Below are 288358 nucleotides of genomic sequence, written 5' to 3'. Positions count from 1 at the left end.
GAACACCAAGAGATAAGAGGGGAAGAAGAGATGGGGTTGGGGGACTATGTCCTTCATGACAGCAGCCCTAACTCCGTGGAAATCACCTAACATTCTGCTGGTGGCTCAGAAATAATCCTAATGCACTTGATAACCTTCTGAGGCACTTTCTCCTCCCACTCAGATGGTGCCCACTGTCCTTTCCAAGCCACATTTCTCTCCTGGGCTGCCCAGCTTGGTCTGGCCCCCCAAAATAAACACACAAAAACAGAGTCTGGGCATTTTTAAATTACAAACACATAGAGGTTGCTTGGTCCCCAAGGTTTCTCCCTTTTTATTTTTTATTTTACTTTTAACTTTTTTGGTACTAAGGATTGAAACCAAGGGTGTTTTACCTCTGAGCTACACCCTCAGCCCTTTTGGGTTTTTATTTAGGACACAGGATGATATGATGAAATAAATACTCTTGAGTCTTTATTCCTGATCTCAAAGAGGTGAGAGGGGAGAAGGCAAGAGAGCCAAACTCGCAAAGCAAAACTCAGCTCTTCCTTTTATTACAGGCTTACAGAGTTAAGGCTGGGTCATTAAATCATTGACTGTCTCTGGCTGAGGAGTAGAGCATTGAGTTAGGAGAGCTTTAGAAGAAACATTGCTATCTGGCAGTTTTGCAGGTCAGCAGAGGTTGCTGTCTTCAGCTCCCTCCTTGGGGCGGTCTTCCACCCTTAAGAAAGCAAGCAAAAAGTGTAGTGAAACAGGAGGAAATCGCCTAGATAGCAAAGGGGCATCGAGGTCACTGTCTTCAGTTCCCTCTTGAGGGGCAGACTTCTGCCAAAACAAGCAAAAATCTATCAATCCTTAAGCCAATATTCTTTAGACTTAGAAGTTTCCCACGGTTTTGAAACAGTGCCATGCTACATTGCTGAAGCTGTCCTCGAACCTGCAATCCTACAGTCTCAGCCTCCCAAATACTGGGAATACAGGCTCACATCACCATGCCTAAATCGTTTTTGCCTTTTCTCTTAGGAAAAGAGTGGACTAGAGAAATGAGAGTAGTATTTCTTTCTAATCCCTTGCTGGATCTTTCTCTAGGGGAGGGACTTTTAAAAGTAAGCAACACAAGCAATGAAGATAGGCACTGACTAAATTAGCATAGAGAATAGAGTTTACGTTTACGGAGGACTAGGATTAGGCTGAAACCATGCAAGTCACTTTACGTATATCATATCTCACTTAATCTTCACAATAACCACTCGGCAAGTGAAGAAATTGAGACTCGGGAAAGTTATGTAATTCACCCAAAATTACATGGGTTCATGAAGGAGTTCAACAGATCTAATATCCTTTCCACTTTATTTGGATGCCAGAATGATGGAAAGCAAAATTGGCAGACAATCCTTAACTCTTTCAACTTGAGCAGATTTTTGTACAGAAGCTTAAATATGGATACATATCGAATGTTCTAAACACTTCAAAAAATTTTAAAAGTGTGATGAATTGTGTTCAGGAATTAACTAAAAGAAAACTAAAAACAGTGCTTTCTTGCTTCTCCACAAACTCAGAATTCCATTTTGCAGATAGATAATTTCAGCTCAAATACTAAATGCCTAATTAAAATGCCTCCATAAGAAGATGGAAAGACCTGGAGAGCATTATGTTAAGTGAGATCAGCCAAGCACAGAAAGAGGAGGAACATTGTTTTCTCTAATATGACCAAACTAGGGAGCATTGGAGATACCAGAGAAACTCCAGATAATGGAGGGCAAACCTCAGCAGAGCTGAAACGGAAGGGTAGAAGATAAAGAAGGCTGAGGTTGATTAATGGAGGAGCTACATCTGAATATGTGTCAAAGTATGAATGTAGCATGGTTAACCTGGACACTCATTGTTGGGAAGGGGAGGGGGAAGTGGAGTGTAGGAGAAGGGAGGGTACCAAGCACAGTCTGAATGTATTCCATTTTTAATATGATCCACATAAAACTAAAAAAAAATGCCTCCTCATGATTTTTTTTTTTTTTTTTTGGTGGTGGTACTGAGGTTCCTGGCAGCCCTTCTACCTCCGGGCTACACTCCCAGACCTATTTTATATTTTTATTTGGAAACAGGGTCTCTTAAGCCAGCATGGCTGGCTTCGAACCTGCATGATCCTCCTGTCTCCGCCTCCCAAACTCGGGGATTACAAGCGTGTGCCACCACGCCTGGCTTCTCATGATTTTTTAAAACCTTGTCATTTCATGTTTCTCTAATTAAAGAGGGTTTTTTTTTTTGGTGGTGGTGGTGGTACTGGGGTTCCTGGAAGCCCTTCTAACTCTGGGCTACACTCCCAGACCTATCTTATATTTTTTTATTTGGAAACAGTGTCTCTTAAGTCAGCGAGGCTGGCTCCGAAACAGCGCGATTCTCCTGTCTCCACCTCCCAAGCGCAGGGATTACAAGCATGCGCCACCACGATCGGCATTAATTAAAGAGTTTTTATTTCAAGGGAGGCTCCCTGCAAAAGAAAAACAAAACACCTAAATGCAAAAAAAAAAAAAAAAAAATCTGAAGACTGATGTTTATTTCTGGTAAGGTAAAAGGTCTGGGCGATGAGTAAAGGGGATAATTTTATCCATTATGTTTACTAATTTTAAAACTCTTAACAAAGCCAGGTGTGGTGGTGGATGACTGTGACCCCTGTATTCGAGATGCTGAAACAGGAGGATCACAATTTCAAGACCACCCTTAGCAACTTAGTGAGATGCCCAGTGAGGAGGTAGATAGAAGTAGGCAGAGAGGGCTAGAGAGCCACAGTGGAAAAAATTTATTTCCTGAGGTAGGCAACAGATGCTAACTTCCAAAACTCCTGAAAAGACCAGACCTCCCAATGCCAAGTGATATCAAGACCATAAGCCTCCTGAGAGTGACCAGAGCTTTACAAAACTCCAGTTGTTCCTGCTGATAAAAAATCCCAGGAGATGCCCAGGAAAGCCCAGGAAACAGTGTCTGGAACCCCCAGTGGAGAGAAAGAGACTCCAAGAAGGACACTCTGCTAATATACTATGCAAATCCCAGGGAACTGTCTCTGAGACCCCAATTGGAAAGGAAATGCAAAGAAATACATAAATCCCTAGGCTGGCCACTCTAAACAGTAACCCTTACTGGGAACCGCTCACTTCTACGAGATCTTCTCTCTTCTCTCTTCTCTCTTCTCTCTTCTCTCTTCTCTCTTCTCTCTTCTCTCTTCTCTCTTCTCTCTTCTCTCTTCTCTCTTCTCTCTTCTCTCTTCTCTCTTCTCTCTTCTCTCTTCTCTCTTCTCTCTTCTCTCTCTCTCTCTCTCTCTCTCTCTCTCTCTCTCCCTCTCTCCCTCTCTCACCGGTCCTATTGACTTTGAGAGAAAGCGGTGTGTAATTGACAGCAATCAACCCAGGCAACTCCTAGGTAGTGACCAGAAGACACCGCTGGACATCAAGACCAACCGAGGCCCCTGGGGTGGCCTTTTGGAAGAAAGCAGTTTGCAATTGGTGGTGCGTGGCTTGGGATGTTCTCAAGTAGTGTCCAGAAGGCGCTGCTGAACTCCAGGGTCCCCACTGCCCTCAAAGGTGATCTGCTTTTTCTATTTCCTGTTTTCTTTACAATAAACTCCCCACTCGCCTTTCTGTTGTCTGAGAGTGTTATTCTTCAAACTTTGTAGACAAGAGCCCCAATAAGGAAAATGTTCATTTCACCAACAACCTAGGGAGTCCCTGTTTCAAAACAAAAATAAAATAGATCTGGGGGTGCAACTCAGAGGTAGAATGACCCTGGGTTCAATTCTTAGTACTACAACAATAGCTAGAAAAAACCCTCATTGATAAGAATTATATTTAGATATTATTTGTATGATAAAAATATAACTTTAAAAATAAAAGAAAGCTTTACAAAGCATACAAGAGCAATCAGGCTACATCTGATTCCTGAGAAAGTCATGGCTTTCAGGGTGGCCAGACCGAAGATGCAAGGTCCTTTAATGTCCTTGTGCCACCCTAGACCTGCACTCTATGGAAAAGGAAAAAGATATATTTGAATTGTATGAATATGACACTATGGTTCCCTCTCTGCATACATTTGTATTTTTAAATTTTTACAATAATGCTTACAGCTGGGCATGGTGGCAAACGCCTGTAATCCTAGTACTTGAGAGACTAAGATATTGCTTGTTCTGGTCAGCCTCAGCAACTTAAAGAGTCCCTGTTTCATAATAAAAATGTGGCTGGGGATATAGCTCAGAGGTAGAACATCCTGGGTTCAATCCCCAGTAACACGCGTGCACACACACACACACACACACACACACACACACACACTGCTTATTGTTACGGATTGGGAGAATATGATTTGGGGGAAACTGTTCCTGGGGACCCCTGGACACACTTTCCCTCAACCCACAACAAACCCCCAAATGACCAAAAACAGAAAAAAACTGCGGGATCTTGTCCTAAGCTAAGAACAAATATGCATAGCTTGGACAGTTGCTGAAGATTTAAAGAAGTTTATTAAAAAGATAGAAATACAGGAGATAGTCACAGCCCTGTGCCGGAGAGGGGCACAAGGGTGCAATTCAATGAATATACCAAAGAACTCCAGTATACTGAGTGGTTTTTTTTTTTGTTTTGTTTTTTTTTTTTTTTTTTTTTTTTGGTGGTACTGGGGTTCCTGGAAGCCCTTCTATCTCCGGGCTACACTCCCAGACCTATTTTTACATTTTTATTTGGAAACAGGGTCTCCTAAGCCAGCGCACGCGGCTAGCTTCGAACCTGCGCGATCCTCCTGTCTCTGCCTCCCAAGCGCGGGGATTACAAGCGTGCGCCACCACGCCCGGCTACTGAGTGTTTTTATCCAGACCAATTCTGTGGCAGGTTTTTTGACCTGTAGATATGCTGCCCTATCTCTAGCCCAGTTTTTCTGCTATCTCCAGCCAGATTTGGGGCGGCCCTGTCTTCCTGACACAGACCTCCACCTTTGTTCTACCCCCAAGATGTGTTAAATTGCTTCTCTGGGATCTGCAATCTCCTCCCACCCCTCAGGCCATTTGTCTCTCTTTATAAATGTAAAGAAACCCCTTCCCTAGCTCCAGCTTTTTTCCTTCTCTTTAGAAATGTAAATTACAAGTCCCTTCTCCCTACCAGTCCTGGCTTTCTTTAGTATCAACGATATATTTTCAAAATTGGAAATCTTTCCCAATACTGGTACATTAATACATTTTAAAACCTCTCCCCAATACTAGTACACGTATATCAAGCCAGACATGGTGGCACACACTTGTAATCCTCCTTAGACAGGAGGATCACAGGTTTGTAGCCAGCCTCAGCTACTTAGGCCCTCTTCAAATTTAGTGAAACACTGTTCCAAAATAAATAAAATAGAGATGCAGGTGTAGCTCAGAGGTAGAAGGACTCAATCTCCAGTACCACACACAAAGAAAATACTTTCAGTAACATTATTTTTACACAATAGAATACTCTTCAACCATAGCAAGAATGAAATCCTGTCACTTGGGACAACATGGATGGAACTGGAGACCATTTTATCCGGCATAAGGCAGAAAAAGACCTACCCCTTGCTCTCTATCCAGGACCTCTGGTAGCCCCCATTCTACTCTCAACTTACATGAAATTGGCTTTTTTAGATTTCAGGTACAAGTGAGATCATGGAGCACTTGACTTTCTGTGCCTGACTAATGTCACCTACCATAATGATCTCCGGTTCCATCTCTGTTGTTGCAAGTAACAGGAATTCATTCTTTTTATGGCTTAATAGTATTCCATTGTGTATATGTGCCACTTTTTAAATCTATTTATCAGTCAATGGACACTTAGGTCATTTTTATTTCTTGGCTATCATTGATAGTGCTTTAGTAGACATGGGAGTACAACTGTTTCTTCAACACACTGATTTCATTTCCTTTGTATATATACCTGCTGAATCATATGGTAGCTTTATTTTTAATGTTTCTGAGGAACATCCGTACTGTTTTCCATAGTGGCCATATTTTACCTTCCCTCCAGCAGTGTGTAAGGGTTCCCTTTTCCCCATATTCTCACCCGCACTTGTTACTTTTAGCCTTCTTGATATTAGTCATTCTTACAGTAGTGAGATATCTCACTGTGGTTTTGATTTGCATTTCTCTGATGATTAGTGACAATGAGCATTTTTCATGTGCCTGGTGGCCATTTCTCTGTTTCTTTTTTTTTTTTTTTGAGAAATGATTATTTCTATCTAGTGCCCACTTTTAAAATTGGGTTCTTTGTGGGTTTTGCTATATTGAGCTTTTGGTGTTTCTTATATGTTCCGGATATCAACTCTCTTGTCAACATTGCAAAATATTTTCTCCCATGCTGAGAGTTGTCTTTGAATTTCATTTGCTCTACAGAACTTTTTAAGTTTTATGTTACCCCACTTGTCTATTTTTGCTTTCAAATTCCTATTGTTAACCAGACATGGCTATAATCCCAGTACTCGGGAGACTGAGACAGGAAGATTGCAGGTTTGAAGCCAGCCTCAGCAAATTAGTGAGGTTCTCAGCAAATTAGCAAGTCCCTGTTTCCAAATAAAAAATAAAATAGGTCGGTGGTATAGCCCAGATGTAGAAAATCCCCATTAACTAACATACACACACACACACACACACACACACACACACACACACACACATACGCTCCTGTTCTTTTGGGGCCTTGTCCAAGAAATCCTTGCCCATTCCTAGAGCATTTTCTCTAGTAGTTTCATGTCTTATATCCAAGTCTTTAATCTGTTTTGAATTGATCTTTGTAACTGGTAAGAGATAGAGATCTAGCTTCATTCTTCTGTATGTGAATACCTAATTTCCCCAACATTTATTGAAAAGACTACCCTTTCTCTAATGCGTGGTTTTAGCATCTCTTTCAAAATTCAGTTTGCGCCGGGCATGGTAGTGCATGCTTATAATCCCCGAGCTTGGGAGGCGGAGACAGGAGGATCGCGCAGGTTCGAAGCCAGCCGCGCTGGCGTAAGAGACCCTGTTTCAAAAATATAAAATAGGTCTGGGAGTGTAGCCCGGAGGAAGAGGGGCTTCCAGGAACCCCAGTACCACCAAAAATAAATAAATTCAGTTTGCTACAGATGTATGGATTTACTTCTAGGCTCTCCATTCTGTTCCAAAGGGTGTGTGTGTGTGTGTGTGTGTGTGTGTGTGTGTGTGTTACTGGGGACTGAATCAGGGGCATTCTACCTCTGAGCTACACACTCAACCCTTTTTATTTTTATTTTGAAACAGTCTGTCTTGGTTGCTGAGGTCTTGCTACTTGCTGAGGCTATCCTCAAATCTGTGATTCTTCTGTCTCAACCTCCCAAATTCTGGGATTATAGGCATGTGCCACCACACCCAGGTATGTGTTTTTATGCCAATACCATGCTGTTTTGATTACCATAGCTTTGTAGTAGTTTTGAGATCTGTAATGCCTCTCTGTTCTTTTTGCTAAAAATGGCTTGGCTATTTGGGGTTTTGTTTTGTGGTTCCATATAAATTTTAGATTTTTTTCTAGTTTTATGAAGAATGACATTGGTATTTTGATAAGGATTGAATTGAAGCTGTAAATTGCTTTAAGTAAGGTTCATTTGGTAGATATTAAAAATAGAATTGCTAGCCAAAAATGGTGGTGCACACTTATAATCCCAGTACTTGAGAGGCTGAGACTGGAGGATCACAGTTTGCAGACAGCCTCAGCTACTTAGTGAGGCTCTCAGCAACTTAGTGAGATCCTGTTTCCATTTAAAATATAAAATAGGTCTGGGAGTGAGACCTGGGGGAAGAAAGCCCTTGAGTTCCATCCCAGTACCGAGAAAAAAGAAAAAGAAGAAGAAGAAGAAGAAGAAGAAGAAGAAGAAGAAGAAGAAGAAGAAGAAGAAGAAGAAATAGGTCTGTGAGTGTAGTTTGGAGGCAGAATGCCCTGGGCATTCCATCCCCAGTGCCCTCCCCCCAAAAAAAGAAAATAAAATTGCTTTCTTGGTTTCTATTTCAGATAATTCACTATTAGCATATAGCAATGTTACTGGCTTTTGTATACTGATTTTGTATCCTGCAACTGTGCTGAATTAATTGCTTCTGATGGTTTTTTTGGTGAAGTTTTAGGAAGTTCTATATGTAAGATCATATCATCTACAAACAGTAACCATTTGGTTTTCTTTTCCAATTTGGATGCACTATTTCTTTTTCTTGTTTGATTGCTCTAGCAAGAACTTCCAGTACTGTGCTGAATGAAAGTAATGGAGATGGTCATTCTTGTCTTACTGCAAATTTTAGAACACTTCAGCTTTTCCCTATTACCTGTAATATAATGTTAGATATTGTCTTATGATGAATGACCTCTATTATGTTGAGATACATTCTTTATTTGCGTAATTTGTTCAGCCATTTTATCATGAAGAGATGCTGAATTTTCTCAAACAACCTTTTTGTATCAACTGAGATGACCATACAGTTTTTGTCCTTTATTCAGTGGATACAGTATGTCACATTTACTAATTTGCATATATTGAACAATCTTTGCATCCTTGGGGTGAATCTCACTTGATCATGGTGAGTAATCTTTTTAATGTGCTGTTGGACACAGCCTATTAGTATTTTGTTGAGAATTCTTGCATCTGTATTCATCAAGGATATTGGCCTGTGGTGAATTTTTGTTTTGTTCTTGTCCGGTTTTGATATCAGGGTAAGGCTGACCTCATACAATGTTTTCGGAAATATTTCTTCCTCTCCTATTTTTTAGAATAACTTAAGCCTGTCTTCCACTACTTCTACTGACTGCTGGGACATAAAAAGGAGAAGAGCCTGGTGGGGGAGAGGATTTCTAAACTAAAAGATGCCTTCGTGCAGTGTTTATACAGAGTGGAGAATGAGTCAGTGCACAAAGCAGAATTTTGTCATCAACCAGAAACACCAGAGTTTTCTGAAGAATATGGATGTGTAAACATTCCTACAGCCCCCTCTTGCCTTTGAAGTGCATTATATAGTGTAAACTTCTGTTACTAAATGGAAAAAAAATGTGTAAAATTAGCTTAAAGGCGAAACTATCTTGGGAGAAAATGCTATCTTGGGAGAGAATGCAAATGATTTGTGTTTCCTGAAGATGTGACAGGTGCTGACTCTTACTGATACTTGTTTGCAAATAAAATGCAAAGCTACCTCCAACATTTTCAAAGCATTACCCATGTTAGCTGGTGAATCTGGCTCAAAGACCTGCATGTATAAATTTTTCATGCTTTTGCCAAGTCCTTTGCCCATTAGCTTATTTAAGAGCCCCAATTAAATGAGTAAAACTGTGTTGTTTGCTTAATTCCAGAATTGTGGAAACTTTCCAATTTTCTCTTTTGTCTGATAATCTCAGAAGTTCACTACTATATTGAAGCTTAATTTAGTAACCGTATAGGACATGAAATTGGAAATAAAATGTCTTTTTCCTGATATAAATCTAAAAAGCATATCTCTCTCAGCATGTCTCTCTCATTCATGAGTGTAGTATACACGTCAATAAAAATAGAGTGATGTCTCTAGAGTTATTAGGAGCAAAGAGAGAATGTGTATTGAGGACACAGAGATGATTTTTAATTCTGTTTCCATGGCCACCACTCTGGTCCTGAGCAAGCTGGGTCACTTCTTTACACTTCAGTTTCCTCATCTGTAAAATATGGATAGTAACTCCTCCCTTGCAGAATTGTCAGGAGGCTCAAGTAATTTGAAACGAAAGGGTTGGCTCAGTGCCTGGTTCCTTGTCAATGTTTAAGAAATGTGAATTAGGGACTTCCGGGAAGATGGCGACCGAGAAAATGGGGCTTAAGAGCCCCGCTAACAACCAATCTCCATTACCACAAAATCAGCACCTTTCATAGCCAGAAAACACCATCACCAGAGAAACAAAAAAATCACCAGGCTCCAGAGAGAAAGCGGACGGAGAACAGAGCTCAGAGCCACAGAGGAGATAACCGGCCTCATGCCTGAGGATGAGGCAGCAGCAGCATATTGCCGGCGGCAGCGGCAAATTCACCAGATGGCTACAGCAAGCCGAGGTGAGCCACTGCGGAACAGCCAGGCGGGATATCTCGCCGCAGGTAAAATCTAAAGCTACCAGTGGCTGAGCTCAGCACATGCTGCAGGGATTCAGAGTGGAAATCAAAACCAAGAAGAAATACGCCAGCCTCACGGCCGAGGGCGTGGCAATGGCACCATATTGCCACCGGTGGCAGCAACAGAGAATTCACCGAATCCAGTACAGCTACATCTGCGTACTCAAGAACAGTGAGTCAAATTGCGGGCCACAGAGGAGAAATCCCACTACTGTACTCCCTGGGACTTGACCCAGTGGGGGAGGGGCGGTGGCAGAGATATCACACCATAGGAGAACGTGCAACCTGGCACCCCCCACAGTCTAAAGCAGCCTCTATCGACTCCCTGGGTCGGAGACTCTGTGATACAACCCAGTAAAGGAGTAGTGGGGTCTGAGATACTACAGACTCGAGATCCAGAACACCTTAAGTGAAGTCATAGTGACCCAAGGGAAGAACCCAGAGAAGGCACAAACTTCCGAAATCATGGGAAAGAGGAATAATACTGGAGCAATGAATGCCCACAACCCCACAACATCAGAACCCAATAAAACAGAAAATCAGAGATTTCTAGAAGATCAAATCAGGAAAATAACTGTAGAAATAATAGAGATGCTTCGAAAAGAACTCAGAGAGAGCCAAAAAGAGATAAAGGATGCAATTAATGAAGTAAAGTCCTCAATTCAAAGCACAAACAACCGATTAGACCACATGGAAAACAGAATCTCGCTCTTAGAAGATGATCATTCCAAAAATGAACGCATAATTTCTAATCTAGAAAAAAATATCCGACAGCAGGAATCTGATATTGAAGAAATATGGGCCCATTTTAAGAGAGATAACCTAAGAATAATTGGAATAGAGGAGGGAAAAGAAAGTGAAGCCAAAGGGATCAACAATCTCTTCAAGGAAGTAATAGCAGAAAATTTTCCAAACATAGAGGTTGATACACAGGTCCAGGAAACTTGTAGAACTCCCTTTAGACAGGATCGGAGAAGAGGATCCCCACGCCACATAATTGTCAAAATGACCAATGTGGAAGCCAAGCAGAGAATCTTAAAGGCAACAAAAACAAAGGGCCAAGTGACATTCAGAGGCAAACCAATTAGAATCACTCCAGACTTCCCAAACCAAGTCATGAGAGCCAGAAGGGCTTGGAGTAACATATTCCAAACTCTGAAAGAAAACAACTTCCAGCCAAAAATTTCCTACCCAGAAAAACTTTCTATCAAATTAGATGGAGAAATAAGAAGCTTCCATGACAAACAGAAACTGAAGGAATTTTTGTCTTCAAAACCAGCACTAGAGAAAATACTCAAAGAGATTAACTACAAAGAAGAAATAGGTAACACACACCAGAACCAGAGAAACAAGAGTTTCCATTCAACAGTCAACTAAGATTGGTTATCTGTGGAGATTCATTACTTATGTTAGTCTTTTACCTATCTCTAAATGGTATTGTTTGCCTTTATTGTTAATTTTTAGGATTTCTAGTTGGAATATTAATATACCTTCAGATATAGCATTTGGAAATATTTTATCCCATTCTATTAGTAACTGTTAACTCTGTTTACATTGTCTTTGGATATACAATTTTTTTTTTTTTAGGGAGTTTGTATACTCTTCTGTTGCCTGTGCCATTGAAATCATAACCAAGAAATCACTGCCAATTTCAATGTTGTGAGGTTTTATGACTCATATTTTCTCCTAAAAGTTTATAGTCTTAAGATTTATATTTAGGTCTTTTATCTATTTTGAGTTAATATTTGTATATGGGATTAGGTGAGGGTCCAACTTTATTCTTTTCCATGTAATTATTATGTTTCAACAATATTTAGTTAAAATATTATTATTTCCTCTACCATATGTTTGTGGAAACCTTGTCAAAAATAACTTGACAATATATGGAAGTATTTATCTCTAGGCTTTTATTTAACTCCAATGGTTTATATATCTGCCTTTAGAATAGTACTACACTGTTTCAATTATTGTAGCTTTACATGGTTTAAAATCAGAAAATATATATCTTCTAGCTTTGTTCTTTTTCAAGATCGTTTTGGGTATCTAGAGTCCATATTCCATATTAGGATAGATTTTTTTTCTGAAAAATAAATATATAAATATATGATAGTTTCACCTAAAAAAATAGAAAAAAAATATTCTCTGGTAAGAAATAAAGTAAAAAGAAATATTGAAATGTTATCTTTAAGTCATCAAAAGCTTGGTATCAGACAAATGAAACTGTTATGTGAGATTATCATTTTTAATTTTGGATAAATTGCTATAATACTAGATGTCAACCACTAAGCCAAGCATGGGAGGGAGGGATGGGGAGAGAATGGGGTGGGGATCGGGTTGGGGCTGACTGGGCGATGTGTGCATGTATGTCTACAAAAGTTTGTATCCCACTATGATGTATGAATACAGTGCACCAATAAAAAATTTAAAAAAAAAAGAAAAAAAGAAATGTGAATTAGTACTCTATTTCCCAGTAACAGTCCAAATGCAGACCAGAGTTAAAACTCTGCTTCTCAAATGTTAATGTGCTTGTGAACCTCTACAGTCAACCACAACAGATCCTGATTCTTTAAGTCTGGAGAAGTCCTGAGATTCTACCTTTCTAACCAGCCCCCAGGTGAAACTGAGGACAGTACTTTGAGTGACAAAATGGTAAAAGGTCTTTGCAATTGTATATGTTCTATTTGTCTAATGCTTCTCAGTATTTTCTGCACATTGGAAGCTCCCAGGAAACTTGTGATTAAAAATTGATTTTGGGCCTACCCCTAAAAATAATTTATTTTAAAGGAGCCAAAGTGGGGTCTATTTGTATTTTTAAAAAAAGTCTCTTTTATGGTTTGGATATGGCTTGTTCCCCCAGAGGCTTATGTCCTAGAAGTTCTGTCTCCAGTGTGGTAGTGTTGAGATAGTGAAACCTTTAAGACATGGAGCCCAGGAGAAGGTAATTAGGTCATGGGGGCTCTACCTTCATGAATGGATTGAACCTGAGTCTCAAGAGTGGATTGTTATAAAGTGAAGCCTCCTCTAGTGCCGGGTCTCGTGCATGTGCATTTTCTAAACCCCTCGCTTTATATGGGGCAATCAAGCCCAAAGCTTTGCACATCTTAGAAACTTTAATTGTGCTGGGCGTGGTGGCGCACACTTGTAATCCCTGCACTTGGGAGGCTGAGACAGGAGGATGGCACAGGTTCAAAGCCAGCCTCAGCTACTTAGTGAGGCTCTCAGCAACTTAGTGAGACCCTGTTTCCAAATAAAGTATAAAATAGGTCTGGAAGTATAGCCCAGAAGTAGAAAGCCTCTGGGTTCCACCCCCAGTATCACACAAAAAAAGAAACTTTAATTGTAAAATTACAACCTAAAATTATACCGAACAGCAATCTTTAGTTACACTGAGGTTCTCAGATGCATGATTTGTGTTCACTAACTGCTCTTCCCTCTAATGAATACTAGCAAAAAAATGTCATCTGTCTAAAAGCATACTTTGTGTCTGCGACCCCTAACACACACGCTGTGTGTGCTACAAGGCTGAGGGAGAAAATGGGGAGAAAACACATTGTATATCAAAGGCTGGGACAGGAAAAAGGAGTCTTACTGTATACTAAGGCGAGTTCCAGAGGAAGTTATAGGCATTCCTTCTCTCACAAGAAAAAAGCAGAGCATGATAAATAAATTTGCTAAATAGACTCAAAAGAGCCAGACGTGGTGGTGCATGCTTGTAATCCCAGTACTTAATGTCTGAGACAAGAGGATCACAGGTTTGCAGCTAGCCTCAGCTACTTAGTGAGGCTCTCTGCAACTTAGTGAGACGCTGTTTCCAAATAAAGTATAAAAAGTAGGGCTGAGGGTATAGCTCAGAGGTAGAGTGTCCCTGGGTTCAATCTCTAGTGCCGCAAAATAAATAAATAGATTCAAAAGAATTGACACCCAAATCTATCTAAGTCTTATTATTACTCAAACAAGCTAGTAACCTTCTCTGCATATTCCATCTCAGTCTCTGTTTCTTGTTTTATCATGGATAATAGAAGAAAGTATATAAAAAAGTAAAAGTAATAGTAAGTTCCTGATCCTGGCGTGTAGATGATAGTTAACACATCTTTGATAAATGAATATGATTCTTCCAGGGCAGTGTGGATTTGGCGCCAGCTGTCTCTGTCTCAGTTATAATGGACTTAGGCATTTAGAGAATTAGGGGGTGTATCCTTTATAGAGTCCCATTATGGAGAGTATGCTTCCATTATAGGTGACCTTGTTATTATAAGTATATAGTAGATTCCACAAAATGGAATGATATAGGAACTCCTGAAGCACATATGTCTTTCTTTTCATGAGCATTATCCCAGGGTCTTTTCAATCTGGCCCAGAAAGTGCAAGTGCAATTAGCATGGTTTGCACGGAAGCACTCACCTTTCAGCCCTGCCCCTCGCCACATCCTAAGCAAAAGAATGCTCGGGATGGCTTGGAAGTACATGCCTGTAATCCTAGAACATGGGAGGCTGAGACAGGAGGATTGCAGGTTTGAAAACAGCCTCAGCAACCTAGTGAGGCTCTCAGCAGCTTATGGAGAGACTATTTCCAATTTTAAAAAATTAGAACTATAAAACTTTAATGAGAATATAGATTTCATGATCATATTTTCAGAATCAAATGATACTTTCTCAAAATGCCTACCATAGTGCCTGGCACATTGTAGATACACATTGAATATTACTTCTACTTTTTTTCCCCTCCTTTTTGATAGAAAATAGAAAGTATCCACAATGGACTTGTATGATGTGGTGACTCACAGCACTTGGGACTTAGAGAAATGCCTGGTCTAATTCTGGATGTGCAATCTCGAGCAAGTTGCTTTTCTGTGCTTCGGTTTCATTTTCTAAAAAGAGAATATCAGGCCGGGCGTGGTGGCGCACGCTTGTAATCCCCGCGCTTGGGAGGCAGAGACAGGAGGATCGCGCAGGTTCGAAGCCAGCCGCGCGCGCTGGTTTAGGAGACCCTGTTTCCAAATTTTAAAAAAAATGTAAAAATAGGTCTGGGAGTGTAGCCCAGAGGTAGAAGGGCTTCCAGGAACCCCAGTACCACCAAAAAAATAAAATAAATAAATAAATAAAAAGAGAATATCAGTACTGCCGACTTCACTGGCTTCCCATAAAGTTTAAATGAGATAAAGTGTTAGGAGAGTGTCTAAGAATTGTGCTGGTGTTGAAAATAGCTTTGGTATTAATGTGCCAGTATTGGGAAATGGCTTCAAAATGTAATTCCCAAAATATAAAACATAATCAGGGCCCAGTTGCTGCCAGGCACTCAGGCAGCTTGTTATAATACAGTGTTCCCTCACTAAAAGTAATTAGCAAGTATGGAGAAGAGTTGGGACCTAGGGCCTTCTTTTTTTTTTTTTTTTTTTTTTTGGTGGTACTGTGAGTGGAATCCAGGGCCTTTTCTCCCTCCAGGTTACACTTCCAGACCTATTTTATACTTTATTTGGAAATAGGGTCTCACTAAGTTGCTGAGAACCTCACTAAGTAGCTGAGGCTGGCTTTGAACCTGTGCAATCATCCTGACTCAGTCTCCCAAGAGCTGGGATTACAAGCATGCGCCACCACACCCGGCCTGGGCCTTCATATTTTAAAGACAGGTTTACATAATAAATAACTTCTAGTAGATAGGTTAAAATTCCCCAAGAATGTGGGAGAAGGGTACAGGCCTCTGTCAAGGCAGGGCAGACACCACGGGACCCCTGACTTTGTTAATCACCTGGTCCTAACAAAGACCTAGGCCTGCACCTGTATCAAAGCAGGAAGAAGGCTTCTGGACAAGCAAGAAATCACCATAATCATAATGCTCATAAATCATAAAAAAGGGGCCTGCAAGGAGCTAATGGGCAGGCTCATACCTAGGTCAGAAGATTATTGGTTGGACAAGATGAAGGATAATGTATCTTTATAAAAACTGTTCCATATCCAAAAACTTCAGTAACTGATTTTCAAGTTATTCTACTGCATTTATTCCTTTAATGAAGTGCTTTGTAATTTCTGTCCTATCTTTCTGTCTTTGTAATAATAAAATTGCTTAAGCTTACAGCAGAAGAGTTCTGGCTATTCTTTTCAAAAATAGCTAAGAATAAGAACCCGCAACTACATCTCACACTGATAGAGTTTTGCTGTGACACCGTTACAGTTTTTGGCGCCCAACAAAGTGAGGCACTGTAACAAGAACTCCACAAGTAATGGTTGTTGCTGCGATTACTGCTTAGAGGGAGTGTGCTCACCTGGAACTATGAGGACCTGGTCCTGAAAGTCAAAGGTGAGTGATTCTGAGACCTAAAATCCATTGTGGCATCCCTCCAACAGAGAACCTGCATTAGCTGCAAGTAGCATAAAGCCACCAATGGTAGCTTGGACAAAGCTTAAAGAATGGTTTTAAGGAAACCGCTACTTCAGAGGGGGGAAAATAGCACCTGCTCAGAAATATTTTGTTGACATCTGAGTATAAAGCTGGTAAGTAAAAATTGATAGTGGTAGGAGTTATAGAAGTAAAACAGGGCTAAAGGAAGACAGGTAAATGAAACCCTGAAAGGTAGGGATGCCCCAAGTTATGCTTTGCCTAATTCACAGTTCTCTCCCAGAACATTCCTGGCTGGATCGGTAAGCTACTTTTTTTTTTTCCAGTAGCTTATTCTTCTAGTCCAATGTTTACTACTCATGGTTTGCCACTCATTAATGTGATAAAAATGTCCATTTAGTGAGTAGCAACCAGACAAAATACAAAAAATACATAAATACAAAAAAGAATAAATAGATTCGAGGCATAACATAGTAGGAGCAAGTGTTGTTTTGTAAAATTTGCTTTGGGTGTTGGGTGTGTATGTATGTTGGGTCAGAGTATAAAGGGGTTTGTTGTTGTTGTTGTTGATTACCTTCACCTTGGGTCATAAAAAGTTAAAAGTTAAAAAAAAAAACACTGATCAAGTCCTATCGATTGCAGATGAAGTAGCCAAGGTCCAGAGAAGCAAAGTGGGTGGCCCTAGAGACCCTGTCCCCATTTCTCTGGGTTTGAGCTATGAACACCCAACAGAGCCAAGAACATAAATCTGAAGAGAATCTCCATGCTCTTGTCTGTTCTGGAAAAAGTCATTTTGAGCAAGACATACAACCACTATAGAAGAATAGAATTAGCTTGTTGGTTGGCTTGTGCTTTCTAGACCTCTCAGCAGCAGCTCTCTGGCCTCCCTATCCCATTTATTAGGCCTCAGAGGACCTGCTCTTCTGGAGGGTCTGGCTTCCAAAGACTAATTTTTTTGGTGCATATAATTATACATGATATATTCATGTAAGTATATGACATTATTTGGTCTGTTTTCTTCCTTCTGCCTTTCCTTTCCCTTCTCTCTTCCCACCCCCTCCCACTAGTCTACTGGTATCTCCTAATTTTCATGAGGTCCCTTTTCTTTTGTATTTTGTTGCTTCTCTCTCTCTCTCTCTCTCTCTCTCTCTCTCTCTCTCTCTCTCTCTCTCTTTCTCCCTCTCCACCTCCACCTTTACCTCTACCTCTCCTCTCTTTCTCCTCCTGTCTCTCTCGTTAGCTTCTACATAGAAGAGAAAACATGTCACCCTTGCCTTTTGAGTCTGGTTCATCGCAGTTTGCATGTTGTTCTCTAGTTCCATCCATTTTCCTGCAAAGGACATGATTTCATTCTTTTTGTGGCTGAGTAAAATTCCATTGTGTATAAATATCACATTTCAGATGTGGAGAGATTTGTTCATTAAAGCAATGGTCATCACACTGGGGCCCATGGGAATCACAAAGACTGTGTAAGGGATGTGTGACTCAGGCAGATTTAGGAAATAGGTTTCTAGATCCTCATCTTGCCCCAGTACTCTTTCCCAAAATTGATGAGCCTCAGGATGTACCTGCCAGGCAAGGCTCTTGGGGTTCCCCTAAAACACTTCCTCTTTTACTATTGCTCTATTCCACTTCATAAAAAGCCTTCCTCTCCTTCATTACTAATACAGCCCATTGCCCCAGGGTTTAAAACTTCCATGGCACCAAATAAGAGCATGAACAGAACCCCTGACATTGTGGGACCATCAGGACTAACCGAATAGTAAATCAAAGAGCTCTCAAACATAAATATTTGTCCCATTAAGGTAAACTTCTGGGACTGTGGGGTATGGCTCAGTAATAGAGCACTTGCCTAGCATGCATGAGGCATAAGGTCCTGGGTCCAACCCTAGTATTGCAAAAAGAAAAGAAAGAGAGAGAGAGAAAGAGAGAGGGGGAGAGAGGGAGAGAGGGGGGAGAGAGAGGAGAGAGAGAGAGAGAGAGGGAGAGAGAGAGAGAGAGAGAGAAAGGAAGGACAGAGGGAAGGAAGGAAGGAAGGAAAAGTAAGTTAGTTGATTAGTGACTTCTAAAGAAATCAGGGTAGATCTGGGGCCCCAGAGAGGTTCCCATAAATGAAATAGGACCAAACAAAGGCTGTGCTTTCCCCTTAAAATCCATGTCATTAACCTTGAAAATGGATTTATAGCACATTATTTGATGTCCACACAGCAATTCATATTAAATATAGTGAAAAGAGCACTGATTTCAAAAGCATAGAAAAATAGGAGGTGCAATGGCTAGACAATCTGAAAGAGACAATAATAAAGGGTTGTGTTTTCTGAAGAGCCAGATCACAGCGCTCTGATTGGGAGCCATCAATATGAGGATGCAGGGGAGCTTTGCTGAGGCCCAGACGCCAGGAGTCTCCCAGAGGAGCCTGGGGAGAGGAAGCCATGCAGAGGATCCCTCACAAGCAGAGAGCATAAACTCCAAAGGTGAACAAAAACCCAGCCTGAAGCCTAAACAGGGGATGGGCACAGGAAAGAGCCAACACCAGGAACTGGCTGAAATTCACCAAAGAACTTAAAATTATCACCACCAACAACAATGAAAGCCCGACAGACAAGTGTGCAACTTCAAAAGGTGCAGGAAGGGGGCAGAGCAGCTTGACTTCCACTCAAGGACCTTCTTCACAGAAGGGGCCCACAGAGGGTCTGAGGAAGGATCAGTGGGAGAGAAGCCAGGCTGGAATGAGAAGGTAACTATGGGTCAAGCCTCTAGGCCCAGGAAAACACGCACTAGAATAACTTACTGTTGCAGCCCTCAGTGTCTCTGCTCTTGGTGTCTTTTTTCCCCTTGGGAATCAAAGTAATAAAGATATCTTGAGTCAGGAAAACAATGTCCTGAATTTTAAAAAGGGAAAAGCCCCCAGGAATTACAAACGCTAACCTGATGTTACTCTCAGGCTGTTGAACAAATAAAAGTAATTCTAAAGATTTATTTACTAGATGACTAAAAACCTGCCTGGAGCTGGCGTGGTGGCGCACGCTAGTAATCCCAGCATTCGGGAGGCTGAGACCAGAGGATCGCGGTTCGTGGACAGCCTCAGCTACTAGTGAGACCCTCCGCAAATCAGTGAGACCCAGTTTCAAAATAAAGAATAAAAAAATAGGGCAGAGGGTGTAGCTCAGAGGTAGAATGCCCCTAGGTTCCATCCCCAGACCCACAATAAAATAAAATAAAATAAAACCTGCCTGAATTCTCTAAGACATGTGAATATATATATATATATATATATATATATATATATATATATATATATATTGCCTTATTCACAACCATTGTGATGATAAAGCCAATACTGTGTACACAGTTTTATTTATTTCAGAAGTAATAGTGTTGCTAGTAACAGAATGTCTCAGATAGCCAGAATCAACCAGGGACACAGGAACTATTCAACCGGTGGAAATCTAAAGCAGGAAATAGCCAATCAGGAACAGAAAAAATAAATCAGCAACTACAAATAGCTAACAGTAAGCAAGAGGTAAAGGGGAAGGCAGGGTTCATGGAGCCTGGTCTGAGAGTCATCTGGCTGATACTGGGATGCAGTGGGCCTCCTGGTGGTAACTGGAGCCAAGGAAGAAATGCATCTGCTCTCTTAGCATCAGAGCTAGGACATGGGGGAGCAATGTCCTTACTTCTCCCTCCCATCCACTCTCCAGACTATTCATCCTGCTTCCTATTGGCTGCCAAGAGCCTGAGGTACACAGTCTGCAGGAGTTTGCCCTCCTGCAATACAAGCAAAGAAGAAAAAGTGAGGGATGGATCTGTGGCAGACCCAGGACCCACCTAGCCAGACCTTGCTCAAAAGGTGGTAGGATGTGGCATAAGTGATAGTTCAGTGACTAGATTTATCACCAACTGAACAACTAGTAGTTGTTGTGTTGGGACCAAAACAAACAAACAAACAAACAAAAAAGTGATTGATATTCCTAGATCAATTTGAAAACAGTTGCTAATCTGTTCTTCAGATTAGGGATGAGAGCCAACCTAAATTAATCTTTTTTTTTAATTTTTTTTTTATTGGTGCACTGTATTCATACATCATAGTGGGATACAAACTTTTGTAGACATACATGCACACATCGTCCAGTCAGCCCCCACCCGATCCCCACCCCATTCTCTCCCCATCCCTCCCTCCCATGTTTGGTTTAGTGGTTGACATCTAGTATTATAGCAATTTATCCAAAATTAAAAATGATAATCTCACATAACAGTTTCATTTGTCTAATAACAAGCTTTTGATGACTTAAAGATAACATTTCAACATTTCTTTTTACTTTCTTTCTTACCAGAGAATATTTTTTTTCTATTTTTTTAGGTGAAACTATCATATATTTATATATTTATTTTTCAGAAAAAAACTCTATCCTAATATGGAAAATGGACTCTAGATACCCAAAATGATCTTGAAAAAGAACAAAGCTAGAAGATATATATTTTCTGATTTTAAACCATATAAAGCTACAATAATTGAAACAGTATAGTACTATTCTAAAGGCAGATATATAAACTATTGGAGTTAAATAAAAGCCTAGAGCTAAATTCTTCCCTATGTTGTCAAGTTATTTTTGACAAGGTTTCCACGAACATTTGGTGGTAGAAATAATATTTTAACTAAATATTGTTGAAATATAATAATTACATGGAAAAGAATAAAGTTGAACCCTTACCTAATCCCATATACAAATATTAACTCAAAATAGATAAAAGACCTAAATATAAATCTTAAGACTATAAACTTTTAGGAGAAAATCTGGGTCATTAAACCTCACAACATTGAAATTGGCAGTGATTTCTTGGATATGATTTCAATGGCACAGGCAACAGAAGAGTATACAAACTCCCTAAAAAATAAAAAAAAAATATTGTATATCCAAAGACAATATAAACAGAGTTAACAGTTACTAATAGAATGGGATAAAATATTTCCAAATGCTATATCTGAAGGTATATTAATATTCCAACTAGAAATCCTAAAAATTAACAACAATAAAGGCAAACAATACCATTTAGAGATAGGTAAAAGACTAACATAAATAATGAATCTCCACAGATAACCAATCTTAGTTGACTGTTGGATGGAAACTCTTGTTTCTCTGGTTCTGGTGTGTGTTACCTATTTCTTCTTTGTAGTTAATCTCTTTGCGTATTTTCTCTAGTGCTAGTTTTGAAGACATAAATTCCTTCAGTTTCTGTTTGTCATGGAAGCTTCTTATTTCTCCATCTAATTTGATAGAAAGTTTTTCTGGGTAGGAAATTTTTGGCTGGAAGTTGTTTTCTTTCAGAGTTTGGAATATGTTACTCCATGCCCTTCTGGCTCTCATGACTTGGTTTGGGAAGTCTGGAGTGATTCTAATTGGTTTGCCTCTGAATGTCACTTGGCCCTTTGCTTTTGTTGCCTTTAAGATTCTCTGCTTGGCTTCCACATTGGTCATTTTGACAATTATGTGGCGTGGGGATCCTCTTCTCCGATCCTGTCTAAAGGGAGTTCTATAAGTTTCCTGGACCTGTGTATCAACCTCTTGCTCTATGTTTGGAAAATTTTCTGCTATTACTTCCTTGAAGAGATTGTTGATCCCTTTGGTTTCACTTTCTTTTCCCTCCTCTATTCCAATTATTCTTAGGTTAGCTCTCTTAAAATGGACCCATATTTCTTCAATATCAGATTCCTGCTGTCGGATATTTTTTCCTAAATTAGAAACTATGCGTTCAGTTTTGGAATGATCATCTTCTAAGAGCGAGATTCTGTTCTCCATGTGGTCTAATCGGTTGTTTGTGCTTTGAATTGAGGACTTTACTTCATTAATTGCATCCTTTATCTCTTTTTGGCTCTCTCTGAGTTCTTTTCGAAGCACCTCTATTATTTCTACAGTTATTTTCCTGATTTGATCTTCTAGAAATCTCTGATTTTCTGTTTTATCGGGTTCTGATGTTGTGGGGTTGTGGGCATTCATTGCTCCAGTATTATTCCTCTTTCCCATGATTTCGGAAGTTTGTGCCTTCTCTGGGTTCTTCCCTTGGGTCACTATGACTTCACTTAAGGTGTTCTGGATCTCGAGTCAGTAGTATCTCAGACCCCACTACTCCTTTACTGGGTTGTATCACAGAGTCTCCGACCCAGGGAGTCGATAGAGGCTGCTTTAGACTGTGGGGGGTGCCATGTTGCACGTTCTCCTATGGTGTGATATCTCTGCCACCGCCCCTCCCCCACTGGGTCAAGTCCCAGGGAGTACAGTACTGGGATTTCTCCTCTGTGGCCCGCAATTTGACTCACTGTTCTTGAGTACGCAGATGTAGCTGTACTGGACTCGGTGAATTTGCTGCTGCTGCCGCCAGTGGCAATATGGCGCCGCTGCTACGCCCTCGGCTGTGAGGCTGGTGTATTTCTTCTTGGTTTTGATTTCCACTCTGAATCCCTGCAGCGTGTGCTGAGCTCAGCCACTGGGAGCTTTAGATTTTACCTGCGGCGAGAAATCCCACCTGGCTGTTCCGCAGCGGCTCACCTCTGCTTGCTGTAGCCGTCCGGTTAAGTCGCCACTGCTGCCGGCAGTATGGCGCTGCTGCCGCGTCCTCGGGCATGAGGCCAGTGTATCTCCTCTGTGGCTCTGAGCTCTGTTCTCAGTTCGCTTTCTCTCTGGAGCCTGGTGATTTTTTTGTTTCTCTGGTGATGGTGTTTTCTGGCTATGAAAGGCGCTGATTTTGTGGTAATGGAGATTAGTTGTTAGCGGGGCTCTTAAGCCCCTCTTTTCTCAGTCGCCATCTTCCCGGAAGTCCTAAATTAATCTTATGACCTTAGGTTGCATTAAAATTCTGTTGAGCCCAACATGTGGTCAGCTCATAGGAATTAATAGATGCACTATATGTTTTGCTGCTTAGTTGATATCTAGAATATAGGTTATGTTACACGATCACTTTTTAAGAACCTTACAGGAATGGTAGTGTGTGCCTGTAATTCTAGTACTTGGGAAGCTGAGACAGGAGGATCACAGGTTTGAGATCAGCTTTAACAACTTAGACTCTCAGCAACCTAGAGAGAGAGAGAGACCCTGTTTCAAAACAAAAAATAAAAAGGGCTCAGGGCACAGCTCAGAGGTATAATGTCCCTGTGTTCAACACCTAGTATCAATAAACAAATAAACATGAGCAAAACAAAACGAAAAAAACTGTATCCAAAGACTGATATCTGGAAATGGGTCCGAAAAAATGCCCTATGAGATTTAGTTGAAGGAAGAAGGCATGTTTTACTTAGGACTGGCAAGTACATATGAAGTCTTTACAAATGACTTCAAATGCCCGAAGTGTTGCCTGTAATCCGGAGGAGCTAGAATTGGTAATACCTATTGAGTGTTCACCATGTTCTGGGTGCCTGGTTTACTTAATCATCCTAACACACCTTAGGATAAGTACTGTACCCATCTTATTAATGAGAAAACTGAGCGTTCACATAACCAGCTCTTATCTAAAGCCTAATCAAAACTTTCATATTCTGAAAACCATGTTCTTTACTACTGTGCTTACCATATGCAGTTACACTAAACCAGAAAAGTAAATGAGTTGAGGATGATCTTCCCATAAATTTTAACTTGCTTATTGTCTAGTTCTGACAAAAAAAAAAAAAAAAAAAACACCTCTAGAGGAAGTAGAAGCTTCCATTTGTGATGGATTTAGCCAAAATCTAGCTGTCCGGCTATATAATAGATATAATAAATACATATTTTACAGCCAGGCATGGTGGCTTACATCTGTAACCCCAGTATTTGGGTAGTTGAGGCTGGAGGATCTTATGTCAAGATCACCTTTAGCAACTTAGCAAGGTCTTGTTTCAAAATAAAAAAAAATTTATAGGGTTGGGAGAGAGACCAAGTTTCCAAATAAATTTAAAATAGGGCGGTGGGGAAGAGGGTAGGTCAAAGGTAGAAGGCCCCTGTGGTACAATCCCTAGCACCACAGAAAAGAAAAAAAATGTCAACAGGCAGAAAAAGAGAAATAGACAAATCTACAATCATGTTTGAGTTTTCAGCTCATCTTTATTATAACTGATAGAACAAGCAAAGTAGAAGCCAAGCATAGTGATGTGTGCATGTAATCTCAGTGACTCAGGAGCCTGAGGCAGGAACATCACAAATTCAAGTCTAGCCCGGAAAACTTAGCAAAACTGCCTCAAATTTAAAAAAAAAAATGTAAAGGGCTGAGGATGTAGCTCAGTGGTAGAGTGTCCCTGAATCAAATCCCCAGTACTGCACTGAAGGAAAATAAGGAATAAAAAAAAAAAAACAGTAGAAAATTTGAACAGCACAATTAGCAATCTTGACCTAACTGATATGTATAAAAATTATATCCCACAATGGCAAAATATACATTATTTTCAAGTATATGTGGAACAGTCATCAAAATATCTATCTAGCAAAGTTGCTGAAGAAGGTATTTTTTATTAGCAGGGAGATGGGAAACTTAAATTTCAAGATCATTTCCACTTCTGAAATTCTGAAATTTACACATCTTTTCTGAAGAACATCACCCTAAGTCTAGCTTCCCCATTGTGTGTTGTGATATAATACCTCATCAGCCACTTCCCAAATGAGAAAGAGGCTGCAGAGGATCTTTGATATCCTTAAAATGTAAGAAGTGAGTTTCTGTCCCTTCACCGCCCCTCGTTGAATCTTTTAGTTGAACAGCTGTTTTCCACCTGTCCTTTAATTTATATATCCCAAGTCATAGCTTCAGCCAAACTCTTGATTTCTGGCCCTACTGCCTCTGGGATAATATCTCAATTTACTCACCAAGATGAGTTGCTTGTCCTGATCCACCCTGCAGGAATCAGTAAGACCCTCACCCACAGCCCTGCCCCTATGAATCCATTTTTCCTTGCTTCATTTCCCCAAATCCAAGAGTTTATAGAAGTATACAGTATGATAGGGTAAAGTGATTATGAGGGCATCTAAGGGAAGACAAGTATAGACCAATAACATAAAATAAGAGAAAATGTGAATACTGAAAATGCATGTTTCAGATACTGTGTGATTGCTAGAGAGAGGCCAAAAGTTGGCTCCGAGGAGACTGGTCAGTCTAGCTAGGTAGAACCTTCAGTAGGTTATTTCAGAACCCACACCTCATTGACTAGTTCCAAGTCTAATAAATCACTCAAGAAAACATAGTTCTCTTCCTGCTCATGTTGCTCCATCCCCAGGCTTCTGGAATTACATGAAGAGTTGTCCTGTTGTGATAGAATGCTATAGCAGTGGGTGACCTGAAGTCCCCACTCCAGATTCTGCAGTTTTCCTATTGACAAGGTTAGAATATGAATTTTACTGACCACAAAGTGTCTTTGTCTAGTTTACCTTAGATAAGGTCCATGTTATGGATCTTGGGCCAGGTACGAGAGCCATTTACATCAGCTCCTAAGTTCTTAATTAAATACACATGAGAACCCACAGGCAAATGGGAAATGAACACTATGTCTGAAATTAATAGTTTTATGAGCACATGATATCTCCCTCACCCTCTCGTTTGGGGGCTTCCCCAGTAATTCACACCAGAGAACATGACTTGGCATAGAAAACCTCTTGTTTCTTGCTCCCTGATCTTAATCTAGGAGCCTAGATTTGCAGATCAGATCTTAAATTTACTCATCATAGTTAGGAGTATCTCCTCCAAGGGTTAGGAGTGTGGTTCAGTGGTAGAGAGCTTACCTATATGCTGGATTAAATCTTCAGCAACTACAAAAGAAAATAATAATAACCTGTTTCACCTACCAGGTACCGGTAGAAGCTAGAATATTGCAAGCTGGGAAGACCTTAGAGTTCCTGAGACACACAAGCAGGGTCAGCTGGATACCCTCAACACAGGGAGACAAGAACTTAACGAGAGAGGCCTAAGGTTCACAGGTTAAAACCAGGGGCACAGAGTGCAGTTACCCTGTTCTCAGGGTACTCACACTGAGTTTGAGTGGGTGTCCTTGGGAATAATGAATCAAATTAGCACGTTGTAACACAGAGACACACAATAAGAGAGGGGGGAAGAGAAACAAAATGTATGAAGGGCAAATACTCCGTCCTCCTCTGCAGTATATAAATGGCACAAAGTTCAACACATAAAAAAGATTAAGTCGAGATCATACATATTTAATGTTTTCCATACAGTTGTTATTATTGGGGATTTTTTTTTTTTTTTGCGGTACTGGAGATGGAACTCAGGGACATTCTACCTCTGAGCTACACCCTCAGCCCTATTTTTTATTCTGAAACCGGGCCTCACTGAGTTGCAAAGGGCTCACTTAGTAGCTGAGGTGTCGGCGAACCACAGTCCTATCTCAGCCTCCCAAATGCTGGGATTACTATACCTGGCTCAGTTTTTATTATTTTAAGGTGAAATCACTTGCCACAAAATTTGTACCCAAGTGTATTCCCACTAATTTGAGGGAAAAAGATAATTTCATCACACCTGTGCTACCTTTACTTCAGAGATCATATCAAAATTCTACTTAAAGAAATATTTTCTACCTAAAAAAAGGCCAGTGTTCATTCCCCTCTCCTATCACCAAAAGCTTGCAGTCTACTTTCCACACTTCCTGGTATTTACATGTGGTATAAATATTTGGGGGGATGGTCTAAGACAGTTGGAAAGTTTATCTCTGTGTCTTCCTGTCTTTCTCAGTATCACCCTTACTATTTTAAATCTCTTTTCACATATAGGGAACAACATGCAATTAATTCAATCAGCAGACACTGCATGGAAGTGTGTGTGCGTGTGTTTGCATTGAGAAGTATGTAAAGCATACTCCCCAAACTCTTGACTACATATAGATATTCTATGTTTTTTTTTACTCCTAATTGTAAAGAAAACAGAGGAAAGGAAAAATTGGAAAGTCTATTTTCCACTGAAGATATTTGAAAAAGCACTCAATAAAATGAGATGTGGAGGTTATCTAGTGACTTTGCTTATCCACTCCCTGGCTTCTCCCAGACTCAGACTCTGAGATAAGTCACAGTACTGTAAGAAGCCACTGCATACAGTGGCTTAGACCATGACTCCGATGGAAAATCACAGTCCTCCAATATTCAAATATTGGCCCCATCAGTTGTTACTCTCGTGATTCTGGGCACAATACCCAACCTTTCCATCTTCAGTGAACCCCAACAAAAATTGGAAAAAGCAACAATGCCATCTTTGTTGTATTGTAAGAATTAACTCATTCAGTGTATGTGAAATAACATGATATTCTGCGTGTAGAATATATACATGAAAGGTGAAAACTTTATTAGATGATATCGACAAGTGATGATTTCATTCATTTTCCATGGCATTCAGTACAGAGATCTATGAAAATCAGAAAAGAAATAAATTTATCTTTCTCCTTCTGTTGTCCATTTTTCTATAAGAAAATAGACACATTCTCAAGGTCAGAGGGACACATGAGGTGGAGCTCACCTGCTAGGCTGCAGGCTATCCCCTGGCTGACGTGTTCTGACCAAATGTCAGTGTTTCTGCCAACACCACACACACAAGGACCCCCAAAACCTCTACCAGGTCACCAGTGTTCTGCACTGGTGACCTAGCCATAGCCAGGCAGAAACTTGAGCTGCGTGTTCTCAAATGCTAGCACAAGGGAACTTACGTCAGCCATCCTTGATCCTCAAGGTGAGTACTGCCCCACCCCCACGTCCTGGCTCTGTCAGTCACAGTTCAAGCTCAAAGCAGATGGCACAGTCAAACTGAATCATCTGAGGAGAGTGTAATAAAAGGGCTATTTATGAAGGTGTGACCAGAATTTAGAGAAGCTACAATGAATAGTGCAGGACACTGGGGGTTTAGTATTGAGAGAACAATTAGCACTGTTGCAGAAGGCAGTGTAGGCTCAGCATGGCTTAAGAGCAGTGGCCTTTAAAAGGAGGAGGCTCTAACTTGGAGCAACTCCAAGGGCAGGCGCTGTGTAGTGATGCCCTAACCTCTCCTCCTCACTCCAGTCTCCTCCTGGTGCCTCCCATTGGATGAGCCCAGAGAGCAAGGGAATCTGTTAATGGCTTCCATAAAAGTCAACACTCCAGGTCTCAGGGCAGAGTGTTAAATTGAGAATAAGTATAGAGAAGAAGAAAGAACAGAAAACACATAGCACAACAGCCAACCACAGTGACGCATGCACAACATCATAAGTGAGTAGGATGGGTATTATTTTGCTGCTTTACTGCCCGTCAGCCAATTATGGGGTCTTGTCAGGAAAGTTGGTGTCTCAAAATCCTTCAGAGCCTTGACTATCTATGCAAGATATTTCAGGAAGTGTATCCCATACTTTTATACTTCATATACCAGCAAAATCTCAAACATTTTGATGAGACTAATAACTTTTCATTGCCAAGAACTTTTGTTTGCCAACCTATAAACAGCTATCATCTAGACTCACAATCATTTCATAACAGGCAGGTAATTTTATCACCAAGCATACAAGTTTCCTACTGCCCCACTATCAAATTACCACATACTTGGTAGTTTAAGATAATACAAATTTATAATCTTATACTTCTGGAGGTCAGAAGTCTGAAATAGGTTTCATTGGGCGCAGATCAAGATGTTGGCAGGATTGAAGAGGTTCTAGGGGATATTCCATTCTCTTGCCTTTTCCAGCTAGAGGCCACCTGATTTTCTTGGCTGTGACCCCTTCTCCCATCTCCAAAGCCAGCAATCATGTTATTCAACCTGCTGCTCTCACATCTTTTTCTCTCTCTGCTTTCTTCTTAAACATTTTAAGTACTCTGTGATTATATTAGGTCCTTCACCTAATAATCCTGATAATTAAGGATTTTCCCATCTTAAGAGCTTCATTGTACTTCTGCAAACCACCTTTTGCTATGTAAAAAAATGTGCACAAATTCCAAGGTTCACAATGTGAATATTTTTGGGAGGAGCCATTATCCTGCCTATACCCTACCAAGAAAGAATATAATCTCAGGATAAAGGACAGTTCCTAGTACTGATAAAGTTTAGAGAAAAATCCCAGGGGTGGTGAACACACACTTGTAATCCCAGTACTTAGGAGGCTGAAATGAAAGGATTGTAGGTTTAAGGCCAGCCTCAGCAACTTAGCAAGACCCTGTTTCAAAATATAAAATAAAAAGGTCTGGGAATATAGCTCTGAGGGAGAATGCTCTTGATTTCAATTTCTAGCATACATGCAAAAAAAAGTTTATAGAGAAACTGCTATGTTGTCATTTTTTTACATTTCACATTTTGCCCTTCATCTTAGATGAGACAGAGCCCATGGTAAGGACTCATGTGATGTACCTGGAGTTAGGTGGTAACCCCAGGCAACAGAAGTGAGAGATTTAGAAGAGTAAGACAAGAAAGGAGGAAGAGCAAATGCAAGGCTGTTATTAAAGTTGTTGGCATGGCAGATGGGAAGAGAGTGGGGACATCAGAGACATCTGTTCAACCCCAAATAAAATTTTCCCCAATGAGTTGCCACTGATCCACAGACCGGATTCTGAGAACTCTGAAATGACTAAATTCTCATCTCATTGTTACTTTCCTAATATTTTCTTCTAGGAGAACAAATCCCCATTTATATAGGGGTTTTGTTTGTTGTTTGTTTGTTTGTTTATACATACTGTGGTATGAGGGATTGAACCCAGGAGGGATTGAACCTCTGAGCTACACCCCCTGCTATTTTTAGTTTTTATTCTGAAACAGAGTCTAAATTATTGAGGCTAGCCTCAAACCTGCCAACCTCCTGTTTTAACCTCCCAGGTGCTAGGATTACAGGCATGCATCACCACTCCTGGCTCCCGCTGACATAGTTTTGAGAGACAGCAGCTACAGTCATCCCTCCCTTCTCCCCACTTGCCCACCTATCCACATTTCACTGCCAAATACCAACACTAAAGTTAGCCCAGCTTGTTCTAACTAAATTAGTATGATAAAACAAGGAAGTAAAGAGAGGAGCCATGCTTAAGGACCTTGACAGAAATAAGGCCATTAGACATTGCCAGAGCCAGCCGGCAAGAGTACGGGAAGTGAGGCGCGAGGATGAAGAGTTTTTAACCCTAATGTGGGGGAGCCGCCAGCCTACTATCTCTACTGGTCGACCCCTGTTCGTGGGTCAATATTTCCTACGGGTCGACGACTATGCCTTGGTCAGTATTTTCTATTGCACCGACACTCCTGGCCAACGCAACTTCTGGGTCAATCTCATCTTTATTGCGCCAACGCCGACTTGTTTTTCCAGAAGTATTTATACACAGCTACAGGTCAATCAACATTCTCGTGCTACCACCACCAGAATACAATAAAGACCAATACAAAACACATTATTACAGATAGGCCTATCAGTACCCTCGTGTCATCACCACCTGATCCTCTCTCAGACCTCTTTGAACTTTCCATAACCCCAAACCTTGTTGACTCTGGGCAAAGGACAGTCAGCTGAGTCAGAGACACCAATCTAGGGGAAGGCCTTAATGGCTCCCAACAAGACATGCACCAAGTTTAAGGACAATTTTGGGTGAAATAATGAATTAGGCAATTTGGCCCTTTGACATTCTTTATTTCTCTCTCTCTCTTTTTAATCACAGTTAAGACAACCAGACTTGTTACCTTATGAAAGAGGAGTGATAACTAATTCAGACTAAAGCTTTAGAGGGTTAAATATTACCAATTCCAGGGATCTTTGTGATTTCCTGGAATTATTTTCTCACCTGTCCTTGATTATGTGAAATTTCCTGCCTGGTTAAATATAGGCCAGTACTTTGGATAAAATGGGGTTTTCTAAATAGACACTTACATAAGAACCTCTTCAGGGAAATATGACCCTGCCAAAGAGGAGCTGCCAAGGGAAAATAACACAAATCCACCCTTTGCACCACTGATCAGGTTAATGTTTTTGTTTTTTCCTACCTGGTAGAAAAGTACAAGAACAGACCCACTGTTCCTCTGGAAGCCTTTATGCTGTGAGGAGAAAAGAATGGAGGAAAATAGCTGCTCTCTCCAAGGGAGCCAACGTGGCTAACTGAATAGCCAGTGGCTGTGGGAGGAATCTAGGCGGTCTGCAGCAGCAGAGATCAGGGTCTCTTAAGGTATGAATTCGGCCAGGAGGGAAATGAAGAAAACTTTGTGCGGTTAATGATGCTCAACCTGAGTGTACGCGTCCTTCACAGCTTTATATTCAGCTCATTCTTGCCTGGCCTGGGTCCTCGGCTCCGTTCTGTGCCCCTTCCTTACCACACAGTCCAAACTTGCACCTTTCCCACCTCCTTGGCCTCTTCATGATGTCAGTTTCTTCCACATAAGTATCTTTATTCCCCCATTTCTCTTAGCCCCAAACCCGCCCTCTCTCTAAGGCAGCTTGGGCAATTCAAGGGTAAAAAGGAATCTTTCCCTCATCTCACCCTTGCAGACCTACCACCTGTACCATTTGCTTGTTTACCTTGTGACTGTGCTTATCTTTTCTCTTTTATTGCTACACTTTACTTTCCATGTGTTTTCACTGTTAACATGAATTTTAACATCTAGACCAAAGCAGAAACAGTATTTGGCCCATAATACATGCTCAGCAAATGTTGGGCTGATGGGTGGAAGGTTCATTCTTGGTCTCATTATCTCAACTACCAGACTGTGCAGACAGTTAAGTCAGAGCAGTCAAATGATGTCCTGGTTTGTGGTTCAAATATCAGCAATGAAAAGACCAAATTCAGACACCCTCCCACGAGATCTTTACTTCTGTTTCTCAAAGGCATTTTCAAGTTGTCTCATGACTATTTCCTTTCCACTCATTCCTGTAAGTTGGGCTGCTCCCCAACAACTGTTGTAAACCCCCACATGCTTCTCTGGAAGTCAGTGAATAAAACAAACGCAGCAATGACAATATGGAGAGTGGGAGGTGCACCAGTGACTCTAGAATGAATGGGTGGCCATCCTAACTTCCAATTTGAAGTTAGGAAGCCAGATTTTGTTTTCCTTCAAAAATGGGATTTCTCGTGCTCAGCAAATTGTTACATTTTTATTTGGAAGTGTAAGTGGACTAGAACTTAGGAAATCACTATAAAAAGACCCTTGTGGGGCAGGCAGAAAAGTGAAGCCTTCCCAGGACATCTGGAGGTAACTCCAAGCAGTAGGCATGGGCTTTGAAGCCAGACTTAAATTTCACAAGTTGAGAACTTGAACATGTGACTTACCCATCCTAGAACTCAGCCTCTCAGGTGTAGAATGAGGATAAGTAATGGTGGAAAAGTTAAAAGGTTATCAGGGAAATTAAATGAAATATGCTTATAAAGGGCTTAGCATTCAGTACCATGCTATTTTATTACTATGGCTTTATAGTATAGTTTGAAGACTATACCGTATTGTGATTTCTCGTGTATGGTTCTTGTTGCTGAGAACTACTGTAGCTATTCTGGGTTTTTTGTTGTTCCAAATGAATTCAAGGACTGATTTTTTTTAGGTTTGTGCAGAATGACTTTGGTAATTTAATGGATATTATGTTAAATATATAGATCACTTTTGGAAGAATGGCCATTTTTATGATGTTTATTCTGCCAATCCAAGAACATGGGAGGGCTTAGCATTCAGAAAGGGTGGAAACAAGAAAAAAATGGCATCTTTAGCAAGATGTGTTGCTTTCTAGTGGGCGTGTGAGACTGAAGTAAGGATAAGACATTTTTCCCACTGCATCATCTTGTCATTGTTAAAGAACACACAATTACTATAAAACAATTGAGAAGAGTATGTATTAGGTTGTAGGCTAAGCTGACATTACAAAGAATTTCCAAAAATACAGTGACTCAAACAAGGCAGAAACACATTTCTCTCTCGTGTACTCTTCTGGGTTGAACGTGGCTCAGAGCAGTAAGGAACTATATTCCATTTCACATTCATCCAGTGACCATGTTATTTCTACCTTGTAGCTCAGCCATTCTCTAGGATGTCTCTGTTGAGTTGTTAAAGTTGGGTCACTATCAGATCCATGTTTCTGCCCTCTGAAAGAAAAAAGAATGGTGGAAACCATATCCAACATTTTAAGGCCAAGATCCAGAAGACCCATTCTCTTTGCTTGAATTTAGTTTACTGGACTGGTCACACCAAACTTCAGGCGATGCTAGAAATGTCTCTGAGAACCCCTGTGTGCAGCTAACACACTAATACTAGGGAAGCAAGATATCATGGATTAAGGAGGTAACCAGCAGCCTTCCCGAAGGCAACTAATGACTCGGAGGAGCAGTTAGGCTAACGAGACAGTCAATTCACCCCAACAACCTTTATTTATCGACACCTTTCATGTTGCTGTGTGAGCTCTACAGAGGATTCAGAGCTGACTTAGACAAGACCTTTATAGTCCAAATACTTACAGTCTAAGGAGACTGATGTCCTGTTGGATCCTCAGCTTTGGAAAGATTTCAGGGTTGAGCAAAGCGTCTGCCTTTTTCCTGAGCAGCACTAAAGCAGAGGCCCCTTCCTAGTAGGGACGATGAGATACCCAGTGTCTTTCACTCACAGTACTACATAAAACAAGTACTTAGTAAGTACTTCTAAGAAGTGAGGAAGCAGATTGTAGTCAGTATGTGCCATCCAATATTGCTTATTCAAGCAGGATTCTTATGTTTTTCTTCCTTCATGTTCACTATACTCTTTTGGATGAAGACAGTATCTGTGGAGCCTGAGCTGTGGGTCAGATCACAGGATCTGGGTTTGCAACCCTGGCTCTGTTACTGACTTGGAAGTGATGCCCGTAGATGGATTACTTAGCATCTCCAAGGCTTCTCCAACTCCACAATGAGTGGCTCAGAACTCAATTATGTCTAACTTTTCTCAGTTAAAACCTCCTATGATTCTGAGATGGCACCAAGATTGGAAGCATAGGAGGAAGGCACCGGCAAGGCTGAGCCCTTTCTCTTGAACAGTTTTTCACAGTTTTTCCTGGACCAAACTGTTATGTTTATTCAGTGTAAGTTACTTCATGAGGCCAAATTCAGGCTTTTGAAAAGGGCACAACCTAGGTTGGGTAGCCTTTCTTCTCTCTATTATGAATGTCCCCGTAGCTCTGCCCTTTGTCAGTCTGGGGCCTCAGAGGCTTTCTCCAGCCTTTGAAATTGCTCTTCTCCTCCACTCTTTATTTATTTATTTATTTACTTATTTTTACTAAATTGATGTTTCCTAAGTGTGAGGACCCTGATTAGCCCCAACAAGATAAGGGTCAGTTGTAGTAATTCACACTAATGCATGAATGATGAGATGTATTTCCTCTATCTGGGATATTCCACTTGTTGAAAGGGATCATGTTAATCCTTGGAGGACAGCGAGATATCTTTGGGCTGAGGGACTTTCCTACAGAAAGAGGGAGGAAGGGTTATGATAAGAAAAGAGAGGAGGAAAGGAAGGGAGAAGAGGAAAAAGAAAGATTGATAGTTGCTTGATACATAGATAAGGATAGGTATACTGGGATAGCAAAAAACATGGAATCTGGAAAAGGACAGCTTCAAATGGGTCTTGGTAAGTACCTCAATGTCTAACTTTGGAAAAGTTTTCCAGCCTCTCAGTGCCCACTATCTTCACTAGTGAAATAGGGCTTATAGTAGTGGCTACCTTACAGGGTTGTAAAAAATAAGTGAACTAATATGTACAGAGCACTTTGCAGTGCCTAGCATGGAGTAAAGGCTTAACACGGTGGCCATGTTGGCTAAAACCCACTTATATGGCCAATTTTGTGTCCATCTCTGAGCTGCTCTGAGATGAATTCCGATTCTTTCCTTTGCGTAGGTCAGATGAAACCCATGGTCACTACAACTTCACCACTTCACATTTTCATCTCTTTCTGCACCATTGCATTAATTTTCATAATCGTGATGATAGTCCTGAGAAAGCAGCTCTGCCTAAAGTTGTATTCTAGAGTAAGTAAATAAGTTTCAGTCACAATAATCAAATGAACTGGGGGTCTGCTGAGGGCACCTCTGCTTCTCCAAGTTTATGGACTGCCTTGAGCTTGGCCTGATGACTTTTTCCCCCAGAAGAAAATAGCTCTAGTCTTCAGTGAGCTGAATTCCTTACACTGAGCTTCTCAAAGGGAATGTTTTGTTCCTGTAGCTGAAAGCTTTGCCTCATTCTTTAGGCCAGGAAATATTCATCAGACTTGTGTGAGTGAAGTCATTCTGGCAACGTGGACAGAGGCTGGAGAGGTTGCCAGGGCCCTTTCTGAGAATTCTTTCCATTTCACCCCTCTTTTCCCCATCCTGGGCACAAGCTGGGTTAATCCTCCCACTGGTTTTCTGGAAATCCAAGCCTCCTGTTTGAGTAAGAAAAGGAGAAAGGCTTGTAAGACTGCTTGGGGCTGAAGAATCTCTCAACAGTTTCCCCTGGAACACTTCCCTAGCCTGGACTGCCTCACCAACCCACCTCTATTCTGCTGCACCAGCTGGGACAGGGCAGGCCTGAGTCTTTGAGCCCTGAACAGAGCATTACATTTCCTGGGAGGAGCCTGGCTGCAAAACCTCCAGGATGTATGGCAAGCTCCTTCTTGGGTTGTCCTCAACGGTCCCTTTATCAGCACCCAGTGAATGCCTCCCAAGGTCTACACTGGTCTTGTCTGTGAAAACGGAAATGACATATGAGAATAATTCAATAGAGTTTGGGCAGTGCTAGTGCAGGGGGAAGGGAGGCAGGTTTTCAGTGATTGTTAAACTACATGAACTTTCATATTCTCATCTGACACAAGAGAGTGCCATGCTCTATTTGTCCATTGCCCTGTGTGCGGGTTACCTTGAGTGACACCAAAGCCCTCTAACTGTAGAAGCCAAAGAACTATAACAGACAGAGAGAGAGAGAGAGAGAGAGAGAGAGAGAGAGAGAGAGGAGAGGAAGAAGAAGAAGAAGAAGAAGAAGAAGAAGAAGAGGAGGAGGAGGAGGAGGAGGAGGAGGAGGAGGAGGAGGAGGAGGAGGAGGAAGAAAAAGTGAGAAATGGAGGAGGAAGGAGAAGAGGAAGGGAGAAAAAAGGCACAATGAAGGGGAAGAAAGAATAAGAGAGAGGATATAGAAGGAGTTAGGGAGGCAGGGATAGAAGGAGGGGGAAGGAGAGAGAAAGAAAGAAAAAAAATGGCACAGACAATAAAAGTGGAAGGTAAGAGGGCTTTTTGGTAAAGAATTACCATTCAACAGAACTTAGACTTTTAAATAAAATCACTGCAGCAAATCTATGACCTTAAAGGGCTATAGCAGATATAGTCACTAGTCTTATCTTCTGCCATTCTTCTTTTAACTCCAACACACTTATTCTGTGTGAATAAGGATTAAGGTAGCCAGGCGTGGTGGCATACCCTTGTAATCTTAGTACTTTGGAGGCTGAGACAGAAGGATCACTAGTTTGCGGCTAGCCTCAGTTGCTTAGTGAGGCCCTCTGCAACTTAGTGAGAACTTGTTTCAAAATAAAGAATAAATAATAGGACTGGGGTGTATCTCAGAAGTAGAATGCCCCTGAGTTCCATCCTCAGTACCAAAAAAAATAAAAAAGTATAATAAATAAGGTTCCAGGACTGGGGCTTGATGTCACCTCAGTAATGGTCTTCTGTTGAAGCTCGCTTTCTGGTAATTGAATGGAATCACATGACCAGATAGAGTGGGAAACAAACAAATAAACAAACAAAAAACAACTCCACCTATCCCTTGCCCCAGTCTTACGAGTGAATGAGAATATCTGCTGCTCAAAACTAAGGTATGAGACTCAGGTCTCAACTGTGGTTGATGAAGCTTTGTTACTAATGAGAGTTAACTGAACAAATTTGTTAATGTTTCCTTTGTGTTTTTTTACTTCATTGATTGATTTTAATAAACCTGAGGGAAATCATGGTTGCCATATAATAATCTTCCCCTCTAACTCATTTGCATTGGGATCTGCTTTCTTGCGTAGGAGATACATGGATTCATGAATAGAAATGTGCCTGTCTGCCCCACACACGACCTTACATACGACGGAAAAGAGTTGGGAAGTTCTGGTTCTGTGACAGAGCTGCAAACCAGGATCAGCAGGTTAGGTGGGCCTGGCATTTCCATTTGTTGGTTCTATGACCTTATGTGAATCACTGAACCTCTTTGAGGTGGTCTTCCTTTTATTTCTTTCTTTCTCATTTTCTTTCTTTTCTTTCTTCTTTCTTTCTTTCTTTCTTTCTTTCTTTCTTTCTTTCTTTCTTTCTTTCTTTCTTTCTTTCTTTCTTCTTGTGGTACTAGGGATAAACCCAAGGGCATTCTACCTCTGAGTTACATCCACAGCCTAATTTTATTCTTTTATTTTGAAAAAGGTTCTCACTAAGTTGTAGCAGACCTCACTAAATTGCTGAGACTGGCCACCAACCTGCCATCCTCCTCTCTCAGCCTCCCAAGTACTGAGATTACAAGTGTGGGTCACCATGCCCAGTTTGAGGTAGTCTTTCTATGTGTGATGGAAAGAAGCAAGAGAGTGAACACTTCACAGCTCATAACCCAGCCTCACTGCCCCTTCTATCAACCGGGACCACAGCAGATTCCTCCTAACTGGTCTCCATGCATCGAATCCTGGCACCTCTGGCACAATCAGTTCTCAGTAGCTAGAATCGGCTCTTAAAACAATCTGGCTGGATGTGATGGTGCATGCTTGTAATCCCAGTACTGGGAAGGCTGAGACAGGACGATAGTTTCAGCAACTAAATGAGACTCTATTTTGAAAAAAATCAAAATAAAATATAAAGGGCTGGAGGTGTAGCCCAGAGGTAGAATGTTCCTGGGTTCAATCTCCTGTGCCAAATAAAAATAAATAAGTAAATAAATAAATAAATAAATAAATAAAGTCTCACATGCCCCCTCTGCTCAGACCTCTTCCATCAACTTCTCATTGTTCACTAGATGAAGTCCCAACAAGCCAAGGTTAGTGGGGTTCACATCCCCAGTTTTAACTGCATGGCTATCATGCACTTTCCCTGCCTAAGCTCCCAACATGCAGGACTGTCTAATTCTAAGAGGCATCCCATACTCACTTTTAACTCTAAAATCCCTCATAGAATTCTCTCTCTTTCTCTCCCCCTCCCCTTACTGGGAATTGAACCCAGGGACATTTTACTTTTTTTTTCCCCTTTGGTGGTAGTGGGGTTCCTGGAAACCCTTCTACCTCCAGGCTACACTCCCAGACATATTTTATATTTTTTAAAATTTGGAAACAGGGTCTCTTAAGCCAGCAAGGCTGGCTTCAAACCTGTGCGATCCTCCTGTCTCTGCCTCCCAAGCGCAGGGATTACACGTGTGCGCCACCACGCCAGCAAGGAACATTCTACTTCTGAGCTACATCCCCAGCTCTTTTTGTATTTTAATTTTGGGATAGGATATCACTAAATTACCACACTGGCCATGTGCACCACTATGCCCAGCTTGTATTCTCTCTTCTTAAAGTCCTTTCTCTTTTCTCTACCTGAGTTAGAGGTATCATAGACTTTTAGCCAAACTATTGCTCCACCAGCCTCCCCTGATTCTTCCCCTCTCACCACACCTATTAAGCCCCTTTGTCATATTCTTCTACAACACTTACTTTTCCTTTCCATATACTCAGCACAAAAGCTCATGTCTAGGACCTGTTTTAATAGGTTGGGCTACAAATGCAAGTGTGTGCTTTTAAATTTTCCATTTAATTTCTCAAGCACCTACCTGACCATCTTAGCAAGAAAGCTAATGTCTCCCCTTACAGCATGTAATTCTCCACCTTCCTCAAACTGTCAGGAGGCTTCCTTAGCCTACAGAGTCAGTGCTGCTTCCAAGCAGAAAGGCCGCTGGGTAGCTAGGTCAGTCACCTTTACTCCTGCCATGCAGAATCTCGGTTCCCCACAGATGTCTCCATCCATCATTGGAAGGTACCCTTGCTGGTCCAGATCCTCATGCAGAGGATACCAGATGCTTCCTATGGCTCCCCATCATGTGCTTTGCCATTGATCCCAAAGCAAGACCCCTATGGGCTGAAGGGGCAGGAGGGGCTTCCTGCCTTAACCAAATCTGTGCATAGCCAGCTTCTTTCCACTCTTTGAGCCTGATACACCAGTCCTAACTTCCTCCTCTTGAGTTTCTTTTTGGGGCATTATTATCCTTAGCACCAGCCCTGCACACTAAGGCATATTGGGGGGGGGGCAGGCATTTTTGGTCCATAAAAGGAGGTCCTATTCACCATTTCCTTCTAAGAAGAACAATTGAATAGATCAAAGCTCCTGGGTAACCTGCCGAGTTCCAGAGAAGTTGGCAATTTCTGTTCCAAATAGAATGGCAAGTTTCACTGTATCTGCTAGTCTTTAAGTTTCATGAGTACAAAGACCATGTTCCTCTCATTCACTAATATATACCCAGTGTCAGTAGCATTCTTTGGTAGATATAAGATCTTCAATTAAATTTTAAACACTGTACCAACTATATGTAGATGAGTATGCCAGACCTGCTCAGTCCAATTATAATAATCACTTTTGAGCATCTGCGGCGTGGTGGTACCTGCTTGTAATCCCTGTACTCGAGAGGCTGAGACAGGAAGATCAAAGGTTTGAGGCCAGCCTGGCCCACCTAGTGAGACCTTCAGCAGCTTAGTGAGACCTTGTTTCAAACTAAGAAATAAAGTGCTGGGAGGTATAGCCCAGAAGCAGAATGTCTCTGGTTCAATTCCTAGTACTTAAAAAAAATGTGGATATTGAAATTTAAATTAGTTACAGTTTAAGTGATTACTCATTGTAACTACTCAAAAGCCACTTGTAGCTAGTGGCTATTGTATTGGACACTGAAGATGGTCAACATTTCTATCACTGCAGGAAGTTCTATTGGATGGTATTGTGTTAGTTCCTTTACAGACTTTTTTCATTTAACTTTATAAAAATTGATTGACGCAGGGTGTTGTGTCATTAATTTACAGATGAAGGAACTGAGGACAGAAAAACTGTATAACTTCTCAAAATCATATGCCTTAGAATTTAACACAGGTCACAGATCTGATTCCAAAATGTATAGTTTTTCTTAATGCAAAAAATATTAATAAAAATTGGCCTAATTTTAATAATATTATATTTGGGCAATTGAAGGGAAAAGTAAATCTCAACCCAAAAGAATTGAGTGACTTTTCATTTACCTGCTGGGTCAAGTTAGAATCTAGTAGGCATTACCAGCTATAGAATCTGGATCTTTAGAACAAGTCTCTAGATCTTGAAAACAGTATTTCTCAAACTCCAAAGAAGGACTAGTTTGCTTATTGTTTGTTTTTATTTCTAATATGGTGATGCTAAGGCTTTTATAATATATACTTAAATAAATTTCTAAAAAATGTAACGAAAAGAACAAAACCAACCAAACCAGGCGTGGTGGCGAACGCTTGTAATCCCCCATCTTGGGAGGCTGAGACAGGAGGATCGCACAGGTTCAAAGCCAGCCTCAGCTACTTAGTGAGGCTCTCAGCAACTTAATGAGACCCTGTTTCCAAATAAAATATAAAATAGGTCTGGGAGTATAGCTTGGAGGTTTTTTTTTTGGTACTGGTTCCACCCCAGTACCAAAAAAAAAAAAAAAGAACAAAACCATTAAACAGTAAGCCCTAATTTTTATTGGATACAATATAATATATTATATTATTATAAGTGAGGTAATATTAAATGTAATAGTACATTTCAATGATATAATTAGAAAAAACATAACATAATAAAAATTGTGATAAAAGTTTCTAAGTGTTTACATTCAGTTTCTATTCTTATGAGTTGGTAACAGTTTGCCTACTGATGCCAGCCCATGGACCAGACTTTGAGTGCCTCTGCCCTGGAAGACTAAGTCAGAACTTCAAAGCAATCTAAATAAAAAAAATTGAAGATGCTGGTTTGAGGCTGCCTGCGGCCCACAGAGAATAATAGCATTGACCTATAGCATCAAAGAGGCCTTCACTGAATATGCCAAATTAGAGCAATTCCTCTGGGTCAATCATTGGGCTGCTTTCAAATGCAGACCTCAAAGGAGACTACCATAGTGGCCAGAGTCCCCCAAATTCCAGGCCAAGATCAGGATGATCACAATGGAGTTAGTAAAACCCTAGTATATAGAGTGTATAGAGCTTGGGATATAAAATAATTTTAGGAACTTGTAAACCATCTGTTTTGACACGCCAGCATATAGCTCAGACAAAAACTCATAAACAACTTATCCAAGCATTCAGAAACTTATCTGGACATGTCAGCACAGGGCTCAGGCCAGCACTTCTGGGCTGTGATTGATAACGGACGCCTGGATCATAAAATGCTTTCTCACGTTGGACTTATGCCATCAGTAAATCTGATCTGGTGGTAGGAGTCTGGCACGTTCTATAAGTTTGGATGAGCTTTCCAAAGACACTGGGAAATGCCCAGAAATCCATATAAAGACCCTGACCTTCTTACGAGCAGTGCGCTAAACTTGGCATAGTCTGCCCCTGTGTATAACTCCCATCCAGCAACTTGCTCCGGTCCTGCTTTTCCTGCTAACCTAGGATCAATGTGAGACTTCTGACTATCTGCTCCCAGGCCAACTCCTGAATCACCTCTTCCATGCCTGGACTCGGCTCATTATTCTCTACTCCCTGATTGTTTGTATTGTATTATTTTACTGATTATTTGAATTGTTCTTAAGTTTTAGGAGTTGGATATTGTTTAATATACTAGTTTGACCTAAATGTTAGATTTGCTAGTGGGAAGTGTATTGTTTGATGCTCATTCTTTATTATTGGGGTTTGGCAAAGCAGCCACCCAGCATTTGAACTTAGAACTTAACTTTACCTAAACAATTTCCTAATAAACCACAACCTTTGAGTGTTGAATGAACCTATGACATGAGGAAAGACACAAATTGTGCGTGACATGACTCATTGGTCTTGGGACCTTGTAACCCTATTGCTCTCAGCACAGAGCAGAAACAGAAACAGCTATGGAGTTCAGGAAGCCAGACAATGACAGGAGTTGAACATCAAGTCCTGGGAGAATCAGGGCAGGAGGGAACAAGGAAAATGGGGTCAAGAAAGAAATGAACACAGGGAAACTAGCAGTAAGCAGCAACCCATTGGCTGAGCTTCTGCTATGCCCCCTTAGTCGCTTTGAGCCAGTATCAGTTGTTTACACCTTAGTGGAAATTAAATGATCATACTTTCTGCTCTTTGCCTGGGAAGGCAGGCAGGAAATGGAAGCCAAGATTAAAGTAGAAAATGGAAAGATAATTTTGGAGCCAGACATTTCTTGGATTGAATACTCTAAAAGTCCCTTGGCATATGAGTGCCTGGGAGCCAAGAATAGACAAAGAATAGGAACCAGAAGATGTATTTTCTCATAGTCTTTGCTAGGGGGCATATTTTACATTATGTATCACCCAGCCTGAGGTCCCAAGCCATAAGTGGATATTTGGACCTCTATATATGGATTTACTTTTTGTTCTGCCATGCCGTAGTCTATAAACAGAATGGTTTTCTCATTAATATTCTATTCTGGCATTTTTATTTTTCAGACACAACAAAAAGATCTGTCACCACAATAGAGAAGGAAGTGAACGGAGCTGTGAGTCAGCATGATTCTGATTTTCTTTTTCACCTTTATTTCTCTCTCAGCTTGAATTAAGAAATATGACCATCCCTCAGTATCCATGGGGGATTGAATGTTCCAGGGCTTCCCTCTGCTCTGCAGGTACCAGACTCAGCAGATGTTCCAAGTCCTTTATAATAAAAAGCATAATATTTGCAGATAAACCTACACCTTCCCATATACCTTAAATTATCTCTATATTGCTCATAATACCTAATACAATGTAAATGCTGCATAAATAGCTGTTATGCTGATTTTTAGTGAAAAACAAGTCTATGCAAGTTTAATATAGACAATGCTTTCTATACACAGGTACTGAATTCATAAATGTGGAACTCATTGGTACCAATGGATAAAGCAGATCCTCTATAGCCAGTGTTCTATTAATTCATGAGAGGTTACTGAATAGTTTTAGGTCGCACAAAACCTTTCTTTTCAGTGGCATTTCAGTCAAGGGTTGGTCTTGCAATCTGTCTTGTTCCATATCTTTCTTGAGAACAGATACAATGTCTACTCTTCAGCTCCAGAACATTTATGACAATGTTTGCTCAGCCTAAATTTCTCAGCTCTCCTAGGCAATACTACACAGGATGTTTAGGCTCACAAAATTAGAAATAGGGTTAAAATTTACCAACCAGAATCAGGCATGGTGGCACATCCCTATAATCCTAGTACTTGGGAGACTGAGACAGGAGAATTACAGATTTATGGGCCAGCCTCAGCAACCTAGTGAGGCCCTCTGCCGCTCAGTAAGAATCTGTCTCAAGATTAAAAAATAAATAAAGAGATGGCACAGTACCCATAGGTTTAATTTTCATCACTGCAAAACCTAAAAAAGTGTTCATGACTCAAATTCAGGATATTTAGATTCTGGTTCTTCTTTAAGCCAGCTACAGAATTATAGGTAAGGTCCACTGCATCTCTAGGTTTCAGTTTTGTCACCTGATAACTGATAAATTGGAACCAAATCCAGTAAGGTAAAGAGCTCTCACCTTAGGCCAGGGATGCCTGGAGGAAAGATAAGGATGGCTTGGGAGACCACACCTAGTGAGAAGGATGGTGATGGATGAATGATGTCACTTTGCAGGTGGAATGGGGAGAAGTCCTGAGGTCTAAGCATGAGTAAGTGCTCTTTTTTCAGAAATTATTATGTATTTATCAGTGTTTTCATTTATCTTTGTCATTTACATACATATTTAACACTTATATAATGTCGATTCATTATTTTGCTTCTATATATTTCAGTTGCATTCAAAGTGTGTGTGTGTGTGTGTGTGTGTGTGTGTGTGTGTGTGTGTGTGTGTTACTGGGAATGAAACCCAGGGGCATTCTACCTCTGAGCTATACCTCAACCCCTTTTTACTTTTTGTTTTGAAACAGGGTCTTGCTAGGTTGCTGAGTTTCTTGCTGAGTTGCTAATCCTCCTGTTTCAGCCTCCCAAATACTGGGATTATAGGTATTTGCCACCATACTTGGCCCAAAGTTACTCTCTGATTAGTCTGAGTCTTTGCAACCAGACTTAGAGCTACATAATATTCATTACTTGACTAATGACAGCAATAATAGAAAAACATTCATTTTTACTTGGTGCAATGGTTTATGGTTTTGTCAAAACAAATATAATGTGTTAGATTTTAATAGGTGCTTTTTAAAGTTTCCACCACATTACTAACCAGTTATTAACTCTTGATCAAGAAATAGTTTAACATTTTAGGTAATGTTTCCTAGAATTAAAAAAAAAGGGAGCCAAACATGAAGATACTGATTTTGAGTAGGGAGAGAGGTTAGATCTGGGCCCCAGTGTTTGGACAGTCAGGAAAACTGATGCCTACTTTGGAGGCTCTGGAGCACTCTAGAGAAACAGTGCCAATAGGAGAAAAGGAGAGGGGAGAAGCAAAGACAGGATGACTTATTTATTTTATTTTATTTTATTTTGGTACTGGGGGTGGAACCCAGGGGCCTTCTACCTCAGGGATATACCCCCAGACCTACATTTATATTTTATTTGGAAACAGGGTCTCCCTAAGTTGCTGAGAGCCTCATTGAGCTGCTGAGGCTGGCTTTGAACCTGCAATCCTCCTTTCTCAGCCTCCCAAGTACTGGGATTACAAGTGTGTGCCACCACGCCCAGCTTAGACTGACTTGTTTTGAAAGATTGGTTTCTATGATGGAGGGGTTGGCAAGTTTGAAATCTGGAAGGCAGGCCACCAGGCTGGGAACTGGTTTCTGTGGCACAGCCTCGAGGCAGAATTTCATCTGTGCGAAGCCTGTTTTTGCTCTCAAAGCCTTCAACAGATTGAATGGCGCAACCTGCATTATGGAGTATGATCTGCCTCACTTTAAAATTGACTAATAGCAAATGTTAGTCATATCTACACATTTTCATAGCAGCGTCTAGACTAGCATTTGACTAGACGACTGGACATGGAAGCCTGGCCAAACTGACACAAAAAATTAGCCAAGAGATGAGGGGGCATTCTTGGCCATGTACTTGGCTAGAGTAAGTTATATACTCAGGCCTGCCTGAGTCTTTAAAAATAGAAGTAAGCAATCATTTATTACCCAGTCACTGAAGTGGTCTAACAGGCCTGGGTTCTGTCTAATATCTTCTCATGCATGAACCTGCCAGATTTGCATGTTGACTGTTTGGGGATTTTGTTGAGTTCAGCCGGATTTATTTTTTTTCCTCACTGCTTCTCAACCTTTCCACAACAAAAAGACCTCTGTGGTATCAGAGTCTACCACTCTGTATATTTTTGATAATGAATATCAGAGTAACTTTAGAAGGAGAAAGAACTAATAGCCGAAAAAAACCTGATTAAATCAAGCCAAAGTTTTTTAAATGACTCCTTGATAAAATGAAGAGCTAGCAGGAGATAGGTTTGATTTATCTAATGTCTTATAAGGAATTTACTCAGAAAGCCTTGGTAAAGTCCCTTACAGAAAAGTCAGCACATCATTACCAGATCCTATCCCCACACCCTGCTTTCATCATCACACCAGTCATCCATTTGAATGGACCAGATCTAAATTCTTTCCCAAAGTGTTGCAGTCCTTTTGACAACTAGATGCATTTTACTAAGCCAACTGCATCTATGGCCTCCAACAAAACTTTCCCTTAAGTGGAGCTGCACCAACCACCACCACCATCACCATCCCTTCCCCTTCCCATGCCAGATTCATCCCCACCTCTTGCTTTGGCTCACGTTGACTCTTCTGCTGAAATGCCTTCCCGCATCCTTCTTACTACCCAAATTCAAACTACTTTCAGAGACCTAATGGTACAATCATAATTAACTTTATTGTTATAATGTCAGGCTACTATTCTAAACACTTGAGAGAGTCTAACTCATTTAATTTCCCCAGTAACCCTCTCAAGTATATGCGTTTCACCACCATTTTATAGATGCCAGAGCTAAACACAGATGGAGTATGGTGGTGCATGCCTGTAAACCCAGTACTTGGGAACCTGAGACAGGAGGCTAGCAGGTTCAAGGCTAGCCTCAGCAATTTAGCAAAGCCTTCAGCACCTTAAGGAGACCTTGTCTTAAAATTTAAAAATAAAAGCTGGGCACAGTGGTGCACGTTTGTAATCCAGCATTTGAGAGGCTGAGACAAAAGGCTTGCGGTTTTCAGACAGCCTCAGCTACTTAGTGAGGCTCTTTGCAACTCAGTGAGACCCTGTTTCAAAATAAAAGAATAAAAAATAAGGCTGGAGTTGTAGCTCAGAGGTAGAATGCCCCTGGGTTTCTTCCCCAGTACCACAAAAGAAAAGAGATAAATAAAATAAAAACTAAATTAAGCCTGGGGGTTTAGTTCAGAGATAGAACACCCATGAGTTCAATCCACAGTACCACTAAATAAATAAATAGATAGATAGATAGATAGATAGATAAATAAATAAATAAATAAATAACTACAAAGAGGTTAAATAACTTGCCCAAGGACATACAGCTAGTAAATCTAGGCTCAGTACATCAATGCAGGTATCCAAGTTTAGAGCCCGTGCCTACATGCCACACTATCCTCCTTTGTTTCATCTGTATGAGACTCCCCAGCTCACTCTTCTGCATTGTACACAGAGTGTATACCACTCTTAAGCACCCGATTACAGCATTATTTCCTGGCTGCATCCATATGTCTATATGTCATGTTTTCTCAGTCAGTGTAATGAAGGAAGATAGCAGTGTTAATGCAGCTATCAGGTGTTTGGTATTTGTCCTTTTCAGTCTGTGTGCTATGCTTCTTATAATTATTCCTGTGATAGATTTACAAGAGGATGACTGATTTTGACCAAATTTGGGTCACTACTATATTTTTTCTGAGTATAAAATGAAGGAAGTATGAAAAATATATACATAATTACAATCCATTTTGTATAAATAACTATGGTCAATATCATAATATTGCTTAGGCCCAGCCAGCGGCAGGCTCTCAGCTTCCCATACCCATTCTCTGCCATCGCAGCTCTACTTCAACCTGAAATCCTCCATTTCAGGGAAGTGTCCTCTTCTAGGCTGCAGAGTCATCTTACACTTTCATATTCTGACTCAGCATCGCCTTGAGGCATGGAGCCTTGGGACTTGGCCTAGGCGTGTTCGCTGCTTATATTTCTGGCAAGACTTTTATTCAGATGAATGTTCCCACTTAAGCAGAGAAGGGCTAAGCTGGGCACAGTGGTGCAAGCCTATAATCCCAATACTTTGGAGGCTGAGACAAGAAGAGTGCAGATTTGAGGACAGCCTCAACAATGTAGTGAGAGTCTCAGTAATGTAGTGAAAACCTGTTTCAAGCAAATCTTTTTTTTTTAAAAAAAAAGGGCTGAGAGTATAACTTAGTGGTAGAATGCCCCAGGGTTTCATCCCAGAATTACAAAAAGAATGAGGAGGAGGAGGAGAAGAGGAAGAACAGAAGAAAGAGGAGGAGGGGGGGAAGAGGAGGAAAGGAAAGATAAAGGCTTACTGGTTTTGCTTCACTAATCAGTATTTACAGCCAGATTTGATTATCCTGTGAACACCCAAGAGGGCTGAGTTGTTTAAGCAAATTTCTAATATAGTAGTGTTTCTACTTCATGGTTTTGCCCCTAACTTTCTAGAAAATGCTGGGAAAGTTGCTATCTGTTCTTATTTTTATGGAAATCCATACTCCTCTGTCTCTCCAGATGGGTCTTCAAGGCCTTTAATGTTGTAAAATAAAAAGACTCAGATAGGGGGGTGTAGCTTGAAGATAGAATGCCCCTGGATTCAATCCACAGTACCACGAAAAAATAATAAAAAAATTACAAGAATCAGATAAAACTAGATGTTGCCAAAGAGATAACTTATTCCCATTCTCCTTCATAGTGGACATAGAGATCTTTAGTGCTGTTTCACTATTTCCTGGATTCCTTGCTTTTGGGTACATGATAGGATTTCACTTCTCTGCAACTGCATTTGGGTGGTGGTCATGTTACCTGTTTTGGTCAACTAAAAAGCATGAATAATGCATGTTATTTCTGGTTGGGAGACAGAAGAGTTCTCATGCGTTTTGCCATGTTTTCTCTTCTATCCAACATAGTAACCAATAACATTTCAGATAGTGATTTACATCAGCCTTAGTCTCCCAGAAACTAAAATTAGCAAGAGAGCCTTGCTGACCCTCAGTGGACATGGAACATGGGAAAGAATAAACTTGTGTTTATTATACTGAGATTCTGGAGTTATTTGTTACTGTAGCATAACCCAGTCTACACTAACCAATACAACACAAAGAAACTGAAACCTATACTATACCTATACTATATATTGTCATTCCTTGTTTATGTGTGTGTATGTGTGTGTGTGCGTGTGTGTGTGTGTGTGTGTGTGTGTGTGTGTGTGTGTGTGTGTGTGTGGTGCTGGTGATTGAACATAGGGGCATTCTACCGCTGAGCTATAACCCGAGCCCAATTTTTTATTTTTTGTTTTTGAAACGGTCTCACTAAGTAAGTTGTGGAGGGCCTCACTAAGTAGCTGAGGCTGGCTAAGAACCTGGATCCTTCTGTCTCAGCCTCACGGTGTTGGAATTACAATTGTGCCCACCATGCCCAGTTTATATGTTGTCATTTCTGATTTTATTTCTGAAAAATAAAAATGTCAGAAGATACCTTCCATATAATAAAAAGTAGAAAAGGAAAATATAAAATATGTTTATGATGTAACTCATGTTCTATTAAAAAATTTTATAGCCCAACATACTGCCTTTCAAGAAGGAGGAGAAGGAAGAGAAGAAAAATTCTCCTAATTATTGTCTTTGGGTTATGGACTCTTGTGTGGTTTTCTATTATTATGTTTCATAATTTTCTTCATACTTAAGTACATTTTAAGTTCCCCCATCTGTCTCATATATATAATATTTATATGATATAGGATATATGTTGGGGTGTTACTAGGGATTGAACCAGGTGCATTGTACCTCTGAGCTATGCCCCCAGCCCTATTTTTTAAACAAGGTCTCACTAAGTTGTGAAGGGCCTCACTGTATTGCTGAGGCTGGCCCCAAACCTCCTGTTTCAGTGTCCTAAGTACTAGAATTACAGGCTTACACCATCAAGCCTAGCTTATATTTAAGTATCCAGATATGCCTATTAGATGAACAGAGATGGCCTTTTAACAATCCTCCTCATTTCTCTATATCCCAGTAATTAAATGCATTAAATAGGACTCTTTATGGAATCCTTGTCAACTGTAGGAAAGGTAATACTATACTTTCTTTTAAAGGCACATACCTGAGCTGGGTGTGGCGGCGCACACTTGTAATCCCAGAGTTTGGGAGGCTGAGGATCGCAGGGGTTCAAAGCCAGCCTCAGATATTTAGTGAGGCTCTCAGCAAAAAAAAAAAAAGAAAGAAAAAAGTAGATAGTAGATAGGATCTTGAATGTTTCCAAACAAATAATAAATGTCTGGATATACTAAAAGTAAAGAATATAATTATTAATTGTATACAGCACTGAAATATCACACTGTCACACAAAAAATGTACAATTATTATGTATCAATTAAAATTATATGTACTTAATTAAATCAGTGGGGGATGTGAGTACCTATTATATGTCCCTACAAAGGCTTGAGGCACCTGTGCATCTCAGAACATATTTGTAAAACCGTGTTGCTTTCATGTCATCCTTTTATTCAAAGCCCATTCTATTCATCCTCATAATCTCCAGAAATGCATAGACCACACCAAATAACTTCAAGCATCCTTTCCTTTGTGCACAGCCTCTAGAGAAGGAGGGAGCTGCAGGAAGTCATTAGTAGCAGTGTAAAGTGCCATCTTGTTCTAGTTTGAATAGGGCAGAGCAGGGTGGAGAATGAATTGGTAGGAACTGATAAAAATATCAGGCACAATAAGAATCTGAATGAGGGTCCTTTGGCCTGCACAGCATACCATCTGGACTTTTCAAATGCCTTTGGATGACCCAGGACATTAAACAGGAGACTGCAGCAAGACTAGACAGCACCCAATCATGGTGTGTTTAGAAGAAGTCAAGCTGCCCACCCTCCACTGCTCAGGGCTCTCACCTCTGCAGCCTGGGATGCTGAAAAAACACTCTTGCACTTTAGAAAGTTATCCTCAGGATCGTGGGCCCCAGTAAGCATCCTGAGTTTCCTTCTTGCTGCCAGGCTGAAAGCAAAGAGAAATTTCCTCCAAATTTTCCAAAGCAAGTTCCAGAAGCAGATATGCATGGAAATTTCTACTCACCAACACAGACAGATTGCCAATAGTTACTTATATTCGTCATTTCCTCTGGAGACTACAAGCACACAGAAAAGGCTTTATACAAACTCAAACCATAAATGACATATTTTTTGGCTTTCCAGAATATTGAAAGAATCTGAAGTGTTCTGATTATCAGAAAACATTTAAGTACACAAACTGTGGAGTAAATTCGCCGAAACAACACTGTCTGGGTTGTTTTTTTAAGGTCTAAATCAGAAATCCTTTGTTTAAACCTATAATGGCACTATGTTTAAAAGCATTTTTCATCTAATTATGTCTTTCTTTCAAAAAACAATGCTTTAGCCTTAGGAGTCAATGGCATACAGTAAAAATATTTGGCATGCTAATGTGTTGTGTCTGCAGAGATTTCAGATAAGTAGCTGTAAAGGTCAAAGCCCCCAAATAAGCCTCCTTTTCTGGTCCTCTGTATGACTTTGAACTTAAGCTTTCAGTGCCTCAGTCTCCACAGCTGTGAGAAGGTGATGCTCACTGCTCAGGGCATTAATGATAGCAGTGTGCAATCCTGGGGATCCCATGTGTTGATGGGGAGGGTGACTGGGCTATATGACAGGTTAGTTGTCTTAAATTTAGTCTTCATGCTTGAGCTGTGAAGCTCAGACATTAATTGATCTAAAAACTATCCAAATGTGTACATGGGACTGTATAACAGTCTTAGGTTAGCAGGAAACATCTTAGGTTAACAAGAATGAAGCGATGTGTGCATGTTCTAGTGAGCATTCTTACAACTTTGATCTAAAGATCTGACCACGAAACTTAGAGGAAAGATGATATATTTTCTTAGGTTCGGGTACAGTCCTTGTGAGGCCAGGGGACCAGGGATTCCAGGGCATGGCAGTGGGAGGCAGAGAGAAGGAGACCACATAGGCTGTGCCCCTCACATCATGGAGGCTGGGAGCAACAGAGAGAGAGCAAAGGAGAAAGAATAGTTTACATAATCCCTAAGGCTGCACCCCAGGGACCCACCCCTCCAGCCACACTCTACTGGCCAAGCCACCAGTTCATTGCAATGGGATACAACCCTCATGACTCAATTACATCAGCTCCAAGCATCAATAAATGACCTATTTAGGGAATATTTTATATCTAGCTATAACAGAAAATGAAGAATAAGTTGTATGTCTTCATTCCCCAAATATCTATACCTATAAATGCCTGATATATATCAAGTATCATTGGCAATCCCTCTACATACCAGCCATGAGACCTTGCCCCATAGGTAATGCTCAGACTAACATCAAGCTAATTTATCTTCAGGCAATTTCTCCTAAGTCCTACTCCAAAGAGAACAGGGAGCTATGTTCTCTATACATGCCTCAATGCTCAGAAAATTCAAAATGTGCACTGGTTTTTAAGTATGATTTGTATTGTCCCTCCCACCAGGAACACTTCCTTTCTGGGATTTTGATTTTCACTGGGGAAAAAAAAATCTTGTCTATCCTTTAGCTATTATCTCTCCTAATGAATATTTTCTGATTTTCCCCAGCTATGAGTTCTCTTTTCTTTGGACTCAGCAGTGCTTTCTTTGTCTCCTTCTGAAAGCAGCCATTGTTTTGAGTTTTGAATTGTAAGGATTTGAGCACCTGCTTCTCTTCCCCTTGGACTCCTGGAGGGCAGAGAAAGAGTAGAATTTTGTCACTTCCTTGGTACTTGTATGTGACAGATGCCTTATGAGTGATCAGCTCCGAGTCATTACATATTGAGAGGAAAAGCTACACTTAACATTCTTACATTTAATAACTTTAATATGAGTCATTTAAAAATATAATTGCAATTCTTAAAAGTGGTAAATGAGTTTTATGGGTTTTTTTGTGGCACTGGGGGTGGGACCCAGGGGCTTTTCTACCTCCAGGCTATACTCTCAGACCTATTTTATATTTTAGTCTCACTAAGTAGCTGAGACTGGCTTCAAACCTGTGCAATCCTCCTGTCTCAGCCTCCCAAGTGCTGGGATTTCAAGTGTGCACCACCACGCCCAGTTATGGTGTTTTTTTTTTTTAATAAAAATTAAAATAGCATTGGGGAATTGAGAAAGAGCCAGCAAACAATAATCACAATGATCTCTTTATTCAGTCACAAGTATTTTTACTTTTGCTCATTTCCTTTTTGTTCTATGTCCATTTATGAATATAAACTCAGCTATAATTATAGCACATAATTGTATATCCTTTTAAAATTTTTTTCAGGTACCCTAAGCTTACACTTACGTTGCTTACTGGTTTTCCTAGTTAACATTTTAATGGCTACTTAATACTCTGTTGAGCTCCTGTGACATAGTTTAAGCATTACCCTATTCATGGAAGGTTGTGGATGCTGCTGATTTTTTTTTTCCATTTCATTTGAAAGCTTTGGGTCTGGATATCTACCATTGGCCCTTCCAGATCTACTTTTCAGCCTTCTCCACCCTGCTCTGTGCCCCACAAAAGTGACGCATACAGATGATAACAATGAGGTCTCTTGTCCTCTGGCTTCTGATTGGGATCAGCCAATGAGGACACTGGCTAGATATCAGAGGATGAGAGAAGGGTATTGTTGGGGTATTTATTTCCTAGGCTCTGTCTCTCTAAGATGACTGCTGGCTGGTAAGTCTCTCAGAGGTCCTAGCTCCTATCAAATGACCTTTTCCACATAGCTTACTCTGCTGCTGTGTTCCAATAATGCTCCCTCCTCTCCCCTTTGCAGCCCTGAGTGGCTAAGTCACAGACACACACACACACACACACACACACACACACACACACTCACACACACACACATACTCACACACGCACCCTCTTTCTTTTTGTCCTTGGTCTATCCCTTGAAGTTCCCTGTATCCAGCCCATGCCTTTGCAAAGAGACCTTGTAATGGTGGTGCACACCTGTAATTCCAGGACTTGTGAAGTACAGACAGATGGATCACAGGTTTGAGGCCAGCCTCAGCAACTTAGTGTGACTCTATTTCAAAATAAAAAAGAAAAAGAAAAAGAAATGGAGTGGAGAGAGAAGAAGAAGAAGAAGAAGAAGAAGAAGAAGAAGAAGAAGAAGAAGAAGAGGAGGAGGAGGAGGAGGAGGAGGAGGAGGAGGAGGAGGAGGAGGAGGAGGAGGAGGAGGAGGAGGAGGATACTCTTTATCTATTTTAATGTCCTAGTTGGTATATCATGCTATTTCAAATTAAGCATATCTTTTTACAGCTAATTTACTTAGGATGTATACTGAAAAAAGAGATTTATGGAGTTAAAAAATATAAGCACTTGTCAGGCTCTAGAGGCATATTGTCAATGCCCTTTAGAAGATTATCAGTTTACATTATTTTCAGCATATTCTTCCAAAATTAGAGTGTGGGGGTAAGGGATGTCAGGGATTAAACCCAAGGTATTTTATCTCTAAGATACACCCCACCACTATTTTATCTTTATTTTGAAACACTGAGTCTCACTAAGTCTTGGAGGGCCTCTCTAATAAGTTGCTGTGCTGGCCATGTACCTGTGACCCTCCTGTCTCAGCCTCCCACATACAGGAATTATAGGCGTGTGCCACCGTGTTCAGCCCAACACTAGATATTTTTAATATAATTTTCTAGTACAATGGATTAAAACAATGGTATGTTTTATGGTTATGGTCTGTCAGTTTACATTGCTAACAGCCTATCTTTCCAACACTAGATAGTTTTAAAATATATTTTTTCTAATATAATGGGCTAAAGCAATGGTACATTATAATAAGTTAGGTTTTGATTTCTTGGATTAGCTTCACATTTGCTTTTGAATTATAGTCCTTCCTGTGTCCACTCTTAATTTTGAAGTTTGTCCACATTTAATTTGCTCCTCTCCCATTTATTGTCTAGTTGTATGATCTATTTAATTAATAATTTAATCTTTTTAGCAGGTTGTGTTAGCCTTTTTAAAACCTTAAGTCTTCCTGGGCGTGGTGGCACACGCTTGTAATCCCCGCGCTTGGGAAGCGGAGACAGGAGGATTGCGCTGGTTTGAAGCCAGCCTCGCTGGCTTAAGAGACCCTGTTTCCAAATTTAAAAAATATATAAAATAGGTCTGGGAGTGTAGACCAGAGGTAGACGGGTTTCCAGGAACCCCAGTACCACCATCAAAAAAAACCCCAAAACCTTAAGTCTTCATCTATGAATAGCTATTCTAACAATAATACCTCATCCACAGAATTATTATAAGAATTCATATATGCCTACTATATAAAAATCACCCAAAAATTGTGAATTATTTTATCTTGATAAATACACATTGAATTCAACTAATAAATTGTTTTTGGACAAAAATTTATGTACTTTTTTTCAAGCTTATGGATCTGGGCAAGGTGGTACGTGCCTATGAATCTGGCACTCAGGAGGCTGAGGCAAGAGGATCACTTGAGCCCAGGAGTCTGAGATCAGCCTGGACAATACAGTGAGATCCCATCTCAAAAAAAATTTTTTTTTCTTAGGAAAGAGGAAAGACTAGCTTTTGGAGTTATAAACAAAAAAAAAATCAGATATACTTCCTCAGGAACAATAAATCACTCACTTGCCTCATCTGTGTTTTTTTTTTTCTACCTCCATGCTGCACTCCCAGACCTATTTTTATATATTTTTTTAATTTGGAAACAGAGTCACTTTAAGCCAGGGTGGCTGGCTTCCAACCTGCAAGATCCTCCTTCCTCTGCCTCCCAAGCTCGAGGATTACAAGCGTGCGCCACCACGCCCAGCTGCCTCATCTGTTTTTTAAGCAAACACATTTACATTATAGCTCCACAGAGCAGAGCTCCCCACCCCCATCTCAAAGATTATTTGAAAAGAAATAGATCATTCTCATTATGCTGCATTGGGAAAAACAAGATCAAGTCTGTCTACGCTGCCATGTAACCGACTCCAAATAAAATATAAATCAAATAGAAATAGAAACAGTTGGCAATTAGAATTTAGAAAACGTTAGAGAGTATCCTGTACTGGTGACTTGTGTTCATTATGGGAAAGCACATTTTGAAGCTGGGGAATGAGGCTTTATTTTTCTTGACTCAATTCTAGCTTCAATCCATGTACAATGAGTCTCACTAAGAAATATGTAACTCAGCCAGGCGTGGTGGCGCACGCTTGTAATCCCAGCATTTGGGAGGCTGAGACCTAAGGAGCACGGTTCAGGACAGCCTCAGCTGTCCTCAGTGAGGCCCTCCACAACATAGTGAGACCCTATTTCAAAATAAGGAATAAAAAATAGGGCAGGAGTGTAGCTCGGAGGTCAAATGCCCCTAGGTTCCATCCCTGACCCACAAAAAAAAAAAAAAGTAACTCATTTTTTTCACTAGCAAACTTTTCATAACATATCCTCATTCTTTCTATGTAGTATTACTAATGCAATACATATTCTAGTTATACACACACAATGTAAGATTTAACGAACTGAAATGATCCACTTCATGTGTGAGTCCATCCAAAAGATGTCACTGCTGTGGGTGGGCCAACATTCTATATCACTTACCCTCATATTCATTTATAAAATTTATTCTAAAATGCCTCTGATAATATATATATATATATATATATATATATATATATATATATATATAATCGTTGTCTAAAATACAACAGCTTTGATAGCACATGTACATTTATAAATAAAATACTCAGAAATATTTTTCATGTTTATTTAAAAACTTAAATTATAAAATATTGGTATAAACTGGGCATGGTGGCACATGCTTGTAATCCCCACACTTGGGAGGCTGAGACAGGAGGATCATGCAGGTTCAAAGCCAGCCTTAGCTGGCTTAAGAGACCCTGTTTTCAAATAAAATATAAATAGGTCTGGGAGTGTAGCCCAGAGGTAGAAGGCCCCTGGGTTCCAGTTCCATCCCCAGTACCACCAAATATATATATATTTTTTGCATAATTCAACATTATTTATATTTGTTTTAAATTATATGACTCTAGAGTCTTAACTCTTTTAGTATAATATCTTCAAAATTGTATTTTTTAAAACTTTTCAGTTGAGAAATGGTTAAGTAAAATACACTTTGATTCAAGTAGTGTTTTACTAGTTTGCTCATCTAATTAATTCTTAGAGCCAACCAAAGTGTCCTGTGGGTAAAACAAATTCTGATTGCTACTCTGGGATCTCATCATTTCCACTGAAAATTGGAAGCCGTTGTTTAGTAGTGATATTTCCTGCCATCATCCTTGGCCTATAGAAAACAGCCAGCTGGAAGTGCCTGAGGTTGCTGGGGCTCCCTCACTAACACATTTCTCAGTGCTCCAGTGAAGAAATTACTCTGTAGGCCCTTTCAGGGGTGAGGAAGTATGTGTAATTACACATGATAAACTGCCCCATCATTTCTATCTTCCTAAGCCTTTAGAATCCTTCCTGTAGGCTGGATGTGGTGGCACACGTTTGTAATCCCTGTGCTTGGGAGGCGGAGACAGGAGGATTGCACAGGTTCGAAGCCAGCCGTGCTGGCTTAAGAGACCCTGTTTCCAAATAAAAAAGTATAAAAATAGGTCTAGGAGTGTAGCCCAGAGGTAGAAGGGCTTCCAGGAACCCCAGTACCACCAAAAAAAAAAAAAAAAAAAAAAAAAAAAGAATCCTTCCTATACATTATTCCAGAGAAGTTCTAGCAACTCTACATCATCCAATTCAGCCTAACACTGAGTCCAGGTTTCAGCTAGTCCACTAAGTGAACAGAACCATTCCCAGCTACTCAAACTAATATATTTCTTCCAGCTCACTTTGTTGTACAACAAACTGCCCAAAACTTAGTGACTTCAGGAAATTATTTATGTTTTTATGATTTTGTAGGTTGACAGTTCAGATTGGGTTTAGCAGGACTGACTCAGTTCTGCTCTACCTTGGGTCAGCTGGACTCATTCATGAGTTTGCTGTCAGGTGACAATTCTTCTGAAGGATGGCTGGTCTCAGATGGCCACATTCACATATCTTAGAGTTCGTGCTGGCCGTTGGTTGAGACATGTGTCCCCAGCAAGTTAGTCCAGGCTTCCTCACCATGAAAGAAGCCAAAAACAGCAGAAAAGGGGGAAAGCCATGATGCACAAGTGAATATTTAGTTTCTACAGCCCATTTTCTAATGTCTAATTGGCCAAAGAAAGCATATATCCATGTTAAGAATCAACGTATAAAGATATTACCTGAGGGCATGATATACATATGGTGTGTATAGCTACCACGCCCGGCTCACATGGTATATTTTCTTGGGAGTCAATACTGTAAATCTATTTAATTAAGTCTGAAAAATCTCTGGAAAGTATACCATACCAGGGGTATGCAAATTTGGCCCCAATCTAAGGCTATTGTTTGTTTTCCTTGACATGTATATGGATATATATAGATTATAATATACATACATATATTCCATATAGAATATATATAATATATAATAATCCATATTACATATGAATTATAATATGCATACATATATTCCATATGGAATATATGATACAAATATATATTACATATGGAATATATATATACATATTTGCCAGGATTTTTCCCAATGCAAAGTTAAAATATTGTCATTCTTTTGAAGTGTATGCCTTTTTTCCCAAGCCAGATTCTGCCTTTGTCCTCTTAAATATTCTGGGAACTAACTCTAGAAAAATCCTGAAGGCCATAAAAGCTTGGAGCACTAGACTTAAAAAGAATCAGGTTCTCCCTTTCAAAGCCATTGTGCATCATGTGCAGTTATCATAGTTTTTCATGAAAGGGAAGATTAGCATCATCAGGCAGGAAAGGGGAGGCTGCTTCCACCATCATGGGAAGCTTAGGGATGAGGGTGGGAAGTCAAGATTCTCAGCTTCATCCAAGTTCACCCAAATGTTCGCATTCCTCATCTTAAAGTCCTGTGTCTTCCAAATCACTGTCCAACAATTCACATATGAGATTTGGCCAATCTGTGAATGCTTAGTCTGGCTCTGAATTTTCAGTCATTCCTATAACTAGAAGAAATAACATAGTCCTAGTAAGGCCTTAGAAGCCTCTGGTGCTCTAAATATGATCTGAGGAGAAATCCCTGTTATCTTTCTGCCAGATGCTAGTGCAATAGAAATCAGCGATCTCACCGCACATCCCTTATGACTATCTTGACTACCATAGTGGTCAGCTGCCATAGCTACTTGGCCTCTGAAAACCTGCCTTCCATTGGCATTCAACTATAGCAAAAACAGGTGCCAAAACATGCCATAGGGCACCAGTATCCAATTCCCCACTGGCAAAGGCCTTAGCACTCAGTTCAAATCAATCCTAAAATCCCAGGAATTTGAAAGTATGTTTGTAAGTACTTGTAACAAGTACTGCATTGATGGAGTGTGTCCATACAGCGCCTAAGGAAATGCAGCCTCCCTCCGCCGGAGCAGCCTGCAGCCTAAGGCAAAACTTTAAGTAAAGTGATTCAGCAGAAAATGGGCTAAAGATGGCGCCTGGAGGAAGCTACGAAGGCGTGGTTTCCCCATTCATTATGGGTGGGGAGGCTGAGCGGTTTTTCCCTTTCTACCTTTAAAGGAGCTTTCTGCATACATGAATGGATCATGTACTAGCCTGGGATTGGCTGTAAACTACGTGCTAGTGATCTTTATCCCGGATAGGCTAGGCTATTTCTCGTGGGAATTCCCCTCGTGGCTTGGTGCTATATATATAATTGTTTGGAGAGAAATAAAGGAGATCTTGCTTGACATATCTCCCGGCTCTGTGTGGTGATCGGGCCGTTGGTACTCATCTCCTCAAGCCCCACCGCTGTTGGGCTGGATTCCCAACACTGCATGAGCCAAGGTCTAGTCATCAAAATAGAGTTGACTTAATAGTAGGCATTTGTTTAAAAGATTAGAATATTGAAAGAGGAAAAGCTGGATACTGCAGCTGGGTGTGGCGCCACATGCTTGTAATCCCAGTACTTCAGAGGCTAAAACAGGAGGATCTCAGCCTCAGCAATGTAGTGAGACCCTCTACAACTTAATGATACCCTGTTTAAAAATAAAAGAATAAAATTGGCTGAGGGTGTAACTCAGAAATAGAATGCCCTCTGGGCTCCATCCCCAGTACCGCCAAAAAAAAATTGGATACTGAAAAAATGCACATATTAGAACTACATAAAGTAGCAACCTCTCTGCTGCTTGTTTCTACAGGTGTGCACATTCAGAAAGTGAAAACAGGAAGAATTCCCCCTTCCCACCTTCCAATTCCCTACAACTTCCCATTTGCTCAACTTAACAGGAAGCTAGCTGACAAGGGAGATAATGAGATTTGCCAAGATCCAAGCCCCAGCATAAACAGAGAAGAAAACAATAGGCTTAGAGCTAATGATAGTGGGTAAATAACAAATCCACTCTTCAGCCAAAACCTATCTGGGTTAAATGGACATGTACTCTTTAAAAGAGAGAAAAGCTGAGCATGCTAACACAAACCATTAATCTCAATACTTGGGAGGCTGAGACAGGAGGGTCACAGGCTCAAGGATAACCTCAACAACTTAGCTAGGTCCTCAGCAACTTCATGAGACCCTGTTTCAAAATAAAAAATAAAATTGGGGACGGAGTATAACTCAGAGGTAGAATGCCCCAGGTTCAATCCCCAGTACAAACAGGAGAGAGAGAGAGAGAGAGAGAGAGAGAGAGAGAGAGAGAGAGAGAGAGAACGAGAGAACATTGAGACTATGAATTTCGTTTAGATTGTAGTATAAACAATTTTCTTAAACTGGGCATGGTGGTCCACGCTTGTAATCCCAGCATTTGAGAGGCTAAGACAGGAGGATCACAGTCCATGGACAGCCTCAGCTAGTGAGGCCCTTTGAAACTCAATGAGACCCTGTTTCAAAATAAAGAATAAAAATATAGGGCTGGGGGTGTCACTCAGAGGTAGAATGCCCCTGAGTTCCATTCCTAGTACTGCAGAAAAAAAAAATTTTCTTAAACATTGCAGATTTTGAACATTTTTATGAAGGCCTAACATATATTTTTTCATTAATTGAACAAGAAAAATAGAAACTTGACAACTTCTTTGGCCACAAACATTGAACAAAATAAGTTATTTATTTTTTGTTTTGTTTTTAATATATATTATTGGTGCATTGTAGTAAAAAATCATAATGGAATACAAGACTTGTAAGGATATCCAAGTACACATCATCCAATTAGCCTTTATTCATTCCCCATCCCACTCTCTTCCCCTCCCTCAATCCCATGCTTGATTTAGTGTTTAACATTGATATATTTATTTACATACATCATGTGCTTTAAAGAGATTCCATCTTCCCCCATCCCATGCCCTCTGATTGGTCACCTTATTGCTCCTCCATAGGGCCCCTTCTTCCACTAAGTTCCCTCCTATTACCCATTTCTTCCTAGTTTTTCCATATTAGGGAGAGCATTGATTTTTTTATTTTCTGTGATATTTCTCTGTGTATGCCTCATTGCAAGTTCTGATCTCACTCTTGAAGTCCCTGGCACCGGCCTGGGCACCCGGTAGACTCTGATCCTGGCCTTGCTGGCTCCAGTATTGGCCTTGCCTCGTGGCAGGCTCCGATCCTGTCCTTGGAGGCCCCGGCACCAGCCTTGCCTTTAGGCAAGCTCCTATCCTGGTCTTGCTGGCTCCAGATACAGCCTCACCAAATGGCAAGCACCGAGCCAGCCTTGCTGACACCAGCACCAGCCTCACCGCATGGCAGGCTCTGATCCCGGCCTCCAAGGCCCTGGCACTGGCATTGCCTCACGGCAGACTCCAATCCCGGCCTCACTGGCCTTGCCTCACGGCAGACTCTGATCCCAACCTCACTGGCCCCAGCACTGGCCTCACGCCTCAGGAGGCTCTGATCCCCAGCTTCAAGGCCCCAGCAACGGTCCTGCCTCACTGCAGGCTCCAATCTGGCCTCAATGGCCCCAGCACCAGCCTCACCCCTTGGCAGGCTCTGATCCCAGCCTTGGAGGCCCCAGCACCAGCCTTGCCTCATGGCAGGCTCTGATCTCAGCATCACTGGCCCCAGCACCAGCCTCACCCCTCAGCAGGCTCCGATCCTGGTCTCTGAGGCCCCAGCACCGGCCTTGTCTCGTGACAGGCTCCTATCCCAGCTCTGCTGGCCCTGGCACTGGCCTCACCCCTCAGCAGGTTCCAATCCTTGCCTCATGGCAGGTTCCGATCCCAGCCTTGCTGGTCCCGACACTGGCCTCACCCCTCAGCAGGCTCTGATCCTGGCCTTGGAGGCCCCAGCACTGGCCTTGCCTCATGGCAGGCTCTGATCCCAGCCTCACTGGCCCCAGCACTGGCCTAGCCACCCGGCAGGCTCCTATCCTGGTCTCAGAGGCCCCGGCACCAGCCTTGCTGTCTTGCTGTGTATCGGGTTCTGTTCTCTGCCACTATGAGCAGGTTGTCTACAGATGTTCCCTTTTTTCTTCCTTTATTTTGTGATATTGGGGTTCCTGGAAACCCTTCCACCTCCGGGCTCTACTCCCGGGGACCCACTTTTTTAATATATTTTTATTTAGAAACAGGTTCTCTCAAGCCAGCAAGGCTGGCCTCGAACCTGCACGATCCTCCTGTCTCCACCTCCTAAGCGCGGGGATTACACGTGTGTGCCACCACGCCCAGTGTTCTTCGATTTTTTTTTTTTAATATGAGAGAGCAGTACATGTCATTTGCAAAATCTGGGACCCCAAATACCTAGTGGCAATGAATTTTGTCTTCCCTCCAAAGGCCGAGGTCCACAGCTTCACTCCGGAGAGCAAGCTCTGCTGCTCCACATGTACCCTGGCCTCCCACTCTGCAGAGAGAAGCACGGTGGCCATGAGGGCTGATGACTCCCAGAACCCGCAGTGTGGCGGCCCATCCCGGCCATGCGGGGCTCTTTCTGAAATCCCCCAAACCCTTTTACCACTTAGCATGTTGCCCAGAGTTCCTGATCATGTGTGGGAGGAGCAGTCTACTTTTGGGGAGATTTCCTCAAAAGTTCAAGGTGGACTGGACTGGATCTGTCTGCCCCTCCAAACTCTGTTCACCACCACCGCCTCTGCTTCCACTGCCATCTCTGTTTTCTCCTGAACACCCTTCCCACACAGTTGTTTTTCCAGAATTCCCGAGCATGTGTGGCAGTAGCAGTATAACTTTGAGGATATTTCTTTAAAATTATGAGGTAGATTGGATTGAATCTGCCTCTACCAAATTCTGACCACCACTGCCACTGCAGGAGCATTCTACCTCCAAACTACACCCTGTAGCCCTATTTTTTGTACTTTATTTTGAATGTACTGGTTAATGTAACTGAATCATCAAAGGTGCAATTGAGTCTAGGGATCTAGAAAATGTCTTCAGGATTCAAGTTCTCTCTATTGTCTCTTTCATTCTATTTTATTTTTGTTGACTCTATTCTTAGGCCAGGTATCCCTCATAATCACAAAACAGTGGTTAGTAGTTACTAAACTTTCCAGGTTCAAATTCACAATCTGAAAAAAGTCAAGGCATTTTTCTCAGCATTCCCAGCAAAATCCTGAGCTCTACACTGAATAAGGCTATATATCACATGCCCTCTTCTGAACCAATCACTGGAGGAGACTATGCAAGTGTAATGTCTTTGGTCAAGCGCACCTCTCAAAATTATGATGGGTCCTCAAAATAGGAATAAATGCTGGAGAAACCGATACCAAAGTCTATCACATAAGCCTTTAGTTAACTGTGAATGCCTATTACTGTCCATAGTGCTCTGGGTTAGAGATTGGGAATTCAGGAGGGATAATCTGTGGTATATATCTTCAGGGATTTCAGGACTCATCTGGGAAGTCAAATATTAATGTAACCCTAGTATCTGTTGAATGTTGGAACAGATACCTAAGAATCAAAGTTATATCCTTTGTGCCAAGATATTTGGAAGTACCCAGATACATCTGGATGTTTCCCAGAATATATAAGAGAAAATATTGGAAGTCTATTCTAAGAAAAGTATCACTATCACTATCACACTAGATCCTGAGGAAAAAATGTCTTGTATGTGAAGACATGCTACCACTGAGCTCCACTCCTTGCTTTTTTTATTTTGAAACTGGGTTTTGCTAAATTGCTGAGGCAGGCGTGAGGCCTGTGATCCTCTTGTCTCAGCGTCCCAGGTGCTGGGATTACAGGTGTTTTCTACCATGCCAGACCAAGATATTTCTAAATTTGAGACAAAATATCATATTTTCAGAAGCTGATCATCCTTTCTTTTCTGATAATGTGCTTCCCTCCCACCATGGGATGTGGATGTGTTGACGTGCTAGGAAAGCCGAGCATGGTGGCCCACACTTGTAATCCCAGGACTTGGGAGGCTGAGACAGAAGGATTGAAGGTTCGTAGACAGCCTCAGTTACTTAGTGAGGCCCTCTGCAACTTAATTAGACCCTGTTTCAAAATAAAGTACAAAAAATAGGGCTACGGGGTGTAGTTTGGAGGTAGAATGCTCCTGCGCTCAGTCTCCAGTATTGTGAAAGAATAAAGAAAGAGGGAAGGAAGGAGGGAGAAATAAAGGAAGGAAAGATGGGAGAGAGAAAGAAAAAGAGAGAAAGGAAGAAGGGAAGAAAGAAATAGAGGGAGAGCTGGGAAGGGTTTCAACTACATACTCCTCTTCTTGCTAAGCTTGAAACATTGAATTGCCCATGCTATATTTTGCCATCATCCATCATGAGATTTATTTAAATTTATTATTATAGCTAACTTTCATACTGAATGCTAAACATTAATCTAATAGCTTTACAAATTTTATCTCATTCAAATTTCACAATTCAATAAGATAGGGACTATTATAATCTCCATGAAAGCAAACTAAGGCTGAGTGAAGTTAAGTTGCTCACATACACACCTAGTAAGCATAGCTAAGTCTTAAGGGTCTGCTAGCCAGACATCCTAGATCCATAGCACAATCAAGTTCTCATTATGTAGTATTTTGCAATTATCTATGTCTTTGATTTTTCTATAATAGCCTGTGAGGTACCTAGGAACAGGAATTTATTTTTTGACTAATTTTTATAGTCTCAGAGCCCAGTAGAAGGATGGGCACATACAAGATGCTTAATGTACTGGTATTGGGAAGAGGGTTTAAAATGTATTAATGTGTCAATACTGGGAAAGATGTCCAATCTTGAAATATGTCTTCTTTACTAAGAAAGCCAGGGTTAGCTAACATGTCCTTGCATTCCTAAGAACAATTTAACACATTTTGGGGGAGAAGACGAAAGGTAAAAGCTTGTGTCTGGAGACAGAGATGCCTCCCTCTCAGGCCATAAATCTGGGCCTGTGTTTGGAGACAGAGATGTCTCCCCCTTTAGGCCATAAATTCGGCTGGAGAGATAACAGAAGCAGAGCCGGGGTTAGAGATAAGGGGTAACATGATCTCCAAAATCAGAGGGACCTGCTGGACTTAGACAGGATAAAAACTCAGTAAACTGGAGTTCGTTGGCATTTTCATTCGAATTGCCCCCCTGTGCCCCTCTCCGGCACAGGGCTGTAACTATCTCTATATTTCTACCTTTTTAATAAACTTCTTTAAATCTTCAGCAGCTGTCCAAGCGATGAATACTTATTCTTAGCTTAGGACAAGAATCCACGGTTTTTCTGTTTGTCTGTCTGTGTGATAGTGGGGGTGGGGGGATTGCTTTTCCACACACACACCACGCACCTTTCCCCCCAACCTATCCCCTGCAACACTTAACAAATATTGAAGAACTGAATCAAAGGCAGTGTGCATGGAGTTTAGGGAAAAGAGGACAAAAGGAAAAATGTAACAGTGAATCTTGAGCATATCCAATAGGGAGAATCTCTGCCCCTTAAACCCACATGTTTCTATACCTGTAGATCGACCCCACAAGTGGTGAAGCACACATCCAGCTCATATAACTTGATGAAACCAGCCACTGAAATCTTTCCAGCCACCACCACCACCTCTCACTCCATCCTAGTCCACGGTTACCCAAAAAGCTATTCACAATTTGACTTCTCACATAGGTTTTTCAGTAGGAACAGAATGATCTGAAGCAATGCCTGATCTGTGTCAGTCATATTTTTTAGTATAGAAAAGTATTTGGAAAGTTTGGTTAACATGATTCAGCTTTTTAGTTTAATTATGAGTTTACCAACAGAATTTATTTCCTTGACCTTTGAAATAAGACCTTGTGATTTGGGCACTATGGCACATTCCTATAATCATAGTACTTGGGAAGCTGAGATAGAAGGATGGCAGGTTTGAGGACAGCCCCAAAACTTAGTGAGACTCTACAACTTAGTGTGACCCTGTTTCAAAATAGAAAATAAAAAGGGCTGCAGGTGTAGTTTGGAGGTATAATGCCTCTGGATGCAATCCCAGTAACACACACACACACACACACACACACACACACACGATATGGTGGCCCTCAGCTGCCCCCAATAAAATAGTTTGTCTTTATATTTATAATATTGTTTTTATATTACCAAAAGCCAGGGTCCTCTTAGGAAAAATAAACCAAAAGGAATAGCAAGCATATTTTCTGTTTAGTTCTGTTTGTCCTATAAAAATAGATTTCCATGTTAAAACAGCTGCAAGAAGTATAGAGGAAGCAACAAATGCCCAGAAGGTTGAATCAGAGAAACTGAAGAGGAATCTAATCAGGCTGCTGGTAAAAAAAAAAAAAACCAAGCAACTTCCCAATGTCTCAGATCCCCTGGCTTTAAAATTCAAATCACAAAATGCTTAACTTACCAGAAAATTTAAATTTTAAATCAAGACAAAATTTAAATAAGGCTTTTCAATCATTACAGGGGTAAAACATTTTTAAATTATAACACAAAATTCTCTAGACTCTGTTGTTAAACTGGCCGACCATAAATTGTCAGTAGTTATATAAATCAGTACAATTGTTTTGGAAAACAATTTACCCACAGATGAGAAGACATTCACTTGCCACATTATTTTTCCAAGTAATTCTACTCATGTAAATATTCTCTAATCTAAGGAAATAATATAAAATATAAAAGAGCTGTAGACATGAAGAGATTCCGTGGTGCATATGCACATATAAACCTTGCCATATCACTGAATGAAAAAAGCCACTACAAAATAATTACTTATTTAGATTACTCCTGAATTATATATTAAAAGGTAAACTAAAAAAATAAGCCTGGAGCCAGGCATAGTGGTACACACCTGTAATCTCAGTGTTCAGGAAGCTGAGACAGTAGGCTCACTGTCGGGAATCCTGCCCGACAGCTGACGGGGCTTGGAGAGATGATGAGTACCGGACGACTCGAACACAAACCCACGAGCCGGGAGTCAAGTCAAGCGAGATCTCATTTATTTCTCTCCAAGCAGTTCTTTATATAGCACCAAACCACGAGGGGAATTTAGCCTAGCCTATCCGGGATAAGGATCGCTATCAGGCCGAATCTTCTTAGGCTTAGGCGCTATATAGACACACCCTAATCTTCTTAGGCTTAGGCGCTATATAGACACACCCTATTACTTAAAGCTTTGCCTTAGGCCATAGGCCGCTCAGGCCAAATCTTCTTAGGCGCTGTATAGACACACCCCATCAGGCTCACAATTTTGAGGACAGCCTCAACAATGTAGCAAGACTCTCAGCAACCTAAGGAGACTCTACTTCACAAATAAAAGCTAAAAAGAAAGAAAGAAAGAAAGGTTTTCAAAGTTCTATACCCAGGCTATACCCATAGAAAATAGAATTTTTCCAAAGAATTTTTCTTTTTCTTCCTTTTCCTTTTTTCTTTGCTATGTGTTTGTATGTGGTACTAGGGATGGAACCCAGGGGATTCTACCTCCAAACTACACCCCCAGCCCTATTTTTTTTTTTTTTTTTTTTTGCGGGTCTGGGGATGAAGCCCAGAGGCATTTGACCTCCGAGCTACACCCCCTGCCCTACTTTTTATTCTTTATTTTGAAACAGGGTCTCACTAAGTTGCGGAGGGCCTCACTAAGTAGCTGAGGCTGTCTGCAAATCGCGATCCTCTGGTCTCAGCCTCCCAAATGCTGGGATTGCAAGCTTGCGCCACCACGCCAGGCTTCCTATTTTTTAATTTTTTATTTTAAAACAGGCTATCACTAAGTTGTGGAGGATCTCACTAAGTAGCGGAAGCTGGCCACAAACCTGCGATCCTCCTGTCTCAGCCTCCAAAGCACTGAGATTACAGGCGTGCACCACCACTCATGGTAGGACTTTCCTAAAGAAAATCAGAAGACTGAGTGAAAGGAGTATCATGAAAAAAGTACATTAATTACAGTATCATCTATATGACCCCAAACTGGAAACAACCTGCCAAACAAAATGGAAGTAAGTTAGTCATAGTGAATTATATTTGCATGACAGACCACTATCCAGCCACAAAAATGAGTTATGAAAATTACGTGCAAATATGACATAACTGTTCTCATATCATTTTAAGTGAAAAACAATTTTTATATACTGAGCACTTACTATAAGCTTAGCATACAATTTACCTACATTACCTATTTTCATCTTTGGAACTATGATCCTCTCTGTACAGATGAGAAAAGTGAGACAAATTTGCTTAGTAATTCTCCCATGTTCACACAATTGATAGATCCAGGATTTACATCTAGGCCAACTGACATTGAAGTAATTTCTCTTTCTTCAATATACTATAAAAGCCCCAGGCCCTAGAGGATACATAAAAAAATAAAATTATATAGATAATAAGCAAAATTAATATTATATATATATATATATATATATAATGAATCAAAGCAACGGTGTGAATGGTCTTTTAATAATTATCACCTTAGTGTCATTTTTTTTTTTGCATTTCTGGAGATTGAACCCAGGGGCATTCAACCACTGAGCTACACCCCCAGCCCTATTTTTTATTATTTATTTTGAAACAGGGCTCACTAAGTTGCAGAGGGCCTATTAAGTACCGGGATTACCACCATGCCCAGCTCCCTTAGTATCATTTCAATTACAATACTAATTTTTTAAAAAGACACCAATAAGAAAAATATTGAAAATAGGACAAAAGGCCAGGAGTAATCATAATGAAATATCAAGAAGATTTTGCTCATGTGGTAGAATTGTATGTAATTTCCTCCTAAAGAAACTACAAGATGTTTTGTAATATAGTTACAGTACTTTGTAAAAATATTCCATATTAAAAGTTTTAAGTTCTTTAAAATTTTAAAAAATTTGTAATTTTTAAATTATTTTAAATATGTTTCATCTGTAATTTGGAAACCAGAACTCTGTAAAGCTTACTGACCATTGAAACACTGTGGCATTCCAAAACAGCAAAAGGCACTCCTTCAGCATATGTTACTAGGAAAATGAGTATCTGTCATTTCTTTCCAAAATTTTGGGCGGGAGAATTCTTTCAGAGAGCGCTTTTTTAAAAAGTTTTTGGGGAAAGTCTAAAAGCTTTACTTTCCTTCCTTCCTTCCTCTCCTTGGCTTTGTCAGCTATAAAAGTAGAGTAATATGACAGTAACTATCTGTCATAATCATGAGATTATGAGCAATTTTCATTTTCTTTACATTCTTTCTATATTTAAAAATTATAAAAAACACTTGACAATTTTAATCTGAAAATAATCTTTAACCATGACATGACAGTTTCTCAAAAAAAAAATACATTGACATTTAAGAATTTCGGTGTCTGCCCACTGAAAAGCAAAAGGTCATACAACCACTAGATACAATATTTTTTTGGATATGTTATATATGCACAACTTAAGTTTTTTTTTTTTCTTATGTCACCCGCAAATGCTCACCTCTATTTCTTTTAACAAGAATCTAAAGATAAACTAAAAAGTTTACCAAGTGAAAGTTTGAGAAAGCACTGGGGTTGCTAGCATCCTGCCTGCCTCATCAAACACAGCGGGCCCCACCCACGTGGTGCATGACTGGGCTGCACCAGGCATATGAGGTACATGTGATAAGATGAACTGGCTGAGTCTTACCCCATTAGTCCTCCAGGAGGTCGCCCTTAAGAACCAACATCCTGGAGGCAGAAATTCATGGGTGGGGAATAACAGGGGTCTTTCCAAAATGCAAAAACTTTTCTGAGTGTTCTCAGCCTGAAGAGAAGGATCAGATTAGTTTCTAAGAGTGACTGGTACATGGTGGAATGTGACATTTGAAAGCTATTAGGGAGCCGGGTGTGGTGGCGCACGCTTGTAATCCCAGCGCTTGGGAGGCGGAGACAGGAGGATGGCGCAAGTTTGAAGCCAGCCGCGCTGGCTTAAGAGACCCTGTTTCCAAATAAAATATAAAGTAGGCCTGGGAGTGTAGCCTGGAGGTAAAAGGGTTCCATCCCCAGTACCACCAAAAAAAAAAAAAAAAAAAAAAAAAAGCTATGAGAGAGAAATGCCAGGCTGGAAGGTTCTAGCTACATCCCCTGAGAAGAAGATTGAAGAGTTAAAACTCATGTCCACCAGAGTCTCTCCTTTCTGACTGTGCACCAGCAAGATGGGTATCAGTGGACCACCTCAACAGCACCCCTCTATTTCAGGGATATGTGAGGTACATCTAGTCTCCAGGGTTTAAAACATTTTGTCTTGGGATTTGAATCTTCAGTCAGCAGTGTGTTGTGAGGGAAACAGACATCTATTAGATATGCTCTGCCTTGAAGAAAAAATATATTTTAAGAAGGCCACATAAAATTGTCTGATGAATAATAATAGACCATAAGGCCCAAAGCAATTCAGAACCGGTAGGAGCTCCCCAGAAGGGGGAGTGACAAAAGAGTGGAGAGGAAATGAACAATGTGTTAAGCCTGGAGAATCTTCCTGGATGGTAGGGAATTGATAAGTAATGTGGGCTGAACTGATACTCAGAAATTCACCAGCCTGACCAGCAGTGGCAGTGGCACTGGAAGCTCACTGCTGAGGCAGCAGTTACTCCTGTGGTTGATAAATTGTGAGAATCTGTGAGAGTTCTAGAGGAGGGGCAAGTCTCAGGAATGGCCAGGTGGGGGAGTAGGGACACTCCAGGTGTTTAGGGCACTGGGCATTTTCCACCCAGTTTTCTCTGCTGCAGTGATGTAGCCATGCCAGTAGGTATGTGCTAAAAATCAGCACTGAGTGAGGATAAATGTCAAAGCAAGAACTTTTTTTTTTTTTTTTTTTTCTGGTGGTACTGGGGTTCCTGGAAGCCCTTCTACCTCCGGGCTACACTCCCAGACCTATTTTTACATTTTTTTATTTGGAAATAGGGTCTCCTAAGCCAGCGCACGCGGCTGGCTTCGAACCTGCGCGATCCTCCTGTCTCTGCCTCCCAAGCGCAGGGATTACAAGCGTGCACCACCACGCCCGGCCAAAGCAAGAACATTTTGAACTCACTTTCACATATGACATTTCACTAAATCTCCCTGTCTCGCTGCCTACCTGTCTGACTAACTACCTACCTAGTTATTTGTAGTTTGTCAATCTACCTATCTGCCCACAACAGGACAAAAACAGGCAATGGAACAGAATTGGAAACAAAAGCAGCACTCACTTATCTTTCTTTTTGTTAGGTCAGTTAGGGCTTTAAGAAACTCAGTGTAGTAGCCAGGCATGGTGGCACATGCCTGTAATCCTAGTACTTGAGAGGCTGAGACAGGAGGATCACAGGTTCAAGGACAACCTCAGCAACTTAGTGAGGCTCTCGGCAACTTAGCAAAAACCCTGTTTCCAAATAAAAGATAAAATAGAATGGGAGTGTAGCTCAGAAATAAAATGGATTCAATCCCCAGTAACAGAAGAAGATGAAGGAGGAGAAGGAGGAGGAGGGGGAGGGGGAGGAGGAGGAGAAGGAGGAGGAGGAGGGGGAGGGGGAGGAGGGGGAGGAGGGGGAGGAGGAGGAGGAGGGGGAGGAGGAGGAGGAGGAGGAGAAGGAAGAGGAGGAGGAGAAGGAGGAGGAAAGGGAGGAGAAGGAGAAAGGAGGGAAGAGGAGGAAAGAAACTCGGTGTACCAAGTACGAGGCTTACAGCTAGACATTCTAGTCGAGGAATCTATCCAGAGGCGGAATTATCACATGGCAATTGTGCTACCCTGCAACAAGTCCTGACATGAGACCAGGTCAGAAACTGCAAGCGGCAATAGAAGGAAACAAGTAAGTCAGAATCTGGGTGTGTATTGGAGGAAACAGGTCCAAGATGGAGGCAAGGTTAGATCAGAAACCTAGTCACAGCCAGGCACATGGCACAAGACTGTGAGCCCAAAACGTGGAGGCTGAGACAGGAGCATCACAAGTTTAAAGCCAGCCTCAGAAACTTAGCAAGACCCTGTTTCAAAGTAAAATTAAAAACAAGGCTGGAGATGTAGCTCAGTGATAGAACACCCTTGGGTTCAATCCCCGGTACACACACACACACACACACACACACACACACACACATCAATATAGCTGAGAACAAGGAACAAATAGTGCTGCTGTGCCTTCTATGTCTAGACCTGCTGACCTTTTGAGTACTTTGTTCTATGTTGGGTTTCACTTATTAATTGGAACAACAGTAAATGGGAGTCAGTCTGGAAGGAAACATCCAAGATGGCAATAGGGCCAGAAACACCCCTTGTCTAAGAATACCCTAAGGAGAAGCTCGGTGTGCTTCTCCTGCAGAAGAATGAGCAACAGAAGACACGTGCGCTAAGATCAATAGGTGCATGTTACACTGAAGCAGAATTGTGCCCCAAACTGGAAAGAACTCACTAAAAACTACTGCTGTTCATCAAATGTTAATCTCCTGGTTCTTGGAATAGTCACACAGACTACAACTGATATATATTTTTAGGATACTCTAGAAGGTATCCTAAAGATTCCATTAGGTCTTTGCAAGGTCTTCTTACATTAAGATCATATGATTCTTCAAACTGTCACTTTACTTCTCTGCCCCTTGATTTCCTAAGATGGTTGAAGTGGAATAGCTTGTAAATTGCCCTCCACCTCTACCTTCCTATAAACTGTCTGGTTTTAAGTATAATCTCATTTATGTTTCACAGAGCTCTCAGAGACAGAAAACTTTGATCTTCAATTTGACTCTCAAGATCTTATCCTCAAATATTTCTTGACAAACTGAAATAAGTCCTTAATATCTTCTAGTCAGTGAAGCATCAAATGAGCCAGGTTTCCAAATCTCATTCATTCCTTGTGAGTTGTGTCAATTTATCCAATTCTTTTCTGAAGGCACTTCTGTTTTTTTCTTCAACTCTGTTCTTAAGCCAACCATCATGTTTCAACTTTCTTTAAATTTGTTTGTGTGTGTGTGTGTGTGTGTGTGTGTGTGTGTGTGTGTGTGTGTTGCTAGGGATTGAACCCAGGGACATTCTATCTCTGAGCTATATCCCCAGCCCAATTTTTAAATTTATTATTTTTATGTGAATTATATTGAAAATGGCATACATTCAGACTGTGCTTGGTGCCCTCTTCCTCTCCCCCACTTCCCCTTCCCCCCTCCCAACAATGAGTGTCCAGGTTGACCATGCCACAGTCAAACATTTACACATATTCGAGTATAGCTCCTCCATTAATTAAACTCAGCCTTCTTCCTCTCCTACCCTTCCATTCTACCTTTGCTGAGATTTCCCCTCCATTATCTGGAGTCCCTCTGGTATTCCTAATACTCCCTAGTTTGGGCATATTAAAGAAAACATATGTCCCTTCTCTTTCTGTGCTTGGTTGATCTCACTTAACATAATGTTCTCCAGGTCTTTCCATCTTCTTGTGAATGACATGGTTTTGTTCTTTACAGCTGAGTAGAATAATTCTTTATTTTTAAAGAGGGTCTCACTAAGTTGCAGAGGGCCTCTCTATGTAGCTGAGGCTGGCTGCGAACCCGATCCTACTGTCTCAGCCTCTCAAGTACTGGGATTACAAGCATGCACCACCACGCACAGCCTGTTCAACTTTCTTTGTATCTAAGGACAAAACAAGGCTATGAAGCAGGATGGAAAATCTGTAGAACATAGACAATATTTATCTTTTATCTGATACTGTCACAGCTAGAAAAAGCACTGACAAGGATTTGCAGACTCTGTATTAAGGTGGGAAGTAGGGGTAGTACTCCTTGAAACAATTGCCTTCAGGCAGGATCAGTCACCATAAGCAATGTAAGTGGAGCCATCTGGAAGTGGCACGGGGTGTGCTGGGAAGTGCCTGTCCTTCCCTTGTATCCATGCACCCTCATTTTCCTACTGCCCTGCTTCATCATTCACCTTTAGAGATAACATCTTTTAGGCTGCAAAGTCTTTTTAAACTTTCAGAAGCCCTTTGGTTGCTATTTGTTAGCTCCTCCAGGGCATTATACCAGGAACTGGGGAAAAGGGCTCTGTCTAGGGAAGCAGAGTCTGAGGCTATCCAAGGAAACTGCAGTCAAGGGAAAGCCAACCTGTTGCATGTTTTAATTTCTTTTACCATTCATCCGGTGCTAAGCTTTGTACCAGATGCCAGGTATACTGAGATTGTAAAACATCCTTGTCCTCACCAGCTTGCAGATCACTGATAAGAGAAGAGTTTTAGATGTCCTGAATTATGTTACAGGCCAGAGAATGGAGAGATAAATTCATTTTAACTTGTAGCTTCAAGCTAAATCAGCAAAGAAAAACTGTTCCACCTCTTTTCTGCTATTCTGAGATTAACTATGAAGGTAATACTGCAGGCTACTTTTAGAATTGACCAATCAAGAAGCAGCAAGAGCTTCTCTTTCTGGACTATCCTTCTGTGCCAGGTTTTACATCTTTATAGGCCAGTAAGTTGTGGATGAGCACAAACGTGAGGACAAACACTGGTACTCCTTCACTTCCAAGAGCCTTACCACAGCTTCCTTCTCAGACAAATTAATCTTTTGACTCGCACTGTGGATTTCAACTACCAATTAATTACAAATTATTTCTTCTCTTTCGTCTTTTTATAACCCAAGCAATCTGTAGGCCTTCTAGATTTAGAGGTCTAGATTTTATTTCTTTCCAATGATTCCTATGTAACTCTGACCATTATATTTTATCATCTGAAAAAAAAATTTATCATCTGGAAATTTGTATCATCTGGAAAAATTAAAATTTAAAATTTAAAATTGCCTCTCGTGGCACTAGAATAGAATCTTGATATTTGCATGTTTCTCCCCTATTTCCCCCCTCTTCCTGGCCCTGCATCCATACTTTTGGAGAAACCAGACACCATAGGGAAAGAGGTAGAGAGAACACATAAGCAGAGCTACCAACGTAAGCATTTGAAGTGGTTTTTGAACTGGGTGTGGTGATGCACGCTTGTAATCCCAGCATTGGGAGGCTGAGACTGGAGGATCGTGGTTCGCAGACAGCCTCAGCAACTTATTGAGGCCCTCTGCAACTCAGTGAGACCCTGTTTCAAAATAAAGAATAAAAAATATAGAGCAGGGGGTGTAGCTCAAAGGTTGAATGCCCCTGGGTTCCATCCCCACACCTGCAAATAAATAAATATAAAAATAAATGAAGTGGTTTGTAGTCTTCTTGTAGAATTTACTTTTATATTTTTATTGGTGCATTGTAGTCATACATTTTAATGGAATACAAGATGGTGGAGGCATACATGCACACATCTCTTAATTAGCCCTCACTGAATTCCTGCCCCATCTCCTCCCCTTCCCTCCTTTTAATATTTGTCTTAGTGATTGACTTTGATATGTTGTTAATGTACATCATGAACATTAGAGAATTTCCCTCTTCCCCTCATATCCCATCAGTTAGGTTGCCTTATTTGCTCATCTATAATATCTCCTTCTTCTTCTAGAGTTTAATTTTAAAGCCCAAACACCACTATACCCTCTTTCCTATACCTTTTCTTGTCATCCCTGTTTTGTGGTAACATGATTTTCTATGATCAATTGATGATATTGAGGAGATAGAAAGGAAATAGGCAGATAGGGAAAAGGCTTTGGTAGAAAAAGTTAATTTCCTGAGTTTCCTGAGGGGCGACAAATTCCTGAAACTCCAAAGGCTCAGAGATAAGAAGGATCAGAGCTTCACAAAGCCATCCTGAGTTTCCTAATCAACAAACCCACCGAACAAGTCTGGCATTCCTGAAAGGAGACCCTTCAAAGAACTTGCAAATGTCCTATGCAAATTCTCCTTGGAGTCACCCTAACCACAAACGGACTTGCAAGCGGTCAGGCATCGGCCAGTCAGATGGCAAAAGTGGGGCACTTTCCCACTCGGGACCCCCTCCCCTTTTGGGGAGCTGTTCTCTCTCTTGCATGTCGTGTTGGCCCTGAGAGAAGGCAGAGTGCATCTGGCACGTGGCTCTGGCGACTCTCGAGTAGTGACCTGAAGGCCTCTGCTGGACATCATGGCTGACCAGGCCCCTAGGGGTGACCTGCACCTCTTTTCTGGCAGATCGCGTGGACTCTGGGAGAAAGTAGTTTGCAACTGATGGGCACTTGGATCGGGCGACACTTGGGTAGTGACCCTGAAGGCATCTACTGGACCCCGGAGTTCCGACAGCCCCTATGGGGTGTTCGGCCACTTTTCTCTATTCCCTTCTGGCAGATCCTGTGGACTCTGGAAGAAAGCAGCCTGCACCTGAAGGCAATTCGGCTTGGGCTACTCTCAAGTATTGTCCTGAAGGCAGCTGCTGGACCCCGGGTTCCAGCCCCTTTGGGGGTGTTCAGCCACCCTTGCCCTATTCCCTGCTGCTTCCAATAAACCTTTTACTCCCCTTCCTGAGGTCTGCGGGTGTCATTCTTCGCTCTCTGTAGACAAGAACTCGCCGGGGTTTTCTCGCAAGAAACCCCCGTTTCAATATTATTTCAATCTTATGAGTTATCTATGCTGATATTCCAGAAACTGATTGGGGAGATGGTGTTATTTCTCCTTTTCTTCCTCTTCCTAAAAGACCCTCTTCACCCTAAGCTTTCTTTGAGGGACTAATCAATGTTTTGCAAGGATATATCCGAGCTGTTACCTCAGTGACCCACCAAAACAACAACCAGTCCCCTTGTCAGTCAGTTCCAATCATGATCTTCCACAGGTCTAAAGTCCATTTGAACCTGGGTTTTCTCCTCTTTTGTAGAACAGTAATTCAGAAAAATCCACATGCAGAGGATTGAGCAGAGAACAGAAACTTTAGATCCTTCAAGCTTCAGCAGCTGATGAACTACCTGGGGCCAGGGAGGAAGGTCCAACCTAGGAAAAGGAGTGGCTTTTAAGTGCTTTGGGGAGAAGTGGGCTCTCTAGTGAGATCTGAAAGTGTTCAGAAAGCTGTATAATTATAAATACTAGGGAAATGCAGGTATCACTGCCTGACAAACATGAGGTATTCAATATATGCATTATGTAATCCAATGGCTGGATGCATGAACAAACAAAACAAAAGAAGTAGAAGAGATGAGAGTGAGGTAGGCTAGTGGAAAATGACATTCACTTTCCTTTCTTCCTAGGACATATTTTTAGGCTTTTATCTTCATCTTATTTTGTTTCCAGCTGTCCCAGGGTGCTCAGATACCACCTCTGGGCTGGAGACTTTTTGCACATTCCTCCTTCTAACCCTAATTATTGCTAAGCTAAGATCACTACTCCTCCCAGGTGGAGATTCAGGTTAAACAAGCATGGGTAGTAAGATAAAAGACGGAGAGAAAAGGGAAGGGAAAGTAGAAAAGTCTGTACTCTCTTCCTTCTGTTCAATTTTGCTGCCCATTACAGGAAAGTTAAATTCTTGATGCCTGTTTTTCTTAACGTGGAATTATAGTTAATGTCACTGAGACATCCTGAAGGTAAATCCACTGACACAAGACTTGTGAAACCATAAAGGAGATGTAGTGTTTGGCAATATCTAAAGAGTATGCTTCAAAGCAAGTCTTCAGCTCTTATCAGCTCTTGCCTAAATCAGGGCTACTCAGACTTTGATGGCATGAGCCACCCATAGATCTTCTGAAAATGCAGGAGCTGGTTCAGTAGGTCTTGGGCAGGGCCCAAGATTCCACAATTCTAACAAGTTTCCTGATGATGTCAAAGCTGCCCCGTGGAAGACCAGACTTTGAGTAGCAACGACCTAGCATTTGAGTCCTAGATCACTGTTCTACTGTCTTCCAATTTTAATTCTTGCCACATCTCTCCTATCCTCATCTCTCCACTCTGACCATAACATTCTAGCCAACATCAGTGATGTGAAGAGCCCCCAAATGCTTTCACACCTGCATAGTTTTGTACCTCTGCCCTCTGCTTTTTGCTCCTCTCCCCTCCACTGCGTGAGCTCCTTCATATTTCATCTCACATGCAACCTCTGCCATGAAACCTCCCCTGGCTCTCCATCCTACCTGTTGGCTCTCTATCATCTATGCTCATCACACAGTACTATAATATGCTGTTTACATGTCTGGGGCCCTAGCATAGGATTGCTTGGCTTATGCTCTACAAAAGGGCTCTGGGCTAAGAGGCAAGAGGGGGCTAAAATCTGTCCTTCTCTTCACCTACCAAGCCTGAGTCCTGGTACAGATCTGTCTCCACCAAGAGGAAGAGATAGCTTTTTCTAGTTCACACATATGCACATATGGTCTAGTTGTTGTTTCATTTTTCTACCAGATGTGAGACCCTCCAGGAAGGAATCTAGTCTCATTCATCATCAAGTTTCTACCACATAGCACAGTGCCTATCATAATAAAATGTTCAGTGAAGTGCTTATTGAATAAATGAATAATGAAAGAGGAAAATGAAGATCTACTAAGGCGATACACAGAAAGTAATTTCATTTGGTTCTAAAGGTAAATCAATTGAATCGTAAGCAAGAGATCAGGAATATGCTAACATGCAACTGAGACTAGAAGGCTTCCTGAACCCTATTTTGCTAAAAGGATTATAATGTGGATCAGTGAAAAGAAGCATGAGGCTATAGTCTGAATCCTTAGAAGACTCAGATCCAGCATAGAAATTGCTGTCTGCAGGGCATGGTGGCAAATGCCTGGAATCCCAGTACTCAGAAGGCTGAAGCAAGAGGATTGCATATTTGAAGCCAGTGTGTAATGACTTAGCACGACCCTCTTTCAAAATGAAAAAATAAAAAGGACTGGTGATGTAGCTCAGAGACTGAACCACCACCAAAAAAAGGGAAAGTATGTAAATGATACCCAGAATCAACACTAAACTTTTGAAAAGATGAGGGGGACTCTTAGGATGTTATTTTGGTCATATGACTTAGAGTTTATTGAAGATAGTACTTTCTACTATAAAATCATCCAGAGAAACACAAGAGGTAGTCATGACAAACCCATGGATTTTATTCATTACAAATGAAAAGTTATTTTTCATTCATTTAGAGGAACTGTGTGACATCATAAAAATATTTATTTGTATTCTGCACCCAGTTCCTGGCACGGAGTTCCTAAAACCCTTGTTATTTCCTGAATGATGGAGTTGACAAGATCATCTTACATAGTGCCCCTGAATCCCTTAGAGCTTCTGAGTATGGGATCTTCTTTTGTTCTAATGAGTTGACTTTGGGTGGGTACCTGGATAGTTTCAAGATGAAGGCTGGTCCCTGGAAAGACCAAGCTATGATTAGAAGTTTGGAACTTTCAGTCCACCTCAACTCTGAGGAAGGGCAAGGAGCTAGAGATAAGAGTAATCAATTATGCCCATGTGATGAAGCCTTCATAAAAATCCCCAAACAATGGGATTTGGAGAACTCTAGGTTGGTGAACACATCAACAAGTTAAGAGGATGTTGCATCCCAATTCCTTGGGGCAGAAGCTCCTTGCTTGGGATTCTTAGACACCATCCTGTTTTGTATCTGTTCATCTTTTCATCAGTATCCTCTATCATGTCCCTTATAATAAACAAATAAATATACAAAGCTATTTTTCTGAGTTCTATGAGCCATTAGAGAAAATTATTGAACCTGAGCAGACGGTCAGGAAAAAACCCTGATTTGTAGCCTGAACTTGGCCTGAAATCCTGGAGGTCTGGACTCCTGGGCATCTGAGATGAAGGCAGTCCTATGGGACTGAGCTCTTTTTTTTTTTTTTTTTTTTTTTTTTGGTGGTACTGGGGTTCCTGGAAGCCCTTCTACCTCCGGGCTACACTCCCAGACCTATTTTTACATTTTTATTTGGAAACAGGGTCTCCTAAGCCAGCGCACGCGGCTGGCTTTGAACCTTCGCGATCCTCCTGTCTCTGCCTCCCAAGCGCGGGGATTACAAGCGTGCGCCACCACGCCCGGCCGGGACTGAGCTCTTAACACGTGAGGACTGACACCAATCTTAAGTAGTGTAAGAAGTGAACAGAATTGTAAATACTCAGTTGGGGTCTGCAGATTTAGAGAACTGGTTATTGATGTGGGGGGGGGGGGACCACATATTGGAAGTCAGAAGTATCCTGAGTAGAGTAATACAGTTTTTCTTTTAGGTTGAATTTGGAAACAATAGAGAATGTGTTGGATTATAAGTGAGGCTTCCCCATCTGTAAAGGCCCTCGGCTGTGTTGAGAGAGGCACAACTCAGATGAATAAGTGCCTTAATATAACTTTTTAAGCAGGGCTTTTTCTATCTGCTTTGCAGGAGCTCCTTGATTGTGTCCGGGTGAGTAGCTCTCTGAAAAGACTGTAAGCTCCCAGAAACTGGGACCATAACTTAGTCATCTTATATCTACCTGGGACTGTATGAGGTTTTGTGAAATGCAGAAGGTCCTGGGTTTGCAGGGAGTTTACAGCTCTCAATGACACTGATAAAATAAGGAAGTCCAAAAGGCTAATATTTCTTGGCCAAAATATCCAGAATCATACGTTGAAACTATGAGATTCCTCTGAGAAATGAACTGACTTCATGCAGACCCCCAATGTGGCCTTCACCTTTTCATATCTTCTCATTCTCCTTCTGATGACACAGCTGTGGTTCTGCAGTAAGAGGAACTGAGAATACTAAAAACTACAGAATCATGTGACTTCAAGATAAAATGTCAAAACAAAACTCAAATTAAACACATTCAGAGAGAGAGAGAGAGAGAGAGAGAGAGAGAGAGAGAGAGAGAGTAACAATTTACATTTTTCTTTTTTCAACATATAACCCCTAGGTTTCCCTAGCTTCAAGCCAGTGCAGCAGTCTGTTAAACTTTTCCTTGGGTCTTTATTATCTCTTAGGTTTTTTTTTATGGAAGGGACTTTCTACTCTTTTCTGGAGCCAGACTTGTGATCAGGGTGATGTGAAGTCATCATTGTAAAGAACAAAAATAAGCTCTTTCCGAGACATTAACATTATGAAATTCTGTGCTGACAACCTCTCAAGAACCTTTCTACCTGATGTCAACAGTTGGGTAATTAAAAAGTTTCCTCCTTTTATAGCAATAAAAAAATGCTGACTCCATGTACTTATTCCCTGTGTTATTTCTAGAAGGCTGTCAAGCTAGTTAATTCCTTTTTTCTTTTTTTAGGAAAATAAGCTAAATAGCATATACTAGTTTTGAAGGATTTTAATTCTAAAAAATGCTTCTCATTTTAGGAAAATTTAAAAAGCATAGGAGAAGCCGGTGTGGTGGCACATGCATGTAATCCCAGAACTTGAGAGGTTGAGACAGGAGGATTGTAGTTTGTGGACAGCTTCAGCTACTTAGTGAGGCCCTTCGCAACTCAGTGAAACCCTTTTTCAAAATAAAGAATAAAAAATAGGGCTGGTATTGTAGCTCAGAGGTAGGATGCCCCTGGGTTCCATCCTCAGTACCACACACACAAAAAATAAAAATAAAAATAAAAATAATAAAAAGTATAAGAACATTCAAAAGAGAAGAACCCCTGTAAATGCCACCATTGGGCACAAATTTTCCAATATCTTGCTTCAATGTTGTAAATTACAGAGAAAAATCAAAACATGAAAAGCTGTGTTCATATTCACTAAGTGGACCAATTGTAGGCTATTCCCTTATACTCTGAGGAATGCTACAAGTAAAATAATACAGAGATCTTACTTTTTTTTTTTTTTTTTGCGGGTCTGGGGGTGGAACCCAGGGGGCTTGCGACCTCCGAGCTACACCCCCTGCCCTACTTTTTTTTATTCTTTATTTTGAAACCAGGTCTCACTGAGTTGCGGAGGGCCTCACTAAGTAGCTGAGGCTGTCTGCGAACCGCGATCCTCCAGGTCTCAGCCTCCCGAATGCTGGGATTACAAGGGTGCGCCACCATGCCCGGCTGAGATCTTACATTTTAAAACAAAAAATTTTAAATATGTGAATACTGATAATTACTTTTACTGAGAGTTCAAATTTTATATCACATGACTTTTTTAAAAAAAGGGTTAGAAAGGTTTTACCCTTATTTACTATTCTTACATCTTAGAGGAAAGCTAAATGAATCTTCTCAGGTACTACTGAATGCACAAACACACACACACACACACACACACACACACTGGAAAGTTAAAGAAACCTCTGAACATTATTTAACCAGCGATTCAGAGTCATCTTTTTGAGACAGATTGTAGATTGGCAATTATTTATAATTTTTGGTACTCAATTATTTCTAATTCCAGTTAAAAAGCATTAGGAGACATTTTTTCTAAGTGTTTTAACACTTTCTAATTGATGTAACTCCTCTTTCTTGTTTCTTTACCTGGTTCTCATAAGCAATATGAAGTGATCTAACTTTTCAATTACTACATAATAAGTTGATAAATTATTGCTGCATGGCATGGAATTGCGTTATAGCTGAGTTCTGAAGCTTGATTCCAACACCAAAAATTTTTGAGTCCATACATGTGGCTTGACATGTAAAAATAACAACAGTAGCTGGGCGTGGTGGCGCACGCTTGTAATCCCCGTGCCTGGGAGTCAGAGACAGGAGGATCGCACAGGTTCACAGCCAGCCGCGCTGCTTAAGAGACCCTGTTTCCAAATAAAAAAGTATAAAAATAGCTCTGGGAGTGTAGCCTGGAGGTAGAAGGGCTTCCAGGAACCCCAGTACCACCAAACACAAAAACAACAGTAACAGCAAATACTTTTTTTAAAAAAAGTTCTTACTGTGTGTCAGCTGATTTAATCGTCATAACATAATCTTCCTCTTATTGTTTCCATTTTATATGAGGCACAGAAGATAATTTGCTCAAAGTGTAGACCTAGTAAGTAGCACAGCCATGATATGAACCTGACAGTGTATCTCTGGAGTCCATTCCCCTGACATACTCAGTCATTTCATCTAGAAATCAATTTCCCGAATTGAAAAAGACATTGATTCCTTCTCCCCATCCTCCTCCCTCAATATATCTGCTTGAGTAATTGAGTGCTAAATTCATTAAAGTGTATTCTCTACAAATCCCTTTCCCAAGGCCCATGGGAGAGGCTGGCTATTTATGCAGAAAGCCTCGCTCATTCCCCATCTGAAGGGGCCTAATGGAGTCCAACACTACTTATGTTACTAGAGGGAGGAAAGAGTTCTCCTGTCCATTTAGCGTGAAGAGTCTCTTAGGTTTTGACTTTCCTTCCCCCTTTCCTCTGCTGAAGCCCATTGAGGTGAAACGGTCTTCTGAGTATTAATTTCACATGATCTGCATCAAGCAAAGGCCAGTCACGTGCTCCCTGTGCACAGCTGATGCCTTAGCTTTACGGTTGGCTTAAACTGCATGTTTCATCGACGAGAACTTAAGGACATAATCGTGAGTTACAAAAGTTCTGCTATTCAGTGACTTAGCATTTTCTCTGCTAGAAGTGTGACTGACACTATTAATGGAAAGAAACCTTCACACAACTCTGTTCTGTGGATAAGACAAGGTGAGACCTTGAGAGAGTAGAGCTGGAATGGGAATTCAACATCATCCCCCAGATTTTACAGTTAAGAAAACTTGACGCGCAATTCTCATGATAAGATGGCTAATTTGTAACTTGAAAAGTAATAATAATTCCTTCTAGGTTTAGTTTCTTAAAAGAATGAAATTATCTAGCCTCTGGCCTTGTAAAAATGGCTCAGAGTAAGGCCCTCATAAAGTGAGTATTTTTATTATACTCAAAAGCACCAATCTCAAAAACATATATGAGGAAGGGGAGAGAATAAGGTAGGATCCAAAGGGAAACATTTGATGGATAATTACAACGCACGAATAAAAGTATCTTTTAAAAGTGAAAATCATTTTAAGCTGGGTGCAGTGGCACATGCCTATAATCCCAGTAGTTAAAAGGCTGAGACAGGAGGATCCCAGGTTCAAGGCCAGCCTCAGCAACCTTGTGAGGCCATCTGCAACTTAGTGAGACCCTGTTTCAAAATAAAAAACATGAGACAGGAGGATCACACAGTTTTGAAGCCAGCCTCAGCTACTTAGTGAGGCTCTCAGCAACTTAGTGAGACCCTGTTTCAAAATAAAATATAAAAATTGGTCTGGAAGTATAGCCCGGAGGTATAAAAGTCCCTGGGTTCCACCCCCAGTACCACAAAAAAATAAAATAATAAATAAATAATAGGGCTGAGGTATAACCCATAGGAAGAATGCCTCTGGGTTCAATAGCTCTTATTGCAAAGGGGGAAAAAAGTGAAAAGTATTTTATTAAAATTTAAAGCTGGGTATGGTGGCACACACTTGTAATCCCAGTATTCAGGAGGCTGAGACCAGAGGATTGCAGTTTGCAGACAGCCTCAGCTATTTAGTGAAGCCTTTCACAACTCAGTGAGACCCTGTATCAAAAATAAAAAGCCTAAAATATAGGGCTGGGAGTGTAGCTCAAAGGTACATTGCCCCTGGGTTCCATTCCCAGTACCACCAAAAAAAAAAAAAAAAAATTCAAGTGCATTTTATAACCTTAAAAACAAGGTAGTTCCTTATAACAACTTTTATAATAGCAAGTAACTGGAAATAACCTAAATGGCTATTGATAAGAGGCTGGCTAAAAAGTGAGTGTGTGTTTATAAAATGGAACAATACAGAACCATAAAGAGGAATAATGAAAATCTCTAAGGACTGCTATAGGGTGATCTCTAAGATATTTTATGTAGAAACAAAATCAAACCAAACTATGGTGCAAAACTATTCCATTATAGTATAGTATAGTATAGTATAGTATAGTATAGTATAATTTCTCCTTATTTCATGTATGGGGAAAGTGAAAGCGATCAATTTGAGTAGGATCCCAGCCAGAAACAGGGCTTACTCAAAAACATAACTGAGTAGAGATGAATGATAGAATTCTTCCCAGAGGTGTGCCCAGGGCTAAGGCACCCAGAAAAGGGTGAGTGCCTCATCCCTTTGCAAGCCACAGAGGGGCATCGCTCCCATTCTAAAGCAGGAGCAAAGTGAGGCTAAACTGAGAAGAGAGTGTAGATGTAGAAGGGACAGATGCCACTGCCTCCTCTGGATAAACAGAGCCACCATTGGCCCAAGCCCACCAGAGAAGAAGATGAAGTACTTACCCTGACCACACTGCCCTTGGATATCTTGCTGCTGTTTCAGAGGCACACGCCTTTGATAAGTCTGAAGGAGAGGAGACACTCAGTACCTTTTAAAAATATATATAATAGAGATTGAGCCCAAGGACATTCTACTCTGAGATACACCCTCAGCCCTATTTTATTGTTTATTTTGAAACAGGGTCTCACTAAGTTGCAGAGGGCCTCATTCAATTGCTGAGGTCGGCCTGGAACCTGTAATCCTCCCGTCTCAGCCTCCCAAGTGTGGAGATCACAGGCGTGTGTCACCACTCCTGGCTCAGCGCATCCTTATAGCTGAGCCTCTGGGGGCTCATGGCAGAGTAGACATGGATTGGTAAGGCATCCAGAGAGGACCCAGGACACAAACTATAGATATTTTTCACTTTGTAAATTTTGCACTATATGAATACAGAACCTATATAAAAATTAGACAATTTTGGTATACAAAATAAAAACAAATTGAACAACAAAACATAAAGAATTATAGTACATCGTTTCTAAGTATCTTTCCCCTTTTCAATTTCTGTTTCTTTGAAAACAGTTTTCTGCCTGATCGCAACCCATGGCTCCACCTAGTGTCCAGGCAATGCTTTGTCTAGTTCTGACTATGGCTTGGTCCAGTGGAGTATCGCCTCCAATCACTTGGTAAGTAAGCAGCTTTCACTGTGAATGACACCCACTTGGTGAAGGATCTCATCTCTTGGAAAGAAAAAGAAATTATTATTCTAAGATGTAGAATATTTGATAGGAAATGTATCTAAATTCAATTCTGATCTAAGTAATTATGATCTTTTTTGGCACATTTCAAACTGTTAAAGTTAAAGGTAAATGACATTGGATCTAGGACTAAATATTGTGTATGTGTGTGTGGTGCTGGGGATAGAACAGGGACATTCTACTTCTGAGATACACCCCAGCCCTATTTTATTATTTTGAAACAGACTCTCACTAAGTTGTGGAGGGCCTCGCTAAATTGCTGAGGCTGGCTGCAAACCTATGATTCTCCTGTCTCACCCTTCCAAGTACTGTGTTTACAACCACATGACACCAAGCTCAGCAAGGACTAAATATTTTTTAAACTCTCCTTTGATCTTGTCACTCCCCTGTTCATTTGTTCTTAGTCCAGTGATTCTTAATCCTGGCTACAAAATATCATTTGGGGAGAAATGTCCTACTGGAGGTTCTGACTGAATTGGTTTGGAAAGGGACTTGGTATTTTTCCTCCTCCTCCTCCTCCTCTTCTTCTTCCTCTTCCTCTTCCTCTTCCTCTTCCTCTTCCTCTTCTTCCTCTTCTATTTTTATTTTTGGTGTGGTGCTAGGGACTGAACCTAGGGGTGTTCTACTTCTGAACCCCCTCCCCAGTCCTGTTTTGTTGTTTTTGTTTTTTGTTTTGGAACCAGGTCTACCTAAATTACCACAATATGCCCTAGAACCTACAATCCTCCTGTCTCAGCCTTTTGAATTTTGGGATTACAGGCAAATACCATCTCACCCAGGTCACTAATGGCTTTTTAAAGCTCTCTGGTGGTTGTAATGGGCAGCCAGAGCTGGGAGTCTTTGCTTGAATGATTCTTTGCTGACTACCAGGTATGTTTTTCTCACTACTCTGGATATGCTTTCTCTGCTTTAGATACAATAAATTGCTTTATTTGTAAAGCAACTCCCCCACACACTCTGTTCTTGCTGATGCTACACTCTGCCCCCCTCTCCCATCTCAACTGTCATAGTTCTACCTATTATCCCAGGCTCACCTTCAGGGCTCCATACACTGAGAATTTCTTCCTCCTTAGAAACCTTGGTTTCTTTTGGTGCAATAATGATTTAACTTATTAATTTATAAGCACCAAAAAGATTATTTACCAAATTATGGTATGATTATAACCAAATTATGGTTATGGTTATAGCAATATATTATAATCACCAAAATGATTTTGGTTAAGATATTTTCTTATGTCTCTAAGAAAAATAAACACTTTCTATAAGAGTGAGAGTTTTGAATTGGTGTAATTGTTCTTTAAAAACAGAGTGGCAACATGTGTCAAAATAGATTCTATTTGGCCAAGGAATGCCACTAGAGGAATTTATACAAGATATCACCATACATATGAACAAAATGCCTGTATAAAAATGCTCATTGTAACATTGTTCATAAAGGCAAAAGATGAGAAACATCTGAAGTATCTCACTAAAAGAGGACTGGCTGAATAACTTGAATAGCTTCCATCTATAATAACTGAATAACTATATAACGGATTGACTTCCATCTATGCAGTGGAACGCTGAGCAGTCATTCTAAAACAAAAGTGTACTTATGAACTTAGAACAATTCCAAGATATACTGTTAAGCAGAAAAAAGATCCAATACAATATGATAGAATGTTTTCATCATTTTTTACAAAAGAGTAAATGTGTCTTTATCTGTGCATTCTTATTAATGAAAGGATACAGAATCAAAAATTCAATCATAGATGATAGATAAATCAATATTGTTATATGTTGTACAATCATTGTCACTGCTATGTAATATTCCATTCTGATTATTTTATGCTAATAGAATTAACCTTATATCTCACATTTCAATTACAGGTTATCAAATGGTGAATGTGACTAAACTAAATGGGAAATAGAGATTACTTAAAGATGGATAAAGGAACTCTAAATCTTTAAATTCCTCTTTGAATTTTCTCTGGGAGTTGGTGTACTTTCATTTGATGAGGGATAGTTGCATTAGAGGAAGTAGGAGTGAGCTGACAAAGAAGTAAGTGCAATAGTAAAACCTAATAGTTAATAATGACAGTAGTGATAATCCATACCTACTTAAATTATGGGAGCACACAAAATGTCTGGTTTGTTTTCATAGATGAAGTCCCTGAGGCCCGGAGAAGTGAAGTGACTTATAACCTAGCAGTCTATCTTTAAAAGCTATCCTTTGCATTTGAAACTCTTTCAAAAAGAAAATACGTGTCTGTATTTTGGGTCTGAGTTTACGCTATGCTTCCTTTCCATGAGAAATCCCTGACTCATGTGCTTGCACCTACATCCTCTAGTAACTTCACATAAGAGGGCTTAGGTAGCATTTCAAAACAGTTCTATTTACTTTTCTCTAAAGGAAATTCCTCATTCCATTACAAATAGATGTGATCTTAGGACTGATTTCCTCCAGAGTCATTGAAATATAATCGTACCTACAGTGGAGCACAGCATCCAAATGTCCGTTTTATTTAAATGTGAATTGCTGGCTTTGATCTAAGGCCAAGTTCCTAATGCTTTATAAAAATTTGATACCAGTTTGGTAACCATAATCCATAGCTACTCAGTGACTACTAATCTCGGGTAAAAAGAAAACACTGGCAGAAGAGAAAAAGTTTCTAAACTTAATTTCCTCATTGTTGGCTACTTATCCATAATGAGGACTAAATACATTACTGAAATGCAGCATTAGAATTAAGAATCCTTTAGAAAACCAGGCATGGTGGCGCACACTTGCAATCCCAGTCCTTGGGAGGCTGAAACAGGAGGGTCACAGGCTCGGGACCAGCCTTAGCAATTTATTAAGACTCTCAGCAAGGGGCCTCCGAGGCCGGGATTGGAGCCTGCCGAGGGGTTAGGCCGGTGCTGGGGCCAGTGAGGCCGGCATCGGAGCCTGCCTTGGGGCAAGGCCGGTACTGGGGCCTCTGAGGCCAGGATAAGAGCCTGTCGAGGGGTTAGGCTGGTGCTGGGGCCAGTGAGGCCGGCATCGGAGCCTGCCGTGAGGCATTACCAGTGCTGGGGCCTCCGAGGCCAGGATCGGAGCCTGCCGAGGGGTTAGGCTGGTGCTGGGGCCAGTGAGGCCAGCATCGGAGCCTGCCTTGAGGCAAGGCCGGTACTGGGGCCTCCAAATCCGTGATCGGAGCCTGCCAAGGGGTTAGGCCGGTGCTGGGGCCAGCGAGGCCAGCATTGGATCCTGCCTTGAGGCAAGGCCGGTAATGGGGCCTCTGAGGCCAGGATAAGAGCCTGCCGATGGGTTAGGCCGGTGCTGGGGCCAGCGAGGCCGGCATCGGAGCCTGCCTTGAGGCATGACCAGTGCTGGGGCCTCCGAGGCCGGGATCGGAGCCTGCCGAGGGGTTAGGCTGGTGCTGGGGCCAACGAGGCCGGCATTGGAGTCTGCCATGAGGCTAGGCCAGTGCTGGGGCCTCCGAGGCCGGGATTGTAATCCTGCCAAGGGGTTAGACAAGTGCAGGGGCCAATGGCCAGCATCGGAGCCTGGCGTGAGGCAAGTTCATTCCTGCGGCCTCCAAGGTCGGGACCAAAGCCAGCTTAGGGGTTAGACCGGTTCAGGGGCCAGCGAGACCAGAACTGGGGCCTCCCATGAGGCAAGGCCGCTGCTTGAGCCAGCGAGGTCTGGATCAGTCCACTGAGCAGCCAGGCCACTACTGGGACCATCAAGAGTGGGATTGGTACTTGCAACGCAGCATGCACAGAGAAATATCGCAGAAAATATAAATCAGACGCTTCTCTTAATCAGCAATAACTAGGAGGAAATGGGCAACAGGAAGAGGTTGAGCTATAGAAAGGGCCCTATAGTGAAGCAACTAATGTGACCAATCAGAGGGTATGGAATAGTGGAGGACGGAGCCTCTTTAAAACGCAGGAAGTACATAAACAAATGTATCAAAGTAAATCACCAAAGAAGCGTGGGATGGAGGGAGGGGGAGGGAATGGGATGGGGGCTGGAGGAGGGCTAATTGGATGATGTGTGCTTGTATATCCTCTCAAGTCTTGTACTCTAATGTGATTGATATATGACTACAATGCACCAATTTAAAAAATAAATAAATTTTAAAAAAAAAGACTCTCAGCAACCTAGTGAGACACTGTTTCAAAACAAAGCAAAAGGTCTGGGGGTGTAGATTTGAGGTAGAATGCTTCTGGATTCAATCAACACACACACACACACACACACACACACACACACACACACAACACACAATTCCTTTAGGGAAAGAATAAATATTTGTCAATGTATTTATTTTTGAGCAGTAATCATACAACAAAATTTCAGTGCTGGGAATAAGTTTGGTTAAATCTGAAGACTATCACACCAATATGTAACATGAAGTGACTTTTTCTCCATCAAAAAAACACTGGGCCATATAAGAAAGAAGAGACGGACCAAGATGGCAGAGATGGCAGCAGCAGCAGCGGCCAGTATTTGGGAGAGGTAGATAAAACCAATCCAGCCAGGCGTGGTGGCGCTTGGGAGGCAAAGACAGGAGGATCGCGCAGGTTCGAAGCTAGCCTCGCTGGCTTAAGAGACCCTGTTTCCAAATAAAAATAAAAAATAGGTCTGGGAGTGTAGCCCAGAGGTAGAAGGGTTCCATCCCCAGTACCACCAAAAAAAAAAAAAAAAAAAAAAAAAAAAAAAAAAAAAAAAAAAAAAAAATCCAACCCACCTTGAACTGTTGGAGAAATCTCCCCCCAAAAAGACTGCTCCTTCCCCACATGCTCAGGAATTCTGGACAACATACTATGGTAAAAAAAAAAAAAAAAAAAAAAAATGCTCGGCAAGAGGATCAAGATGGTGTCAGTGGCAACGGCCAGTATTGGGGAGAGGCAGGTAAATTCATTCTAATCTACCCTGAACTTTTGAGGAAACCTCCCCAAAGTAAACTGCACCTGCCCCACATGCTCAGGAACTCTAGACAACATACTATGTAAGAAAAATGTTGGGGTGCGTCAGGTGTAGCCCCGCATAGTAGTGTCAGAGGGCGCCACTCGTCCTGGGAGCCAAGGGCGCTCCTGACCGCTGCTCTCCTCTGCACAGCGCTGGGGCTGAGAGTGCTCAGAGCAGCAGGGCTCTCCATGGTGAAGCAGTGGGCCTCTGCTCTTGGCGGGGAGATAAAACACATTGCTACTAAGTACTTGGGCCCCCAACTCCTACAAAAGACACGTACTATTTTCTTTTATTAAAAAATATTGAGTGAGGGGCCAAGATGGCGGCGGCCACAGTCACCACGCAGCAACTATAGTTGACAGCAGCCACATAGGACATGTATTCCTCTGAGAAACCCCAGACATCAGATTTTGGTTTAATATCTGATTGGGACAACATATACATTTATAGCCATGACTTCCTACCTAAAATATAAGAGAGAAGAGACAGACCAAGATGGCAGAGATGACAGCGGCCAGTATTCGGGAGAGCTAGATAAATCCAATCCAACCTGCCTTGAACTGTTGGAGACCCCCCCCCAAAAAAAAAAAGACTGCTCCTGCCCCACATGCTCAGGAATTCTGGACAACATACTCTGTAAGAAAAATGCTTGGGAGGAGGGCCAAGATGGCGATGGTGGCAATGGCCAGTATTGGGGAGAGGCAGGTAGATTCATTCTAATCCACCCTGAACTTTTGAGGAAATCTCCCCCAAAGTAGACTTCACCTGCCCCACATGCTCAGGAACTCTCCATGGTGAAGCTGTGGGCCTCCACTCTTGGAGGGGAGATTAAAACACATTGCTACTAAGTACTTGGGCCCCCAACTCCTGCAAAAGACATGTACTGTTTTCTTTTTTTAAAAAATATTGAAGAGGGAGGAAGATGGCAGTGACTGCAGTTGCAGCTGCAGCGGCGACCACGGCTGCAGTAGTGATGGTTAGCAGCAGCTGAATAGGATATGCATACTCCTGAGAAACCCTGGACAACAGATTTTGATTTAATAACTGATTGGGACAACACACAGAAATGTTACGGTTTGGGAGAGTATGGTTGTGGGGAAATTTTTCCCGGAAACCCCTTCTTAGGGTCCCAGACACACTTTCCCTCAAACCACAACAAACCCAAAACGACCAAAAACAGAAAAAAACGTGGGTTCTTGTCCTAGGCTAAGAATAAATATGCATAGCTTGAACAGTTGCTGAATATTTAAAGAAGTTTATTAAAAAGATAGAAATAAGCCGGGCGTGGTGGCTTGTAATCCCCGCGCTTGGGAGGCGGAGACAGGAGGATCGCACAGGTTAGAAGCCAGCCACGCTGGCGTAAGAGACCCTGTTTCAAAAATATAAAATAGGTCTGGGAGTGTAGCCCGGAGGAAGAAGGGCTTCCAGGAACCCCAGTACCACCAAAAAAAAAAAAAAAAAAAAAGATAGAAATAGCTGAGCATGGTGGCGCACGCTTGTAATCCCTGCACTTGGGAGGCGGAAACAGGAGAATCGTGCAGGTTCGAAGCCAGGAGACCCTGTTTCCAAATAAAAATATAAAAAATAGGTCTGGGAGTGTAGCCCAGAGGTAGAGGGCTTCCAGGAACTCCAGTACCACACACACAAAAAAAGATAGAAATACAGGAGATAGTTACAGCCCTGTACCCGAGAGTGGCACAGGGGGGCAATTCGACTGAATTAACCAAAGAACCTCAGTTTACTGAGTGTTTTTATCCGGATCAAGTCTGCGGCAGGTCCTTTGATCTGTAGATATGCTGCCCTATCTCTAGCCCAGTTTTCTGTTGTCTCCATCTCCTTTACACCTTTTGTTCCCCTCCCAAGATGTGTTAAATTGTTTCTCCAGGATCTGGGATTTCCTCCCATCCCTTAGGCCATCACTCTCTCCTTATAAATGTAAAGAGACCTCTTCCCTGGCTCCAGATTTCTTTCCTTCTCTTTAGAAATGTAAATTACAAGTTCCTTCTCCCTACCACTCCTGGCTTTCTTTAGTATAAACGATATATTTTCAAAATTGGAAATCTTTCCCAATACTGGTACATTAATACATTTTAAAACCTCTCCCCAATACTAGACAAGAAACATTTCCAGTCATGATTTCCTATCTGAAATATAGGAGAGAGAGTGAAAAATGGTGGAATTAGAGGCAAGACTGCAGCGCGGCACCCGCGACTGCAAGAAAAGTGATTTTTGGAGGGATATCCCAGAAGAGATCAGAAAACAGACTGTTCCTGCCATACATGCACAGGAATACTTAAAAACAACATACTCTAGGAGAGACCAAGAAGGTGGTGGTGGCAGCCAGTATTCAGGAGAGGCAGACAGATCCAACCAAATCCACCTTGAATTTTTGGAGAAATCTCTCCAAAAGTAGACTGTTCTTGCTCCACATGCTCAGGAACTCTGAACAACATACTATTTAAGAAAAAGTTTTCCAGAGATGGGCCAAAGTGGCGGTAGTGGCTGTGGCCAGTATTCGGGAGAGGCAGACAGATCCAATCCAATCCACCTTGAATTTTTGAAAATATCTCCCCAAAAGTAGACTGCTCTTGCCACACATGTGCAAGAATTCTGAACAACACACTATGTAAGAAAAATGTCAGGGGCAATTTGGAGGGAGCCCCGTCCATATTGCTGGGCCGATTTGTTGCACCAGGTGTCCCAGGAGACCTCAGCACATGGGGACCAGGGTGTGCTTGAAGCAGTGGATCCCACTCTCCATGGTTAGGCTGTAAGCCTCCGCTTTCAGTAGGGAGATAAAATCCATTGCTGCTATGGAATTGGGCTCCCAGCTTCTGCAAATGACAAGTGCTGTTTTCTCATGCCCACAGTGACAGGAACCAGAGCCTGCCAGGTGGCGAGGCTAGGTCTGGAGCCAGCAAGGCCGGACCTGGAGCCTCCCCTGCAGTGAGCCCGGAGCCTGTTGTGTGGCATGCCTGGAACTGGGGCCTGCTTCACAGCAAAGGGCCAGGGGGTTTCTTCATTGTTGTGGCCAGGAAGCATTAGAAGCTGCTACTGCCTCACCTAATCTCTCAGCAGATTTCTGGATCCAAGTGACCTCTATTTAAAAAAAAAAAAATTGATTGTGAGTGGATCATCTTGTCAAAGTTACTCACCTTCTGGCTTTCAGGTTTTCAGTAAGTGGGAATAAGTGTGGAGAAATAGAAGCTTTAATGCATTATTGGTGGGATTGCAAGTTGGTTCAACCACTTTGGAGAACAGTATGGAAGATCCTCAGAAGAAAGAAAACGAACTTCCCATATGATCCAGCAATACCACCTCTGGGTATCTACCAAAAAGAATGAAAACCAAAATACCAAACTAATGCATGAACAACCATGTTCATAGCTGCACAGTTCACCATTGCCAAACTGTGGAACCTGCCAAGATGTCCTTCAGTGGATGAGTGGATTTCAAAACTATGGGATATATACACAATGGAATTTTGCCCAGCCATAAGAAAGAACAAAATTATGGCATTTACAGTGAAATGTCACAAAAGAATAAGAAATCAGATGCTTTTCTTAATGTGCGAAATATTAGGGAGAAATGGGTAACAGGAGGAACTCTAGATGAAGAAGGAACCCTATAGAGGAGCAATGAAGGTGATATATCTGAGGGGATAAGAGGGAAAATAAGGGAAACTCTTTAAAGCACATGATGTACTTAAACATGTCAAAGTCAATCAGGAAGCCAAGCATGGGTAGGAGGGAGGAGGAGGGAAGGGGTTAGAGATTGGGTAGGGGCTGATTGGATGATGTGGGCATGTATATCTCCACAAGTATTTTTATCCCATTGAGATGTATGACTACAATGCACCAATAAAAATTTATTAAAAATAAACACTGGGCCAAGTATAACTAGTTAGAACTGAGTGAAATTTTATATTAGATGTTTTGCTGTGGTGTTTGTTTTCAATAATACTTTAAAATCATGTCTGATTCAAAATCTAGTTTTCAAAAATAAAAAATTGAAAAGTAGCGATTTAGGTTTGCAATTTTTTCTACAAAATTATTTTCCATGAGAAGTAATTAAATGATGAATTCCACAAATCCCTTAAAATATAACTTAAAGCTGGAGTGGTGGTGCACACTTGTAATCCCAGAACTTGGGAGCCTGAGAAAGGAGGGTTGCAGGTTTGTGCAGCCTCAGCAATTTAGAAAGGCTCTCAGCAGCTTAGTAAGACCCTGTTTCCAAATAAAAATAAAATAGGGCTGGAGATATAACTCAGGTGTATAATGCTCCTGGACTCAATCCCCAGTACCACAAAAAGGTGTGTGTGTTTGTATGAAAAAAATGATACATAGCCATCTTTTTCAGGAATATTTTTATAAAGTGAGATGCATTAGTACATCTTTCACTTCTAAGACTATTGTCACCCCCTCCTCCTTCCTCTCTTTTTTTCTATTGATTTTTACTCTATTGCTAAGATAGTTTACAACAAAATGACCTGACAGCTTGACTTTTATGAATATTATACTTACTGGGTTATACTCTAATATGGTTTAATAATGTACAAACTTCAAACCTTCTCCCTAAAGGAGTGATGATGATGATGATGATGATGATGATGATGATGATTTGGTGCTACTGGGGTTCCTGGAAGCCCTTCTACCTCCGGGCTACACTCCCAGACCTATTTTTACGCTGGCTTTGAACCTGAGCGATCCTCCTGTCTCTGCCTCCCAAGCACGGGGATTACAAGCGTGTGCCACCACACTTGGCCTGGCTAAACATTTAAAAATTTTAGAATTTCATTTATAATCTTAATGATGAGTGATTTATTTAGAATAATTACTACATTGTGCTGAAATACATTTATTACATAAGCATATGGTTTCGGTTTTATTTTTTATTTTTATTTTTTCATGCTAGGAATGGAATCCAAGGCCTTAAGTATGCTAGACAAATGTTCTGCCATTAAGCTATACCTTCAGCTCTCAGTCACTATCTTAAGAATTGAAAACTTACTGTTTTCTGCTCTTTGGAAAATATAATAATTTTTCTTTATACATTTTCTTAGCCAAAAATGGTGGTACACACTTGTAATCTCAGTATTTGGGAGGCTGAGACAGGAAAATTTCAAGTTTATGCCAGACTCAGCAACCTAGTGAAACGTTGCTTCAAAATAAAAAGTAAAATTGGGCTGAGGGTGTAGCTCAGAGGCAGAAAGCCCCTGGATTCAATTCCCAGTACCAATAATTAGTTTTCTTTTGTTGTAGTTTTTATGTGCATTATGCCCATTATATCCACTCTCAAAATCAGTTCTTGCTGTTAGTTAAATGTGTGTGTGTGTGTGTGTGTGTGTGTGTGTGTGTGTGTGTGTGTGTATTTTGGTGGTACTTGGGATGAAACCCAGAGATCTTCTACCTCCAGGCTATATCCCCAGACCTATTTTTTTTTTTTTTTTATGGTACTGGGGTTCCTGGAAACCCTTCTACCTCCGGGCTACACTCCCAGACACCTATTTTTTATATTTTTATCTGGAAACAGGATCTCTTAAGGCTGGCTTGGTACCTGTGTGATCCTCCTGTCTCCGCCTCCCAAGCACAGAGATTACAAGCATCCGCCACCACCCCCGGCACCCCAGACCTATTTTTTAAAAATATATTTTATTTGAAAACAGGGTCTCACTAATTTGTGGAGGGTGTTGCTAAACTGCTGAGGCTGGCTTCAAATCTGTGATCCTTCTGTCTCAGCCTTCCAAGTACTGGGATTATAAGTGTGCGCCACCACACCCGGATAAGTAGATATGTTTAACAAAGCAAAATCTAAGTAGACCTACCCAGCTTTTATGTCTTGCATAGTTGAGCTTTAATGAAAGCTTGAGTTTTTCCAAAAGTCTGGTCTTCATTGACTGAGAAGGGAAAAGAGCTGGAAAAATGCATTGAGCATGTGGACCATGTAATTTCATTTGAACCAAGGAATTCCAAAAATACTTGCTTATTGAAAGGGCAGTTATGTTTTTGTGTTGGAACTTGTTGTGGAGAAGGATAAGTACCAGTTCTTTCCTCCCTTAGAAACATCAGACAAAATTAAAGACTGTCTGAGTAGCTGGGTAGGAAAAAGTATGGAGAAGAAAAAGCACGGTAAAAGCACAGTAGGAAAAAGCTACTGGACCTGCCCTGGAATCTCCCTTTTCCTTGGAAGCGCTATCTATTCTTGAGGCTCCCTCTCCCCCACAGATGATAATTCAGGCTTCATAAAGCCACATCTTCAAGACTACTTGATTTCTTGTTTGCTATTGGCACACTAAAGAAGAAAAAAAACAAAAAAATAAACTATTAAAAGAAATCCAATTCCGGCCAGGTGTGGCAGCTCACCCTCGTAATCTCCATGCTTGGGAGGCAAGACAGGAGGATCGCGCAGGTTCGAAGCCAGCCTCGCTGGCTTAAGAGATCCTATTTCCAAATAAAAAATATAAAAATAGGTCTGGGAGTGTAGACTGGAGGTAGAAGGGTTTCCAGGAACCCCAGTAACACACACACACACACACACACACACACACACACACACACACAAATCCAATTCCACTAAATAAAAACTTCTCCAAAGAAGCAATACAAATAAAATAAATATATAAAAAATGTTCTGCATCATTAGCAATCAGGGAAATGTAAACAAAAACTATACTGAGATTCCATTTAATTCCAGTTAGAATGACAACCATCAAGAATACAAAGAATACAAATAATAATAAATGCTGGCAAGGCTATGGGAAACAAGAAACATTGCTGGTGGAATTGTAAATTAGTACAGCCACTATGGAGATTAGTAAAACCAGTATGGCGGTTCCTCAAAATAATAGGAATGGAACTACCATGTGACCCAGCTATATTATTTTCTTGGTATCTTTCCAAAAGAATTAAAGTCAGAATACTATAATGATACATGCCCATCCATGTTGATAGTACCACAATTTACAATAGCCAAATTATGGATTGAACCTTGGTATCTGTCAACAGATGAACGAATACATAAGTTGTGGGATATAAACACAATGGAATTTTATCCAGCCATTCAGAAGAACAAGTTTATGTCACTTGCAAAAAAAAAAAAGAGTAAAACTAGAGAATATGCTAAGTGAAGTCAGTCAATCTCACAAAGTCAAGGGTTGTATATTTTCTCCCATATATGGAAGCTAGAGAAAAAGTAGGAAACAAAAGGAACCTAGATAAAAGTGTAAAGAGATCAGTAGAATATGGAAGGGAATTGGGTGAAGGAGATGGGGAGGGGAAAAGGAGACTTGGTGAAGGAAACAGTTCAAATAATACTATGTCTATAGATGAAGGTATCATTACCAATCTGACTAATATGTATGGCCAGGTGGGGTGGAGTTGGATCTGGAGAAAAACACACCAAGTCCTGTGTGCTTGTATATTGTAACACTTTGAAACTCGCTGTGATGTATAATTAAAATGCACCAATAAAAGTATTTTTAAAAAGTACTTGAAGCCGTGCATGGTGGTGCACGCTTGTAATCCCCACACTTGGGAGGCAGAGACAGGAGGGTCGCACAGGTTCGAAGCCAGCCTCACTGGCTTAAGAGACCCTGTTTCAAAATAAAAATATAAAATAGATCTGGGAGTGTAGCCCAGAGGTAGAAGGGTTTCCAGGAACCCCAGTACCACACACACACACACACACACACACAAAAAGTACTTGAACTGATATCCAGAGGTTTCCTCAGTTTTGCTAACTGATGCCAAGTGTACATGCTGTGCCAGGAGCAAGACTAGAACTTCTGAAGCTCTGCTGAGTAACCTGGCCAAGCAGGAAACATTTTAGGTCCTCTCCAACTTGATGTCTCTGTGAGGTGAGCAGGTGTTAATAATATTAATAACTAGCAATTGGAAAGTATTTACTACAGCACATTCACAATACTAGGTACTTTTACATGAATTATATCATGTAATCCCTACAACAATTCTTTGTGGAATTTTGAAGCTTAATGCAGGTTAAGAACCTAGGTTTTGAACTCAGTCAGTGTATTTCTAGAGCCTTTGTTCTTCCCTGTTTTGTAATCCGGGGCTTTTGATAGTAGGTCTCAGTCTACTAGATTGGGATCTCAGATACCAGTATAGTATATATCATTGTTACCCTGTCCGTGGTTCCTTGGGCCTTACCAACTGCCAGCAGCTATACCACCTTGCCTACTAGTTTTCTTTGTTAACTGGAACTCCAACTGTGAGCATGGGTATGTGGAGATGTAATGTCTCCTGAGAGCAGCCCTTAACTAATGATCAGTAAGAGTTGGCATGTAAATTCTCCAGCTCCTTTGCTTCTGTGGTTGAATAGCATAGAGGCAGGATTCTAGCTAGACCTGCTGTTCCTCAGAGCAAGTATGCATTCACTGCCTGTAATGCTAATACTATTGAAAACATTCCTTTGTTGTTTGCCTTCCCTTCTTTTATTTCCCTTGCCAGCATTTCCCGAAATCATCACCCAAATACACTACCTTTATATATATTCTTATTTCTGGATCTCCTTTTAGGGGGACAGTAAGTGAATGAAATATAAGTCTGTGAAGGAGGAAGAGTGGAAAGGTGCTTCACTGGGGGAAGAAGAGCATGGGGTTCCAGCTCATAGAAGCAGCCTCTGGTACCTGGTTTGCTGTTCTAGAAGGTAACAGTGCTTTTGTGAGGAAGAAGACAAATATTTGGGGGGATTATTGAATATTGATGAACTGATGACTCTTGATTGGTAGGGCTTCTTTCAGAAGTCATCTTTTACTCTACACTCTTTCGACTTATAGTTGCCCAAACTTTAATAAGAAGGAGATGTAATCATTGAGAACTGGCATTATAATACAAGATCTTTTATTATAACAAGATGTTTTTGAGACAACTTTGTTTTAATAAGATTAGAAATGCCACCACATTATTAATAGAACATTGAGGAAATAGTTAAGTAAGTGAAAGACATAGGATATGTATATAATTTTGAAGGATTTTTAACTGAATGTAATATTAGGTACCATGTTTCATACTAACTTAAAACATTCAGCTTTGAGAACATTTCATATCAACTTTACTATACTTGGAGGATTGCTTCTCAACTTATGACTCTATGGTCTTTGTTGATTAACTGGACTTTCAGTGATTTTTCCTCCCTCCTCCACTATCCCCCCAAAATAGATACACATGGCACTGGGGATTCAACCCACTGGGCTACACCAACTCCATTTTATTTAGAAACAGGATCTCTCTAAGTTACTGCACACTGGCCTCAAAGCTGTGATCCTCCTGTCTCAGCCTCCCAAGTACTGGCATTATAAGGAAGCACTATTGCACCCAGCCCCAATATATTTTTGAGAAATAATATGCACTTTGTTGTTGTTGTTTCGTTTTGTTGTTTTTCTTTTTATACTGGAGATTGAACTCAGGGGCATTCTACCTCTGAGCTACACCCTTAGCCCTCTTTAATTTTTTATTTTGAAGCAGAGCCTCTCAAAGTTGCATAGGATCTCCCTAAGTTGGTAAGGCTGGTCTCAAACCTGTGATACTCCTGTCTCAACCTGCCAAGTACTGGGATTACAGGCGTGTGCCATCATACTCAGCTACATGCACATGTTCATCATCAGTAATTAGGGCTAGAGATCTGGGTGTCTCATTACTTTTTAACAAATATTAATAGTTAAAATCATTTTTATCTGCTTGAACATAGAAGGACATGGGCTTAATGGCCAAGCGTATATTGGTAATTGCCAACTTCTTTTTCTAATCCACACATAGCTGATATAAACCCATGTGTTTTCTTCATCTGCTCAAGATAAAAATATGGAAGGAGTCTTGCCATCCTTGGCACTTTTTTTTCATTACAGAGAAATCTGAAGATTGCAAATTTGAGGCTAGAGCTTCACCAATTTAGTGAGACTCTGTTTCAAAATAAAAATTAAAAAGGACTGGGGTATAGCTCTCTCTCTCTCTCTCTCTCTCTCTCTCTCTCTCTCTCTCTCTCTCTAACACACACACATACACACTCACACACACACACACAGAATGTTATTCTCCAGGTGAATATGAAAATTCTGATTTCATTTATTTTCTTAAACCTTTTGGTAATTGTAAAATTGTGCAATCACTATGAAAAACAGAATGGAAGTTACTAAAAATTAAAAATAGGAACTACCATATAATCTAGCAAACCCACTTGTGGGCATATATCCAAAGGAGATGAAATCAAAATATCAAAGAAATTATTGCATACCCATGTTTATAGCACCATTATTCACAATAGCCAAAGATGGAAGCAACTCAGTTGTCCAGGGGTGGATGACTGTATTAACAAAATGTGGAGAATGGACAGAATGGAATATTATTCAGTGTTAAAAAAGATATCCTGTCTCATGCTACTACATGGATGCACCTTGAGGATATTATGCTAAGCGAAATAAGCCAGACACAAAAGTACAAATACTATATGTTTCCATTTATATGAGGTATCAAAAGTAGTCAAATTCATGGAGGGGGAAAGGGAAAGTTATTGTTTAATGAGGATAGAGTTTCAGTTTTGCAAGATGAAAAAGTTCTAGAGATCTCTTTCATAATAATGTGAACATACACTGTAGAACTGTACACTTAAAAGTGGTTAAGATGGTAAATTGCATGTTGTGATTTTACTACAATAAAAATGTGATTAATTTTAAAATGACAATAACAGAAAGCATATTTACATTCATTTACATTATATTACATTACATTTACATGTAATATTTTGGACCACTATAAAACACAATCATTATACAGTTAATATTAAGGTTTAATTTGATTAAAAAGTTTTCATGACAGTTGTTTATTTATAGACCTGTATTCACTTGGGTTTTACGATTTTTGAGGGATACAAGACACAAAATAATGGATAAGAATTGGACAAAGGCCGAAACTACTATTTCCCAGAATGGTTTGTTATACACGTGGACACTAAATTTAATTTTAAGCTCAATTATAAATATAAGAGATACAGGATAACACAATGGATATGAGATAAACTAATGGATATGGCTAAACTAATGAAGAATTATTTGCTTAAATAGAGAGGGAGAGAGATCGAGTGAGAGAAATGTCTAATTAGAAGTATGGTGAACTCTTAATGTCTCAAGTTATGGGGTTAAAAACTCTCTTTCCAATGTCTCATGCTATTTTAATAAAGAATACACATAGAACACTTGGGCATCAAATTTTTAATACTGAAGAACTTGTTGAGACAAAGTCATACTAAACAAATATTGTTGACTAATTTAAGTCTCTTTCCAACTAATCCATTTTTAAAAAGACTAAGCCAGGTGCAACAGTGATTACCTATAGTCACAGTACTCAGGATGTTGAGCCCAGTAGTTTAAGACCAACCAGGGCAACAAAATAAAACCCTGTATCAAAGAAAGAAAGAAAGAAAAAGACCAAAGTGAGGGGGAAATATAGTGACTCTTTCCTTATTTTTCTAGATTATGAACAATAGACTTCATTTCCTGTGTGAATCCTCCAGCTCAGAAGTCTATTTGCGTCTGTTAAGGCTTATTGGAAATAAGCTGCTCTGCCTTTATGGTTAGTTAAATGATTCCAAGTAATATTTAACACTGATCTATAAGTAGAACTGTAAACGATATATAGACTGGTTAGTCACATGTAACCACAGTTACTGAGATATTCTTTTTAATTTAAATGTTTACATATTTTACTAGTGAAAAAATTGCTTTTATCAAGGACCTGCCAACGTGTGCTGCATTTGCATCATGAAGAAAGAGGTTGAGGTTATTATTTAGAAATACTACACATACCTGTTCTACATGAACAAGCATTGTGTGAATAAATCATCATTATTCCCAGCAAGAAGCTCCTTAACAAGAGGGCAGATTACGACATGGATCTGAGGAAGTGGACTGAGAAAGGCCATTTGAGGGCACTGCTATCAAACTACAGGAGGAGAAGAAAGGAGAGAGAACTATACGCATGAGGTCTCCACCCAGTATCAGATCACTGATGTAGATCCTGGCACTAAGGAAATGCTGAAGTTTTTGGACTTTGGCAGACTGTCCAAACTACACGTCATTTGGCCTACAGTTGGAATGAATTTCAAAACACTACATGGAGTCATTTGAATCTTTTTGCTATGCTATAATATTTTTAGACAGAAAGAAAAGAAGGAAAGGAGAGGAAGGGAAGGCATTTCAACTACATGTTAACTTAGACTAACACAGTGAATTCCCGAGCACTCATCATTCAGCCTCAAAGATTATCAACCTAAGGCCAATATTGCTTCACATATACATCTTCTGACTCTGCTCACCTCATTATTTTAAAACAAAATGCAGACATAATTTCAGTTGAGTTATTCATTACCAATTTTCAGAAGAGACATACAATCAGGACTTCCATCCAGAAGCAAATGTATCAGTCGCACATGATAACAAGTGAAATAAACGTGAATGTTAAAAGCATATTAAAAGCCAGGTGTGGTGATGTGTGCTTGTAGTCTTAGCTATTCAGGAGACAGAGGCAGGAGGATCACTTGAGCCCAGGAGTTTGAAACCAGCCTGGAAAACATAGCAAGACCTTTCTTAAATTTAAAACAATCATTGTTATTTAAAATAATTTAAAGTAATAGTATTTTCACTGGACATTATCCGAGGCTATTATGGAAGTCTCCAAACATTGGGAATGATATGCTCAGAAAAAATCCAGTCATGGCTCTATTATCAGAAGCCTATGAATGTGTGCAAAAAAAGGGCCTTTTAGTCTGGTGACTCAAGGTACCTTTCCTCCTAATCCTTTCCTCACTAGTCTTGAGACTGAGCTGAAAATCTGTATTACTACGTTACTCCCTTTGATTTGCCAACACTGCAAGGTCCTGCTTTTCAAAGTAGGACAGCTGGGACATTTTCAATTAGTAACAATTTCACTGTCTTAAATTACAAACATGAATTATAGATCATGGAAAACATAAAAAGCCCCAAGAACATATTAAGCATTCTTAGTCAAGATGCTTTTTAAGCATCAATATTTTAATGCATTTTATTGCTCCCCCTGCTTTTTTTTGATAGTACTAGTGATTGAACCCAGGGGCATTCTACATCTCAGTTACACAACCTAGCTTTATTTTATTTTTAATTTTGAAACAAGGTCTTGCGAGGTTGCTGGGGTTCTTGTTAACTTGCAGAGGTTGGTCTTGAACCTGTGATCCTTCTGTCTCTTCCTCCCAAGTACTGGAATAACTGGTGTGCATCACCATGCCCGGCTTCTTCTGTTTGTTTAGTAAGCACATGAAGGCACTCTTATACAATAGGGCATCATATTTTATAGACTTTCTTCAATGTTTTTATTACTTCATAATATTAGAAAACATACTTCTATGATTAAATATTTTTTCTCCAACATAATATTTTCTCCAACATAAATATTTTCTCCAACATACATAAATTTTACAAAATAGTTCACTATAAGAGAGGATAATAATATTTTGAAGAAACACTTAGATTATTTCCTAATACACCTTTGTGAGGTACATTTTTAAGCTGAAACTGTACATATCACCTTTGCTTACTTTAGAAAATTATAGGAAAGAAATAATATGTATATTTTTATGTATGTATATTTTAAGATATCTCTTTTTTATATATAACGCCACTGTCCGTCAGAAAAAAATTGCACCAATTATTATCCCATCCACAGTGTATACATATACTTGTTTTGATGCACCCATACCAACATTATTTCTTATCATAAATAGTCTATAAGTTTGATATATGCAAATGTACACTATTAGCTTTTGTTTATCAGTTTAGTCTTAGCTCAGAATAGAGTGTAATATGTTTGAATAAAAAGCCTTGGTGGCAGAGTAGAGAAAGGAAGATAAAGAAGGTCCAGGACATGGGAATTGTTAGTGTGCTTTGCTTTGCTCCTTCCTTCTTTTCTTTTCTTTCTTTTCTTTCTTTCTTTCTTTCTTTCTTTCTTTCTTTCTTTCTTTCTTTCTTTCTTTCTTTCTTTCTTTCTTTCTTTCTATGTTACATTGGGGATGGAACCCAGGGGTATTCTACCTCGAAGCTTTACCACCAGCTCTATTTTACTCTTTCATTTTGAAATAAGGTCTCACTAAGTTACTAGAGGTCTCACTAAGTTGCTGAGGTTGGTCAGGAACCTGCAATCTTCCTGCCTCAGCCTCCCAATAATTTTTTCTTTTTGTGGTACTGGGGGTGGAACCTAGGGGCTTTTCTACCTCTGGGCTACACTCCCAGACCCATTTCATACTTTATTTGGAAGCAGGGTCTCACTAAGTAGCTGAGGCTGGCTTTGAACCTGTGCAATCCTCCTGTTCCAGCCTCCCAAGAATTGGTATTTACAAGTATGCACCACCACGCCCGGCCTCCCAAGAATATTTTAAAACTGAAGTTAAATATGATATCTGGCAGTTAGGAAATTGAATTCATAAAGTTTCTGTTACAGTAGGAGAACTTTCAAGCAAGGAGTTGCAGAGTCAGATATTTCTTCTTCTCATACACACACACACACACACACACACACACACACACACACACACACACACGGTCTCCTCTTCCTTCAGTGCCAGAGCAACTATCACAATTCATCTCAGTCCATCCAGTCTAAAGACCACTGAATATGAAGAAAGAAGACCAGTTCTTTTCAGGCCAAGTGAATATAGGAAAATCCACCCTTCCCTTTCTATTTCCTCGTTAAGAAAGTAAGAATAACAACATTAAACATTGAAGGTTTACTGAGGAATTAAATCAGATTAAATATGTGAAATTATTTTGTAAACCTTAAATGATGACAGAGGAATTAGATTCTAAAGTTGGCAAGTTGGTAAAAATTGAGTACAATAAAAATTAAAGTTCCTTAAATTAATTATGAGTGCAGGAAAATATTCCCACTTATGAGGCTCATGAGAACAAAGGCTGTCTGAAGAAAAGCTGGGACAAATATGCTCTCAGTGGAACTGCTGCATTCTTAACATTTTAATTTTCTCTCTGCCAAGCACACAACTGGATCTGAGTAAGATGAAAAGTATGATGCAACTTTGTTATTCTTCTACAAGTTTACCTTGAAACATCCAGAAACCTTGCTGGACCTCTTTGCCCAATGGTGTAATTCGGCTGGATCAGCGTTTCATCCAATTTCATTTGACAAGTATTTTCAAAGTTTATAGTGCTTACTTACATTCCAGGACACTATGTTTAGATAGGGTGGGGGAAGAGCGCCAGGAAGGAGATACAATCTAACCACAAGAAGCTAGTGAGTGGTGAGGCAGTTCTTTATTGATCTTCTATGCAATGTGACAAACGTTTAGAAAAATTATGCAAAGTTACGTATTTTGTTATGAGTATCAGCTACAATGCTGTATCTGATATGGGTTGTTTTCTTGCTTGTTATTAATGTAGTTCTTAATGCTGATTAACATTTTTTAAACCTCGGCTTTTTAATTGAAAAAATAATACAAAAATATGGAAAAATGTAAACTGTACAAAAAAAAAAAAAAAGAGAGAAGACAATGAGAAGCATCTCTTCTATTCTAGACGCAGCCCCTCACTCCTATTCAGAAGTTTTCACTGGGTCAACCCTTTCAAAGTAGTTATTGTTAAAGGTGATCCCTGGGGTCAAAAAGCTAAATATCAAATTCTAGTGTCCCTAGCTCTAAACTTTTTAAGTGTTTTGCAGAACATATTCTACTGCTATTGCAAAAGGGACAGCCTTGGATTTGTCTATCACTATAGTTGGTAGAGACATGATGCAAAACTCCTGAGGGGCAGAGGGAAGGATTCACTCTCATGGTGGGTGGCTCATTTATTTGTTGATGGAATGAGGAGGAGGTAAGTTCCATAAAGGCAGGAACTTCATCATCAGCTCTTACTGCATATCCTGGTATAAAAAAGGGGCTTATTCCGTAAAGACCCCTACAGCCCTTTACTGAGCTTGTGACCCAAGATCCCAAAGTCCTACCCTGACCCAAGAGTCCAGGCAGGGACTGCCACGTGACTCGCGCTCGCTCCACCAATCCCGAGAGGACGTCAAATTTGGCCAGGCGAAAGGCGATTCGCTCCTGCCTATCAGCCGGGGCCGCCCCCCAGCTTTGGAGCCTCGCAGTGTTGACTTGATCCGCAATGCAAATCTAAGGCTCAGCAAAGGCAGAGCAGAGCCACAGCGCATGCGTGACGACGCAGCAGACGGCCAGCCGGGAGCTTTAGGGCGGAGCTTCAAAAAACAGCGAGCCAGGAGGGAAAGAAGCTGCTGCGCACGCGCGCCAGCTCGCCCCGCCCACCCACGCGGCGCGGCGTGGTGACGCGCGCGGCCGAGGAAGGGGCGGGGCCGGGCCGGGGCGGGCCTCCGCGCTCCCCGCCCCTGGGTCCCGGCCCGCCCTCCCCTCCATCCCCGACCCTGGGCCCCGTCTGCGCGGGGTGCTGCGCCGCGTAGCCTCGAGTCGGCCCGGCCCGGCCCGGCCCGGCCCGCGGGCAGATGCCCCGAGCTGCCGCCATCGCCGCCGCCGACAGGGCCGGTGGCGGTGTGGGAGGCGGGCGAGCGGCCCGCGGCCGCTGAGAGTGGCAGACGGGCCGGGGGCTGCGGGCACCCGGCGCCCGCGGCTCCCCAGGACCATGTATTTCCTGAGCGGCTGGCCCAAGAGGCTGCTCTGCCCCCCGGGGAGCGCGGCCGAGGCGCCCTTCCACGTCCAGTCCGACCCTCAGAGGGCTTTCTTCGCCGTGCTGGCCCCGGCCCGCCTCAGCATCTGGTACAGCCGAGTAAGTAGCGCGGCCGCGGGGCAGCGCCCGCCCCCAACTTCCACCCGCCGCGGGCCCGGGGCCCCCGCCGCCCCGCCGGGCCTCCGCCAGCCCGCGCCCCGCGCCCCCGGGCTCCAGCCCGCACGCGCCCTTCCCTCCTCCTCGGCGAGCAAATTAGTTTAAACTTCACGGAATTAGGAACCCGGCCGCCGAGGCGTCCCATCTGCCCCTTGCTTTAAAGGAAGGTCGTCGTTCTGGAGTTGGGGAAAGCCTGTTGGCTTTCGCAGTGTCAGACTTTGCAGGCCCGCAGTAACTTATCTTTAGGAACTCAGTGCCAGGATTCTTTATTTTTACTGGAGGTCTGGTTCTTCAACACCTTCCTACCCCCAACATCTCTTTCCCGCTTTCAGGGTAGACCTTTCCTCTGCTGCTCTTGGACTTTCAGAGAATTGCAGGGGAGTTAGGAGGCGAGATAGTAGAACTCTAATCTGGCCCCACTATTCCTTGTTGTAACACCTGGAAATAAGACTCGGAGAGGCATGGGTCCGAGTGCTGTTTTTGCTTTGTCTTGTTTATAATTTTCCTTCTTGTATCTACTACGAATTGTAAGACAAATAATTTGAAAAATAAGTGTGGGGTGGAATGTTGTCTACAAATGCTGCTAATATAGTTCTATCTTTACAAACTGCAGAATTCACGGTATAAAAAGGCTTTTATCTTCCACAGAAGACATTACTAGTCGATGTCAGAGTGAAGTTCTCTTCCCAAAGCTAATCTGACCATGTGGAGATTGTGACCTTGCCCTTAGTAGATCTATGTGAAATACTGGTTTTAGTTTGATTAAAACCTCCACATCTCTTTGTTATTATTGGAATGCCCATAATGCCCTTGACTGTCCTCACACAGAGTGTCACACACAGCCCTGCTAAAACTGGTGATAGGATTAGGTAATCGTTGTAAATCTGACTATCACTATTTACAGGCTGTAAATCAGACTGTTTGCCATAAAGTTTTGGCTGCTCTAATTTTAACATATAAATCAAAACAGCTTGTTATAAAATTGTAATACCAGCAATACGATATTCTGTCTAGTGCTTAATTGTACTTTTGAATATGTACATTGGATATCATTTGGTTCTTAAGTGAGATATTTACAGTATACATGCCAGTTGAATAATTTCTATTTATTTCGATGTATATAACTATTAGCCCTAAAGTGCGTGCAGAAATATAATTAGAGCTTGAATTTTAAATTGTTTTTGGAATTTAGTATATAATTTCACTTGAATATAACAAATCGTAAAGCCTAAAATTTAAATTTTCTTCTAAAATGGCAGACCTGACCCTTTTTTTTTTTTTTTTTGGTGGTGGTACTGGGGATTAAACTAGGGGAAGCTAACCTCTGAGCTATACCTCCAGCTCAATTTTTTATTTTGAAACAGGATCTCACTAGATTGGAGAGGCTCACTACTTGCTGAGGCTGTCCTCAAAACTGTGAGCCTCCTGTCTCAGCCTCCCGAGTGCTGGGATTATAAGCGTGTGCCACCACACCCAGCTTGACTTAATTTTAGACAAAAGAAAATTTAATGTGAGAAATTAGTGGACCAGAGCCTGTAAACCACCTTACTCTCTCATAAAAGGAACATATAAATGGGACTCAACTTTTTTAGGGACAGTGTGAATTATTAAGAATACTTATTATTTGTTTCAGAGTTAGACATAGTATAAACCCAAGACAGCCCTAGAATTTAAAAGTACTCATTCTTTCCTTTCTTCCTTCTTTCTTTCATGTGTGGTACTGGGGATAGAACTTAAGGGCGTTCTACCTCTGAGCTACACCTCCAGCCCTGTTTTATTTCTTTTATTTACTTACTTATTTGATACTGGAGATTGAACCCAGGAGCATTCTCCCTCCAAACTGTAAGACCTTTTTATTTTGAAATAGGCCTTTGCTCAGTTGCTAAGGGTCTTTTTAAGTTGCTGAGGCCGGCCTGGACCCTGTGATCCTCCTGCTTCAGCCTCCCAAGTATTGGGATTGCAGTTGTGTGCCACCACGCCTGTCTTCATACTCCTTTTCTTTAAACTCCTACTGTACACACAGCTTCTTTTTTACAAAAGTCTAGGAGCCACTACTATTAAGATCTAGTATGGGAAAAGTTAAAATTTAGGAAGTCTATGGGTTCAGAGGTAAGGAGTGAAATGAAACAGGAATACCTTAGGGGAAGCCACATTGCACTGTAGTTTTACATGACTGTTAACCTTGATTTCTGGACACGAGCTTTGTCACTTAGAAAAATCAGACATTGAACGATGATTCTAAGTTCTGTGATTATGTATCTGGGTAAGTGGGGAACAGGTGCCAGGCTTCAACTTCTAGTCATCTTGGGATATGTATGCCTTTTCTCACACTGTCAAAGTTTCCATTGATTTTCTAAGCTGTCTCAAACTATGTAAGTTAAAATAAATTTAGATTAACAAACCTTGTCAAAAGTGAAATGTCTCTAGGTAAATTAAGGAGCTATCAGTTATACTCAGATAATTTAGAGTGAATTAATTTGCAGTCACAACGTGAAAGCTTTGATTTTGGGAAGGTTGTAGGTGCAAGTAATTCTATAAAATCAAGTGAATTTTGAAGATCTAAAGGTTTTACATAGTTGAAGTCTTAGAGCCATCTGAGGGCATTTGTAAATAAGGAGATACGTGCTTAAAGAGATGAGAGGATATAATAAGATTTGCTTACTTGCAGTTTTCTTAAGGTTCACTTTGTAAATTAAACTAGCTTAGGAGGAATGCATTAAAAACAAAAAAAGCTTGTAAACCGGGTGTGGTGTCACATGCTTGTAATCCCAAAATTTGGGAGGCTGAGATTGGAGGATCACAGTTCTAGAACAGCCTCAGCTACTACTTAGAGACACTTTGCAACTCAGTGAGACCCTGTTTCAAAATAAAGAATGAAAAGTAAGGCTGGGGGTGGAGCTCGAAGGTAGAATGTCCCTGGGTTCCATCCCCAGTACTGGAGAAAAAAACCCAACAAAACAAAAACCTAGCTTTATGGAAACAACATACATTTAATAGTGTACGCTGATTGTTTTAATGTTGTCCCCCCCAAATTACAATGTGTGAAGTGTTGAATACTCGTGAGACGGTGGGAACTTTAAAACACAATCTCTAAGACTAACTTGTATATATTTTATGGGCCTTCTAGTGAACTTTCATGTACCTTTTGTAGCTACTAGCATTCGAAGTAGCTATTTGGAATTCCAGCACTAGATCTATATCTCTCCAGACTTATTTTCTACCCCCAAATTGAGAAGTACACCATAATGCTACTTAGACTTGTTTATGACCAAAAGAGTTTTTGTAGATATTCACTTTAACTTTTCAAGGGAATTTTTAAAAATAGAATATTTCAACATTAAAGTGTGAAGGTTTTTTGTTTTGTTTTTAGTGTGATGTGTTGACGTGTTTTGCTTTCTCTACATTATAATTGTACTAAGGAGAGTTCTAAAAACTACTCAAGAGTATGTAACAGGGATCATCCAAATATTCTGGCGCTCAGAAAAAGGGTGCTAAAAGACAGATTTTCTGTGTATATTTTAGGTTGAGGAGATAGGAGTGGAACTTTATTGGTGGTATAATTGATGTATTTCTGTCAAGGATATTGTTAAAGAATTTAACTTTGATAATAAAGATTCTCTACAAAAAGAGGATATGTTTGTTATATGAGATAAACTACATTTTTTTCTATATCAGGGCCCCATGACTATTCCTTTAATACATGTCTTATTTGTTAATATATAAATCTACATATGTGAGTCTCAAAATGTACCTTATAGTGTCTTCATTCTAAATGAGATGGATAGCCATATCTCAGTTTTTTAGAACACTGGTTATTTCAAATATTTAAAATACCCCCAAAATATTTTTTAATACTAATTTTGAAAATAGGGTAAATAGTAAAAGAGAAAGGGCATATTATATGTAGAAAATATTCTGTCCAAGGATGTTAGTTTGTTAATATGATAAAGGTTTGTGAGTTATTGTTTTTAGGTGCTTGGATTTAGAAAGGAAACAGTTTAATAATATTATGTCCACTTATGAAGGTATTCCTAATGTATATGGGGTGGGAAGGGAATGGAGTGGGATGTGGAACGAAATACACCAAGTGATGGATGCATGTTCATTTGAACCATGCTTTGAAGTATAATTACAGTGCTCAATGAAAGAATTTTTTAAAAAGTTGAAATGAGCAAATAATCACTGGACTTACAAATAAATTATGTCTTTGAGTAGCCCTGAGCAGAACTTATATTCCTGTCAATGTATCTTAATATTGGAAAAAATGAGATAGATGCTGGAAGAACCAAGTTATAGGATCAGGTATATGATTAACTGTGTGACCTCAGGAAAGCCATTTAATTTGTGTCTCTACTTTCTCAATGGTCCCATTTCTTGTCCTATCATCCCTTTTCTGTTACTGCCTCCAGAGAGCTTCATAATTAATTTTCTGCTTTGAAAGTCTTCCAGGGGTCGCTGTTTATTAAAGAATGAAGTTCAAACTGGTTAGTTTGATATCAGAGACACTCCCTTCCTGGAATGCTCTGTTGCTCTGTCTTTACCTATTAGAGTATCCCCTAGTTGCTATTGAAGTCCTTTGTCTATGAGTCATTCTTTACCTAGCACAACCAAATGTGTCCATTTGTTGATGAACTGTTTTATTTCCCTCCCAGTTTCATTAAGGTATTATTGACAAATGAAATTTGTATATACTTACAGCAACAGTGGGATGTTTTGATTTGCATACATATTGTGAGGTGATAATCACAGCATAGCTAATAGGAACTCCAGTACCTTTCAGTCACTTCTCTGTACTTGCACTTAGATCAGAACTATTTATCTGGTAATTGAAAGTTTACTTTGACCACCCTCCAGACCCTGCCAACCACTCTTACACTTTCTGAGTTCAGCTTCTTGAAATTCTGCATATGAAATCATGCAGTGTATGTCTTTTTGTGTCTGGCATATTTCCTTAGCATTGGTCATCCATGTTGTAGCAAATGTAGGATTTCCATATATTTTAAGGCTGAATATTATTATATTGTGTGTATATACAATTTATACTCAAATTGCTTAAATTGTTTTCATATTTTGGCTGTTTTGAATAATGTTGCAGAGAATATGAGAGTCCAGATTTATTCCCTTGGAATAGGAATATATATGTATCCATCCATCCATCCATCCACAAGTGGGACTTCTAGATCCCATTTAATTTTCTGTTTTGAAAAATAAAAATAAAATTGTTCTATTTTTTATTTTTTTGAGAAATCTTTGAAATGTTTTTCATAGTGGCTATACCTTTTTTTTTTTTTTTTTTTTAAAGTACTGGGGATGGAATCCAGGAGCGTTCTACCTCCAAGCTATACCTCCAGCCCTATTTTTTTAATTCTTTTTTTTTTTGTTTTGTTTTTTGTTATTTGTTTTTTTGGTGGTACTGGGGTTCCTGGAAAATCTTCTACCTCCGGGCTACACTCCCAGACCTATTTTATATATTTTTTATTTGGAAACAGGGTCTCTTAAGCCAGCATGGCTGGCTTCGATCCTGAGTGATCCTCCTGTCTCTGCCTCCCAAGTGAGGGGGAGAACAAGCATGCGCCACCAGGCTCTGCTAATTCTTCCTTTTGAAACAGTCTTACTGAGTTGCAAATTGCCTCACTAAATAGCTAAGGCTGGTGGCAACCCAGATCCTCCTGTCTCAGCCTCCCAGATGCTGGGATTACAAGCGTGTGCCACCACACTTGGCTGTTATACCAGTTTTACAGTGCCACCAACACTGTTCAGATGCTCCCTTTGAACATCTTTACCGGCACTTTTTATCATTTGACTGAACTGTCTTATTATGTTTTTTATTTCTATTTTCCTGATTATTAGGGGTGTTTAGTACCTATTATCCATTTTTATGTCCTCCATGGAAAGACATCAATTCAGGTCCTTTGCTCATTTTTTATCTTTATTTATTTTTGCTGTTATATGAGTTTAAGTGTCTTGGATGTTTGCTCACTGTCAGTTATATGGTTTGCAAATATTTTCTTTTATTCCATAGGTTGCTTCTTTATTTTGTTGGTTGTTTCCTTTGCTATGCAGTAACTTTAGTTTCATGTAGTTTCACTTGTTCATGTTTGCTTTTCTTGACCTTGGTATCCAAAAATCATTACCAAGACCAATATATCAAGGAGTTTCCCTCCATTTTCTTCTAGAATTTAAGTGGGTTTGCCGGGCGTAGTGGCGCACGCTTGTAATCCCCGCGCTTGGGAGGCAGAGACAGGAGGATCGTGCAGGTTCGAAGCCAGCCATGCGGGCTGGCTTAGGAGACCCTGTTTCCAAATAAAAATGTAAAAATAGGTCTGGGAGTGTAGCCCGGAGGTAGAAGGGCTTCCAGGAACCCCAGTACCACAAAAAAAAAAAAAAAAAGAATTTAAGTGGGTTCAGGTGTTACACTTAAGTCTTTAACCGGTCTTGAGTTTTGTAGTTGGTGTCCAGTATGTGTATGTTTAAGGGTTCACTTTCTTTTTTTTTGCGGGTCTGGGGATGGAATCCAGGGGCATTTAATCTCCGAACTACATCCTCTGCCCAATTTTGTATTCTTTATTTTGAAATAGGGTCTCACTCAGTTGCGAGGGGCCTCACTAAGTAGCTGAGGCTGTCTTTGAACTGCGATCCTCTGGTCTCAGCCTCTCAAATGCTGGGATTACAAGCGTGCGCCACCACACCTCGCTCCACTTTCTTTTTCATGTGGATATCCATTCTTCCAAACACTGTTCACTGAAAGACTCGTTTCTCTATTGTGTGATCTTGATACTTTTGTTGAAGATTAGTTGACCATAATACATAAGTGGCTTTATTTCTAGACTCTCTTCTGTTGCATTGATCTGGTCCGTGTTTTTATGCCAGTACCAAACTATTTTGATTACCATAACTTTATAACTTACTTTGAAATTAGGCTTTATGATGCTTCCAGTTTTGCTCTTTCTCAAGATTGCTTTGGCTGTTTGTGGTCTTATGAGTGCTGTGTAAATTTTAGGATTCCTTTTTAAATTTCTATGAAAAATGTCATCATTTTGATAGGCTTTGCATTGGTTTTGTAGATCAGTTTGGGTAGCATGGACATTTTAACAATATCCTTCCAGTCTGTGAATATGGCATATCTTTCCATTTATTTGTGTTGTGTTCAGTTTCTTTCATCGGTGTTTTATAGTTTTCAATGTCACCTCCTTGGTTAAGTTTATTCTAAGTATTTTATTTTTGGGAACTAATTTAAATTGGATTGTTTACAAATGGGGGGGCGGGCATGGTGGTGCACACTTATAATCCCAGCATTTGGGAGGCTGAGACTGGAGGATCGCGGTTCGCGGACAGCCTCAGCTACTCAGTGAGGCCCTCCGCAACTCAGTGAGACCCTGTTTCAAAATAAAGAATAAAAAATTGGGCAGGGGGTGTAGCTCAGAGGTCAAATGCCCCTGGGTTCCATCCCAGGGGCATTTTATTTATTAAAAAATAAATAAAAATTGTGGAGGGAGGAGATGCTAGGGATCAAACCTAGGGCCTTACACACACGAGGCAAGCATTCTAACACTGAGCTACAACCCCATCCTGATTTCTTTCCTTTTTCAGTATGTTAGTAGATAGTAAAACAGCTGGTTTTTTATATATTGATTTTGTATCCTGAAAATTTACTGGATTTGATTATTCTAAGAATTCTTTGTGGAGGTTTTAGGGTATCCTGACAAGAGCATGTCCTCTACAAAAAGACAAATTTATTTCTTTGAACTCTGATTTATATTGTAAGTTTTACACTTGTGCTTTATTTTTCCAACTAGATTATAAATTTGGAAGGCAGAAACTACCTTATTTCATATTATCAATATTGCTTCATACAAAGCATATGCTTAATACATTTTTCTTAATATAATGAGTTCAAGATAGCTATTTTATGTGTAACTTTTTTACAGATTAATAATGGGAAAATTTTTAAATGTGACTTATAACAAAAATGGTAGTATTAAATTACACCTGAAGCCGGGTGTGGTGGTGCACACTTGTAATCCCAGCATTTGGGAGGCTGAGACAGAAGGATAGCGGTTCACAGGCAGCCTCAACTACTTAGTGAGGCCTTTGCAACTCAGTGACACCTGTTTCAAAATAAAGAATAAAAAATAGGGCTGGGGGTATAGCTCAGAGGTAGAATGCCCCTGGGTTTCATCCCCAGTACCAGAAAAAAAAAAATACAACTTAAATTCAGAAAACTTAAAATTAGAATTACGTAAATGAAGATGAGTTAAATGTATTTTTATTACATACAGTTCAAGTTATATTACAGAAATGATATATGGTAAGCGTTCTTAATATCAGATAATCTATAGTTTATTAAAGTTTAAACTATTATGCAGTCATTCATGTGGAACCATTCAAGTTCCTGGTTCCCAGAATATGTTTATATTGACATGATACATAGAAAAAAGAAAGTCATGTAAGAAAAAGAAGCACCATTAACAAATTTAAAGGTATTTTAGCCATCTTCAGATGCTTATGAATCATTGACATGGGACATATTATGGATAAGCATTCATGTGGAGCTATGGACTGGGTTCTTCACCATGTGGCAGAGTTTTCCAAACTTAGATTCTTCACTGCCTTAGTCATTATGTTTGCTTTCTTTACATATTACGTATTCCTTCTAACTCTTCTTTTCTTTCTTTTTGTTTTTAGTACTAGAAACTGAACCCAGGGGTATTCTACCTTTGAGCTACACCCCTAGCCCTATTTTATTTTTTTATTTTAAAATAGGGTCTCGCTGCCCGGCTTGGTGGCGCACGATTGTAATCCCTGTGCTTGGGAGGCGGAGACAGGAGGATCGCACAGGTTTGAAGCCCCTCGCTGGCTTAAGAGACCCTGTTTCCAAATAAAAATATAAAAAATAGGTCTGGGAGTGTAGCCCAGAGGTAGAAGGGTTCCATCCCTCTTACCACCACCAAAACAAAAAACAAAAATAGGGTCTCACTAAGTTGCTGAGACTGGCTGCAAACCTGCAGTCTTTCTGTCTCAGCCTTCCAAGTACTAAAATTACAAGTGGCTTCATTATAACTTTTAATGAAGCCAGGTGAGCTGCTGTACTCCTAGCACTAGGGAGGTTGAGACAGGAGATCATTTGAGCCTGGGAGTTCAAGATAATCACTGAAGGTCTGAGTGTGTACCTTGGAGGTAGAATTCCCATTTGTTCAATCCCCAGTACCAAAAAGGAAGAAAGGAACACAACACACACACACACACACACACACACACACACACACACACAGGATAATAATTTATACCTTTACCATAAGTGGAAAGCTAGTATCATTTGTATGAATAGAAGATTACTATATGAAGGAATACAATGAAAACATTGTAGGAATGTAGTTTGTTTTTTTTTTTTTGAGTGTGTGCCGGTCTGAGGATGGAACCCAGGGGCATTTGACCTCCGAGCTATACCCCCTGCCCTGTTTTTTATTCTTTGTTTTGAAATAGGGTCTCACTAAATTGCGGAGGCCTCACTAAGTAGCTGAGGCTGTCCACGAACTGCGATCCTCCGGTCTCAGCCTCCCAAACTGAATTACAAGCGTGTGCCACCACTCCTGGCTAGGAATGTAGTTTTTGCCAAAGAAATGTAGTTTTTCCCTTTATTAAATGTAGGAATGTAGTTTTTCCCTTTATAAAATGGGAATTAGCAGTTGTATATAAGATTTTTAGAAGTAAAGAATGTATCACTTTGTACAGATTTTTGCTTACCTAAATCAGAAGGATTGAAGAATTAAAAGATTTCTTACTGTTAAATATTTAATATAGTGTTTTTATGTCACCTTACATGGTGATAGAAGAACTGCATAAAAACATTTTACCTGTATTTATTAGGCAGTTTAATTAGAATAATTAAATTTATAATTAAAAGCCAGGTGTGGTGGCGTATACTTGTAATCCCAGCGCTTGGGAGGCTGAGACAGGAGAATTGCACAGGTTCGAAAGTATCGCACAGGTTCGAAGCCAGTCTCAGCTACTTAGGCTCTCAGCAACTTAGTGAGACCCTGTTTATAAATAAATTATACAATAGGGCTGGGGTGTAGCCCGGAGGTAGAAAAGCCCCTGGGTTCCATTCCTCAGCATCACAAAAAAAATCTATAATTAAAAAATATTTTTTAATTTACAACAAAGACATTCCCTTAATTAAAATTTCTTACTGACCAACAGGCATCAGTTTGTTAGACTCATGGAAATTACTTTTGTTTCTTTTAAGTTCATTATACTTTTGAGTTGCTATTTGTCTCCTCATGACATTTGTTTTATTTCAGTCATAAATTATACATACATTTACATGTGAAAATCTGGATGATATTATGGACAAACAATAGCATTTGCTGTGGTTTAGCTTTTTTTTTTTTTTTGGTGGTGGTACTGGGGAATGGAACCCTTCTACCTCCGGGCTACACTCCCAGACCTATTTTATATTTTTATTTGGAAACAGGGTCACTTAGGCCAGTGAGGGGCTTTGAACCTGCACGATCCTCCTGTTTCCGCCTCCCAAGCACTGGGATTACAAGCGGGCGCCATCACACCTGGCATCTTGTACTTGTTTTTCAAAATTATTTTACCTAGTGTAGTTTCTTTACATTTTTGTATAGATTTTATAATCTTATTGTCAATTTCTGTGAAAATCCAGCATGGATTTTTATGGATCCTTTTGAAGAGTACTGATCAATTATGTTATAGAATGTGTCTTTTGGGGTCTCTTTGATTTTCTCATAGATGGGCTGAGTTTATATAATTTTTATAAGTATACCACAAATGTGTTCTCAGTATATGGTATAAAAGAGTTTTTTATATTCTTTTTTACTGGTAGATGATGTTTACTACCAGTAAGAAAGAACATCATTAAGTTGGTATAAGTTGACAAGTGCTTTCTCCATTGTGAAGTTACTATCTTTCCTTTTATAATTAAAAAATATAAAATGTAGTTGGGCATGATGGCACCCACTTGTAATCCTTGTGCTTTGCACATGGGAGGCTGAGACGAGGATTGCATAGGTTCGAAGCCAGCCTCAGCTACTTAGGCTGAATCTCAGTAACTTTGTGAGACCCTGTTTCCAAATAAAATATAAAATAGATTTGAGAGTGTAGCCCGGGGGTAGAAAGCCCTTCGGTTCTATCCCAGTACTGCAAAACAAACAGCAACAACAAAAATGTAGGTTGGAGGAGATAATATAAAAATCTTGCTTTTTCTGGAACTTTTTCTTACTAATTTTAGCATCCATCACTAGATCTTATCTTCACCTATTAGTAATCTGTGGTCTTTACCAAATGATGATTATCTGTCTCCTTCTTTCCTACTAGTTTACTAATTGGAATTCTGGTGTAGGGAAATACTGTCCCTCCTCTTATAGTTATCCAGTTACTTATATCAGTATGGCTTCATAGATAATTTATCCAGTTATTTATGTCAGTGGGACTTTATAGATATTTTTCATGGTAAAATCTAATACTGTAGTTGTTTTGTTTAAAATTTTTGCCTATATACTAGGTTGTTAATATTTGTTCTGTTTGAAGAGTTCTTTATATGTTGTAGATACAAGTCATTAAATATGCTATTTGCAAATATTTTTATTCTGGCATATCTCTTTTAGTAGCACCTCTTGAGGATATTTAATTTTTATGAATTTATATTAATTTTATTAATTATGAAGTAATTAATTGATTTTCTTCTTTAAATCATGCCTTTTGGGTCTTATCTAAAAAATCATTGCCTAACCCAAGGCGACAAAGGGTTTTTCCCCCTATAATCTTGAATTTTTATGGATTAGGTTTTATATAAAGGTATATAAAACACTATGAATTAATATATATAACACAAAGTATGGCTTGAATTTCCGTGTGTGTGTGTGTGTGTGTGTGTGTGTGTGTGTGTATGTGTGTGTGTGTGTGTTTTACTAAGGACTGAACTCAGAGGCATTCTATCTCTGAGGTATACGTCCAGCCCTATTTTTAGTTTTATTTTGAAATGATCTTCCTAGGTTGATGAAGGTCTCTACTACTGAGGCTGTTCTCTTACTTGCAGGCCTCCTGTCTCAGCCTTCCAAGTACTGGGATTACAGATGTGTGCCATCATGCCTGGCTTGAAGTTCCTTTTTTATATAAATATACCCTATTGTTTGAGTACCATTTGTTGAAAAACAAATGCTGCTCTTTCTTCATTGAATTAACTTCTGCACCTTTATTGACTTTTGTACTTTTGGACTCTGTTTTGTTTCATTGATCTCTTTGTCTATCTTGATGCCAGTACCACACATCTTCATTACTATAGCGTTAACATAGATCCAGTGAAGTAGTGTAAGTTCTCCAAGTCTCTCCTTTTTAAAATTTACTTTGGATAGTGTGCTTTTGGTGTTGTCTGTAAGTCCTTGTCATATCTTATATTGTCTAGTTTCTTTTGCTCTGTTCTTTTTTAAGAATTGTTTGTTTAGAGCTCTGATTTATTTTGAATTCTTGTGAATAGTGTAGGAATGTATCTAGATTCATTTTTGTGGATGTTGATGTTTGGTTGTTTTAGCACTATTTGTTGTTATATTGTCTTGAAGTCAGGTATCAATCTTCCACCCTGTTCTTTAATATTGGCTCTTTTTGATCTTATGCCTCTCCATATAAAGTTTAGAATTATTTTCTTGATGTTCACAAAATAACTTGCTGGGATTTTGACTGAGATTGCATTGAGTCTGTAGATCAAGTTGGGAAGAACTGACACTGTTACAATATTGATCCTTTTGTCTACTAGTATGGAATATCTTTTCATTTATTTAGTTCTATGATATCTCTCATCAGTTTTTAGTATTTGTTAAATAAGTTTGTATATATTCCTCCGGGCTACACTCCCAGACCTATTTTATATTTGAAACAGGGTTTCTTACGCTAGACCTGCGTGATCCTCCTGTCTCCGCCTCCCAAGCGCAGGGATTACAAGCGTGCGCCACCACGCCGGGCTATCCTCAGACCTTTTTAATTTTTATTTTTAGACATGGTCTCTCGAAATTGCTGAAGCTGGCTTCAAACTTGTAATCCTCCTGTCTCAGTCTCCCAGGTACTGGAATTACAAATGTGTGTATGGCTTGGCTTTTGTATATTATTAGCCTTGCTGTCATTGCTTACTAGTTCCAGAGTTATGTTAATGTTGATTCATTTAAAATATTCTATATAGATGATTATGTTATCTTTGAATGAAGACAGTTTTACTTTTTCCTTCCCAGTATGTATGGATTTTATTTCCTTTTCTTGTATCACTAAGTTAGCTATGACTTGTGCTTCTATGTTGAAAAACAGTACAGAGTAGGATCTTCCTTGCCTTTTTCCTGATCCTAGTGTGAAAGCCTGAGTTTCTTGCTAACAAGTTCAGTATTAGATATGGATATTTTGTAGGTGTTCATTATCAAGTTGAAAAAGTTCCCTTCTATTCCTAGTTTGCTGAGAGTTTTTATCATGGATAGTTGTTAATATGTCAGGTGCTTTTTCTGCATGTATTGTTATAATCGTGTGAATTGTTCTTCTCTAGCCTTTCCATGTGGTAGTTATATTAGTTTACTTTCTTGTGTCCGGGATATATCCTACTTGGTTATGGGGCATAATTCTTTTCATATACTGTTGGACTTAATTTACTAATTTTTGTTGAGTTTTTGCATCTGTGTTTATGAGAGAATGCTGGCCTCAGAATGAGTTAGAAGGTATTCCCCATGCCCCTATCTTACAGAGAACTGGTGTGATTCCTTCTTTAAATTTTAGGTAGAATTCTATTGTAAACACATCAACCTGGTTCTTTATGTTTTGGAGGGTGATTAATTATTGGTTCAGTTTTTTTTTTGTTTGTTTGTTTGTCTTGCAGTACTAGGGATGGAACCCAGGGACATTCTACCTCTGAGCAACACCCCCGGCTCTGTTTTTTATTCTTTCTTTTGAAATAGGGTCTCACTGAGTTGCAAAGGGCCTTACTAAGTAGGGTAGGCTGTCTGTGAACTGTGATCCTCCTGTCTCGGCCTCCCAAATGCTGGGATTACAAGTGTGTGTCACCACACCTGGCTTTGGTTCAGTTTTCAAAACAGTTATGGGCCTAAATTCCCTTCCTGTTTTTTTTGGTGATTTCCTTAGAATTTAGTAAGCTGATTAGATTATGTTGTTTATTTCTCTTTGAAATATTTTTACAGTATCTTATATGTATTATCTTAAATTTTATTTGTATATATTTGTATGAGATATTAATAAAAATACATTTGTTTTTTTCCAGCCTAGTGTGTTAATTGTAACCTACAAGGAATCTACAAAATCATCTACTCAGTTTGGATCCTACCAACAAACTGAATGGAGGCCAGACAGTACCATGATAGCTGTATCAGTAAGTAGATTTCTCAACTTTAATAACGTTTTTTTAAACCATACATTGCATTTAAATTGGTTATTTTAGAAGACTTTTTTCAATATTTTATACACATAAGGATTTCTCTTCTTGTGATAGAAATTACTGTACTGATTCTTCTAAACATCTACTTACATTCTATTCTTCCCCTTACCATAGCTTCTTTGTTGACTGTATTATTTCCTGTCATCCCTAAATATAGCACCTATATCTTTTTCTGTGCAAGCATCTTACTTTCCTGTTTTGGTCTTGAAGCCTAATCCAGTTTTTTGAAGTTTTTTATTATATTCATATGGTATTTAAATTTTGTCCTCCATTTTGAAGAATATCCCACAACATAATAAAGTTTATATTGATATACCAAATTCTCGTGTATATTTGAATCTGTTTCTGTATTTCTCTTCTCTTTTTCTCCATTAGATGTGCCTATAAACTTGCTCATTTTACCTTTCTAATTTATATTTTATTACTCATCTTTAGGGATATTGTTATTAATTAATTTACAGTAACAATATATATGGTTAACATTTACTGAGCATTTCTTATGTATTACTGTAATCTGATCATCTCTCTTAATCTTTAGATCAATATTGTGGCTCTCTTCTTTCTCTTTCTCCTCTTTGTGTGTATGTGTGTGTGTGTGTGTGTGTGTCTCTGGGGGATGGAGATAGATAGATGATAAATAGATAGATAGATAGATAGATAGATAGATAGATAGATAGATAGATATGGAACCCAGAAGTCTTCAACCTCTTAGATATACCCATAGCCCAATTTTATTTTGAAGCAGGTTCTCACTAAATTGGTGGGGCCTTGCTAAGTTGCTGAAGCTAGCCTCAAACCTATGATCATCCCATCTTGGCTTTCCAAGTACTGGTATTACAGGCATGTGATCTATTATGCCCAGTTAGATCAATGTCTTAAACTAAATATTATTGTCCTTCATATTTTATGAATAAATTGAAGATCTGAAAATTAAGAGCTTATCCAAGCTTTTATCCAAGATTTAAGTCTTGGATAAATCTTATTATAATTAACACAGATACTGTATACTGGGGAAATAAAATATAAACTTAGGAACTCAAATTGATTTGTTTTTTTACTGTACTCTAAACGTGTAGAGTAACTTATCCTCTGCTTTCAGTCTCTTTCAGTCCATGCTTTGTTATACTTACTAGGTTAATCATCTGCAGATAATTCAAATTGTCAAAAATACCAAGTAGTTCTACAATTCTATAGCTGGTTGGCAGACTGACAATCACATACCAATCTATTCTGCTATCTGATTTTGAATAGCCCATGAATTAATAATTTTTACATATTTAAATGGTTAAAACAAATAAAAAAGAATATTTTGTCACACTTAAAAATTACAGAGTTAAGGTTTCAATGTCCGAAGATAAAGTTTTATTGGACTCTAAAAATGCTCATATATTTATGTATTGTTTCTGGCTTCTTCGAGCTACAACAGCAGATGGGGTTCCATAGTGCTGACATCAATCATACGTGGTGCTCTTGATACTTTATTCTTCTGTTCAGTGTACTATACATTTTAGTAATGTAGTTATAACTACTGATATATCTATTTAATATAATGTAGTTATATCAAGTGCTGCACATACTATGACATTTTATAGTAGCTGGAATTATAGGCATGTACTACTATGCCCACTAGTTGGATTGTATATGTTTTTCCTTCTTGACTCTTGGAAATCAATAGTCATATTTTGATATAAAAATTCAAATTCATAAGTGTAGTAAATAAATTATGATTGCCAATTTTAAGAAAAAAATTCTTACTAATATAATTCATTTTGAAATGGGGAACATTCCCAAACTAAAGTTTCTTAATGTTTAATTATTAATAACTTTATATGTCCTACTATTTCTGCACAGTTGATTTCTTTTAGGTCTCTAGTAATATGTGCACATTTGTTATATCATATACATGTAATGAAAGTAATAGATTGTGAGGTATAGATTTGCATATATAGTCATGTGCAAAATGTATTTTATTTTGTAATGTATTTTATTTTGAAATAAAATCAATTTTTCCACAGTTTACTTTCTAATTGGTAACTTGAAGGTTCAATTAAAGAAATATAAGACTGAGTTAAAGTGAGTTAAAATGGAAAAGCAATATATTATAAACAAAAATTTGTGAGTAGACAGCCAAAGGTAATATCTTGAGATCAATACTATTACTAATAATCACCAGCATTTTATGTATTTGTTTATAAAGGAAAAATTATAAATAAGACTATACCTGAAGTATTAATATTATTTGCTTGTTACAAGTTTTATAAACTGGATAAAAACCAAGATTCATTCATCCATTCATTGGACATTTATGTAACATATATTTCAGACAGTGTTTAATTAATGAGAAATGTGATTTAAGAAAGATATTATCTTAGCCAGGTGAGGTAGTGCATATGTATAATCCCATACTTGGGAGGCTGAGACAGGAGGATTACAGGTTTGCAGCCAGTCTCAGCAACTTGTGATTTTACTTGTTTAACTTCCATTTTACTTGTGTAAAGGTATTTTTAATTTTCATTATTTTCTTAACATTTTCAGGGGGTATAGAATCTAATTGGACAGTTACTTAAGTTAAAGTTATACTTACTTTTTTTCTGCTTTTCCATTTTGGTTATTTCTATTAAGTTAGTGAATAGTCTTATTGTTGGTTTTTGAAAGTAGTGTAACTTTTTTTCCCCTACTGCTTTTAAGAATTTTTTTTTCTTGGTTATTGGTTTTCAGAATTTAGCTGTTAGGCTCTCAGGTTTGGTTTTCTTTGCACTTATCCTGCTTGGGGTTCCCTATGTTTCTTGAATCTATGGGTTGGTATCTTCAGTTTGGAGAAATTCCCAGCTCTTAACCTTTGTACTGTTTCTGCCCTTCTCTCTTCTTTTAGGACATCAGTTGACCTTGATCTTCTGTATATCCTCCATATGTCTCATGATATCTCTTGCCCCCTCCCCATCCCATTATTTTTTTCTGTGTTTTATTGTGGCTATTTTATATCTATATATCTCTCAAGTCAATAAAACCTGTCATCTACTATATCCAGTCTGAACTCTGTTGAAATAATTGAGATTCTATATACTTTAAATTAGAATTTCCATTTACTTTTCTTTTTTTACAGTGCATTATAAACTTTATTTTTTTGTGCATTATAGTCATACATCATAATGGAGTAGAAGATGGTAGAGGAATACATACACACCTCACTCATTTAGCCCTTACCTAATTCCCACCCAATTCCCTCACCCCTCCTTCCTTTTCATGTTTGGCTTTATGTTTTTTTCTTCCTTGTCTAGAGCATCTAATTTTTTACTTTTTGTGACTGACTAATCTCACTTAGCATAATATTCTCACATTCTGTCCATTTCCCTATAAATGACTTAATTTTGTTCTTTATGGCTGAGTAAAATTCCATTGTGTACATATCCCATAGTTGTATAATACATTCATCTGTTGGTGGACATCTTAGCTGGTTCCATAGTCTGGCAATGGTGAATGGTGCAGCTATGAACATAGATATGCATGCATTAGTTTGGTAGTTTGGTTTCTATTCTTTTGGGTAGATACCCAAAAGAAGTGGTATTGCTGGATCAAATGGTACATTTGTTCCTATTGTTCTGAAGATCCTCCACTTTTCCAAAGTGGTTGTACTCATTTGCAATACCACCAACAGTGTACTAGAGTTCCCACTTCTCCACATCCTCACCAGCATTTGTTGTTGTTTGTGTTCTGAATGATTGCCATTCTAGTTGGAGTTAGGTGAAATCTCAGGGTAGTTTTGATTTACATCTCTCTGATTGCTAATGATGTCGAACTTTTTTTATACATTTATTGGCCATTTGAATTTCTTCTTTTGTGAGATGTCTACTTCATTTGCCATTTTTATTAGGTTATTGGTTTTCTTATCTGTGAGTTTCTTGAGTTCTCTGTATACTCTCTTAGTTCTCTATCAGAGAAATAGTTGGCAAAAAAATTCTCCCATTCTGTTGTCTCTCTGTTGAGGTTCTTGATAGTTTCCTTTGCCATGCAGAAGCTTTGTTAAAAATGCAACAAAGAAGACTTTATTCAGGACTATTGCAGTAAATATAGGAACCACTGCATGGGATTTGCAGTAGGGGAGAGAGATAGGACTAAACTTTGAATATGGACGTGATTTTTTGTTAACTCTGGTAGGCCTCAACCGGAACTACATCCTCTTATGTGCACACAATTGACAAATGTTTTCAGGGGGAAAAAATAAAAACCACCAGTTGATTTCTGAACAATTCTAGTATGGAGTTGTTTAATCATTCTAGGCCTCATTGATTTTTATAGCTACCTGATTTCTTTTAAAATATGACCTTTAGCCTGGTGTGGTGGTACATGCTTGTAATCCCAGCATTTGGGAGGCTGAGACAGGAGAATTGTGATTCGAGAACAGCCTCAGCTACTTGGTGAATCTCTTAAGTATTTTACAGTGGAATTCTTTAACTTGCATATATGAAATTTAAGATCAGCAATTTACCAGTGGCTGCAAACGATCTAAATGTAGTTAAGATGCTTTTTACAATTAAAATTCTTTTTTCTCATTTGCCAAAGGAAGAACTTAGTGAAAGTTTAAGAAATTTGTATTAGTTTTTAAATCTCATTACCACATCTTATATATAGACTCCTTGTACACTTTTTCCCACTAGAAAGTAAAGAGGGAAAAGCCTAGTAGATTTATTTTTTCAGCATATCTAATTTCATATTATTAGGGGAATACCTTTCTTTGGTTATTCTTTTTGTTTTGTTTTTGAGACAGTGTCTGACTCTTGCTTAGGCTGGCCTTGAACTCAAAAGCCTTCTGTTTTAGTCTCCTTAGTATCTGGGATTACATGTGTGTACCACCACATAATACCTTCTGTATTAAATATTACAAAAATAAAGTTAAAAGAAATTATCCAAGAGTTCCCAAGCCACCTTCATCTCTCTTTTTTTAAAGTACAAGTCCTATATTTGCAGCACTTTTTCTTCATTAGGAATTTAATTTGTCTGTAACTTATTCTGTTTATTAGATTATTTTTACTTTTTTTTTTTGAGGGTCTGGGGATGGAACCCAGGAGCATTCGACCTCCAAGCTACACTCCCTGCCCTAATTTTTATTCTTTATTTTGAAACTGGGTCTCACTGAGTTGCAGAGGTCTCACTAAGTAGCTGAGGCTGTCCGCGAACCGCGATCCTCCGGTCTCAGCCTCCCAAATGCTGGGATCACAAGTGTGCGCCACCACGCTCAGCTAGATTATTTTGACATTTAATATTTATTCAACTGTTATCTTCAAATTGGCTTAATGCAAGTCATACTCATAGAACTGTGAGTTTGGTCATTCAGCCCTTCTGATCTCACTTGGGGTCACTGATATACCTCTAGTAATCTTACAGCTCCATTGAACTGGATAGTCCAAGATGGCCTCAGTGCCATATCTGGTAGCCATCTACTTTGTTTTTGTTTTTTTGGTGACATCTTACTTTCTACTTGGTTAGATAAAGCTTTTTGATGGTAGAAGCTTGTTTAAGAGGGCAAAAGTTTCTGCTACATACAAGCTCAACCATCATGTCCATTCTTTTAAAAAAGAGAAGGCTTTATTGAGATATAATTACTACAACAAACTGAACATATTTGAAATATATTGTTTTGGAATCCTTACTATAGTCAACTTAGTGGTCAGTAGCTCAGTGGTAGAGTGCTTGCTTAGCATGCATGAGGCCTTGGTTTTAATCCCTAGCACCCAACACCCACACACAAAAAAACAGTGATCAGGTCCATCTCTCTCATGTTTCCTTATACTTTTTTGTAATTTCTCTTCTGTACTCTTTTTTTTTTTTTTTGTAATTCCTCCTTCCTGCCATGATCCCCACCCACCTCCAAAATCAACCATTAGTCTGCTTTTGTCACTACATATTAGTTGTATTTTCTAGAATGTTACGTAAATTGGATCATGCAATATGCAGTACTTGGTTTTTCTGATTTATCTCACTCAGCACTAATTATTCTGAGATTCTTTCATGTTGCTGTGAATGGGTAGTTCATTTTGCTGTTTTATGGGTATGCCAAAGTTTTTTTACCCATTCATTTGTTGGACATTTGAATTGTTCACAATTTGGTATTTTTACAAACAAAACTGCTACGAACATTGATGTACAAATCTTTCCATAGATGCATATTTTCTCTTCTCATGAGTAAATATCCAAGAGTATGATACCTAGATTATAAAGTAGGAGTATATTCAACTTTCAAAGACATGGCAAACTTTTTTTTTCCTGTAGTCATGGTACCATTTTTATTCCTACCATCAGTGTTTGAGAGTTTCCATTACTTTTTATCTTGGGTTACATATATTATGTTACAGTGGGTGCACGTGTGTGTGTGTGTGTGTGTGTGTGTGTGTGTTACTGAGGATTGAACTCAAGGGCATTCAGCCTCTGAAATACACTCCTAGCCTTTATTTTTATTTTATTTTTTTAATTTTTATTTTATTTTTATTTTGAAACGGGGTCTCAGTAGTTTGATGATAGTCTCACAGCTTGCTGAGACTGTCCTCAAAGCTTTCCAAGTATTGGGATGACAAGCCATTTAATACATATAATTTAAATTATCATTATAATTTCAAATTGTAGTTCTCTAATGCATAAAGCCATTGAACATTTTGGTTTTGTGCCATGAGGATGTCTTCTTTGTTCAAATGTCTGTTTGTATCTTTTGTCCATTTTTTTTTTTCTTGTTGTTGAGGGGAAGTAGAGTTTCTTTGCTTTCTTATTGATTTTTTCAATAGTTTTTATTATATTGAATATAAATCCTTCATATGTACGTAACTATACATATTTGCATGTATATGCTTTACAGAGATTTTCTCCTAATGTATAGTTTGCCTTTCATTTTTTTAATACAGTTTTTTTTTTTTTTAGAAAAAATTCAGTTCATCACTTTGTTCTCTTTAGGGTGTTAACCTTTATATGTTTTCTTCTGGAAGTTTTATAAAGTTTTACATTTAGGTCAGTGATATATTTTGAATTTTCTTTTGTATGCTGCAAAGGATACAAGTTTCTTTTGCATGTTGATATTTATTAATAATCCATTTGTTCCAGTACAATTTTGAAAAGGTTCTCCCTTTTATACTGCATATTCTTTACTTCTTTATCAAAAATGAATTGTCCACATATGTATGGGTTTACTTCTGTGTTCTCTGTTCTGTTCTATGAAGTATTTATGTATTTTTATAACAATACAACATTGTCTTGAGTACACTAGATGTATAATAATTTTTAAATCTCATAGTGTTTTTCAATTTTGTTCTCTTTCAAAGTTACTTTTATTGTTTTAGGTCCTTGAATTTCCATATTAGTTTTAGGATCACTTTGTTAATTTACAAAAATGCCCACTGACATGTTGGTTGAGATTGCGTTGAGTATATGGATCAATTTGGGTAGAGTTGTCATCTCAGCAATAGCAAATCTTCTGACCTATAAAGAATATATAACTCTAAGCCGGGCGTGGTGACCCACGCATGTTATCCCTGCGCTTGGGAGGTGGAGAGAGGAGGATCGCGCAGGTTCGCAGCCAGCCGTGGTGGCTTAAGAGACACTGTTTCCAAAAATAAAGTATAAAATAGGTCTGAGAGTGTAGCCCGGAGGTAGAAGGGCTTCCAGGAACCCCAGTACCACCAAAAAAAAGAATGTATAACTCTATACTTGTTTACGTGTTTTTAATTGCTTCTGTGTTTTGTATTCTTTTTTTTTTTTATTGGTGCACTGTATTCATACATCATAGTGGGATACAAACTTTTGTAGACATACATGCACACATCACCCAATCAGCCCCCACCCGATCCCCACCCCATTTTCTCCCCATCCCTCCTTCCCATGCTTGGCTTAGTGGTTGACATCTAGTATTATAGCAATTTATCCAAAATTAAAAATGATAATCTCACATAACAGTTTCATTTGTCTGATACCAAGCTTTTGATGACTTAAAGATAACATTTCAATATTTCTTTTTGCTTTCTTTCTTACCAGAGAATATTTTTTTCTATTTTTTTAGGTGAAACTATCATATATTTATATATTTATTTTTCAGAAAAAAATCTATCCTAATATGGAATATGGATTCTAGATACCCAAAACGATCTTGAAAAAGAACAAAGCTAGAAGATATATATTTTCTGGTTTCAAACCATATAAAGCTACAATAATTGAAACAGTGTAGTACTGTTCTAAAGGCAGATATATAAACCATTGGAGTTAAATAAAAGCCTAGAGCTAAATTCTTCCCTATATTGTCAAGTTATTTTTGACAAGGTTTCCACGAACATTTGGTGGTGGAAATAATAATCTTTTAACTAAATATTGTTGAAAAATAATAATTACATGGAAAAGAATAAAATTGGACCCTTACCTAATCCCATATACAAATATTAACTCAAAATAGATAATAGACCTAAATATAAATCTTAAGACTATAAACTTTTAGAAGAAAATCTGGGTCATTAAACCTCACAACATTGAAATTGGCAGTGATTTCTTGGTTATGATTTCAGTGGCACAGGCAACAGAAGAGTATACAAACTCCCTAAAAAATAAAAAAAAATTGTATATCCAAAGACAATGTAAACAGAGTTAACAGTTACTAATAGAATGGGATAAAATATTTCCAAATGCTATATCTGAAGGTATATTAATATTCCAACTAGAAATCCTAAAAATTAACAACAATAAAGGCAAACAATACAATTTAGAGATAGGTATAAGACTAACATAAATAATGAATCTCCACAGATAACCAATCTTAGTTGTCTGTTGGATGAAAAATCTTGTTTCTCTGGTTCTGGTGTGTGTTACCTATTTCTTCTTTGTAGTTAATCTCTTTGAGTATTTTCTCTAGCGCTGGTTTTGAAGACATAAATTCCTTCAGTTTCTGTTTGTCATGGAAGCTTCTTATTTCCCCATCTAATTTGATAGAAAGTTTTTCTGGGTAGGAAATTTTTGGCTGGAAGTTGTTTTCTTTCAGAGTTTGGAATATGTTACTCCAAGCCCTTCTGGCTCTCATGACTTGGTTTGGGAAGTCTGGAGTGATTCTAATGGTTTGCCTCTGAATGTCACTTGGCCCTTTGCTTTTGTTGCCTTTAAGATTCTCTGCTTGGCTTCCACATTGGTCATTTTGACAATTATGTGGCGTGGGGATCCTCTTCTCTGATCCTGTCTAAAGGGAGTTCTATAAGTTTCCTGGACCTTTGTATCAACCTCTTGCTCTATGTCTGGAAAATTTTCTGCTATTACTTCCTTGAAGAGATTGTTGATCCCTTTGGTTTCACTTTCTTTTCCCTCTCTTAAAATGGGCCCATATTTCTTCAATGTCAGATTCCTGCTGTTGTATATTTTTTTCTAGATTAGAAACTATGCGTTCATTTTTGGATTGCTCATCTTCTAAGAGCGAGATTCTGTTCTCCATGTGGTCTAATCGGTTGTTCGTGCTTTGAATTGAGGTCTTTACTTTCGTAATTGCATCCTTTATCTCTTTTTGGCTCTCTCTGAGTTCTTTTCGAAGCACCTCTATTATTTCTACAGTTATTTTCCTGATTTGATCTTCTAGAAATCTCTGATTTTCTGTTTTATCGGGTTCTGATGTTGTGGGGTTGTGGGCATTCATTGCTCCAGTATTATTCCTCTTTCCCATGATTTCGGAAGTTTGTGCCTTCTCTGGGTTCTTCCATGATTTTGGAAGTTTGTGCCTTCTCTGGTCGTCTTCCCTTTGGTCACTATCACTTCGCTTAAGGTGCTCTGGATATCGAATCTGTAGTATCTCTGACCCCACTACTCCTTTACTGGGTTGTATCACAGAGTCTCCGACCCAGGGAGTCGATAGAGGCTGCTTTAGACCATGGGTGGTGCCAGATTGCACATTCTCCTATGGTGTGATATCTCTGCCACTGCCACTCCCCCACTGGGTCAAGTCCCAGGGAGTACAGTACTGGGATTTCTCCTCTGGGGCCCACAATCTGACCTACTGTTCTTGAGTTCGCAGATGTAGCTGTACTGGACTCGGTGAATTCGCTGCTGCTGCTGCCGGTGGCAATATGACACCGCTGCTATGCCCTCGGCCGTGAGGCTGGCTTATTTCTTCTTGGTTTTGAGTTCCACTCTGAGTCCCTGCAGCATGTGCTGAGCTCAGCCACTGGGAGCTTTAGATGCTCCCTGTGCTGAAAAATCCCGCCTGGCTGTTCCACAGTTGCTCACCTCGGCTTGCTATAGCCGTCTGGTGAAGTCGCTGCTGCCGCAGGCAGTATGGCGCTGCTGCCGCATCCTCGGGCGTGAGGCTGGTGTATCTCCTCTGTGGTTCTGAGCTCTGTTCTCAGTCCGCTTTCTCTCTGGAGCCTGGTGATTTTTTTTTGTTTCTCTGGTGATGGTGTTTTCTGGCTATGAAAGGCACTGATTTTGTGGTAATGGAGATTGGTTGTTAGTGGGGCTCTTAAGCCCCGCTTTTCTCGGTCGCCATCTTCCCGGAAGTTGTGTTTTGTATTCTTGATAGACAAATATTTGTTATCTTTTACTTGTCTCTCTCTCTCTCTCTCTTTTTTTTTTTTTTTTTTTTTTTTTGTAGTACTGGGGTTCCTGGATGCTCTTCTACCTCCAGGCTACACTCCCAGACCTATTTTATTTTTGGAAACAAGGTCTCTTATTACAAGCGTGCACCTCAACGGCCGCTACTTGTCTCATCTTTAAGTCCCTTCCTCTTTTTTTTTTTTTTTTGGCAGGGGCGGGGGGCAGTGCTGGGAATCAAACCCTTTCCATAGATGCATATTTCCTCTTCTCATGAGTAAATATCCAAGAGTGGGATGCCTAGGTTCTAAAGTAGGAATATGTTCAACTTTCAAAGACATGGCAAACTTTTATTCCTGAAGTCATGATACCACTTTTCTTCCTACCATCAGTGTATGAGTTCCCATTACTATTTACTTTGATTGCATGTATTATGTTATAGTGGGTGTTCATGTGTGTGTATTACATATATAGCGAATGTGTATACTTTATCACTGAGCTATACCCCTTGCCTATGAGTTCATATTTTTATGCTGTTTATGATACTTTAATTTCCTTTTCTTGTTGTCCGTTACTAGTATGTAGAAATGCAATGATTTTTCTGTATTGGACTTTAAACTTATTATAGTAGATCCTATAAGATTTTTTTTTTTTTTTTTTTTTGGTGGTACTGGGGATGGAACCCAGGGGCACTGTACCTCTGAGCTACACACCCAGCCCTATTTTTGTAGTCTTTTCATTGTTTGAAATAGGCTCTCACTGAGTTGTGAAGGGCCTCCCTAAGTAGCTGAGGCTGTCTGCATAACGTGATCCTCCAGTCTCAGCCTCCCGAATGCTGGGATTACAAGCATGCGTCACCATGCCTGGCTATTAGATTTTCATGTCAGAAAAACAGTTTTACTTTACTTTTCCTCAACTTGTATATCTTTTTCCTCCTTTTCTTTCCTGAATTTACTGATTAGACTCTCTAGTAGTGTTGAATATGAGGAAGGCATTTAGTCTTTCACCATTAAGAATGATATAGCTGGGCATGGTGCCACAGGCCTGTAATCCCAGTACTCTGAAGGCTGAGACAGGAGGATTGCAGGTTCAAGGATAGCCTCAGCAATTTAGTAAGGCTTTCAGCAAAGTTCCCTGTTTCCAAATAAAAAATAAAAAGGACTGGGAAGATACTTGGAAAATGCCTCTGGCACCACAGAAAAAGATATTATAAATGTTATAGATTTTCTTTACCCCGTTGTGGAAGCTCCCCATCTCTTCCTAGTTTGCTAAGAGGGTTTTTTTTCTTTTCTTTTCTTTTTTGGCGGTACTGAGGCTGGAACCCAGGGGCATTCTACCTCCGACTTATACCCCTAGTCCTAATTTTTATTCTTTATTTTGAAACAGGGTCTCACTGAGTTGTGGAGGGCCTCACTAAGTAGCCGAGGCTGGCCACAAACCTGCAATCCTCCTGTCTCAGCCTACCAAGTACTGGGATTACAAGAATGCACCACCACACCCGCTATTTTTTTTTTTTTTTTAGGTGGTACTGGGGTTCCTGGATACCCTTCTACCTCCGGGCTACACTCCCAGACCTATTTTTATACTTTTTTTAAAATTTGGAAACAGGGTCTCTTAAGCAGGCACGGCTGGCCCGAACCTGCAACGATCCTCCTGTCACCACCTCCCAAGCGTAGGGATTACAAGCATGTGCCACACAACCACACCCGGTTCTGCTGAGAGGTTTTAATCACAAATTGATACTTAATTTTTTCTTAACACTGTTTCTACATTTAGTAAAACAATCATAATTTTTCTTTTGTAGTTTGTTAATATGATGAATTATCTTTAGTGATCTTCAGATGTCTCAAATGTTGATCTGTTTTAATGCCCTTTTGTGCTAATTTCAACGTCTCATTGTGCTCTGGGTTGTTTTGATAGGTTAATTTTTCTTTCTCATTCTGTCTTGTATTTTCCTGCCTCCCTGCATGTGTGGCACTCTTTTGATTGGATTACCAGATGTTGTGATTTTACTTTGTTGTGAGCTGAATATTATTGTGATTCCATAAATATTACTGGGATGCAGCCAAGTTACTTGGAAATAGTTTAATCTGCTTATGTCTTATTTTAATAATTTGGAAGTGTTCAATCTTGAGCTAATTATTCCTTTCTAGGATTTACCATAGTAAGACCTGAGGACTACCTTCCTGAATATTCTATCTGGTGCTTCATTTTGACCTTTTGGCCTCTTAGCTGTAGGATAGGTACTGTTTTCAGAACTTTTTGAGTACTATGTACTGTTCTCTTTACCAATCCTTTTGGGTTGTTCTTCTCCCTTGAGTAGTTTCCTCACAGTACATGTTCTTATAGTACTCTTGGCTTATTTCTCCATGTAGTTCTTTCTTTTGGGGTACTTTGTGAATTCTAGGTGCATTAGTCCAAGACTCCGCTTGGCCTCCTCAACTCAGGTAGTCCACAAGGTTCTTAGTGCTGTAACCTGGAAATTCTTACATAGCAGTAACCTTGGGTATTAGAGGTCATTGCCCACTTTTATTTCCAGTCTCTCAAGGATAACCAACCTCTGTTGCTTTATGCATGTTTTGAAATTATTGTTTGATATATTTTGTCTGGGTTTTTATTGTTCATTTGGTTCCGATGGGAGCATAAATCACATAAATCAACTTCAGTTTGATCCATTTTGGTTGAAAGCAGAAGTTTTGCTTTTTAAATTTTTTAAAAATGGTTCTCTGGTATAAAAAAATGAAATACTATTAGGAAAAATGATTAACAATGAGTATGCATGTCAAAAACTGCTCCTATATTTGACAGTGTTTGTGATTTATAAATTTTTCATCATTTCTCATTTAAGTATATTCATGTATATGTATTGTACAGAGTCTGAAAGTTCATATATAAGTGTTAAAGTATTTTGAGAGGATGATATGATTTGGGGTGATAAATGGTATGTATTACTTTGAATACAAATAATAAAGAAAATAAAACAAAATACCATTTACAGACCAGTGGGAAGAATTTAAATGTGTTAGTTTTTTATTTCATCCTTATTTGAAGCCTGACAACCATATGTTGAAAAAGAAGATACATATCTAAATCATCAAATCTTTATCTCAGATTAACATGTAAATCTTTGTCATATATCATTCAAGTTATTTGAGCCAAATGCATAAATCTACTAATAGAAAGAAAAGATATTAAAACAGGCAGTGATAACAGGAAAAGAACCCCAAGATTTTTTTAAATATATTTTTAGAAGAAATTAAGTTTTAGTTTTAGGTATGTTCATGTGTATATGCATGTTAGAAGAGGATGGTGGAATTGTTGCCTGAGATAGTCATATACTTTGTGTTATTTTGGGAGAAGGAAGGATCATTATAACACTGTATAAGGACAGATTTAGTGCAAATTAAGACACCACTTTTAAAGAACAATTTATTACTAAGACTTTTATTTGTTCAAAGGACGGACTATTTTGGGGATAACAGTGATAGATGTCATTGAGTTTGGAAGTATATAGCATTTAGTTCATATACAAAATCATAAATATTTTGTTAAGGAAATTGTTACAGAGCTGGGTATAGTGGCGCATGCTTGTTATCCCAGTATCTAGGAGGCTGAGACAGGAGATTAGCACTTCTCAGACAGTCTTAGCTACTTGGTGAGGCCCTTTGCAACTCATTGAGACCCTGTTTCAAAATAAAGAATAAAGATACCAGGAGTGGTATAGCTGGATCATATGTTAGATCCATTCCCAGTTTTCTAAGGAATCTCCCACCATATTTTCCAGCTATACCACTACTGTGGGTATCTTTCCAAAGGTGTTGAAATCAGAGAACTACAGTAACATATGCATACCCATTTTCATAGTGGCACAATTTGTAATAGCCAAAATATGGAACCAACCTAGGTCTCCATCAACAGACGAATGGATTGCAAAATTAAGGGAAATACACACAATAAAATTCTACTCTGCTATAAAAAAGAACAAAATCATGTCATTCACAAGAGATAGAAAGACCTGGAGAGCATTATGTTAAGGGAGATCAGCCAAGCACAGGAAGAGAAGGGGCTTCTTTCAGTTTTCTCTAATATGCCAAATCTCGAGAGTATTGGAGACACCAGAGAAACTCCAGATAATGGAGGGGAAACCTCAGCAAAGCTAGAATGTTAGGATAGGAGAGGAAGAAGGCTGAGATTGATTAATGGAGGAGCTACATTCGAATATGTGTAAAAGTATGAATGTAGTATGGTTAACCTGGACACTCATTGTTGAGAGAGGGAGAAGGGGGAGCACCAAGCACTGTCTGAATGTATGCCATTTTCAATGACCCACATAAGAATAAATAATAAATGATTTTAAAAAAGAATAAAAAATAGGGCTGGGGGTGTAGCTTGGAGTTAGAATGCCCCTGAGCTCTATTCCTAGAACAGCAGAAAGAAAAAAGAAAAACAAAAAGAAAATTGATATAGCTCAAAATAGTAAATCAAGATATTATTTGTGGTTTCATCTAGTATACTGTTTATACAGAGTTTCTAAATGCTAGTGCAAAATGAAGCTATATTTTCCCTGACCGTGTTTCTTCTAAAAACTTACTGGATGTCTGAGTATATTACTGGCATTTGATACCCTAAAATGTTGAATTTGGGGTCTTCAATGACTAGCATTCCAGAGAACATTTGTGTGTTAATGTTACCCATATTAAGTTGCAAGACCACATACCATGTTAGTTTTTCGCTCATATGGTAGTAGTAAGGCTTAACAATTTTTTTTTTTTTTTTTTTTTTTTATTGTGGCACTGGGGTTCCTGGAAGCCCTTCTATATCCGAGCTACAATTTTTGGAAACAGGGTCTCTTAAGCCAGCAAGGCTGGCTTAGACCCTGAGCGATCCTCCTGTCTTCGCCTCCCAAGCGCGGGGATTACAAGCATGCGCCACCATGCCTGGCAAAGCTTAACAAATTTTACGTCATGTGTGTAACTTTTGCTATGATTTGATTTGAAGCCATTTTTCTGTTTTCTTGTTTTCTGTATTGTAAGTACATAAAGTTGCCCATGAAAAATTAGAGAGATGATTTTATAATAACCGTCACCATTTTTGTATCCTGATAAATTGAACAATAGTTCTTGAGAATATATTATAAAATAGTTAAGTTTATAGTTAGAAGACAAAGAAACCTGGCTTTACTGAAGAAACTGTTTCCTCTGTCATCCTGTAAGTGAAAAACAGGAAGCTAATACTAGAAAAGAAATTGAAATGCTGGATAATTTCTTCTGTCTTTTTTGGCTTAACTTTGGACAAATGCCCACCCTCTTCTAAAATGATAGGAATTCAGTGTTAGTATAAAGTAGTTGGGAGAAAATATTTGCCACTTCACTCTGTATGCTTGAAAATAATTGGTTAGAAATAACTATAGTAGTTTATATATTTATATAAATGTAAGATGATTGCTTGACTTTTACAGATTACAAATGTGTACCATGATCCTATAACGGCACAATTTTATTTTTTTTTTTTTTGGCATGGTACTGGGGATGGAACCGAAGGGCCTCCTACCTCCGAACTACACAGCCCCAGCACTATTTTTTATTCCTTACAAAATGATTTTTAAGATAGCTGTCTTAAAAACACATGGTGTCCAGCCAGGCGTGGTGGTACATGCTTGTCCCAGCATTCCAGAGGCTGAGACAGGAGGATCATGGATTGTGGCTAGCTTCAGCTACTTAGGCCCTTTTCAACTCTGTCAGACAAACCAAAACTGCAATGTTTTTCAGAATATAAAGTATACAAATGAAATATTAAGAGAACAAAGGTCAACAAACTTACTTGGGATACACCTTTAGACCCTGTTTCTAAAGAATAAAAAATAGGGGTGGAGGTGTTGGTCGGAGGTAGAATGTAGAGTGCCCCTGGGTTACATCCCCAATACACACAAAAAAATTTTGACACTCAAATGTTCATATTTTGGAAATTAGAGGTTTACTTTAATTATCCAATGTTTAGATTGTAGAAATTAAAGGTTTGCTCTGATTTTCTAATATGGCTCAGGGTGTATTTTATAAGAAAAAAGAGGAGATTACAAGATTTTTGTTTTGTTTGGTTTTGTTTGATGATACCAGTGGTGAAACCCAGAGGCTTTCAACCTCTGGGCTATACACCCAGACCTATTTTATATTTTATTTGAAAACAGGGTCTCACTAAGTTGCTGAGAGCCTCACTAAGTAGCTGAGGCTGGCTTCAACCCTGTGTGATCCTCCTGTCTCAGCCATCCAATCGCAGGGATTACAAGCGTGCAACACCACGCCCAGCTACAAGATTGATTTTGAAGTATATAAGTAGGCTGTTTTGAGGCTTATACTACATCAACTTTGTTTAAAGAATTTTACAAACTTTTACTGTTTGGTAGTGTTGTTTCTGAGCATAGAATAATTATTTGCCATATTGCAGAGTTCATAAAGTTCTTTGGGTTTTCAAAGTAATCTATTATTGAAAATACAATTATTTGAGAATATTCATGTCTGTAATATTTTATGAAATACTGGTTTCAGTACATATTATGAAATATTTTAAAGCTAAAAACTTTTTATAATGGGTTATATTAAATGATTACTTTGTTTATATATTTAGGCTATAGTTATGCAAAGGAGGGTTTTTAGAGTGAGAGTTTTTCGCAGTAAGAATATATAAAATTAGTGCCGGGTGTGGTGGCGCATGCTTGTAATCCCCGCGCTTGGGAGGCAGAGACAGGATCACACAGTTTTGAAGCCAGCCGCGCTGGCGTAAGAGACCCTGTTTCCAAATAAAAATGTAAAAATAGGTCTGGGAGTGTATCCCAGAGGTAGAAGGGCTTCCAGGAGCCCCAGTACCACCACCAAAAAAAAAAGAATATATAAAATTAATTAAAGGTGACAGTAATAGCCTTACCCTTTAATTCATGGCTAATAAAATTTCTCTTTCAGACAGCACATGGCTACATCTTATTTTTTCATGTTACATCTTCAAGAGGGGACAAGTACCTTTATGAACCAGTGTATCCCAAGTAAGTTTGTTGACCTTTGTTCTCTTAATATTTCATTTGTATACTTTATATTCTGAAAAATATTGCAGTTTTGGTTTGTCTGACAAAGTAAATCTAAACCAGAATTTTCAAAATAGTTTTTCAGAGATTACCAGGTCTTAGAATCTTTGAATAAAGAATTCTGAAATTAAATAAATCTGGAGTTTTGAGGAATGTATTAGACATTCAGAACTACTCAATATACTTCAGGCCTACCATTCCATAGTCTTTAGAGAGGAGCTAAGATCATGAGAGGAGGAAAGGTATTAGTAAGTCGCAGGCACTTTTACATTATGTTTTTGTATTTGCAGAGGGCAAAAAAGTACCCCAGGTAATTGTTGCCTCTTAATCAAAATATGGAGGAATATGGTTTTGCTCCTTAAACTATGTAGTTATGTATATTTTTATTTATTCTCCCCCTTCCTGCACATAGGGTGCTTTACTTTCAAAATAAACAAACATACAATGTTTAAAGCATGGCATCTTTTTAATAAGAAGACAAAATAAGAACATAAAATAGGAATATTTACAAATCACATTTCTAGATGTTAGAAGACATACATAGTTTAGTCAGTATATAAGAAATTAATGAGAAAAATAGATTTTATTATGAAAACTTGGAATTTTTTAAATTGATAAAAATATTTTCAAAAGCAAGTAACACAGGCATGATGGTATATGCTTGTAATCCTAGTACTTGGGAGGCTGAGACAGGAAGGAAGATAGCAGGTTCAAGGACAGCCTTGGCAAGGATTGAGACTCTCAACAACCCTGTGAAACCCTGTTTTATTTTTTTATTTTTTGTGGTATTGGGGATGGAACCCAGGGGCATTCTGTCTCTGAGCTGCACCCCCAGCTCTATTTTGTATTCTTTATTTTGAAACAGGGTCTCACTGATTTGCAAAGCTGCAAACCACCATCCTCCTGTCTCAACCTCCCAAATCCTGGGATTACAAGCGTGTGCCACCATGCCCAGCTGAGACCCTGTTTTATAATAAAGAATAAAAAATCTGGGGATGTAACTCAGAGATGGACTATACCTGGGTTCAATCCTCAGTAGCATACACAAATTTTAAAAAATGATGCTGTGTTTATGTATAAAAGAACCCCTACCAACCTCAATGTTAAGTGTAGGGAGGGTGGGCAGCAGGTGGGACCTCGGAGAAACTCACCAAGATGTGTTTGCATGTGTGTAGGACTGTGAACCTCACTAAGATGTACAATTGCAGTGTAGCAATAAGAGTGTTTATGTGTGGATATATATGTGTATATATATTTCTAATACAGTCACAGCTATATACAGCAGAATAATGGAAATCATCTAAAATATAGAGTGATAGAGATCTTTATACTATTTTGCTCATAAATAGTAGAAATTGAATTATTTATTTCTCCTTCCAACTCTTGAACTTCAATTTCTTGAAATATGAGGACTACATTTAATATAATTAAAATAAAGTCAGTGGATTTAAGGAGCCAAACAAAAAAATGTATTATAGCCCAAATAATGGCACCATGAAAGCTTAAGTAACATTTGTTAATATTCTTAAGAATATATTTTCAAAAAGGTTAAACCTAGGTTGTACAGAATATAGGTCAAATCCTTTTATCATAGATTCTAAAGAGTTTTCTAGATTTACCTGATGCTACAACCACTTGTTTTTATAACAAACAACATTCACTGAGGTTGAATTTTGGAAATCTTTTAAGTATTCAAAATTTATAATGAGATGATTAATTTAATATGGTCATTATTAATATTCATGCAGAAACCTTTTGGATACATGAGTATATTGCTTAGAATGATACTGATATTATGGTATATTTAGAAAATTTAAATTCAGTTTTATGGGTAACATAAAGCTTATATTTTTCATTCTAATATATTTGTGAGTCTTCTGAAGAACTGTGGTAATCTTGTTTAAAATTTGGTTTACTGGGTATTTTGAATTATAATATCTGACTCCTTTTTATTGCTTGATTCACATGAACTAAAAATAAAAAGCAATATTCAGAATTAAATGAATTTAACTTGATGAGTTTATACAGTGTGGACAAGGTAGAGAAATAGATTTTTGCCTCTTCTCTTGAGATAGTGATAATACTGTTTGTGTTTATTTCAGCTCACTTTTATGTTATACATTTGTTTATGTTTCAGAGTAATAATTTGAGACCCAGTTTTTGTGACCCAGAGGATTTTTGTTTTTGTACTTTTATTGGAGCATTATAGTCTTACTTATAATATGGTTGATAGTGATGGTGACAAATATGCGTACTTTGCTGGGCTTTCCCCCGGATCCCTCCTCATTCCCCCCTTTCCTCATACAGCGTATCGAGATTGGCATTGGTGTTCTCACATTTGCATAATGTGGATGAAAGTGATTCCTTCATTCATCGTCCCTCTTCCCTGACTCTTTCCCTACACCACCTGCCTGGCTCCACTGGAGTTTCTCCTCCATTTTCTGAAGTCCTTCTGGTATTCCTTTTACTCCTTAGTTCTGCATATTAAAGAAAACACATGACCCTTCACTTACTGTAACTGGCTAATCTCACTTAGCATAATGCTCTTCGGGTCCATTCATTTTCCTGTAAATGGAATAATTTTGTTATTTATTACTGAGTAGAATTCCACTGTGTATATATCCCATAATTTTGTAATCCATTCATCTGTTGATAGATACCTAGTTGATTCCATAATTTGGCTATTGTGAATTGTGCTGCTTTGAACATGGAAATGCATATATTACTGCAGTTCTCTGGTTTTAAACCCTTTGGAAAGATACCCAAGAGTGGTATAGCCAGATCATAAGGTAAATCTATTCCCAATTTTCTAAGGAATCTCCATACTGGCTGAAGTAATTTGCAGTCACACCAACAATGTAGAATTCCAATTTCCCCACATTTTTTTTTTCCCTTGGTGCACTGTATTCATATATCATAGTAGGATACATACTTTTGTAGACATACATGGACACTTTTCCCAGTCAGCCCCCACCCAATCCCCACCCCATTCTCTCCCTATCCCTCCCTCCCATTCTTGGCTTAGTAGTTGACATCTAGTATTATGGCAATTTATCTAAAATTAAAAATGATAATCTCACATAACAGTTTCATTTGTCTGATACCAAGCTTTTGATGACTTAAAGATAACATTTCAATATTTCTTTTTACTTTCTTTCTTACCAGAGAATATTTTTTTCTATTTTTTAGGTGAAACTATCATATATTTATATATTTATTTTTCAGAAAAAAATCTATCCTAATATGGAATATGGACTCTAGGTACCCAAAACGATCTTGAAAAAGAACAAAGCTAGAAGATATATATTTTCTGGTTTCAAACCATATAAAGCTACAATAATTGAAACAGTGTAGTACTATTCTAAAGGCAGATATATAAACCATTGGAGTTAAATAAAAGCCTAGAGCTAAATTCTTCCCTATATTGTCAAGTTATTTTTGACAAGGTTTCCACGAACATTTGGTGTTGGAAAAATTAATCTTTTAACTAAATATTGTTAAAAAATAATAATTACATGGAAAAGAATAAAATTGGACCCTTACCTAATCCCATATACAAATATTAACTCAAAATAGATAATAGACCTAAATATAAATCTTAAGACTATAAACTTTTAGAAGAAAATCTCTGGTGATGGTGTTTTCTGGCTATGAAAGGCGCTGATTTTGTGGTAATGGAGATTGGTTGTTAGCGGGGCTCTTAAGCCCCGCTTTTCTCGGTCACCATCTTCCCGGAAGTCTCTTTCCCCACATTTTCATCAACATTTTTTTACTTCTTGATGAGTGCCATTCTGATTGGGGTTATATGGAATCCCATTGTAGTTTTGATTTGCATCTCCCTGATTGCTAATGATGTTGAACATTTTTTCATGCATCTATTGGCCATTTATATTTCTTCTTTTATAAAGTGTCTATTGAATTCAGTTGTCCACTTCTTGATTTTTTTTTTTAGTGTAAAGTCTTTTAAGTACTTTGTATATTCTAGATATTAGTCCTCTATCAAAGGGATAGCTGGCAAAGATCCCCCATTCTCCAGGATTTCTCTTTAGACTTTTGATGGTTTCCTTTGATGAGCAAAAACTTTTAAATTTAATACCATCCCATTTATTAATTCTTGTCCTAATTTCCTGATCTTTGGGGGTCTTGTTGAGGAAGTTCCTACCTGTTCCTATTTATTTGAGTGTTTAACTTATGCCCTCCTTCAAAGTCTCTGGTCTAACTTCCAGGTCTTTGAACATCTTGAATTGACTCCTGTGCAGGGTGAGAGGTAAGGATTTAGTTCCATTTTTCTACAACTGGATAACCATTTTACCAACATTTGTTGAAAAGGATGCCTTTTTTTGTGGGAGGGAGGCAAATTTTGCTTTTTACAAAAAAAGATCCTGCCAGCAGTGAGTCAGCTTACAAGAACAAGATGGTAGAAAACTTTTGGCCAGTTTATTTTCAGTGGGGCTTCTGCACTGAACTCCTGTGGTGGGAACATGATCTTTACGCCATTGGCTTAAGGGGATGATGGGAGAGGTTGGCACTCATAGTTTCCAGGAAATGCTGTCTTTAAAAAATACAAGCACAGATAAGGTTACTCAGTGGCAGTTGTACAAAATGAACCCCAAGTGAAGTTATTCCTTTGATAGCAAAGATCTAATTATATTCTCACAGCTCCCTCCTCTTTTTTATACACTACTGTACTTTTCTTCAAATTCCGTTAGCATATGATAACTTTTGCTCCCAAGGGTGTCATTAGCTTTAGCTTTCTCAGCTAATTCATATCTAAATGATTTTCCTAGATCATCTTACTGTTGGCATCTAGTTGTTTAGCTTTTCCCTGATAGCATCTTGATGTGGTTGACAAATCTTTACTGATTGTAAGATAATTTACTCTACAAAAGAACAACAACAAAAGAAAAAAATACAGTGTACAATTTAGCATATTGACTCTTACCTTTTCCATTAACCAATAATGTGTTTATTATTAGGGTTATATGCAACTATCTGTCTCTTGTTCTTTTATATTTGGCCCAGCTGTCTAAAAATCAAGCATCTTGTTTCTGTTCTTTTAGAAAAGTGATGCTAGACCTGTAAAACCTCAAGAGGGACAGGTTTAGTTTCATCTTTAAAAAACCTTCAAGAGTATGGTCTCTCTCTATATTCCAGAATAACACACTTGTTTTAGGTTATACTTTCCTGGTGGGTGCTCAAGACCAAGTAGTTAGCCCAGTGTTGGGCAAACATAAATTATAAAATTTTTGTTAAGGTTAGTCAAGGCTCTCAGGTTACTCCTAGGTAATCTATGAGGCTTTCCTTCTACCAGTTGTGCCATCTGCAAGGATGGGTCACAGTCTTGCTGGCTATTTGTATATTTTTGCATTGGCAAAAATCAAAGAATAGCTCTAGACCTTTTATAAGTTTAGGGAATGGTATTAATAATCTCCAATAAGCTTATTATCTCATGAATAATTGCATTTTTTCTATACAATAGAGTTTTTTTTACTCAAAGCAAACATATATAAACTGGTCTTAAATAACAGGGTCTTTTGAATGTAACTAAACATAGATGGCACAAGTTTTAGTAACTTCATTAACCATTTATATGATTAAGGTACAAATACAGTGCTTCACATTGCATAAAGAGATCACTTATTGATTAGCATGCATGCATGTGTGTGTGTGTATCCCATACACCTTTAACTTTATAATCTTTTTGAAACATTTAGATGACTTCTGATACCCAGCATACTTAGCCCTTATATGTATACACATCTAGTCACAGATACATAGGAGTGTCAGATATAGGACCCCAAAGTTACAGTTGTTTATTTAGCTTGATTTAAAATACAGACACTTAAACCCTAACTATGCTGATTCAGCTTGCTAGGTAATCACAGTAAACACAAGAGATTATCATGATAAAACCTTCTTAAGTTTTTCATAGATGTCACAAAGAGCAGAAAACCTTATTGTTGTGAATATAGAGAACATGGAAAATTATCTTAATTTTTTTTTAAAAAGCCAAACTCTTGCTCTCTGGGCTAAGTTTTGAAAACTTACCAAGAGCTAATTAATGTCTTAAGAGAAAATAATTGTGAGGTAGTAACCTGGGTTGGCCCATGAAGAGAACTCTTGGCTTTAAAAGCCTATGGACAAGATAGAAAAATAAGGCTTTCTTTGCAGGCCCCTCCTCTCTGAGATAAATAAAGGGCCACTCCTGGCACCTAAAAACTACAAGTCTGCTAAGTCCAGCAAAATAGCGCCACCCAGTCCCAACCACATGGAGCCCAACATAGTACTACCCAGTTTCAGCCATATAGAGGTTAATACAGGAAATCTAACTGAGAAAGCAGAAATAAAACCTGATTTGAGCCCCCTTACTGGTACCCCTGTCTGTTATTGATCCACTCAAAACCTGTCTCTCTGGGGCTATGTAATCTATATGACTATGACATTCAGGGCTCAAATCCAGAGCATTTGCTCACTGGGCCTTCACTAGTGAATAAAGAGACCTAATTTATCCTGCTTCAGCCTCTGTCTTATTTTCTGAGGCCCAGACCTCCTGCAATAATCAATGCATTAAGTTTGACTTAAAAATTAATAGTAATTTTATCTCAAAAATAATTTTCAACTCCCTCAAATGTTCCTGATACCAATAAATACCTCCTGGTATTTGTTTTCTTATATTTTAAAAATCAGTATAGATATCTTTTAACTTAGACAAACTACTTCTTTTCAGTAAGAATGCATAATAGCCAAAGGAAGATAATCTTAAATTGTTCATATATAAAAACACATTTGATAAGATATATTGTCTCTTGTGGCCATTAAGAGGTGAACAGGGCAAGTAAACAGGATGGGGAAAGCCCAGCAAACACAAAGATTAAAGCTTTGGTGAGAAACTTAGAAGCACCTTGACTGCTGACTGTAGGGAAAAAAAATCTGGGTGTCTTCCTTTAAAATCATCTCCCTTGCTACCATGGTAACCAACTGATCATGCTTTTGACCTTTTGAATGCAAAATTCTTTACCTGCTCTAACTCCACTTATTTTTGTTTTGTTTTGTTTTTCTCATCAAAGCCTTAAACCTTCCTTTTGCCATCTCACTTTCTTTGACAGCACCTTCTCTCTGCTTCGTCTTCTGCCTTTGAAATTTGGTGTATAGCTTACTGAATGCAGACATCAGTATCTATAAAGCAGTTTAAGAGCCGGGCGTGGTGGCGCATGCTTGTAATCCCGCGCTTGGGAGGCAGAGACAGTAGGATCACGCTGGCTTAGGAGACCCTGTTTCCAAATAAAAATGTAAAAATAGGTCTGGGAGTGTAGCCCAGAGGCAGAAGGGCTTCCAGGAACCCCAGTACCACCAAAAATAAAAATAAAAAAATAAAGCAGTTTAAATATTTTGCTGTTTGAGAATTTTTCTACCTATTTTATTAACTAGTCCATCATCCTTAAATTGGGACTCACAAAAACTTAAACACCTATCCTTTCAATACACTATTTCAACATTACACTGAAACAAATACAGTTCCTAATTGGCTAGCCTATATTAGTTAAAGATTTATAAGTCATATGAACTAAAAGGTATTTGGATTCGTTTTGTTGTTTTAAATCATGAGCGCTCATAACTGATATACCTAATTTTGCTGATTGTCTCCCCAATATTGTAACATTAGGCCAAAGGGACTACCAGAAAGAATTTTGTCCTTATTGTATTTTAGGTACCTACATATATAGAGAGAGATTTATTCCTAGGTGTGAGTGCGTTTGTATATGTATGCGTACACACACACACACACACAAACACATACACGTCATCCCCCTTCCCCCCGTAGTGACTCAACCTCTTCCTAGAGATGTCTTGCATCAAACATCTCGGTATAACTGATGGTCTGTGTTCCCACCCAAGTTTCAACCCCCTACTTTTCTGGGTGTTTCTTAAACTTTGACCCCTCTTCCTCTTCCCACCAAGCCCCTTACAAGAAAGCCCCTTTGGGGTATGCTTTCCTGAGGGGTCTTCAGAAGCCCCTATTATTTCTACACAACTCTCACCCCAGGATATCCTGATCACCAAGGAACTACTTGGTCACTTCCCCTGACATTTTTCTTTCTTGGCCTGCATACAGAGGTTACCTGGTCACCTTGTAGTGAGCAAGGGCGCCTATCCTTTTTTTTTTTTTTAATTATTTTTTTTATTGGTGCATTATATTCATACAACTTATTGGGGTAAAAAACTTGTGTGTATAAACATGTACTCATCGCTGATTTAACCCCTACCCAAATGCCACCCCATTCCCTCCCCGTCCCTCCCTTCCTTGCTTGGCTTAGTGATTGACTTCGATATGTTTAAGTACATTGTGTGCTTTAGAGATTTTTCTCTTCCCCCTCCTTTCTCTTCCTTTAGGTTATCTTGTTTGCTCCTCTTTTCTCCCTAACTCTCACATATTAGGGAAAGCATCTGATTTCTTATTTTTTGTGATTGACTAATCTCACTTAGCATAATGTCCTCCAGTTCCATCCATTTCCCTGGAAATGACGTAATTGAGTTTTTTTTGATGGCTGAGTAAAATTCCATTGTGTACATATCCCACAGTTTTGTAATCCATTCATCTGTTGATGGACATCTTGGCTGGTTCCATAGTTTGGCTATGGTGAATTGTGCAGCTATGAACATAGATACACATGCATTAGTTTGGTAGTTTGGTTTCTTTTCTTTTGGGTAGATACCCAACAGTGGTATTGCTGGATCAAATGGTAGGTGTGTTCCCATTCTTCTGAGGATTCTCCATACTGTTTTCCAAAGTGGTTGCACTAATTTGCAATCCCACCAACAATGTCTTAGAGTTCCCACTTCTCCACATCCTCGCCAGCATCTGTTGTTGTTTGTGTTTTGAATGATTGCCATTCTAGTTGGAGTTAGGTGAAATCTCAGGGTAGTTTTGATTTGCATCTCTCTGATTGCCAGTGATGTTGAGCATTTTTTCATGCATTTATTGGCCATTTGAATTTCTTCTTTTGTGAAGTGTCTATTTAGTTCATTTGCCCATTTTGTTATTGGATGCTTTGTTTTCTTAGTGTTGAGTTTCTTGAGTTCTCTGTATATTCTAGATATTAGTCCTCTAGCGGTGGTGTACGTGGCAAAAAACTTCTCCCATTCTCTTGGCTCTCGATTGAGGTTCTTGATAGTTTCCTTTGCTGAACAGAAGCTCTTCAGTTTCATGCAATCCCATGTATTGATTCTCCTTTTAATTTGTTGTGCCTTTGGGGTCTTATTGAGGAAATGTTTGTCTGTGCCTATGTGTTGTAGTGTTGGACCTATGCCCTCTTCAAGGAGCTTCAAAGTCTCTGGTTTAATTTCCAAGTCTTTGATCCATCGTGAGTTGACTTTTGTACAGGGTGAAAAAGTGGGATTAACATCCAATTTTCTGCATATGGTTAACCAGTTTTGCCAACACCATTTGTTGAAGAGGCTATCTTTTTTCCAGTGTATGTTTTTGGCCCCTTTGTCAAAAATCAATTGGCTGAAAGTGTGTGGGCTTGTTTCTGGGTCTTCTGTTCTGCTCCATTGGTCTATATATCTGTTCTTTTGCCAGTACCATGCTGTTTTTATTACAATGGCTTTGTAGTATAGTTTAAAGTCAGGTATTGTGATTCCTCCTGCGTGGTTTTTGTTACTGAGAACTACCTTGGCTATTCTGGGCTTTTTGTTATTCCAGATAAATTTAAGGACTGATTTTTCTATGTCTGTGAGGAATGATCTTGGTAGTTTAATGGGCATTGCATTAAATCTGTAGATCACTTTTGGGAGGATGGCCATTTTAATGATATTTATTCTGCCAATCCATGAACATGGAAGATCTTTCCATCTTCTAAGATCTTCTTCGATTTCTTTTTTCAGTGTTTATAATTTTCTTTGTAGAGATCTTTTACCTCCTTAGTCAAATTTATTCCTAGGTATTTTATTTTTTTGTGGGAGATCCTGAGTGGAAGTGTTTTCTGAATTTCTTTTTCAGTGGATTTATGCTTGGTGTACAGGAAAGCTTCTGATTTTTTAAGATTGATTTTGTATCCAGATACTTTGCTGAATTTGTTGATCAGTTCTATAAGCCTTTTGGTTGAGTTTGTTGGGTTTTCTAAATATAGTATCATGTCATCAGCAAATAGTGAAAGCTTAAGTTCTTCTTTTCCTATTTGTACTCCTTTGATTTCCTTTTCTTGCCTTATTGCTCTGGCTAGAGTCTCTAGTACTATATTGAAGAGAAGTGGTGATAGTGGACATCCTTGTCTCGTTCCAGTTTTTAGGGGGAATTCTTGAAGTTTTTCCCCATTTAATATGATGCTGGCAGTGGGCTTGTTGTAGATTGCCTTAATAATGTTGAGATATGTTCCTTCTATTCCAATTCTCTGCAGTGTTTTTATCATAAATGGATGTTGAATTTTATCAAATGCTTTTTCAGCATCTATTGAGATGATCATGTGGTTTTTGTCTTTGATTCTGTTTATATGATGAATTACATGGATTGATTTTCGTATATTGAACCAGCCTTGCATCCCTGGGATGAACCCTACCTGGTCATGATGAATAATTTTCTTGATGTGGTTTTGAATACGTGTTGCTAGTATTTTGTTTAATAGTTTTGCATCCAAGTTCATCAGAGATGTAGGTCTGTAGTTTTCCTTCCTTGAACTGTCTTTATTCGGTTTGGGTATTAGTGTGATGTTGGCTTCATAGAATGTATTTGGGAGAGTCCCGGTTTTTTCTATTTCCCGAAATAGTTTGAGTAGTATTGGGATTAGCTCTTCTGTAAAGGTTTTATAGAATTCACTTGAAAAACCATCTGGTCCTGGGCTTTTCTTTGGTGGTAAGCTCTTTATTGCTGTTTCAATCTCTTTGATTGTTATTGGTTGGTTTAAGTGTTCTATATCTTCTTGACTCAGTTTAGGAAGGTTGTATTTATCTAGGAAGTTGTCGATTTCCTCCAGATTTTCCATTTTGTTGGAGTATAGTTTTTCAAAGTAGTTTCTGATAATCCTCTGGATTTCTATACTGTCAGGAGTAATGTCTCCTTTTTCATCCCTTATCCTCATAATTTGGGTTGATTCTCTCTTTTTTTTAGTTAGGTTGGCCAGTGGTTTATCAATCTTGTTAATCTTTTCAAGAAACCAGCTTTTGGTTTTGTTGATTTTCTGTATTGTTTTTTTATTCTCTATTTCATTAATTTCTGCTCTAATTTTAATAATTTCCCGTCTTCTGCTGGCTTTGGGGTTCAATTGTTCCTGCTTTTCAAGGGCTTTGAGGTGTGTCGTAAGGCTATTTATTTGAAGATTTTCTGTTTTTCGTATGTGAGCACTCAGTGCTATAAATTTTCCTCTTAATACTGCCTTCAAAGTGTCCCAGAGGTTTTGATATGTTGTTTCTTTATTTTCATTTGTTTCTAGAAATTTCTTGATTTCACCTCTTACATCTTCTATGACCCATTCTTCATTCAGAAGTGTGGTGTTCAGCCTCCACATGTTTATGTTGTTTCTTTGGGTCTTCTTATAGTTGATTTCTAGTTTCATTCCATTATGGTCTGAAATGACACAGGGAAGTATGTAACATTTTTTAAATTTGCTAGTGCTCATTTTGTGTCCCAGGTTGTGATCTATTTTGGAGAAGGTTCCGTGAGCAGCTGAGAAAAATGTGAACTCTGCTGTAGTTTGGTGAAATATTCTATATGTGTCCAACAGGTCCATTTGATTAATGGTGTTCTTTAGTTCTGAGGCATCTTTACTGACCCTTTGTCTGGAAGATCGGTCTAGTATTGTGAGAGGTGTGTTGAAGTCTCCCAGTATTATTGTGTTGGGATTTATGTGTGACTTCATGTCACAAAGAGTTTGATTTATGAAAGTAGCTGCCCCTATGTTTGGGGCATAGATGTTGATTATTGTTATTTCCTCTTGCTGGACTATTCCTTTTACCAGTAAAATGTGACCTTCTTTGTCTCTTCTAATAAGTTTGGGTTTGAAGTCTAACTTGTCTGATATCATAGTTGCTACTCCTGCTTGTCTTCGAGTACCATTAGCATGGATAACCTTGCTCCAGCCCTTTACCTTGAGTTTGTTCCTATCTTTACTTGTAATGTGTGTTTCTTGTAAGCAGCAGATGGATGGATTCTGGCTTTTAATCCATTTTGCCACTTTATGTCTTTTTATTGGGGAGTTGAGGCCGTTTACATTCAGTGTGATTATAGAGAGATAATTTTTAATTCCCAACATGTTAAGATCTTATTTCTGTTTGAGATACTGTTTATTCTTCTTTGCTTAGTTGTCTGCTGGATGGGAATTCTTGTTTCTTTGGTTCTGGCGTGTATTACCCATTTCCTCTTTGCAGTTAATCTCCTTGAGTACTTTCTCTAGCGCTGGTTTTGAAGACATAAATTCCTTTAGTTGCTGTTTGTCATGGAAGCTTCTTATTTCCCCATCTAATTTGATGGATAGTTTTGCTGGGTAGGAAATTTTTGGCTGGAAGTTGTTTTCTTTCAGAGTTTGGAATATGTTACTCCATGCCCTTCTGGCTTTCATAACTTGGTTTGGGAAGTCTGGAGTGATTCTAATTGGTTTGCCTCTGTATGTCACGTGGCCTTTTATTTTTGTTGCCTTTAAGATTCTCTCCTTGACTTCCACATTAGTCATTTTGACAATTAGGTGGCGTGGGGATCCTCTTCTTTGATCCTGTCTAAAGGGAGTTCTATAAGTTTCCTGGACCTGTGTATCAACCTCTTGCTCTATGTTTGGAAAATTTTCTGCTATTACTTCCTTGAAGAGATTGTTGATCCCTTTGGTTTCACCTTCTTTTCCCTCCTCTATTCCAATTATTCTTAGGTTAGCTCTCTTGAAATGGGCCCATATTTCTTCAATGTCAGATTCATGCTGTCGGATATTTTTTCCTAGATTAGAAACTATGCGTTCATTTTTGGAATGGTCATCTTCAAGAAGCGAGATTCTATTCTCCATGTGATCTAATCTGTTGTTTATACTTTGAATTGAAGCCTTCACTTCATTAATTGCATCCTTTATCTCTTTTTGACTCTCTCTAAATTCTTTTCGAAAGTCCTCTATTATTTCTAGAGTTATTTTCCTAATTTGATCTTCTAGAGATCTTTGGATTTCTGTGTTATCAGATTCTGATGTTGTGGGGTTGTGGGCATTCACTGCTCCATTGTTATTTCTCTTTCCCATGATTTTGGAAGTTTGTGCCTTCTCTGGGTTCTTCCCTGAGTTACTACGAGTTCACTTAAGATGTTCTGGATCTCGAGTCTGTGGTATCTCAGTCACCACTACTCCTTTACTGAGTTGTATCACAAAGTCTCAGACCCAGGGAGTCAATTGAGGCTGCTTAGACCGTGGGGGGTGCCAAGTTGGGTGTTCTCTAGCGGGGAGTTGTGACTATGGTATGATATCTCTGCCACTGCCACTCCCCCACTGGGCTGCACTGCTAAAATCTCCGACCCAGGGAGACTATCTGCGCAAGTCCCTGGGAGTGCAGTACTGGGATTTCTCCCCTTGGGGCCGCAATTTGACTCACGTTTGTTGAGTGCGCTAATGGAGCTGTAGTGAACTCGGTGGATTCGCTGCTGCCGCCACTGGCAATATGGCACCACTGCCACGCCCTCGGCCGTGATGTGGCCTATTTCTTCTCTGGTTTTGAGCTCTGCTGAGTCCCTGCCAGGTGTGCTGTGCCCGGCCCTTGGGAGCTTTAGACGCTCCTTGCACTGGAGAAACTGCTGACTGCCGCCCGGCTGTTCAGCAGAGGCTTACCTTGGCTCGCTGTCCACCCCTCCTCTCAGGCGTCTGGTGGCTGGTTGTGTGGGTTGGTCTAGGGCCGTCTGGTGAATTCGCCGCTGCCGCCAGCAGTAAGACGCTGCTTCTGCATCCTAGGCCACGAGGCCAGAGTACCTCCTCTTTGGATTTGAGCTCTGTTTTGAGTCTCCCTCCTCTCTGGAGCCTGGTGCTGCTAGGGGAGATGTAAGCCGCGCCGCTCTGGCCGCTCTGCGCTGTGGCTCAGGCTGCTCCGCACCACGGGTCTGGCCGCTCCGGCCTCTCTGGCTGCTCTGCACCGCGGATTCGGCTGCTCTGCACTGCGGGTCTGGCCACTCCGGCAGTTCCGCGAGGCGGCTCTGGCTGCTCTGGCTGGTCTAGCCGCTCCGCTCGGCTGCTCCGGCCGCCCCGCTTCGCGCCGCGGCTCTTACTTCTCTGCACTGCGGCTCTGGCCGCTCCGGCTCCTCCGGCTGCTCCGCGCTGCGGCGGGCGCGGCCCTTCGGGCTGTTTTCTTTCTGGTGTCTTGTTTTTCCAGCCCTTTTTCTCTGTCCCTTGTATTTACCGTTTTTATTTCTTTGCTGGTGGTGTTTTTTGGCTCTGAAAGGTGCTGGTTTTGTGGTAATAGAGTTCGATTGTTAGCGGGACTTGTAAGTGCCGCTTTCCTCGGTCGCCATCTTACCGGAAGTCAAGGGCGCCTATCCTGCATTGTCATTTTGCTTTTCACTCAGGGTCTGTTGTCAGTCAGGGAATGGCGTTATTTCCTGTCTTAGGGCTGCCATCAACTTGGCAGCAGGATGAATCTGCCCCAGAAAGAAATCCCTGCAACCCTCTGGCAACTATTTGATCCCCTATGGGCCACCAAATTGTCAGAAGTAAATTTCCATGGTGTCCTAAAAAAAGACACATATTTGAAAGCAATTCAGCAAGGTGAATTTTACTTTTTGCAAAAGTGTTTGCTCCACCAGTGAGTAAGCATGTAAGAAACAAATATTTGGCACCTTTGTTGAAAATCATTTGGCTCTAAGTGTGTGGATTTGTTTCTGTATCTTTTATTCTGTTCCATTGGTCTTTCTTTTTTTGTGCCAATAACATACTGTTTTATTATTATAGGACTGTAGTATAATTTGAAGTCAGAAATTGTGATACCTCCTGCATGGTTCTTATTGCTGAGAATTACTCTGGATTTTCTAGGTCGTTTTTTCCTCCATATGAAATTTAAAACGGATTTTTCTAGGTCTGTGAAGAATGACATTTTTTTTTTATTGCATTGACTCAATAGATTACTTTTGGTAGAATGGCCATTTTGATAATATTCTGCCTAACCAAGAGCAAGGTAGATCTTTCCATATTCTAAGATCTTCACTTTTTTATTTTGTAATTTTTATTGTATAGGTCGTTTACCTCCTTGATTAGGTTTATTCCTCGATATTTTATTGTTGATTTTGAGGTTACTGTGAATGGAATTGTTTTCTGGATTTCTTTTTCAGTAAATTCAGTTTGGCTTATAGAGAAGCTACTGATTTGTTTACATTGATTTTGTGTCTCATTACTTTGCTGGTGTCCCAGAGTTTAAAAAACTTCCTTACCTTCTGATTCTAATACTAACTGAGGTGCAACTTAGTATTTCTAACAATGCATAAGCTTTGCTGATTGGCAATGTGTGACGAGGTAGATAACTAAATAAATAACATTCTGTTTTTAGTTTGAGCATACTTTATATTAAACATTTTTAGTTTCAATACTGAGGTTCAATAAAATGTACATGGCCTAGAGCAGCATGGATTGTGGTTAAAGCAATAGGTTTTATGGTCAGGTAAACCTAGAATTGAATGGCAGCTTTTCTATATCTCTGATGTATAACTTCTTTCAAGTTATTTAATACTGCCCAAACTATTTCATCTATACAGTGGGATAATGGTAAGAATCATTTTATAGGAATTAATGAGATTATTCATATTGGTGCTTAGATAACTACCTGGTATATGAGAAAATTAATAAGGGACATTTACTCTTATCACGAATATGTTTCTTCCTTTACCAAATTTTTACTTTTAAGATTTTAAGTTATTAAATAAATAACATATATACCTAATACATTTTATTTATTAATGCTGTGCTTTTTCCCCCCGAATATAACTTCTAATAACTGATACACAAAATCTCCTATACAAAAATAGTTTTGTAGATTTGAGTCAGCCTATATGTATTTGTGCATTGGACTACTTTCTGGTTGAGTATGCTATAGTTAGTAAATTTCTTGTTTTGTTTGTGGTATTGGGGATGGAACCCAGGGGCCTTCTACGTCCCGGCTACACTCCCAGCCCTATTTTATTTTATTTTTTTTTTTTTAATTTTTTTTTTTTTGGTGGTACTGGGGTTCCTGGAAGCCCTTCTACCTCCGGGATACACTCCCACGGGCTACACTCCCAGACCTATTTTTTTTTATGTTTTTTTTTTTTTTATTTGGAAACAGGGTCTCTTAAGCCAGCGCGGCTGGCCTCGAACCTGCGCGATCCTCCTGTCTCCGCCTCCCAAGCGCGGGGATTACAAGCGTGCGCCACCACGCCCGGCGCCCCAGCCCTATTTTATATATGTTGTTTGGAAACAGGGTCTCACTAAGTTGCTGAGAGCCTCATTAAGTAGTTGAGACTGGCTTTGAAGCAGCATGATCCTCCTGTCTCAGTCTCCCAAGTACTGGGATTATGAGCGTGCGCCACCACACCCAGTGTAACTTTCTTGTTTTTTCTGCAGAATTCATTTGAAAAATGGAAATAGATACCTTCTTTTTCAGTGTTAGCAGCCTATTTTTGTTTTTTATACTTTTATTTGATGCATTATAATTACACATCATACTGAGGTGTAGAGTGATAGGAATATACTTGCACAAAACTTCCCTCTGCCGCTCACCTCCTTTACTCCCCTCCCTATATGTGTCTTTGAGATTGGAATTGGTAGTTTTATATACATAGAGAGCATTATTTCAGCTGTTATATTCTTTATGTCTGTATTCCCCGTCCTGCATCCTCTAAACTTCTTCTGTCACACCATTGGGGTTTCTGCTCTTCTACTTGATGTTACCCTTGTTTCCCAATTTCTATCTAGCTTCCACATATAAGATAAAACATACATCTGTTTGTTTTTTTGAGAGTGAGTAATCTTGCTTATCATAATCTTGAGTATCATCCATTTTCCTGCAAATGACTTTTTTTTTTCTTCTTTTTTTTTTTGGTGGTACTAGGGTTCCTGGAAACCCTTCTACCTCCGGGCTACACTCCCAGACCTACCTTTATACTTTTTTATTTGAACCTGCGCGATCCTCCTGTCTCTGCCTCCCAAATGCGGGGATTACAAGTGTGCACCACCATACCTGGCTTTTTTTTTTATCGTTAAGGTTGAGTAAAATTCCATTGTGTGCAAGTACCAGAGTTTTGTGACCCATTCACTTCTTGGTAAACACCTAGACTGATTCCATTATTTCGCTATTGTGAACTGTGCTGCTATAAACATGGATATGTATGTATTGCTGTAATAGTCTGACTTTAATTCCTTTTGAAAGATGCCCAAGAGTAGTATCATTGGATCAAATGGTGGTTCCATTTCCTATCTTCTGAGAAATCTCCACACTCATCTCCATAGTGGCTGTACTAATTTGCAGTCCCACTTACAGTGTATAAGAGTTTCTATTTCCATCCTCACCAGCATTTATTATTGTTTGTATTCTTGACCATTGCCATTCTAACTGGAATTAGCTAGAATCTCAATGTAGTTTTGATTTATATTTTCCTGGTTGCTAATGGTGTTGGACATTTTAGTGTTAAGTTTTTTTTAAGCTTTTTATATATTCTACATATTAGTTATTTATCATAGGGGTAGGTGGCAAAGATCTCCCACTCTGTAGGCTCTCTCTGTAGACTTCTGATTGTTTCCTTTGCTGCACAGAGCTTTTAAATTTTTTTTAACATCTCAGTTTTATTACTTTGTAAAGCTTTTTTTTCCTGTTCCTTTCCCCCATTTGACATCAGTAAACTATTGCTTATAGAGCATGTATTCCTGTGGTAAATAAACAATACATGGCAAAGAATTATGAGGGAAGAGCTGGGCATGGTGGTGCACGCTTGTAATCCCTGCATTTGGGAGGCTGAGACAGGAGGATCATGGTTTGCAGACAGCCTCAACTACTTTGGCCCTTTGCAACTCAGACCCCATTTCAAAATAAAGAATAAAACGTAGGGCTGGGGTGTAGCTTGAAGGTAGAATGCTCCTGGGTTCCATTCCCAGTACTGCAATAAATAAATAAATAATAAATAAATAAATAGAATTATGAGGGAACAAAATGTACACCTAAGGGAAGAGCATTCTGGATTGGTGAGATTTTGCTACCTAGAAAATTGATTAGAAAATATTGTGAATAAATTTTAGCTCCTACCAAAGAATTGATAGTAAGAAAGGTCAAATTTTCTATGAGTTAGAAAAATGAAACACTACTTTGAAACAGTCTTACTAAGCTGCAGAGGGCCTCACTAAGTAACCGAGGCTGACCAAGAACCTTCAGTCCTCCTATAGAAAGAAGGAAGGGCTAGGCCTTAAAAGTACTGGGATTACAAGTGTGCACCACCATGCCTGGCACATTCTGATTTTTAAGAAACTTAACACCAGAAAAATATAGAGCCAATTCTCCTTTTCTGTAAATAGTACCACCATATACTTGAGAGTTTATTCACTCTCCCTGCTCATTCACACCAGGAGCTATTCTATTCTAAGACCATTATAGTCTACCTTGTGTCTATCTTTCCTGACTTATTTCCTCCTAATTCCCAATAATGCTATTTTAGTTTGGATTTTACCACTTTTCTCCTGGATTTTTACAATAACTTTTCACTCTATTTTAAATTATTTAACACTTAGGTTTTTTTAAAAAAACATAACACTTATTTACCATTTCTTTGAATAATTTTTTTTTCTGTGGCTTTCCTTAGTTTTCAGGATTAGTAATTTTTAAAGTTTAGATCAGTACCCTAAATTACTGTATGGTACCTAAGCAAGGCTTTAGTGTTTCCTGTGGTTTTGAGTTCTATTCTTCATATTCTTTGTTGGCTTTACATTTTCAGTGTATATGGATGAGGTCCAGATCTGATTGAGTTCCAGGCTCACTTTTCCAGGTTATATCCATTTAGCTGTCCCAGTAGGCAGCCTCAAAATCATCATGTTTAACCTCATTCATTTCTCCCTACCAAGCCAAACATGCTGTTGCTTTACCAAACTTTATCGCAATTGCCATCTTTTATACAGTTATATGAAGTTAAAAAAAAAACTTGGATTCTCTCTTTACTTCTCATATTTGTTTAGTTATCAAGTTTTATTGATTGATTATATTTTTCCAGTGTTTGTAGAATTTATGTTGCCTGTCTTTGTTTTACTCCCACTGGCCTTTTTATGGACTTCCAGGCCTTGTCCTGGTCTATTGAAAAATCTTATTTATTAATAATTTCTCTTTCTCCTATATACTGAAATCCATCCATCACATTGATATCAGATTTACTTTTCAAAAAAGAGACCTAAAAATATGATTCTAAGAAACTTGTTGCTCTCTAATTCCTACAAAATAAAGTCTAAGCTACCTTGCCTGGCATTTGGAGCTACCTTTTCCCCATACCTAGAATACATTGAACCTACAATTTCTGTGTAATTTAATGCTTCTGTTCCTTTTTTATTTAATCTATTTGGTATACCTCCCCACTATTTTTTTTAATATAAGTAAGATACCTGATTGGGTTTTCAAGCTCAGATCAACCATCTGTTCCAGTCTGTAAAGCTGCTTCCCTCAATTTTTATCTTCTCTTATACTCAAGAAGTGATTGATTCCTCATGTATACTTCCATAGCACTTCTTAAAAATTTTACACTGATAATCTAAACATACCTTTTTATTTGAAAAAGCAATGGGAAGTATATAAAGATAAAAAGTGAACATGTGAACCTTTTCTGCTTTTTTAGATTGTAATCCTATATTTTACTTTCCAGTTGTCCTATATCTCTGGGTAAATAAATACCTAGGGGTACAATTACTGGATCATATCACATCGAGTAATTTTAGATTGGATGCTGAATGTTATATTACATTATTGATTATCTGATTTTTGTATTTTTCCTATAGAGTGCTGAAACTTGTTTTGGGTGGCAGTTATTTGGAGATCTTCTTGATCCTTTTGAGGCTTGTTCACATGTTTTCTTAGGGTAGATTTAACCTTTACGTTAGTCTACGCTAGCTCTTCTGAGGTCTTTAACAAGGTCCCTCCACTCTAGTTAGCTAGACTGTGGTTTATTTCATCTTATGTGGCGTGGACAACCAAAAACCGTATCAGTTACTCTCTGCTACCCTTATGGGGTATCACCAGATATGCATAGCATAGTATTTAGTAAGACTCAGGGGACACAGATGTCTAGAGCTCTTTCTCTGTTTAACTCCCGCATTTGTGGTGTTCTGTTCCACAAATGCTTCATTTGCTTCCCTAAGCTTTCATCTTCTCCCTTTGGCTTAGTGAGACTACTGTACTGTGCTTGGGTCTTCTACCCTGCATGGTAGTCTGGAAAGAAAGACTAATTTGTTTCCCTTTACTCAGGATAACAGTTTATGCTGTCTGTTAACTAATGTTTAAATACAGTTATTTCATATTTTTTGTCCAGTTCATTTGCTTATAGAGGACTAATTTGGTACCGGTTATTCTCTTAGTAATAATAAAACCACTACCTATTTAAAAAAATGATTGTTTGCACATCATTCAACTTCAACAATTTTTAGTCTTTTTCCATTGGAGTATGTTTAGGCACATTTAGTATATAATTATTTTATTTCATCCAGAAATACTTTCCTCGAGGTATGGTAGATTTGGCAAGTAATTGACCTACCCCATAGACACATTATATTTTTCATTGCTTTTTATGGACATGAATGCCTTGTCATTTATTAGAATAAATAGCTGGGAAACTTTTAATTCACATAAAATACTTTAGTAAAATTCTCAAACTGGCTTAGTTTCATTTTTTTCTTCTTTCATATTTCTTTGGATTGATACTACTACTTACAGCAGTATAGAAATGTAGAGAAGAGAGTGGAAGTGGATGGCACTTGGAGTCAGAAGAGACCTGGGTTCCAGTTTAGGTTCTACTTTTACATCAAGGGTGTTGGAAAAGCCTTTTAATACTTCCTGTACTTAATTTTAGTAAATGAGAAAAAAAGTTATTAGAAGATTCTTTATAAATTGCAGTTGGTACAGTTTAGGTTTCCTTTTGAATTGTTAAGTATAGTATGCATCCATTGAATATTTCAAACAATTTATATGTGTTTATAAAAGAAGGGAATTCTAGTTCATTAAGTATGTGGTTTTTTGTTTGTTTTTTTGTGGGTCTGGGGATGGAACCCAGGAGCATTTGATCTCCGAGCTACACCCCCTGCCCTATTTTTTATTTTGAAACCGGGTTTCACCGAGTTGCAAAGGGCCTCACTAAGTAGCTGAGGCTGTCCGCGAACCGCGATCCTCTGGTCTCAGTCTCCCAAATGCTGGGATTACAAGCGTGCGCCACCACACCCGGCAAGTATGTGGGTTAATAGTGTGACCTCCAACTAGAAGAATGATAAAACCTTAAGAAATTACCAAAAAATACTAAAGTCCCAAGTTGAGTCATGTATTCAACTATAAGCAATCACAAACTTGACTGTTCTTGAGAACATTGATACTCATTTATATCATACTTGAAAATGTCAAATGTTTACAAAGGTAATATAAATGATAAATTCTTATTCCCAACCCTATTTTCATATTTATATTACCATGATTAACTCATTTTATTAATTACACTTTGTATTTTAAATAATAGCATTAAAGCTTGTTTTGTATGCATGTTACAAATAATATATAAAAGTAACATTTATAAAACATTCTCTGGAAAGAACTTATACAACTCAAGTGGTATGGACAACCTACTGTCCCTAGGATATATTCTACTTCAAAAACTGGATTTTAGCTGGGCATGGTAGCACACGCTTGTAATCCCCGTGCTTGGGAGGCGGAGACAGGAGGACCCTGCAGGTTCGAAGCCGGCCTTGCTGGCTTAAGAGATCCTGTTTCCAGATAAAAATATATATAAAAAATAGGTGTCTGGGAGTGTAGCCCAGAGGTAGAAGGGTTTCCAGAAACCCCAGTACCACCACACACACAAAAACAAAACAAAAAACACTGGATTTTAACAATATCTATGTAAATCTTTTTTGGTAAATAGAGTGAAATTGTTGAAGTTTTCACATCTTGGACTTCTGCAGTAATCTAAGGCTTTAAAACGCTTTAAATGTCTATCCACTTTGATTCTGAAACTAAATTGATATTATTGTGTTTAATATAATTGAAATTCAGTAACAGTTTGCCAAGATAAAACTTTTTTATTTGAAAGTTGTTTTATAAATAAGCCAAATTTTCTGCAGAATTAGATTTAGCGAGCCAATGACATGCTATAAATGTAAACCTCTTGGCTTTAAGAACCATCCCAATTTAAAATGTGTTAGAAAAACAATAAAAAACATAGCTTAGTATTCATTAAGACTCAAGGGAACACAGATTTCTAGAGCTTTCTCTGTGTAATTCCCACCTTTTTGGTATTCTGTTCTACAAACTGCTTCTTCTGCTTCCCTGAACTTTGATCTTTTCCTCCTTAACTGAAACTACATTAAGAAAAGAAAGCAAGAGAATGTTGTGAAATGGTGATTTTTTTCCCCCCACCGTTTCCTTATTCATTAGCTATTTTATTTAAGGAATACCTAGTTTTTAATTAGAATGTTTAACTTTTTTAGGTTATATGAGTTCTTTATATATTACGGATGTATAAAAATATTTTCATGGCTTGGCCTGGTGGTACACGCTCATAATCTCAATACTTGGGAGGCTCAGACAGGAAGATCGCAGGTTCACAGCCAGTTTCAGCAGCTTAGGCCTTCCACAACTTAGTGAGATCCTGTTTCAAAATAGGCCTGGGGGAGTACCTCAGAGGTAGAAAGCCCCTAGTTTCAATCCCCAATACCAATATATTCACTTTTTCAGAGCTCACTTTCTTTCTTTATTTGGGGGGGAGGGGTTGGGAATGAAACCCAGGGGCATTTGACCTCCGAGCTACAACCCCTGCCCTATTTTTTTTTTCTTTATTTTGAAACAGGGTCTCACTAAGTTGCAGAGGGCCTCACTAAGTAGCTGAGACTGTCTGCAAACCACGATCCTCCGGTCTCAGCCTCCCGAATGCTGGGATTATAAGCGTGTGCCACCACACCTGGCTCAGAGCTCACTTTCTTGATAATAGATTTTGAACCAAAAATTTTAATTTTATGAAGTCAAACTTATTTTCTTTTGTTTCTTATACTTTTTGGTGTTACAAACAGTCGCCAGATCCAAGAACATGTTGATTTGCCCATACATTTTCTTGTTTGTTTGTTTGTTTGTTTGTTTGTTTGTTTTGGTGGTACTGGGGTTCCTGGAAGCCCTTCTCCGGGCTACACTCACAGACCTATTTCCTTTTTATTTTTTGGAAACAGGGTCTCTTAAGCCAGCAAGGCTGACTTCGAACCAGCGCGATCCTCCTGTCTCCGCCTCCCAAGCGCGGGGATTACAAGCATGCGCCACCACGCCCGGCTGCCCATACATTTTCTAAAAATACTTTTAGCTCTTAATATTTATGGTTTTGATCCGTATTATTTTTTATTTATGATGGTATTTATTTATGAGTCCAACTTCATTCTTTCCCATGTGAATGTATAGTTGTCTTGCATAATTTGTTAAAGAAAATATTTTTTAATAATCAGCCATAATTATATAGTATTATTATTGAACTCTTAATTCTATTCCATTGATTTACATGTCTGCCCTTATATCAGTACCACATATATTTGATTACTGCAAACCTATAGGATAATACAAGGATGGTGCTTTCACTTCTGTTCAATGACTAGAAATTCTAGACAGGCTAAAATTCTACAGTTTTGTATTCAGAAAGTATAAGTTCTTCTGCTGGGCGTGATGGCACACGCTTGTAACCCCAGCATTTGGGAGGATGAGACCAGAGGATGGTGGTTTGCGGACAGCCTCAGCTTAGTGAGACCCTGTTTCAAAAAATTAAAAAAAAAAAAAGAATTAAAATAGGGCAGGGGCTGTAGCTTGGAGGTCGAATGGCCCTGGGTTCCATCCCCAGACATGAAAAGAAAAAAGAAAGAAAGTATAAGGTCTCCAAAATGTTCGTTTTCAAATTATTTTGTGCAGAGCCCCTTGATTTCCACATGAATTTTAGGATTGTTTTTTCCATTTCTTCAAAAAGGCCATTACAATTTGGTAAATTCCCTTAATTTGTAACTGTCTTTAGAAAAGAATATAGCCATCTTAGTAAGTCTTTTAGTCATGAATACAGGATGGCTTCCCATTTCTTTAGGTCTTATTTCTTTCAGGGTACAAATCTTACACTCTTTTGGTTAAATTTACTTCTAGTTATTTTATTCTTTTTAATACTGTTATAAGTGAAGCTTTCTGAATTTTCCTTTTGAATTTTTTATTGCTAGTATATAGAAATACATTAAGATTTGTGATAATCCTTTCTCTCACAACTTTGGTGAATTTGTTTATTAATGCTAATGACCTTTTGTGGCTTCTCCATATCATCTGTAAGTGGAGGGTCTTCCATTGCTATTAGATGCCTTTGATTTCTTTTTCTTTCCTGATTAGCCTGTCTAGAATTTCTGCATGTTGAAAGAAGTGATGAAAGTACCATTTTTATATTACTCTAATCTTAGAGGAGATCCTCACAGTTTTGACCATTAAGATGTTAGCTGTGTACTTTTTTAAAAAATTTTGTGGGTCAAGGGGTTGGAACCTAGGGGCATTCGATACCCCCTGCCCTGTTTTTAATTTTTTTTTTTATTCTTTATTTCGAAACAGGGTCTCACTAAGTTGCAGAGAGCCTCACTGAGTAGCTGAGGCTGTCAGTGAACCACGATCCTCCGGTCTCAGCCTCCCAAATGGTGGGATTACAAGCATGCGCCACCATGCCTGGATATGTACATATATACATATATGTATATATTAGCATGTTAAGTCAGTTCCTTTCTAATCTTAGTTTGTTGATTGTTTTATGATAAAAGAATTTGTCAAATGCTTTTTCTTTATTTCCTTTTTCATTTTATTACTGTTGTATACTACACCAATTATCCTAAATTGAAAAACCATTTAATTGTTAGTCATGGTGCATAATCCTTTTAATATGCTGCTAGAACTACTTTGCCAATATTTTTATTTTTATTAATTAATTAATTTATTTATTTATTTTTGTGTGGGTCTAGGGATGAAACCCAGGGGCATTCAACCTCTGAGCCACACACCCTGCCCTAATTTTTATTCTTTATTTTGAAACTGGGTCTCACTGAGTTGCAGAGGGCCTCACTAAGTAGCTGAGGCTGTCCTTGAACTGTGATCCTCCGGTCTCAGCCTCCCCTCAAATGCTGGAATTACAAGCGTGCACCAACACACCTGGCTCTTTTCCAATATTTTGTTGAGGATTTTTCATCTATATTCATAAGGCCTGTTAGACCATGGTTTTCTTTTCTTATGGTATCTTTTTCTGACTTTGGTATCAAGATACTGCTAACATCACAGAGTAAATTAGAAAGTGTTTCTTCCTAATTTATTTTTGTAATTTATGTCAATTACTTTATGTAATTTAATTATGTTAATTCTTGACACCTTCTGGTTCTGGGCTTTTCTTTTTTGGGTGACTTTGGGTTACTGATTCACTTTTATTATATGGCATAGATATATTCATAGGCTTTATTTTCTCTGGGTCAGTTTGTAAATTTGTGTGTTCCTCTAGGAATTTGTTAATTTCATGTAGGTTACTTATTGGCATACAGTTATTTATAGTATTCTTGTATAATCGGTTTCATTTCTGATTTTAGAAATTAGGGTCTACTCTTTTTTCTTAGCTTTTTAAATTTTATTGATCTAAAAAAATATACCCTCTTGCTTTTTTATGTGTGTGTGCATGTGTGTGGTACTGAAGATAGAACCCAGGGGCTTTCTACATCCTGGCTATACTCCCAGACCTATTTTATATTTTATTTAGGAACAGGGTCTTATGATGCTGGCTTCAAACCTGTGTGATCCTTCTGCCTCATTCTCCAAAGTACTGGGATTACAAGTGTAAGCCACCACGCCTGGCTAATCTTGCGTTTTTTCCTCTATTTTTTGTATATCACTTTAATTTTTATTCTTAGAGTTCAGATTTTTCTAAGTTCACTAGATATAAAATTATTTGATATCTCTTTTATGTAAATATTTTAGCTATAAAAGTTACTATTTTTGTTTCTGAGTTTCTCCATTACTGCTTTCTTTTTATTTTTGTAATGTGCCACTTTGACACTTTTTTATATTTCCTTTTCTGAGTGTGTATATATATGTATTATACATACACACACATACACACACAATATATATATATATAGTCTAGGGATGGTACCCGAGGCAATCAACCTCTGAGCTACACCCCGCTGCTCTATTTTTTATTCCTTTATTTTGAAACTGGGTTTCACTAAGTTGCAGAGGGCTTCACTGAATAGCTGAGGCTGTCTGCGAACCACGATTTTCCAGTCTCAGCCTCCCAAATGCTGGAATTACAAACGTGCTCCACTATGCCCAGTATATATATTTTTAAGTAGTTACTTTGGGTATTACAGTAAAGGATGGTTTGAATGAATACCAATTTACCAATTTAACTTCAACAGTTTAGCTTCAATAATATGTCTGTACATCTCCATATCTTCTCTTTTTATGTTGTTATTGTCAGATTTTATCTTTATACATTATGTGATCATTGACAAAATTTATAATCATTTTATGAATTTGTTAAATCCTACAGGGAGTAAAAGGTATTCTTGGATTAAAATTAAAATGCTACCAGCTTTTATATTTACCTTTGTAGTTACCTTTCTCAGCTCTTTTTGTATATTCACAAGGTTTTGAGTTACTATCTCTTGTCATTTCATTTCAGCCTGAAGGACTTCTTTCAGCACTTCTTATAGTTTAAGTCTAAGTCTACTTGTGTTAAATTCCCTCAACTCTTTGCTTATCTGAAAATTTAATTTATTCTTTATTTTTGAAGAATACAGTTCTTGGTTGATATTTTTCTTTCAGCACTTGAAATACATCATCCAACTACCTTCGGACCTCCACACTATCTGTTGAGAAATTGTCTGTTAATCTTATAACTGCTCCCTTATATGTGAAAAGTTACTTTTCTTGCTCCTTTCAATATTCTTTGTTTTTTGATAAATTTAGTATGTTTCTCATTTTGAATCTTCATATTTGCTATACTTCAAGTGTTTCGAGTTTCTTGAATGTTTAAATTCATGTCTTAATAAAAATTGAAAAGTTTTCAACCATTACTTCTCCAAACATTCTTCCTCTTTTCTGTCTTTTTCTTTACCTTGGGGACTCTCACATATATGTTATATAATTGATGAGGTTCCCTTAAGTCTCTTAAGCTGTATTCATTTTTCTTCATTCTTTTTTCTGATTCTGACTTTAGAGTTGATATAATCACTCATGTAGATTAGTCACAACTTTTTATTTAGAGATAGAGTTTTACTAAATTGCCCAGGCTCATTTGCAATCTTTCCACCCAGTTCTCTGGTATTATACACTTGAGCATCAAACTAATTTTCATAAAGGTGGGAACCTCAGAAGCCATTGAACTTGTTCAACTCTTCACACATAATTTTAATAGTTCTGACAAATTAAGTTCCAAGACAGTAGGTGACTGGAAATGAAGAAGTGATGTCAGCAGGCTAATTGTTGCCAAGATAGATAGCTATTGGTAAGAGAGGAGACAGATAACCATGAAATCCCAACACAAGCACTAAAGAATAATCATCTAGTGAAAGGAGTCTACTACTATGCCATGTATGGATAAAGAATCCTAACCAGTTCTTTAGTCCTTTTGAAGGGTGTGTATAGCAGGTAAGTTATGTTGACATTGACTTAGGGACTCTAGTGTAGCCATTTAACATCATAAAATTTTTACCATTTTTTATTATCAAGTGTTTGTTGTTGTTGTTGTTGTTGAGGTTTTTTTGTTTTGTTTTGTTTTTAGTTTGGTGGTACTGGGACTGAACCCAGGGGCATTCTACCTTCGAGCTGCATCCCCAGCCCTATTTTTTATTATTTATTTTGAAACAGAGTCTCATTAAATTGCAGAAGGCCTCATTAAGTAGCTGAGTCTGTCCTTGAACCTGCGATCCTCCAGTCTCAGCCTCACAAATGCTGGTGTTAAAAGCATGCACCAACACACACAACTTTAAGTGGTTTTTAAAATATGCACTTACATTCTTGAATCTGATCTTAGTTATGATAAAAAACAAAAAATTAGGAATTAAGGATGGGATATGGAGAAAGATAGATGAAGTACAATTTGGATCACTTGGAAAATACACAAAATGACATATTTCTTCCATAGTTCCCAATCTCAGAAAAGGCCCCCAATCATTTTAAGCTAGATGTCTATTGCCTTTTTTGAGAAAAGTATCACACACACACACACACACACACACACCACACCATACACACAAACATGGACACACACACACCACACACCATACACACATACACGGACACACACACACACACACACACACACACACACACACGCCACACCATACACACACACCACACCATACACACATACACGGACAGTGTCTGTACTTTTCTCCCTCCCAACACAAGTGACATCGGTCAAACTTACTTATTTCCAATTGATAAATATATCTGTCTGCCATAATACAATTGAAGTCTATTTTTCATTTGAGAATCAAAGGATGAACAACTGATTTCTAAATTTGATATGTTTATTTAATTGGGTATAAGCCACAGAACGGGGGCAACTTCTTTAATCATATGCTGTTTATTTTAGAGGAAGTCCACAAATGAAGGGGATACCACATTTTAAGGAAGAACAGTGTGCTCCAGCATTAAATTTAGAAATGAGGAAAATACTGGACTTGCAAGCACCCATCATGAGGTACAGTATTTTGGTTAAGTTTGCTGTTTTGAGATGGCAGTGGACAACATAGTTGATTAATCACATGATAAGAAGAAAAATTACTTTCATTTTTAAAAATTAAATATAACCTTTTGGTTCTAGAGATGTTCAATTAACCCTTACGAAAGACATTTGAAGTTTTACAGATTGCACATCGTTGTGCTTGTTAAAGCTCATAAATTGGGTAATTTTATTAGGTCTAGAATTGTTTGTATATTACTGTATATTACTCAAAATATACTGATAAAATTATAGTTGAGGAAAAGAGAAAGTGCCTTTGTTTCCAAAGCCCCCAAAAGTTTCTAGGAAGTATATATATACATGTGGAAGAAAGTTAAGCTTTCTTATCCAAGCGTGAATAGTTTTATGACAAGGCAGCCAGAAACAGCCAGAACACTAAAAATTTATTTTAGCTCCATTAGTAAAGTAAGTGATCTTACTTATAATTTGGCATTATTTCCTTAAATGCTTTGTGGTTGGCATTTTAGTTGTCAGTTTAGCTGCATATTTTATTGTTTCCATTTTGCAAATGTAAGATTTATTTAAACAGTAAGCAGCTATGAAAATGATGATGTTCTTTATTGAAAAAGACTTTCCAGACAGGCGTGGTGACACATGCCTGTAATCCCAATATTTGGGAGGCTGAGACAGGAGGATCATGGTTTAGGTACAGCCTCAGCTACTTAGTGAGGCTTTTTGCAACTCAGTGAGACCCTGTTCCAAAATAAAGAATAAAAAATAGGGCTGGGAGTGTAGTTCAGAGATAGAATGCCCCTAGGGTACTGAGAAAGAAAGAAAGAAAGAAAGAAAGAAAGAAAGAAAGAAAGAAAGAAAGAAAGAAAGAAAGAAAGAAAGAAAGAAAGAAAGAAAGGAGAATTTCCAAATATATTGTTGAATTAAAAAACATGATGTATATAATGATACTGTTTATTTTTAAAAGAGAGAAGATGGTATTAAAATATAGAAATTGACTATGAAAACTGAGTGTCTGGGGAATAGGTTTTGAAAAGAATTTTTTACTGTGTACTATTTAAAAATATTGACCTATATAATATGAATATATTAAACTAGAACAATATAATAATACTTGTTGTTTTTAAAGATCTTCCTGACACAGTTTTAATAAAAGACTGTTTTCTCAATTTATCTTAATAGAATATTATACAGAATAACACTGAAACACATTACATAAAATTGTGTGCAGTTTTCAAGCCTTTGCCTCATCTAATTCATCTTTTTATGCCTCATTTTTCTCACAGAATAGAATGCCTTTCTTATTTTCTTATGTGATCAGTGTTACAAAAGATTGAGTTCAGGATACTTATCACAATGGTCAAAAGGTCATTCATCACTTCAGATTTTATTTATTTCATCATGGAAGTTCTTTTCAAAAGTGTAACTCGATGTAGAGGAATTTTTTTGAAGGATTACCATTTTATTGCATTACAAAATGAATATTAACAATGATTATAATATGATTTCAGTGCCATCTGAAAAGAGATAAAAGGTGGCACTATAAAGCAATTTTATAATATACTGTCGTTGACAGTGATTATCATAAGATTTTGAAGCAGTTTCTATTCTTTTCAGCATAGATTAATATATAGAAGGAATGTTTAATGTCTTTGGTTACCAAGCAAGGTAAAACTGTACAAACCGAGCTTTCTACCTCCATCTGGTGGTAAAACCTTTATGGTTCATGGAAATAGAAAAATAGCCTGTTTAAAAAAAAAAAAGAATTTGCAGAGGTATGGGGTAGCCCAGTGGTAGAGCCTGTGCTTAGTCGGTGCAATACTCTGAGTCCCATTCCAAGCACCATCAAAGGAAACTTAATTTTGGCTACCTTGTCCAAGTTTAGCCTGTCCAGTGTTAAATGAATATTAATAATGAAAGAATATTAATAATTAAAGAATATTTATAATATTAGTAATTAATAAATTAAAGAATATTAATAATAAAAATTTTAAAAATATTAACACCTACAAATTTAGGTAATTGGAAATCTCTTACGATTTCTCTAAAATTTAAATAATATAATTGTATTTCAGAGTAATGTTATTAATGCCTGTAACACATATATGCTGAAAATTTGAATGAGTCCTGTGCAGTTTTGAATTAAGTAAGACAATAAAATAGGCTTTATAACCATTTTCCTCCTGTCACCATAAATGTGAATCAAATAGATTTAGGGCTAATGATTATACTGTTGCTAATAGGAAAAGGAGTATCTTTTTTGGGTTGTTTTTTTTTTGGGGGGGGGGGGATGAAACCCATGGGCTTTTCAACCTCTGGGCTATACTTCCAGACCTATTTTATACTTTATTTGGAAACAGGGTCTCACTAAGTTAATGAGAGCCTCACTCAGTAGCTGAGGCTGGTTTTGAACCTATGTCACCCTCCTGTCTCAACTTCCCAAGCACTGGGATTACAAGTTTGTGCCACCACACCTGGCCTTATATTTTATTTTTGATGAAAGAAAACTATAAAGATTAATGGTAAGCATTCAGTTTTATTATTTTTTTGCATTTTTATTTATTTTTATTTTAAATTAATTTATTTTTTTATTTGTGCACTGTATTCATACATCATAATGGGATAAAAAAAAAAAACTTTTGTGGAAATACATGCACACATTGCCCAATTAGCCCCTACCCGATCCCCACCCCGTTCCCTCCCCATCCCTCCTTCCCATGCTTGACTTAGTGGTTGACATCTAGTATTATAGCAATTTATCCAAAATTAACACTGATAATCTCACAGAACAGTTTCATTTGTCTGATACCAAGCTTTTGATGACTTAAAGATAACATTTCAATATTTTTTTTGCTTTCTTTCTTACCAGAGAATATTATTTTTCTTTCTTTTTTTTTTAGTTGAAATTATCATACATTTATTTACTTATTTTTCAGAAAAAAAAATCTATCCTAATATGGAATATGGACTCTAGATACCCAAAACGATCTTGAAAAAGAACAAAGCTAGAAGATGTATATTTTCTGATTTCAAACCATATAAAGCTACAATAATTGAAACAGTGTAGTACTGTTATAAAGGCAGATATATAAACCATTGGAGTTATATACAAGCCTAGAGATAAATTCTTCCATATATTGTCAAGTTATTTTTGACAAGGTTTCCACGAACATTTGGTGGTGGAAATAATAATCTTTTAACTAAATATTGTTGAAAAATAATAATTACATAAAAAAGAATAAAATTGGACCCTTACCTAACACCATATACAAATATTAACTCAAAAGAGATAAAAGACCTAAATATAAATTATAAGACTATAAACTTTTAGAAGAAAATCTGGGTCATTAAACCTCACAACATTGAAATTGGCAGTGATTTCTTGGATATAATTTCAATGGCACAGGCAACAGAAGGGTAAACAAACTCCCTAAAAATTAAAAAAAAATTGTATATCCAAAGACAATGTAAACAGAGTTAAAAGTTACTTATAGAATGGGATAAAATATTTCCAAATGCTATATCTGAAGGTATATTAATATTCCAACTAGAAATGCTAAAAATTAGCAACAATAAAAGCAAACAATATAATTTAGAAATAGGTAAAAGACTAACATAAATAATGAATCTCCACAGATAACCAATCTTAGTTGTCTGTTGGATGGAAACTCTTGTTTCTCTGGTTCTGGTGTGTGTTACCTATTTCTTCTTTGTAGTTAATCTCTTTGAGTATTTTCTCTAGTGCTGGTTTTGAAGACAAAAATTCCTTCAGTTTCTGTTTGTCATGGAAGCTTCTTATTTCTCCATCTAATTTGATAGAAAGTTTTTCTGGGTAGGAAATTTTTGGCTGGAAGTTGTTTTCTTTCAGAGTTTGGAATATGTTACTCCAAGCCCTTCTGGCTCTCATGACTTGGTTTGGGAAGTCTGGAGTGATTCTAATTGGTTTGCCTCTGAATGTCACTTGGCCCTTTGTCTTTGTTGCCTTTAAGATTCTCTGCTTGGTTTCCACATTGGTCATTTTGACAATTATGTGGCGTGGGGATCCTCTTCTCTGATCCTGTCTAAAGGGAGTTCTCTAAGTTTCCTGGACCTGTGTATCAACCTCTTGCTCTATGTTTGGAAAATTTTCTGCTATTACTTCCTTGAAGAGATTGTTGATCCCTTTGGTTTCACTTTCTTTTCCCTCCTCTATTCCAATTATTCTTAGGTTAGCTCTCTTAAAATGGGCCCATATTTCTTCAATGTCAGATTCATGCTGTCGGGTGTTTTTTCCTAATTTAGAAACTATGCGTTCATTTTTGGAATGCTCATCTTCTAAGAGCGACATTCTATTCTCCATGTGGTCTAATCTGTTGGTTGTACTTTGAATTGAGGCCATTACTTCATTAATTGCATCCTTTGTCTCTTTTTGGCTCTCTCTGAATTCTTTTCGAAACACCTCTATTATTTCTACAGTTATTTTCCTGATTTGATCTTCTAGAAATCTCTGCATTTCTGTTTTATCGGGTTCTGATGTTGTGGGGTTGTGGGCATTCGTTGCTCCATTGTTATTCTACTTTCCCATGATTTCGGAAGTTTTTGCCTTTTCTGGGTTCTTCTTTGGGTCACTAAGACTTCACTTAAGGTGCTCTGGATCTCGAGTCTGTGGTATCTCAGTCCCCACTACTCCTTTACTAGGTTGTATGGCACAGTCTCATACCCAGGGAGTCAATCGAGGCTGCTTTAAACCATGCGGGGTGCCAGGTTGGGCGTTCTCCTATGGTGTGATATCTCTGCCACTGCCACTCCCCCACTGGGTCAAGTCCCTGGGAGTGCTGTACTGGGATTTCATCTCTAGGGGCCGCAATTTGACTCACCGTTGTTGAGTGCGCAGATAGAGCTGTAGTGGACTCGGTGAATTCACTGCTGCTGCCGCTGGTGGCAGTATGGTGCTGTTGCCACACCCTCGGCCGTGAGGCTGGCATATTTCTTCTCTGGTTTTGCGCTCCACTCTTAGTCCCTGCAGGGTGTGCTGAGCCCAGCCACTGGGAAATTTAGATGCTCCCTGCGCCGAAAAATCTGCCGAATCCCGCCCGGCTGTTCTGCAACGGCTCACCTCGGCTCGCTGTCCGCCGTTCCTTTCTAGAGCCTGTTGGGCTGTTGAGTACGTTGGTCTGGAGCCATCCGGTGAACTCGCCGCTGCCGCGTCCTCGACCGTGATATTCGCGTATCTCCTCTGTGGCTCTGAGCTCCGTTCTGAGTCCCCCTCCTCTTTGGGGCCTGGTGCTGCAAGGAAAGATGGCGCCCGCCGCTCTGCACCGCAGCTCCAGCCACAGCACTGCGATCTGGTTTCTTTCTGGTGTCTTGTTTTTCCAGCCCTCTTTTTCTTTTTTTTTTTTTTTCTTTTTTATTGGTGCACTGTATTCATACATCATAGTGGGATACAAACTTTTGTAGACATACATGCACACATCGTCCAGTCAGCCCCAACCGATCCCCACCCCATTCTCTCCCCATTCCTCCCTCCCATGCATGGCTTAGTGGTTGACATCTAGTATTAAAGCAATTTATCCAAAATTAAAAATGATAATCTCACATAACAGTTTCATTTGTCTGATACCAAGCTTTTGATGACTTAAAGATAACAGTTCAATATTTCTTTTTACTTTCTTTCTTACCAGAGAATATTTTTTTCTATTTTTTTTAGGTGAAACTATCACATATTTATATATTTATTTTTCAGAAAAAAACTATCCTAATATGGAATATGGACTCTAGATACCCAAAACGATCTTGAAAAAGAACAAAGCTAGAAGATATATATTTTCTGATTTCAAACCATATAAAGCTACAATAATTGAAACAGTGTAGTACTGTTATAAAGGCAGATATATAAACCATTGGAGTTAAATAAAAGCCTAGAGCTAAATTCTTCCCTATATTGTCAAGTTAATTTTGACAAGGTTTCCACGAACATTTGGTGGTAGAAATAATAATATTTTAACTAAATATTGTTGAAAAATAATAATTACATGGAAAAGAATAAAGTTGGACCCTTACCTAACACCATATACAAATATTAACTCAAAATAGATAAAAGACCTAAATATAAATTATAAGACTATAAACTTTTAAGAGAAAATCTGGGTTATAAAACCTCACAACACTGAAATTGGCAGTGATTTCTTGGATATGATTTCAATGGCACAGGCAACAGAAGAGTGAGTATACAAACTCCCTAAAAAATAAAAAAAAATATTGTATATCCAAAGACAATGTAAACAGAGTTAAAAGTTACTTATAGAATAGGATAAAATATTTCCAAATGCTATATCTGAAGGTATATTAATATTCCAACTAGAAATCCTAAAAATTGACAACAATAAAGGCAAACAATACCATTTAGAGATAGGTAAAAGACTAACATAAGTAATGAATCTCCACAGATAACCAATCTTAGTTGACTGTTGGATGGAAAATCTTGTTTCTCTGGTTCTGGTGTGTGTTACCTCTTCTTTGTAGTTAATCTCTTTGAGTATTTTCTCTAGTGCTGGTTTTGAAGACAAAAATTCCTTCAGTTTCTGTTTGTCATGGAAGCTTCTTATTTCTCCATCTAATTTGATAGAAAGTTTTTCTGGGTAGGAAATTTTTGGCTGGAAGTTGTTTTCTTTCAGAGTTTGGAATATGTTACTCCAAGCCCTTCTGGCTCTCATGACTTGGTTTGGGAAGTCTGGAATGATTCTAATTGGCTTGCCTCTGAATGTCACTTGGCCCTTTGTCTTTGTTGCCTTTAAGATTCTCTGCTTGGCTTCCACATTGGTCATTTTGACAATTATGTGGCGTGGGGATCCTCTTCTCTGATCCTGTCTAAAGGGAGTTCTCTAAGTTTCCTGGACCTGTGTATCAACCTCTTGCTCTATGTTTGGAAAATTTTCTGCTATTACTTCCTTGAAGAGATTGTTGATCCCTTTGGTTTCACTTTCTTTTCCCTCCTCTATTCCAATTATTCTTAGGTTAGCTCTCTTAAAATGGGCCCATATTTCTTCAATATCAGATTCATGCTGTCGGGTGTTTTTTTTTCCTAATTTAGAAACTATGCGTTCATTTTTGGAATGATCATCTTCTAAGAGCGAGATTCTGTTCTCTATGTGGTCTAATCATTGGTTGTGCTTTGAATTGAGGCCTTTACTTCATTAATTGCATCCTTTATCTCTTTTTGGCTCTCTCTGAGTTCTTTTCGAAGCACCTCTATTATTTCTACAGTTATTTTCCTGATTTGATCTTCTAGAAATCTCTGATTTTCTGTTTTATCGGGTTCTGATGTTGTGGGGTTGTGGGCATTCATTGCTCCAGTATTATTCCTCTTTCCCATGATTTCGGAAGTTTGTGCCTTCTCTGGGTTCTTCCCTTGGGTCACTATGACTTCACTTAAGGTGTTCTGGATCTCGAGTCTGTAGTATCTCAGACCCCACTACTTCTTTACTGGGTTGTATCACAGATTCTCTGACCCAGAGAGTCGATAGAGGCTGCTTTAGACTGTGTGCGGTGCCAGGTTGCACGTTCTCCTATGGTGTGATATCTCTGCCACCGCCACTCCCCCACTGGTTCAAGTCCCAGGGAGTACAGTACTGGGAATTCTCCTCTGTGGCCCGCAATTTGACTCACTGTTCTTGAGTACGCAGATGTAGCTGTACTGGACTCGGTGAATTCTCTGCTGCTGCCGCCGGTGGCAATATGACGCCGCTGCCACGTCCTCGGCCGTGAGGCTGGAGTATTTCTTCTTGGTTTTGATTTCCACTCTCAGAAATGCATCTTCCAACGTGCCAACTCTTTCTTCTTAACACTGCTCCTCCATTCTTTGTGTAGGGCGTCAGCAAACTGAACCTTGCGTGGTTACAATTTTCATCCCAAGTGGCAAGGTGTGAAACAGACAAGACTTACAGACTCCGGCAACATTACATTTTCCATGCCTCTTTGGATGATTTCTGCGACTTACTGGATGAGGAGGCCAGCTCTTGTCCTAATCCCAGCCCTCTTTTTCTCTGTCCCTTGTAATTACATTTTTTGTTTCTCTGCTGATTGTGTTTTCTGACTATGAAAGGCACTGATTTTGTAGTAATAGAGATTGCTTGTTAGCGGGGCTTCTAAGCCCCGCTTTTCTCTGTCGCCATCTTCCCGGAAGTCCCCTCAGTTTTATTATTAATTGAAGATAGATGTTTAAGAGATAAAAATTTATACTTTAACAAGAGTTTACAGTTAAAACTGTTAGATGTTCTGACTTTCAGATACCACATTTAATTTCATATCTTTCATTCTGGGCACTTAACACAGTATGTAGCATATAGTATTTAAACTAGTTAAGTAAGCCGGGTGTAAGTAAGCCCAGAGGTAGAAAGCCCCTGGGTTCCACCCCCAGTACCACACAAAAAAACCCTAAATTTTGTTAATATTAGTTAAGTATAATTACATTTGAGGGAATTGTTAATTTGTGAATTAAACAACTCACAATGTATAAGAGAATATTTGATTGATCAGAAATACTATTCTACTCAAGGTGTACATGGCCACATATATGTAGCTATATTGCTTTCTAACTATATTAAATTATTTAGAATTCAATTTAAAATTCACACACACTCATTTACGATATTAGATACTGTTATAAAGCCTGTGAAGCCAATGATTAAGATGTTGTCTGCGGACATAATTTAGGTATATTTGTGTGAATTTTGCATATACTTAAAACCAAAGATGATATTCAAAATATTTAAGAGCAGTACAGCATGAAAAGATAATGGGTAATAATTCTTGATACAGGATCCTGACATCTACCTCAAGAATTGATCCTTTATATATACTGGATTTTCATGAAGAAGAAAATCATTAGCTGTGCTTTGGGTGGCTTGAGGAAAGGCCTGTTTATTAACCTTTATGGAAATACTTACTACTTTAACAACTTGCATCAGCCTTTGTCTTAACTTTGTTTACTTTTAATTAAATAAAATAAATGATATATCTTTATGCAGATTCTATATCATAATTCATTACAATTATTTTAAAGTGATCAGCTAATTTCAAAATCAGGATTGTCTATGAGTCTGTTCATTATATTGGTAGATTTTTCTTTGGATTCTGGGTCACATTTTTCTATTTATATTCATGTCTGGTTATTTTTTGTTGCAGTGCTGCTTATTATAATGCAGAGTTAATAAATGCTATTATTTAAGTATACAATCACAGGTGGCCAGGGCAAATGTTATAAGGAAGTACAGATAGCGAACATTTCCAACATTACTGAAAATTCTATTGTATAATGCTAGAGGATTGTTACCTCTGCACTCCATGGTTCCAGACTGTCATCCTATTGTTAATTATGTTATTCTTTTTATGCTTTCTCTCTTCCTGTTATTTTTATATTATCTATCACCTATGTTTGTATTTCAGTATTTTTAGTTTTTAACTTGGTTGGTAAAGTTTGTAACTCTGGTTGCCCATAGTCTTTCATTTTTTCCAGAATTTCTTTTCTTTTTTTTTTTGGTGGTACTTGGGTTTCTGGAAGCCCTTCTACCTCCTGGCTACACTCCCAGACCTATTTTATATTTTATTTGGAAACAGGGTCTCCTAAGCCAACGCGCGCAGCTGGCTTTGAACCTGCGTGATCCTCCTGTCTCCACCTCCCAAGTGTGGGGATTACAAGCGTGCGCCACCACGCCCAGCTTTTTTTCCCAGAATTTCTGATCCAACTAAATTATACATAAAGTTGCATATTGCAGACAAATGGAGATTTCATGATCTTTTTTGCATTAGTATTTTCCAAAGCAATTATATCTATACTCATTGCTTTCTCATTATACTCTTAAAACTTAATTGATTTAAATTGCTATTTCCCTACAGCTTGCAGTCTGTGCTAGAAGATCTACTTGTTGCTACTTCTGATGGACTTCTTCATCTTATTCACTGGGAAGGAATGACAAATGGAAGGAAAGCCATTAATCTTTGCACAGTACCCTTCTCAGTAGATCTGCAATCATCTAGAGGTATTATACTTTATATATGCAGTACAACCAGTATTTAATATTTGATATAACCTAACTAGATATATTTTCTGTAGATAAATGTTGATTGTAGCTTAATTGTTTATGGTTATTAAATCATTATTTTTGCCCTTTTAACTATTCTTACATGTTTTATAAGCAAAAAATATCAAAGAATAATTTACTATATCCATAATACTATTTATTATATTTTTATTATTATTTATTCATCAGTAGGTTCATTCCTGGGCTTTGCAGATGTATACGTAAAAGACATGGAATACTGTGCCACACTTGATGGGTTTGCTGTTGTGTTTAATGATGGTAAAGTTGGATTTATTACACCAGTGTCAAGTAGATTTACTGCAGAGGTATGATTTATTTCATTTCATTTTGCTTTTATAAATATTGATATTGATTAACATCATTCTATAAATAAGAATAAAAATAAACTTTCAGAAAATCTCATTCTTTCTATAAAGTACATATATTATAATATTTTGGATTTAAATGTTTATACTGAAGCCAGGTCTTGGTGGTGCATGCCTATAATCCTAGTACTTGGGAGGCTAAAACAAAAGAATCACAGGTTCAAGACTAGCCTCAACAACTTAGACTTTCAGCAACCTAGTGAAACCCTATTTCAAAACACCAAAAATAGCTGGGTGTGGTGGCGTCCATTTGTAATCCCAGCATTCGGGAGGCTGAGACCAGTGGATCGCGGTTTGCAGACAGCCTCAGCTACTTAGTGAGGCCCTCTGCAATTTAGTGAGACCCTGTTTATACTTAAAACAAGAATATTTGGTCTGAAAAGTGATTATTTTCTATCAGGCTTAGTAAAATTTTTATCTATGCAAAAATTTTAGCATTTATTAAGATATTATATAGTAGTATATTAGTAAAATTTTTATCTATGCTAAATTTTTAGCATTTATTAGTATATTGTTAAAGATTTTTTCAATAAATTAAGGACTTTAGATAATGAAAGTAAATGAACATTGTTAAATGATATAAATGGAAAATATAGACTATAGGAAAATAATACATATATATTAATTGGGAGATACACTAAATTGCTTGTAACAGATGTGTAAACATAGGTAGGTCATATCACTCCTTTTTTCAGAACTGTTCAGTGGAACTGATGGTGATAGCAAAGGCTCCTGCCGAGGACTAAAAAAGCTGGAGAAAAACTTTTTAGAAATATGCTTAAAGTTGGGCATGGTGGCACATGCCTATAATCCCATTACTTGGGAAGCAGAGACAAGAGGATCATAGGTTTGAGGATATCCTTAGCAGGTAGTGAGACTCTTATCAACTTATCAAAACCTTGTTTCAAAATAAAAATAAAATCGGACTGAGAGCTTAACTTAGAGGTAAACACACACACACACACACACACAGCTTGAAGACCTTTCAAAAGCTGACAGGATGTTAAAGAATTACCAGGCTAGTGGAGGCTTGAGATGCAATAAGCTAACCCCATTGTTTGAGTCTACAATAAACCTGAAAAAGTCTATATGCAACAAAATAGATATCATAAGAATGTTGAGTGAAAGAAGACCTAGAAGGATACATGCTATGATTCTGTTTTCTATAAAATTAAAATAAAACATCGGAAATTTTAAACTGGTGTACATATGGATGCAAGCTTAAGTGATAATAATTTAAAAGAAAAGAAGAAAGTGACTCTGATGTTAGTTTGGATATTGGTGATTTGTGTGGTAGGGATGAGGTGATGACCAGGGGAAGCACTGTTAGGGGATTTTAGGGTACTGATAAATATTGGCCTAAGTAGTAATTCCACAAGTGTTGTTTTGTGATATTATTGAGATGTACATTTTTGTTTTGTGTGTTCTCTAATGTATTGTAATTTGTAGTAGAAAGCTTTAAAATTGTCTTAAATACTTCAGTGACTCCTGTTTTTACTTGGAAAAGAAGCTAAAATTCTTACAGTGGCCTTAACCCTAAAAATCTGACCCCCATTTTATGTTTCACCTCATACTATATTTTCTTTCCCTCTGTCCACTTCACTCTATTCGCACAGGCCTCTATTATCTTGGGCCGTGTCCTAAATGCTACCACAGTAGGCCTTTGTACTTGCTATGTTCCCTTCGAGACTTTCTTCAAAAAGTATCTTCTTAAAGAACCTGTTTAATATTATGTCAATCTCCCATACTCTATTCACCATAAAATTACTTACCAACCTCCTGTGTACTGTATGATTTTTTAAATTGTCTGCTAACTCAAATATAAGGCAGAGCTACATGTAGAGATTTTGGTGAATTCATATTCCTGTGATATCCCTCAGCACTCAAGCAATGCCTGGTGACTAGTTGCTATAGGAATGAATTTCCATCTAAGCAGTAATGAAAAGAAGTTATGCTCAGTGCTTGTAATTGCCATTTTCTGTTACATAAAATAATATCTAGTTGTATTATTAAAATTGAAAACTGAGTGAAATTCCTACCAAAGAAGCAAGTACAGATACAGTCATGCTCTGCGTAATGATGTTTTGGTCAGTAACAGACCACATATATAACTTGGTCCCATAAGATTGTATTGCCTAGTGGTAATAGCCTTCTTAGTTTGTGTAATTGTGCTCTGATGTTTGAACAGTGACAAAATTGCCTAATAAAAGATTTGTCAGGACATGTCTCATTAAGTGACACATGACTATATTTTGTGTTTAGATAATGGAGTATAAAGTTCATTTTGGAACTGAATGAAATCTATAATGTATTGTTCAAATGTTTACCTTTGGGCTCATTAAAAAATAAAAGTGCTAGCCAGGTGTGGTGGCACACACTTATAATCCAAGCATTTGGGAGACTGAGACAGGAGGGTCGCAGGTTCATGACCAGCCTCAGCTACTTAGTGAGGCCCTCTACAACTCAATGAGACCCTGTTTCAAAATTAAAAATAGGGCTAAAGGTAGAATGCCCCTGGGTTCCAACCCCAGTACCACAATATAAATAAATTAATGAAGTGCTTCATTATTGTTTGCTACTTTTTGTTCTTGCTAAACCAACAGTCATGACCTTTGCCTTACAATTTATAAGCTAAATATTTTTTAACATGAACAGACAACTGTGGGCTAAATTCTGTATCTGTATGGAATTAAATACCATTTAAGATGATAGTAGGCATTCATTTATTGAATGCATATCTTGTCAAATGGTAGGCATTGTACTAAGTAGTATGTGTACATTCTCATTTTATCTTTGAGCCATACTGAGGTACATAATTTATAGATAATAAAATTAGAGCTTGGAAAGGTAAAATAATCATTTGAGGGAATCATTTGAAGTAGACCTTATGTCAGGCTGCCACATACAGTAGTGTTATTTATCATACTACAAGTAAAGCAATAAATAGTAAGCGATTGAAAAATAGTGAATTACTTCTTAAAGATATATCCAGCAAAATTTATTACTTTTCACTGACTGAGCTAGGTGATGAGAATATTAGTGAGATATAATTTGTATTATCAAAAGGTTTATATTATAATAAGAAAGTCATCTTCATTTAAGTTTGGAGTTTAAATATTCATTTAGTATTTTAAATTAACTAGCACTAGACTGAGTTTATTTGGGGATATTTATTGAACCAATTAAAGAAAGGCTTGATATTTTAAAGAAGAATATTCAGATGATAGTCCTGCAGATGAAGCCTTCGGAGACTGTTTATTGAAGGAGAATTATATTGACTATAGTAAATGTGGGAGAATACTTTTTAAACTTTAACTGTTTTTCTTTATTTTAGCAACTTCATGGAGTTTGGCCACAAGATATTGTTGATGGAACGTGTGTAGCAGTAAATAACAAGTATAGATTAATGGCATTTGGTTGTGCAAGGTAATTTTTATAAATCTCTGAATTGTTAACAATGATTGCCAAAATATATTTTTTTTCTTATTTTTTATCTTTTAAAAAATTTTTTTTAATTTTAATTTTTATTTTTATTTTTATTGGTGCACTGTATTCATACATCATAGTGGGATACAAACTTTTGTAGACATACATGCACACATCGCCCAGTCAGCCCCCACCCGATCCCCACCCCATTCTCTCCCTATCCCTCCCTCCCATGCTTGGCTTAGTGGTTGACATCTAGTATTAAAGCAATTTATCCAAAATTAAAAATGATAATTTCACATAACAGTTTCATTTGTCTGATACCAAGCTTTTGATGACTTAAAGATAACATTTCAATATTTCTTTTTGCTTGCTTTCTTACCAGAGAATATTTTTTTTCTATTTTTTTTAGGTGAAACTATCATATATTTATAATTTTATTTTTCAGAAAAAAAAATCTATCCTAATATGGAATATGGACTCTAGATACCCAAAACGATCTTGAAAAAGAACAAAGCTAGAAGATATATATTTTCTGATTTCAAACCATATAAAGCTACAATAATTAAAACAGTGTAGTACTTTTCTAAAGGCAGATATATAAACCATTGGAGTTAAATAAAAGCCTAGAGCTAAATTCTTCCCTTATATTGTCAAGTTATTTTTGACAAGGTTTCCACGAACATTTGGTGGTGGAAATAATAATCTTTTAACTAAATATTGTTGAAAAATAATACTTACATGGAAAAGAATAAAGTTGGACCCTCACCGAATCCCATATACAAATATTAACTCAAAATAGATAAAAGACCTAAATATAAATCTTAAGACTATAAACTTTTAGAAGAAAATCTGGGTCATAAAACCTCACAACATTGAAATTGGCAGTGATTTCTTGGATATGATTTCAATGGCACAGGCAACAGAAGAGTATACAAACTCCCTAAAAAATAAAAAAAAATGTATATCCAAAGACAATGTAAACAGAGTTAAAAGTTACTAATAGAATGGGATAAAATATTTCCAAATGCTATATCTGAAGGTATATTAATATTCCAACTAGAAATCCTAAAAATTAACAATAAAGGCAAACAATACCATTTAGAGATAGGTAAAAGACTAACATAAGTAATGAATCTCCACAGATAACCAACCTTAGTTGTCTGTTGGATGGAAAAATTTGTTTCTCTGGTTCTGGTGTGTGTTACCTATTTCTTCTTTGTAGTTAATCTCTTTGAATATTTTCTCTAGTGCTGGTTTTGAAGACAAAAATTCCTTCAGTTTCTGTTTGTCATGGAAGCTTCTTATTTCTCCATCTAATTTGATAGAAAGTTTTGCTGGGTAGGAAATTTTTGGCTGGAAGTTGTTTTCTTTCAGAGTTTGGAATATGTTACTCCAAGCCCTTCTGGCTCTCATGACTTGGTTTGGGAAGTCTGGAATGATTCTAATTGGCTTGCCTCTGAATGTCACTTGGCCCTTTGTTTTTGTTGCCTTTAAGATTTTCTGGTTGGCTTCCACATTGGTCATTTTGACAATTATGTGGCGTGGGGATACTCTTCTCCGATCCTGTCTAAAGGGAGTTCTCTAAGTTTCCTGGACCTGTGTATCAACCTCTTGCTCTATGTTTGGAAAATTTTCTGCTATTACTTCCTTGAAGAGATTGTTGATCCCTTTGGTTTCACTTTCTTTTCCCTCCTCTATTCCAATTATTCTTAGGTTAGCTCTCTTAAAATGGGCCCATATTTCTTCAATGTCAGATTCCTGCTGTTGTATATTTTTTTCTAGAGTAGAAACTATGCGTTCATTTTTGGAATGATCATCTTCTAAGAGCGAGATTCTGTTCTCCATGTGGTCTAATCGGTTGTTTGTGCTTTGAATTGAGGCCTTTACTTCCTTAATTGCATCCTTTATCTCTTTTTGGCTCTCTCTGAGTTCTTTTCGAAGCACCTCTATTATTTCTACAGTTATTTTCCTGATTTGATCTTCTAGAAATCTCTGATTTTCTGTTTTATCGGGTTCTGATGTTGTGGGGTTGTGAGCATTCATTGCTCCAGTGTTATTCCTCTTTCCCATGATTTCGGAAGTTTGTGCCTTCTCTGGGTTCTTCCCTTGGGTCACTATGACTTCACTTAAGGTGCTCTGGATCTCGAGTCAGTAGTATCTCAGACCCCACTACTCCTTTACTGGGTTGTATCACAGAGTCTCTGACCCAGGGAGTCGATAGAGGCTGCTTTAGACTGTGCGGTGCCAGGTTGCACGTTCTCCTATGGTGTGATATCTCTGCCACCGCCACTCCCCCACTGGGTCAAGTCCCTGGGAGTACAGTACTGGGATTTCTCCTCTGTGGCCCGCAATTTGACTCACTGTTCTTGAGTACGCAGATGTAGCTGTACTGGACTCGGTGAATTCACTGCTGCTGCCGCTGGTGGCAATATGGCGCCGCTGCCACGCCCTCGGCCATGAGGCTGGCGTATTTTTTCTTCTCTGGTTTTGAGTTCCACTCTGAATTCCTGCAGCGTGTGCTGAGCTCAGCCACTGGGAGCTTTACATGCTCCCTGCGCTGAAAAATCCCGTCTGGCTGTTCCGCAGCGGCTCACCTTGGCTTGTTGTAGCCGTCCGGTGAATTCGCCGCTGCCGCCGGCAGTATGGCTCTGCTGCCACGTCCTCGGGTGTGAGGCCGGTGTATCTCCTCTGTGGCTCTGAGCTCTGTTCTCAGTCCGCTTTCTCTCTGGAGCCTGGTGATTTTTTGTTTCTCTGGTGATGGTGTTTTCTGGCTATGAAAGGCGCTGATTTTGTGGTAATGGAGATTGGTTGTTAGCGGGGCTCTTAAGCCCCGCTTTTCTCGGTCGCCATCTTCCCGGAAGTCCTTATTTTTTTCAATGTTAGGGATTGGACCCATGATTGTTCTACCACTGAGCTACATTCTCAGCCCTTTTTATTTTCAAACAGGATGTTTGTTTGTTTGTTTGTTTGTTTGTTAACCATCTTCTACTGCCTGAAAACTAAAGCCCTGCTCTGCTTCTTCCCCATCACTGCCACCACTGTTGATCCTGGAAGCTACAGCTTCAAAAATTAGCAAACGCTTTCAGTCTCTTAAACGTAAATACATATTCTTCATCCTTATTGATGTCTGCAGGTACACAAGTTTTAGATGCAAAATTGTTGAAAGTCATTTTCATTGGAAAATAATGTTTGTTCACCTTTTAGTGCCAAGAGAGCTTGCCCAACCGCATGGCGACAGACTGGGTGAGAGCAGAAGGAAGTCTTGAGGATGGGGAAGTGTACCTGGGCTCACTGCAGCACCCCAGTCTCTGTGAACCCCAGGATCAGTGCTGGGCTGCTGGCCAGCCAAGATCACACCACTTTCCCAAGCCAAACCTGAGCCAGAAAAAAACCCAGCTGTTTACACACTGAGACCTCCCTTGACCATTAGGCGGTGTGTGCACAGGAGCCACCTCGCAGAGTCCACCTCCCCTGTTTACTCCTACTTCTGATTTTTGCAGTAACATGCAGAAGAAGCGTCAAACAGGATCTTGCTAAGTTGTTCAAGCTGGCCCTGAACTTGTAGTCCTCCTGCCTCAGCCACCCAAGTAGCTAGAATTACAGGCATGTGCCACTGCTCCTGGCTCAAAAATAATTTCTTAAACTTAAAATATTTTTGACATACTTGTAAACCTTATCATGACTATCATAATTTATGAATCATTCCTAATATAAAATCTAAAAGTTTTTTATTAGATTGAAACAAAGGCGAAGGGCAGATTTGACAGGTTGAATATTTTAATTTGTAAAAGTAATTTTTTTTTTAAGGAGGATCTGAGCTGGGCTTAGTGGCATATTCCTATAATTTCAGCAATTTGAGATGCTGAGGCAAGAGGATCACAAGAGGCCAGCCTTTGCAACTTTAGAAAGACACTGTCTGAAAATAAAGAATCAAAACTGTTGGAAGTATAATCAGTGGTAGAGCACCTTTGGGTTTAATCTCCAGTACCACATAACAAAAAGATGTAAAAGATATTTTTAAATAATCCTTTTGACATCAACATTTATAATTTTTTAAAATTAGCAGATGTTGCTAAATTAACAAACATTAAACACATATGACGTGGTTTTCTTATTTAATTCATATAATGGATGTTTTTAAAATAAAATTGAATAAAATTATTCAGCCAATTTCTGTGCACTTAGAACACAGTAGAAACCAAAAATGTCTGCCCTTTTGAGCTTATATTTTAGCTTAAATGAAAAGATTGTGTCAGCCAGTTACAGTGCTGTGCTGCAATGTGAGTAGTGCTTTTGCATTTGTAAAACTTTCTTAAATGTAAAATTCAGTTTTGAGCCACCGTGGTGGCGCACGTTTGTCATCCCAGCATTCGGGAGGCTGAGACCAGAGGATCGCGGTTCGCAGACAGTCTCAGCTACTTAGTGAGGCCCTCTGCAACTCAGTGAGACCCAGTTTCAAAATAAAGAATAAAAAATAGGGCTCATAGGCTCAGTGTCCTGGATTTCATCCCCGGACCCGCAAAAAAAATAAAATTGTGCTCTCAAAATAAGACTTAGGATTCTCTAGAACATATAGCTAATATGGTCTCTGGCCATATCATTTCCACCAAAGTTAAGGATTGAAGATTTTTTTTTTTTATTAGTAAAGTGATTTACATATCACAAATCACCATCTTAATTATACTTTCAGTAATCTTGTAAAGAGGGTACTTTAAAGCTGGCATAATCCCAGTACTTGGGAGGCTGAGACAGGAGGATCACAGGTTTTCGGCCAGCCTCAGCTATTTAGTGAAGTCCTCGGCAACTTAGTGAGATCTTGATAATAATAATAATAATAATAATAATAATAATAATAATAATAGTGCTGAGGGTGTAGGTAGGGGCAGTTCTGCCCCTGGGTTCAATCCCCAGTACTGCAAAAAGAAAAAAGAGGGTACTCTTCATTTTTAATTTCAACTTAACACATTGCTTCTCACTGAAGAGTTAAATGTAGACATACAAGTAAGCTTAAACTAGAAAGAAAGATAGAAAAGCCTTTTTTATATTCGTACATTTGACTTGTTCATGTTTTATCTAGAATTTTTAAATCTATGTTCATTAGCACATTTTGCCTATAATTTCCTTTATCTGACTCTGGTTAAGTAAGATAATGATTGTCTTACAAAACAAATTGAGAGAGGTTTCTTCTCTTTCTTTGTATATTTTTGTATATGTTGTAGAACTGGCCATTGAAGTCATCTGGGCCTGAATTTTTCTTTTGGGGATTTTTTTTTTTTAACTGTTTACTCAGTACATTCAAGTGGATTTAGAATTGTCTCAAAATCATTTTGGTAACTTAATTTTCTAGGATTTGGTTTCTTTTATCTATACTGTCAAATTTATCACGTAAAGCTTATAATACCCTTTTAACTTTCGTATTGTGAAATAAAAATGTGTGCAGAAAAGAACATAACCCATATATATACAGTTTAACAAGTAACTTTAATACTTAAATATGCATTTTCTGTTCACAATTGGATCAGGAAGGTAGAACATAACCAGCTTATCATAATACCTACCATCACTACTTCTAATTGCAACTCCTACTGCCTGACTCAGTAACAACTTCTTTTTTTATTATCATTTATTTTTATTATAGTTCAATCACTTGTCTATATAATCCTGAATAACATAATTTATTTTACCTGTTTTTGAAATTCATATGAATAGATCACATTTTCTGTTTTACATCTTGATTCTCAGTCAATAGTATGAATTCATCCATTATTATTTGCTAGTAAATGGCATCATTTTTATTGATTTTTGAATAATGTTCCAATCTATGATTATACTATAATTCATCCATTTTGCTGCTGATGGACATTTACATTATCTCTTGGTTTTAAAAGAAGGTGTTATCTACATAGATCCAATAACTTTATCACACACAAGATAATGATAAATAACCTAATAGGATCTAATACCATATTCATATTCAAATTAAAACAGTTAATACCAGAATTTCTTTTGTAGCTCCTTTGTTCTAACTAGAATCAACCAATGTTCATAAATTATATTTAGTTACTATTTTTCTCTAGTTGCCTTTTACCTATAATAATCCTTATGCCTTTTTTCTTATTTTCAAGACATTGACTTTTAAGTCCAAGTCAATTATTTATAAAATGTTCTACATTCTTTTGTTTCTGTTTTGTGTGTGGTTTTGGAGATTGAACTTTGGGGCATTCTACCTCCATTGGAGATATACCCCCAGCCCAATTTTTCTTTGTTGTTGTTTTGTTTTTAAACAGGGTCTCACTAAGTTGCTTAGAGTCTCACTACTGGTTATCTTAGAACCTGTGCTTCTCTTCTCTCAGCCTCCCTTCTAGGATTACAGGGATGTGCTATCACACCCAGCTAAAAGTTCTACACTCTAAATTTGCTTTTGTTTCCTCATAATGTTATTTAAGTAGTTTCTCTAACACCTAGAATGACCTGAAAGCTGATTTTTTTGGAATAAATACACTAGGAAGTGTCAAATGGCTAGCAATTTTACATATCAAGTTTGAAACACATTTATTAGAGAAAATGCACCAAGACAATAGTAGCAGCAAGTGTGCGTTTTTTATACTGCCTGCATTCAGGGCCAGCACCATGGGTCTAGCAAAGCCAGACAGTACAATCCAGAGGAGTTAACTCCTTATTAGGTTGTGGCCTTTTAAGCTGCATGGCTGCAAAGTACTAGCTTTTTTTTTTTCAGTATAAAGAAAGCCGAATCTTGATATGTAGTCTTCCAGTCACCTCAGTCTCATTGGTTAGGAGACTATCAGTGCTACTGGCATGATTGTAGGTTGGGGTTGAACTATTTTGGCTTGAGGTTTTTTGTTTTGTCTTTGTTTTTTATGGGTCTCTGAACATACAAACCAATGGCTTCTAGTCCTGATTTGCCACCACTTACCAGAATTACTTGCCTTGGGTGCTAGATTGTAGCTGGTGTCTTTGGAGTTCTATAAGAAGCCAGCTTTCTTCTAGGTTTGCTATTTAGCAATGGATCACTTTAAATTTGCTTTTGTTTTTATATTTATATCTGTATACTTTTATCTTTATTTTTAATGATTTTCTTAGATTCCAAGTAAATATTTTTATGAAGCCAGGCATAGTGGTGCACGCTTGTAATCCCAGCACTTGGGAGGCTGAGACAGGAGAATCGCGGGTTTGCAGACAGCCTCAGCTACTTAGTGAGGCCCTCTGCAGCTCAGTGAGACCTTGTTTCAAAATAAAGAATAAAAATAGGGTTGGAGGTGTAGCTCAGAGGTAGAATTCCCCTGAATTCAATCCTCAATACCACACACACACAAAAAAATTTTAATCTTAGGTAATGAGTGACATGTACTTCTGTGGTATCATTTAACAGTAGTGCCAACTTGTCTCAATACTAATGATGCTACCTTTGATCATTTATGGCGCTGTGCATATCTGTCATAGAGAAGTTTTGTTGCTTTCAGATTAGTTGTCTTTAAAAACATAATAATTGTATATAAGCATGGGACACAGTGTTGTATTTCAACAAATGTATACTGTATGTATTAATCAAGTAAGGATAATTAGGATTTTCCTTCTCGTGTCTAGGGGGCCTTTAAACGTTTCTAGTTCTTCATTCTGGCACTCAAAACAATCTTCCTAATATGTGCTAAAGCAGCTTTGTATTAAGAAGTATTTTAAGAACAATGTTTCTCTTTTTTGTTTTATGTTGCATAATGATATAAGTGAGTTAGTATCTCACTTTCCAAATTGAATGTGTTTTTTGAACTGAGATTAGCCCCATAAACAGAAATTAGATTTTTATTTAATGATCGTGTAGTTCAGTTTTGTAATGTAGCTTACAAGTAATGTAGAGGCCAAGCGTGGTGGTGCATGCTTGTAATTCTAGTACTTGGAAGGCTGAGAAAGGAGAATCACAGGTTCGAGGACAGCTTCAGCAAGTAGTGAGACTCTCATCAACCTAGAGAGACACTGTTTCAAAATAAAAATAAAATAAGTCTAGGGGTCTAGTTCAGAAGTATAATGTCTGGGTTCAATCCTCAGTACGTAAAGTAAAACTTTAAATAAATAGAGGTTTTAGTTTGAATTTCTAGCCCTTCATAAATTTGAAATTTATAAAGATATTAAAATGAAGATTTTATATACATAGACACAGATGGACATATAGAAGTCATGAAAAAAATGGTAAAATGACATTCTGTACAATCCAGCCTAGGAAACTGCATGTTGTTAGTGCTGATGATACCCTTTGTTTGCCCTTTATTGATATTCTCCTTTTCCTCTTGGGTAATCACTAATCTGAAATTCATGTACTTTATCTCCCTGCTCTGTTTTTACCACAAGTGTGTTTAACTACTATATTTTGACTGGGGAGAGAGTGTATGTGTTTTTCCGTATTAATGCATGTGGCTAAAGTTCATTATTTTAGTGCTATATGGCGTTAGTACTATATGACTATGCCAGTTTATTTTCCCTTTCTTATGTTGCTATACATTCAGGTTGTTTATCTTTTTTGCAATTATACACAGTACAGTGATATTGCAATGTCTCCTGATAAAACATTCAGTAAGAATTTCTGGGATATGTCTAGAAATGAAACTGCTAGAATTCATATATGCTTTTGTTCAAATTAATTAGAGGACTTCAAATTACTTACAAAATGGTTTTGTTCTACTTTACATTCATACCAGCAATAGTTTTTCTGTTCATGTTTGTCTTTTTTCAGTACATGTTTTTTGTTTCCACAGTGGTTCTGTGCAGGTTTTTACAATAGACAACACCACTGGAGCCATGCTTCTGTCTCATAAACTCGAGTTGACTGCAAAACAGTATCCTGGTGAGTACATCTTTTGGAATTTCAGTGAAGTTTTTGTGATTATAAACTCTACTACTTATGTTTATTTTGGTCTTAAATGGTTTGTTTAACCCCTGTGGTTTAATTATAGTTTACAATATACAGTCTTAGATTGACCGTTGTTTTCTTTGTATACACTGAAGACGTTCCATTGTCATTGAGGTTTCCATTGCCATGATTGGGAAGTCGCCAGTCAAGTTGTATTTCCTTTTCAAATTAACCTTTTTCTCACTAGCTATTTTTAACATCTTCTCTATGTCTTTTGTATTCTGCAGTTTAACTATGATATGGATAGTGAAGGATTTTGTTGTTTTAAATCCTATTTGAAAGTCAGACTTGGTAGATCTGAGGATTCATATCTTTCATTCATTCTAGAAAGTTTCTCAAACTAATAAATATTGTCTCTCCTTTGATCTCATTTTCTAGAACTCTAATTAGATACATTTCATACTTTTTTATGTGCTTCTCAATCTCACTTTAAAATTTTTAAATTTGTTTCTCTAGACTGTTGTAGAAAATTTTTCCATATCTATCTTTAGGTTCACTAATGCTCTGTTCATTTATGGCTAATATGCTGCTAACTCTGTTTGTTGAGTTTTTAATTTGAATTATTTTTTATTTCTAGAAGGTTTAGTTTTTTTCTAGTCTATATGCATCTCATTATTTGTCTCAATCTTTTATTTATTTAGCTATAAAGAGCATGACTTCCTAAGTCTGTTTCTGTTATGACTTGGTCTTTGAGTTCTTACTCTTTTGTTCATGTATTTTAGGATTTTTTTTTTTTACTGAGAGCTGATTATTTTCCTTGAAAGTTATTTGTGTGAATGCTTAGAGATCCAGATTGCAGGTGACTTCTTCCAGAAGGGACTTTTTATTTCTGCTGGTTACTTTAGGGTACTACAACAATCTGGAACCTTTTGCATTATGTTCTCTTTGAGATTATTTTTGAACCACACTAATTGCACAAATTAAAAATCATGGTGAAGTAGAGTATCAGGGAAGCTTTAGTTTCTGTTCAGTACCTTAGATGAAACATGGAAATGTTACTTGATATTTCTTTTCTTTTTAAATGATAGTCTTTTTTCTCATTTGCCTAAATACTAGGGATGTAGTCTTTTATAGTCCCTGTTTTTACATAGGTATCTTTTGTTAGATTCCCTCCATTAGGTAATCTCTGAACTTTTTCTCTTGTCCCTCACATGCTGTGAGTCATCAAAGGTGGTAGTCAGGGTTTCCCAAGTTTAGCAGATAAATATATTCTCCCAGTATTTTTGGTTGTTTTAAAGGTATTTAATATTTTGTTTGGCATCTTAGAGAGACATTTAAGTTATTATTTGTTGTGTTGCTAGAAATAAATATTTGGTTTCCCAAGTTTAGCAGATAAATATATTCTCCCAGTATTTTTGGTTGTTTTAAAGGTATTTAATATTTTGTTTGGCATCTTAGAGAGACATTTAAGTTATTATTTGTTGTGTTGCTAGAAATAAATATTTGGTCCTCACAGTTTTATCATTCTTACAGTATAGCCTATTTTAAGGCCTGCATGTATTTTTTTTAACTACAGTTTTTGCTGCAACCTTACCCACTTTTTTTTTTTTTTTGGTGGTACTGGAGTTCCTGGAAGCCCTTCTACCTCCGGGCTACACTCCCAGACCTATTTTATACATTTTTATGTGGAAACAGTGTCTCCTAAGCCAGCAAGGCTGGCTTCAGACCTGTGTGATCCTCCTGTCTCCACCTCCCAAGCGCGGGAATTACAAGCATGCACCACCACACCCGGCGCTTACCCACTTTTTTTTTTTTTTTTTTTTTTTTTTTGTGGTACTGGGGTTCCTGGAAGCCCTTCTACCTCCGGGCTACACTCCCAGACCTATTTTTACATTTTTATTTGGAAACAGGGTCTCCTAAACCAGCACGCGCGGCTGGCTTCGAACCTGCGCCATCCTCCTGTCTCTGCCTCCCAAGCGCAGGGATTACAAACGTGCGCCACCACACCTGGCTTACCCACATTTTTATAGAAGCCGATTTGCACAAAACCAAAGACTTTGAAGATTACCCAGTAGTAATTACTCAAGCCTAGTAGTGGTCAGAAACAGCATTTATTTCTTTTAAGTCACTTCTGCACTGAATTTGTTCTGATTAGGTCAAGCCAAGACTGATATTTTTAAAAACCCTGCATGAGAAGAATTCATCTCATTGTGTGAAGCAGTCATGCCTTTCTGCTTATATAGATTTGAAGGTATAGATGATAAAAAGTAATATTTCTGATGCAGTCCTTCATTTTTAACTCTTCTCACTATTTCTTAACAGACATTTGGAACAAAACAGGAGCTGTTAAATTGATAAGGTGGTCTCCTGACAATAGTGTTGTAATAGTGACCTGGGAATATGGAGGGCTTTCTTTATGGAGTGTATTTGGAGCCCAGCTGATTTGTACACTTGGAGGAGATTTTGCGTAAGTCAGTAAAGACAAATTATAGATAAAATAGCTTGATTATCTACCATTAGATTTCCTGCCTATACTTATTATTTCCCTGAATTTCCCTAAACAGAAACCCTGGATCATAGAACTGCCCTTTTGCCTTATTTGATTCTTACTCCAAAACATTTGTAAGGTTAAGAATTAATTTATTTAGAGTGTACTGATTCTTCAAACATCCATTTCCTTTAAAATGGACAGTTTATTCAATAAAAATGCACTTATTAATTCCCAGCTCTGGGGAAAAAATGTACTTATTTATTGAGCACCTATTTTATATGGCCTTAATGTTAGATTTAAAGCTGAATCAGACATGGTTCTGCCTTTACATAGCTTATCATTGATTAAGAATTATAAGCCTTGTTCATAAATAACGATTAGGGAGTCGAAAGGTACATTATCCAATTGGGTTAATATAGGTTAGCCCAGTGGGTTAATAAAAATGGGTTATATCTGTCCTTTTTATATACTTCCTGAACCACAGTCCTAATGAAATGAACACACATCCCCAAATTACATGATGCTATTAAGAAGTATTTTGAACCTAGAAAAATACAGCTGAATGATATGCCTGGGTATATTAGCCTGCAGTTTTTTATTTCATACATTAAGACATTTATAATGTATTTCTGTTTTGAAGAACTAATTTGATTTTTAAAACTAAATATTATGTGTACTATAGGTAATTGGAAGACTCTTTCAAATTAAGTTTCTGTTGTTTCAGTTATAGGTCTGATGGTACCAAAAAAGATCCTCTTAAGATCAACTCTATGGTAAGTACTTTCTATAAAAAACTGGCATAATATAAAGAACTTTAATGTCACCTTGGTCTGATAAAAATCACAAGCCTATTTTAGTCCCAGAATATTCTTTCTTATATACTTATTTCCTTAATAAAAGTTTTGCTTTTCTTTTTAAATTGGGATTGTTGCCTGATTTTTCAGTGTTTGCATTATGTTCAGGTAAGTCAAACAATTCCTATCATCTTTGTGAAAATAATGACTGTTCAGATGAGTAGATGAGGCAGTTTTTCAAAGCATACTTCCCTTTCTTTTATAGCTTACTGGCACACACTGCTGATGGCTTCCTTCCTTTCTAACATAAAGTGAACCTTTTTAACATAAAGTTAAATGTTCATTGGGTATTTTTCCTGGAGAGCATGTATTTGTTCATTACTTAAGCATATTTTAAAACTTTACAATATACATCAAGACTCTAATTCTCTGTTTTAATAGTACTTATTACCTGTTTTCAACTTTCTATTGAAAACAATGAGCTATTTTCACATAAAGCCATTTTCTTTCTACATAGTCTGTCTCAGTATTATCCTTGTTAAATTGTTGTTATGAATCTTATTACTACCCATCCCTTTTGCTCTATGTTGGAAGGCATTTTCTTATCTAGGGTTTCTCCAGGAGTTAAAACCATCATGGTTGCTTTTCACCACTAAAAGCCCTTTGATATCTCTTACCATATCCGTATTTTATCCATAAGTTTTTTGATCAATTATTTCTATAACTATTGGTCAATGCTTCAGAGTGGCAAGTAACTACCTGTGTTACCAGCCTCACTAAGTTGAAATTTCAGCCTCAAACTAAAAATCCAAGCATTTTAATTAGATTATGCAGGTTTGAGAAAACATAAAACTTGTTAAGCTTTTGAAATTTTGCAAGAGTTAGTGGACTGACCCCCTACCTCATTACCATTTTCTTGGTTCATGGACTGGAAATAACTTGCCTGTAATGGAATCTAGTTATAGACTATTAAAACTGAATGAGCCTGTCAAAATGTATTTGAACATTCTCATTTCATAGAGGAAGAAATTTTATACCTTGAGAAACCAGATATTGACTGAAATTAGGAAAGGATAACAAGAACTTTAATTGCTTTGACTTTTTTTTTCTTGTTCCTCTCTCCAAGAGCTGGGGTGCAGAAGGCTATCACTTATGGGTAATCAGTGGATTTGGTTCTCAGCACACTGAAATTGAGTCTGACATCAAGAGTATAGTTAAACAGCCCAGCATTCTGCTATTTCAATTTATCAAGAGTGTACTCACCGTAAATCCTTGTATGGTAAGTGTATTTAAAATTCAGATTTCTTTAGTGTCTTTCATATAAGAATTTCAGATCCTTCTTTATGACCCACAGACACTGAAGATACTCTTAAAATTGTCATATTACCTTATTTTGTGTACTTTCTGTGATTCTTATATTTCTTATTAAATTTATATCAAAATCTTATTTCTGAATATTTATGTTTTGTTTGATTTTTTGTTTTTTTTTCAACATACTTTTTTGGTTTTTTTGGAGGAGGGGTCTGGGGATGAAATCCAGGGCATTCAACCTATGAGCTATACACCCCCTGCCCTATTTTTTATTCTTTATTTTGAAACAGAGTCTCACTAAGTTACAGAGGGCCTCACTGAGTAGCTGAGACTGTCCGTGAACCATGATCTTCCTGTCTCAGCCTCCCAAATGCTGGGATTACAAGCGTGTGCCACCACGCCCGGCTTCAACATACTTTTATTGGTGCATTATAATTATGTATCATAGTGAGGTTCAATATGTAAACATATATGCACACCGTGCTTGGTATGATTACCTCCAGATCCCACCTCACACCTCTCCCCACCCCTGTACAAGTTAGTGAGATTGGTAGTGATACCTTCATATGTGGACATAGCATTATTTGGGTTTTTTTGTTTTGTTTTTTGCTTTTGTTTGTTTGGTTTGTTTGTTTGTTTGTTTGTTTTGGTGGTACAGAAGCCATTCTACCTCTGGGCTACACTCCCAGACCTATTTTTATATGTTTTTTTAGATTTGGAAACAGGGTCTCTTAAGCCAGCACGGCTGGCTTCGAACCTACGTGATCCTCCTGTCTCTGCCTCCCAAGTGTGGGGATTGCAAACGTGCGCCACCACACCCAGCTGACATAGCATTATTTGAACTGTTTCCATCATCAAGCCTTCTTTTCCTCTCCCCACCTCCCTCTCAGTCCCTTTCTAAATTAGCAAAAATAGCATGATATTGGCACAAAAACAGACTTGAAGACCAATGAAATAGAAGATAGAGACAAATGTCTTTTTAAAATAGAGTTACAAGAGGTTTATGGGAAAGAGATATTTATGTGTTGTATGTATTGGATAATTTTAATCTTTTTTTTTTTTTTTTTTTTGGTGGTGATAGTACTGGGGTTCCTGGAAACCCTTCTACCTCTGGGCTACACTCCCAGACCTATTTTTATTTTTTTAATTTAATTTTTTAAATTTATTTATTTATTTATTTATTGGAAACAGTCTCTGAAGCCAGCAAGACTGGCTCCGAACCTGTGCAATCCTCCTGTCTCTGCCGCCTCCCAAGCACGGGGATTACAAGCGTGCGCTACCACTCCCAGCAATAATTAATTCTTAATCTGAATATTTTTTCCCAAAGTATGTTCTATCAGACACTACTTCAGTAGTAGCAGTTCCACTGGACTTCTTTTTAAAGTTCTATTTTTATTCAGTGTGAAATAAAGGTTTTATAACAAAGACATAGAGATTTATTTATTGTAAATCTTCAGAATTTCCTATATGTTTGTGTGCATCATGAAAATCTAGGAGTTGGAATATAACAAGCAGTTTTCCCATGTTATTCAACTATTGGCTTTTAAGCAAAATCATGAAGAAAATATAACTCTGCTTTGGGAAACATTGCCTCAAATTACAAGCACCCCATGCTTATCAATCTGAAAAAATATATATTAGTATTATTATACATTAGTCATATATAATAATAGTATAGATTTCATGTTAGGAGTGTATATTAAGATATATACCTATCACCAGTGGCTTTTTAAAGCTGTTTGGTACAACAACTTAATTAAAATGTACAAATAATGTTAAAATAGCCTGGATCTCAAATGCCATTAGTGCAGTTGAAATTAATGATCCCCAGAAAAAACAAGAACATAGTATTTCTTCTTGCCCTCCCCAACCCAAATAATCCTAAAGCACCCTTGAGCTTTATGTCCAGACATCATTTGGACAAAAATAGAAATGTGAGGGAGTAGAAGCCACAGTTATTTGAAAATTTAAGACTATACCAACCTTTGAGAACACTGGCCTTCTAATTGAAAAGCAGGGCATAATTACTAAAAGCAGAAACTGTCTTACTTATCTAAATATCATTAGAAATTTGCACAGCTCCTGGCATTAACCATGTATTCATTAAATGATTATTGAAGTTTTCTAAACCCAACCAAAGACTTAGGCTTCTCTTCTTTCTCCCCCATGGTTTAGAAGATCCTCCAGCATCCAGTTAACACTGTTTCTTTTTTCTTTTTTTTCTTTTTTTACTTTTATTTAAAAATGAAACATTTTGAAAATGGTATACATTTAGACTGTTCTTGGTGCCCTCTCCCCCCAATCCCAACTCCCCTTCCCCCCTCCCAACAATGAGTGTCCAGGTTAACCATGCTATATTCATACTTTTGCATATATTCGGATATAGCTCCTCCATTAATCAACCTTAGCCTTCTTCATCTCCTATCCTTCCATTCTAGCTTTGCTCAGATTTCCCCTCCATTATCTGGAGTCCTTCTGGTATCCCCAATTCTCCCTAGTTTGGGCATATTAGAGAAAACGTATGTCCCTTCCCTTTCTGTGCTTGGCTGGTCTCACTTAACATAATGTTCTCCAGATCTTTCCATCTTCTTGGGAATGCCATGATTTTGTTCTTCACTTAGGGTGCTCTGGGTCTTGAGTTTGTGGTAATCTCAGCCACCACTACTCCTTCACTGGGTCGTATCACAAAGTCTCAGACCAAGGGAGTTCATCGAGGCTGCGCAATACCGTGGGGGTGCTGAGCTGGGCGTTTTCCCATAGGGAGCTGTGACTAGGGTGTGGTATCTTTGCCACCACTACTCCTTCACTAGGTTGGACTGCAAAATCTCAGACCCAGGAATTATCAAAGCTGTGCAAATCCCTGGGGGTGCAGTGCTGGGATTTCTCCTTTAGGGGCCACAATTTCACTTACGGTTATTGTGCGCACTGATCTGGAACTGTCATGGGTGTGGTGAACTCACTGCTGCTGGCAATATCGTGCCGCTGCCATGCCCTTGGCCGTAAGACTGGCGTATTTCTTTTCTGGTTTTGAGCTCCGTTCTGAGTCCCTGAAAGGCGTGATGAGCTTGGCCACTGGGATTTTTAGACGTTCTTTGGGCTGAAAGAACTGATGAATTACACCTGAATGATCCGCAGCTGCTCACTTCAGCTCCTTGTTTATCTTTCCTCTCTGGAGCCTGGTGCTGCTGTGAGGCAAGATGGTGCCAGCATGGCGGCCGCCGCTGCAAGCAGGCTGGTTTCTTTTCTAGTCTCTGGTTGTTCTTCTAGTCTTCTTTTTCTTTGTCCCTTGTGTTTACAGTTTTTATTCCTCTGCTCGTAGTGTTTTCTGGCTTTGAAAAAGTGCTTATTTTGTGGCAATAGAGATCGAGTGTTAGCAGGACTCATAAACACTGCTTTTCTCAGTTGCTATCTTCGTTAACCCTGTTCCTGATCTTAATTTGTAAACTAAATAATAAGTTGTTACATTCTATTTTTCAGATGCAAAAATCTCTCATAGAATTGCTGTTTTGGACTAGTAATGAAAGATACTGCTAAATAATTTGTAAATTCGAGCACATACAGACATTTGTGATGAAACAGACTTTAACAAAGATTTTGTTTATACTGGGAAAAAAATCATTAAAACATTGCCTATTCTCTCTAAATATAGGAATGTTGAGATAATTTTCTAGTCTTTGTCCTCTGTGAAGAAAATTAGTATTGAGATATATAGTACATTTTCTACAATAAAACTAACTCATTGTTTCTTAATTTTCCCTACCTAATGTTGGGTGATTTTTATTTGTTTCTTTGTTTGTTTATGTATTTATTTTGTGGTACTGGGGATAGACCCCAGGGGTTTCTCTGGGCTATACTCCCAGACCTGTTTTTATATTTTATCTGAAAACAGGGTTTCACTAAGTAGCTGAGGCTGTCTTCAAACCTGTGCAATTCTTCAGTCTCAGCCTCCCAAGTACTGGGATTAAAAGCATGTGCCACCACACCCAGCTTGTTAGGTGATTTTTATTTTTTATTTTATTTTTGGTGTTACTGGAGGTGGAACCAGGGGCTTTCTACCTCTGGGCTATACTTCCAGACCTATTTTATATTTCATTTGGAAACGGGGTCTCACTAAATTGCTGAGAGCATTACTAAGTAGCTGAAGCTGGCTTCGAATCTGCGCGATCCTCCTGTCTAAGCCTCCCAAGCACGGGAATTACGAGCGTGCACCATCACACCCGGCAGGTGATTTTTATTTGCCTTTCTCCTTAGCCCTTTTCTTCCTCTCTCCCTTTCTAGAGTAACCAAGAACAGGTGTTGCTTCAAGGAGAGGATCGTTTGTACTTGAACTGTGGAGAGGCCTCACAGACCCAGAATCCCAGGAGCTCTTCAGCACATTCTGAGCATAAGGCCAACAGGGAAAAGAGCCCATTTGCAGATGGAGGTTTAGAGTCTCAAGGTTTAAGCACTTTACTTGGACATCGTCATTGGCATGTTGTACAGGTTAGTATACATTTGTTGATTAATAGTGATTCAGTCCTTGGTAAGATTTTTAAGTATTTCATCTATTTTTAAAAAAAAACTAAGAATCATTTTAGCCTTTTAGTCATGTCTCTTCTGTTTTTGTGTGTTCTTGTCCTCTTGTCTTCGTTCTTTCCACATACAGTGTATCCTCGCCTTCTTTAAATCTATTAGTGTCAAGAAATAGAAGCTATTTTGCCCCTTCATTGAAAATGAGATGTTTAGTACTCTCAGGTTCTTTTTTGTATAATATAACTATAAATTTGTGTAGACAAAAGAGTAGTCATTTCATGGAAAGTGGCAATATTGACTAGTACCCTGTGCACCTGATCTTGTAGTCCTAATGGGGCCACATTGAGGTTAATCACTTGACAGGTGGACCAAGATTGTAAACTTGTGATTATTCTAGAACTTTATTGTTAATAATTTTATTATCATTTAATCTTATTGCAAATACTTCACTCATTATGATACCACTCCCTCCCCCATACTAAAGATTGAATCCAGGGGCATTCTACCTCTGAGCAACGCTCTCAGCCCTTTGTATTTTTTGTTTTGAAACTGAGTCTAGTCAAGTTGCTGAGACCAGTCTCAATCCTGTGATACTCTTGTCTGAGCCTCCCAAGTACTGGGATTATGTGCATGCACCACCACATCTGGCCTGATGCCACTTTTAAATTAGTAATATTTTTAGTAATTATGATAAATTGGCATTTAACTGAGAAATAAATCGTGAATTTTGATACCAGTTAAAATTTATTCAGGAAAATTAATAAATTTAAGTTTCTTAGGAGAAACTTACATAATTTTAAAGTCCTGAGTACTTTCTTTTTTCTTTGATACTAAAATGCATCAGAGCATACTCCTAAATTAGTTTAGTCAATGTCTATTTTAATAATTCTTTGCCTTCTACTCTCTACTTATCTAGCTTACTTCAGCGTTCATGTTATTTTCATTTGACTTTGAGTGGAAATAATGAAAGACAGAAAAATGGTCATTATGTAAAAGGTTTGAAGGAGGAATATCTCCTACAATAACATCTCGTATGTACTAAAAGAAAATATATTTAAATTACATTAATAAATTCATAGACTCAGTGTACATACCATTTTATAATTAGTTAACAATTTTTAAATAAAACTGCATTAGCTACTTCCTTGACTAAAATTTTCCACTGCTCCCTTCTCTCCTATAGCCATTTCTCTGCTATTTTCATTTCCCCATACTTTGAACTATTCATTCTACACTGACCTAGCGTCAATGCCAGTTCTGCCTAGCCAGGTCTGTGTTACCAGAGAGCCAAGTAGAGCAGAGGATCAAAGAAGGTAGGTCTGGAACTCAAAAATCCATCAGGCAATAACAAAATTGAATTTCCTTCCAGCTCAAAAATTCAGTGATTCTTAGCCATCTTTGGAACATTCCATAAAAGAAATATATAACACTAATTTCAGGACATTAGGTACTATCAAGATTTTTCTGTCATTATGTTTATTAAATAGCTAAAGATACTTAGAGCTGGGCATGGTGGCGCACACTTGTAATCCCCGTGCTTGGGAGGTGGAGACACACTGGTTTGAAGCCAGCCTTGCTGGCCTAAGAGACCCTGTTTCCAAGTAGAAGATTCTTAGAAAGATAAATGTTTTAAGCCTAAGTTTACCTAGGTTTTTCAAGTTCCTTGAAAATACCAAAGTTATACTCCCAAAACAAATTATAAGACTCATAGAATTTTTAGAGCTGGAAGGACCTTAGAAATCTTATAAACCAACTGGATTTTATACATAAGAAAGCTGAAGCTCAGTAAAGTTATGTGACTTGCTCAAGTTCACAGCAGAGTAGTGGCAGACCTATCCTCAGTCATCTGCCTTAAAGTAACAAATCTAATGTATTTTCAAACATAGATACTAAATGTTGGATCATACAATATACTACTTACCTTGAACTAAAACTTAGAATTTGCCTGTGTGGCCATATTTTTACTTGCTCTGTACTTTGTTGGCTAACATCCCAGCCATGTGATTCAATGCAGAGTGGTATCGTTCTTTCAGTAGGGTATTTTATAGTATCTATATAATGCTAGAGCTTTACCTTACAGGCTCTCTAGCCAGTAATAATGACTCTCTGAAGAAAGATAAGTGCCTGGTTTAGTATTGCCTTTCAACATACCTCTTTTCTAGGATAAAACCACATCTCCCATCAAAGTGGATTTGTTTCTGTGATTTATACATTGTATGCTTCTTGTGTAGCTTAGAGTTCATCTAATGAGTTCCGGCTACTTTTGCTCTTTCTGTTCCTTGTCTAGAGTACTGGATTTTTTGTTTAGGGCCTTCTACCAGATACTCCTTATTTACAGATTAGAAGATCCTCTGTTGCTTTTTCTTTAACTAAATCAAAGCAAATACATACTTGCCAGAAGCAGGGTTAGTAGCTGCTAGTAAAGATTATTTGTTTATTCATTCTTTCATTCATACATTTATTTTGCAATACTAGGGCTTGAACCCAGGGGCGTTCTACCTCCGAGCTATACCTCAAACCTTATTTTTTATTTTATTTTGAAACAGCATCTCACTAAGTTGTGGAGAGCCTCACTAAGTTGCTGAAGCTAGCTGTGAACCTGCGATCCTCCTATATCAGCCTCCCAAGTACTAGGATTACAGGTGTATACCACCAAGCCTGGGTGGGTTGTTTTTTTGGGTTTTTTTTTTTTGGCTTTTAAAGGTACAAATTTAGAAAGTAATGGGGCATCACAATGTGAAAATTTTAAAAACCTAGTTTTCAGCTATTTTCTTATATTGAGCTTTTATTTTCTTTTTTTCTTTTTTTGCGGTACTGGGGATGGAATCCAGGGGCATTGTACCTCCAAGCTATTTTTTAGTCTTTTTGAAACAGAGTCTCACTGAGTTGTAAAGGGCCCCGCTAAGTAGCTGAGGCTGTCCACAAACCACGATCTTCCTGTCTCCACCTCCTGAATGCTGGGATTACAAGTATGCACCACCACAACCGGCGCGTTTATTTTAATCCTCAAAATTTTGTATAATATAAACATTTCTGAATGGTGCATTAATCATTATTATTTAGTATTCTGAAGTTATTTGTTTTATAGCTAACCTGACTATTTGGAAATAATAACTTTCACAAAATATGGTAGATAAATACCTACAGACACTATAAGGATGTTAGCAGTAGATTTGAAAGACTTTCACTTAAAAATGATTTGTTGTCAGTTTAAATCTAGTATTCCAGGTATGGTATTTAGCACAGACTCAATCTGCTAGTACAGTTGGTCCCACCATCTCTCACTAGTTAGACAAAACTAGTTGAGGCAAGAGACAAGGCTTTAGCAGAATGGCTCTTAAAAAGATCTTTATAGTAGATTCATGTTAAGAGAGATTGGGAAATCCTTCAGCAAGAAGGCTAGAGTGTTTTTCTGAACCTTAACACTTAGTAATCCTGTGATGTGGCATGACTTTTGTGCCCTGAGTATGCTATTTGTGTCCTGAGTTTCTTCATTATTTATCAGCTGCTCTTTTTCCTTACTTCACCATCTCTCACTCCTAGTATTGTTTAGTTCAGAGTTCAAATGACTCATAGCTCAAGAAAGGTGACCTTCTACAGAAAATACAAGTTTTTTATTTTGTCTATATTTTATGACATCTTTAGCCAAAAAACTGCATGAAAAGTAACTTTTCATTTGAAGTTTATAGCTTGAGTTTTGTAAATAAGCTATGGTACTTAATAGCTATTTGCATAATAAAAGAAATATATATTTTACAGTGTGACCATTGGAAAAATTTAACTTTGATTCCCCCAATTAGAAGCTCTTTTTATTAAAGGAGTCCACTTTGCAGTGAGCTCTCAGCTCCTACATTACCCTGTCCCATGTTTCACAAGTACTAGTGAAACACCAAAGTTTGGGTAGGTGTGTGTGTGTGTGTGAGAGAGAGAGAGAGAGAGAGAGAGAGAGAGAGGGAGGGAGGGAGGGAGGAGGGAGAGGGGGAGAGGGAGAGGTGTAACAGGATCACTTTTTTACTTGAGTACATTTGTTACATTCTCCTTCAAGTAACTATTATCCTTAATTTAAGAAAAAGAAAAATAATTAATTTCACCATTCAGTTATTGCTTCAACTTTACTATTATTCTAAACAAATCTTGCCTCTCATAGTGAATTTTTAATTGTCCTGAATAGTGTAGCATATCTCTTAAGATTCAAGTTTAATATTCTTCAAACATCCATTATGTCACTTAATATCTTTGATTCCATAAGGTAGCCTTGCACAAATCAGTACTAGGGCTTAAGAACTTCCTAATGTACTAAAAGCTATTTCATTTAGTTGTATTTTAAATTGATTCACCAAATAATAAATTTAACAAATAATTTTATGAATTTTATCAGAGCTACTACAGATGTTTTTAGCATATTGCTTTTACTTGATTTTTGTCTTCTCATTACTCAAATAATTTTATTGGACTTGATTGCACTTTACATGACTTTTTAATTTGGCTTTCTTTTCATAAATATCTGACTATTTTTCTTGAGTAAAATTAAAATAAATTTGATAAACTGAAGCTTTTCTTATTGCAGGAGCAGAAGACTCTTCCTTTGTTCTGATATTCTGTTGATTCACACTCACCAAGTCCTCATGAAAGCTATTCAACCAATAAGCTTACATAGAAATCAGTTTTGGTAGAGCTAGAATTTACTTAATCCACATTGATACCCCACAAAGGATTCCTTAAGTTTAAAAATTTTGTTAACAAAAACACCATGTACAAAGATTAAGAAAGATAACATGGTTAAGTGTATTTGCCATTGATATTGCAGATAAAGACTTAATATCTCTTCTAAGACTTTTTATAAGCTGGGCATGGTGGTACACATTTGTAATCTTAGTACTTTGGAGACTGAGACAGGAGGATCATAGGTTTGAGGCCAACCTCCACAACTCAGCAAGACCATTCTAAATAAAAAGGGATAGGTGTATAGCTCAGTGGTAGAATCCCTCTGGGTTCAATCCCTAGTACCACACATACGTACATATACAAAGCTCTTGTAAATGAGTAATTTGAACACTCTGATAGAATAATAGTAGCTTAAACACACTCTTACCTGTTTACAAAAGTTTGTGTAGAGATAGACTAACCAGTGGTTGTCCATAGTAATCAAAATATTTCTATTCAAGTAACAAAACTCTTAGTGAAGCTATAATTTTACTAGATAAGGTCATTTGGGGATGGTTCACATTAGCAAACCAGAAGATTTCATATGTACAATTTATGACTGCCCTCATATATGCTTCTCTAAAAATCTGTTGTTAGTCTGTTTTTATTGAGTTTAACATTTCAGACCAGGAAAAGAGGAAATCCTGATGTCTGGAAACTTGGAATGATTCAGACTTAAGATGTGAAATATTGACTCATATATAAATGCTAAATTCCAAGTATTCTTCTAATAATAGCCACTATTTGGAAGCTGAATTGCATATTGTGATAGGTTAATGCTTTGGGTTTGAATATATTTAAGTACTTAAATATATTTAGTGAGTCTTACAAACTGATGTGCTGTTTTCCATAGATTTCCAGCACCTATCTAGAGAGCAATTGGCCTATACGGGTAAGTTGTTACCTTGTTAGTGTTAACTTTATTGGATAGTTGCAAGAGGCATTCTGGCATTGAGCCCTTCATTGGGTTTATTGGTAAAAGTAAAAATTTAATACCTGATCTATTATACATTGTTAGTATATTTACATCTATATTAATGTCAGATTTACCTATAAATATTTGCATTTTTAATTTAGCATTTTATTTTTAATTCATTTTGTAAGCATTATTGTCTGTTTACCTAACAGAATATTAAGCACTTTATACCTAATAAAGTATATAGGTTTCTAAAGAGTTCTTACTTTTTTTTTTTTAAATAGTTTTCGGCTATTGATAAACTTGGACAGAATATTGCAGTGGTTGGCAAGTTTGGTTTTGCACATTACTCTTTACTCACCAAAAAATGGAAACTTTTTGGAAACATTACTCAGGTTAGTCTTTTTTAAATTAAAAACCAATTCCTGAAAGTAATAAGAGAACTATAATATGAAATAACTACAGTAAACTGTTATTTACTTTTTAAAAGAAAATTATATATAAGAAAAGTAATATCTATGAACTGATGTTTTCCATGAGCTGATTTTGATAAAGCACTTGATAATTTGATCAAGTTCTTATATTAAACTAGTTGAGTTTATTTTATTGTTTTTGTTGCGGTCAATAACAGTAATTCTTTAAACTTGAGGATTTAATTTTTCCTTCAAGATTGAATTCATCAGATTTGATGAGAAATTCTCACAAAATTTGAGGTCATTCCATTCTTAGCTGTATGTGAGGTACATATTTGGAAGCATATCTATACATGCATATATGCATTCAATTAGATTTTACAAGAATCAAATTAGAGGAAAAGAGAAGGAAATATTTTAAGGTGCTTTCATGCGTAATATCTTATTCATCATCATAACAACTCTCAAGGACAATATTTGTACACCACTGAAAAGAGAAACTAGAATTCACTTCTCTGATGATTGATAAAGCCAGAATTTAAACAGAGGTTTTTTTGATATAGTACTCAGTTACTTTGAATGAGATCTTTACTTCCTTACAGAAATGTATGTATGCATGTATGGATGGATGGATGTATTTTTGTACTGGGGATTGAACCCAAGAGCATTCTACCTCCAGGCTACACCTCTAGCCCTCATTTTTTTTTTTTTTACTTTAAAATAAGAGTCTCGCTGTGTTGCCAAGGGTCTCCCTAAATTGCTGAGGCTGGCCTCCAACTTGTGATCCATCTCAGCTTCCCAAATATGGGTTATAGGTGTGCATCACCACATGTGGATTCAGAAATACTTACTTTTAAAGATAGGATATGAACCATTATTAATAATGGCGCTGGAGTAATATTTAAAGGGCAAGTAAGCAGAAATTTAATTTCTTAAAAATATTTTATATTTCTTACAATTTCTAGTAATATTAAGATAAATATGTTTTGTAAATTTTCTTTTAAGGAACAAAATATGATTGTGACTGGTGGCTTAGCCTGGTGGAATGATTTTATGGTCCTTGCGTGTTATAACATAAGTGACCGTCAAGAAGAGGTAAATTTGTTTTTCTCTATCATTAATAATAGATCTTTATATTTTAGGCCTAATAAAAATTATTTAATTTTATGTATAAAATGATCTCTTGAAAACTAAGCCAAACATTTTCATTTTTTCAATAATTTAGTATATTCTAGCTAATGGAATTGCTGGGGGTGGGTGGTTGTTTTTGTTGTTTTGTTTTTTGGTGGTACTGGGGTTCCTGAAAGCCCTTCTACCTCTGGGCTACACTCCCAGACCTATTTTATACTTTTTTATTTGGAAACAGTGTCTCTTAAGACAGCGCGGCTGGCTTCGAACCTGCACGATCCTCCTGTCTCCGCCTCCCAAGCGCGGGGATTACAAGCGTGCACCACCACGCCCAGCAGGAATTGCTGGGTTTTTTAAAGTTTTAAGTAATCATTGGGACATCAAAATATCTTTTTAAAGTATTTTAGCTGTTAGATATTCTCTATACAGTTTGATAATAAAAAATAGGAAAAGCAAAAAATTATAAGATGTTTGTGAGGCTTTCTACCTCTGTGACACAACTTCAGCCTTTTTATTTTTTTGTTTTTGAGATAGAGTCTTGCTAGGTTTCTGAGAGTCTCACTAATTGCCCAGGCTGTCCTCGAACCTGTGATCCTCTTTTCTTAGCCTCCCAAATACTAGGATTATAGGTCTGTGTACCACAACATCCAGCAAGAATTACTTTGGGGGTGGGGAACCAGGGGCTTTGTACCTCCAAGCTACACTCCCAGCCCTATTTTTTAGTCTTTTTTACTTTTGAAACAGGGTCTCACTGAGTTGCTAAGTAGCTGATGCCGTCCACAAACCACAATCCTCCCATCTAAGCCTCCCCAAATACTGGGATAGCAGGTGTGTGCAACCATGCCCAGCTTCAAGAATAATTATTCTTAAAAATAGGTTTACCAATGTATTGCTTGGGGAAACTGCTGGCCTCATTATATAAGTCTTAATATGTAGGTCTAAAGGAATGTTTCATAGTATTACATTCACAGTTTTGATAACTTCATCTTTGGGTTATTTGTTAAATAAGCCTAGTCTGCCAAAATATAAACATAATCTGTTCATTGTTAAAGCTTAGATAAGTTTTTTTTAATACTTGTTACTTAAGAAAAAGTCAGTAAATTAAAAATAGTTTTAAAGTATTTATCCATCTTGTTTTTCTGATTACCTTTTTTTTTTTTTTTTTTTTTTCTATAGCTCAGAGTATACTTAAGAACATCAAATCTGGACAATGCTTTTGCTCATGTCACCAAGACACAAGCAGAAACATTATTGCTTAGTGTCTTCCGGGACATGGTAATAGTATTTAGAGCAGACTGTTCAATATGCCTTTACAGTATTGAAAGAAAATCTGATGGGTAAGTTATACCATATGACAAATCACTTTTTGTTCCTATTTATCATGTTCCCTTTAATTTTCTCAAAGCAATTTTCCCACATTTCATTTCTCTTTTTTTAGAGGTTAAAAAAAATGCGGAATTTTAGTTAGTGATATTAATTAAGTAGCCATGAAAAAAGAAATAGCCTGTGCAGGCTTCATCAGCTAATATAACTGGATTCATCGGAACACAGGCTAGTTTCAGTTAAGGCTAACTTTTAAGTACTGAATTTTTTTCACAACCTTGAAAATAAGTGACTATTAACTATTCTAGAGTTCCAGACACTTGCAGGAATTTAAAGGAATTCCATAACTTTAAGGCCTTAGGAAGTGTGTTTTTAGCAAACTCACTTATATTTCCACTGCATTAGATGGTTGTCATCTGGGGCAGGAAAAAGCAAAAGTCCTGCTGCTATCACATATGACCTTATATTCTTGGCATCTGGTCCAACTTGCAGCATTTAGATCACACACACACCTCTTGAGTTTGATTTTGTTCACAGAAATGTGTTTGTTTAAATACCTGTAAAGTAAGCCAGGCGTGGTGGCGCACACTTGTAATCCCAGCGCTTGGGAGGCTGAGACAGGAGGATCACACAGGTTCGAAGCCAGTTGCAGCTACTTAGTGAGGCTCTCAGCAACTTAGTGAGACCCTGTTTCTGAATAAAGTATTTTATAGGTCTGGGAGTATAGCCCGAAGGTAGAAAGCCCCTGGGTTCCACCCCCAGTACCACAAAAATAAATAAATAAAAATAAATACCTGTAAAGTATGTATATACAGAAGTAGCCTAGTAATTAGGGAGTAATATACACAAAAAAATTTGGTTATATTATTAGCCTTAGTAATTAAACTTGCATCTTTTCTTAATCAGTTTGTATTCCTTAAGTATTTTTATTCTAGCTGGGCGTAATGGCGCACGCTTGTAATCCCAGCATTTGGGAGAGGCTGAGACTGGAGGATCATGAGTCCTGGACAGCCTCAGCTACTTAGTGAGGCCCTCTGCAACTCAGTGAGACCCTGTTTCAAAATAAAGAATAAAAAATAGGACTGACGGTATAGATCAGAGGTAGAATGCCCCTGGGTTCCATCCCCAGTACTGCCAAAAAATAAATAGTTATTCTTAGAACTTCTTCCGGAATTTTTCCTTCTCTCTAATGCCTTATTTCCATTCCTTCTCCCTTATCTATCTCAGGGCTTGGTGGCAGGAAGCAGAGAGGGAGAGAGTAAGGCTCTGCGTTGACATCATGGAGGCAGGAAGCCAGAGAGAGATCACAATCATCAAGGCCATACCCCAGGGACCCACCTTCTTCAGCCACCCCCGACCTCCTAGGCTGACACCTAGTAAATTCATCACAAAGGATTTATGCACTGATAAGATTGCAACTCTCATGACTTAATCACATCAATTTTGAACATTCTACATGAGCTCTTCAGGGGACCATTCTATATCTGACCACAATACTTGCCAGTCCTAATTGAAGATTATTTTGGGAGGAGAGGACAATAAGTAGAAGATATTTGAGTGTATCTTTGAAATCTGTTAATACATAGTAGCATAAAAGGAAGCCGGGCGTGGTGGCGCACGCTTGTAATCCCAGCATTCGGGAGGCTGAGACTGGAGGATCATGGTTCACGGTCAGCCTCAACTACTTAGTGAGACCCTGTTTCAAAATAAAGAATAAAAAATAGGGCAGAGGGTGTAGCTCAGAGGTCAAATGCCTCTGGGTTCCATCCCCAGACCTGCAAAAAAAAAAGAAAAGAAAAGAAAAAGAAAGAAAAGGAAACAAAATCTTGTCATTGTTGTTGAGCTATGAAGGTTTCTTTGTTTTTACAGTTCAAATACCACTGCAGGTATTCAGGTTCTTCAGGAGGTTTCCATGTCACGCTACATTCCTCACCCCTTTCTGGTAGTATCTGTCACTCTGACATCAGTGAGTACAGAGAATGGAATCACCCTGAAAGTGCCACAACAGGTAACTTCCATTGTCAAAACTCTTTGGACTTTATATCTCAATCCTTAGTGTTGATATTAGTATTATTCCTAATAAATAAGTGCTACTAAGTATCTAAGTGTTCCTTGTATGAATATGCTGGGTTGCAGTGGCAAACTAAGACATGAATTATGCTCAACAGTAAACAAATAATTACATGCATAAATATTTTGTGAAGTATGTACTTAAAAAACAGTAATTACTGCAAGTACATATACCAAAAACCTGTTGTAGTCTAAATAATCAGACAAGACTTGTATATCTTTTAGATTAGAACCTGGAGGATGAGGAGAAATTATCTAAGCCAAGAGAAGGAATTTCATGCAGAAGGAACAGTAATGCAAAGGCACAGGGAAGTGAAAGAGTTTCAGAATTCCCGAAACATGCCACGCAAGAGAGGATATGAGTTTTTAAAGATAATATTAAGAAATCAGATGCTTTCCCTAATATGCAAAAGCTAGGGAGAAATGGGGAACAGGAGGAACTCTAGATGAAGAAGGAGATCCTATAGCGGAGCAATTAAGGCCACTTAACTGAGGGGATGGGAGGGAAGAGGGAAACACTCTAAAGCACATAATGTACTTAAGCATATCAGTCACTAAGCCAAGCATGGGTAGGAGGGATATGAAAGGAATGAGGTGGAGATCGTGTAAGGGGCTAATTGGGTGATGTATGCATGTATGTCTCCACAAGTCTTTTATCCCATTAAGATGTATGACTACAATGTACCAATAAAAAAAGATAATATTGATACTTTAGACTTTAATTTCAAATCTAAAGTATTTTAAAGTGAATATTGTTAGATCCAAGCTTTGTAAATTTTTCTCTAAGAAGAAAGTGATCTGGAGTGGAGTAAAATTGTGTGAATAGAGCAGTTAGGAGGGCCTTATAATGATCTAGGTGAATAATATTAGTGGCCTGAACTTGGGCAGTGAAAAGAAAGAAGTCAAAAGAAGTAGAATGGATATACAAATTAGAGGACTCTGTGATTAGTTATGAGGAAAGGGCATAATCACATAGTTTCTGGGCAGAGTAACTAGAAGGGTAATAGTGCTAACAGGATTCAAGTAGCATAACTTCTATCAGGGACCCTTCTATTATTGCAGCAGTTTCAAACTTTATGTAAACTGAGAACTTATTGTCAAAGGAAAATTCTGTGTAGATTTGTCATCCTTGTCTGCTCCGTGTTTTTTTTTTTTTATTGAGGCCTTAACACTCCATAAAAGAGCCTCTTCCACTGCAGTTATAATTTTTGTAAGCTTTTGTTTGTGTGTGTGTGTGTGCGCGCGTGTGTGTGTGTGCGTGTGCGCGTGTGTGTGTGTGTGTGTGTGTGTGTGTGTGTGTGTGTGTGTGTTTGGTACTGGGAATTGAACCCAGAGCCACTCTACCTCAGAGCTATCTTCCCAGATGGATTTTATTTCTTATTGGAAACAGTGCCTCACTAGGTTGCTGAGAGCATCACCAAATTGCTGAGGCTGCCCTTGAACCTGAGATCTTCCAGTCTCAGCCTCCCAAGTACTAGGATTACAAGCATGTGCACCATGCCTGGCTATAAGTTATTATTTAATAAGGATGCAAATTCTGATTTGTTACAGAAAATTCTATTTCCTATTCTTTGGAATAAGAAACAGTAAATATTGTTTTCTCTTATACTTGATGACTTAAAAAATATTTGCAGGCTATCGCCATTCTTTAGCTTTCCATTCTTACAACTTTCTCTGTGTCTTTCATCAGCATGTCAGATATTCACACATATCAAACTAATGTTTTTCTAGACCCCTTAACTTCTCCTTTAGTAGATAAATTTGTAATTTGTTTTCTTCTGTAAAACATGGCTTCTATTTCCTCTGTAGACTATATTTCCTGTTAACTAGAAAGTTATAGTTTATTAGGAAAAATTCTAGTTACATAGATTTGTAGCTAAAAAATATAGAAGGAATATGAGAATTAAAGAATCACCATTTACAGCCTTGAGGAAATAACTAATTTTGGATGAAACCTTTCAGTGAAGAAATCAAGTTGTCTCACCCAAGCCTGAATAACCAGTTATAGCATCACTAAAAGTGGGAAGACCAGATGCAGTATGTTTCCTGAGGTGATATAAGGTTCATGTGAAGAATTACTGCCAAAAGCATAATCAAGTGCCTAGAGTCACCTTCCATTCTTAGGAATTATAGAGAAAAAGGATTAGTCTAAGTTATACCAAAAGGAAGTGGAATGCAGGACCTTCTATAGGATAGTATAAGTTATAAACATGGAGCAAGAGAGGAGCCTTCTAAATTAAATAAGACTTTAGAGCCATAACAACCAATGTGTAAGTTATTTGTGAGGCAAATGTGATAATTGCTGTACCACAGAAACAAGGAAGTAGCTTATTTATATTTTTTTTCAAGCCAGCTACAAAAAGATACTGTTTCTGTCTGGCATGCATGCATTTAGATTACTAAAGGTGTTGCATGTGACCATAACCAGCAGATGAGCAACATTGTCCTAGGACCATCAGAGTTCTGCAAGCTGGGCCACAAGCTTGGAATATAGTAATTACTGGACCTGCTGAGCTTAGATCCACTAGCCACAGAGGCTGGAGGTCAGTGCTGCGCAGTTTCATGTGTTCAAAGTCAGCAGAGCTTCAGTGCTGTTTGTAGGGCATTAAATCCCAACCAGCAGGCTGCAGACTCTGAACAGAACATCATATAGTCTCTGGCTCTGTAGAGTTGGGGTCTGGAAAGCATGACAGCCTGCAGCCAATCAGAGACTCCTTGAAGGCAACTCAGCAAGACTCAGCTCACTGATTAGAGGAAGTATGCTTGCCTCCCAGCCTGGCATTCCAAGCTGCTTCTCAGGAGCCAGAGTTGCTTTGTTAACCCTTCAAGCAGGAGCCTGCATCTCAGTACTCTCACATAGGACTCTTTGAAGGCAGTTTTAAGAGGAAAACTTACAGCACTGAGTGCCCACATAAGAAAAACAAAAAGTCACCAAATAAAACAACCTAATGACATACCTCAGGGGCATAGAAAAACAGGAACAGTCTAATACAAAATCAGTAGAAGGCAGGAGATAATTAAAATCAGAGCAGATATCAATGAAGTAGAGAATAAAAAGAATACAAATGATCCATAAAACAAAAAGCTGGTTCTTTGAAAAGTTTAAAAAGATTGACAAACCCTTAACCAAGCTAACCAAAAAGAATCAACCCAAATTCTTAAAATCAGAAATGAAATAGACATCACCAAAGACAAATAGGAAAATCCAGAGGATTTTCAAACTAGATTTCTAGATACATACAACCTACCTAAATGCAACCAAGAAAACATAGGAAACCTAAACCAACCAATAGGAAGCAAAGTGATAGAAACTGCAATAAAAAACCTACATCAAAGAAAAGTCCAGGTCCAGACAAATTCCCAGCTAAATTTTACAAAACCTTTACAGAAGAACTAAGCTCAATATTTCACAAAGTATTCCATGGAATTCTTTGAAAGAGATGGGATTTTTCCAAACTCCTCCTAACCAGTATTGCCTTAACACCAAAACTGAATAAAAAAATTTTCAAGAAAACTACAGGTCAGTATCACTGATGAACATAGGGACAAAAGTTACAAACAAAATAGTAGTCATGTGCATTCAAAGCCACATCAAGAAAAACGTACAGTATGGCCAAGATGATTCATACACAATACTTATTATTCACCACATAAACAGAATCAAGGACAGAAATCACATGATTATCTCAATAGATATGAGAAAGCATTTGACAAAATCCAATACTCATTCTTGTAATTAAAAAAAAAAAAAACCTTTGCGATCCTCCTGTCTCAATCTCCCAAGCATGGGGATTACAAGTGTGCGCCACCATGCCTAGCCAAAAATTTTAACACTAGCCGGGCGTGGTGGCGCACGCTTGTAATCCCCGCACTTGGGAGGCGGAGACAGGAGGATCACGCAGGTTCGAAGCCAGCCGTGCTGGCGTAAGAGACCCTGTTTCAAAAATATAAAATAGGTCTGGGAGTGTAGCCCGGAGGAAGGAGGGCTTCCAGGAACCCCAGTACCACCAAAAAAAAAAAAAAAAAAAAAAAAAAATTTAACACTAAAAAAAAGAAGAAGAAATATTATCAAAATGACCATTATACCAAAAGGGATCTACAGTGTCAGTGTAATCCCTATCAAAATACAGTGTTATTCTTCACAGACCTCGAAAAGTCAGACATAAATTTCATATGGAGAAACAGACTCAGAATATCCAATGTAATTCTCAGCAATAACAACCATGTAAGAGGCATCACAATTCCTGACCTCAAATTATACTGTAGAATCATAGTAATAAAAACAATATGGTATTGCCGGGCATGGTGGCGCACGCTTGTAATCCCGGCGCTTGGGAGGCGGAGACAGGAGGATCGCGCTGGTTCGGAGCTAGCCTCGCTGGCTTAAGCGATCCCGTTTCCAAATAAAAAGTATAAAATAGGTCGGAGTGTAGCCTGGAGGTAGAAGGGCTTCCAGGAACCCCAGTACCACCAAAAAAAACCAGTATGGTATTGACACAAAAACAGACAGACCATGAGACAGAAGATACAGAAATACCACACTAGCCAGTTGATTTTTGACAAAGATGCCAAACACATATGTTGGAGAAAAAGACAGCCTTTTTAACAAATAGTGTTGGGAAAACTGATTATCCAGTTGTAGAAAAATAGAACTAAATCCTCACCTCTAGCCCTGCATAGGAGTCAACTCAAAATGGATCAAAGACATGGAAATTAGACTAGAGACTTTGAAAATTAGAGGAGGCCATAAACCCAACACTCAAACATGTAGGCATAAGTAGAAACTTGTTCAACAAGACTCCAATAGCTCAAGAAAATAAGACAAGAATGAATAAATGGGATGGCATTAAATTTAAAAGTTTCTGGTCATCAGGAGAAACCAAGAGTCCTTTAAAAAACCTACCAAATGGGGGAAGATCTTTGCCAATCATCCCTCTGATAGAGGACTAATATATGGAATATACAAAGAACTTGAGAGACTTTACACTTAAAAAAAATCAAGAAATGGGCAACTGAAGCCGGGAGTAGTGGTGCATGCTTGTAATCCCAGTACTCAGGAGGCTGAGACAGGAAGATCGCAGGTTCATGGCCAGCCTCAGCTATTTAGTGAGGCCCTCTGCAACTTAGACCCTGTTTCAAAATAAAAAGAATTAAAAATAGGGCTGGGAGTGTATCTTAAAGGTAGAATGCCCCTGGGTTTAATCCCTAGTACCACCCAAAAAAAAGCAATTGAATTGAATCGACACTTGATAGATGGCCAATAAATAATGAACAAATGTTCAACATCATTAGCAATCAGAGAGATGCATATCAAAACTACACTGAGATTCTATCTAACCCCAATCTGAATGGTACTTATAAGAAATCAAAAAACAATAAATGTTGGTGAGGTTGTAGGAAAATTGGAACTTGTCTACACTTGGTGGGATAGCAAATTAGTCCAGCTGCTATGGAGATCAGTGTAGAGTCTTCAGAAAACTTGGAATGGATCCACCATATGATCTGGTTATACCACACGTGGGTATCTTTCCAAAGGGACTAAAATCAGAGAGGTACAGTAATATATGCATATTATTCATTGCAGCACAATTCACAATAGCCATATTATGGAATCAGCCTAGGTGTCTCTCAACAGATGAATGGGTTACAAAATTATGGGATATCCACACAATGGAATTCTCCTCAGCAATAACAATGTTGTGACATTTGCAGGAAAATGGAAGGACCTGGAGAACAGTATGTTAAGTGAGATTAACCTGTCACAAAGGAGGAGGATGAATCATATGTTTTCTCTAATATGTGGAAGCTAGTACATAATTAGGATAGCAGAGAGACTCCAGATAGTGGGGGATGAACCTCAGTTGTGCCAGGGAAGTGACCTAGGGAAAGTGGAGGGAGAAATAAGAGGATCAGTGAAGGAATTGGTACAATAGCTTTCTGTAAATATGTTAAAATACCAGTGTCAATCTCAGTACTCTGTATATTGAAGGGAGGAATGGGCAAGGGGACAGGGGTCAACCAAGTACTGTATTTTTATATATCACTGTCAACATGATTTACATTATGGATGTGAGACTCTAAAGCACCAATAAAGTCATATTAACAATAAATGTTAAAAGTATAAAATATGAGCCAGGTGTGGTGGCACACACTTGTAATCCCAGCATTTGGGAAGCTGAGACAGGAGAATTACAGTTCACAGACAGCCTCAGTTACTACTTAATGAAGCCCTGTTTCAAAATAAAGAATAGGGCTGGAGGTGTAGGTCGGAGGTAGAATGCCTCTGGGCTCCATCCCCAGTATCGGGAAAAATACACACACACACACACACACACACGTGTGTGTGTGTGTGACGTATGGGATTAAGAGAAGACCAAGAACTTCTATTGGTGACAACCTCAACTTCTCTAATATCCCATCTAGATGAATAACTTGAAATTATCTTTGGTTCAGTTCCCTTTTTTTCTGCTTTTTGTGTCTGATAGCAATGTTGTTGTTGTTTTAATGAAAATGCTTTCTGTAAAACAATGCTTCTCAAACTTTAATGTGCATAATTATTTAAATTGGGTAATATGGTTCAGCAGGAAATCATTACACTAGGCTTTCCATCCTGTATAAAATTGTCCATCTGAAAAAAAGGCAGGATATTTTACCTCAAGTCAACACCCATGGCATCTACTTCTCCCCAGTAAACCATCTTAATTAACTCATTAAAATGATTCCTTTATTGGAGAACCACATGTAGTGCTTGTTTTTTGCTTCTCTTTTACCTAGATTTCAAAGCCCTCCTTGAAGGTCTTTTGCAATCCAGCTTTGTTTTCATATCCCTAGTCTAGTGAGTTTGTTCTCATCTTCCTAGTAAAATTGTTCTATCCTAAGTCCATGTCTTTATTTATATTGCATGCTCTAACTAGAGTACCAACCTTTTCCCTTCTATCCATATTTATCTTCCTAGTCTTTCAAGTCCTACCTCATCCTTTATGTCTTCTTTAGCTATGCCACATACATCAGTGAAATTATCTCTCATTTATTATTAACTTCTTAGTCTCTTTATTTTTCTGGATAATTCAGCTGTGCCCTCAATTTTATGTTCACTGGTATTGCTCATTAATTGTGATTAAATCTAATAAACCTTGTTCTACTCTAGCCAGAAACTCTTTGTATTCCCATAGAACCTAGCAGAATGACTGTATATGGTATAACCTCAATAAATATTGTTGGTTTATCAATATACCATTTGGCTTGGGGAGAATGCCAAAAAATACCTATAAATGAGTATGAATCCAGTTTCTTTTCCTGACATTTCAGGCTCGTGATGCAGAGAGCATTATGCTGAACCTTGCGGGACAGCTCATCATGATGCAGAGGGACAGGTCAGGCCCTCAGATCCGGGAGAAAGACAGTAACCCTAACCAAAGGAAGCTTGTGAGTAAAGTGCGAGTCATTTCAAATATTAAGTAGGGATGAGATTACAATGAAGGAATAAAAGAATTTAAGAAGAGAGTAATATCTTGTGATTTGGAAACTAATAAATTACATAAAGTCTCTGAGTATAAGGCTATTTGTGAAGGATAAAGGATAAGGTTCTGAAATGTTAATAAAATATTCTATAGTCCAGATGTTACTACTTAAGCATTATAAATTGTAAATTTTCATAGAAAAATTAGGGTAGATTACAAATTTCATGGAGTTTTCTTTTTAGATTTAAGTGTATCTACTTTAAAAGATAGGGAAAGACAAGGTACTGTTATTAACTTTAATTCTAAATATATATCTGCTGATTTTCTCAAAAAATTGTACTGTCACTTTGGGAAGATCTAGTAAACCACTCCCTAGAAACTTAAGAACCTAGAAATTCAATAGGAAAAAAATCCTGATTCTTTTCTCTCCTTCTCCAGCTGCCGTTCTGCCCTCCTGTTGTACTAGCCCAGTCTGTTGAAAATGTTTGGACTACATGTCGAGCAAATAAACAAAAACGTCACCTTCTGGAGGCCCTCTGGCTGAGCTGTGGTGGTGCTGGGATGAAAGTTTGGCTTCCCCTCTTCCCCAGGGACCACCGCAAGCCTCATTCCTTCTTGTCCCAGCGAATTATGCTGCCTTTCCATATCAATATTTACCCACTGGCGGTTCTCTTTGAAGATGCATTGGTCCTTGGTGCTGTCAATGACACTTTACTGTATGATTCTTTGTACACTCGGAACAGTGCTAGAGAGCAGCTGGAGGTGCTCTTCCCTTTCTGTGTTGTGGAGAGAACCTCTCAGATCTACCTCCACCACATTCTACGTCAACTTCTGGTCAGGAACCTTGGGGAACAAGCCTTGCTCTTGGCTCAGTCCTGTGCCACGTTACCTTACTTCCCTCATGTGCTGGAACTCATGCTCCATGAAGTGCTGGAGGAAGAAGCTACCTCACGGGAGCCCATTCCCGACCCCCTGCTTCCCACTGTGGCAAAGTTTATCACCGAGTTCCCCCTCTTCCTGCAGACAGTCGTGCATTGTGCCAGGAAGACTGAATATGCCCTGTGGAATTACCTTTTTGCAGCTGTTGGAAACCCCAAGGACTTGTTTGAAGAATGTTTGATGGCTCAGGATTTGGACACAGCTGCCTCTTACCTTATTATTTTACAGGTAAAAACCTCTATTCTTGTAAAAGTTAAAACTTCTATGTTGGCACTATGATTGTGTTTAAGGAATAATCATATTTTCTCTTTGGTTTGTGTCTTTCATTTTGAAGAACTCAGTCTTGTTAAATGATCACAGATGTATAAAGGTGCATTATAAAGGTATTTTAGCCTGGCATGGTGATGCACATTTGTAATCCCAGTACTTGGGAGGTTCAGGAGGATCCAGGTTCGAGACCAGCCTCAGCTACTTAGTGAGCCCCTCCACAACTTAGTGAGACCCTTTATTCAAAAATAAAGAATAAAGCCAGGCATGGTGGCACACGCTTGTAATCCCAGCATTTGGGAGGCTGAGACAGGAGGATCACAGTTTGCAGACAGCCTCAGCTACTTAGTGAAACCCTTTGCAATTCAGTGAGACCCTGCCTCAAAATAAAGAATAAAAAATAGGGCTGGGGTTGTAGCTCAGAAGTAGAATGTTCCTGGGTTCTATTCCCAGTACTGCCAAAAAAAAAAAAATAAAAAGAATAAAAAATTGGGTTGGGGGTGTAGCTTGGAGGTAGAATGCCTCTGTGTTCAATCCCAGAACCACAAAAAAGGGTATATTATTCTATTCATAAATAGACCTAAAAGCATATCAGTAATTTCTGAATGTAAATTTAAATAATACTGAAGAATTTTTTATTATTTTGTTGTAATCCATATACTGTATACATATTACATAAGAAATATCACTAACATGTAAGAAACATAGTGAAGAAAGTATTATTTTGGACATTAGCACGTTATCTGCACTCACCATGGTAATAGACTTTTTTTCTTCTAGAGTACAATTGCTGAGGGGATACTGAGTAGACCTGGGTCATAACATAGCATATTAGACTCTCCATGGCAAGCTTGGGGCCTGCCACAGCAACAGAAACACATGATTTTTCTGAAAGTAATGGGTTCTTTGACACTTCTGAAGACTTGTGCATTATATACTTTACAAAAGACTTGATAGTCCCGTAAGTCCAATATGTATTTGATAGGCTACACTTAAAGGTTCTTTCAAATTACTACAAAGTCATAGTCATTGATTTAAGAAGCTAAGCATAAACCTGATATAAATAAAAAAATTTCCTGTCAGCTTATTTGCTTTGGACAACTGACTGACAGTAGAGGAGATAGACAAGCAGAGGCTCATGACCCTGAGATGCTATGATTCTTTGGCTAGCCTTTAAAAAAAAAAAAAAACTGCAGAATAATAAAAACTGAATCAAAATAAATGCTGCTGGGTTTTTTGTTTGGGGTCACTCTTTAGGCCTTCGGTGATTTTTCTAGTAATGGAATTGGAAACTTTTAGAAGAATTACTAAATTGCTATGGATTTACAATTAAACTTGTCTGTTCAACTATTAACTAGTTATATTCCTTGGGTTTAGGAAGTATGGAGAAAAGAATTATATATATCTTCCCAAATCATTTAGTATAAGAGGAATGCTATCTTTTTTGGCTATTTTTATAGAATATGGAAGTCCCAGCAGTAAGTAGGCAACATGCCACCCTTCTGTTCAACACAGCGTTGGAACAAGGCAAGTGGGACCTATGCCGACATATGATCCGATTTCTGAAAGCCATTGGCTCGGGAGACTCTGAAACACCTCCATCCACGCCTACAGCTCAGGTTAGTAGCAAAACTGTACAGCTTCATTAGGCCACATGCCCACAGGGTATCTTTGTCTAACTGAAACATACATTGTGTGTAATCATAGGAACCCAGTTCAAGTGGTGGATTTGAATTCTTCAGGAATCGAAGCATCAGTTTATCCCAGTCAGCTGAAAATGTTGCTCCTAGTAAATTCAGTTTACAGAAAACACTGAGTATGCCATCTGGTCCTTCTGGAAAAAGGTAAAAGAATTAAGAGCCATTACTAATATTAGGGTATCCGTGGCACATTCTATTTCAGGGCATTTATAAAATTAATCCTTATGAAAAAAAACTTAATCCAATTGCAGATCTTTTTTTCATTCCCAAAAGTCAGAGACCCTACAGAAGGCATCCCTTTTTCCTTGGCCATGCATTTACTTCTATACATTTTGTGTAATTTTTGTGCCTTTGTACTAAAGTAGGTCTTGGTGAAACCATTCTGAAAGCAACTAACTTTGAATTGACTCTAATGACAGAGGGTCAGATAATCTGCAGATGATCCAAAAGACTTATTTTTTGTGTGGTAGTACTGGGGATTGAACCCAGGGGCATTCTACCTCTGAGCTATTCCCCCAGCCTTTTATTCTATCTTTTGAAACAAGGGCTCACTGAGTTGCAGAGGGCCTAAGTAGCTGAGGTTTTCCATGATCGATCCTCCTGTCTCAGCTTCCCAAGTACTGGGATTACAAGCTTGCACCACCACACAAAAGTCAGTAGCTTTACCCTTCCTTCCAGCTTTCTCTTCACAAAATATAATAATTTAATATTCATATTTCTTTCCTATGATCCTTTGGTTAGGGAAATCATATTAAACAGTGGTAGAGCCCAAAAAATGTATAGATGAAAGGATGGCTATGAATTCACATTGAAATTTAAAAATTATTAAAATTTCCTCTGGTTTGCTGAGGTCGGTCCTTGTACTCTTTCCTGTGTTATATGTTTTGTTCTTGTTTTTTCTCTTCCTTAAGCCTTTTTCTTAAATTGTTTGTATTCTTACTACATTGCCTGTCACACAGTAAGAGCTTATAGAACATTTCTTACTGTGATATATATATTTATTTTTCTTGCTTTCTCTTACCACTGGCCATAAACACACCCCACACCAAACACAATAATCCTATGCTGACATAAATAAACTACAGCCATGGAGGGCTGTAAGCTATTGCCAGGCAAACAGTGTCTTCTCAGTCATACCCTGAACTTAAATATTGGGCAGTAACTTACAAAGTATGCTCTCTATGCCAGGTACTGTTCTGGGCATATTCATACACAGGTCTTCTAATCCTTACAATTTCATGAGGGTTATTATCCCACTATACAGGTTAAAAAAAAAAAAAAAGGCTCAGAAAAATAAACTTGGTTATGTTCATAAAACTAATAAGTGGCTTAGCCAGGTATGGTGGCACACTCTTGTAGTCCCAATTTTGGGGATACTAAGTCAGATGGATTACAGGTTCAAGGCCAGCCTTAGCAACTTAGACCTAATTTCAAAGTAAAAATATAAAGTAGGGCAGGGCATATAGCTGAGAGATAAAACACCTCTTGTTCAATCCCCAGACACACACTTCTCCCCCACCCCCCAACAAGTAGCAGAGTCGAAGAGTTAGGATCTGAACCCAGGCAATCCTGCTATAGAGCGGCTCTTTTCCACTCCACTGTATACTACCTCTCAGTGAGGGCACCACATTACCTGATCACTAAGCCAGCTAAGCCATATCAGCCTATGATCAAGAGATGATAGACTATATTTAGTTGTCATTAATTTTTTTAAATCAGTTTTATTTTCATTATGTCTACATAAATCATAGACATTTAATTTTATTTTGCATATTTTTTAGTTTCTTTGATCAGACTTTTTTATTGATCTTTTCAAATACGGCATTTATTTGCTCTTTTTATTTTTCCTATTGCATGGATTTATTCTACGTATTAGTCTTACTCCGCTGCAAGTCTGTAAAAGATCATGGTAACACATAGAGGAGAAGCCCTGATGCTTTTTTTTTTCAGTCAGAATTAAATAATGGATCTCTTACTTCCTTTTCAGCACAACTGCCTAAATGTATGTGAAGCCCCCTCTAGTAAAGATTATTCTGTAGCTTTTTTCTGTTACTCTTATAGATGGAGCAAAGACAGTGACTGTGCTGAGAACATGTATATTGACATGATGCTCTGGAGACATGCTCGGCGTCTCTTAGAAGATGTGAGGTTAAAAGACCTTGGATGTTTTGCAGCCCAGCTAGGCTTCGAACTAATTAGTTGGCTGTGCAAAGAACGTTCCCGAGCTGCCCGGGTAGACAACTTTGTGATAGCCCTTAAGAGACTCCACAAAGATTTCCTGTGGCCACTGCCCATCATCCCAGTCTCTTCTATCAGTTCTCCTTTCAAAAATGGAAAATACCGAACAGGTAATATTGACTTCTTGACACTTTTACAAGGAGAATTGTATAGTAATCCAATTATTTGGACATTTTGCTGTCATTTGGCATTTAAGGAAGTCTTTTCATATCAAACTCAAAAGCCCACTTTATATACATCAACTGGAATACCATTTGACCAAAGATGAAAATAAAGCAAAATTCTTTTAACTTAAAAATCTAACTCATAAATCGAACAGTGTATCTTAAGATTATAAACAAGTTGAGAGTTGGCTGAGTGTATGCACTACCATGCTTACTTTATTGTGGGAAAGATGCTGGAACTGGTTAGTTCCAAAATAAACTAAATTGTGATTTACCTGATCGCATTCATTCCAGGGAAATAGTAAAAATGCATCTTTTGACAACTCGGGCCATCTTCTAAACTAGGAGAGGATAAAGTAAAACTATATTTGAGTGAATTCAAGAAAAATTAAAAGATAAAAAATTTTCATTTAATATTTTTATGAAGACTGCTCTCATGAAAATTAAAAACTTTTTATTGTGGTATTTGGAAATAAAGGCAAATCCACAGAATAAAGTGTGGTCTAGTTCTAGTAAGAAATACAATGATATGACTGTTAGATAGCATTTATATGGTCAGTCTGTTCTGTTATAATTCCATATCCCTAGTTTTGGGGTGAGTGATACAATGTAAGATACCAATGTAAGAGCAACTAAGAGATGGGGATGGGTAGGGGGACTGAATTGGAAATGGCAGTGAGTGAATCCCCCTCCCTCCCAATTATTAATCATTTGCATTTGCTTTTTGTGTTTTTTTGGACCTGCCCTGCAGTGGGAGAACAGCTGTTAAAGTCTCGATCAGCTGACCCTTTTATAAACGTTGAGATGGATGCTGGCATCTCTAATATCCAACGAAGTCAGAGCTGGCTGACCAACATTGGCCCTACTCATCATGAGATGGATACAGCCTCATCCCATGGACCACAAATGCAAGATGCTTTTCTGTTACCATTATCTAATAAAGGTAAGTGTGCTTTTTAAGTCCTAGCTCTTCTAAAGCTCCTTTGGAAAAAATTTTGATGTGCTGCATTTTTTCAGAGATAGAGCTTCATTCTTTAAACATCCTGGACGATCAACTGTATTAGTATCTGCTGGAGAGGTGGACAGTTACTAGGACAAAGTTGAAATTGGCCTTGACTGCATATTGCCTTACTTATTTTAAATGTATAGGTGATATTTCAGTACAGAGCAATATTAATAGATGAATTTTTGCAGTCAGCTTTGATATTATACAAACACTAACTTTGAAACTCAAGTAGGCAAAATGTTTTCCCCAAATAAAGAATTTATGTGTGTATGTATGTGTTTTTTGTTTGGTTGGTTTTGGTTTTTTTTTGTTTTGTTTTGATTTTGTTGGGAATTGAACCCAGGGGCATTCTATCTCCAAGCTATACCATCAGAACAATTTTAATTTTTTTAAACTGGAAACAGGGTCTAAGTTGTGTAGGGCCTCACTAAATTGCTTAGCCTATGATCTTCCTGTCTCAGCCTCCCAAGTACTGATATTACAGGCATGCAACAGTGTGCCTACTAAAGAATTCCATTTTTATCATAAGTAGAGCTACATCACAAAAGACACTTCATTATCATTATTTCTCATTTGTGGAAATTTGCCTTTTCTTGTGTTACGTGTTTTAAGTTCCTGCATAATATCCTTGTTTTGCCTTATACCCTTCAGACCCTAAAATATTTGCTGTCTATTTACAAAAGTTATACACCAGCCTTGGCCCTATAGTAATGGATAGATTACAAACAGAAGAGGTTTTAAAGCAATTTTTGTTGTTGTAGGATTATGAAATATAGGACCTTAAACAATAAATGGTCTGATTTTTTTTAATTTTTGCCCTCTTTTAAAAACAGGCCTCTTAATGTTAATTAGGCCTACCCTACAGTTTAATTATCAGTTTGTTATCACTGTTACCTGAGCTTCTGTCATGTGAAGTGGCTTAAAACTGCCATTTCTTTTTAATTGTGAAATACACATGAAATTTACCATCCTAACCATTTTTAGGCCAGTTTTAGTTTAGGCCAGCCTCATCAACTTAGCAAGACCTGTTCCAACATAAAAAGGGCTGAAGGTCTAGCTGAGAGGTAAAATGTCCCAGGATTCAATCTCCAGTACCCCCTCAAATTATATAGATTGGATATAAATGGATACAGTAGCCATCTTAATGAGTTTAGGTAGTGCCATTACTTCTTTTAGAGAATTTTTCTGTTGTTTATTTGTGGTGGTGGGGATCAAACCCAAGAACATTCTGCCTCTGGGCTAAATCCCCAGCCTTATTATTTATTTTTTTTTTCCAGTACTAGGGATGGAACCCAGGGGTATTTATCCTCTGAGCTATACCCCTGCCCTATTTTTTATTCTTTATTTTGAAACAAGGTCTCACTGAGTTACAAAGGGTTTCACTAAGTAGTTGAGGCTGTCTGTGAACTGCGATCCTCCTGTCTCAGCCTACCAAATACTGGGATTACAAGTGTGCATCATCAGGCCCAGCTCCCAGCCTTATTTTTTATTTTAATTTTTTCTTTCTTTTGCAGTACTGGGGATTAAACCCAGTGGCATTCTACCTATGAACTACATTTATTTTTTAAACAGGGTCTCACTAAATTGTGGATGGCCTAAGTAGCTGAGGCTGGCCGCAAACCTGCAATCCTCCTGTCTCAGCCACCTAAGTACCAGGAATATAAGCATGTGCCACTACGCCCACCTCCCCAGTCCTGTTTCATTTTTTATTTTGAAATAGAGTCTCACCAAGTTGCTGAGGCTGACCATAAACCTGCAATCCTATCTCAGCCCCCCACACCTGGCTAAGAACCTAATTAAAGATATAAATTCTAATATATTTAAAAAGCAAAGATAATAATAGTATAGTGGACCCCTTTCCCTAGCTTTATTGCCAACTCATGGCCAAATATGTCTACCTCCCCTCTGCCTTATTTAATTGAAGCAAATCCAAGTCACTTATTTTATCTGTAGATATTTTAGTATGTATCCTACAAGAACTCATAAAAAATAACCATGTCATTATCATCTTTCTAAAAATTTAATAATTCCTTAATACTATCAAATACCCAGTATATATTCAGATATCCAATTGTTTTATGTCATAAATTTTTAGTTTTTATCAAGAACCAAATAAAATCTATACCTTGTAATTGTGTTTTTAATTTTCTTTCAAGTGTTATCCCCCACCCCTGTAATTATTTCCCACTTGAAATTTATTCACTGTGGAAATTTGCTCCCGTGGATTTATTCACAGTATGGATTTTGCTGAGTATGTCTTTATGGTTTAGTTTAACAATTTCTTCTCTATTTTCTGTAAATTGGTAGGTGAATCTAAAGGCTTGATCAAATTCTAGCTAGATTTTTTTAGGAGAGCCAAGAGAACTACTGCCTTATGGTACTGTTTTTCATCCAGAGGTATATAATATCACTCTGCTGATTTTTTAAAGTATCTACTATTGTTCATGTAACATGGCTGTTTTAGCCATAGATTTAATGTTGTGGTTTCAGAATCCCAAGGAAAGCCAGGTGTGCATGCCTGCAATCCCAGTACTTGGGAGGGTGAAACAGGAGGATTATAAGTTCAAGGACATTCTCAGCAAGTGAGACTTTGGGGTTATAGCTCGAAGTACAATGCCTCTGGGTTCAATACCAGTAAAATACACACACACACACACACACACACACACACACACTCACTCTCTCTCTCTCTCTCTCTCTCTCTCTCTCTCTCTCCCTCCCTCCCTCCCTCCCTCCCCCTCCTTCCCTCCCCCCCAAGGAGAAATTAACATCTGAGAACAACTATTTTGGGGGGTTTTGTTTCAGTTTTGGTACTGAAGCTTAAACAGGGCTGTTCTACCTCTGAGCTATACTACCTCATCCATTTTTTTTTTTAATTTTTTTTTTGGTAGTACTGGGGTTCCTGGAAGCCCTTCTACCTCTGGGCTACACTCCCAGACCTGTTTTTTTATATTTTTATTTGGAAACAGGGTCTCTTAAGCCAGCGCGGCTGGCTTCAAACCTGCACAATCCTCCTGTCTCTGCCTCCCAAGCACGGCTCCATGCGCCACCATACCTGGCTCCATTTTTATTTTGAAACATGATCTTGCTCAATTGCTGAGGCTGGCCTGCAATCACCCTGTCTCAGCCTCCCAAATACTGGGATCAGGCGTATACCACCATGCCTAGTCTTAAGAACAGCTAACTTTTTTAATTTAAAAAAAAAGATATTTTCTACATGAAACTGGTTTATAACTTTTGGGAGTTCTTCATCAGGTGACGAATGCAGCATTGGTTCAGCTACAGACTTGACTGAAAGTAGCTCCATGGTGGATGGGGACTGGACAGTGGTGGATGAAAATTTCTCTACACTCAGTTTGACTCAGTCAGAGTTAGAACACATCTCCATGGAGTTGGCAAGTAAAGGACCTCACAAATCCCAGGTCCAGCTACGGTGAGTTTCTCAGCTCTTTGAAAGCACACAGTGCCTGCTTGGGGTATATGTGCAAATGGAGTAGAGAATCTACTTTCCTGATGATCACTCTTTCTGTATACCTGTAGGGCCTTTTTAGCATAGTGTTTTGTTTCTGCTTTATACATAGGTATTTGCTCCACGTTTTCATGGAGGCCGGATGTCTGGACTGGTGCACTGTTATAGGTCTAATTCTGAGAGAATCCTCAGTAATCAGTCAGATTCTGACCATTGCACAGTCTTCAGAGGCAGATGGAGAGATGTTACAGAACATCAAGACAGGGCTACATGCCGTGGATCGATGGGCCTCTACAGACTGGTGAGTGATGTTCCTGTCTTTTCATTTAAGGCTTATCGTTTGGATGTTTTTAGGTTAATAGAAATAAAAATGTGTCCATATTTAAGGCGGTTTTCTTTAGTAACTAATCTATACCCAAATATTTGAATAGGAAATCTGTTAAGGTTTATAGTATTGGTCAGTTTATAATGTGAATGCATGTCACTGACTTATGATTGGTACAGTACAAATGACCTTAGACTAGATTTTAAGATTTGTGGATCTGTGTAAGTGAAGATTATAACATAAAAATGTCCTCTTAAAAAGACTGAAAAATTAATCTAACTTAATATTCCATGGCAGCTACTAAGCATGTCCAAATTTAGTAGATGAAAATTCAAAACCTTAAATGCCAGCCCTATCTTTGTCACCAGTTATATGTGGATTTCAGATTATTTACTTCCCTTAGGTAGATCTGGTTATCTGGTTTTCCTTAATTGCCAGATGCATTTAAGTTAGATGTTCTCTTAAGGTCCTTTTTTTTATTGGCCCATGTACTCTTTTTTTTTTTTTTTTTTTTTTCCCTGTTCTGGGGATGGAACCCAGGGGTATTTTACCTCTGAGCTACACCCCCAGTTCTTTTTTAAAATTCTTTATTTTGAAACAGGGTCTCTGAGTTGCAAAGGGCCTTACAAAGTAACTGAGGCTGTCCAAGGACCGCGATCCTCCTGTCTCAGCCTCCCAAATGTTGAGATTACAAGCATGCGCCACCACACCTGGTTAAAAATATTTTTAATTAGTTTAAGTGTCAGTCTTTGTCCCTACTGCTCAGAAATTTAAGACTTGGACTGTGCTATCTATATACAGCTCCCTCAGTACTAGGAGGGCACGCATGAAGCCTTCTTTCCCCTCATAATCTATCATTTTCTTTACTGTATCAATGTTGAGCAATTTATCCATAACCCTCTACCAAGTCTTGTGAATTATAGCAGATGAAAATTAATTTTTCCCTCTACTTAGCCCTGGATATAAGCCATTTTTAAACATCATTAAGCCACAACTGCAGAAGCTCAGTGAGATAACAGAAGAGCAAGTCCAGCCTGATGCCTTCCAACCAACAGCAGTGGGTAAGACTCCTGAACAGACCAGCCCCCGGGCAGAGGAGAGCAGGGCCTCCTGCAGCCATGGAAGCAGCCCCCAAAGTGAAGTTGGGGGAAGCAATATGGCCAGCCGGAAAGAGGAAGACACAGCCCAAGCAGAGGAGGAAGAACTATTTCAGGATGGGACTTATGACTGTTCTGTGTCCTAACAACAGTGAGGCCACCTCACAACAGGCAGTATTACTTAAGAGCATCATGCACCTGAGTACACTGTGACCTCGCTGAATGGTTTATAGGGGAAAGAACTAGCTTAGAGACTCTTTGGTCAAGTATTACTAGATTTTAATGAGCTCTTTCTCTGAGCAGTCTCTTGGCCCCTTGAAAATGTGATATCAAATAAAGCATCTTTCATAAAAAAATTAGAATATTGTACAGATATACACGAGAATATTTTGGTTTTAATCAAAGGTTGGTGGCTCTTAAACATATGGATTCTTTTGGCTGATGAGCCTGCTTTTCACTACTTCTAGCTTCTTATAGGCTTGGGGTTCAGTAAGAGTCTCGACTGCTTTTTAAAAAGTAAGTGCTAAGGTGCTTACTGTAACTGATCAGGTACTTGACGCTGTGCGCTTCCTTGAGGAGCTCCCCAGCTGGCCCTTCTGCCTGTGCCAGTGCAGTGGCGATGTTCTCTGGCTTTACCAGCCCAGCCCTGGGTTGATGGAAGCTTTTTCACCTGTGAGTTAATGTTCCTGTTTTAGCAAGCTTGATTCCTACTAGATCAAAGTGGGCAGAGGTGTGAGGGGTTCTTACCAATTATGCTGACACCACTATACTATTTTGTATCAAAGAATTATATCTTTTTGTGAATATCCTATGTAAATATACTCAAAGGCAGTGTTCATATTTTTAAGGCTTGTATTATAATTTGTAAGGTTTTATGCTGGATTCTGCATGACTATACTCACTCACTCTTGGAACAAAGGCAGGGCTCGCTCTTCTTCCCAAAAATGAGCAGTCACTGCCTCTTAAAGGAAGACTGGTTTGTTGCCTCAGTCATAAAGTAATAAAAATGGTCCCGCTGATCATGAAGTAGAACATGTTTTGTGCAAATTAATGTAGTTTCTTATTTATTGCTTTTGTAAATTGAATAAAAATGGACTTATGTAAATAGATTGCTGAATCCTGTATTATCACAGCTACTAAAAATTAGTATGTAAATAATGCATTCTTCATGTAAACTTTAAAAGTATTTTATGTATTTCTAAATAATGACTTATATTTTTGTTTTCTTACATTATGAAAACAGAACTACATACTCCTTAATTGCTTTGGACTAAACACATACCCACTGTAATTCCAATTACCTAATAACAGTGTTAACTTAGATAGCTCGTTTGTACTGTGCAATTTGAACAAGGAATGCAATGGTTTTTTTACAAAAACGTGTTTATTTTTATAACAACATGTATTTAATGTGGACCAAATTCGTACCACTATTATAAAAGCCTCTCTTCTCCTAGTACAATTATAGTTTAGAAATAAAACTCGGTCCTTTAGCCTTGCTTTTTAAAGTTAGATTTAGTTATCCTAGCCAGATTTCCTTTTGAAGGAAAACTCAAAATTGTTTTGAAATTACTTTTTTCAAAATTCACCAACTATTTAAAATTAGTGAATTTGCTAATTTACTATCATTTACCTTTTACATTACAAAGTGCAATAACTTCACATAATAAAACTCCCCAATGGGTGGAACATGTGACTGTTGGTACCTGGTCCTTCTGGTGCTACTTTTATTTAAGTCTTTGTTTCAAACCACCTTTCTCTGAATCTTAAGATAGAAAATGTTTCCTGTGTGAGCACATGCAGCACAGCAAGAAACTACATTGAAATTTCTTTCCTATCCTATTTCACTAGGGGGAAGGACCAGCATTGCTTTTGCATTTGGTGTGAATACTCAGTCAATAAAAATGACTTGCCATTATTAACAGCTGTGATCTTCTCAGATACCCTAAATAAAACACTGTGCTGCTGATAAGTTCATCTCACACCCTTGAAAGTAGGGCACCAATACATTAACATTATTCCTGTAGGTTAAGACATGAATGATATCTTTCATTGTATGACATACCCACTTTTTAACTAATAGAAATAAGAAGGCCCAAGGCAAGAAATTTGGCAAGTTTACCGAAAAATTCTTTGGTAGTTTGTTATATACTTTGATTTTTTTAAAAAAATCATTTTATTTTGTTGTATTGTTCAGTTCACATATATCAACTTGCTTAAGCCATGGTTTCAACTAGTGAATTTAAATATTCAGTATAAATATTTGAACTTTACTAGATACATTTAAGTTATTTGCTGATACCAAAAAAAGTCATTTGGGGGTAGAGTCAATCTTTGCTTGTAATTAAAGTTGTTGCTGCTTCTGTAATGTGTATTTTTTACTTGGTAAAGGGCAATAAAATCATTACACAAACTTTCTGTTTATTTATCCTCTCAGGTTAACAACAAAGTATATTGTATTAAAAGCCACAAAAATACTCTCTTGAGCCAGATGTGGTATGAGCCCACCTCTCAAGTCCCAGCTACTTAAGAAGCTGAAACAAAAGTCCATGTGAGCTTGTGACCTCATGAGCTCAGAACTAGCCTGGGCAACCTCCCAAAGCCCTATCTCAAAGTTTTCATTTTACATTTCCATCTTCTGGAGATTTGATAAAATATCTATAAATTCAGACATTTATTTAAAATAATTATACATGGATGTAAGTTGGCGTATCAAGACTTGGCAGCATCCTAGATGTCTGATGATAAAGTATTAGAAGAACAGCTCATATTCATACCATGGAAAATGTTCAAAATAAACGTACACCACAGTATCTCTATCAAGCAAACACAGTTTATATTAAGTGTATAAGAGGCCAAGCATCATTCAAGAGATGAGATTAAAAGACTTTCCTGGTTTCCTATGTTCCTAAATCTGCTATAATGGATATACCTTTTCTGTACATTCTTAATGGAATCATACACAATGTGGACTTTCTGGTATCTTTTACTTGACATGATACATCCTTCTGTACCAATATTTTTTAAAGTTTCTTTTATAAGATTTAATAATATTCCATTATATGGCTAAGTTTGTCTATCACTTCAGCAGTTGAGGATTTGTATTTTTTCTCCTCTTGGCTGTTTGGAATCCTGTGACTATAAACATCTGTTTATAGTCTGTTAATAGTCTGTACTGTTCATTCCTTTTCATCTACGTTGCACTGCCTGAGGTTTCAGTTGCCTGCAATCAGATTGAAGCCCAAAAATATTAAAATTTTATCATTTCTCTAACTTTTCAGGGTTCCCCCCCCCCGGTACTGGGGCTGGAATCCAGGGGCATTCTACATCCAGGCTACACCCCCAGCCTTTTTAAAATTCATTTTAAAATAGGGTCTCGCCGGGCGTGGTGGCGCACTCTTGTAATCCCAGTGCTTGGGAGGATGAGACAGGAGAATCGCACAGGTTTGAAGCCAGCCTCAGCTATCTAATAAGGCTCTCAGCAACTTGGTGAGACCCTGTTTCCAAATAAAGTATAAAATAGGTCTGGGGATGTAGCCCAGAGGTAGAAAAAGCCCCTGGGTTTCACCCTCAGTGCCACAAAAAAAAATAAATAAAATAGGGTCTCACTGAGTTGCGGAGGGCCTTACTAGGTAGCTGAGGCTGTCCTTGAACCACAATCCTCCTGCCTCAGTCTCCCAAATGCTGGGATCATAAGCATACGCTACCACACCCAGCTCAGTTTTAAATAACTTAGAGCACATTATAATTTTTCTATTATTATCTAAACTTTATCTTGGACATGTGTGTATGGGGGAAAAAACAGTATAAATTAGGTATTATCTATGGTTTCAGGAATCCACTGGTGATCTTGGAACACAACCCCATGGATAAAAGCAGACTACATTTCTGTCTGTGCACATATTTTCCCTAGTACAGAGGGGATCAATTGACTATAGATGCATGGGTTTCTTCCCACTCTCTGTTACAGTGATATAAATGGTTTTCCTTAGCCAGTACCACAGTCTTGACTCTTCTTGCTTTCTAGGAAATTCTAAAAGTCCGAGTCCTCTTTCTTCAGAGCTGTTTTAGGGTCCATTTGTCAATTCTGCACTAAAAAGGCAGCTGGGAGTTTGATAAGGGCTGTATTGAATCTGCAAATCAGTTTGGGGGATATACCTTTTTCCAGTATAAGTCCTATTTTTTTTTTCAGTATAAGTCCTAATCCATGAACATGTCTTTCCATTTATTTTAGGTCTTTAATTTCTCTTAGCAATATTTTGTAGTTTTCAGTTTAAAAGTCTTAATGCTAGCCAGGCATGGTGTACACTTCTAATCAATCCCAGTACTTGGGAGGCTCCTGTCTTAACAGGAGGATCACAGGTTTGAGGCCAGCCTCAGTAACTTAAGAAAAAAAGAATAAATCAGGCTGGGGTTGTGGCTCAGAGTAGAACGCCCCTGGGTTCACTCCCCAGTCCCCCTCAAAAAAGAAGTCTTGTACTTTTGTTACTAAGTATTCTTCATTGTGTGTAGTGTGGTACTGGTTTTGAACCTGGGGCATTCTGCCCCAAAGCTCCACCCCAGCCCATTTTATTTTTATGTTTTGGAATAGGGTCTGGGATTGAAGGCATGCACCACCACATCTGACCCCCTCATCCTTATTCTGTCTTTACCCCTGCCAAGGGAGATGATTTAAAATTCCTAAATGTATTTCAGTTCAACATTTACCAAATGGGTCATTTTAATTTCTGTGAAATTCAGACACCCAATTTTATTTCAAGGTAAAAGGATTCCAACTGAAGTATGAGTTCTTTGCTCATATCACTCATTAAAATATCAATTAAACCCACATAAGCCACCTAAATAGTCTTGAAATATGGGGATGCTCTAGCATAAGCAAGTAACAAAGATGTTTTTCTGTTAAAAAAAAAAAAAAGTACCAACCAGTATGTTAAAAAGTTTATTTCAACTACATGTAAGGCAGCAGTTAAACCTCAAGTTGACAAACCAGTGAAAAGAAATGGATACAGTCACTCTTCCTACAGCTTCCTGAGGCAGCAGGCTGGCTTGTTGGCACCTTTGGTGCTAATAGGGAATCCTACCATGTTTAATTATATCTGCTAAACTGTGGAAACAAATACCATGCAACAGTCATTCTTGAGTCAAACATAAAAACATACTTTGAAATCATACTTTCCCTGAATACGCATTACTTACATGCTTACATTTAAATGCTGTAGAAAACAATGCATTTGTTAGAACATAGAAGGCCCTTTTAGAAACTGGTTATTCTAATGATCTTTGGGGGTAGGACCTAACAGGTCATCTCAGAGGCTGCTAAGACAAAGTGTTTATTAACAGAGCCGTGAATACTGTATCTAATTACCTGACCATTTCTGGCATTAGAAAAACCTCCCAGAATATTAACTACCCTGAGATGAAATGAGCATCTTGCTACTGGCTTAGCACAACATCAGAGCTTCACAATGTTTACAGAAAAAAACTGTTTGGATAAGGAAACAATCCAAAGGCAAAAGGAAAGTCATGATTATTACTGAAAAGAAGCATCCTTCCAAAGGAAAAAAAATCAGAGAACTTGTTTTTCATACAGTGTCCTCATCATGATGTTTATATACACTTTCTAGTAACCGATTTCAGACTAACCACAGAGATGAACAAATGCTTTTACTTGAACAAATGCTTTTACTTTGAAGTTCACTGAGGGATTACTTTTTCTCCACAACTATGATTTTCATAAACCCTGAAAACCTTATGTACCACCTGACATGTAGCCAGAGCCAGATACTTAAAACACTTTTAAGTGATAAAATATGATTTCTACAATGTCTAGGAAAAGCAATGCCTCTAGCATGCAGTATTAATGCACATGAGAGCCAGTATGTTATCATTCCACTCTGGCTACAGCTCCGCTGTCTGCGTGTTATTTAGTCATAAATTAGGCAAGCACTATGGGCAGCATGATTAAGAAAGCACATTGTACACACAAAGCAAGAGCTGTAAGGAAGCTGTCACCTGTGACACTTAGTTTATGCCCTCGCTATTCAGACAGACCTGGGCCACTTTTCAAGCATTCCTCTCACTCCTGCATTACCTGAGAAGTCTGGTGATTCTTTTGTCTAATTTTTGGCCTATGCTTGCTAACTCAAATTTTACCTTAGCTTTTTATGTTTTTTCATGGAAATAGAAACTTAGCATGATTTACCATCATCACTATTGGAATGCCACTGAGGTACTGTTGTGTTATATCTCAAAATGCATCTACATCTTCCAAATAAAAAACACCTTTAAGTCCTAATGCTGCCATTTTACAGGATCTGACCGTGACAGTTGTCTCATTCCCATACACACCACAACTTCAAGTCTCAGGAACACCAGTCCAGCTGGAGAGTAAGTTACCAAGAAATGAATCATTCAAGCTGGCTACAAAACAAAGACCCAGTGCATCAATAAAACATACTAAAGGAATTAACTTTGTATAACAGAAGACTCCTATGAAATAAAAATAATTATAAAGTAACAACCACTTCCAATCCCCCCAAACTTTGCCCTTCTTGTACCCAGGTCGTGCACTTCTACAAACAATTTTCTAAACCAAAAGAATCTGTGAAAACTCAGGGAAGTATAGCTGAACAAATGCTCCCTTTCTCAAACTGGAAAAGTAGAACAGGTATGTTTGAAAGGAAAACGGGCATTGAAAGCCTCCTCAGGAAAGTAGCACAGCAACAGCTCTCAAGTGAACATCAGTCAGGACAACGAATCACCAACTCAGCACAGGGCCCCAGGCTTCAGTGCAAACACAAGTCACACTCCAGAAGCTGCCTGAAGAAATACTGCTCTTACAACCTGGACAGCCCAAAGCTTCTCCCAGTCCCTGCAAGCACTCTCCAGTGACCTACAGCCTAGTGTTAGATCTCAAGGGAAATCATTACCCACCACCCACTGATAAAACAAAAGGTCTTGGGCTTTGATTGGAAATTACTGCTGTCTCATTAAGTGGCCCAACAGGCTCTATCTTCCTTGAGCCTAGAACACAGCTACTGAAGTGGTTTGTTGGCTTTTGTCCTTAAGGTCATATAGAATGATGTGTGTGTAGTGGCAGTACCCATGTGTGCTTAAGTGCCAGAAAACTGACATTTTTCAAGTGTCAAAAAGGCAATCCAACACTGTCCCAGTTTACCCCATACAGTACTTTTGGCCCTGAAGAATGGTAATCCAAAACATTCTTTGAACATACACTCAAAATTCATTGACTTACATTACAAACATCCGAGTAACAGGAGAAACTGTCACATGGAGTATCCATGAGCATGAAACTGAGAGCTCATTCACAAGACTAAAACACAAACAGACTGTAGGTGCACACCCAGGCAGAGGGAAATGTCCAATCTGGGAACTTTTCCTTCAGAGCATCCAGTGTGGAGGATTTCTTGTCTTCTCCAGATAGATAGTGGGCAGCAATGGCTACAGTGACTACTCCCTCAGGCTGTTCTTCTAAGACCTGATAGAGAAAAACAGCTCTCTGAAACTGGAATACTGAATCCACGGTCCCTGCCAATCCCACCTGCAGGACTGATCAATGAAACAACAAGGCTGGGAAATTCCCACCTGCACTTCTATCCAGAACTGCCATGCAGAGGCCTGGAGCCCATGGGAGTAAAATACAAAGTAATCCCCTCCTTTACTTGTGACTGGAGTGCCATTGCCAAGAGACCACTGAGAAAGTGTTGACCCTTTGTGGGTTCGAATATAGAATGACATATGGCTTGGTCCTATAAGAAAGGAGGAGAAAACAGTTAAATCAACCTTTAAAAAAGCAACAAGAAGCCAGGCATGGTGGCGCACGCTTGTAATCCCCACGCTTGGGAGGCAGAGACAAGAGGATCGTGTAGGTTCAAAGCCAGCCGCGCTGGCTTAAGAGACCCTGTTTCCAAATAAAAAATATATAAAATAGGTCTGGGAGTGTAGCCCGGAGGTAGAAGGGTTTCATCCCCAGTACTAACAAAAAAAAAGCAACAAGAAAAACAACCCCCGCTTCAAACCACACTTTGAAAGCCCACGCTTTGTATCACTTTAAATGCATTCACTAACATCCTAAAGGAGTTTACCAATGTGGCTATTAAGTGAGTTATCCTCAAGGTTACATAATTAGAGAGGAAAGGCACAGAATCTGAATGAAAAAGCTTGTGATAAGTACTGATGCTGTCCCTGAATTGCTACATGACATTAGAGATTATGTCATCTCTTTAGACTCATAAATTCTTCATCTGTGAAATAGATTTTTGAGAAGATTATATGAAAAAAGGATGTGAGTATTGACAAAACTGCAAAGTGCTATACAAGTACTGAGTGGGATGATTACTAATTGAGTTGTCTTTTTTTTTTTCTTGGCGCTACTGAGGGTGGAATCCAGGGGCATTCTACATCCCCAGCCCTATTTTCTAGTCTTTTATTTTTGAAACAAGGTCTCACTGAATTGCGAAGAGCCTCGCTAAGTAGCTGATGCTGTCTGCGAACTGCGATCCTCTGGTCTCCGCCTCCCAAATGCTGGGATTACAAGCGTGAGCCACCACACCCGGCCTGAGTTGTAATTTTTACAGCTGATTGTAACACCTAAAAGAGTTTTTACTAGTTTTTCCCTCTAAGCAGCACAAATGAAGCATTAGTTCATTCCTGACAATTTAATAATCAGCACTGGGGACTTTTAGGAAACTTAACAACATTGGATGTCAAACTAAAAAACCCATCAAAAGTTGAAAATAATATATGTCAAAATGCATTTAAACCAAGTGTCGTGGTGCATGCCTGTAAATTTGAGAGGCTGAGACAGGAGAATCACAGTTTTGAAGCCAGCCTGAGCAACTTACATGAGACTCTCAAAATATAAAGGGGGTGAGACTGGTCTGTAGCTCAGTGGTAGAGTGCTCCTGAGTTCAATTCCCAGTATCCCACACACACACACAAAAAAAATTTTAATAAAATAAAACTCCATTCAAGTCATAACCAACTTCGTTTTCTTTTAGAAACACCGTATTAAGTTGCTGGACATAACAAACTGGAGGAAAGGGGACTACATGCAACTTATTAAAAACTTTTAAGTGTAGAAACAAAGAAAAAAAATGTTAAGACTTGCCTATTTAGAGGTCAACTTTCGAATCCCAGGGAGGGAGGAATTGGGGACGCTGTGGTAAAAAGTTTCTGCACTACCCAAGCAATAAAATGCTATTTGAACATGGACTTACTGTGCTCTATAGCAAACATTAATATAAGAATAAATTATATGTTGAGAGTAGAGAAAGCTGGGTATGGTAGCGCACACTTGTGATCTCACAGCATTTGGGAGGCTGAAACAGGAGGATCGCAGTTCGCAGATAGCCTCAGCTACTACTTTCTAAGGCCTTTTGCAACTCAGTGAGACCCTTTTTCAAAATAAAGAATGAAAAATAGGGCTGGAGGTATAACTCAGAGGTAGAATGCCCCTGAGTTCCATTCCCAGTACCACAAAAAGGGGGGGGGGGGGTGAAGGGAGGGAGGGAGAGAGAGGAGAAAAACAGAAAATACAAAATGTTCAATTAAAACTTGAGATCAGTCGGGACATGGTGGTGTATGCTTGTAATCTCAGCATTTGGGAGGCTGAGACAGGAGGATCACAGTTCGCGGACAGCCTCAGCTACTACTTAGGCCCTTTGCAATTCAATGAGATCCTGTATCAAAATAAAGAATAAAAAATAGGGCTGGGGGTGTAGCCCAAAGGTAGAATGCCCTTGGGTTCTTCCCAGTACCGGGAAGGAAAAAAAAAAAAAAAAACTTGAGACCAAGAGGGCATAGTGGTGTGTGTCTTTAATCCCAGAATAGTGAATTCAAGGCCAGGCTGGGAAATTTAGACCCTATCTCAAAATAAAAAATATTAAAAGTTGTGGGGGGGGGGCAAAAATGTAGCTCAGTGGTAGAATGCCCTGGGTTTGATTCTCAGTACTACAAGATAAATTTAAAAATAAAAATAAATTTGAAAAGACAAGTAAAATATAGGTCAGCAACTTGGAGCTATATAGAGAAAGGAAACACTAAAGAGGGAATAACTGAAGATAAAAAACTTTCTCATTTTTATTTTAATTACTTAACAGATAACAATTTGTTCATAATAGTAGCAGCAATGTTTTCAACTATGTATGCTTAAATGCTTTATTTTTTAATGTAAAAAATGATACGGGGAAAGAAAAGTGATAGAGGATTACTATAAAAAAAAAAACGCATCCTATCCATGATGTAGTATAGCGTTACTTCATAGTGGGCTTGGATTAACTTTAAGTGTACATTGCATACTCTAGGGTAACCAATAAAAAGATAAGTAGAACTGATACACTAAGGAAGGAAAGAAAACAGAATCATAAAATGCTCAATGAAAGTCACAAAAGATAGAACAAGAGCAACAAATACAAAACAGAATATGGTAAATACTAATCAAACTATACTAATAACTTCCTTTTTTGGGAGGGGAGGTACTGGGGATGGAACCCAGGGGCATTCTACCTTCAAGCTATATCACCAGACCTATTTTATTCTTTTACTTTGAAATAGGGTTTCACTTAGTTTCGGAGGGCCTCACTAAGTTGCTGAGGCTGGCTGTGAACCTACAACCTTCCTGTCTCAGCCTCCCAATACTGGGATTATGGGTGTGTGCCACCACGCCCAGCTCACTTTGAATATCACTGAATATTACTGGTCCAAGTGTACCATATTAACAGATTTTGAGACTGAACAAAAAAATAAGACAGTAAAAAACACACTTCAAATATCAAAACAGATTAAAAATTGAAAAGAATACAGAATACTAATATTAATCACAAGAAATCTAGATATATTAATTTTAGACAAAGCAGACTTCAGAACAAGGACACTGATCAGGGGCATCACGTAAGGATAAAGGGTCAGTTTTCTGAAGACTCACCAATGTAGATGCCCCTAACAACAGAGCATCAAAGTAAGTGAGATAAAAACTCAAAATTAGTAAGAATACAGTGGAATGACAACTGCAGTCAACAATCAGCTACATCTAAATGACATTCATAGAATCTTCAAGTCCAACGGTGGGAGCACACTCATTCTTTCCAAGTTTACATAGAACATTCCCCAAGAGACCACATCCTCCTCACACAGGACACCTTAACAAGTGCAGAATGCAGGTCATGCAGAGTATACTCTGAGATCAAAACGAGGTTAAACTAGAAATCAGTATCAGAAAAAATAGCTAGAAAATCCTCAATTATTTAAAATCAAAGAATGTATTTCTCAATAACAAATGGATCAAAAAGTCTCAAGGGCTGGCAGTGCTGCTCAGTGGCGAACACCTGCTTGAAGCCCTGGGTTTGATCTGTGGACCACAAAAAAAGTAAAATATTTTTAACTACATTAAAATGTAACTGAGAAACTTGTAATTTGTGTGATGGAGCTTAACAGCAATTAGCAGGAGATTTTTGTGTGTATGTGGTACTGGGGGTGGAATCCAGGGGCTTTTCTACCTCCGGGCTACACTCCCAGACCCATTTTATATTTTATTTGGAAGCAGGGTCTCACTAAGTTGCTGAGAGCCTCACTAAGTAGCTGAGGCTGGCTTCGAACCTGTGCGATCCTCCTGTCTCAGCCTGCCAAGTGCTGGGATTACACCTGTGCACCACCATGCCCAGCCTTTAGCAGGAAATTTATAGCACTGAATGAATATATTAGAAATAATCTAAAAATCAATAAACTTTCACCTTAGTAAACCAGAAAAACAGCAAATTAAATCTAAATAAAAGAAATTTAAACTACAGCAGATATCAAGGAAGACAGGAATTCAACAAAGAAAATCAACTAAGTAAAATGCTGATTCTTGGAAAATATAATAAAATTGATGAGCTTAAGCCAGATTGAACTTTCTGCTCATTTTTTTCCCATAAACCTCACACTGCTCTAAAAAAAAATCTATTAAATTTTCTTTAAGAACTTATAACTAGCCAGCCTCTAATGCTTTTAGAAACATTATAAGGTCTTCCTAAATTGCTAGTCACTCTGGTATATTTGAGAGAAAAACCTACATGTATTGTAAGAGAAAAGGGAGAACTGTCAACTGCCAGCTGACTCACCTGCTGCTTCAAAGGTCAACCTTATAGAATCCCACGGTGTCTGTTCTTTGGATACAAGTCTGAAATGAGCAGGATTTCTTGGAGAAACTTCTGGGGCAGGAAGATACCAGTTTTTCCTATTTGGAAAAATAACTTCAATATTCAGTATGCCTTATCAGTTGATATCTATACATAATTCACAGAAGTGTTTATAATACATGAACACATATTTGAATATGAAAAACTAACATGGATAAATGATGCCACCTCCTCTAAAACCCAGGTAGTATAATAAAATCTTCCCAACTTTAAGAATAAAGGAGTTGCCCAGGTGATTGGTTCTACTACATATCCTATTTCTTTTCATGCAATCTTTCACTGCCAAACTATAAAAATTTCCCAGAAATAAAATCATTTGAAGCCAGGCATGGTGGCACACGCTTGTAATCCCAGCATTTGGGAGGCTGAGACCGAAGGATCAGGGTTCAAGGACAGCCTCAGCTACTTAGTGAGGCCCTCTGCAACTCAGTGAGACCCGGTTTCAAAATAAAGAATAAAAAATAGGGCCAGAAGTGTAGCCTGGAGGTCAAATGCCCCTGGGTTCCACCCCCAGACCCGCAAAAAAAAAAAAAAAAAAAAAAAAAATTTGAGATTGATACTAAACTGCTACTACCTATTATATTAATTAGGAGGGTCAGCCTTTCTTACCAATCAGACTTCTAGAAGACTTTAAATTTGAAAAAACTTTATCCCACTAAAGACACAAATTTTTAATGAAAGAAAAACTGTATAAACAGCATGTGATTTACGGGTTAACAGTATAAATACTAAAGTACTAATACAGGGACAAGGCTCGAGAACAAACTAACCCCCAACTAAAAGAGGAAAGTAGTGAACTAACCTGATGAGAAAGTGTACTGGAAGATACCATGGGAACCCACAAAGGGGAGCACTCTCCTCACAATGAGCTCGGATAGTATCATTGATCTCAGGAATGTGAGGTGTTATGTGAGACATTCCAGTATAATCAAACCCATTGATCCATATTCCAGAGTCCCTTTTAACTATGTTTCCTTCTAAGTCATGAAATGTTCTAGTAACATGCTGGGAAAAAAAAGAGTCATGAGAAAACTATTATTTCAACTAGTTCACCCATATTCCCAGATTAATAAAGATGAGTAAGTATGACCATACCAAGAAATGATGTAGATATGGAGCTTTAAAACAACAAACGGAGAGGGAGGTGGGTATGGTGGCACAGCTTGTAATCTCAGTACCTGGGAGACTGAGACAGGAGGATCGTAAGCTCAAAGTCAGCCTCAGCAACTACAAGAGGCTCTCAGCAACTTTGCAAAACCTTGTTTCCAAATAAAAAATAAAATACTTCTGAGAGTGGAGCCCAGAGGTAGAAGGCCCATGTGTTCCATCCTTAGTACCATCCATCCATCCAAAAAAAGGATGCTTTTTTTTTTTATAGTAATCCTCTATCACTTTTCTTTCCCCGTATCATTTTTTACATTAAAAAATAAAGCATTTAAGCATACATAGTTGAAAACATTGCTGCTACTATTATGAACAAATTGTTATCTGTTAAGTAATTAAAATAAAAATGAGAAAGTTTTTTATCTTCAGTTATTGAAAATTGGTTAACCAATTTTCTGCCATTGGTTTTTAAACTGGATAATAGGTATACACATGATTATTTTATTGTATCTTACAAAAACATTTATATATTAAATTTTCATATAAAATTTTGGGGCCAGGCATAGTGGCATATGACATAGTTCCAGCTACTCAGGAGGCAAGGAGGCCAAGACCAGGCTGGGAAACATAGCAAGACCCTGTCCCGCAAAAAAAAAAAAAAAATTGAAAAGTTTGAAAACCTGCCATGTGTGGTGGCACACGCTTGTAATCCCAGCATTTGGGAGGCTGAGACCCGGAGGATCGCAGTTCGCGGACAGCCTCAGCTACTTAGTGAAGCCCTCTGCAACTCAGTGAGACCCTGTTTCAAAATAAAGAATTAAAAAATTGGGTAGGGGGTGTAGCTCAGAGGTCAAATGCCCCTGGGTTCCATCCCCAGACCCACACACACACACAAAAATTGAAAACCTACCTACTTTAGATTTAAAAGATAAGGTTAGAACTCTTTAGAAAAGAATTTAAAACAAATACATCCTAAGCACACAAATACATCCACACTCATTTCCCCTTTGGTATGTTACATGAAATTTATTCATGAGCAGAGAACAGGTATTCCCAGCTCCACCCTAGATGATAGGCTTGTGGTTTAACAGAATTCTATGAAAAGGCACCATGCTCCATTTGGAATAGCTCTATTAGCAGAAACCAGCCTGAAGAATATGAAACGGGGAAAATGGCTCCAGAGGACAGAGGGTTGCAGGCTGCATCTGCCAGGCCGGAGGACCCGCTGACTTACTAGTTTAGGTGCAGTCTGTAGCTGTTTTCACTCTGTAAGAGATGAGCTGCACTAGATAATGTGTAGCTGACAAGGCTTAAGGTACTTACTGCCTTGCTTTTCAGTTTTGGAAGAGAAGCCCAAAACGACACAGCAGGGTTTTTTGTTTGTTTTGTTTCGTTTTGCAGAACTAGGGATGGAACTCAGAGACATTCTATCCCCAGCCCTATTTTTTATTCTTTATTTTGAAACATGGTCTCGCTAAGTTGTGGAGAGCCTCACTAAGTAGCTGAGGCTGGCCACAAACTTGAGATCACACTGTCTCAGCCTAAGTACTGGGATTACAAGCATGTGCCACCACAGCAGGGTCTTTTAAAAATAAAAATGTAGCTTTTCCTAAAAATTACTGGCATGATTATAAAAATTAACATATCACTGAAAACCACGCTGGCCCTCCGAAAAAATACCTGTTTTCTGCCAAAGGTTTTCTAACTTGTAAAACTCGTAAGATGTATCAGTGTGGCTTTCAGGACTACAAACAGGACTATTTGGCCCCTTTTCAAAAACCTCTAAGATCAAATGCTTTCAGTTTTTCTAATCCTTGAATAACTAATTATCCGACTTTGACTCCTTTTGTATTTGTGTCATCAGTCCACAACCTGTAACAAAGACGATGGGAAATGAAGCTACGTAAAGCATGTTCTAAATCTCACTGATATAATCTCTTTCTAGTTTATTATATTTTCATCAACACATATAACTCTGAATGTTACTTAAGCTGTATTTACTAGCTTTTATTAAATAAATACCTATTTTAAGCTGAGCATGAAGGCACATGCTTGTAATCCCAGTACTTGGGAGGCTGAGACAGGAGGATCAGGGTTCACTGCCAGCCTCAGATACTTGAGGCCCTCCACAACTTAGCAAGACCCTGTTTCAAAATAAGAATAACCCGGGAGTGGTGGTGCATGCTTGTAATCCCAGCATTTGGGAGGCTGAGACAGGAGGATCGCACAGGTTTGAAGCCAGCCTCAGCTACTTAGTGAGGCTCTCAGCAACTTAGTGAGACCCTGTTTCAAAAAAAAAATAGAAAATAGGTCTGGGAGTATAGCCCGGAGGTAGAAAAGGCCCTGGATTCCACCCCTAGTACCACCAAAAAAATAAATAAAAATTAAAAAAATAAAGAATAAAAAATAAGGTTGGAGGTATAGCTCAGTAGTAGAATGCCCCTGGTTTAAAAAAAAAAAAACCTATTTCATTTTGCCAGTTAATAGATTTTTTTTACTCAGCCTGCAGACATTTTTTGCAATCTATTTCTAACAACTTATTATTCTCTGATTTATATTTGCTTTTGTTTTTCAAAACAAATAGTTTTATAAGTTGAACAGTAATAAAAACAACAAGCCCACATTTCCAATCTGCCTCTTGTGAGAATTATGTTTAGCTAATAAGAATGCTCCTTGATGGTCACTCTTTTCCTCTCTACACAATCAAGTTGAGAACAAAGAGGTCAACAGCAGAAAAGTCAGTTAATTTCCTGTAATGCAGTTCAAAACACACAAGGTGAATTTCCATTCCAGAATCTCAAATAGCTCATATGCAAAACTGCTCTTACCTGAAGAAACACTCTCTTTGGCTTTGGATTAGCGGGACTGGAACTGTATGGGAAAAAAGTTCCACTGCAAACAAGGAGGAATGTTACTGTACAAACCAAAGTTAGCGTCAGTATGGTTTTTTTTGTGCTTCTGACAAGGTAAATGAAGCTAATCTAAAACACAAAAACAAAAACAAAAAAATTACAAATTCATGCCACTGGCATTTTTTACTTTGTAAAAGTTCTAATAGACATGAAGAAAATGTATCAACATGTAATAACTGATAGGTCGGGTCTCCTCCAACTCCCCTCGAAGGACCCTGGAGCAGGGACAGAAGACCTCAGAGTAGACCCCAGATGTTGCAAAAAGACCCGCATTATCCCACCTTGCTAGACCCCACCCCCAGACCCAAGATACCTAAATAACCTCACTTTCTCTCTCTGGCACGACTCTGCTGGCTGATAAGTCTCCCAATATCAGTTGACAGACCTTGCCTGGGAGTGCAAATTAAAAAGGCCTGGTCTCACACTCCTTTGCTGGATTTTGTCTTCCCTGTGACCCCGGCTTAATTTCAATGTTACAGTAACATACTCCTACATCCAGTTAACAGAGTACTGATTCTATAGTGGGGGGAGGTTCCATCACAATTCAGAGCCTAGAAATGGCAAATGCCTCCAATTGGCCAGGATGGTGCTTTTTTTTTTTTTTTTTTTTTTTTTTTTGGTACTGGGGATAGAACCCAGGGGCAGGGGCATTCTACCTCCGAGCCACACCCCCAGCCCTATTTTTTATTCTTTATTTTGAAACAGGGTCTCACTGAGTTGCAAAGGGCCTCACTAAGTAGCTGAGACTGTCTGCAAACCCAGATCCTACTGCCTCAGCCTCCTGAATGCTGGGATTACAAACTTGCGCCACTACGCCCAGCTCAGGATGGTGCCTTTTGACATGCAGCCAGAATGCAAAAATGTAGCTCCTTCCAAAGTTTCAAATATCCTGACATGTCATGAGTTTCCCCTCTACTGGGAAGCTGGTAAATTTAGGAATAAGGAATCTTTTAGGTTAAACAACAACCACCCCTGTCATAATGCTGTGGTTCCTGCCATTCTCAAGCCAGCTACCACCAGAGCTTTCCCAAAACCTCACCTTCAGCTATTGTTTACACATGCAAGTTCCCTCTTCTGCAAATCATTTCTTCCACCCATCTTCTGGAAAAGGTCTGGCAATGTGATAAATGGAATGGCACTCACAGAACAAAGGAGAAGGAAGAAGAAAAGGGAATGGCCATGGAATGACCCGGTGTTTAGATTCCGTGGTTAAATCTTGTTCACAACTCTACTATCTTAAATAAGGCATCTATGTCACTGTATGTTCTTGAGTAGGAGCAAAAATAAACTGAAGAGACACATAAGAAGGACTCTGAAATGTCCATGTGTGTGCTGACCTGAGCTGTTTCTCCAGCATCTCCTTCAGATCCCACTCGTAACAGCTGTCCCATTTCTGCTCTTGTCCAATCAATAAAAAAATGGTGGCCTAGCAATGAGCAAACCCAGGAAACCTACAAACTAATCACTTGACAGGTATTTAATTACTTTCTAGAAAATATATTTAATAAATCCCCAAGGGCTGAAAGGACTGTTCTCTAAAGTAAGCACTGTGATTCAGTTCTCCATTACCCAAGGAGAACAGTTTCACTTTATTAATAAGTTACTATCCTTAATAGTGCTACACGTAAATAAGAAGATGAAGAAAATGTTACCCCACAGCATCAAAGAGAGCAGTAGAGCTACTTCACAGAGTGAAAATTAAATGAGGTTTTTTAAGTAATACTTAAGAGGCACTCTTCTCTCCGAAAGCTTTCCTAATAAAATATAATTTAGGAAATAATACATTTTAATCTTTCTCCTGGTTTCTACATTTTCCATGTTTTGGGGACATTTCTGATCGCCACAGAAAAAGTTTCCTGGTTTAATTTTGTACCCTTCCAACATGATTAATGGGAGAGAATTCAAATGTCCTATATTTGTGTCACTTTTTATAAGTACCAATAGGTTCCATTAATTTGGTATGATAAATGCACTGAAGGGTCCAGCTCATGGCTGATACAGATCAGAATCTCATCTAAGATGACAAAACTCCACTATCTCCTTTAATCTTCACAACAACAAACCTATCTATTAACAAATACAGAGAAATTAAGGATGAATGATAAAAACCAAAAGAGGTAAACCACATAGGCAACAAAGAACATTTTAGAACTTTCCATCCATCCCTGCAAATACTAGTAAGAAATTAATCATTATCTTGAAGGATAAATGTTTGGAATGCTTAGGTTTCTTCTAGGACTCATACAGACAACTTCGAATAATGTGCATACAAATTACTCTATCTGGCAGAATGTGCAGAGCATGCCTGCAGCCACTTTCTGCCCTGAATGGACTTCGTGGGTAATGTTGACCATGCTGCTCTATACCCCTTCCTTACCTCTTTAGGTGTTCAGAACCCAGCTTTGACAAGAGATACCCTTTACCTAGTGGTATGAAAAAGCTATCATCTCCATGAAGAAATGAACTGAATAAAGTTATAATTCCTCTTTCTATTTGGTCCTCAACCTCAAATCTCAAGGGATGCCAGAAGAGTCACAAAACAGAGACTGGCCTTCTCTAGAGTCTTGGCCTGAGTCCTAAAAGTATAGACACCATGTGATGGTTAATCACCTCTAGAATTCTGCATCTGTGTGTGTGTGTGTGTGTGTGTGTGTGTGTGTGTGTGTAGTACTGGGGATTGAACCCTGGGACATTCTACCTCTGACCTACACCCCCAGCCCATTTTAGTTTGTATTTTGAAAGAGGGTCTCATTAAGTTGCTGAGGACCTTGCTAAGTTGCTGAGACTGGCTGTGAAACTGTGATCCTCCTGTCTTGGGCTCCCAAGTACCAGGAATACAGGCATGCACCACCTAAGCCTGGCTCTATAGCTATTGTAAAGGTTGCATCCTATACCATTTAAGATTCGTAAATGAATCGCCAGGCGTGGTAACACACACTTGTAATCCCCGCGCTTGGGAGGCGGAGACAGGAGGATCGAACAAGTATAAAATAGGTCTGGAAGTGTAGCCCGGAGGTAGAAGGGCTTCCAGGAACCCCAGTACCACAAAAAAAAAATATATATATATATATATACTACTCATCAAGATTCATAAATGGGTGCAAAATAAATTACGAAAACGATTAGATGTATCTGAAATGTCCAGTATGTGCCCTGCCTAGAATAAGAGTGAAGAACCCTGCCGGGGTTACAATCTTAAACTCAGCATCAGCGTCTTTTTTCCCCCCTCTGAAGATTCCCAAGGAAAGAGATGCAGGGACAGCAAAGGCAAAGCTCTCCCTGCTGCGGCAGGACCCTGATACAGCAAAATGAAGACTGACAAGGCCTGTGATACTCTTCATCACTTGGTAGATAAAGGCATGTTTGAGTATCACAATTGCATATTACCAAAGAAGACAGACTCAATAAATTTTTACATGGTAGCAGTGTAGTAGAAGGATGGTAATGAAAAAAGGCTCATCAAGCCAGGCGTGGTGGCGCACGCTTGTAATCCCCACACTTGGGAGGCGGAGACAGGAGGATCGCACAGGTTCGAAGCCAGCCGCACTGGCTTAAGAGACCCTGTTTCCAAATAAAAATATAAAATAGGTCTGGGAATGTATCCCAGAGAAGGGTTCCATCCCCAGTACCACCCAAAAAAAAAAAAAGAAAAGAAAATAGGCTCATCAGAATTAGTCTTCCTTCACTAGATCTAATAGTATTAATAAAACTATTATGTATTTATTAACATTGGCTTCTAAGTAGTATGGTTAAAACATATTGTGAGGAATCATTCTAAAAATCCACTGCCAATCTGACAATTTTCACTTGATTTCCATTTTACAAATTTAGTCAGGTAGTTTGAAAGGCGATTTGAAAAGCAATATAATCAGAAGATGTGGGAGGATGGGAAAGCAAGTATTTTTAAAAATTAAAAACAGCAACAAGAACTGCTTATGTAATCCCAGTACTTGGGAAGCTGAGATAGGAAGTTTGCGTAGGTTCAAAGCCAGCCTCAGCTACTTATTGAGGCTTTCAGAAGTAGTAAGGTCTCAGCAAGACCTTGTTTCCAAATAAAATATAAGATAGGTCTGGGAGTATGGCCCAGAGGTAGAAGGTCACTGGGTTCCATCCCCAGTACCAAAACCAAAAAAAAAAAGACAAAAACCAGCAACAATAATTTTTAAAAATTCTATACTTTCTTACCATATTAAGCCCACAAGATACATAGCCATTCTCCTTTTCTTTTGCTTAATACTTTCTCAATAAAGTAAAAGAAACATCATTTCATAGAATCTAATACAACTGAACTCATATTCATAAAAAAATAAAGAACAAAAAATTTTCCTTACAAAATAGGAAGAGAGAATCATCGTACAACCAGCTAAAATGGATGCCAGTACAACATCGGGTGGGATTTCCGAACCACTTCTCCCAAGAATAGGAGTAAACATCTCAAATACTGCCCAGATGAGGTAAAGTGCATAAAGATAAGGAATAAACATCCCCAAAAGGTAAAGGGCAATAAATCTTCCTTGGGCACCTAGGGGAAAAAAGAGAAAAAAAAAAAAGTCTATGAAATTCTATAGTAAGATGCACATTTTTATAAACTGGTACGTTCAAAGACCTAACAGAAACAAGGTTAGCTGTGACTCTTACCCTTTAGGTACATTTTATCTAGTGAGATAAGACACTCTCAGTCGGAGAATAAAATGCAAATAAGAATTAAAATACACAAGTACTATATTAATATGTGCTCATAAACGTGAAATGGGTGGGGTATAAGTTATACAAATTTGTGTGTATGAAATTTTTAAGAAACAGATAACAACTTAGAAAGTCTACTCAATAAGATAAAAAACAAGAAAGAAAAAAAGAAATGGTTCCTGGAAGCCTTATTATATTTTAAGGTATTTTTCCATTTGTATCAAAACCAAAAATGTCCTACCATGCTGCTTAAAGTCCTTGTGCATGCAAAGCTTTGTGAGCAATGGAAACACTACCCAGATAGCACTAATGAATGCTGAGCAAAGTCCTTGGCAAGTGAGAGTTAGGAGAAAAACGCAATGCACAAACAGGGAGATGTCAAAATACACTTCTCCGAGATACTGGTCACTGGCAGTCTGGAAAAAAAAAAAAAAAGTGGTCTCATTCACAGGTCATTCACAGAGGCCTTTTATTGCAATACAATTTTCATTGCTCTGGAGAGCTACATTTTAAGTTTACCCTGTAAACTGAAAAGGTAAAAGCAGACAAAGTTAATAAATGCACTGATAAAGTAATAAATTGTTGTACAGGAAAGGGCAATTTAACAGGCTGAAGTGAAAGTAATACCATTACTATTATCTATGCTTTTCTTTCACAGGGCCAAAAAATAAATAAATAAAAGTTGGCAATGTTCCAAAAGAAATCACATTCCAACAGCCATTTCTGTAAGCTTTTTTTGTTCATGCAACCTCCAAAGACTGTTTCAGGCCAACTAGAGAAATGGTCCATGAAGGACTATCAACTGCTACAGCAACACCAAGGGCATACCTACAAAACTGCATGACTTTTGAGGCAGTGGCCATGCTGGGTTTGGCTTGAGTTTCCTGAGACTTTTTTTTTTTGGTGGTACTGGGAGTGGAACCCAGGGGTTTTCTACATCCCAGCTACACTCCCAGAGCTATTTTACACTTTATTTGGAAACAGGGTCTCACTAAATTGCTGAGAGCCTCACTAAGTAGCCGAGGCTGGCTTTAAACCTCTGCGATCCTCCTGTCTCAGCCTCCCAAGTACTGGGATTACAAGTGTGCACCACCAAGCCCTGTTAAAATGGAATGACTTTTTTTTTCTTTTTTCTTTTTTTTTTTTTTTTTGCGGTGCTGAGTATGGAAGCCAGGGGCCTTCTACCTCTGGGTTATACTCCCAGCCCTATTTTACATTTTATTTGAAAACAGGGTCTCACTAAGTTGCTGAGCGCCTCACTAAGTAGCTGAGGCTGGCTTTGAACCTGTGCAATCCCCCTGTCTCAGCCTCCCAAGTACTGGGATTACAAGAATATGCCACCACGCCTAGCTTCCTGAGTCTTTTCTATCTCCAACTGGTCACCCACCTCTTACATTTCTGGTGCTTGCCTATTATAAAATCTGGGCCTTTTTTATTTTGCAGTACTGGGGATGGAACCCAGGGGCATTCTACCTCCAAGCTACACCCCCAGCCCTATTTTTTTTCTTTATTTTGAAACAAGGTCTGAGTTGCAAAGGGCCTCACTAAGTAGCTGAGGCTGTCTGCAAAGCACAATCCTCCTGTCTCAGCCTCCCAAATGCTGGGATTACAAGCGCACACCACCACATCCAGCTTGAGCTGCTTTTTGAGACTTGAACTCCAAAGGCTCTGGTGCAGCACTGTGCACTCTTCAGGAGAAAGTTGCCTTATGAACTTAATCCATTTTAAAAGTGAGTGCAAAGAGAGATCCTATTAATGCAAGCAAAGAAGTTATGATTATAGTGCACCAAAATGCAAATAGGTACCTTTCAGTTTCTCTTTCCTCCGCTTTCTCATTTCTCTTTATCCTAGAGCATGTTTGTTTTAAGGGACTCCACTTTAAGAGCTTAAGATTTCCTGTCATGCATGTTTTTTCACGAGCTAAAGTTCACGCATTTATCCCTTCCAGTCGTGTCCTATTCTAATCCACCCCATACACTATTACCAGAGTGTTCTCACTAAATCACAAAATCTCTCTTCTCTGTCCTGCTAAGAAGATTTCTATAGTGGCCCCACTGATTTTCAGGGAGCTGTGCCTACTTCACCCTGGACTACTTTTCGGTTATTAAGCTGTCACCTTGCCATCACCACACTGGGCTACGTACTGACTGTGACCCAAATGTATCATGACTGCTCATCAATCTGTTCTCTAGCTGGTAAACTTCTACTCATTCAAGTTGACGATGGCTTCCTGACTTCCAATGACAAAACTTCTCATCCTGTCACCGTATTCCTGCAGCACTGTGTATATGTCACCATATTTCATTTTATCCCACAATATCCTGCAATCATTGTAATCCCTACCTCTTCCCAGATGAAACCGTGAGCTCCTAAAAGACATCACATTCTCATGAATCACTGCTACACCAGGCCTCAGCATGATATCATGCCCAGAGTGCTTAAAGAGTACTTGTGAATATTGAAATAAATAATGAAATAATGAAAAATACATTACTCTTCCCATTGTTTCCAGCCCAAAGTGTTACAATCACAACACTGAAATTAGTGGAAGTGAAATTTTACTAAGCATTACTATCTCACCCTTCCCCAATCAACAATATCCAGCCACATTCTGATTATATTCAGCTGCACTAGGAATAAGAATGTAAAACTTAGGTCCATGGTTTAATGCTTTTAAAGTATGAACTCAATTGTAAGCAGATGGCTAACTTCAAAGAACCTCTCTTCAATAGACCTGCTAACATAGAAGGGTCCCTAAGACCTTGTCACAACATTTACTGAAACTGAGGCCAAGGTTTAGATACCACAGCATCCTCAGGGAAGGATACTGGATCACTGGGGATCACTGGGGATGGAACCCAGAGGCATTCTACCTCGGAGCTACACTCCCAGCATGTACTGTGGATGGAACCCAGGAGCATTCTACCTCCAAGCTACAAGCCCAGCCCTATTTTTTTTTATTATTTATTTTCTGAAACAGGGTCTCACTGAGTTGCAAGGGGCCTCACTAAATAGCGGAGGCTATCTGTGAACCGTGATCCTCCTGTCTCAGCCTCCCAAATGCTGGGATTACAAGCGTGCGCCACCACTCCCATCTTTGGATCACAGTTCTTGATGTCTCCATTCTAATCCCTGTCAGGACAAACTGGGTGGGACTTGTTGTCTTAAAAAAAAAAAAAAAGAAAGCTAGGAAAGATTTTTCCCTTTAATTCACTTAGAAAATCAGAAACTATGGCTCTCATTGTACTTCATTTTTAGTCCCATTATTTCATAACCTTAATTCCTAAACTCATTCTTACCCAATTTAATCGGTTGAAACCGTAACAATATTCTCTAAAACGAATATTCTCTAAAACTCAGTATATAAAAATTGGTATAAATAATTTTACAGTCCTAGCCTTCTCATGATCTTTCTTAGTAATGTGTCTTTAACTAAGTAACATGCATGCATACAAAATCTACATGAACATATAGGTTAAAAAAAGTGAAAAGAAAACTTTAAGTGAAACATTCTTTTAGTCAACAAGTACTTGCTGTGTATTAATACTGAATGTCAGACACTGCTTGAGCAAAAGTAATAAAGAAAGCCATCCCTGCTCTCATGCAGTGCACATTACAGTGAAGAATATCACTATTCTAACACTGCGTGAGCCCAGAGTAAGCTGGTAGACACAATAGCACAAGTTATAAAAACTACGGCAAATGCAGCAGAGGCAGAGGACTGTGCTAACAAACTTTGTTGTCAAAACCATCCTTCTACACTTTTTTTTTTTCTTATGGTACTGGGCATTGAATCCAGGAGCATTCTACCTCTGAGCTACACCCCCAACCCTATTTTTTATTCTTTTTATTTTTGAAACAAGGTCTACGTTGCAGAGTGCCTCACTAAGTAGCTGAGGCTGGCCACAAACCAGGATCCTCTTGCCTCAGGCTCCCAAGCACTGAGTTTACAAGCCTGTGCCACCATTCCCAGCTCTACACATTGTTTCTAACATAGCTTTATAACTGCATTTGAATTCTGCAACATAATTCTCAGAATAAGAAACCTTCCAACAAATTAACCCACTGTGGGAGCATTTTCTATAACCATGCTGAACAATTTCTAATAACTCAGGTGAACAAATACAATGACTCCCACTTGAGTTGGTCTTCAATTCTTGAAAGCAACAAAAAGAAATCAATAAATTGCCTAGAACTTACCACATAATAAAATCTTTTTGCAAGGGTATGTACGAATATTATTTTGGCTACAGCTGCAGTTCCATATAGACAAACAGAGACATAGAAGTGGTTATACCATGAGAGAGACTGTCCAATAAGTGAGATGAACACTGCTATTATGAGAACTGTAACAAGGGTAGTGAACCAGCTAATGAGAGTGATTCCGAGTCCACACAAGAAGTCTTTCATGTAGTTAACAGCTAATGAAGAGAAAACAAAAAGTTAAGGTCACTATCTTCATCAAATCAATCACATAACCAGTTAGCAGAGCTAAAGGACCAAATGTTAAAAAATTCACTACTGTAACTAAAAATTACTGGATCTCATAGTATTGAAGACTGTTAAACATTAGAACAGAGAAAGAATCAAAGAATGACAACCAAGGAACATTTTCTAGAGTCAGCCAATAAATGAGACGTATCTCCTAGGAACAGTTCAGGTACCTTCCTTACTAGAAGTGGGTAGTTTTAAATCTTCATCACCTTTGGGTGCCTTGTGTATCAAATTATTACCAAGAATGGAAGGCAAAGTCCCATGTAAAATTTTGCTAAAAGGAGCCAACACAGAAGATAAGGACATGGGAAAAATAACTGTGATAAAGAATTATGTAGATTACTGCCAAATATTTCATTTTTATTTTAAGCATATAACTTAAGACTCTGAAAGATTTCAAGCAAAAATATTTCAATCAGAATGGACCAATTTAACCAGGGAAATTCATTCATACTTTAGAACAGAATGCTATTGGTCTATAAAAGAAAATACTTTTTTAAATTTTTTGCAGTACTGGGGATGGAACCCAGGGGAATTCTACCTCTGAGCTACACCCCTAACCCTATTTTTTATTCTTTATTTTGAAACATTCTCACCAAGTTGCAAAGGGCCTCACTAAGTAGTAGCTGAGGCTGTCTGCAAACCATGATCTTCCTGTCTTAGCTTCCCAAATGCTGGGATTACAAGTATGCGTCACCACGCCCAGCTCTGGAAAATACTTTTAAATGGGAATTTTCAAGCCAGCTGTAGTAATGTATGCTTATAATCCCAGTACTTGGGAGGCTGAGACAGGATGACAGATTTGTAGCTAGCCTCAGGTACTTATTGAGACCCTCTGCAACTTAGTAGAAAATTATTACAAAATAAAAAATAAAATAGGGCTAGGGGTGTAGTTTAGAGCTATAATGTACCTGTTTAACCCCCAGTACCATGCGCAAAAAAAAAAAAAAAAACGGGGGTGGGGGGTATTTTCATGAAAAATCAACCTATAAGATGGGCCTGGTGGTATATGCTGGGACAACTTAAAATGAAATAAAATGGTCTGGGCATGTATTTCAGTATAGAGTGCTTATTTAACATGCCTGAGGACCTAAATATGATCCTCAATAATACACACACACACACACACACACACACACACACACACACACGCATGCACACACACAGTCATTCTGAACAAGCCATTTTTCAACAGCTCCTATGTGGTATTTTCGTGGAGTAAGTTCATAAAAATTGTCTACTTCACCAAGACTAAAAATATAAATAGCATATCAACTTAATATTTTGAAACTTCTTATAATATACACCAAGCATTATTTTTTTAATTTTTAACTTCCTGGGAAGATATAATCATACTGACTAAAAAATCTTTAAATCCTACACCAATGCCAGTATTTCCAGTTTTAGAGAAAAATACTTACTTTTATGTTTGGGTTGCATCAGTTTTTTCCCCAGGTACAAAACAACAGCCATTAACACCATGTAATTTATTATTGAGCCTACCCTCGAAGGGTAGGCAATGACAAATAGGCCAAGCACATCAAAGAAGACCATGTTTCCATGTCGATACTCAGAGGAAGAAGCCAGCATATCAGATGTAGCTAGATATTTAAGGACTGCTAAAATGTTGTCACCTAAGAAAGATAAAGCTGAGTTAACTACTAGAACGTGATTTATAAGTACAACTATGTAAAGCAGAAATAAACCATCTACTATTTGAATAAATAAATAGCTGGGCTGGGTGAGGTAGAGCACACACAGGTAGTTGGGAGGTTGAATCGGGAGGATTGCAAGTTCAAGGCCAGCCTTTGCAACTAGACCCTGTTTCCAAACAGTCTACAAGAGGGCTGGGATGAGGTCTCATGACCATGCATGAGGCCCTGGGTTCCACCCCCAACACCACAAAAGAAGATTTAAAAAAATAGTAATAGCTGAAGAGAATATGAATGAACAAAGTTTCCTACAATCTCACTACTCTGCCCACTTTTCTTACTAAATTTCTCAGTTAAGGTCCATGTTCCTGACTCCCTTCCCCCTCCACTTGGAAGCTCTACCTTTCCCTTCCATTAGTACTATTCTCATCCAGGCGTGGTGGCGCATGCTTATAATCCCAGCATTTGGGAGGCTGAGACAGGAGGATCGCAGTTCATGGCCAGCCTCAGGTACTTAGTGAGGCCCTTTGCAACTCAGTGAGATCCTGTTTCAAAATAAATAACCAAAAATAGGGCTGAGGGTGTAACTTGGAGGTCGAATGCCCCTGGGTTCCATCCCCAGTACCGGAAAGAAAACAGAACTATTCTCTATGATCATGTGTACAAGTCAACAGCTATACCTTAGTCCTTATTCACTGAATACACATAAACTGTACCAGACACTGTTCTGGAAACTAGAAAACCAATGATGGATCAAGAGGAAGAGGCCTCTCCTGAAGCTCAGAGGCACAGAATAAGTTGTTAGAAGAGTGTTAAGAATTCCTAAGAGGAGGAAGTATGATTGTTGGGGACTAGAGCACCTTTAAGGAAGTGCTATTTATAACACAACAATAAGCAGGAGTTAGCTACAACAGGAAAGACTGTACAGACTGAGACCTGTGGAAATGAAGAACCTGAGGAAAAAGTTCCAATACAGAAAAAAGTGCTGAATGAGAAAAAGAGTACTCAGCTATGAAGGTGGAAAGAAGAGTCATGACAAAACCTGGTACATAAAAGGTCTATTAATAAATATTTGTTACGTAAATCACACAAATAAATGTTCTTAAAGTTCTTTTTGATTTTGGTGTTCGTTTTTGAGACATGGTCTATGTACCCAGGCTGGCCTCGAACTCCTGGGCTGTAGCAAGCTTCCTGCCTCTGCCTCCTAAGTAACCATGACTATAGGCAGCAAAAGAACACTCACCATTTAAACTTAAATGAATGGTCTGCATTTCTTCTTGCTGCTCATCCCATCCTTGGCGCTCTCATTTTATTCACTTAAGCCAACACACTCTTTCCACTGGATTCTTTCATAGGCTTCTCTGACTGCTTCAAAAGTATCTTTCCCAAAGTTCAGTCTTGTTCTGCTACCCTCGCCTTATTCTTCCAAGAAAGTATGTTCATTCTCTATTCTTACATTGTTTTCTCTATGCCTTTAATTCCCAAACTCACATGCCCACTTTCACCAAGAGTTCTAATGCTATGATTCACTAGGCTGATTCCCAGACCTGTGCATTTGTATCTCACAGAAAGGTCTGCTGCCCCGCTCCACTGAACTCTGAATGAGGATCACCTTCCCACAGGCCACCACGGTTAGTGGTATTCCTTCCCCAGCCTGCTAGGCTTTACACCTTAGTTACTTTTGCTGCTGTCCATCTGATTTATCCCTTCTATCTAGAACCTGGCAAGTCTAACTGAATCTGCTTTCAAAATGTATTTAATTTTAAACCCCTCTCTTTTTGTTTTTATATGTGTGTGTAGAGAGTAATGGATAAAACCCAGGGGCACTCTACCTCCAAACTACTATCTAATTCTTTTTTTTTTTTTCCCCAGTACTGGGGATTGAATCCAGAGGCATTCTACCTCTAAGCTAGATCCTCAGCCCTAATTTATTCTTTATCTTTGTAACAGGGTCTCACTAAGTTGCCAAGGGCCTCACAAGTTGCTGAGGTTGCTTTGAATCTGCAATCTCCTATCTCAGCCTTCCAAGGACTGGGATTACAAACGTGAGCCACCATACCCAGCTTTATTTTATTTTGAAACAGGTCTAAGTTGCTGAGAGCCTCACTAAGTTGCAGATCTGTAATCCTCCTCTCACTCTTCCCAAGTTCCAGGCTTGCAGGTGTGCACCGCTCCGCCCAGCTTATTTCCATCTTGTCAGCACCACAGTCTTGGTCCCCCTACTGCACATATAAGTCACTGAGGGGACAGCCCCACCTCCTGGCTCTCTCCTCCACACCACCCACTCCACACTGCATCACCAGACCAGTAACATTTAAAGCCATCATAACAAGTTCATTCACAGACTCAGATCTTCAATGACTCCTTATTCCTGTAGCATCTTCCTATAGTTTTAAAGCCTTCTACAATTTCCTCTTCCACTTACTTCTATCTCATCTCTCTGAAGATTTTCTCCCTCTTATACTCCTACCTCATCTTCTGAAGATACTCCTTTCATTGCAGAGAATGAATATGAGAGGAATACTCACCAACAGCCTGCCACAAACAAACGTGCTCTATTCATGCTCTACTTACTTGAAACATGCTCTTTTCCCCACAGGCCTACTTCTATCAGCTGCTTAAGACTCAGCCTCATCTGCTTCCTCTGACTGCTGCAGATCTCTTTAGAAAGCATCCCTGTCCTATAAGCATCTCACCACCTACACTCACTACCCAACCGTGGATCCAGGTAAGCTGCCCACACATATGTATCCTGGTGCTACCTCCAACTGAGAGCTTTTACTTTCTACATTCTTATTGTACAGCAATCCTACCATGACTCCAGGTCAACTCCCATTTCAAATCCTCACAATGAATAATTCTATGTTCTTAACTTCTGAACTAGGTTAACAGGATGAAAATTCAAGCCTTCATCTCTCCGACTCCAATTCCCAAGCTTATTCTGTCATATTCTGCCTCTATAATGTCCAGGCCACAAAATACCCATAGGCTTATAGGTCATCCATAATATTTGATATCAAAAGTTGACCTTGGAATACCAACCTGCTCTCTGAATGGAATCTGTTAGAATTCTGTCCGCTGTGTCATACTTGGTATGGTAAATGTATCCATTCTCAATGAAAGCTAAGTCTATTCCTAAGACATACAGAAAAAAAAAAGTCAATTTATTTTAAATATCAGTCTTGCTTTTGGACTATTAATTTATGTATTAAATTACTAATAGACAAAATGTCAAAGCAGTGAGATGATAGCTCTGTCACATTTGTGAATGAGTGACATAAATATTCTACCACGTTCTTACAAATCTAGAACTACAGTATATAATTCAAAATTTAATGACTACACTACTCCATGAGGAGGTATTGTCAGTAACACAGCAAAGGTTAAGAATACTGAGTTAGAGTGGTCACATCAAAACATTTCCATCCTTCTCCCTGTCAGGCCAGAGCCAAATTTTAACTTCAAATACGCTATACAGAAAGCCAGACATGGTGGTGCACGCTTGTAATCCCAGCATTTGGGAGGCTGAAGCAGGAGGATAGCCTCAGCTACTACTTAGGCCCTTTGCAACTCAGTGAGACTGTTTCAAAATAAAGACTACAAAATAGGATTGGGGATGTAGCTCAAAGGTAGAATACCACTGGGTTCCATGCCCAGTCCTGCAAAAAAATAAAGAGTAAGCTGTACATGTCACCAAGGGAGTTGGTAAAGCGAGACAATGAACCCTGGGGATTTAAGTGCTAACAGTTCTCCCTTTTCTTCTGTCACATCGTGGGGCAAGATTATATATTCTAGAGCAGGCAAACATATAAATTAATATGGAGTTTTAAAAGGAAAACATTAAGAACTCTGTTCTTAGAAAATTAGAATATGCCAGGCATAGTGGCACATGCTTGTAATCCCTGCACTTGGGAGGCAGAGACAGGAGGAAAATGCTGTCTACTCACAAACTTTCAAGAAGGAAAGTGTGCCTCTGATAATCAATTTTGCACAATAAGCTTAACCATTGACAAAATACCTGGAATGTTCCCAAAATCCCTGAAGATACGAAAGTCAGTATCTGAAGGAATGATTCCACTCTGAAAAACCTCTTGACCCACCACAGACGCAAAAGGGTGTTTAGCTGCTGAAACATAAGCTTGAACCAACCAAGGATTTTCAGGACCTGGAATGAAACATGACGACACAATCTGAGGTTAACCTGGCAATTTTTTTTTAATATATACTACTAATTTTTAAATGGGTGGAGGGAGTTGCTAGGGAGTACCCAAGACCTGGGGTGTGCTGGCAGGCACTCTACCACTGAGCTATATCCCCAGCCCCAGCACTAATATGTTTTTAACACACCAAAAAAACACTGGTAGTTTTGGGAGATGGATCCAAACCTTATTTTTTAATCCTTTTCCTGTATTTTCTAACATTTCTCTGATATACATGTATTACTTTTTTAATTTATTTTAGTGTGTGTGTGTGTGTGTGTGTGTGTGTGTGTGTGTGTGTGTGTTACTAGAAATTGAACCCAGGGGCAGTCTACCTCTGAGCTACACTCTCAGCCCTATTTTATTTTTCATTTTGAAATAGGATCTCACTAAGTTGCGGAGGGCTTCACTAAGTAGCTGAGGCTGACCTTGAATCTGCAATCCTCCTGTTTCAGCCTTCCAAGTACTGGGATTACAAGTATACGCCACCATACCAAGCTTTTGTATAACTTTTAGAATAAGAAATAACCACCATACCAAGCTTTTGTATAACTTTTAGAATAAGAAATAACCATCATACCAAGCTTTTGTATAACTTTTAGAATAAGAACCCATTACAAAAATAAAATCATTTTAAATTATAAAACAACAGCACTATAATAAGTTTAAGTACGAAGTCAAGCACACATGCTTAGGCCTGCAGTCCCAGCTATGCAAGAGGCTGAAGCAGGAGGATTATAAGTTCAAGGTCAGCCTCAGCAACTTAGACCCTTCCTCATTAAAAAATTTTTAAAAAAGGAAAAAATGACTGGGAATACAGGTTATTGATAGAGCATTCCTAGGTTCAATCCTTAGTACCACAAAAAAATAAAAAGGTTAAGTATGAAAATGGAAAAATCATGTATGTCTATCATCCTACTATAACTACTATCAATTTTATATCTTCAATTTTCTTACCTATTATATATTGAAAAGCCCCTGGGTTCCACCCCTAGTACCACAAAAAAAAAAAAAAAAAAAAAAATACTGACTAGATCATAAAGTTCCTTACTACTGCTATAATTTTTTTTTTTTTTCTGGTACTAGGGATAGAACTCAGGGGCACGCTACCTCTGAGCTACACTCCCAGCCCTATTTTTTTATTATTTATTTTGCAACAGGGTCTCACTGAAATGCAAACAGCCTCACTAAATAGTAGCTGAGGCTGTCCTCCAACCACGATACTCCCATCTCAGCCTCCCAAATGCTGGTATTACAAGCATGCGCCACCATGCCCGGCTACTGCTTATAATTTATCATAATAATTTTGCATTCGCATCTTCATGCCTAAGCATCTCTTTTTGAAACTAGGAGTGTTTTCTTTAGGATCATAGGATAAATTGGATTATTATTCCAAATTATTCATTCTTCTCTTTCCAAAAAAAAGAATTACTCATCCCTACTCTTGCAGAAAAGAACCTGTAATGCCTCCCTGTGAAATCAATACGTACTCACTCCTACACTATTAACTACAGGCTTAGCCACATGACTTGCTCTGGCCAATGAACTATGAGCAGGAATGACAGGATCCTCACTTAATTTATATTTTAGAAGCCATTCCATACCTCTAACTTCAGCCATAAAGTCAATACATCCCTGATGGGAGTTTCTCCTTCAGCTTGGATCTCAGGACAAATAAGACTTAAGGAACACAATAGTCATAGAATATGACTACAGTTATTCAATCACAAAAATGTGACATGGGCAAGAAAGAAGCCTTTGCACCTGATGTGGAGGCCCATGCCTGTAATACCAGTACTTGGGAGGTTGAGACAGGAAGATTGCAGGTTTAAGACCAGCCTCAGCAACTTAGAGAAACTCTCAGCAACTTAGCAAGACCCTGTTTCAAAATAAAAAATAAAATAAAATAGGGCTGGGAGTGAACTCAGAGGTGGAATTCCCCAGGATGTAATACCCAGTACCACAAAGAGAGAGAGAGAGAGAGAGAGAGAGAGAGAGAGAGAGAGAAAGAGAAAGAAGAAGAAGAAGAAGAAGGAGGAGGAGGAGGAGGAGGAGGAGGAGGAAGGGGGAGAGGGAAGAGAAAGAAAGAGAGAAAGAAAGAAAGAAAGAAAGAAAGAAAGAAAGAAAGAAAGAAAGAAAGAAAAAGAAAAGCTTCGCTGTTGTAAACCACTGAGATTTTGGTTTGTTATAGCCAAAAGTAGCAATACACTGTAAAATAAGTATTTCAGAGAATCTATGACTACTGTTTGCATAACTTTATCAAGTTTATTGACGGTTGAACTCAGGGGTGTTCTAACACTGAGCTACATCCTAGTTCGTTTTATTTCATTTGTTTTGTGGAACTGGGAGTCAAAACCAGGGGCATTCAACCTATGAACTACACCCCCAGTTTATTTCTTTGTTTTGAAACAGGGTCTCACTAGGTTGCTGAATCTCACTACATTGCTGAAGCTGTCCTCAAACCTTCAATCCTCCTGTCTCAGCCTCCCAAGTACTGAAATTATAGGAATGATGCCTAGCAATTTCTTATTTTGAAATAGGGTATAAGTTAGAACAAATGGGCTTCTAACTTGTAATCCTCCTCTCTCGCATACCAAGTACTGCAATTGCAGGCATGCGCAAGTTTGTACAATGAACTATATTATTCAGCAGTGGAAAAAAATAAACTACACTTCTAAGCAAAACATAAATGAATCTTACAAACGGAATACTGACTAAAAAAAAAAAAGCCAAATCACAAAAGGAAGTATAATATATGATTCCATTCATATAGTTTCAATACAGGCAAAATTAAATCAAGATGTGTTGGGAACAAAATATGCTAGTGTAATGGTAACATTTTGGGGTGAGAATGAGTGAGAAGGGCCACAAAGGAGGCTCCTACAGTACCAGTCATATTCTTTGTCTTGATCTGGATGGGGATAACATGATACACTGGATTTATAAAACTTCACTAAGCTCAACAGAGAGCCATGAACTTTTCTTACATTATAATAAAAGATGAAATAATGATACCTAAAGATAATTTTTTTTTTCTTTTGGAGGTACTGGGGTTCCTGGAAGCCCTTCTACCTCCGGGCTACACTCCCAGACACCTGTTTTTTTTATATTTTTATTTGGAAATGGTCTCTTAAGCCAGCGCAGCTGACTTCGAACCTGCACAATCCTCCTGTCTTCACCTCCTGAGCGCGGAGATTACAAGCGTGCGCCACCACACCCGGCTGCCTAAAGATAATATTTAAGGTTTATTTTATGCACTGTACTATAAAATATTGCTTGGAAAAAAAAAAAACGATACAACAGCTGGGTGTGGTGGCGCACGCTTGTAATCCCGGCGCTTGGGAGGCTGAGACAGGAGGATCGCACCGGTTCGAAGCCAGCCTCAGCTGCTTAGTGAGGCTCTCAGCAACTTAGTGAGACCCTGTTTCCAAATAAAATATAAAATATGTCTGGGAGTATAGCCCAGAGGTAGAAAGCCTTTGGGTTCCACCCCCAGTACTACCAAAAAAAAAAAAAAAAAAAAAAAACCCATACAACGTGTTAACAAGAAAGGGATTTACCATTTAAAGACTCACTACCTGGACCTTACCCTTATAGATCCCACACGATGTAAGAGTGCTTCCGCCCTACTCAAGCCTCTCATGATGACCCACTGAAGTCTAGTAGTTGTGGACAAGTCAACTTTTGCTATAAAAAGAGAGGCTGGGAAGACTAGGCTGGGGAGACAGAGCAGCTCCTTAAATAATCCCCACTATACAAACAAAAGGGAGCCCCATAAAAGAGGATTTACAGAACTAAAGATACTATTCTGTGGTTATTGGTAAGAGATAGGTTCAAGTAGTGTCCCAATTTTACAAATGAGAAACTATAGCTGGAACACTTATGTGACTTATCCAAAGTTCCATGCTTAGAGTGTGCTACAGCTAAGGCTGGAAGGTTTAAGCTTATACCATTTAATTAGAGCTTGTGCTTCTAGTCACTTCCTATTTTACTCAGCTTTTTCAGTCACTGTGACCACAATACCTAACATGAACAACTAGAGCATAGGTTTAGACTCACAGTTTTAGAGGTTCAGTCCAGTCTGCTGGCTCCAAGGCAGAAACCACATTGGCAAGGTGTATAGCAGAGAAAAGGACCTCTCAGTCGTGGTGACCAGAAACAGAGAGAAGGAGACCAAGGACAGTCTCGAAGGCCACACCCCCAAAGACCCAATCTCCTCCAGCCACACCTCACCTCCCAACCTTGCTGCACAGGAGACATGCCTTCAACACTTCAATGTCAAACGCGAACTATAACACTCCCCTATCCATTTCCCCCAGAAAGCTATTATTTTAGTTATTGTGCATAGAAAGGTGACAGGCACATAAAAAAACATTTTCAACTTGCATTCTTTCTCCAACCATCATCTAAATGCTATGATGCTCCCAGGTTTTGTGTGTGCTAACTTCTTACAGAGTGAGCCCCAGCTCTCTTCATGCAAAGGTACAGGCATGGGAGTTGCTCAAGGTATAGGCGTGGGAGTTGCTGAAGGGAGGCAGAAGTCAGCACAGAATGAAGAGCCAAAGCTCCCTCGACGTCAAGTGAAGGCAGATCTACACCACCATCCTCACTGCTCTACTTCCTTCTACACTTCCTTAGTGGCACTGACTCCCCAAAAAAACCATAACCAAGGAAGAACTAAGGTTAGGAGATGAAGAAAGAGTAGCAAATATTATCAATAAAACAAAATAAGATAAGGACTGAATACTGACAAATGAATTTGCCAATGTGACCTTTACAAGAGCAGTTTTGATGGAACAGGGACAGTAAAGCTGACAGAACTGTTGTAGGAACAGAAGCAAAGACATTGGAGACTATAACTATATGCCATTCTTCTGAGGAATTTTGTAGCATAGGTTAGAAAAATAAGGTGACAGTTGGGTTTGGTAGAAAATGTGTTATTTAAGAATTTGTTTTTGCAAAAAAAATTAATGATTGAAGACCCAAAAAAATTAAGACAAAAAAATTTAAGTTACCATCTCTATAACCAGTCTTCTATTTATGGACCTTGTAGTTATTTTCAACTTTTCACTCTTACAGAAAAGCCAAACCAGGCACAGCGGAGCATACCTGTAACCTTAGTTACTTAGAAGGCTGAGGAAGGAGGACTTTGAGTTCCAGGTGAGCCTGGGCAACCAAGCAAGAACTTATCTAAAAAAATAAAAATAAGAATGTCAAGATGACTACATAATACTTGGTTGGCTCTATGTGTCCATGTCAACTATTTCTACAGGATAAATTCCCAGAAGTAGATGTGCTAAACTGAAAGGTCTGCACATTTTAAAAAGTATAAGCTGGGCATGGCGGCACATGCTTATAATCCCTGTACTTAGGAGGCTGAGACAGGAAGATCACAGGTTTGAAGCCAGCCTCACCAACTCAGTGAGGCTCACACTAGCTTAGCAAGACCCTGTTTCCAAACCGGGCATGGTGGTGCACACTTGTAATCCCAGTATCTGGGAGAATAAGACAGGAGGATTGCAGGTTCGCGGCCAGCCTCAACCACTTAGTGAGGCCCTCTGCAACTTAGTGAGACCCTGTTTCAAAATAAAGAAGCCAAGAGTGGTGGCACACACTTGTAATCCCTGCGCTTGGGAGGCTGAGACAGGAGGATCGCACAGGTTCAAAGCCAGCCACAGCTACTTAGGCTCTCAGCAACTTAGTGAGACCCGTTTCCAAAAATATAAAATAGATCTGGGAGTATAGCCCAGAGGTAGAAAAGCCCCTGGGTTCCACCCCTAGTACCACAAAATGAAAGGAAGGAAGGAAGGAAGAAAAGGGCTGGGGGTACAGCTTGGAGGTAGAATGTCCCTGGGTTCAATCCCCCAGTACTACCAAAAAAAAAAAAAAAAAAAAAAGACCCTGTCTCCAAATAAAAAATACAATAGGATGAGGGGTACAGCTTAGAGGTAGAATGTCTCTGGGTTCAATCCTCAGCACCACAAAAAAAAAAAAAAAAAGTAAAAAGTAATACATGCTTCCAGAATGTATCAATCTACATTTCTACCATGCCTATTTCTGCCAGGCGTGGTGGTGCATGCTTGTAATCCCTGCACTTGGGAGGTGGAGACAGGAGGATCGCGCAGGTTCAAAGTCAGCTGCGCTGGCTTAAGAGACCCTGTTTCCAAAAATAAAAAAGTATAAAGTCGGTCTGGGAGTGTAGCCCATAGGTAGAAGGGCTTCCAGGAACCCCAATACCACCAAAAAAAAAAAAGAAACTGCCTATTTCTCCATACTCACCAGCTCTAGCCTCATAGTTTTGTTTTTGTTTTGTTTTGTTATCTAACATTTAAAAAATTATTTGTTATATAAATTTTTATTTCTTCTCAGATAAAACTTAATTACTTGGTTTGGCAGTTTCGTAAAAAATTAAAACATAAATTTACCATATGACCCAGGAATTCCATTCCTAGTTATCTATTCAAAAGAATGTTCACACAGACTTTCACATAAATGTTGATAGCATTATTCATAATAGCCTAAGAGTGGAAATACTCTAAATGCCCATTACCTGATGAATGGACAGGCAAATTTGTGATATATCCATACAATAGGTTATTAAGCCATTAATAAAATGAAGTACTGATATATACTTTAATATGGATAACCTCATATAAACTTTTTTTTTGCGGTACTGGGGATGATACCCAGGGACATTCTACCTTGAGATAGATACACCCCCAACCCTATTTTTTTATTATTATTATTCTTTATTTTAAAACAGGGTCTCAACGAGCTGCAAAGGGCCTAAGTAGCTGAGGCTGTCCATGAAGTGTAATCCTCCCACTCACCCTCCCAAATGCTGGGATTATAAGCATACAAGAAGCCCAGCTTTTTAAATTGTATGTATATTGTTGATAAAGCATAAGTCTACCTTCGCTTTAATATTAAAATAACATAAGCCAGATGCTATAGTGCATTCCTGTAATCCCAGTACTTGGGAGGCTAAAACATGAGGATTGTAGGTTCAAGGCCAGCACATGATAACAAAGGTGTTTTAAAATAACAAAATAGGACTTGAGTATGGCTTAGAGGTAGAGTTCCCCTATTTCAATCCCTATTTCCATATCTCAGCCTCCGAAATGCTGGGATTATAAATGTACACCACCACACTCAGCTTTTTAAATGTATATATATACTATTAATGAGGCATAAATCTACTTTATGATTTATTATTAAAGTAACATAAGCCATATGCTATAGTGCATGCCAGTGATCCCAGTACTTGGGAAGCTAAAACATGAGGATTGCAGGTTCAAGGCCAGCACACAGTAACAATGCAGGTTTAATCTTTATTTTGAAACAGGGTCTCTCTGTGTTGCAAAGGGCCTCACTAAGTAACTGAGGCTGACTTTGAACCTCTGTGATCCTCCTGTCTCAGCCTCCCAAATGCTGGGATTATAAGCGTGCACCACCACACCTGGGAAGCTGTTTTATTTATTTTATTTATTTATTTATTTTTGGTGGTACTGGGGTTCCTGGAAGCCCTTCTACCTCCGGGCTACACTCCCAGATACCTATTTTATACTTTTTTTATTTGGAAACAGGGTCTCATAAGCCAGCACAGCTGGCTTCGAACCTGCGCGGTCCTCCTTTCTCCGCCTCCCAAGCGCAGGGATTACAAGCGTGCGCCACCATGCCCAGCTATGGGAAGCTGTTTTAAAATAGCAAATAAACCAGGCGTGGTGGCACATGCTTGTAATCCTCACACTTGGGAGGCTGAGACAGGAGGATCACACAAGTTCGAAGCCAGACTCAGCTATTTAGTGAGGCTCTCAGCAACTTAGCAAGACCCTGTTTCCAAATAAAATATAAAAAAAAAAAAAAAAAAAGGTCTGGAGCTGGGCGTGGTGGCGCACGCTTGTAATCCCAGCATTCCGGAGGCTGAGACCAGAGGATTGCAGTTCGTGGACAGCCTCAGCTATCTAGTGAGGCCCTCTGCAACTCAGTGAGACCCGGTTTCAAAATAAAGAATAAAATATAGGGCAGGGGGTGTAGCTCAGAGGTCGAATGCCCCTGGGTTCCACCCCCAGACCTGCAAAAAAAAAAAAAAAAAAGGTCTGGGACTATAGCCTGGAGGTAGAAAGCCTCTGGGTTCCACCCCCAGTACCATCAAAAAATTATGTCTGAGAGTATAGCCCGGAGGTAGAAAAGCCCCTGGGTTCCACTCCCAGTACCACAAAAAATAAATAAATAAATAAATAAATAAAATAGGACTAGAGTGTGGCTTAGAGGTAGAGTTCCCCTGTTTCAATCCCCATTTCCATAAATAAATGCAAAAAGCTATTAGGATTTGAAGTAAAGTAGTAAGGATAATTCTAGCCTTAACTTCATAAAGCCATGGAGAGCTTAAACTGGATTTTTACAAGTCACCTCATCTCTACTCCAGACACAGCCTCCCCATCCCAACAGCAAATGCCCACCGTCTAACTGTGACACTGTTTATATCCTTCAAAATAATGCAATTATTTCTAAAATGTATATAGCTGTTGAATTTTTATTTAAACTTATATATGTCCAGTAAGGAATAAAGGCTTTTGACTAATCAGACCTAGCAAAAGCGAGTATTCAGTAAAGAAACTGACTTGGGCCTGGACCTGACTAACCCTAATCAAGTGTGTTTCACCTCTGCAAGCTATTCATATGTAAAATATACTAACATATATGCACAGAAAATTTTCTGGAAAGGCTATCCCATTAAACAGGGTTATAGCTAGGTCGTGGGAGTATGGGGACAGAGTGTTGTAATAGTAAATTAAAAGCTTGAGTTTAAAGGTAATTAGCATGACAGGTGTGGTGGCCCACACCTATAATCCTAACGCTTGGGAGGCTGAGACACAAAGATCAGAGGTTCAAAGCCAGCTCATCAGAAACTTAGTGAAACCCTGTTTAAAAATAAATTAGCACTGAGGGTATAGATCAGAGGCAGAATGCCCCTGGGTTCCTTCTATGCCCAATACCAAAGAAGGAAAGAAGAAAAGGAGGCAGGGAGAAAGGGAAGGAGGAAGGAAGGCAAGCAGGCACTTAGTATACAGTATACCTCTGACAGGGAAAATATAAAGACACACTGCTGCCCATGTGGAACCCTGAGATTTTCACAAGAGGAAAGACTGACTCAATGTCTTCTTTATTTAGTTAGGTTGTTTTGTTTTTTTTTTTTTGGTGTGTGTGTGTGTGTGTGTGTGTGTGTGTGTGTGTGTGTGTTGCTAGGTATTGAATCCAGGGGCAGTCCGCCTCCGAGCTATACTCCCAGCCCTATTTCTTATATTTTATGTTGAAATGGGGTCTCACTAGGTTAATGAGAGTCTCACTACTTGCTGAGGCTGCCCTCCAACCTATGATCCTCCTGTCTTAGCCTCCTAAGTACTGGAATTCCAGGTGTGTGCCACTATGCCCAGATGACACAGGCCCTTTTTATTAGTATTATTTTTATTTTGAAACAAGGTCTCACTAAGTTGCTAAAGGTTTCTCTAAGTTGCTAAGGCTAGCCTCAAACCTGTTGTCCTCCTGTCTCAGCCTCCCATGTCTTCTTTGCTTACAGAATTTTCAGCTGCTGCTTTTAAATTTGGTGGTTGTTGCCTATGTTCCTCCCATCCTGAGTGGCAAGCTAGAGGGGATGGATAAAAATGCTGCAGCTACTTACTCCTACAGGTATTAGAATTCAACTTCTCATTAGTCAAATGAAGAGTAAGAAAGGTTTGAGAGAGGAAAACAGGACCTTGCTTTTTCTGACCATTTGACCTGGAGATTCTCAAAGGTTTAGCTGATATGAAATGCCTATTAATTTTGAAGGGTAAAAATTCAAAGTAAGTTGGATGATGAATAATTAAATATGGTACTGTTTAGATCACAAAATACACTCAGCACTTAGCATAACTGAATTACCTAAAAAGCAAAACTATTTCTTTCAAGGGTGCTACAAACACATTCCCATACCACCTCACTCACTTTCCCTAGCCCATCTTACCCAACACATTACTCAGTATTAAAATGTCTGGCTAGCCAGGTGTGGTGGCACACCCTTGTAATCCTAGTACTTGGGAAATTGGGATAGGAGAATTGCAAGTTTGTAGCCAACCTCAGCAACTTAGTGAGACTGTGTTTCAAAATAAAAATATAAAGTTGGGGGTCATGGCCCACGCTTGTAATCCCAGCATTTGGGAGCCTGAAACAGGAGGATCGCAGTTCAGTTCGTAGACAGCCTCAGCTACTTAGGAGGCCCTCTGCAACTCAGTGAGACCCTTTTCCAAAATAAAGAATAAAAAATAGGGCAGAAGGTGTAGCTCAGAGGTCAAATGCCCCTGGGTTCCATCCCCAGACCTACAAAAAATAAAAATAAAAAATAAAAAAATATATAAAATAGGGCTGAGAGAAGCTCAGAGGTTGGATGTCCTGGGCTCAATCTACAGCACCAAAAATTAGCTAATTAATTAAAATAAAATAAAATGTCAGCCAGACATGGTGGCCCAGGCTTGTAATCGCAGTACTTAGAAGGCTGACACAGGAGGATCACTGGTTCATGGCCAGCCTCAGCAACTTGTGAGGCCCTCCTCAACTTAGTGAGACCCTGTTTCCAAATAAAAGATAATAAATAGGGCTGGGAATATAGCTCAAAGGCAGAATGCCCCTGGGTTCAATCCCCAGTACCACAAAATAAATACGTATACAAAATGTCTGGCAAATGCTCTATGTCTGCATAAAATGCATTGCCCAAACTTTTTTTTTTTTTTGCAGTACCAGGAGCATTCTACCTCTGAGCTATATCCCCAGCCCTATTTATTATCTTTTACTTTGAAACAGGGTCTCACTAAATTGCAGAAGACCTCATTAAGTAGCTGAGGCTGGCTACAAACCTGCAATTCTCCTGTCTCAGCCACCCAAGTACTAGGATTACAAGCGTGCACCACCATGCCCAGCTCATTACCCAAACTTTTAACAGAGCAGGGAAAGGGCATAGAACTTTCAACATCAGATATTAGTAAGCTCTGACTAAACAAACCTCTGAGATTGGAATTCAGTTAAAAAAAGATGACAATTAAGTTAATATTTATCAAGCCAGGCGTGGTGGCACACACATGTAATCCCAACATCTGGGAAGCTAAGACAGAGGTATTGTGGTTTGCAGACAGCCTCAGCTACTTAGTGAGGTCCTTTGTAACTCAGTGAGACCCTATTTCAAAATAAAGAATAAAAAATAGGGCTGGGGTATAGCTCAGAGGTAAAATGCCCCTGGTTCCATCCCCAGTACTACAACAAAAAAAAAAAAGAGTTGATATTTATCAATTTCTATCTTAACTCTCGGAACCTGAATTGCCTAGCTTCAAATCCTGCTCTGCCATTTATCAATTGTAAAAATGTAGAAAAGTTATGCTCTCTTGCCTTAGTCTCTTCATCTGCTGAGTGGGAAAATTAGGTCTTTACTCCTCATGTTGTTTTAAGGATGAAAAAACTTTGTACATACAATAATGTGAATAACATTTGGCATAAATGCTACTAATGTTTTGTTACCAATTTTTAACAAAGATAAGCTAAAACCACCTTATGCCTTAAAAAGAACACTCATAAAAGAGACTGTTCATTAAAGAAACTTAGACATATAGCTCAGTAGTAAAGCACTTGCCTAGCATATGCAAAGCCCTAGGTTCAATACCCCCAAACCATGCAAGGACCTAGATCCAATCCCCAAAACTGTAAAAACAAAACAACAACAACAACAACAAAATTGTTCATTAAAGGAATTACTTAAGTTCAAAACCTTTCTACTTTAATAAAAACCAGAACTAGAGTAAAATATACAGTGCAAAGCCTCAGATACCTGTTTGGAATACGAGTTCCTTCCCTCCTACGCCAGCTGCCTCCAGGTTAATAAATGCACGGACAGAGCTGGCCCAGGGGTGCTGCGTAATGAAACCATGACTAGCCTTAATGAGAAGGAAAGAAAACAAATACAGGTTAAACAATCTCAAAGTACTGGAATTTTTATTCTATTTTAAGGTCAGAATGGATATCCACATGAGGTAAAGAATATGAGAACAGAATAATTTCTCCGAGGCAATCTCTAAAAACCTCTTCATGTTCCTCTTTCTACACATAATGGTTGTGTGTGGCTTGCTGAGTTTCAGAACATCATCTATCAGAGAAGCAATGAAGCTGTGCAAAAAAATGCAAAGAGAATAGACATGGAGAAGAGACATCCTTAACATAGGCTCTTCATGCTGTGTGTCTACCTCCAAAACATCTCTGAAACTTCAGGGTCAAAGAAAACCAGAGGGGCGTAATTATATCCATCAAAGAGCCCTTTTAAGATTCAAACACTGAGCAAGGGATGGTGGCATATGCCTATAATCTAAGTACTTAGGAGCCTGAGACAGGAGAATCACAGGTTTGAGACCAGCCTCAACAATTTACTGAGGTCCCTCAGCAACTTAGCAAAACCCTGTTTCCAAATAAAAATAAAACAGGGCTGGGGTGTAGCCTGGAAGTAGAATACTTCTAGCTTGAACTCTAGCACCACACACACACACAAAAAAAAAAAAAAAAAAAAAAAAAAAATGCCAAGTTGACCTTTTCTAGGTTGAGTTTTTCAGATATTGAACATGTCTACATTTTTTACATACACTAAGTGTTGGCAATTACTATTAGTCTCATTATATTTCAAGCCTGGTATTTGAAACAATAAAGTCTCACTTGCAAGACATTTTCCTCAGCACCATTGAAAAGAAATACCACAGCATGCTGTAAGGCTTGTGAAGACGTTGACAAAACACGGAAGACTTCCAGCATCACTGAACAGCTAACTGCATCATCACTGGCACCTTCAAATAGAAATAAAAATTTAAAAACTGGTTTCTCAGATTTTATAGCCTTTCCATTATCAACCATTATGACTAGAAATGGAATTTTCCCCTCAGAGAAGTAAGCAAGCTAATAGCTGCATGACCAGAAGCAACCTATCCTGAATGTCCCTGCCATCAGCAGGTGACAGTCACACCCACCAGTGATTAGCCCCATAAGGACCTTTGTTCTGACTTAAGAGTCAGTGCCTAGGACCATTCCTGGCTGACAGGAAACACAGAATGTCTGCTCAACAAGTCAACCAGATGAGACCTAAAGTCAAACTGAAAACTGGCATTTTCAGCAACCCAAGGCTATTTGTGTCATTCTTCATCCTTACTCCATATCCTCTCTAATATTCTTCACTTCTGGTACTCAGGCTTTCCTTCACTGTCTCCCACTAACACCCACTCCCTTTGTCCTTGTCTTCCTGCCAGAATCATAAAAACTACAGGTCACTCCACAATTACAAAGCATGAGGTCAGTGTGGATGGTGTTTTTTTAAGGTTCTCCCTAGGGGATCGTGTGATGGAAAAGTACAAAGTGGATACTTCTCTAGTAAGACACAGGAGACTATTGATCTAGACTCTATCCCCAGTCCCAGCACTGAAAAAGTAGACTTAGTCAACTCTCCTAATTTCCCAATTCAGAAACTTCCTATGTTAATTACAAGAGATTAAAAAGAGGACTCTAGTACTTTGACTTTTAAAGCACTGGAGGCAGTTAAAAGAACTGACTGGTTATTTGATGCTACTCTGCAATTACAGGTTTGATTTTATAGTTTAGGTAACTCATGGTATTATGAGCGTGTCAAAAAGATTCCTAACCAGGCATGGTGGCACATGTATGATTCCAGCACTTGGGAGGCTGAGACAGGAGGATCGCAGTTCACAGACAGCCTCAGCTAGTACTTAGTGAAGCCCTTTGTAACTCAGTGAGACCCTGTTTTGTTGTTGTTGTTGTTGTTGTTATTGTTGTTGTTGTTTTGTGTGTGGTACTGGGGTTCCTGGAAGCCCTTCTACCTCTGGGCTACACTCCCAGACCTATATTTTTTTATATTTTTGAAAGAGAGTCTCTTACGCCAGCGCGGCTGGCTTCGAACCTGCCCGATCCTCCTGTCTCCGCCTCCCAAGCGTGGGGATTACAAGTGTGCGCCACCACGCCCAGCAGTGAGACCCTATTTTAAAAGAAAGAATAAAAAATAGGGTTGAGTGTATAGCTCAGAGGTAGAATGCCCCTGAGTTCCATCCCTAGTACCAAAAAAAAAAAGATTCCCTATCTTTCAACAGTATAGAATGAAGCACAGAGGAACCAATATAGCTGAGATCTGCTTTAAAACAATCAAGAAATGGGAGGGTGGACACAGAAATAAGATTGAACTGTTGAAGCTAGGAATAGGTATGTTTGGGGCTTATTAAGTATTCTCTCTTTTTATAATTTCAAATTTTCTATAGTAAAAAGAATAAAGAGTATTCAAGATAAATAAGCACTATCATAACCTAGGCAATAGCATTTCTGGGTTCATGCACTGGGAGACAGGGTACTACAGAGTTTAGTGGTGATTTCTGAGCAAGAAATACTCAAAAGTAAATTTTAGCTATTTTGCTTTACTATGTCCTGTCTACCAGGCAGGCCAATGACATCCACCTCACAGTTTGTTGCCAGGATTATACAAAATAACACCTAGTGCCTAGCACTTGGGTAGCATTCAGTATTAAGTTTTTCCTTCTCCTCCCTGCAAACTTGAGAAAGACCCTATAGCCAGCTAAAATAAAAATGCTGTTTGGGCTTTGTTAAATTTCAGGCTCCTTTCCAACTGAAGAAGAAACAATACTAACAATTGTTTTGGTAGTAATTACTGAGTATTTTGGTCAGAATGAATCAACATAAATAACAGTTACCAAATTACTATCAAGCCGGGAATATATGTTTGTTACCAGTAAAAAGTGCCACCTCTAGCTGGATGGAATGGCGCAAGCCTGTAATCAGGAGGCTGAAGAAAGAGAATCTCAAGTTTGAGGTCGGCCTAGGTAACTTAGCAAAACTGCCTCAAAACAAAAACATAAAGGCTAAAGATGTAGAATAGAGGGAGAACATCCCTGGGTTCAATTCCTACTACCACCTAAAATAGGGGGGAAAGTGCCATCTTCCAAAAATCAAGCTAAGCTTTAAAAGAAAAAGCAAATGATAATTTCTTTATTCAAAGTAAAAAAAAAAAAAAAGGGAAAATGAAAGGTATCTTTATGAGGTTAGCAAGTTAAATTGCCCATTTATCTTCCCTTATATTGGTATCTTAGAAGGAAATTAGAAAAGCCAAATACATTTAAGAGAACGAAGAGATTTTGTTTTGTTGTTTTTGTGGCACTAGAGACTGAATCCAGGAGCATTCTACCTCCGAGCTACACTGCCAGCCTTATTTTATTTTTACTTTGAAACAGGGTCTCACTAGGTTAATGAGAGTCTCACAATTTACTGAGGGTCCTCAACCTGCAATCCTCCTGCCCAGCTAAGAAGTTTTAGAGAATAATATCTAAAAGGGATGGGTGGTTAGCCAATATCCCTTTACATTTAGAACTAACTCTGAACTTGAAGCCACTCCCAAAATAACTCAGTCTCTTCTACCAGTGACCCAGAACCATGAAGATAATTAAGGCCTTTCTGTGGGTAACATAACTCCTAATTGGTATCATTTCCTGAGTTTCAGACACACTGCTAAGAACTTTAAAAATAATACTTTTGGGGCTTGGGATGTAGCTCAGTAGTAGAGCACTTGCCTAGCATGTATAAGGCCCTGGGTTCAATCCCAGCACTACAAAAAATAGAAATTAAAAACCCTCATGCTTCATGAACCCTCATGTTCATCCATTAAGAATTTAGGTAACAATGTACTTGGTAAATTTGGAAAATACTTCTAATCTATTTATTAAATTTATTATTAAATTTATTATTAAATCTATTTATTTATTTATTTATTTTTGCAGTACTGGGGATTGAACGCAGGGGCATTCTACCTCTGAGCTCCACCCCCCAGGTTTATTATTCTTTTTTTCTTTTTTTGCGGGTCTGGGGATGGAACCCCGGGGGGCATTTGACCTCTGAGATACACCCCCTACCCTATTTTTTATTATTTTGAAACAGGGTCTCACTGAGTTGCAGAGGGCCTCACTAAGTAGCTGAGGCTGTCCACGAACTGCGATCTTCTGGTCTCAGCTTCCCAAATGCTGGGATTACAAGCGTGCACCACCACGCCCAGGGTGTGTGTGTGTGTGTGTGTGTGTGTGTGTGTGTGTGTGTGTGTGTGTGAGAGAGAGAGAGAGAATGGGGAATGAACCCAGGGGCATTCTACCTCCAAGCTACACCCCCAGCCCAATTTTATTCTTTTATTTTGAAAGAGGGTCTCAGTAAACTGCCAAAGGCCTCACTAGCCTCGAACCTGTGATCCTCCTGTCTCAGCCTCCCAAGTACCTGGATTACAAGAATGCACCACCACACCTGGCTTTTGAAAATACTATCTGTAACAACTTATTATTGACATAAATTTTCTTGAAATTGTTGGTATGGATTTTTTTTTTTTTTTTGAAACAAGGTGTCTCGCTGATTTGTGAAGTGCCTTGTAAAGTAGCTAAGGCTGTCTGTGAACCGCAACCCTCTGGTCTCTACCTCCCAAATGCTGGGATTACAAGTGTACGCCACCATGCCCAGTGTTATGAATATTCTTATAAAATTTTAGGTAAAAATAAATACTTCTGCATTTTAGGTTAAAATGCTATCTTTTACTTAGTGTACACACAGGCAATTTGGAATATTTGGCACTATGTTTGTTAAGATTAATGGAATATGCTGCCCGAAAATAATGCCTCTTTAGCATAAGGGTTATTTTGAGCTGTAAGGAATTGAAAGGTAGATACAATAAAAGCTCTCTGCCCCCTTCCTTTTAATCTAAAAAGCAGAATATACATTTATTAAGCTAGTCCATCTCCCTGCTCCCCCAGGAAGGACAATGGTAGATCCACAAAGACAACTCTGGACTCTTACCAACCTAGAGAGCACCAGGGGAATCTTGACTATCTAGCCTTTATCTTCTATGTATTTGCCTTCCCACAATTTGCCACCCTTAGAGACTCAAGTCTGTTTCCTTTCTCTTGTTACTTCTCCATAAAAAGGCACTGTTCTTTGCTGGAAGTGCTACATAAGCTAGAGTTCTAAGCCACCTCTTTGAGATGCACTCATTTGCCCTGAGTATTCCCCATGCATATATGAGGTATACGTGGTAATAAAGTTCTGCTTTTCTCTTTTTATTCTGTCTTTTCAGACTGGGGATGTAGCTCTATAACAGAGTATCTGCCTAGCATGCATGAAGCCCTGGGTTTAAGCCCAATGACTGCCAAAAAAAAAAAAATCTGTCCTTTTGTAATTACAGTAGTTCATCCCACCTAAGAACTATGAAAGTTAGAAGTAAATTTAAAATTTTATATTTCCTTTCTTTACATTGTTTCTGATACTTGTGTTAACATATTTGTTATACAATGTCCTTAAGCAACCATGTTATTTATTTGCCCATTCCCAGAATTTAAGCATAATAGTGGTGTACTTGTTTTATTACTGCTTTAAAATGGATATAAGAGAACACTAGTTTCCCCAGAATACAAAAGGCACTCCTGCCCTTATAAAACAAATGTGTGCATACTGATTTCTGAAAATGCAGTGTACAGCCTAAATGATACCAATATAAATGCTCTTTTGTGTGTGTGGTTCTAGAGGGATTAAATCAGGGGCATTCTGCCTCCAGGCTACACCCCCAGCCCCATTTTAGTTTTTATTTTGAAACAGGGTCTCACTAAGTTTTTGAGGGCCTCACTAAATTGCTAGGGCTTGTCTCAAACCTACAATCCTCCTGTTTCAGCCTCTCAAGTACTGGGAATACAGGTGTGTGCCACCATACCTGGCTATAAATGCTGTTTCCTATTCTTACCTACCTACTTTGCCCACTTCATTTAAAGCATTTTTTTCGAGGAATCTTATTTTTCATTTAGTGGATTCTCATTCATTGGACAAATATGTATTATATCAGGCACTGTCCTAAATATCAAGTATTCTATGTTGCCAAGGATGTTAAATTAATTAGGTACTCTAACAATAATGGCACACTCCCAGTGAACCAAAATTCTCTTACAGGTCAACAGAAACTTCTAGAAGTGATGTCCTCCAAATTATGCATCTCTTAAAGGCAGGGGCTGTCCTTTACCCAGTATCCCCAAACCTACTAAAATACCTAACTAAATAAGCAATGGAAGTAGTAGAACTTGACTCCAAGACACTAAGATACAGACCTTCTGGTAACAATGCTAAGGCAGCATCGGTCTACGTAAAGTACTTTAGGTACTGTCACTGGACTGCCGGCATTCATGTTAAAGATAATAATAACAATAAAGCACTGAGGAGAAAACTGAATGGTAAGATCCTAAACTGATATTACTCTGTCTTCTATCATAATGAAAAAATGCTTGCCTATGACAATGGTCCCCAAAACCAACCAAGCAGATTGGAGTTATATTAATATACTTACTGAGCTGTGATGACTTAAAATTTTGACAACAAAGAGGTACATACCTGGTGAATTTGCCACTGAATCAAAATGACAGTTAGCCAGGACAGCATGCTGGGCTCCACCTCTGGGTTCCAGCTTCACCACAACATTGGTGATGTTGTCATAGTAGCTTGTAAAACCTCCTAAGAAGTCAATGCTAAAGGAGCCTGTGGGCCGCTGTACATCTACTGAAATCTTGTGAAGCCTGTTGCTTTGAACTTCAATCAGTTTAATTTGTTCCAAAAGGTAGTTCACCGTCAAAATTTCATTTTCTGAACTTCCCGTAGTCCTGGGGCCAATGGATGTTATATGTTCAAGATAATCCCTGGAAATGACCAAGAATGAGAATGACAAATGTTTGTAGGCTTTAAAATAACACTTGGCACAGAGCAACTTTTCTACTACATGCCCCTTACTCCCTCTGAAAGCTTAGTTCTTTCACTTCTCATATTAAAAAACATTGTCTTGTGCCGGGCATTGGTGGCACATGACTATAATCCCAGTACTTGGGAGGCTAAGACAGGAGGATCACAAATTTGCAGCACAAATTGCAGCCAGTCTCAGCAACTTAGCAAGACCTCAAAAAATTTAGTGAGACCAGTTTCAAAATAAAATAGGGCTAGTGGTGTAGCTCAGAGATAGATGCCCCTGGATTACATTCCCACCACCACAAAAAAGAAGGAAGGATGGGAGAGAGGGAGGAAGGAAAGTTGGTTGGTTGCCCTTTATTATTTCACACACCCTGAGAAAATCACTCATTTTTCATTCCTGCAATACTTGGGATTGAACCCAGGACCTTGCACATACTAAGCAAAACACTCAACCACTAAGCTATATCCCCAGCTTTAGAGAAAATCACTTGTAAAATTCTATCGTTTTATTTTTCCTCCCAGGAGTTAATGTCTTCAAAATTTTCTCCACTCATCCAGCTCCCAAATTATCCCAATCCCCATATCAAATCAGCATAGAGACTAAAGATTATATTTAAAATGTGTAGCTGGGAATGGTGGCATGCATGTGTGATCCTAGTACTTGGCAGGCTGAGGCAGGAGGATCACAGGTTTGAAACCAGCCTCGGTAACTGTGCAAAGCTCTTAGCAACCTATCAAGATCCTGTTCCAAATTAAAAAATAAAATAGGGCTGGGGTTGTAGCTTAGAGATAGAATGCCTGAGTTCAATTCCAGTACTATAAGAAAAAAAAAAAAAAAAGTGTGACAGCTGAAGGCTAGACAGGTCAGAATAGAACTTCACAGTGCCACACTCCTGCAAGTTATTGATTCTGGGTTTCTGATTCTAAGTGGCAGAAAACAATGAGCAAAGTCAAGTCAAGAGGTTAAAAAAGCCGAGTGTGGTGGCGCACGCTTGTAGTCCCAGCATTTGGGAGGCTGAGACAGGAGGATCATGGTTTGAGGACAGCCTCAGGTACTTAGTGAGGCCTTTTGCAACTCAGTGAGACCCTGTTTCAAAATAAAGAATAAAAGGACTGGGGGTGTAGCTCGGAGGTAGAATGCCCCTGGGCTCCATCCTCAGGAAAGCCAAAAAAAAAAAAAAAAAAGAGGTTAAATAAGCAAAGAAAAACTTTCTTGGTGGAACAAGGAATTGAACCCAGAGGCATTCTATCTCCAAGCTACAACCCTATTTTTTATTCTTTATTTTGAAACAGGATCTCACTAAGTTGTGGAGGGCCTCTGTAGTGCGAGGCTGGCCAAGAACTTGAGATCCTCCTGTCTTGGCCTCCCAAGTACTGGAATTACAAGCATGTGCCACCATGCCCGGCTAAAGAAAAACTTGATGGCAAGGAATGGCCTTAGCTCGCCTACTATGGACAGAGGACCTAATAACTTCAATTCAGGCCAAAACCAACTCTACCCCTAAGTTCAAAAATAAATAAATAGTCTTTTCACTGCATTCTGGGGGGGGGGGGGCTCCACACAGTCCTAATGAAAATAAGCTTTCAGCACTTTGCAATCACAGAAAAAATTTTAAATACAATGACTGTTAAAAACTTTGTTACAAGCCCAGCAGGGTGGCACAGGCTTATAATCCCAGTACTTGAGAGACTGAGACAGGATTTGGGTTCCCAGCCAGCCTCAGCTTCTTAATGGGGCCCTCCACAACTTAGTGAGACCCTGTTTCAAAATAAAGAATAAAAATAGGGCTGGGGGTGTAGCTCGGAAGTAGAATGCCCCTGGGTTCCATCCCCAACACCAAAAAGAAAAAGAAAAAAAATTGTTATAACGTCTTAGACTTAATCATCTTTCCTAGCCTTATCTCTAAAGGTCTTTACCCCCCCAAAAAAAAGGTTTGTTTTTTTTGTTGTTGTTGTTGCCAAACCTTACAGTTACTAACTAAAGCGGGGGTGCGTTAATGACATGAAAACTTCTCAAATTGCAAAACTGCGCTCAGTGGCGGATGCCAAAGCTTTAAGATAGGAGGACTAGCCTGTCGTGGTGGTGCACACTTGTAATCCCCGCGCGTGGGAGGCGGAGACAGGAGGATCGCGCAGGTTCGAAGCCAGCCTCAGCTACTTAGTGAGGCTCTCGGCAACTTGGTGAGACCCTGTTTCCAAATAAAATAGAAAACAGGTCTGGGAACGTAGAGTAGTCCCTGGGTTCCATCCCCAGAACCGCAAAAAAAAAAAAAAAGAAAGAAAGAAAGAAAGACACAGGACTAAAGCTCAGAAACTTGGAAGCCTTTTCCAGCAGACCCTGCCACCCATCCCCTCCGCCTCTGGCGCGGTCGGGCGCAGGTCCTTCCCCGTCCCCGCGCCCTCCGTCCGTACCTGGCTCCGCGCGCGTCGAAGTCGGCCGCGCCGCCGCCCGCGCCGCGCAGCACCAGGCGCCGCAGCGACAGCTGCACGAGCGCGCGCAGCAGCAGCAGGTAGAGCGCGAGCGCCAGCACCGCGCGCGCCTCCGCCAGCCCGCGCCCCGCGCCCGCCGCGCCGCCCCGCCGCGCCCGCGCCTGCGGCGGCGCCCAGCCCGCCCGCCCCGCCGGCGCCGGCGCCGCCGCCGCCCCGTCCCCGCGCCCCGCTCCCGCGCGGTGCCGCCTCACGGCCGCCGACTCCCAGCCCCGCTCCATGGCCACGCGCCGCCGCCGCCGGCCCAACCGCCCAGCCCGGACGGCCCCGCCGCCGCCGCCGCCGCCGCCGCAGCGCCTCCTAGTGAGCGGACGGAAACTGCAGAGGGCCAAACTTGTGCCGATTGGCCGCTGCGCCGCCGGCCGGCTGGGGCCGAGCTCCCGCGGGCGCGCTCGGCGGGGCGGCTCGACCTTCTGCCCGGCCCCGTGCAGCAGAGGCTTCTAAATGGAAAAACACCCATCGAGCTGGAAACGTGCACCCCCAAACGACGGAAAAATGAGAGATGGATTTCTTTTTTGGGGGGTGGAGGGGGATACTGAGGATGAGACCCAGGGCCATTCTACCTCCCAAGGACACCCCCAGACCTGTATTTTTTATTCTTTATTTTGAAACAGGGTCTCCCTGAGTTGCAAAAGGCCTCACTAAGTAGCTGAGGCTGTCCATGAACCGTGATCCTTCTGTCTCAGCCTCCCAAATGGTGGGATTTGGGAGGGTGAGATAGGACAAGCGTGTGCCACCCTGCCCGGCTTTTTTTGTTTGTTTTGTTTGCAGGCCCAGCTTTTTAAGAATGCACACACGTGGCTCTTACTAGGCACCAGGGTTTCCTGTAAGGACCATTAAAACAGCCTCTGGGAAAAATGGACCCCGGCTCTTAACATGAGAGCTGGAGCTATGCAGAGGAGGCCCAAACTATGGCTTGCACGTGAATGATCGTCACGACCCCTTGAGCACTTTAAAATAATAGCTGTTATTTAGTGAATACAGTCTACGAACCAATCACTGTGCAGAGTGCTTTAATCGTGGCTCTTTTAATTCTTGTACGAGTCGTGAGAAGGAAATATTTTATTTCTACTTAATAGATGGAAAACTTAAGGTAGCAGAGGATAAACTGAAATCCAATTTCTTGGGCTCACAAAAGAGCATTCTTTTCCACTACTAAACACAGCATCCTGGAAATGAAGTTTCAGAAAAGCTACTCCTCCTTTAGTGTCAGCCTAGGTCGTAGGTTGATTTTGCTATGGATCTCAGCGATCCGCTTTCTTCCTTACGGGCAGGTGCAATGGGCCTCTCAACTTCAAACATGGAGTTGCTGCCGCACCCATGGGCCTTGGCCTAGAGACCAACTGGGAAAGTACGCTGCAGGATTTTGACTTAGCGCGCATGTCAGACTTCATACAAAGCCCAAAGATCCACTCGGCCTACCCCTCAGGCTCCTCTGCCCCAGGACACTTCTTACTCCCAGCTCTCCAGCCACACTGGCCTTTTCACAAAGACTTGCTGCTCACTATCTTTCTTTCCTCCATAAGGTCTTCATGCATGCTGTGTGGACTATTTGAAATGTTTTTCCCTCCCCTCCTTGCCTCCTTAACTCCTACTCAGTCCCTCAAATCTCAGTGTAAGTGGTGCGTCCTCAAACAAGAATCTCCTAAGGAAAATGAGCCTGTTTCCCATTTGCACAGGTATGCTGGTGTCTCCTCCGTGAGGGCAGAAATCATGCCCGCTTCGCTCACCATGTTATCCCCTTCTCGTACCACAAAGCATGGCCTGTAGTGTACAATCAACAGGTATTTCTTGAGTGAATGAATAAATGAAAACACAATTTTATGGCAGCAACATAATTTTAGTTCCTATACAATCCTATCTAGTCTTACAAACTCCAGAGACCAAAGACCATTTCTCATCTATTCACTGCCACATTCTGTGCCTAGCCCATGGTCATCATTCGAGATATATTTATTGAATGAGAGAATCAACTATATTTGTGTGTGTGTGTGGTACTGGGGTTCCTGGAAGCCCTTCTACCTCCGGGCTACACTCCCAGACCTATTTTTACATTTTTATTTGGAAACAGGGTCTCCTAAGCCAGCGCACGACTGGCTTTGAACCTGCGCGATCCTCCTGTCTCCGCCTCCCAAGCGCGGGGATTACAAGCGTGGGGATTACAAGCGTGCGCCACCACGCCCGGCTCAACTATATATTATATTGTATAAAAACCAGCTGGTTGGTTGGTTGGTTGGTTGGTTGGTTGGTTGGATTTTTTTTCTTTTTTTTTTTTTTTTTGGAACTGGAAATCGAACCCAGGGGCATTCTACCTCTAAGCCATAACCCCAGTTCTATTTTTAAAAGGGGCGGGGGGGGGGGGGGGGGGGGTCTCACAAAATTGCGGAGAGTCTTTTACTACGTTTCTGAGACTGGCCTCAAACCTGTAATCCTCCTGTTTTAGCCTTCCAAGAACTGAGATTACAGGCATATGCCTCCACAACTGAACAGAACCAGCTGTTTTTGCTTTTTATTTCCCCCATACCTTAGACTTTGAACAATCTCAAAACTAAGTTTGTGGCCATGAGAGTACAACGCATGTTTGTGCCATTGCTTGCTGGGCTGGCTGGATATCAGAAAACCTAGGGACAAAATAGCTTTCAGGAGTTTGGGTATGGGGTAAATTACTTGTGCTCTCTCTTTCTGAATGGATACTGTATGTTAAACATCTCCTATTTTATCCGATAGGAGGCAGAGTGGCATAGCAGGGGAAGAAAAAAAAAAAAGCCTGGCTGTTAGACTCAGGAAGAAGATCTGAACTTCTGGATCTGGTGCCTTCAATACACATGGCATTATTTAAGTTACAATTTCACTGAGTCCTACTGTCATATTGGCTAATATGTGTGAATGGTCCTCATAACTGACTCTTATTAAAAAGCTATTTCTTTCTATTAAAAGGTGTTTTCCTTATACAATTTTTTACAGATTAGAGTAAAAGTCACTTTCCTATCATAACAGTCACAGAGCCCTAAATAGTGAAAATTAAACTATAGTTAGTTCTTGAAAGGCAGTGTGTCTCTTGATGTATATAAACCATGGATTCACATTTAAATTATTTTTTATGGTACTGGGGATTGAACTCAGAGGCATTCTGCCTTTGAGCTACACTCCCAGCCCAATTTTTTATTTCTTATTTGGAAACATGTTCTCACTAGGTTGATGAGTCTCACTACTTGCTGAGGTTGTTCTCAAACCTGCAATCCTCCTGTCTCAGCCTCCCAAGTACTCGGATTAAAACCATGCACGACCATGTCTGACATGTTTAAAAAAATTTTTTTTTAGTACTTGGGATGGAATACAGGGGCATTGTACCTCGGAGATACACCCCCCTAATCCTATATTTTAGTCTTTTTTTATTTTTGAAACAGGGTCTTACTGATTTGCAAAGGGCATTGCTAAGTAGCTGAGGCTGTCTGTGAACCGCCATCCTCCGGTCTCAGCCTTCCGAATGCTAGGATTACAAGCATGCACCACCACCCCGGCTATGTTTAAATATTTTTAAGTTACCAGTTGTTGTTATCTACTCTGTCAGATACTGTTCACGGTGGGAAACAACAAACCAATGCCTCTGCCTTCACAGAGGGTAAATTCTCCTGTGGGGGGGGGGTACTGGGGACTGAGTCCAGGGGACATTCTGCCTCCAAGATATACCCCAGTCCTATTTTATTTTTATTTTGAAACAGGATCTCACTAGGTTAATGAGAGAGTCTCACTACTTGCTGAGACTGTCCTTGAGCCTGCGATCCTCCTGTCTCAGCCTCCCAAGTACTGGATTATAAGCACCTCTGTGAAGGCAGAAACATTGGCTTGTTCTTTGTTTCCCACCTTGAGCAGAGACTCCTGGCTACAGAGGTTAAGTTCTAATGAGAAAATAAATGTGTGTCTGTATATGAATAAAATGAGTTAAGCTATGAAGAAAAAAAAAAAGGCAGGAAATTGAAAGTGACCGTGGTTGCTGTTTTATTGGAGTGGTGAGGGAAGCCTCTCCACTGCACGACTCTTGAGGTGACCTGTATGAAGTGAGGAGCAGGGCACAGAGCCTGGGGACAGAATGGTCTAGGCAGAGGAAAATGAGCTAAAGCAACACAGAATAAGACCTGTGGCTAAAACACTAAGCCGGGAAGCAGCAGTAGAGGTGGGGTCAGAGGAGCAGGCAGAGGCCAGTGCAGGGAGGGCCTCCTGCCCCCAGCCAGGACCATGGGGTGGTTTGGCACAGTGAAAGGTGGTGCTCAGAGTAATGTTGCAGATGACTAGTCAGAGTCTGCACCCCAGGCAGAGGATTACCATGACCACACCCAGATCAAACAGGCTAATGCACTTGAGTTGAGAATGTCTGGGCTTTGAAGTATCGGAGGCCACTTTCATCTGTAGTTTCATTTGCGTGGGAAGATGACCACAATAAAGGGACGTGCACGCTCCAGTCCCCAAACTGGCAAGGATGAGATGGATGTGCTGTCTTTGCCCCCATCTGTGAGCTGCTGGTTACTGAGGTCCTGTCTACTCATCTGGTGCATCAGACAAATGTTCTTCTTGTGTGTGTCCCTTCATGGCAAATTGAGAGCTGGACTGACTGGCAGGCACAGAGGTGCCCTGTGCCCTTCTCTCTCACCACCTGTATGGTATTGTGCTGGCATTGGAAAGTTACTCTGGTAATTATTCCCAAAATGTAAAACGCAGTCAGAGCCTGGATGCTTCGCAGGTGCTCAGGCAGGAGAGGCAGCAGCTGTCACACTGCAGAGCTCCCCTCTCTCTCTACCCTTTGTTCTAATGACTAACTTATAGGAAGAATGTAAAGGTAATTAAGGCCTTTAGCCTTAAAAGCCCTAAAGACAACTGAAGCTTTTAGCCTAAAAAATATGTAGAGGCCATCAGTGCCTCTGTTCCCCCCCTCCTTTTTGACCTGGCCTGGATCTAGGAAAGGTAAATGCCCTGTGTTGCTTCAAAGCACCCATAGTTGATGAGCAACCAATACTGACCAATACAACAGAGGTGGAAACAAAGTAGATTATTGACCCCTGTACTTGGTGCACTGTCCAGAGGCAAAGAGGCACTGCCTGGCAAAAAAATAATTTACTAGCCCATTCCTTAGAAGTGCTGATAAGAACATACGAATACAAAATCCATTTAAAGGTAAGAGATTGCGGGGGGGTGGCTTTACTTTCTGGCTCTCCAGTGTGCCCCAGGAACGCTGCTTTTCTTCTCTTCTCTTTCTATTTCCTATTGATTTCTTAATAAAGACTGTTGAAGCTGCACCAAGCTGCCTATTAGTTTGTTTTTTATTTTTGTTTTTTTTTGGGGGGGTTTTGTTTGTTTGTTTTTGGTGGTACTGGAGATGGAACCCAGAGGCCTTCTACCTCTGGGGTATACTCCCAGACCTACTTTTTTATATTTTATTTGGAAAGAGGGTCTTGCTAAGTTGCTGAGAGCCTCACTAAGTAGTTGAGGCTGGCTTTGAACCTGCATGATCCTCCTGTCTCAGCCTCCCAAGTGCGGGAATTATAAGTGTGCCTGGCTGCCTATTAGTTTTTTTTGTTTGTTTCTTTTTAATATATTTTTATTGGTGCATTGTAATCAAACATCTCAATGGAATATAAGACTTGTGAGAGTATGCAAGCACACATCATCCAATTAGCCTTTATCCAATCCCCATCCCATTCCCTCCCCCTCCCTCGATCCCATGCTTCATTTAGTAATTAACTTTGATATATTTAAGTACATCATGTGCTTTAAAGAGATTCCATCACCCGCCATCCCATCCCCTCTGATAGGTCACCTTAATTGCTCCTCCATAGGGCTTTTTCTTCAACTAGATCTCCTCCTATTACCCATTTCTTCCTAGTTTTTGCATATTAGGAAAAGCATTTGATTTTTTATTTTCTGTGATATTTCTCTGTGTATGCCACATTACAGGTTCCAACCCCACTCTTGAAATCCCTGGCACCGGCCTGGCCACCCTGCAGACTCTGATCCTAGCCTCCGAGGCCCCAGCACCAGCTTTGCCATAAGGCAGGTTCCTATCCCAGCCTCGCTGGCTCCAGCAATGGCCTCACCACATGGCAGGCTCTGATCCCAGCTTCAGAGGCCCCAGCACTGGCCTTGCCTCATGGCAGACTCCAATCCTGGCCTCACTGTCCCCAGTACCAGCCTTACCCCTTGGCAGGCTATCATCCTGGCCTCGGAGGCCCCAGCACCAGCCTTGCCTCATGGCAGGCTCTGATCCCAGCCTCACTG

At 38.9% G+C, this 288358-nt stretch overlaps 2 protein-coding genes across 5 annotated transcripts; one reads left to right on the top strand and one right to left on the bottom strand.

The window, feature by feature from the left end:
* Positions 1-107341: 107341 nt before the first annotated feature.
* Positions 107342-229672, top strand: RIC1 (RIC1 homolog, RAB6A GEF complex partner 1; the record flags this gene model as incomplete). Of its 2 annotated transcripts, XM_080708837.1 has the most annotated exons (26): positions 107342-107485; positions 121815-121922; positions 139475-139554; positions 168365-168472; positions 178340-178482; positions 178714-178850; positions 182245-182336; positions 191105-191193; positions 193522-193666; positions 194415-194463; positions 195611-195763; positions 200074-200277; positions 205865-205903; positions 206212-206322; positions 207346-207435; positions 208645-208805; positions 210661-210799; positions 218170-218286; positions 218760-219488; positions 220988-221146; positions 221235-221371; positions 223289-223575; positions 224381-224572; positions 227891-228068; positions 228217-228405; positions 229384-229672. In XM_080708837.1, 26 exons carry the CDS (start codon positions 107342-107344, stop codon positions 229670-229672), a joined length of 4269 nt encoding a protein of 1422 aa, XP_080564963.1. The 2 variants fall into 2 exon arrangements, with proteins under 2 accessions (XP_080564963.1, XP_080564964.1); XM_080708838.1 differs by lacking the exon at positions 206212-206322.
* Positions 229673-236859: 7187 nt separating this feature from the next.
* Positions 236860-282309, bottom strand: ERMP1 (endoplasmic reticulum metallopeptidase 1; the record flags this gene model as incomplete). Of its 3 annotated transcripts, none has more annotated exons than XM_080708839.1 (15): positions 236860-237027; positions 237132-237295; positions 241646-241761; positions 242526-242728; positions 245656-245808; positions 250071-250261; positions 250667-250841; positions 254626-254846; positions 256341-256553; positions 259614-259706; positions 260590-260736; positions 272625-272730; positions 273497-273624; positions 279254-279555; positions 282014-282309. In XM_080708839.1, the coding sequence occupies 15 exons, from the start codon at positions 282307-282309 to the stop codon at positions 236860-236862; spliced, it is 2676 nt and encodes an 891-aa protein (XP_080564965.1). The 3 variants fall into 3 exon arrangements, with proteins under 3 accessions (XP_080564965.1, XP_080564966.1, XP_080564967.1); XM_080708840.1 differs by having other exon boundaries at positions 236860-237024; XM_080708841.1 differs by lacking the exons at positions 250071-250261; positions 250667-250841 and having other exon boundaries at positions 236860-237024.
* Between the last annotated feature and the right edge of the window lie 6049 nt (positions 282310-288358).

Source organism: Muscardinus avellanarius, assembly GCF_963383645.1.
Source record: "Muscardinus avellanarius genome assembly, chromosome: 13".
Classification (NCBI taxonomy): domain Eukaryota; kingdom Metazoa; phylum Chordata; class Mammalia; order Rodentia; family Gliridae; genus Muscardinus; species Muscardinus avellanarius.
Note: the sequence above shows the minus strand (reverse complement) of the source record. Positions and strands in the feature narration are given on the sequence as shown.